Source organism: Haemaphysalis longicornis, unplaced genomic scaffold (genome assembly GCF_048455015.1).
Source record: "Haemaphysalis longicornis isolate Haplotype H1 unplaced genomic scaffold, Haemaphysalis longicornis Haplotype H1 scaffold_3, whole genome shotgun sequence".
In the NCBI taxonomy this organism is placed as follows: domain Eukaryota; kingdom Metazoa; phylum Arthropoda; class Arachnida; order Ixodida; family Ixodidae; genus Haemaphysalis; species Haemaphysalis longicornis.
In genome coordinates this window covers 91,388,883-91,624,909 of record NW_027526335.1, presented here as the reverse complement: position 1 = coordinate 91,624,909, position 236,027 = coordinate 91,388,883, and the positions used below count along the sequence as shown (strand labels likewise).

General features: G+C 47.3%; 9 protein-coding genes across 16 annotated transcripts in view; 3 read left to right on the top strand and 6 right to left on the bottom strand.

Annotated features, from left to right (window-relative positions):
• The first annotated feature begins 14,349 nt into the window (after window positions 1-14,349).
• LOC144174856 (2-aminomuconic semialdehyde dehydrogenase-like) lies at window positions 14,350-39,974 on the top strand. The gene is made up of 10 exons (XM_077703801.1): window positions 14,350-14,534; window positions 16,161-16,322; window positions 24,885-25,085; window positions 26,122-26,333; window positions 30,169-30,335; window positions 31,504-31,574; window positions 32,076-32,180; window positions 35,086-35,257; window positions 37,849-38,058; window positions 39,766-39,974. The coding sequence occupies exons 1-10, from the start codon at window positions 14,521-14,523 to the stop codon at window positions 39,913-39,915; spliced, it is 1,464 nt and encodes a 487-aa protein (XP_077559927.1). The 5' UTR covers window positions 14,350-14,520; the 3' UTR covers window positions 39,916-39,974.
• Window positions 39,975-50,845: 10,871 nt separating this feature from the next.
• On the top strand, window positions 50,846-75,855 carry LOC144174855 (2-aminomuconic semialdehyde dehydrogenase-like). The gene is made up of 9 exons (XM_077703800.1): window positions 50,846-51,150; window positions 54,632-54,832; window positions 58,922-59,133; window positions 60,701-60,867; window positions 61,736-61,806; window positions 63,022-63,126; window positions 64,292-64,463; window positions 72,320-72,529; window positions 75,706-75,855. The coding sequence occupies exons 1-9, from the start codon at window positions 50,861-50,863 to the stop codon at window positions 75,853-75,855; spliced, it is 1,578 nt and encodes a 525-aa protein (XP_077559926.1). The 5' UTR covers window positions 50,846-50,860.
• On the bottom strand, window positions 75,689-78,910 carry LOC144174854 (uncharacterized). The gene is made up of 2 exons (XM_077703798.1): window positions 78,656-78,910; window positions 75,689-78,571 (listed from the first exon to the last, which is right to left on the bottom strand). The coding sequence occupies exons 1-2, from the start codon at window positions 78,669-78,671 to the stop codon at window positions 76,002-76,004; spliced, it is 2,586 nt and encodes an 861-aa protein (XP_077559924.1). The 5' UTR covers window positions 78,672-78,910; the 3' UTR covers window positions 75,689-76,001.
• An 879-nt stretch (window positions 78,911-79,789) lies between these two features.
• Window positions 79,790-87,831, bottom strand: LOC144174853 (START domain-containing protein 10-like). The gene is made up of 6 exons (XM_077703797.1): window positions 87,442-87,831; window positions 87,185-87,332; window positions 87,010-87,113; window positions 86,246-86,363; window positions 85,904-85,956; window positions 79,790-85,824 (listed from the first exon to the last, which is right to left on the bottom strand). Exons 1-6 carry the CDS (start codon window positions 87,793-87,795, stop codon window positions 85,600-85,602), a joined length of 1,002 nt encoding a protein of 333 aa, XP_077559923.1. The 5' UTR covers window positions 87,796-87,831; the 3' UTR covers window positions 79,790-85,599.
• Window positions 87,832-94,790: 6,959 nt separating this feature from the next.
• Msl-3 (male-specific lethal 3) lies at window positions 94,791-110,568 on the bottom strand. Its single transcript, XM_077703796.1, has 13 exons — window positions 110,447-110,568; window positions 110,240-110,356; window positions 108,553-108,635; window positions 108,399-108,494; window positions 108,147-108,300; window positions 104,167-104,304; window positions 102,754-102,905; window positions 102,029-102,166; window positions 101,078-101,238; window positions 100,036-100,161; window positions 95,915-96,106; window positions 95,159-95,243; window positions 94,791-95,094 (listed from the first exon to the last, which is right to left on the bottom strand). Exons 1-13 carry the CDS (start codon window positions 110,453-110,455, stop codon window positions 94,992-94,994), a joined length of 1,554 nt encoding a protein of 517 aa, XP_077559922.1. The 5' UTR covers window positions 110,456-110,568; the 3' UTR covers window positions 94,791-94,991.
• A 4,008-nt stretch (window positions 110,569-114,576) lies between these two features.
• On the top strand, window positions 114,577-122,988 carry Nipped-b (Nipped-B cohesin loading factor). 2 transcript variants are annotated; one of them, XM_077703785.1, is made up of 3 exons: window positions 114,577-114,742; window positions 115,457-115,648; window positions 116,000-122,988. In XM_077703785.1, the coding sequence occupies exon 3, from the start codon at window positions 116,044-116,046 to the stop codon at window positions 122,107-122,109; it is 6,066 nt and encodes a 2,021-aa protein (XP_077559911.1). In that variant the 5' UTR covers window positions 114,577-114,742; window positions 115,457-115,648; window positions 116,000-116,043; the 3' UTR covers window positions 122,110-122,988. The 2 variants fall into 2 exon arrangements, with proteins under 2 accessions (XP_077559911.1, XP_077559912.1); XM_077703786.1 differs by lacking the exon at window positions 114,577-114,742 and adding an exon at window positions 114,783-114,833.
• Window positions 122,989-124,328: 1,340 nt separating this feature from the next.
• Window positions 124,329-160,492, bottom strand: Mus312 (mutagen-sensitive 312). 4 transcript variants are annotated; one of them, XM_077703788.1, is made up of 19 exons: window positions 160,390-160,492; window positions 156,943-157,780; window positions 150,124-150,250; window positions 148,924-149,057; window positions 148,427-148,504; window positions 146,095-146,241; window positions 143,202-143,289; window positions 143,042-143,134; window positions 142,113-142,319; window positions 138,971-139,126; window positions 138,239-138,424; window positions 134,772-134,929; window positions 133,724-133,965; window positions 132,331-133,092; window positions 127,696-127,932; window positions 126,379-126,547; window positions 125,800-125,908; window positions 125,606-125,695; window positions 124,419-124,659 (listed from the first exon to the last, which is right to left on the bottom strand). In XM_077703788.1, the coding sequence occupies exons 2-19, from the start codon at window positions 157,158-157,160 to the stop codon at window positions 124,525-124,527; spliced, it is 3,336 nt and encodes a 1,111-aa protein (XP_077559914.1). In that variant the 5' UTR covers window positions 157,161-157,780; window positions 160,390-160,492; the 3' UTR covers window positions 124,419-124,524. The 4 variants fall into 4 exon arrangements, with proteins under 4 accessions (XP_077559915.1, XP_077559914.1, XP_077559913.1 ...); XM_077703787.1 differs by having other exon boundaries at window positions 160,155-160,399; XM_077703791.1 differs by lacking the exon at window positions 146,095-146,241 and having other exon boundaries at window positions 160,155-160,399.
• Window positions 160,493-160,541: 49 nt separating this feature from the next.
• Window positions 160,542-203,523, bottom strand: Dia (diaphanous related formin 1). Of its 4 annotated transcripts, none has more exons than XM_077703792.1 (25): window positions 203,403-203,491; window positions 202,607-202,666; window positions 201,125-201,298; window positions 199,522-199,623; window positions 197,792-197,925; window positions 194,950-195,015; window positions 193,854-193,929; window positions 188,787-188,920; window positions 187,031-187,139; window positions 183,002-183,112; window positions 182,791-182,915; window positions 181,826-181,945; window positions 181,610-181,728; window positions 180,303-180,451; window positions 178,889-179,320; window positions 178,525-178,711; window positions 177,035-177,231; window positions 176,167-176,253; window positions 175,908-176,060; window positions 174,408-174,537; window positions 173,095-173,216; window positions 172,481-172,645; window positions 170,527-170,662; window positions 169,822-169,923; window positions 160,542-163,542 (listed from the first exon to the last, which is right to left on the bottom strand). In XM_077703792.1, the coding sequence occupies exons 2-25, from the start codon at window positions 202,634-202,636 to the stop codon at window positions 163,439-163,441; spliced, it is 3,264 nt and encodes a 1,087-aa protein (XP_077559918.1). In that variant the 5' UTR covers window positions 202,637-202,666; window positions 203,403-203,491; the 3' UTR covers window positions 160,542-163,438. The 4 variants fall into 4 exon arrangements, with proteins under 4 accessions (XP_077559918.1, XP_077559919.1, XP_077559920.1 ...); XM_077703793.1 differs by having other exon boundaries at window positions 181,826-181,942; window positions 203,403-203,490; XM_077703794.1 differs by lacking the exon at window positions 202,607-202,666 and having other exon boundaries at window positions 203,403-203,523.
• Window positions 203,524-223,797: 20,274 nt separating this feature from the next.
• Rcd6 (Reduction in Cnn dots 6) overlaps window positions 223,798-236,027 on the bottom strand; it is a 75,722-nt gene continuing 63,492 nt past the window's right edge. The window contains exons 4-7 of the mRNA XM_077703780.1: window positions 231,737-231,832; window positions 230,039-230,098; window positions 228,086-228,172; window positions 223,798-226,906 (exon numbers count right to left, since the gene is read on the bottom strand). Of these exons, the coding sequence (XP_077559906.1) occupies window positions 226,109-226,906; window positions 228,086-228,172; window positions 230,039-230,098; window positions 231,737-231,832 (1,041 nt within the window). The 3' untranslated portion in view covers window positions 223,798-226,108. The remainder of the gene's footprint in view (window positions 226,907-228,085; window positions 228,173-230,038; window positions 230,099-231,736; window positions 231,833-236,027) is intronic.

The window sequence follows — 236,027 nt, the reverse complement described above, 5'->3', positions numbered from 1 at the left end:
TCCAATATGCCTTGAGCGCGAGCAGCATCGACAGCCCTTCGAGCCAGCCGAAGCTGGTCGTCCAGGCTGGTGCTCGCCAAGGCGCTCTCCCAAAGCTCGATAGTGGAAAGCTGCAGGTTGGGAGGAATCAGTGGAGATTGGTCACATCATCCGACCATATGGCGTAGCGTTCCGGGTTCTCCGCAAAATCGGCAAAGCGGGGAGTTCTGTCGGTCTAAAAGGTGAAGCCGGATAGGATGGGGGAATGTATTAGTCTGGAGAGCACGTAAATGACGTTCGTGCTCTCGGGGTACAGATTTGTGTGGGGGAGCGATTGTCTGACGCGACAGCCTGTAGTGCTGCGTGATCTCGGCGTAAGAGGTCAAGGGCTGCATGCACTCGGGTTCGGCAACGCTGCTCTCGGCGCCCGCTCGGTGGGTCAATTCTCGAGCGATGGCGTCCGCCGCCTCGTTTCCAGGGATACTGTGATGTGCGGGAGCCCATACAATCCTGATGAGCCTCTTCAGGGGCTGCTGCTGAATGATGCGTAGAGTTGTTGTGTGAAGGCGTCCCCTAGCGAAATTCCGACAAGCCTGCTGCGAGTCGGTGACAATGACCGCTGCATTAGTTTGTACGACGGCGAGGGCAATTGCTACTTCCTCTGCTTGCATAGTATTGTCGCCGGCAAGCGAGAGGCTGCAACGGGGCTTGTTTTCGACGACTACGGTGGAAATCGCCGCGTACCTACCGGGATAAGACGCCGCGTCCGTATACGCTGTTGTTGGTTGATTGCCATAGATCTTGTATATGGCTTTTGCTCTGGCTTCCCTCCTGTCGACGTGGTACACGGGGTGCATATTACGGGGCAGGGGGTTTGCCGTGATGTTTTTACGGACTTCGTGCGGTAGGTTTCCCGTGAGTGCAGGCGGGTGGTCGAATGGAGCGGAGAGCCTCAGGCGTGAGAGGATCGCCCTCCCCGTTTCCGTAACCCCCAGCCTCGCTCTTTGGTTGGTTAGATGAGCCTCAATTAGCTCCTCGGAAGTGTTGTGAATGCCGAGCCGAAGAAGTCTTTCGGTGGAGGTGGAGACCGGAAGTCCGAGTGTTTGTTTATAGGCCTTGCGGATCATCGTGTTGACCTTCGGTGTCTCGTTGATGTTGAGCAGAGCGTATGGCAACACGTATATAATCCTCGACACGACAAAGGCCTGGACGAGCCGAAGCAGGTCCACCTCTCCCATGCCACGGGTTTTCGTGGCAATCCGGCGTATCATGTGAGTCACCTGGTCGGTCATTGTCTTGAGTTTGGCAATGAGTAGTGAGTTGGTCTTGTTTGCTTGAAACGTCATTCCGAGAATCTTTATATGCAGAGATGGAGTGATGGTGTGGCCATCCAACTTGAGGCAGATGGTGGGTGTGCCTGGGACATGTTTCAGGCGTGGCGAAACGACTAGCAACTCCGATTTTTGCAGAGCGCAGCAGAGGCCGGATGACTTCGCATATTCGCTTACCACATCCGCTGCTTCTTGCAAGCGATCCTGCATTGCCCCAATTCACCCTGTGGACGTCCAGATGGTAATTTCATCCGCGTATAGGCCATGCCTGATCCCCGGGATGTTGTTGAGGAGAGGCGGAAGCCCAACGAGGGCAACGTTAAACAGCAGGGGAGACAGCACTGCTCCCTGAGGCGTACCGCGACCTCCCAGGAGGAATGGTTTTGTGGAGGTATCACCCATTTTTATGATAGCTTTCCTGCCGGAAAGGAAGTCCCTCACGTATCTGTATGTGCGCCCGCCGCATCCAAGTGCGTTGAGGTTCTGCGGGATTTTTGTGTGCCGCACATTGTCAAAAGCACCCTTGAGGTCAAGTCCCAGGGTGGCCGTTGGGGCATTGCGGGTAGCTGGTATCATGACTTCTTCCTTAAGCTGGAGGAGGATATCTTGGGCTGAGAGGTTTGGACGGAACCCCACCATCGTTGTTGGTAATAGGCCCGAGTCTTCAAGATAGGGTTGCAAGTGGTTAAGCATTTTCCCCTTTAATCGCGGCCAGTTCGTTCTCGGCGCGTTAGGTTACGCGCCGAGAACGAACTCACCAAAGACGCAGTGCACCTCCCGCTCCTAGCATTAACCGCCCGTCTATCTGCACCGATGTTAGCAGTGGGGGACTTAAATGCAGATATTGAGAGAAACAGGAATTTCCTACCCCCATGTGCGAGAACATCCCGTTCCTCTCCCTCGTAATGCCTCCCAAGGCTGTCACCACCTTGCGAAATACTTGCATAGGCCTTGTCTTTGAGAACCAGGCATTGGGACAGCACTAGTCGAACATATATATTCGTCCTTTTTTCCGGCCAAGAGGCCTCCTTTATGAGTCAATGACTGGAAAAGGAATGTTTCTTGAATATGGAGTCGTAGCGGCATCATCATCATCACTACAGACAATCAACTGCGCCGGGAATTCCCACGTACTCAACGACCTTCAGCCACTCTCCTCTGCTACGTCCCGAATTTCTCTACCGCGCTCCGCGCTAGCCCTGTAGCGGAATCATCATCATCACCACAGCAGCGCCCATCATCATCGCTTACGCTCCGTCATCATCATGCTGGCGTGGGCAGTCCGAGACACGCACAGAGAATAAAAATCAGGTTCCTGTTGCGGCAAGACGTCTGGTGCCGTCTCTCTCTCGCCTGAGCGGCGCTCTAAAGAGTAATATGTGAAGAATAAAAGTAGTCTGTAACCATACATGTATGTCCGTCTAAAATTCCTTGCCTCAGCATATTTTGCACAGTCGAAACAGCTGAGCAGCTGCGTTCAAATTCCGCGTTATTGAGTATCGTAATCGTCGGCCACTTTTTTACTACTAATAACTGTATGGTTGGTGAAGTTAACCACTAAATAAGAAATGTTTTATGTTAGGCACGAAAGCGCAGAAAAACATGCGTCCAGAGTGGGGATCGAACCCACACCTTCCGATTACATGTCGCATGGAAGGACGGTGGAAATGAGGGCCCGGTGAACTTGGGCAAACGATGTTCAGATCCCATGATAGCCTTGGTTATTACGTGACGGTGTTTTCTGTGGTCGCAAATGGCGCGACTTTGCTTGGTGTCAAAAGGTAAAAATGCAAATCAGCTGCTAACTGATGTGGGCACTAACTCAAAGGCATCCCAATATTTGGTATTTGATCAAACAGCACCTGCTCAGGCGTAGGCAATCAACGTCTCGGACCTCACGTTGCCGATGAACGGCATTCGGTCACGGCTGGCCCCGAGCGATAAGACAGCGGATTCCACAGCGGGCTGCATGCGAGTGACGCAGAGAGCGTCGGTCCGTCGGGCTGCCCCCTTGGACCCTTGGGCGCCCGTAATTACCTGGGCAGACAAGACTGGGGTCGTAAACACTTTCAGACGCTAGAGAAGCAGAAAAGGTTGGGTGGAATTGACCTCAAGATAAGATTACGCCGCCTTTGCGAGAACCCCTGCATTCCGCTTGCGGGACTCTGACAAAAAGGTCGTGCGGCCAGCCCTCAGGTAAGAGTCGCGTTCCCGACCCACGCGGTCATCGAGCGCTTCATTGTACTTCTGCGCCTTGCGCATCGCATGAGCGGTAACAGGATATATCGTAGACAACGCAAATCGCATTAATCCGCAACTGCATTCAATTTAAACTGAAACAGCTAGTACAGTATTATGCGACCGGAATGAGTTCCCATAGTGTCGCCAATCTGCCGTATTACCCCTTTTAACTTTCTGTAACGTTCGTCACAGTTCTTTGCACCTTGAGTTTTTGGTTACGATAGAGCCGCGCATGTCAATGAGACAAAAATATATGATCCCGCTTCTTCTATTCAAAATGTTCAATCGGGTTCTAATATGCCGAAGCTGCCCCCCTCACCCGCCCGTCTTTTGGGCTATGAGGTACACCGTACTGGAGTGCTGTGGATTCTTTTATATTATTTGAACCGAAAACTCGCACGCTTGAAGTTTGTCATTTCTCGCTACAAACGAAACAGCCAAGTCCCCCAGGAATCGAACCCGGGACCTCGTGCTCAGTAAAATAAAATGGCTTTTACGGAGCTACGGAAGAGGAGGATCAGCTGCTTACAAAAAAGAAAAAGAAAGGAGAACTGGATGTCTCATTCGCATCTTTCAAAGGCATCCCATATATTTTTTGACATTGATGGGGACTGCGACAGATGCCCTGCGCGAATTGGCGTGATGTACAGGCTCACAACGATGACCTTCTCGTTGTCGGCGTACAAGAAAGAAAGGAACTAGCTGTCGCATTCATATATATTACAGACCATGGCGCAATCAGAATTCAAAATATTAAGGGCAAGATTATCTTTAACCGTATGCGTTCCCCTCTCGTGGTCAATATGATAAATGGAACCCTTCTCGGCTAAAGCCGGCGGAAATTTGCTTCTACACGCTCAGTAACAGAAAATCTAGGATGAATGCGGTGGGCAATTGTTGCGTCCTTCAGTCCTTCCCGCACCCACCCGTCACCCAGACCTTTCACACGAATGCCACGGTAGCAGGTGCACATTCCCGTTACTAATCTGCAGCGGTCGAGGTTCCCTTTCTTTCATTCTTTCATTTTTGTTACTCACGCAGTGGTAGTAGTGGTCAACCTCAAATGTCTTGCCCCTTTCCTTTGTAAGCTTCTTCCGCGTGCACGTACGGACTCGCCACGATCTGTCGAAAAAGAATAAGTAAAAAGGGTTGTTCGATCATTTTCGGGCTTTGTATTTTTGTTAACCGGGGGAAAAAATCTAGTGCTATTTTTCAAACTGACCATAGGGGAGAAATCGGGATTTTGTAAAACCATTCCAGAATTCGTTTTTTTTTTTTCGAATTAAATCTGCAGATGCAAAATATAATACTCTTTTGTTTTATCAGAAGGTATTACGAGCCTCCTAATTCTGTCGAGTTAAAATTGGTGTTGCTTTCAAGCTAGAAATCCGGGGGACATTGCGGTTTTCTCGCAAATACTCTCGAAAATTGGGCGTTTTTTTTTTTTTTTTGGAAATGAATCAGTAATGATGACAGTAAAGAGCGTTGATAACTTCTAGGAAATGAAACATTTTATTCACAAGAAGCTGGGCATCGATTGTTTGCATATCCTTGTTTACACGCATTATCATCTGCATGCGCAACATGTTGGTCTCCATTCGAGACCTGTCCGATCATTGAACGTATCTGAGCTGGGAGGAAGTTCTCTCAACATCACAGCTTCCATTAGCTAGGCACAACACTGCCAGTGCAGCATTTACCAGCCTGGGGTAGCGAGCGGCAGAGTCATGCCAATACTCGATGAGTTCGAATGCTATGTCTCTGGATCTTGCTTCCAGCAAGTCCTGGTCGAGAACGGCGACTGTCAGCCCACAATTGTGCAGATCGCTACTTTGAAAAGGTCTGTTGGGGTATAAATCGGGCTTAACCCGATTCGCCTAAAACATGTTCGGGGCGTAAAAATGGGGTAAAGTCGGGTTATACCAGAAAACGAACAACCCTATGTATAGTCCATTCCATAAGCTGCGTGAACTGCGGAGGCTACATTGTTGTCAACCGTCCGCCGACTGAGGGCGCCAACTTTGGCGACTTGCGGCCCGGGCAGTAGCCTTTTTAGGGAGGCCCCGAGCGTTCACGAAGGTGGACTGAGTGGAGGAGATGGGAAAAGGCAGGAAGAAGGGGGCACTGATGCACAGCAGCGGATAAGTAAAGCAAGGAAAAGGATAAAAAACTATGTAATCAAAAATTCTCCATATAAACATGCATGGGGGACACAAGTACGAAAAATGGACAGACATACAAGCCCAGCTCTAGAAGGGAAAAATTGACATGTACGCTCTGTCCGAAACCCACCTGAGAGATATGGAGTTTAAGACACGGCTGGGTTAAGACACTTATGGGTTTAAGACACGGCTGGGAGGAGCCTATCCGTGGACAGAGAATGACGCCAGAGAACAAAATAAAGAGTGGGTAGACTGCCTCAGGAAGGACATAAGCAAATTCTAAAAATCCGGCGAGATGATATTAGTAGGAGACATAAATGCCAACATTGGGGATCTAGATGGATATACGGGTTATAACGGTGGTCTAGTTCTAGGTATGTGTGAAGAGCAACAGCTGGTGATAGGTAATCGGGAGCATAAATGCAATCGGCAGATAACGTGGCAATGTGGCAACGGACAGTCCAGCATAGACTAAGGCCTAGTCTCAGAGCGCACGCACGAGAGCTTCCACCAAATGGCGATAGTGCAAGCGCTACTACCGGCCCTTCTTCCTGCCCCTGGACGTTTTACTGCACAAATTTACACGGACTCAACGGCGGCCATACGGGATTTGCGTCGTGTAGCCGCCAACTCGTCTGTCTCAAGAGACATTCATAACCAACTGGACACATACCCCTGCCCTCTCCGGCTGTCGTGGATCCGGCGTAATACTATCAACGCTCATATTGCGGTGGATAGTTCCTGTCACCTTACGTCGGTTCCACGGCCCCTGTCCTTGCTGACAACTGAGCCACATGAACAATTTCTCCAACTATAAAGGAAGATCTGCGTCGCGCCACGCGCGCTCTCATCCCACCGTGTGGAACAGACCTTCCCAGTGGGCTCGCTCGCTGGGAGGAGGTCCTGCTGCGTAGAGTTCGAGTTGGGGTGGCCCTCTTTCCTGCGGTAACCCGCGCGTGGCCACCGCGATACCATGCCCAGTTTACCAACAACTGCCCCTTCTGTACGGCTCCTGCTGAATACGCTGACACCAACCACCTGCTATCGGCGTGCCCTTCCCTGGGTGCAGCGAGATCCTGACACCTTCGCCGCACAGGCCTGCATCCTGGGAGACCACCCAACCTTCAGCGATGGCTGTGGGGGCCCCACCACCGCTGTCTTCTGGACTTCCTCCGGGAAACGGGTGTCAACTTGCACCTGTAGGACCTTATGCCAAAGGGCATACTATCGCAATTAAAAAAATATAGATGAAGAAGCAAAAAGCAGCCTGGGTAGCGACCATATTCGTATAATTCCGAAATTTGACAGTGGAGAGGCAGGCGCTAGGCCGAAAACAACGGAAGTCTGGCACCCGAAATTAGCGAGAAACAGATAGTAGACATCGCCAATAACCTCGCAAGAGAATTAGAGGCCCAGCTTGTGAAAGGGTGGGAATATAACGAGCTGGCGAGTTTTACGGAAAAATAAATAAACCAAGGAAAGACTAAAAACCGGTGAAATGGGTAAAAGAAAACCACGAGGCTGGTAAGACAAGGAAATCAAACTGGCTATAGAAGAGCGGCCACGGGCTTCTAGAGCACACAGAAAGGCAAAAAAATAAGATATCCGGAAGAAGAGGTGCAGTTACGGTGGAGCCGCTACCGAGAAAAAAAAAGTAGACGTGCTAAAACTAGTACAAGCGACAATTAGAAGTGCGAGCGAACGATGGGCGTCAGGTATACGTAAGGACAAAAGCGCTCCCAAGAAATTCTGGAATGATTTAAAAGAATTAGTAACGACGACTATAGGGGGAAATACTCGAATACAGGACGATGACAGTAACATTTTTCTGGGGGACACCGCTTTAAGGTACTTTCATGGAGTCATTACATATACGTTTGGCCAAACAAGCGAGATATCTCCGGACCAGACACAGGTGGCCAATATGAGCGCGACAGATGAAAAATTTGATATGTAATTTTTGGACGGGAAAAAGGCAGAACAAAATGTTCCCCAAAACACGGCAACAGGTCCGGACGGAATCCCAATAGAGCTTAACAACACGTTGGAACCATCGGGAAAGGCGCACTTGTATACAGCGATTGAACGCGCTATAAAATCTGAGAGAATTCCGACGCAATGGGGGCGAAAGCCGAATGAGTTTGATCTATAATGGCAAGTGAGAGAAGGACAAGGCGATCTCATACAGGCCGATTACAGTAACGTCGGTGCTCTATAGACACAAGCCATCAAATCCAAGTTATTGAAGTTGGTGGAGAGTAACGAACTTTTAGAGAAACTGCAAAACGCATTTCGGCCTGGTCGGCGCATAGAAAACGATGTTTTTTTTTTTTTTTACTAACCCAGTCCGTCCAAATTTAGGCCGCACAGGACAGAGCAATATGGCTGATGTTTCTTGAAAAAAAAAGGAGCTTATTATGACAACGTAGATAGTGGATTCTTCTGGCATGTACTGAAAGAAGAGGGGATTGGTTGGCTGCTCAGTGCAATATATGATGACAACGGGCCGCATATCACATGGGAAGGGCGCACACACAGAGAGCCCGTGTATACATTCAAAGAGGGTTAAAACAGGGATGCCCTCTTTGCCCATTGCTATTCACGCTTTACATTACCGGAATGGAAAGGAGAGTAGATTAGGCTTTAACTTTTTGTACCGAAGCAATGGAGAGTGGGTGCCATTGAACAACGGATCCCGTGACTGATGTACGCGGACGATATATTGTTGCTGGTAGATAATGCGGAAGTCCTTCAGAAAATGGCCGACATTTGTGGTGATAAAGCAACGTACCTAGGCCTCAATTTCAACCCATAGAAATCAGGAGTTATGGTGTCTAACTAGGAAGCTAAAACAGTGCCAGTAAGAATTTAACAGGAAACCATGCCTTTAGTAAATCAATATAAATACTTGGGGATCTGGCTTAACGAAGGAAAAGACTACCTGAATGCCAATGAACAACCCACCAAACTGAAAAGGAGACGAAACGCCGCAATAATGAAACACCGACCACTTTGGGGATATAATAAGTACGAGGTAGTACGAGGTATCTGGTAAGGGGTAATGGTGGCCGCGCTCACGTTTTCTAATGCCGTATTATGCTTAAAGTCAGATATCCTGCGGGACTGGAGATTAACCAATTGACAGGCCGTCGGCAGATTAGCGCCGGGAGCTCATAGTAAGACAACGAATGACGCTGCAGAGGTCGACATGGGCTGGGCTTCATTTGAAGCCAGGTGAGCGCGAAGTAAAACACATTTTGAGGAGAGGCTTGCACATATAGATGAGAAGAAGTGGGGAGCCAGAACGCACAGGCACCTGTACCTTAGAAGTTTAGACATTCCATGGCGGAAGAGGGCGCGAAAGCTGACAGCAAAATATTACATCGAGGCAGTTAACCAATAGACGACAGTAAAAAGAAAGTGAAGGAAATGGAGACGCTCATGTGGGCGAAGAGCACGAAAAAGAAGGGATTATTCGGAATTTATAAAACAGGTAAACAAGAGATCAGAACAGAGAAGTTTTATGACAGCAGTAAAGGTGGTGCGTTGCTCTTCGAGCCTCGGGCTGGCTTCTTGAGAAATAGAACTTATATGAGCAAGTATTTGCCCGGGGTTAGACGTGTGTGGGCTGTGGCAGGGATAAAGAAACAATCAACCATGTAGTAATGTAATGCCAAGTGATTCATCCAGCCAGAGTTGGAGGGAAAGTCCTACTTCTTGAGGCACTGGGTTTTCGCATTCAGTTGATGGAAACATTAACGTGTCAACAGTGGATATTACTAAACAACGGCTGGAGTATTGGTGGACAATGTTTGGCGCAGCTTGAACTGGTGGGGCAAGGCTAGAAGCAGCAGAGCTGGGGGTCGACCTAGCTCCGCCCCTGACACCGAATCAAAGGGGAGAGGGAGCAGCCGGACCCCAGCAGTGCAAAGCCGTTTAGGACGGCACTGTAAAGCAAAGACCATTAAAGAATGTAGTGTTTTATTCAGTAGCAATCGTCGTCATCCCTTTCGCCGTCGTCTTCCGGCGGCAAAGCCGCGTAGGGCAAATCCTCTTATAGCGCGTGCTCGCCTCGGTAGACCTCCACTTCTTCGTCAGCTGCTCCGGTGGCCGTTTCCTCGTGTGCATTATGAAGAGACTTTGTTGTTGTTGTTGTTGTTGTTGTTGATGATGATGTTGATGTTTATGATGTCCTTGTTGTTGTTCCTCAATATTAATGGTGCATACCCAATCAGGGGATCCACCAAACATAAGTATTTATAAAAAGAAAAGGATTCCTGACTAGTTACAGTGCTCGCGGCAAAATTAATTAGAAAAATTTGAAACATTTCCCGTTCTGTACTCGAGGAATCGAAATTTAAAAATAATAGTTATAAAAAATTTTAAAAAGAAGACAAGAGGTAAAATATTCAGAAATGCAAGCTTTGAAGAACTTTGTTGAGGGGCCAGAGGAAAAGAATCGAATTACATTCTGAATCTTTGGGAATTTTCTATGAAGCGCAGAAGTGCAGAACAAACATCCCGGCGGTAATACCCCGTTTCTGGAGACCCATGTCTTGGTGCGGGAGCTTCTCCTGTGGCGTAAGCCCACGTGAAAGCCTGAGCGACGCCGGGTGGTCGCCGCGAGGCACGCGCACACATACACTCGGGGTTTTCTGCCTACGTCGGACGGATTTGTGTCGGCCTAAACAGTTCTGCTCTTAAAAAGGCTGGGAAGAAGTCGAGGGAGGGTCACAGCCAGAGGGAGCGGCAGGGCAGAGTAAAAGAGAAATGCGAGAGATACGGTTAACTGCTTTAATTAAGTGATTAATACAGGCGAGATGGCGCATGCCGTGACACCGATTGAAAGAGGAGGCCTTTAATTATTATCATCATCAGGAAAGCGACAATAGGCGCCGGGCCCTAGCGGTTCCACCTAGAGCCATTAAATAAGCTACGTTCAACCTGCCGAGATGTGCTGACGGATATGTACTTTCAAGGCCCCCTTCACGGTAAGTTAGGCGTGCTCCGTGGGAGAATAGTTGTCAACAATGTAGCCTCTAAACTGCTGCACAGTGCACGCAGCTTCTGAAATGCGCTACAGAAAGCATAGCCGGTCTCCGAGCAGCAAGCTCAGGGTGCGTCCTTTTCGTTCTATTGCCCGAGGCGACTGCCCAGAATGGCGGACTGGCAGCTCGCGCATGCGCGGATAAATCCTGCAAAAAGGTTCATTGGAGTGTGGACTGTCTTAGTCGCGCGTGAAGATTGCTTCCAGTGGGGGAGCGGGCGTGACCGGCCCGTTTCCTCCCCACTGTGCACTAGCAGCTGGGTTTCTCGGTCCTGTGCGGCGCGCTGTCGATGATCGTCTAGAGGTAGCGGTCAAACTTTTCAAGCACCGAATGCTCCACATCGGCGTAAAACTTCATAAGGCGTAGCCTCATCGGCGCAACTCGGAAGTCAATTAAATGTACCACTCCCCCCTTCCCCCCGGTAGCAGGCCGTCCCCTCCGTGCAGCCGCCTGCTGGGGCACGCGCAAATCTGCTATATTTGCCAAATGCATCAGCGTATCATGTTAGGAGCGGTCTTCAAGGTCTTCTCAGCCAACAATGCCCATTCGCACATGGCGCAACACAGAATATTGGCCTCTCAGCACACACAGTATAGTCTTTGAGGCAGTCGGGCCGCCTGCAGTTGCAGCCTTTGTCATGGCGCCGCTCGTGGTCCCCGCCGTTGCATTTACTAATTTTTGGACAAAATGCATTGGTATGTTCATGCGAAGAAACCGCAAAGAAGGGAGGGATCACAAGAAAAAAGAAAAAAAAACGACGACAAGGAAGCAGAAGACGCAAGGCACGCGGCGCCAAGGTCGTTCACCCGGCTACGGCGCCGAGCGCTCGAGACCACAGCACGAGGTAGCGCCTGCCGCTGGCCAATCGGAAGTTGCCAGACATTGCGGCCGGCGGGAGAGGCGATCCCATGGGGAAAAAAACAACACAGAGCGGAGTGTGACCGATCGGGGGTTCGGACCCATGCTGTGCCCAAGAGGCCGTCCACAACCGCAACCTCCAGGACCTCTACTCCGCAAGGAAGTCGTCTCCCCGTGCATCAGTGAAAGGCAGAGACCCTTCAAGAGAGCTGCGTTCGCCCCAACGGTGACGGAAGCAGGGGCGCGCTGCACTACCACGGGCTACGAGACCTGACCTCGAAGCTACGAGACCGGACATGCGAGGACCGGACATGCGACGCACTCAAGTCAAAGCCACGTACTGTGTGACCTTTTCCTTCACTCCTCGACTTAGACTCGTTCCCTTATTCGAACCCTTTTTGCCGTTCTCGCTACCTCTTTACTGCATTTTCCCATAGTCAGTTTGCAGTATCTGTCCGTTGTTCTAGTCTGTTTGGGTTTCGGGTATAATATAAACGTAGTCTTCTTTACAGAGGTTTTTTTTTTTTTGTATTATTGTCCAGAACCTGACCAGTTTCTGCTGCCTTTTAAAGAGGCACGAGAAGTCAACAGACCTTTTGAAGCTGACGTACAACCGCGAAACGTCAGACGGTGCCTCATGCGGACCGAGACTCTGAAACCTCTGTAAGAGCGCAGGCGGGGACATCAAACTTGACTGTTGACGCTTCTCTTGAGCTCGAGGCTAATGATTTCGGTAAGGATTTCGGAGGATGTCCCGTCTCCGGACAGGAGCTCAGTACCGTGTCCTTTCAAATACAGCCCCCGTGGCCTTTTGCGCTCTTGCTCATACTCGAGGTACCTGAAACAGTTGTTGCAGTTGCAGCTGCGGACTAACCTATAGGCAAAGTAGCCGCAGTACAAATTCAGGCACTGAAATTTAATAAACTGTAAAGCTTTCAGAGACGTTAAGTGCCATTGAATGACGTCCTGTTAGCGTGGGCTCCGTCCAGAGAACGTGCTGAAAGAGGGTACAGGTGCAGCAGCGGCTAAGGGCGCGAAGCCTGCCGAGCAGGTAGGGGCTTCCCCGCCTGGAATGCCAGCTGTAACGTAGCGGCTGGAGGGCATGCCGGTCGATGGCTGCGTGCTCTGCTGGAAGAGGGAACCGTATACTTGGCGGGCACAATGACAAAAGCTTGTTGCGTGGGTCGTCGCCTGCAGTGGTCAGCGTTGCCGTAGGAAGAAGCAAGTACACGTCAGAGGCATCCGGCTAGAAAAATACCCCTCCAATGCAGTGGGAGGTGTACCAAGCCAAGATGGCGACACAAATTACAAGAAACAGCGAAGCACGTGCAGCCATAACATTTCGGAGGCGGCTGGGGTGCAGTGCTATCTTCCGCTCTCTTGTTTTCCTCCTGTCTAATTGTACTCCCTAATTAAACCAAACTCTTCTTGGCCAGTACCCCTGAATTGGGTGTGTCACCGTATGTACCATCTCTTTAGACCACCACCATCATCATAATCTGCTCAACACGTCGCTCACTTGGTGGTGGTAGTGGTGGTAAAAGTTGTTTTTATTTACAATGGAAGGTGCTGGCGGATATAGTGAAATGTAGCCGTTTGCAAGATAGCACAAAAATGGAACGAGAACAGTGGTAAATTAATTTTTTTCTTATGCTGAATAGCAAACTTCCGCAATAAAAAAAAGCAGTGATTTGATGAAGGATTCGTGCAAGCACGACACACCTTAAGAGGGAAGCGCGGCTGGAAGCTGCGCCCCGTGTTCGGGCGAGCTGTTTCGCATGACAGAGGGCCCATCGGCGTTCTTTCTCTCGTCTATAGGAATTATAAGGTAACATGGGGAGTACAATCGTCCACAGCCCTAGCTGGAGCAGCGCTTTACCCACTTTTCGGCTCCTCCTGCTTGGGTCAAAGGTAATTTGTTTACAACTGCTGCATTTCCTTCCAGTTTAAGGAGGCACCTAAGGTACCTAACAGTTTTTCATAGGTGTTTTAGAGATGTTCCTGTCTGTGGGCAATCACACATCAGGCGATTATACATCGAAGCCATCACCAGCCGCGTTTACATGAATGCGATAGAATGCGATAGCTGCGCGTCACATTTCCTAGCGCATCACGAGTAATGCGATGCGCTAGCGTTTACATGTACCGCATTATCCCTGGTGCGATGGTGACGCCATACGGTGTCGCACATCGAAGGTAAAGCAGCATTTCTGGCGTTTCCAAAGCTTTCGGCACGGCTTATTCTTGTTCTTTTTTCCCGACTCGCATTTTCTGGCGTCTTACACTCGATTTAGACGCTTTTAAATGCAAAGCTGCGTTTGCAGGGCTTACTTTTCTTGTCGACATAATTCCTAATGCGATGCACTCGCGTTTACATGCACTTCGAAAGTCGACTTACGCGTCTCAATCCACCCCTGCCTGGCGCATTAATGCGACGCGCTTTCCTAGCGCATTAGCCCCGTTTACATGGATGCGAGTCGCTAAAAAATTGATGCGATGCGATGCGATGCGCCACTTGTCGCATTCATGTAAACGCGGCTACCGACTCGTTGCGGACATAATCATCGCCTACTGAACTGCGGCCGCTGATGTCGATGTCGTTGCGGCTGTTTCCCCGCTCCTTAAATGTCTTTCTTTAATTACTTTGTAATTTCTCTCTGTGAGCGCCCCTTTCCTGGCCAATCCCTCTGAGTGGGTATGAGCCATCTCTTTTGGCACCACCACCACCACCACTTCATTCTCCTCGGCGCTCGCGACCGCGATCGCGCGACAGCCAGCAGCAGGACGGCCGAGAACCCGGAGCTCGGAGGAGGACCAGCAGGCCCGGGGCGAAGAAGCGACTCTGGTGCAGTGCGGTCGGCGGCTCAGGCCAACCCTGCTTCCGCTGCTGCTGGCGAGGCCATGAAACCGGATACGTGAGTCGGCTGCGCTATGTGCGAGGCCCTGTAGCGTACCCGCTGTTCTGGGTAACGGTCTTGATCGCGTCGCATGATGACGGCGATGGAATCAGTCTGTCTTGATTCTACCCAACCGGCCAAATGCCCACAGCCAAACGCCTTCTGCTCCCTGATTACCCACCGCCACTGTAATTAAGAGTGGCTTTGGCTAGCCAGAGACCGGAAGCGGTTCGGCCGGTTGGGCAAAAATCAAGACAGACTACTCCCATGCAGTAGGGCAGTCTTTGCTCGTGTCGCTCCGGATCTGTAAGTGAGCAGTCTGTCTCGATTTTACCCAACCGGCCGAACCGCTTCCGCTCACTGCTAGCCAGAGTCACTCTTAATAATTACAGTGACTCTGGCAAGTCAGTGAGCAGAAGCGATTTGGCCGGTTCGGTACAATCAAGACAGACTGCTTTCATCGCCGCCATCTTGCGGCACTATTTAGACCGTTACCCTGTTCTTACCACTGTACACTGCCATGGTAGTCGTTAAGACACTGCTACACGTGGGCTCCGTGCCGCGCTAATGCCGAAAGCTTACAAAAAGGAACGCGGGTAATGGGCGAAGGATACATCCACGATGCCTCACGTAGACTGGTAACGCGTGTTTTATATATACTCAACGCAACGATTTGCTGCAACCTTTCTAGATTGGGGCCTTGCCTGTGTTTACGGACACTTGTGCGCTAGTGTGAGTTTTAGTCCGTTAAGTATCATGTCTGTGATTGTATTGCGAAGAGTTCATTTTCAGTTAATACCAGTTTCAATGGTCTACTTTGGCTTTTAGTTCTTATCAAAATTGCGCTAGAATACATCATCAACAGCTGCCGTTGGCTAATAAGTTCTGCATGCGCATGCCCGCCATTCATGGCCATCATCATGACCTATTTAGGCGGCTGCTATTCATGATGCTGACGCCCGATGACAAATGCGTATACACGAAAATACCACAGCACCTGCGTCCATCTACGCGCGTAACTTGGCGCCCGGATTGCAAATGCGCATGCACGGCATTAAACGAAAACCACAGCGTTCGTGCCTGTGTGCGCGCTTAACTTTAACCACCGTCCCTAGCAGGGAGACAGCACATTCCGTTTCTTCCGCTCTTTCTTTCACGCCCTTTGCCTCTACGCAACAAAGCTAACTCCTCCCAAACGACTTTAAGGCAGATCGCAGCCGGCAGCCGACCGATCTGGACTGTTCGCTCTCCGGAAGGGTGGGGGAAGATAAAACTTGTGAGCACTCGGGGAATTGTTGTCTCCGCGACTTTTGCATTCTATCGGTCTATCTTCCCACCGCCGCGCAGTGTGTGGAGCCGCTGTTAACGGGGCCGTACCATCTCGTCCTCGCACGAAGGTCGTCTTTCGCGCGGTCTTTTCCGAGAAGCGAACGCTTCGCAGGCGTCCAGACGCGGCAGTGTGTGTGTGTGTGTGTGTCTCAGCGCTCCCGCGCCTTCTTGGAGCGGCGTGCACGACATGCTACCGCGATTCGTGGTCATGAACGGCGGTGACTACCGCGCTCGGTCGAGCAGCCCGGCGCGGTCGAGCGGCAGCGGCAGCGGCGGCAGCTCGCGCTCGAGCAGCTCGTCCTCTCTGACGCGCAGGATGCTGATCCTGGAGAACTTCATCAACGGCAAATTCGAGTCCGTCGCCGAGACCATCGAGAATGTGGACCCTTCCACGGGCGGCGTCTACTCGCGCCTGCCCAACAGCGGCTCCCGCGAGGTCGACAAGGCAGTGCAGGCGGCGCTGCAGGCCTTCACCACGTAAGCTCGCGCCTTTGTCGCCATATCCGCGACGCCGCGCTCAATTGATTACCGAAAAATCAGCTTAATCGACACAGCAAAGCTTGTGCTTGGTCTAGCCACTTAAGTATGTGACCTCATGGTGGGAGTCACAAACCACGAGCCTTTACGACCCGGACAAGTGCTTTGCGTATATCTTGTTCGCTTGTGCGTGTCACACCATAGCTATGCCATTATCGGCACGTGATGGAACCACGGTAATCTGTTTATCAATAGCTCCACTTATTAAGGGCTCCTTTGCTGTTAATGTTATACAAACCAAATAACGCCGGTGCTGCTAAAGGGGCCATGAAGACAAAATGCAACTTTGATTCAAAATAAAAGAACTAGAATTTAGTAGCTCGATAAGCTCCATTCCAGCCACTAGAGACGTTTTTTTAAGCGAAAAGACCCAAGAAACATTAAAGAGCTTCGAAATTTCGCGCCATGGTGACGTAATATGGGCAGGAGTGACATGTTATGGACAGGCGCTAGAAACATTTTTATCGGTCGTTTAACTGCGCGTTAGTGTTTAAGTGATACGTTCAAACGAAACAAGAGGCCCCGCTACAATCTCCCAGTCATGTTCCTTGGCTGGGGCCTATGTCAGCGGCGCCAATGGCACAAACAAGATAGAGAAATTGCCGGAAAGTTGTCTAGGGGGTCGCCACTGTTGAATATGTTTTCTTGAATATCTCTATTTCTTTGAATTGGGCGATAAGATTACCATTTTTATCGGGAGAAAACAGCCTTCTTAAAGAACCGAGCTTGTATTTTCTCTTCATGCCCCCTTTAATTGATCTATTAACGCATCGAAGCTCCTCTGAAGCTCAGCTTGTCGCTGCTAGAGCACTTTCGGCGCTGTTTAGATTCCCAAATCCTTAGCATGGAAGTGCTGGGAATGATAATGTGTAGTACTTTGACGATGCTGGGATTTCAAAATACGGGTTGGCCGTGTTCGCTGCGCCATCGCAACTGAACACTTTTTTGCGAGAAGGATCGCACTATAGTGCGTCTATAGTCCGATGTGCTTTGGACTACACTGGCCTGGGCTTCTTCAGCTTTCAGCATCAACGCATTATTTGGCTTTAACTATGCGGGAATCTGTTTTCTGAATTTCCCTCGTACTGTGCGCTACATGTGCACCCTTGTCTATAACACCGAGTTCAACTTCAAATGGTTACCTCTCAAAACTGCTGACTCAAACGTGTCACAAAAAACGTTGAGGTCAAAATATATGGTCAGGACTTGAGAATGATGCAATCGTTTTCTTCAAATGTTTTTCTGCCGACGCAAGATAAGGCTACAAGTATGAAACATGTGTTATAGACAAGGGTATTGCCCTCTGCACATTAGCTATGCAGTATTACAACCGTGCATTGCAAATTCTGCGATTGTAGTAACTGCCTTTGTGTGAGCATGCCAAAGCCTAGCCAGCATAAGCGGCTACCGGTGGATCCCACTTGAAGACATTTAACTCCAGTTTGGTGGTCCCCCACCCCATGCCTCTGCTGTACAGCGGCAATTCCACTAGGTTTTTTTTTTTTTTCTTTCCCTACTTTTCCTTGCAGTACGAACGAACTGAAATCGATCCAATCAATGCCTATTCGACAGCATTTTGACTAAACCTGTTCAGCCAACAAAAGAACAACTCAAGAACTATGCTTGCTTCGGCTCTGCCGGGTGCTTGTACATAGTACCGCAGCAGCCGTGGGTTATCGCAGGCCAGTTAATCTGTTTTCCCACTGATGTAGCCCTTATCACAATAGAATGGTGCCCCCGGGGGTTTTGTGGTCAGGATAGGATACAGTTACACTGTTGTGCACGGTAGTTTAAAGGGTCATTGAACCGTCCCTTGGAAATAGCCGAGACTCATTCGCACCCATAAAATACACTAAGCAGTATCAAACAGCAGCGTGAGAACATACGTCACGCGAATAAAGGTGGTACTGCCTGTGTTGTGGCTTCTCGGTGTGCTTGCCATTTTACGAGTGCTGACATTCCAAACTTAGAACACTACGCGAAAAGTATTTGCTATTCGATTCCATTCGTGCAACGCAGTATTACCGCTGAATATATTCTGAGTTCTCAAGTAATCGAAATTTACAAAGCAGAAACAAAAGTTAGCTTTGCCGCATGACTTTACAACGTTCAAGCTTCACCGTATGACTTGTGTTTTGGGGTTGGCTTTTTTGCACGACGTCAAAGCGCTGCAAAAAAGCCGAACACGCGTAAGCCCTACACGCAGCAATTGCTACCTCCGGTGTATCTAATTGAGAAAATTACAGTAGCAAAACTTCCCGGAAGCTTCAAATACACTTTATTCTATCCACAGGTTGCTGATGATGATGAAAAAACTTTATTATAGAGGTTGCTGATGAACCCGCAATGCTTCATGGTAGTATACGATACATTTTTGTTTCGCTACTTGGCAATGTTGTCCTAATATTTAAATTTAAATTTTTCATGGCATTTTGTCAGCATTTAACTGACATTTATATGCGTTCAGTACTGTCTGCCTCAGTTGGTATTGTTTTTAACTGTTTTAGAACATGAACACTCAGGCAAAGACGTTCTTATTCGAAAATGTTAGGATTCGCAGCCCCAAATTTGAAATTCGCATTTGATTATTGCAGCTGTGGCATGTCGGCACAAGCAGCTGAGGCCACACCTACAGAAGATGTGCAGTATAGCGCTGGTTATGACCAATTATGTCATGCAGCGCTGAAATATTTGGATTCAACACACAGTTTAATCGAAAACAGGACCTTTTAATCAGGCATCTGGGGCGTTTTTTTTTTTTTTAATGAGCCAATGACGTGACAGGATAGGTGCAAATTGGTGGTCTTTGCCAAAACCAAAAACAAGCCTTTCAAAGTATCAGTTGACCGGCTGCACGTTGATAAAAAGACCACCGTTTATGACATCAACACTGGCGCAGTTGTGCAAGCAACCAGATAGCTAAAGTAGAACAAGTGCATGCAAGATTCAAACTTCACTTCAAACCATTCCAACATTATCGCGATCATCTACTAATATCCGTAGCCTAATGCCGAAGCGGGATTTGGACTGTTCGTTCCTAGATGACAGCAACTGCAACATTATTGCCCTTACTGAACCGTGCCTTTACCAAGATGTGAAATTTTTACCGATCGTAACAACTTCCACATATATCAAAATAACCGTAAAAATAGGCGTGGCGGAGGTGTACTTCTCACAATAAAAAACACTGTAGGCGTACTTCTTTCAATAAAAAAATTAAAAGTATATGAAATCAATGTACACCCTGACATAAAAATTATCTCACCAAGTTCGCCACCTTACTTATCGGCAGCCACTCATTCGTAAACGACCTACGCAGTGGCGTAACTGCGGCCACCAAGTTATGTCACACCGACGCCATTTACATTTTCAGTGACTTTAATTTTCCCGTAATAGATTGTGGAACCAGTTGTTTTCCTCCTGCCGCACTTCCACGGAATTTATCGACCTTGCCTTAGATTTTAACTTAGTACTTCAAATAGTGAATCAACCCACACGCTGTTTTAACATTCTCGACCTAATTCTTACGACCACTCCTGAAACGGTAGGTAGTGTACTACACATGGATGATTTTAGCGATCGCAGCTTCCTTCAAGTTACTCTTAACATTCCCCTACCCTCCTCCGGCATGGACCCCCCCCAAAAAATTCGCGGTTATAGTAATGTCAAGTGCACCCAAATTAACGCCGAACTCGAAACGTTTTGTACTGACACATTCCTACCATTTTTCGACCGTCATTCAGTAAATGATAACTTGGTGCTGTACAGAGATAAATTATGTGCACTAGCTAATAAGTTGGTCCCGCTTATAAAAGTAAAAAATGATAAACCAAACCTCTGAAGCAAAAGGAAACATTTATACCACACAGCTAAGCGCCGTGACACGCCCTCTGCGTGGCAGGCATACAAAAACAATGAAAAAATACTGTCGGTCATTCAATCTACTAAACATAAATACTGCTATATCGATCTACTTTCCCTCCTGGAATCAAATTTCTAAGTTCGGACACTTGTTTCTTCTGAACAAAATGGCCAACAAATATTCTTTCTAGATGACGGCCACGTTTCCCTTTCAGATAGTCATTGCACACCAGCATATAACGCATTTTTTTTATCTGTTGTAACCCTCGAAGAGCATTCTGACGTGCCATACGTTCCTGAACTTGACATCGCATACCGATTGAAATAACTACCGAGGGTGTTACGATTCTAGTTAATAACCTCAAGCTATACACTTTAGTCGTTATTGACATCAATTCTAAATTCTTAAAAACACCGCCCGTTTCTATTAACATTTTGTACCCCCTTTTCAGGCGATCTTTAGCGCCAGGTAAACTCCCCTCTGCTTGGAAGATTGGTAAAATAGTGCCTGTGTTAAAAGCCGACAATAAGCATTCACACAAAAGTTACCGTGCAATTTTCTTGTATCTGCTGTAACCTTCTTGAACACATAATCGCTTCGCATGTTTTCCGACACTTAGAAAATTTCTTATTTCACAACCAAAACAGATTCAAGAAAGGTTTCTCTTGCGAAACATAGCTGCCAGAACTAACAACAGAACTGCATTCCAACATGAACACTAACCTTCCGACTGACTGTAATAATGACTGGCGTAACAAATGCTTAAGGTCGCTGAACACGCGGGAAAATGTAAAATAATATCCTTTACGCGCAAATTAAACGTTTACACCTATAGCTACACGATCAATAATTTCCCACTGTCACAGGCATCATCTTACGGAACCATGGAATCTAACTTGGAATCTATTTCACACCAAATCTCTCCTGGGGCGGTATTCCCGTGTTTTGTCCCTTTTGTGTCTCTTTCAAAAGTGTCCCTTTTGAGCGAACCCCGATTGGCTAAAAGCAAACAACCGGATGTGACGTAACACAAGCGCGGCGGAGCTATGAGCCGCGTTTACTCGGAGCAGACGATTTGGAGCAGACGATTTTTCATCGCCTTATTGTTGGTTCACTCGCGGAACAATAAACGCATAAAAGATACTCTGATACAGTTTCAGTTCTTCAAAATGCGTTTTCAAGAACAGTTACGGTATTTGAATCAAAGGCCCACTGCTTAACCGGAAGTACGTCACGATGAAAGGGACACAAAAGGGACGTTTTCAAAGGGACAGTTACGAGAATACCGCCCCTGGTCTCACCACATTGCTACCATTAGCGCGAAGGCTACCAAATCTTTAGGATATCTACGCCGTAATTTACATAGCTGTCCCACTCACGTCCATCAACTACCCTATCAAACCTTTGTACGACCACAGCTTGAATTTGCCGCTCGTATCCGGTCGCCTTAGAACTACTTAATATGCTTGAAGCGATACAGAAGAGGGCCACCCGTTTCATTTCACACAATGACTATCACACCAGAATAGCGAAAATTAAGCCCAGCCTTTCGCTTTTACCCCTGGGTACTCGCCGCGACGTTTCTCTTCTTTGCCTCTTTCACAAATACGTGTACAGCAACAGACATTTCCCACTTCACCTTGATGTTCCTTCCAATACTTCACGTAGATTTCATAATCACTCCCGTTTCACGCGGTATATGGGTCAACTGATGCGTTCAACTCATCTGCTCTTCCTCGCGCCATACGTATGTGGAATGGTCTTCTGGGCAACATCGCATCCGTATCAGACAATACTACTTCCCGTCAATTACTCTTTTCGCAATAACATCTCACCACTGTTTCCACATTTTTTTTCTTCTGGCGTGTCCTGTATCCCTTTTATGTACTTTATTTGCTTAAAGACCACAAGATCCTCTCATCTCTCTACCACAACCATGCTTTGGGTTTTTTTTTTTCTTTTTTTCAGTGTCGCACTTTCTGCCCGATTATGAGTATTTTATAGTGAAAATATTTTTTGCGCGTGCGCGTAGGTTTTGCGTTTTCTCTTGCGCTTTTTCCCTTGTGCGTACTGCAAAATATAGCAACTGTTTGGTGCGCTTCGCGTCCTTATTGTTGACTACCCTTAGTTGTTGGCTCCTTTATCTGCGACACTGACTGTATTCCGTACAGTTTGTAACTCTCGTGCGTAGCTGTCGTGTGTGCGCTGTGCTATCGAGTTTTCTTTTTCTTGTTATCGTCTTCCGAACTTGTATTGCAAACCTAGCCGCCATTAGTTGTTCTGAATTTTGTAACTCGCGAATTTATGCTGTATGTTTCGGTAACACCTCACTTTATTACCCCCCTTACTCAATGCCCACAACATGGACCTGTAAGTTATTTTAAAAATAAATAAAAAATAAATAAATAAAAATAAATCCAGGTAACTTGAAATTGAGAAAAAAGCGAGAGTATGTTACCGGGCCTAAATGCAACGCTGTCAAAACTATTAAATGACATCTTTTACATGTCAGCTAGGGAAATTTCGGGCCAAAAAGTGATTTAAAAATCTGCATAAATTCAGAGAATTCTTGCAGATTTTGCTATGCAGAATAATGCGTAGCATTTTTATGCCGCTTCTCTTGAGTTTGAGTTCTCTACAGGCATTTTTTTTTTTGTTTTTCTAAATCCGGTCGGACCAATTACCCCCAATTACGCTATTATAATGATTACAGGCGGAACTTCTGATAAGTCTGCATTATTGTGGAAATGCAGGGCATTATGCGGTTCACCATCTTCCGTAATTTTTTACTATTTTCTTATTTGTTAGTTTTTCAAAAATTCGCTCTACCAATTATCTCCATTTACGCTATTATAACGAGAACAGATGAAACTTCGCGAAATCCGCATTATTATGGAAATTCAGGGCGTTACGCAGTTCGTCATTTTCCGTATTTTCATTTTTCTCATTTTTAAATTTAAAAATAAATTGTTTGACCAGTTATCTCCATTTATGCTGTTATAACGATTACCGGGGGATGATTTGCTAAATCTGGTTTATTGTGTAAATTCAGGGCGTTACATTGTCCTGGCTGTGGGAGTACTCGGAAAAGAATGATATGGATGAAAATATGCGATAGAATTTCGCAATATTATGATAAGTTCGGATTTCGATCGTACTGAATTGAGGCGTTGAAATTGGTGCGACACTCTTATGAAAACTTTATTGCAATTGAGTTTCAAGAATTGCATGATGGAGTTTTCGCGGAAAAGGCATTAAACATGTGAATCAGGGCTCTCAGAGCAGTAGATCTACACATTAAGAGCCGGTGAGTCCTCCTGGCAGTATTAGCAGCTCTTTTCAAATTCTCCCGTAGGGTAATTTTTGGGGGGCATGATTGAAGGCACTCACGACGCAAGCAAGCTCTTCATTGCCTCGCCATAAATTTCCAATACGCTTCCCAAGAAGGCTGCTCAAATCTTCTTCACCTTAATGAAGTGGCTCGTATTCACAAGCAGGCGGGATTTACCATGCCTTGTAAGCGGCGGCTAATTTGTTAATTTCATAAATGGTAAATATGGGTGTAAAAATATTAACCAGATTTACTCCGTAGGTAAGGGGGAGACGAGATGAAAGCATTGTTTTGCATCTGTTTCATATGGTTCACTTCTTCTTGTGTTCGCTTTGTGTTGGACGTCCAGGGACAGATCTTCCGCCGATCTCTTATTAATTCCTGTATCAATAATAAGGCAGGTACAAAAATAAAATAAAAACTTCTGAAAACACCCACGAAACAGTCCGAACAGTCACACCAAGAGCGAAATCCCATTGGGCAAATAGATTTGGCTCATTTTTATCCGTGCACAGGACCAGGCTCATTTCTGATACGAACTACGGTCTGCGTACTCGTTTTCAGGGCGTTATTGCACCTAATTTAGGGCCATCTTTTTTTCTAGTGGAAGGTTGCCGAGTTTTTCTGGTCAGTGCGATTTTATATGACTTAGTTTCGGTTTCTTGATGTGGGTCATCTCGAAAAAACGCCTCATATGAAAGCAGGCCTGGCAGTTGCAGCACATTCTTTGCAACTGTAAAAAGAAACAGCACATCTGACTGACTTGTCACAATGAATAGATTAAGCACAGCTAATGTCCCATCGAAGAGAAAATAAGTTTTGTCAGAGTGTTTATATCTAGCTGCATGGAGCCAACTTTCGAAAGCTTCCCGATACTCCATGTTTTATGCACCCAAGGGTTTTTTTAACCTTGCGTCTCAATTGCACAGCTTAGAGTGTAGCTCGAAATTCAATATCTGACGCTGTTCCATACCACCGAATTTAACCCATCGGGTCTCCACTACTTAACTTGAAACCTCATGGGAACCATGTATGCAGTTTTCAGAGATTTTCTGCTATAAACCAGTTGTATGCCTCACTCCAAGCAAGAGTGTCTGTGCGTATGCTGTGAATATCATCATCATGGCTGACAAAGATGTCCAGTTGGTCGCATGAGGGAGGATCGGCATGATCCCCTCCGTATCTTCACTAAAAATGATGCTGCGTGAATAGGCAATGTCCCTCTTATCGCTCTTAAGGATCATGATTAAGTAGAACGCTTTCTACGCGTCCATACCTACCACTGATCTGTGGGGCGGCGCTGTTCCAGGTGGTCCCAGAGGTCTACGGCGGAGCGCTCCAAATTCCTCATCCGCATCGCCGACCTGATCGAGAGCCGGCTGGATGAGTTCGCGCAGGCGGAGTCTCGGGACCAGGGCAAGCCGGTCTGGCTAGCACGCACCGTGGACATCCCGCGGGCGGTGCACAACTTCCGACACTTTGCCACCACTGCCCAGTGCGACCGAGAAATGTACGCCTCCTGCGCAAGGGAGCCCTCCTATATGCCACTACTTGTAGTAATATCAGGGTGAAAGCTCAGCACTGCCACTGTCGCAATGTGCTGCGTCCACATACACTAGGGACTTCTATCAAGAATTTTAAGAATCTTCGTCAAGAATTACGGACCGATACGGTTGCAGTTATGTATATCAACCAAAACAACGGTAATTGGTGTCCTGAAGCAATTATCGCTGCAAAATGAACAAAAATTTACCTTCCATGGAAGCATTATCACGAAGTCAGGAGCCACACTCGGTTCTGGCACTTAACAATATTTATGGGAGCAAACTAGCGCAACTATAAGAAGGGACCATTGAGCAAGCAGTCTGTGTGAAGGGCACAGTCTATAGTTAGCTAATAGATTGCGGCAACATTTGGCCCTCCACGTGAAATTATCGCAACCCATGGTGATTTCGCGATTATTTTGTAGCGCAATCCAAGCCAGATCCTTCCGACATCGCCTGCAACTCTTCGGTCGTTGACTGGCTTTCTGGGACTCACTGCAACGGATGCGCCGAAGCAGATGCCTTCCTTCATAAGCACGTTGGACGCTGTTACCTGGAAGGTGGCATTAGAAACTTGCCTCAAACAATAGCAAGTCATAATCTTGAGTAGTACATCAGTTTAAGAGAGCTAAAAAAGGAAAACCATGAGACTCGTAGTTGATTGTTCATTTTTGCCCAAACACCCTGAGTGGGCAAGTGCCATAATACGCTGCCGCAATGCACAATGGGATGGAGGATTTGGCGGACACGGTCTTCCCAAATGCGTCATAAGCAGCAGTGCTCCACGAAAGTACAGTGTCATTTGCGGCAAGCGACCTGGAAGGAGAGCTTGTCCCCAATCAGTAGCTTCCATATAGGAGACAGTAGCCGGCGTCGCCTGTTTTCAAAGGACGTCAGATATGCCTCCCATTTGAATCCCAGAATTTGAGATCTATGGCAGACAGCTCGGGCAGCACATCTCGGAGCATCTTGTGCAAGAGATTCCCCCCTGTGGTTACGCAGGGCGATCCCGCAACAGGCGTCGAACGTGCTGCACTACACGGTCCGCTCGGCGGTGGGCGTGGTGGCCGTGATCGTGCCCTGGAACCTGCCCCTGTACTTGCTCACCTTCAAGCTGGCACCGGCGATGGTCTACGGCAACACGGTGGTGGCCAAGCCCAGCGAGCTCACCTCCGTCACGGCCTGGTTGCTGGCCAAAGTGTTCGTGGATGCCGGTAAGACCCCAATTGCCCGAAAGCACACGCGCTCACTCTAAGGACCGGAGCAGGCTAGGACACGACGATCATTACGGACAACAAATGTGCAGTTCCAAGACCATGGAGCTGATGGTCATTCGACGTTCCAGTAGTCTGTCACACCTTGTAGCTCAGTGACAACCAGTGAAATGGTCATAAATTATGTCTGGCTGGCATGTATTATAATGTTTGTGGTCAGTCTGCTGAGTGCTAAAGGGACAGCTGCAGCATTTCAATTGCTTTGTGACAATGCGAGATCATGCGGATTTTGGAACTATCAATGCAGCGTACTGGGAGTGTATGAAATACTACCACCACGTGCCTCGTGCAGGGAATGTGCTCTGTTGCTGGGCATGTTGTGCAAATGCGCATTGGTACAAGCCGCATGTTAGGCTGCTGTGATAATTTTGTTAGCATAAGCTATGTGTTTCCGTGTTTTTGCTAACGGAGACTGACACAGTGCTCCTGGAGGGGCGAAATATACTTTTAAATGCTTTTTCATGGTTTTTAAAGCGAAACTTTATATGGCTAGGGTTCTGTGCACATTTCCTGTGCATGTGCAAAAACGCCTTGCAGGAAAGCCACAATTATCATGATTGCTAAGCACAAAACAGCTGTTAATTATTTTGTCAAATTTGTCATAACGTTTGCGGTACACTATAAAGTGTATTGATTTCTGGACCTCCTACACATGAAGCAAGGGTGCTACGACTGAGTCACAGCAGGAGCTTTTAGTTCCTGTAAAGAAACTTGTAAGGAATAATAGGCGCCTGATGCGGTGAGGGATGATTGCATCAGATTGATGTAGTGCAGTGAAGCAGCAAGGGAGCGTCATCTTCGTGAGGGCTTTATAACAAACTCGGCGTTGCGCTTAAACACAACGGCTTGATGGCATGTATACCTGCAAACGGTCGGCCATTACAATAGCTGGGTCCCTTTTGGTGAGACCAGGCAGGTATTTAAAGACTCCGAAAATTGGAGGATGCTTGTTAATGCGCCGCCAAATAGGCAGCTGGGCCCAAGGTAGGGGCAATGAAACGATAGTGGTTGTCAGTCTCTACATCTCTCCAAGCTGCTACAGTTTCAACTACAGGTACGTCACCTGGAAAATATATAAATGCATAGAATTCAGAAAAATCTTTGGGTACAAAAAAGACGGCCATTTCTACAGGGTCAGCTGTTCCCGGAACATTTTTCAAGATAGCTGCTGGTCGCACTTAGCTGTCAACGTACAAAGAAAACGACTGCCTTCCGCCCCGGAAGCACGCTGCCGATGTCATTAGCGCATTATAGCCCAGATTGCCTTGGAGCGAATCAAGTGTGCTCACTTAAGGATCAGATGGTGATAGTTAGTGCTCGTTCGAATAATCAGCATGAGTATTCTGTAACCAGCGTATGTGTAGAAATAAGAGCACGCTTGCAATGCCTCCTTCAGCCGGGATCAAAAATAGTTTCGCCAAGGAGTGTCCACACATGCAATGCAGTAGCTTCTCTGGAGCGAAATTAACTCTTTCACATGAGTGCAAGTGCCAAAAAGAGTAACAGCGCTTGGCGTATCCCCGGCGTTCTAGCAGTCATGGCTGCCCATTAAATCATCGCCTCATCTATCATGATTCCTGTCCCCTGTCTTGCGGCCGTGTAAAAATACGTCCATGTCGTTTGTCGCTTGTTAATGAGCCACCTAGGACTTGATGATAATCTGATTGATTGATTGATTGATTGATTGATTGATTGATTGATTGATTGATTGATTGATTGATTGATTGATTGGTTGATTGATTGATTGATTGATTGATTGATTGATTGATTGATTGTAGGATTTAACGCGCCGACGCAACGCAGGCGATGATGCGCGCCGTAGTGGAGGGCTCCGGATTAATTTTGACCACCTGGGGATCTTTAACGTGCGCCGAAATCTCGTACGCACGGGCGTTTTTGCTTTTCGCCTCCACAAGAAAAGCGGCCGCCGCGGCCGGAAATCGAACCCGCGTCCTTGTGCTCGGCAGCACAACGCCTTAGCCACTGAGCCACCACGGCACGTTTCGATGATAATCTGCATGATCCCTCCAGAAACGAGCACCTCACAAGCCAATGGTTTCTTTGGGCACGCATACATCGCAAACCTTGAAATTTGAAAACCGTGCGCTCTAAACGGCCGTGCTTCCGCTCCGTGCCTACCCCAGGGCGCGCACATCCTCGCGAGCCGATCGCAGGCCGTGTGCGGCGCTGGGAAATGGAAATTCCTGGCTTTGCTCGAACACTTGCAAGCACATCCACCGAGTTGATCATGCCGAAGCCACACAAGCCGTACGACCCGACTAGACAGGAGTCTAGGCAGCCCAGATGGGCACGGGATCACCTTTTGCGAGGCAGCAATCCACCCCTGCAGCAAAAAGAAACATCCCCCTCGCGAGGGGCACGATCAAATGCAAAGCATTTCCGGGGGCGCACGACGTTAAGTAGTTTGCGTTACGTTAATGTTGTTGCACTTGTGGCAACTGCTGACGAGAGAGCGCGGCGATGAGTGCGTTCCAGCCTCGCCGACACCCGCCTTTATCACGCCACGATCGCGCCACGCGCGCGCGATGCTGACGTCACGATCACGCCACAGATGTTGTTGATCCCGCGACGCGCGCGCCCCCACCTGTAGGGCGCGAACCGACCGCGGAGAGAGCGCACGATGCGAGCGGAGAGTCGGCGAGGAGGAGCGGGGCTGACGAGAGAGCGCGGCGATGAGTGCGTTCCAGCCTCGCCGACACCCGCCTTTATCACGCCCCGACAGCGCCGAGAGGGCGCACCTGCGAGCGATGCGGACTACTACGGACGCCTAGAACGGGTGACATCGGGAGTTAAAGAAATGCTCTGCATTTAAAAAAATTACTCCCACCTCCCCTCGCGGGAACCCCTGTGTAGATGCGACGCATAGGGGGTTCCGTTGTTGTTTCCGTTAGGTTGATTCTCCCATCGCGTGAAACGTGCCGTGAACCCCCTGCCGCGGCTATGACGCAACGTGGCGCGGCTATGACGCAACACAATCCAACAAAATCCACTTTAATCCAATCCAATCCAATCCAAGCCAAGCCAATCCAATCGAATCCAATCCAATGCCCCTCGCGAGAGAGTGTTCGCTATCGGAGAGGAGAGGGGGTAAGCGGCGGAGAGCGCAGCTCGCGCGGCGAGGAGAATGGGGGAGGGGTGTGGACGGACAACGCCGTATGGAGGGACAAGGCTAGTGAATGAGATGCAGTCGCATCTAAAACAACGCTCGGTTTTAGTTGTCTTACCCGAGGTCAACTGACCACCTGTGGTACGTGCTAGGTCAAAAATTGCGAAGTCTTCGTGAAAGGAGACACCCTTACCATTAAAAGACAACTCTATGAAATTGTGAATCGGACTGTCAAGGCTTATGTAACTAGACCCATTAACACAAGGGATACTCGCACTACTTATGTTATACAGCTAATGTTTGCAATCGTAACACTCAAAGTAATCATGCCCAGAAATTTTTTCTTTGGCACAAAATAACAAAAAAGTGTGGGCGTGGGCGAAGGGGGGGAAAGAGTAGGCTTACTGCCTTCATTTTGCATTTTTGAAAATCATAACTGGTGAACATACGACAGAGGAATAGCTGTTAGCTCTACACCTGAAATTTGTTAATTAGCAAACCGCAATTACCTTATCAAAGCCGTTTACAATTCAAGATGAGCATCATCTCTCACGCAACCAATTTCTGTTTGTTGCTCAGGCAAAATATAAAAAAAAGTTCTGCTTCTTTCTTCCTGCACTTGCTTACGCGTATACACTGTTGTCGCAGGGCTTCCTCCTGGCGTGGTAAACTTTGTGTTCGGCTTCGGCCCGATTGTCGGTGACGCACTGGTGCGCCACCCCAACACCAAGGCCATCTCGTTCACTGGCAGCACCAAGACCGGCACTACCATCGCCCAGATGTCCGCACCCTACGCAAAGAAGCTCTCTCTTGAGGTCTGTGCGCAGCCGTGCAAGCGCTGTTTCTCCTAGACATCCCACAGAAAAAATAGACACGTAGAATGGGTGAATCCGGTAGCATCTGACAGCACTAAGGCTGGAAGCCATGTCAGCTATCTCCATTATGCCAAACCCAGTGAACGCTTGAAACAATTTTGTCCTCCAGACGTTTTCTTGACGTTTAATATAGAGGCATGCGACTGCTTCAATCTTCACTTCAATGATGGTGCAATTCTGCTCTCCTTTCTGTCTAGAGTGGTCTCGTCATTGCTGGAAAGGAGCTTGATTTTTATTTATTTATTTTTACCATTCAGACATTTATTTTTACCATTCAAGAAGACATTTCGTCTTGAGTCGCAATCAGAGGTGGATCCAGAGCAGTTGTGGATGTGAGTAATGTGATGATGATAAGGGGGTGGATATCTCAGCCCAAGGTGAGATGCAGCAAAAGTTTTAAGAGGCTTTGAAGAAGTCATTCACGGTGACGACTGTAGGAAAAGTGCCCGTTCAAACACCTGGCATTTAAGGGAGGGAGAAATATTGTCCTTACTGCTTCATCCTCCTTTCCAAATCCTCCACAATTGCAGCTGGCTACCTGTAAAAATAAACTTAAAAAGCTATGCATTGCTTATTGGACGCACTCATTTATAGTGCGATTTGCGCTGCTGAGCACGAGGTCGCGGGTTCGTTTCCCGGCCGCGGCGGCCGCTTTTCTGATGGAGGCGAAAAGCAAAAACGCCCGTGTGTACGAGATTTCGGCGCACGTTAAAGATCCCCAGGTGGTCAAAATTAATCCGGAGCCCTCCACTACGGCGCGCCTCATCGCCTGCGTTGCGTCTGCGCGTTAAACCCCCACAATCAATCAATCAATTTATAGTGCGATGAAAGCTCGCACAGCTTCTTTTAATCATAACATTGAAATACAGGACTGCTCAGTCTTCTTTTGTATTCGTTTTGCTTTGGAAATGTGGAGGAGAGGGCTCTCATCCGTCAAAAGAGCTGCTGCTGAAATGAAACAGTCACCCATCAAGCCAGGTTATTGGGAACTTTAAATGTGCTATCCTGTACAGACTCTCAACGCTCGGCCCACCCTGTACTACTTCCACAAGATGTAAAAAAATATTCTTCTCTACCACCTTTACCTGCGCATGTTCATTTTTTGCAGATGGGAGGCAAGAATGCAGCCATCGTATTCGAAGACGCTGACCTGAAGAAGTGCATCGCCTCACTCATAAAGTACGCAGGAATTTTTTTTTTTTCATCTCCCTTTGCTTCAAAGGAATATGGCTTGGCATTGACTTAGTTAACTGTAGTGTATTACATTATTTGCACGGACAGTTAAAGCACAAAGTTTGTATTTGTGGCAGGCTAGAGGTAATAGAGCTTGAGTTGACTGCAACCTCGTGCTTTTTTTTTCCACCCTCCTTATGCTTTCCATATGCTTAGTTCAGCAAGCCATTGTTAAGTGTGTTCATATCGCATTACAAAAAAGTAGTGCTAAAATACGAGCTCATAATAGAAGCACAAACTGTTGTCGCGGTGTTTCAATGCGGTTTTCTTTTGCCGGAAATTGTGTTGGCCCCAGTTTGCAGTGCAGTTTAAAAGAATTTTCTCTGAAATATTGCCCAAGCTCAAAATAGGGTTTCTAAAATCACATCCCGCTGAGCGCAAAGTTCGCGCATTAATTGCACTGTTTTTTTATTCTCCAGTTACCTATTTTGAATTCTCCATTTCCAGGGCCAGCTTCCTAAACCAAGGCGAGATCTGCCTCTGCACGAGTCGTATCTACATTCAGAAGAAATTATACCAAAAGTTTACGGATGCGTTTGTTCAGGAAGCAAGGTAACACACTTGTCAGAGTGTCGACCTGCATATTAGCTGGTTGTTTCTCGTGTACCAGAAGTGGCATATCGCGCATTCCAGATCTTACTGATAAAGATTAGATTTTTATTTTGAATAAACATGTAACTTACCAGTGGAACACGTTTCTAAATTTCCATATAATAAGTACTGACCCGAAGAAATAAGGCCCTTCCTGCTTGTGTGATGTATAAACGATGATCGTCGATACATCGCACTTCCTTGATTGATTGATTGTAGGGTTTAACGCGCCGACGCAACGCAGGCGATGAGGCGCGCCGTAGTGGAGGGCTCCGGATTAATTTTGACCACCTGGGGATCTTTACCGTGCGCCGAAATCTCGAACACACGGGCGTTTTTGCTTTTCGCCTCCATCAGAAAAGCGGCCGCCGCGGCCGGGAATCGAACCCGCGACCTCGTGCTCAGCAGCTCAACGCCTTAGCCACTGAGCCACCGCGGCGGGTATACATCGCACTTCCTTCAGAGCTATCTATCGAACGCGCAGCGGTACCAAAGTTTGCAGAAGCTAGGCATACACATGTGTGCCCGCAGTCCTGATTCTACTGGATTAACGAGTGTCAATTGTTGTAGTAGCTTTGGTGGATAACTTGAGGTTATACCCAAGCATGTAACCTTAATGAAATAACCGCTGTTCACACGCATGCTAGAACATGAAATGTACGAAATGACTCCTCACGGGAATTTTTTGGTGGCGTTTTACTGCTTGATTTAAAGGAGCCATGAAGAGAAAATACAACTTCGTTTAATTTGAAAGAACTAGGATTCAGTATCTCACTCAGCTCCAATCAGCCACAAAAGATGTTTTTAACGAAAAAAAAAGCAAGAAGTATTTAAGAACTTTCAAATTTTGCGCCACAGTGACGTGTTATGAGCAAGAATGACGTCATACGGGCCAACAATAAAACATAACTTTCAGTGCGTTAACTGCACGTTAGCGTTCAAGTGATGCGGTCAAATGGAACTAGAGGCCCCATTACAGACGTCCAGTCATGTGTCGTCGCTACAGGTCAGTTAGGCGGCCGCCAATCGCACAAACAAGGTTCCGTGACGTCATAGAAAAGTTGCGGGAAATTGGCTAGAGGGTCGCGACTGCTTCAAATGTTTTCTTTAATATTTCCGTTATTTGTTCGAAGATTGTGATGATATTGGTATCATTTTTATCGGAACTAAGCAGTCTTTCTAATAAACCCAACTTGTATTTTGTCTTCATGGCTCCTTTAATACAGAAATAAGAGTTGGCAGTCAAGAAAACCTCGGAAAGCAAAGGGGAGGATGTGGTAGGTCATTGAAACAGATAAAGAATTTGGAAAGAAAGTAAGTGGAGAAAAAATGCCCGCAAGGTGGGATTCGAACCCACGACCTCCAGAATACCGGTCTGGTGCGATAACCATTACGCTACCGGCGGGGCGATTTTCCCCTCCACTTTCTGGGGTATTTCTGTTAAGGTAATTTGTTTCCTGTGCTTGGGGGTGGTAGCCAGCGCCACTCGGACTACTCGGGGTGAAGGGGACCTTCGTTTTACTCCCGGGCCGTGACTCGAGTGTCTACGACATGTCAAGAGTGGTCGACCAGCGTCCTATGCTGTCGTCCTAAGCAGCGTCCTAAGCTTCCTGTGGCACTAAGACTGCCAGAACAGAGGCCCTCGATATGCATGTAGCGAATCAGAATAGGAAAATGAGGGGCTCGTTGAAATAATACAGAAATAAGAGTTGGCAGTCAAGAAAACCTCGGAAAGCAAAGGGGGGAATGTGGTAGGTCATTGAAACAGATAAAGAATTTGGAAAGAAAGTGGAGAAAAAAATTAGGATCGAGCTCAATCCGGATCGGGCGCATGCTACACGGCAGTTTCAATCGCGATCGAGCTCGATCCCGCTCAAACTCAATCCTGATTTCTCAAGTGCGATCGAGGCTTCCAAGCGCGATCGAACGAAAGCGGCGATACTCTCGTCCCCGCTCAGTAATGACACAGAAGATGAAAAGTTCAACTAAAGCTACAAACTGTGTGAAATAACTTGATCCAAATAAGCGTGAGGTAACATTTACATAGTTGCATATACCTACGACCGCGAGAAGTTACCAGACGCCGGCCGCAAGTACAATATTAGCGCCATCTGGCGTACACGAGTGCAATCGGTGCAACTTTTCGATCGCGATTGAAACTGGCCGTGTAGCTGCGGCAGTGCGTCGAGCGCGCTCGAAAACTCGATCGCGATTCACTTCAATCGCGATTGAAAGTGCCCGTGTGACAGGGGTATAAGAGGGCTCATCTGAGAGGCAACTTCAATGAGGCAGCTGAGAGGCAGCTTTTATTTATTTATTTATTTATTTATTTATTTATTTATTTATTTATTTATTTATTTACTTATTTCTACATTCCATCCTCACTTCAGTTACAATAAAGTCGAGAGAATTTGAAATACAAACTTTCATTCCCAGATTTTAATGAAATGAATGTGGGGTAATGTGCATGAATCTAGTTGTCTATGAAAAATTTTCAATTACACGGTATACCAGCTTTGTTACGCCATCTGCACGAAGCTGCTAGTTACTAGCTGACACTTGGACATAGCACCTGTAATCTTCAAGATCTCTTTTCTATATCCATATACTCCGGAATTTCTGACCATGGAACAGGACAAATATGCAGGCACCCCCTATAAATACTCACACAAATTGTGCGGTTCTTTCAGCACTCGACTTGTTCTATTGATTGCACTTTGAGGATTAGCAAAGAGCGCTTGTACTTTTTACTCGTACTCGGGTAATCACTCAAATTTGGCTGAGGGTTCTTGTAATTCACGTCCGAAGGTGTTGTCCAGCTTCTAATTCCGTCCCCCATCCCTCATCCGGATCTCCTCCCGGGCAGGAAGCTCCGGGTGGGGCCCCCCCAGAGCGAGTCTGTGTTCATGGGTGCGCTGGTGAGCAAGGAGCACCTGGAGAAGGTCAAGTTCTACATCAAGCTGGCCATGGAGGACGGGGGCAACGTGCTCTGCGGAGGCCTCCGAGAGGAGCCCGACCTGCCCAAGGAGAACAAGAACGTGAGTGGGCACTGCTCCGATAAACTGACCCAACGGTCATGCCTGCTTGTGCAGAACTGCAGCAGTGGCCCGCTGTACAGGCATTTCAGGGCTATTCGCAATTGCTCCCCCATTTTGCACCCCACGTGCCGCCTCCTGAACGGACGGCGGCACCTCTGCAAAAGATGTCAGGTGGATGGAGGGATCATTGTTGTTGGCAAGGAAGGGTTAGCTTGACACAAATAAGGTGATCCTAGCGAGTATAAAGATTACTAAGAGAAGTAAAATGTCATCTACAGCTGTGCACAGAGATTAGGCAACGATTAAGGCTTATGCCCCTGTATGTCCTAATCCCACTACCTGGAGGTGTCATAATCCTGGCCGGCGGAAGTCTTCGCACTCCTCAGCAATATGTTGGCGAAATATGAGACAGAATACGAAAAACCTTGCAAAATGGGTGCAGGTGACATCAAAAAGCACTCGCCTCGATACCGCATCTTATAAGGCCGCCAGCCAGCTCTTACTTGTAGAACTTCCCGCTATAACCACATTAACATACGTAGAAATGCGTGCAGATGACGTTAATCCTTCATGAGTGAAAATTGGTTTCAAGTGTCTTAACCACAAATGTGATCACGTGCACGAACTGTACAAGCACATTACACAAAATACCTGATGAGGCAGTCCCTCTGTCCCATGTAGATTGATTTACTGCAAAAGCAGTGTAGGGGCCAACAGAGAAAAGTTGTACCAAGCGAGGTAAATCTTGGTTTGGATATTGCCTATATTAAAGGGTATTCCTCAACAGGTACAATTAAAATTCAGTGAAGATTCAAGGTAGTATAACAAAGTCACCAGCCAAAGTTTAACGTGCACCTGGAGGAAAACAAATAGCAATCACTCATGCATTATATATTTCGGTTTTACTCCTTCTCACGATTGAAAGGCTTTGCTATTGAGTAGGGCCCAAACTAATGCACTAATGCCCCCTGATGACTAAGGCGAGGTTTTAAAAGGTTGGCCTTTCCACAAAACGCGCACAGCTTGCTATTACTATTCCACTGTACAACACACCTCAAATCAGCTTTTCCGCACAATAGCCACACTGCGCAAGGCAGCCACATTTTCATTCATGAAAGTGCGTAAGAGAGGCATGGAGGTAACACCTGCGACACGTGAAGAAATTGCTTTGACAGTATGTCCTACGTCAATATCCTCTATGTACCCCGCACTGTTGTAGGGTTCCCATAACTTTTCACAGTCAAGTGTACTGTCAGTGTTTTTTAAACATCTGTGATGTGATGGGCCCAAATTGTTTGGAGCAACAAAATGTATTTGGAGCATCCAGATAGAAGCACACTGGAGCGACACGACAGCAATTTGGAAGAGCGAGAAGCATGCCTTGGACGTGCGAATCGTGTGAATCGAAACCCGAGTGACCCTCAACCCTGGCCCCAGGACTACAGCCCTAAGGAAGAACGCGCCGCCCATCGCAAGGCTTGGAGGCAACAGCTGAAGAACCTTAGTTCCCGCCACAATCTTCCTCCTCCCACTTTGACCTCACACGCCGCGAAGGCACTTACATTCGCCAGGCTCAGACTCTCTAAATCCCTTGTGACCTAATTCTTCACTATATAATGACCCCAGATGGCACGCCCCATTGTCACGTGTGTGGCGATTATCCCGACGTTAAACACACTTACTGGGTTTTTCCTCGCGCCAGGAGATCACCTCACTTTCTTCATCCACGCCTTTTACCATCAAGCTGGGCTGCTCCTCCACCTGATCTCCGCCCCATCCTTTGGCCTCGCCTCGCCCGGCACATTGCCCACGTGCGGGGCCCTGACCCCTGCGGAATTCCCGCCTGAACGCATTCCAGGCCCACCAGAACCCCATTTTCGGCAGCCCGGACATGGGCCGCTTTAAATAAAGTTTGATCTCTCTCTCATTGAGCTGAAATTATGACATGCTAAAACACATATGTTTGAAACGATTGCCCTTCAAAGGATACAGTTCTCTGTTTACAATATATTTAATATCAATTTGTGCTTGATTAATTCTTTAGCCACTTCGTCGGTTCAACTCACGAGGGCCGAATGAACCAAATACTTATCCCTAATTTCTGTGTGACCTTGTCTAGAATAATTTCGTGCTCCCCCATCCAACATCGCAATGCAAAACGATAGCTGCACAGTCGAGAAGAAATTAATCATAAAACTGCAAGTTTCCTTGCAGCAGTAGTAAATAAAGACAAGGAGGGGGCGGATATTGTTTGTGAGATTGTGCATGCTAATATTTGTTACGCACAGTTGTAGACAACCGCGGCACTAGGTAAACTAGTTCTGGCACAAGTAACCGACGAATATTTTGACACTTTGAAGGGGTGAGTGCTACACTGCCTCCTTCCAGAAATGAGAACAATGGTGTGTATTCCAACCGCCTCAACACCACGCGATAGTCTCTACTGAGCGCATCTGAGACGACTACTACACACTGCTACATAACACAGACTTACGTGAGAGGTCTAGCCAGCAGTTATGAACCAAGAGTATTCGAAAAAATTGCAAGTACTATGCACTCAGTAATGCCATGCATTGTGTGCTCCACTGCAGGGCTACTTCTTGCTGCCAACGGTGATCACAGACCTGCCTCACTCATCGCGTTGCATGCAAGAGGAGATCTTCGGGCCAGTCACGTGCCTGGCGCCGTTTGACACGGACCTCGAAGTGATCGAGAAGGTCAACGGTGTCCCCTATGGCCTGTGCGCCAGCATCTGGTCCAGAGATGTCTCCCGCGTCCACAAGATGGCGCAGCGCCTCGAGGTACGTACCCAGCAGGGACCTCACGACCCAGGTTAGGTCAGCTCCTTGTGGGGCCACGAGACTTGCCAGGTTGCCAGAACTCGACCAATCGTTGCATATGCGACGGCTGATGGGGGTGCTTTGAGCTTTCCTGTACTGGCCATCGCCCGTTGATCTGAAGAAGAAAATTAACCTCTGCGCAAGAAAGGTGTGAAGTTTGCAAACCCAAGCACCCTCTTCCCATTCCAAAAATCAATGACTGGCATGGTAGGCTGAACCTTTTGTGTACTCTCTACAACTCGGAATGCTTGTGTGCAAATACTAAGCCTTGCGTTAAAACACATCCGTGCACACAGTCATTAATCGAGGCGTGTGTGCCATTTCCCAGATAATACAACAATTCAGTGATGTCCAATGCTTAACACAGTGGTGTCCTTTTTATCCAAGGTTGCACCACTAGCAATAGATCTCACCATGATCTCCCACAAACTACCATGCAACATCCAACTCAATGTACGTCTAACTGCAGGCAATTGCTTGACAATGCTGGACCCCAAAGGCAGGCAAACCTCAAAGCAATGAGCGAAAATCTGAAAAACTTGAACTGAGATGAGCACAGCCATTAAAGCCAGGCTGAAGTGACATGACATGCTGCTAAGCCCAAGGACGCGGGTTCGATTTCCGCTTTCTAGTGGAGGCGAAAAGCAAAAACTCCTGCGTGGTCAAGATACCCAGGTGGTCAAAATTAATCCGGTGCCCTCCACTACGGCGGGCCTCATCGCCTGTGAGGCTTCGGCGCGTTAAACCCTACAATCAATCAAAAGTGGCATTACATCCAGCAATAAAATGGCCCGCTTGGGAGAAAACCTGTACCCAACCGCTGCACGCACATTCACGGCAGCCATGTTAGAAGCGCACATAGTGGAGCCCGACCGGTTCTTCAGCTGCATGGCCTACGAGAGTACCAAGCACCCGGCTGGCCGGAATGTCACTTTCGCTTCATGACCGCTTGTGTGATTTGCCAGCAGGTGCAGCGTCATCTGCAGCGGAGCTATTTACACACACCTGATTAACAAGGCATTCCACAGGGCTAACATTCATGTCCCAGTTTGGTAGCAAATAACCCAGGTTCAAAATAAGTTCGGCCTAGGTGAAATTTCAGTGCAACAGGCCTTTAACATCAGGCCGCCACATACCTGTGCTCTCCACTACTGCCTGGTGTGTAGTCAGCAGTTCGACTGGCTCCTTAGCAGCAAAGATCCAGGGAGGTAGCGCAGAAATGCTTTCACACTAAAAATACCATCACACATCAGGACGCATTGCAACCTTCACTATCTAGTCCCCATCACCAGCATATAGAACAGGCTGATAAGCATGATCCCGTTTCTCAAGGTGAGACATAGCCGCAAAAGAGTAGGCAGGGTAAAATGACATGCCGTTGAACCCTTTGAGAAGGGGCAGTAAAATAACCCCTGCTCTTTGTAAGGGGCAGCAATGCCATCCAGCAGAATGAGCAGAGTCATTTACACTAAAGGGGCAATGGTATCCCACGCTCTTCACCGACGTTAGCAGAGGGCTGAAGGGAGTGTTTCGCATGTGTACAATAGGCCCATCACGTGGTGTTATTTTTTATTACCTTATACGAATGTATCTGAGTGGGCAATTGTACCCTGAATGTTAGTGAAACTGTGTGGTGTATACAGTGCCCATCACGTCATTGTTTCCCAGGTGGGCACCGTCTGGTGCAACTGCTGGATGGTGCGTCACCTGCACATGCCGTTCGGAGGGATGAAGATGTCCGGCGTGGGCCGCGAAGGCACCGACGCCTCCAAGGAGTTCTACACCGAGGTCAAGTCCATCTGCCTGGACTACAGCTGAACCAAGCCACGGTGCCGTCGCAGATACGCTTTACCGATTAAAAATTGAAGCCGCACACACCCAGTGCAATGAGTTTATTTTGAATATTCCCATACATTGGACAGTGCTAACTCGGTAGAAAAAGTATGCAGCCAGGTCATTTTATACGCGGGACTTGGCCTCGAAACCCCTGCCTAATGCTACCAAGATGTCCTCTGGCAAGAAAATTCCCACGAGAATTCAGGTAGTGAAAAAACCGCTCGGCCCTCTTTGCATTTAGGCACTTTCGGAGCTTCTCAGCCTTGCAGATTACTTGCAGTGCATCAGTGTAGTGACGGACACAGCAGCACTGCCCAACGCAGCCTCCACCAGAACCCCACCGCCTACAATTTGCTGACGACACCTGAAGACATTTTTGTACTAACCCAGTCCATCTAAATTTCGGCAGCAAAAGGCAGACCTGAAGGAAGCTTATGATAACGTAGATTGGGGATTGTTGCGGTATGTGCTTAAAGAAGTATAGGTTCAGTTCAGTTTATTCCCAGAAGCATCTGGACGACTTCCTGGCTAAAAGCTGCTCGAGCAGCTTGACAAAGGCGCAGGAAGCCGTTACAAGGCATGGAGGACGGACCACGTAACACAGATGTAATCATAACTAACAGAAAAAAAAAATAACAAACAAAAATAAATAAGGCAGAATTGGATTAGAATTTATAGGGCATCTCAGGGCAATATAATGAGGATAAGGTGCATGTTACATGGGAATGGCGCACAGGCAGAGCCCTTGTACATTCGAAGCGGGTTAAAACAGGGATGCCCTCTTAAGCCATTGCTGTTAGACAATTCGAGGGGATTATATTAGGCTTTAACTTGTACCGAAGCAATGGAGAGTTAGTGGACCAACGGATCCCGGGACTGATGTCGCGGACAATATAGTGTTGCTGGCAGGTAATGCGGAAGACCTACAGAAACTGCCCGACATTTGTGCTGACGAAGCAATGTACCCAGGCCTCAACTTTCACCCGCAGAAATCAGGAGTCATGTTGTTTAATGAGAAAGCTAATACAGCGCCAGTAACTCAACAGCAAGCCAAGCCATAGATCCTCTGAAAAATGGTCCGAGTGATCTCGGAGGAGCAGTAAGCCATTCCGGCAATACTGTGCACCGACATCATGAAGGACAGGAAAACAGCGAAAAGGCAGCAAACGCATAGCAGCTAACGTCCGCCGCGGCTTGTCGTAAAGTTGTTTTAGGGGCGAAGCTCCTTAAGGCGTGGGTCTGTCCATCCTCGACGTATGTATGTAGCCACCTCTAGTTTAGTTCTTGGATTGTTTACTAGATGGCGTGGCTACCTCTAGTTTAGTTCTTGGATTGTTTACTAGATGGCGGTACTTGTATATGATGAAAAGATGCGCTTGGATTGTTTACTAGATGGCGTGGCTATCTCTAGTTTAGTTCTTGGATTGTTTACTAGATGGCGGGGAGCGTTGTAATAAAATCCGTTCGCTGTTGGCGCGCGCTCGGAGTCGCCCGATGGATAAGGCTGCAGATGTGCGAGCCCGCGAGGCAGAAGCGCTCCGTGAAGCTGCGCGACGCCGCCGCCAAGATCCTGCCGTACGAGAGCGGGAGGCCGAAGCGTGTCGTCTGGCTGCGCGACGACGCCGCCAAGATCCCAGCGTTCGAGAACGAGAGGCCCAAGCGTCACGGCAACGGCGCCAGGACCCTGCCGTACGCGAAGCGGCACGGCTGCGGCGCGAAGAGGATCTCCAAAACGTCAGAGAACTGGAAGCGGCGAGAAAGCGCGCGTATCGGCAGGCAGACCCCGATGCAGTGAGAGCTCGTGAGGCGTCTGCAAAACGCATCAGGCGAGCTCAGCCCCAAGGTGCCGACGCGCGGTTTAAGCGAGACTTTCTAGACGTTACGTTCGGACACAGATGTAGTGGGCGAACTTTCACTGAAGAGTCACGGTTTTACCGATGATTTCCCCTCAGGAGCTTCGCCCACTCATCATTCACCCCGTGGATATGCTGTGAATTTTTTTCCCATAACTGGGTGGGAAAATACCCTTGCTGCTCTTCCTTTGTTTGAAGAGCAGCATATTCGGGACTATTATTCGACGAGGTATGTAGTCGACTGATAGACCCTACAAAATCCTACTATTTCAGCGTGGAATACTGTCGTCTGGGATGTTGAACAGCAGTAAATGAATGCAGGATTTGTTACTAAGAACAAATAGACTTACTGTTGCCTACTCGTTTAGTCGTCGACTTCTAATTGTGCTTATTCTATGCGCCCTTGCCCCGCCGTAGTGGCGGCTGGCCGCTATGAATGTACGAGGGGCCCGTTCTTTGCTGAGCGCTCACGTTGCGACTGTTCAAACTTTCTAAACGATTTGCGGAAAGGACGAAAGCATACATAAAGACACTGCTCTTGTCTCCACGAAATGTTTCGAAGCAACTTTCGTTGCCTTGCAGACAGTAAAATATTGTTCATCTCTCTTGATTGCCGCTATCCATCCTTTTTCGTCTGTATGTCAGTATAAACACTTGATACGACACATGCAAATAAGCTGTGCAAGTTATAAACATGTGATATACCTTTCACCTGTATCACATAAGCAGCACGATTCGTGCTTACGCCAGGGCGAAGCTTATGTCGAGATTTACAGAAAAGCAGGATTCTAATTGAGTTCGATTACGGCGTGGTCGCTGCACAGTATGGGCCGTTAACACCACCAGAGAGCGATATTCGGATAATGTAAAGACAAAAAATAGTCCTAGACCGCATTTTTGATCTACTGCCGTTGAAATGTCAAAACAAGCAGAGCGAAACACGCGTGCAGGCTTGAATTTTTGGCTGCACCGACGCAACTCTACTGCCTGAATATTCACGTTAAAACTGCGGCAATCACAAGCCGTACGTGAAACTGTATACCACAAAACAGTCCTAAAAAAAGGAAAGACGAGCGCGTCTGCGGTTCAGAGCGAAGCACGAATGCAGGCTCGAATTCGCCTGCACCGAAACCACTCTGCTGCCTAATGTCATAACGGTGGTAATCTTGACCGGCACGTGAAACGCAGTTCTCAAGACAGTGTATAAAAAAGACGCATTGCCCTCCAGATCGCAAAAATAAAACGGGAGACGCTGAAGGTGCGCGGCGTCGTAAGTACCTTTCGCCCAGTCAATGCACATAAACGTACCGCTTGCAAAGAGGTACGCAGCATTGCGTGGGCATCATGCTTTATAATGCTACAAGAGCACTATCAGCGTATACAAAACAACCAAAAATATCTTGCTGCACAATGGTGAAGCGATGGGCCAAAGCGCGTTACCGCAATGGCGTTCCTGCACTACGCTTCCTTTATCATGGCGCCGTCGCGTTACCCGCCAGTGTTGCCCCCGCTTGAATGTTCAGTGTGGCCCGCCTTTTTGCGAAGGGTCTATAGTGAATCAGTATAAATACTTGGGGTTTCACGAATACTTGGGGTTTAAAGGCTTAACGACGGAAAAGGCTACCTGAATGCCCATGAAGAACACCTCAAACTGAAAGAGACGAAACGCAGCAATAATAAAACATCGAGCACTTTGTATACAATAAGTACAAGGTCGTACGAGGTATTTCGAATAAGGTAATGGTGGCCGCGCTCACGTTCTCTAGTGCCGTATTACGGTATGCTTAAAGTCAGATATCCTGTCGGGACTGGAGGTTAACCAATTGACAGGCCGCCAGCAGATTAGCAGTGGGAGCTCATAGTAAGACTACGAATGACGCTGAAGCTGACGTCAAAATATTACATCGGGGCAGTTCACCGATCGGGGGCAGAAAAAGTGAAGGAAACGAAGACGCTTATGTGGGCGGAGAGGATGGAAAAGAAGGGATCATTGGGAATCTATAATGCAGGCAAACGAGATCGGAAGAGAACTTTTATGACAGCAATAACGGTAGTGCGTTGCTCTTCGAGCCTCGGGCTGGCTTCTTGAGAAATAGAACTTATATGAGCAAATATTCGCGCCGGGATGAGACATGTGTCGGCTGTGGCAGGGATAAAGAAACAATCAACCACGTAGTAACAGAGTGCCAAATGATTCAGCCAGCTAGAGGTGGAGGGAAAGTCCTACTTCTTGAGGCACTGGGTTTTCGCGGTTGACAGAAACTGGTCAACAGTGGGTATTACTAAACAACGGCTAGAGTATTGGTGAAAAAATATTTGCGCAGCTTGCGCTACAGGTACAGGGCTGGAGAAACAGCAGAGTTGGGGTCGACGTAGCTCCTCCCCACACTGTCAGCCGATCCCTGGAGAGAGGGAGCAGTCGGGCCCCAGCAGCGCAAAGCAATTTAGTACGTCGCTGTAAGGCAGAGACCATTAAAGAATGTACAGTGGTTTATTCAGTAGCAATCGTCGTCACCCGTTTTGTCGTCGTCTTTCGACGGAACAGCCGCGCAGGGAAAATCTTTTGTAGGACATCCTCACCCCGGTAGACCTCCACTTCTTCATCAGCTGGTCCGGTGGCCGTCTCCACCTGTGGATTGCGAAGAAATGGCTTGACGGATTCGTCGTCATTGTCGTCGGCGCGGCGTACCGGTCCCATGGTGCGCCGGTCACTACACGACGGCGACGACGAAGGCGGGAGCTCCTCGTGCGGCGTAAGCCCACCCGCGAGCTTGGACGATGCCAGACGGTCGCCGCCAGGCACGGGCACACGTGCGCTCGGTACGGTTTTTTTTTTTTTTTTTTTTTGCTAAAGCCACTGCGCGAAGGTTGTTCCCGGCGCCTCGCGCCGGGGACGAAGGGCGGTCGCCACGAGGCACGTGCACGTGAGTACGTCCGTCTGCCTACGCTGTCTATCTACGCCGGACTGGTTTGTGTCAGCTCTGCTGTTAAAAAACAGGAGAGAAGTCGACGGAGGGTCATCTCCGCCAGAAACAGCGGCGGGGCAGAATTAAAGAGAAATACGTAGGTTATCTAAATTTAAGTAAACGACAAACGTAGGCGAGATAGCGCATGCCGTCACCCCGATTGAAAGGGGAGACCGTTAATCACTTTCATCACCAGGAAAGCGACAATAGCCGCCGGGGCCTAGCGGTTCCACGTAGAGCCACTAAATAAACTACGTTCAACATGTCGAGAGGTGCAGACGGATATGTACAGCCGGTAAAAGGCTTGTCTATAACACAGCTTTCGTACTCTCAGCCCTATCCTGCCCCGCCGGAGCGGGATTTGAAGAGAACTACTGCGGAATCCTGAAGTATAAGCCCTTCGCTTTTGCCTCCGACATATTTGGAACGAGTATGTTTCGGCAGTTTTCGGATGTAGCTGGTTGAAGTGGAAATCGCTGTTATAGACAAGCGTTTTACCGACTGTACTTTCAAGGCCCCCTTCACGGTAAGTTCGGCGTGCTTAGTGGAATGAATGAATGAAACAAATCTTTATTAAAAACAACAGGTGCAGTTGTTAGGGCACCCGCCCGGTGGAGGGGATCTTCTGGCTGTGGCTGGCTGCGCGAGCCCTTTGCACCAGGTCAAGCTGGAACATAAGGTCCTTGGTGCGCGCTCTCACGTGCCTGGCGCGAGCGAGCAGCTTGTTCCGACGCCACGGCTTAGCCGCAGACAGCGGATGTACTCTCACTCCCGCTACCGCAATAAACGGCATCGAAACTCGACACCCGTTCAATGCGCTGCTTCACTGGGAGGTGTGCTTTCTGAGATGGCCACCACAGCAACACCGGCAAGACGGGGACACAAAGTACGTGCAGCCAGAACCTTTCGGAGACTACTCGTGTGCAGTGCTATCTTTCCGCTCTCCTGTTCACGTCGTGTCCAACTATACGCACTCATTAAACAAAATTCTTCGTGGCCAATCCCCTAAAGTGGATATATCACCCTATGTACCACTTCTATGTGTCAGCATCCCCATCATCATCATAACCTGCTTAACACGCCGCTCGCTCGGTGGTGGCGGTGGTGGTGGTGGTAAAAGGTGTTTTTATTTACAATGGAAGATGCTGGCATATGCAGTGAAGTGTAGCCGTTTGCAAAATAGCACAGAAAAAGAACGAGAACAGTGATTTGATGAAGGATTCGTGCAAGCATGACACGCAGCTGGAAGCTGCGCCGCGTGTTTGGGCCAGCTGTTTTGCGTGACAGAGGGCCCATCAGCGTTTTCTCTTCCACCTATAGGAATTAAGGTCAAATGTGGAGTACTAAATTTCCTATCGGTGCGCGACCCCACCAGGTGATTATACATTAAAGGTACCATCGGCTCGCTGATTGATTGATTGATTGATTGATTGATTGATTGATTGATTGATTGATTGATTGATTGATTGATTGATTGATTGATTGATTGATTGATTGATTGATTGATTGATTGATTGCGGGGTTTAGCGTGCCGACGCCACACAGGCGATTATGCGCGCCGTAGTGGAGTGCTCCAGATTAATTTTGACCACCCGGGATCTTTAGAGAGAGAGAGAGAGCTCTTTATTAAAGAAGAAAGCCGAGAGGTTTGCCAGAATTTCTACACTGACATGCTACTCGACAGGGGAATGGGTAGGGGAGGGTAGAAAAGGCCCTAGAGATAACAGGGCGGAAGAACGCGGAGAAAAGAAGTAAGAAAAAAAAGCGCACATCGCAGAGTTTGTGGGAACAGTTCGATGAACATCACGATCTCCGTAGTATGTCAAATCAGTTCAGTGATACCGATCTCGTCCAGGTATTCAAATAACGCCACTAGTGTTTTGCGCTGAGCGAAAAGGGAGGCCCATGGACCGAGGAGTACCCTTCCTGCGCCCAGGACCGGGATCTTTAAAGTGCGCCGAAATCTCGAACACACGGGCGTTTTCGCTTTTCGCCTCCATTCGACTCATCGAAGACATCATCATCGTCTTTCACTGCATTGCGGCCGCTGATGTCGATGTCGGTGCGGTCGTTTCTCCGGTGCGTGCAGACCACTTTGTTCTCGGCGCTCGCGACCGCGATCGCGCGACAGCCGGCAGCTGGACTGCCAAGAACCCGGTGATCGGAGGAGGACCAGCAGGCCCGGAGCGAAGAAGCGATTCCGGCGCAATGCGGATGATGGCCCAGGCCCCTCCCCCTCCCGCAACTTCTGCCCACGCTATGAAATCGCCGGAAGCGTAAGTCGACTGCGCTCTGTGCGAGGTCTTCTAGCGTCCCCGCTGTATACTACCTCTGCACGCTGCCGCGGTATATCGCTGGGACACTGTTGCACGTGGGTTCCCTGCCGCGCTAATACCGAAGGCTTTGAAAAAGGAAGATGGGTACTGGGCGAGAGAAGGCTCAGAAAAAGGAAGGTGAATACTGGGCCCGAGATGCATCCACGATGCCTCAAGTAGGCTGTTAATGCGTGCTATACTCAACGCAACGGTTTGCTGCAACGCGTCTAGATTGGGACCATCCCTGTGTTTACGGACACTTCGTGTGCTGGTGTGAGTTTTAATCCGCTAACTAGCATGTCTGATTGTAATTCGATGAGTTCATTGTCTGCTAATCCATATTTCAATGGTCTCACCGCAGATTGCGCTCGAATAGATCAGTAGCAGCTGCCGTTAGCTAACCAGCACTGCTCGCGCATGCGCGCCACTCATGGCCATCAGCATGGCCTGTGTAGGCGGCTATTTGCGATGCTGATTCCCGATGACAAATACATATACACGAAAACACCACAGCACCTGCGTCCATGAACGCGCGTAACTTGGTGCCCGGATTGCAAATAGGTATGCACGACATTAAATTGAAACGACAGCGCCTATGGACGTGTGCGCGCTTAACTTTAATCCTCGGTCCTAAGCAGAAATACAGCGCAATCCGTTTCTTCCGCTCTTTCTTTCACGCCCTTTGTCTCTAAGCGACAGAGTTAACTCCTCCCAAACGACTGCAGACTGCAGCCGACAGCGAACCGATCTGGAAGGGTTGATTGATTGATTGTGGGGTTTAACGCGCCGACGCAACGCAGGCGATGAGGCTCGCCGTAGTGGAGGGCTCCAGTTTAATTTCGACCATCTCGTACACAGGGGCATTTTCACTTTTCGCCTCCATAGGAAAAGCGGCCGCCGCGGCCGGGAATCGAGCCCGCGACCTCGTGCTCAGCAGCGCAACACCTTAGCCACTGAGCCACCGCGGCGGGTCCGATCTGGAAGGGTGGGCAATGATAAAACTTTTGAGCACTCGGGGAATAGCCTCCGTGACTTTTGTATTCTCTAGGTCCATCTTCCCACTGTTCGGAGCCCACGAGAGAGGCGACCGACTCGGTCAGCAGCAGGAATGAAACTCCTGTCTTCCAGACAGCCTCGGAACACGTGCTCCACGTCACGCACTCTTGCGCTCTCGCACGCGTCAGAGTGGCCAGCAGCCCCTACGTCTCCCCTCTTCGACTATAACGAAGGTGTACGCCCGAACGCTATAAGTTCAGTCTTTGCGGAGGCCGGACCCCTCGGCCGGATCTCGTGCGATAGCTGCCTGGAGACCGCGCCGAATCAGGAACATATATAATGTCCCATAAGTTAGCGATCTCCCCGTCCTCTCTTCTCCCTCGTGTGATTCCGAGCCCTGCGTCGCGTAGAACTGGAACCGTATGAAGTGGCGGCGGTTTGTTTGCGCCACGCCCCTGGTGTTTTGACCACGAATGAGCAAGGTCTTCCAGCAGGGCTGAGGAGTGTCGCCGGGCAGTTTAGGTCCTTTAGGTCCTTTAACCTGCTGTTAAAGGCGGCAACTTACTAGCGCGGTGCCGAGAGTTGAACGCCTTGGCTTGTTGGGCTTTATAGGCAGCATCCTTGATCTCCGAGCTCCCAATGACTTGGACTATGAGGACTCAGGCGTTCTGGGAGACTCGGAAGTCGTGTCTGAAGTTTGCGTCCCATCAGAAGCTGAGCCGGGGGAAGTCCGGATGGTCCTGGCGTATCACAGGAGTAGCAGATGTGGGTCATCGCTTTTCTCCAGAATGTTCTTTACGGTCCGTACCATGCGTTCCGCCTCCCCATTGCTTTGTGGGTACCGTGGGCTCCTGGTTTCATTGCGAAAACCTAACGTTTCAAACTTGTTTGATAATTGGGGTCCATTGTCCGTTCGAACGACGTCAGAGATCCCGTGCCGCGCGAAGCAACTCTTGACGGCGGCTATTACTGCTATGGTTATTACTGCTAGGTAAACCGCGAGTAGTAATCTACGACGACAATATGTTCACGACAATACGTCGACCGCAAGCTGCTGCCACGGACGATCCGGAGTCTCTGCAGGCATGATCGAATGGTCCATGGTTCACCACTCTGTTGCCTGCGCACTTGGTGGCTTGGTGGCCACCTGTCCACTTGGGTACAACGAGACCGGCGCACCACGGTGTTGGTTTGTGTACCTTGCGGATGACGCCTTGGCTCTCCATCTCGTCGAGTTGAGTTTTGTCCACTGGCAGTAGTGGAAGCGGAATCCGCGTGGTTCACGAAGAGAAGGGCTGTGCATCCGGTGCAATGCGGATGGTGTACGGTTCTGGAAGCGCACCCAACCCTTGAAAGATTCGAGAGTGCGGCAGATGCATCCTAGAAGATGTCGCATCGACGAACTTCACTACACCCAGGTTTTCTATGGCGGGAATCCCAAGTAGCGGGGTGTTCTGACTTCGCATGACGTAAAGTTGTTAAGTGGTCGACTTGTCTTTCCAGTTTAGAGCGCGGAAAACGTCCCGAGCACTGGCAGGCGATGGTTGCTTGGACCCGTGAGCTCCACTTCTGCTCGATCAACGGCAGCAAAAGTTGTAGGGACAACTGTACTTCGGCGCCAGAGTTTATTTTGAATTTGGCGGGTATGCCGTTCACGCGCACGTCAGCGTACCTTGCACAGCGCGTGCCGACCGCGTGGAGTTTTACGGAGCCTAGCTTGGCTTTTCCTCTTTGCTCGGCCGACATCAGTGAAGTGACCCTGCCTGCTACAGTAGTTACACGTGGCCCTCTGCTCCGAGCACTTCTCTCGAGGGTGAAGCTGGCGACCGCAGTGTTCGCAGCTTTCAGAAAACCGATGTTTCTCTCCCTGCGCATTTGAGGAAAATGGTGCTTAACAGCGATGCTTGCCCTTCTTAGCCGCGTCGACATTCAGGTTTCTGACGCGTTAAGTGACTTCTGGGCTCCCTCATGCAAGCGAGCCTGATATAGCGCCTCTTCTGATGTCAGCTTCGTGCTGCGGTAAAACTGGTCTGAAATTTTTCGCCTAACACGGCTGCAACAAATCTGTCTCGAACCAAGCGGCTTTCCACTTCTGCGTTGCTGTACCTGTACCGCTTGACCACGTTCTGAAGATCCGCGTAGAAAGCATCGACTGACTCCCCAGGCTGCTGCTTTCGACGGTGGAAGCGTCTACTCTCGTATATCTCGTTCATGGAATGAACGAAATTACGGGTCAATGTGTGCTTGACTGCGGCGAAGGATTCGGGCTCCGGTGCCGATAGACCTAGCGAAGTAAGCAAGGTCCGCGTCTGCGGTCCCTTAACGTAGAGTAACGTTCGAACCTTTCGTTCGTCGCCCGCACAGTCAGGGCCAGACGCGACGACATAATCTTCGATATGGCGATTCACGTAGGCCATTCTCCCGGATTTGTGAACACAAATGGGGCTTGTGTTCCGGAGGTGCCGACACGGACGACTGGAACATCTGGGTTGCTAGACATAGCGTAACCCTTATGACCAGGGTTCACCACTCTGTTTCTTGCGCACTGCTCGCAGCTTGTAACCGTATGTTCAATGTGCATGTTGCACCCAGGCCACCAGACACTTTCGCTCGCTCGTTCCTTGCACCGGCGAAGTCCTTGATGTCCATCATGAAGGAGAGCGAGCAAAGCTCGAACTTGGCGGCGGTCCAAAAGTATTATTCCATTGCAAGTGCGAGAGCACCCGAGAAGCGAACGCACTGCGGGCGTCCAGACTGTGTCCATGCGCGCGCGCATTCTTGGAACGGCGTGGACGACATGCTGCCGCGATTCGTGGTCATGAACGCCGGCGACTACCGCGCGCGGTCGAGCAGCCCGGCGCGGTCGAGCAGCAGCGGCAGCGGCGGCAGCTCGCGCTCGAGCAGCTCGTCCTCTCTGACGCGCAGGATGCTGATCCTGGAGAACTTCATCAACGGCAAATTCGAGTCCGTCGCCGAGACCATCGAGAATGTGGACCCTTCCACGGGCTGCGTCTACTCACGCCTGCCCAACAGCGGCTCCCGCGAGGTCGACAAGGCAGTGCACGCGGCGCTGCAGGCCTCCACCACGTAAGCTCGCGCCTCCGTCGCCATCTCCGCGACGCCGCGCTCAATTCCTTACCGAAAAACCAGCCTAAAGGCCCCTTCACACTTGCGACAAAAGCGACGCCATTTCCGCCGCGGCGACAAAAATTGGTCGAGACCAATCCAACAGACAGAAATCGCACCGCTTCTATCGCTCCGTCGCTCCAGTCGCAAGTGTGAACGGGCGTCACATTTTTAGGCTACCTGATGATTACGAAACTTAACGCGCCGGCGCTACACAGGCCATGAGGCACGTCGTTGTGGAGGGCTCCGGATTAATTTTGACCACCTAGGGATCTTTGACGTGCGCCTAAATCTCTTAGGCTACTTGGTGATGTGGTCTCGTAGTGTGGAGCGCAAAACACGACGGGTAAGTGAACGAGATAAACAAGGGAACGGAATAAATTTACCAGCACTTCCGCTTATTATGCAGGTAATATTATGCTGCAGCATATTATGCTGCTGCTAATATTATGAAAATCAAACAGCACGATGTGATAATAGCTTAATGCAAGAAATTGCACTGTAGCTCCGCTTGTCGACGCTTGGGTGATTATTTCAGCACTCTTCAGTTTTACAAAACTTTACAAGTGCTCTGGAGAATATGTCACGTAGTAATTCGACGACGCTTGGCTTTTAGATCGAGTTGGGCTTTGCCGTGTTCACCCCGCCATCACACCTGAACACGCTTTCTGCGAGAGGAATCGCACTATCGTACGTCTCTAGTCCAGCGCACTTTGTAGGACTGCACAGGCCTGGGCTCTTCAGTTTTCAGCATTTTGCATTATTTGGCTTTAACTGTGCGGGAATCTGCTTTGCGAACATCCCTCTCACATTGGCTGTGCAGTAGTACAACCGTGCGCTTTTTTGTGCGCTTTAAAATTATTCGATGATATTATTTCCCTTTGCGCGAGCATGACACAGTCGAACCGAGATGGGCGGTTACCGCTAGATCCTTCTCTGAAGCATTTATCTGAACTGCAGTTTGGTTTTCCACCACCCATGCGTCCGTCGGACAGTGTCGGTTCCGCAAGCTTGTTCTTTCTTTTACGAATGCACTCAAATCAGTCTAGCCAACAGATTCAACAGGCTCTTGACCAGGCTTGTTTCAGCCACAGAGCACCAGCAATCAGGCAACGCAACAACCATGCTTACTCCGACTGTGCCGGGTTCTTGTACATAGCACCGCAGCAGTCATGTGCTGCTGGCTTCAGTGTATTCGCATTTTAAGAGCGCGAATATTCTGATCTCCGAATAATTTACGAATAGTACGTGTTATTTGTTTCTATTCGTGCAGCGCAATATTACCGTTCGATGTATTTGAAGTTTTCGAATAATCGAAGTTTACGAATAATACAGAGATAAGTTGGCTTTGCCGCACGACGTCAATTTTTTTTTTTTTTTTAGCTTCACCGCAAGGTTTGTTTTGTTGGGGATGGCTTTTTTGCAAGTCGCCGAAGCTCTGCAAAAAAGCCGAACACGCGTAGGACTTGCACGCAGCATTATGTTAACTCCGGTGATGTTAACGGAATTGTGAACAGCTACTTGTGTAAAATTGATAAGCCGAAGTTTCCTGTTAATACAGGGATATGTGCGATGAACAAACAGTTACAGTAAAGCCGTACCAACCCCTAGAATGCCTAGCTTATTTTCTTTGACTGAAGGAACCAGTCGAATACACTCACATTGTCGAGGAAGCCGCATTCCTTCTTGGCAGTGTACGTTACATTTTTGTTCCACTATTCTGTCAACTTGTCTAAACCTTTCAGTAAACTTTTCATACCCTTTTCTTGGTATTTAACTAACACTCAGATGTGTTAAGTCGTGACTGCCACAGCTTATTATGTTTTTCTGTTTTAGGAGCTCTGTACATAGTAAAGCAAATATTTTCGTATTTTAAGAGTAGATTCCCACCCTAAATTTTATATTCGCAGCTGAGACCACGTAGTCACTGACAAGTTGTCACTCAGCATTGAAATGTTTAGTATAGTCATACACAGTTCATGCAATAACAGGACCTCTCAAACGCGCATATGATGGCAGGCTTGGCAGTTGCAGCACATTCTTTGCAACTGTAAAGAAAAAACAGCACATCTGACTGGCTCATCACAATGAATAGATTAAGCACAATTTATGTCCCATTGAAGAGGAAATAAGTTTTGCCAGAGTGTGTATATCTAGCTGCATGGAGCCAACTTTCGAAAGTTTCCCGATAATCTATAAGTTTTATGCACCCAAGAGTTTTTCCTAACCTTAAGTCGCAATTGCACAGCTTAGAGGGGTAGTTCGGAATTCAATATCTGACACAGTTTGATACATTGGGTGTTTACTAGCTAACTCGAAACCTCACGGGAACCATGTACGCAGTTTTCAGATATTTTCTGTAATAAGCTAGTTGTGTACCTCACTTCAAGCAGTATGTGTGTACACTACAATCATCCTCATCACCATGAGCCGCATCTTCCTCACATGAGTGAGGGCAGAACTGAGAGTGATCCTCCTTCAACTCACTAAAATGATGCTGAATGGGTAGGCCTGATCCGTCTTGAGCATCAGGATTCATCTCTTGATGATGGACCCAGCAGGATGCTTGCTATGCGTCCATAGGCGTGCGCACAGGGGGGGGGGGGGGGAGGGGGAGGGGGAGGGGGAGGGGGGGTGGCAGGGGGGGCGGCCGCCCCCCCTAATAATCTGGAGGGGGGGCGCCAAATTTGCCCCATGCCTTAACTCAATCGAACCTGTTCCGTAGGGTTATGACCACGCGTGTGTTTTCACGATCATGGCAGCCGAAGAAATCTCATGTTGCCTTCCAAAAGCAGTTTAATTTCAGCCCCGGAAATGCGGGGACTAAAATCAATTCGCTGTGAGAAACGTTATCATTTAATTTTCATATTTGCAGCTACTGCGGAGCTTGTCCTCCTACTTCTCCTCGCAAATAACGTGCCTAGTACTGAGCGAAATAGCCGCGTAAAAAGAGTTTCAGAACAGGCAATATTACCTTCTGAAATCCTTACGAATTTCAAAAGCTAGCGTTTGAGCGGTACGCACTGGAACCACGTTGCAGTTTACATATAAGACAGATTTCCACCTGTCATATGTTTCTGTGCTTCAGGGAGAATGGAAGTTCTTTCGGCGGCGCGTTGTGAAATTGATGCCGCATCCGCCCTGGGACTTGCTCCCTTTGCCGATGTTACACATGAAAGTAAAGCTTCTGCCCAGAAATATTTTGTATGCGTTGCGATTCCATTTCATTGAAATAAAAATTTTATAACAATTCCTCGTCTTTCCACTGCGTTCTGACCGTTAGGCCTTGAGTGGGAGGAGGTCGCGGAGTTCCAAAGGAGGGGGGGGGGGGGGGGTCGCTCAGGTAAGACTTCGGCCCCCCCTAATCGAGAACCCTGCGCACGCCTATGTATGCGTCCATACTCTATACCTACCGGTGATCTGTAGGACGGCGCTGTTCCAGGTGGTCCCAGAAGTCTCCGGCGGAGCGCTCCAAATTCCTGATCCGCATCGCCGACCTGATCGAGAGCCGGCTGGATGAGTTCGCGCAGGCGGAGTCTCGGGACCAGGGCAAGCCGGTCTGGCTGGCACGCACCGTGGACATCCCGCGGGCAGTGCACAACTTCCGACATTTTGCCACCACTGCCCAGTGCGACCGAGAAATGTACGCCTTCTATGCAAGGGAGCCCTCCTATTTGCCACTACCTGTAGTAATATCAGGGTGCAAGCTCAGGACTGTCGCAATGTGCTACAACCACATATACTAGAGACTTCTGTCACGGATTTCAAGAATCTTCATCAAGAATTACGATTCGATATGGCGGCAGTTATGTATATCCACCCAAACAAAGGTAACTGGTGTTCTGAAGCAATTATCTCTGCAAAATAAACAAATAATTCACCCTCAATGGAAGCATTACCACGAAGTTAGGAGCCACACACGGTTCTGGCACTTAACACTATTAACACGAAAGTGTTTTTTTTTTTTCGGGGTTCACAAAAATTTAAGTAACGTCATATCCGTCACGGAAGTGACGCCAGTACAACGAAGCAAGCGGCCTGTAAAGGGTGCACCCGTGCACATAGTGTCTTCTTGCGGTGAAGCAAGCTTCAGAACCAAAGAGTACGCTGCATTTAGGGTTGTTTGTTTTCAGTTTTTATATTTTAACACGAAAGTGTTTTATGCCGGGATGCACCAAGATTTTACTGACGTCATATCCGTCACGGAAATGACGCCAGTACACCTTTGTCGAAGCGACCCGCCAGCATGCTCAGCTGCAGATTTCGCTGAACGTTTCACTTTCGTGTTTTACTGATTCCTATGACAGAAATCAACCACAATTTTTGTGGAAGCAAACTCGCGCAACTATAGGAAGGGAGCATTGAGCAAGCAGTCAGTGTGACGGGCAGTCAGCCAATCGAATGCTGCAACGTTTGGCCCTCTACGCGAAATTATCGCCACCCGGTGATTCGGGACTAATTTTAATCCCAGCCAGATCCTCCCAACGTCGCTTGCAACTCTTCGGTCATTAACTGCTTTCTAGAACTTACTGCAACAGATGTGCCAAAGCGGGTGCCTTCCTTCAACGGTGGCATTGAAAACTTCCCAAGAGAAAATGGTAGCTGGTCCCAGCTGGTTTAGGTTAAATTTCCAACTGGGCCCAGCTAGTCCTAGCTGGGACCAGCTGGGAATTTAACCATAAACCAGCTGGGACCAGCTACATTTTCTCCTGGGTATACCTCACACAATATCAAGTCATCCTCTTTAGTAATAGATCAGCTTAAGATCCGTAAAAAAGCAAAACCATGAGTCTCGTAGGGGAATAATAATCCTTCCCCAAAAACCCAGAGTGGGCAGGTGCCATATTAATTTCCCACGGTGAACAATAGTGGATTTGGTGGAGGATTTGGCAGACACGACCTTCGCCAATGTGTCATTGAGGGGCCCTGCATGCAGCACTTACCATAGACTACTCAAAGTGTATTTTGGGGTAAAGTCTATTGTCCCAGCAATCTCCTCCCGCAAGGGTTATAAAAATCCGTTCACTATCACCGAAACTACGCGCGATGAGAAATCGCACGTAATCATTCTCTCTCAACTCGACCGAGAACAACGCAACGAAAGCTGCGCGCTCTCTCCCAGAGAGGGAAGTGGCTCATGGCATTCTCTTCGGCGGCCAGGGAGTTTTTGGCAAGGGAGTTTTCTCCTCTTCTCCGCAACTCGAGCTCGAGCTATTTGCAGTCTGGTCCAACAAAAAAGCAGGCATGGCTGCATGCTCGCAAGCAGGCGCTGAGGCTGGTAGGGCGTTTTTGAAGCAATAAACGTTTGTTGTCAAGTGGTCTAGTTGAAGGGGAAGTATTATATAAGTTTGTCACTCACTATGCTTACGTGTACTTTCATAACCTATTGTTTACCCGACCATTCTATACTGCTATAAAATGAACATGCATTACACTTAAGTGAAAATAGCTAAGTGAAATTGCTTTTGCCAGACTCAGCCAATCGCATGGCTGTGCATATGACGTCCAGTGTTTTAGTGCGGGAAATGAGCTATGCATGGCCATTCCCTTTTGTCCTAAGTATATATCTTATTTGAGTGAAGTGTACGTAAAAGTAGCGTGTGTATGATTCTAACAAGGCAATCCATGTTGAAATGTAGCAGCGAGGGACACAGATATAAAATTCACAAGGCGGGCGCTGACTTGAAAGGAGCACAAATTTATAACTGACATGTACGGTCTGGTGTGGTGAAAGCAAACAAAATTTGAAACATCAGATAAAAGCGGGTAAAGGCCTGTGAAACGCCCGCGTAGTTAGGTGGCATCCAAAACAGTTTTGTCCTCCTCATACAGCATCAGAGAAGGCTCGCTTCCACATCCTTCTCGACTCTTGTTGATATGATAATAAGCTTAACGACTTCTCGTTTCAGCTGGTCCTTATGGGTAAACAAAACGTCACATTTATCGAAGTACAACGTGCAGCCACATGCTCCGCAGTGCACTGATAGGCGGGAAGATGTGTCCTTTGTTAAATTAAGCGCGAGACACATGGACGATTGGTGCATGCGATATGCGACTGGTCGTTACGACTTCGCCACGACTAGTCGTACGCGTGAATTTGAGACACATGGCCCGATGCGCGCATGCGATGCGTCGTTATTCTAGTTCACTATAGCATCGTCGGCGTCGCTCCGCCCACCGTTTTTGCTCCATGGTAAACTACGACGATCGCTGAGCTGAATTTGTAGATTCCGCGCGTCGTTCGGAAGAAATGGATAAAGCAGGCAATCGTGAAGCGTTTTCTGCCTTCGTAAACAGTCCGCGCACACACCGGCCGCGCCTGCCAGCTCGGCACACTCCTCGAACCGGCGCAGAACACGGTAGCAACCGCTTGCCGCTGCTCTTCTGAATCAATCTGATTGCTAAAAAGAAGTTCCACATGCGAGAAAGTAGGTGTTAGTGTGGTGAAAAAATGTGCTAGGGATTGTTGTCGGGGCTTATTTTAAAAGCGGCGATCAGATATCTGCCGCGATGCAAGCCTACGCTGACCGGTCGCCGCGGCGCGCGGTGCGCCGAGCGGCCGAGAGATGGCGATACCTGCGCGGAAGCATCGAAACAGGCTACGCAGATGTCTTGGTCATCGATCGCTCAAACGGCAGTTATAGCTGAAATAAAGTTCCACATGCGAGAAAGGGGATGATAGTGTGGTGAAAAGTTGTGTTACGGATTGTCATTCGCAGTTGCGCAGATAGCAGCGATCAAATATCCGCCAGGATGATAGGCCTAAAGACACCCGATCCGACCCGAACAACGCAAGCCGCGGTTGCGGGCGGTTGGGGCTCAGCGGGCTCTCATTGGCTGTGGCCTCACAACGATCGCAACGATGGCACGACTGCATCTGGCTTGCCAGTCGCACGTCGTGAGCCTCCTCTGACCCGCGAACGACGCCAAAACAGGTTCTTACGATCAATCGTAACGATCAGTCGCATGTGAATCGCGTGCACCAGTCGTACATGTGTCTCGCGCTTTATTCAAATTTTCTCGTAGGTGCGTGATGACATATCTACCCGATTGCCCAATGTACACTTTTCCGCACTTGAGGTGCAATCAGTTCACAATGCCTGCACAACAGGGCGCAAACTTCTCACCGTGGTTCACACTGCAGCGTTCTTCCCTTGAATGGTTGGGCAAACACAGCTAAGCCTGAGGAGGGCTGAGAATGCGACATCCACCCTGCATCTTCCAGTTACATTCTTTACACCAAGTGATTAGCGGTGCACGTATGAGATGTCTGTTGTAAAGTGCTTCTTTTTATCTTGTTTTTGCTCACGGTCCGGTTCGCATTTGATAACTTTCATTGTCCCTCGTTGTTTCCTCAAGTCCCTCGTCCTTGTCATGTCACTTGTCCCTGTGTCCCTTGTCGTTTGTTGCGCTGTTAAATTTCAACATGAATACCCACCAACTTTGTTGTAACAAGGCAAACTTTCGAATAAACCAAACATGTGTCTTGCCTGCATGGCCTCTTTTAACTAGTAAGAAAGTACAGTGTCATTTCCAGCAAGCGACCTGCAAGGAGGGCTTGTCACCAATCAGTAGCTTCCATATAGGAGACAGTATCCCGCGTCGCCTGTTGTCAGAGGACATCAAATATGCCTCCCAGTAGTAGAATACCACAATGTGAGACCTATGGCAGGCAGCTCGGGCAACACATCTGGGAGCATCTGGTGCAAGAGATACCCCCCTGGTTACGCAGGGCGATCCCGCAACAGGCGTCGAATGTGCTGCACTACACGGTCCGCTCAGCAGTGGGCGTGGTGGCCGTGATCGTGCCCTGGAACCTGCCCCTGTACCTGCTCACCTTCAAGCTGGCACCGGCGATGGTCTACGGCAACACGGTGGTGGCCAAGCCCAGCGAGCTCACCTCCGTCACGGCCTGGATGCTGGCCAAAGTGTTCATGGATGCCGGTAAGACCCCAATTGCCCGCAAGCACACTCACTCACTCTGAGGACCGGAGCAGGCTAGGGCACAACGGTCATTACGGACAGCAAATGTGCAGTTCCAAAACCATGGAGCTGATGGTCATTCAACGTTCCATTTCATAGCTGAAAAGCTCAGACTAATTGTCCTTGTGACAGCTAGGGAATACAACACTTGTCATTACTGTTCAGTGCGAAATTACAACTTTGATTGCAGGCCATGATGGCTGTAGCATTTCAATTGTTGTTAGCAGCAAAACATGATTCAAAAGGACATAGAATGGGGCTAGTTGGTGATGCTTTATACTTTCAGTGCTGTTGTTTCTCGAAACGTTGAACTACGAGAACACTATAGAACAAAGAAGATTATTCTAGGCTAGTGACGTCAGGGCCAAACACTACCCCTATCAAAATAAGATAGCCTGAGCGGCATTCGAAATAAAGGACGGGATACATACAGTTTGCTTGAAACACTGATGACACAGCCGGGCGCAGCCAGATGGTAAAACCAAAACACAAGTTACAAGCAGAATGCATGGTTTGCGGCAATATGAATGCATAGCATTTAGAAAAATCTTTGGTACTAAGAAGACAGCCATTTCTACAGTGTCAGCTGTTCACAGGAAGGTTCCCGAGATTGCTGCTGGTCCCACTTAGCCGTCAAAGTACAAAGAAAACGACTTCCTTCCATCTCCAAGAGCATGCAGGAGATGTCCAAATTAGCGCATTATATATTTGAAGGGAATCAAGCATGCTCATCTCAGGATAGATGGTGATAGCTAGTGCTTGTGCGAACAATCAGCATAAGCATGCTGTAACTAGCGTATGCGTAGAAATAATTGCACGCCTGCAATGCCTCCTTGCGCCGGGATCAAAAATAGTTCCGCCAAGGAGTGTCCACAGATGCAATGCAGTAGCTTCTCTGGAGCAAAACTGACTCTTGCACATGAGTGTAAGAGCCGATCAAAAGCAACGCTCTGTTCCAGTTGTCTTAACCGAGGCCAAGAGGTCAACTAGCTGACACCCTGTGGTACGTGCTCGGGGAAACAAATTGTGAAGTCTTCGTGAAAGCAGACACCTTCACCATTAAAAGTCAACTCTTTGAAATGGTGAATGTGTCTGTTAAGGCTTCTGTAACTAAGCCCACTACCACAAGGGATACTCGCACTGCTTATATGTTATACAGCTAATGTTGGCAATCGTAAACACTGAAAGTATTCGTGCCCAGATATTTTTTTCTTAGACACAAAGTAATAAAAAAAGTTTGTGCATGGGGGGAGGAAGGGAGAGAATGTGCATACTGCCTTCCTTTTGCATTTATCGAAAATCATAAATGGTGAGCATATGACAAAGGAATAGCTGTTGTTAGCTCTGCAGCTGAATCTTGTTAGTTAGCATACAGCAATTACCTTATCAAAGCAGCTTGCAATTCAAGATGGGCAAATGTATATCATCTCTGACGCAACCAACTTCTGTTTGTTGCTCAGGCAAAATATAAAAAAAGTTCTGCTTCTTTCTTGCTGCACTTGCTTACGTGTATACACTGTTGTCGCAGGGCTTCCCCCTGGCGTAGTGAACTTTGTGTTCGGCTTCGGCCCGATTGTCGGTGACGCATTGGTGCGCCACCCCAACACCAAGGCCATCTCGTTCACTGGCAGCACCAAGACCGGCACTACCATCGCCCAGATGTCCGCACCCTACGCGAAGAAACTCTCCCTGGAGGTCTGTGCGCAGCCATGCAAGCACTGACACGTAACATAGACACGTAAAACGGGTGAATCCGGTACCATCTGAATGCCCCAAGGCTGGCAGCCACTTTAGCAATCTCCATTATGCCAAACCCACTGAAAGCTTGAAAAAATTTTGTCCTGCAGACCTTTTCTCGAATTTCAATATAAAGGCATGCAACTGCTTCAATCTGTGCTTCAGTGATGGTGCAATCCCACGCCTTGCTTTCAGAATGGTCTCGTCATTGTTGGAAAGGAGCTCAATTACCCGCTAGTAAAATTTACTCCTTTATGCAGACATTTTTTTACCTTCAAGAAGACATTCCGTCTTGAGTCGCAACCAGGGGCAGATCCAGAGCAGTTGTGGATGTAACATGATTATGATGAGGGTGGTGAGATGCAGGAACTAAGTTTGTAGAGGCTTTGAGGAAGTCATTCATGGAAACGACCGTAGGGAAAGTGCCAGTTCAAACATCTGCCATTTAAGGGAGATAAATCTTCCACAATTGCAGCCGGCTACATGCAAAAATAAACTTAAGAAGCTCTGCATTATTTATTGAACGCACTCACTTATAGTGCGATAAAAGCTCGCACAGCTTTTTATCTTCATAATGTCGAAAAAGAGGACTGCTCAGTCTTCTTTCGCGAGTTTGTTTTGCTTTAGAAATGGGGAGGAGAGGGCTCTCATCTGTCAAAAAAGCTGCTGCTCAAATGAAAGTCGCCCATCGAGCCAGGTTATTGGTAACCTTGAATATGCTATCCGGTACAGATTCTCAAAGCTGGGCCCACCTTGTACTACTTCCACAGTATGTAAAAAATATTCTGCTCTTCCACCTTTACCTGCACATGTTGATTTTTTGCAGATGGGAGGCAAGAATGCAGCCATCGTATTCGAAGACGCTGACCTGAAGAAGTGCATCGCTTCACTCATGAAGTATGCAGGTCTTTTTTCTTCGTCTCCCTTTGCTTCAAAGGAATATGGCTAGCCATTGCATTTTTGTATTGTTACAGCATTTGCATAGAAAAGTTGTTAAAGCACAGACTCTCTATTTGTGGCAGACTAAAGGTAATAGAGCTTGAGTTGACTGCAACCTCGTGCTCTCTTTTTCTTTTTTCCTTCAGCAAGCCATTGTTGAGTGTGTTCATATCGCATGGCAAAAAAAAAGGAAACAGTGCTAAAATAGGAGCACAGAATAGAAGCACAAACTGTTATTGCTGTGTTTCAATTAGGTTTTCTTTTGCCACAAATTTCGTTGGCCCCCATTGTAGTGCAGTTGAAACAAATCTTTCCTGAAATATTGCACCAGATAAAAATAAGGAGTCTAATTCCTCGATGCTGCCATTCACATTCAGTGTTTTTTTTAACAAACAAAAAAAAAATTCAGGGAAGCTTGCACTGACGTGCAAGACTTGAACGACGAAGCTGTTGTAGGCGATCATTGACGGACACAAAGTTGAGTTTTAGTATCGCGCTGCCATGGTTGACGTCGGTGGCATGGCCTTTCGATGACCGTATGTTGAGCAAGGCCAGAGTGAGCTCATCGATGAAGTCGACGTTTTCGTACGCCACTCTCCAAGCACGACTTGTTGTCTCTAGCGGATGCTTTGCACGCCGAGCCTCTCGAAGCGCAGCCTCTTCCGCGGCCATGCGAACTATGTGCGGCAGGGCCATGTGGAGTCAATGATCACCCACAGCAGTTCCGACATTCAAGTCGCGGCTCTGCTACGGTACAGAGTGCATGCACAGGACGATACGAGGACCAACATACATTATGACGCGTCTTTATCATTCCGAGCAAGTTTTACCATGATACGGTGAACGCTGGAGTTTTTTGTGGCCAACATTGGCCAATCTCCCTAAGTGGATATGCTTGGCTTGATGAACATGCGCTCGTGGCACGCAGTGAACACTGAAGTTTCTTCTTCTTTTTTTCTGTTGCCAATATTGGCCAATCTCCCTAGGTGGGTATGCTTTATAGCTTGACAAATGTGCACTCGAGGCACACGTGCATGAGCGCTCAGCCTTTTCTTGGTATTTTTAACTGCAGACACCATGCACAAACGATCTGCTCAACAGCTTCACTGTTAAAAAATTGCATCGTCCTGAGCGCACCAAGCGAGCATGTATTGTACTTATTTCCTTTTCCAGGGCCAGCTTCCTAAACCAAGGCGAGATGTGCCTCTGCACGAGTCGTATCTACATTCAGAAGAAGTTATACCAAAAGTTTACGGATGCGTTTGTTCATGAGGCAAGGTAATGGACTTGTCAGAGTGTTGAGTTGCATGTTAGCTGGTTGTTTCTCGTGTGCAAGTGGCACAGCGTGCATTCCGCATCTCACCGATTAAGATAAGGTTTTTGTTTTAAATAAACGTGTAAGTGAAACACGTCTCTAAATTTTCACACAATAAGTACAGACTTGAACAAATAAGCCTCTTCCTGCTTGTGCGATGTATCAACGATGATCGTTTGCGTTGCGACTTCATTCAGAGCTATCGAATGTGCAGTGGTACCAAAGTTTGCAGAAGCTAGGCATACACATGCGTGCCCACAGTCCTGATTCTACTGGATTAACGAGTGCCAACTGTTTTAGTGGCTTTGGTGGATAACTTGATGATATCCCCAAGCATGTGACCTTAATGAAATAACCACTCTTCAGACATGTGCTATAACATGGAATGACTCCTCACAAGGCTTTTCTGATGACGTTTTACTGTTTATAATTTTAGCAATATGTTCAAACCAGTGCTCTGCAAACCTTGCCCTACAGCCTGTAAATACGCAATCTAATTGGACTAATCTGAAAGGCAGCTTCAGGAAACGTTGTTTTACTTCTTTATTTATTAATACTGCCAACCCTCACTTCCGTTACAATAAAGTAGGAAAAATTTTAAATACAAATGCAAACATTTTGAGGATTTACAGCTTTGCGTGGAATGAGTGTGGGGTAATCTCAATTGTGAGCAAATATAGTTGACTAGGGGGAAATGTCAATTATAGGAACACCAGCCTTGTAGCACTATTTGCACGAAGCTGGGCAGGTGTAAAAGTTCACACATGCTCACATTGGGGCATGACAGTTGTTTCCTGTGAGATCTCTGTCTGTATACTCTGTATACAGACGATGTCTGTATTCGATGTCTGTATACTCTGGAATACTGTAGCATGGCAATTTCTAACAAGAGAGCGATGCAGGCATTGCGTATAGCAACCCATATATAAACTGTGCGGTTATTTCAATACTCGACTTGTTAGGTTCTATTGATTGCACTTTGAGGATTAGCAAAGAGCACTCGTATTTTTTACTCGTACTCGGGTAATCACTCATATTTGGCTGAGGGTTCTTGTGATTCACATCCCAAGGTGTTGCTCAGCTTCTAATTCCATCCCCCATCCCTCATCCGGATCTCCTCCCGGGCAGGAAGCTCAGGGTGGGGCCCCCCCAGAGCGAGTCTGTGTTCATGGGTGCCCTGGTGAGCAAGGAGCACCTGGAGAAGGTCAAGTTCTACATCAAGCTGGCCATGGAGGACGGGGGCAACGTGCTCTGCGGAGGCCTCCGAGAGGAGCCCGACCTGCCCAAGGAGAACAAGAACGTGAGTGGGCACTGCTAAGATAAACTGACACAACGGTCATGCCTGCTTGTGCAGAACTGCAGCAGTGGCCTGCTGTACAGGCATTTCAGGGCTATTCACAATCACACCCTCTTTTTGCACCCCACTTGCCACCTCGTGACCTAAAGGCGGCACCTCTGCAAAAGGAGTCAGGTGGGTGGATCATTTTTGGGAAGGCAGGGTTAGCCTGGCACAAATGTTCAATTCTAGCGAGTAGAAAGATTACTAAGAGAAGTAAAGATTAGGCAGCGCTTAAGGCTTATGCCCGTGTATGTCCTAATCACACTACCTGGAGGTGTCAGAATCCTGGCCGGTGGAAGTGTTCACCCTCTCCGGCAATATGTTGGCGAAATGTGAGGCAGACTACGGCAAACCTTGCAAAATGGGTGCAGACGGCATCAAAAGGCACTCACCTCAGTACTGCATCTCGTAAGTCCCTCACCCAGCTTATAACTGTAGAACTTCCCTTTATAACCACACGACCCCTCATACATAAAAATTTGTTTAAAGTGTCACCAACCTATACCAAAAATGTGACGACGTGCATGAAGAGTACAAGCATAGCACACGAAACCTGAGCAGGCAGATTTTTTTTTAGTGCTCCTCCATGTACCCTGCTTTGTTGCAAGGTTCCGACAACTTGCGACAAATGCAGTGAAGATTCAAGGTAGTCACCAACCAAATGTTGAGCTGAGCTCCTGGAAAATAGCAATTACTTGCGCACTATACGTTTCGGTCTTCTCTTTTCTCACGACTGAAAGCTTTCACTATACACAAGCACCAAGCAAACCACTGCATTAATGCCGCCCTGAAAACTAAAACTAAAGCGGGGTTTTAAAAGGTTGGCCTTTCCACAAAACACAGACATCTTGCTATTACTGTTCTTCTTTACAACACTTTAAGTCAGCTTTTCTGAAGAAAGTGCGTAAGACAGGTGTGGAGGTGACACCAACACATGAATTGCTTTGACAGTACAGTCTAGTCCACTTATAACAATATCCAAGTGCCAAGGAAATCCCATCATTTTAACCGATTATTGTTATATGCGGGTTGCTAAATAAAAAGACTTAGCAGAGCTCAAAACATTTTATTTGCAGGCAAGCGAGGTTGTACTGCTACCTATTTGTGGAAAAGAAGCCATACTCGGTCTCAGCTGTGTTTACTGCACATGAAGCTGGCGCACATCTTTTTCAAGAGCATCTATAGGTGCTTCACCTAGCTGAGTGAAGGGTCCTTGGTGGAAACGAACTCCCTGAGGGACTATCATGCGTTGGGCCTCCTGCGAAGCTCCTACCCGAGTAGGCTGTGCAACCGCGTCGTCACAGTTGTCACTGCCACCCACCGCTGTCCGCAGCACGTATCCGCGCAACGATCGCCTTTTCAGTGATCACTCAGACGTCTCCAAAACACTGTCCCTGATGTCTGATCCACGGAAAAACTGAGGTAGTTGAAGAGGCACCCAGTCAAATTCAAAGCAGCAGGCACGGGAACGGGGACAAAGCCGCAGCATCGGCAGGGGTGTTTGGAAGGAGAACTGAAAGGAGAACTCTCGCTTCCTTGTAAGCGGCACAGTTGACTCGTTTTCTGAGGGGTGGACGGGATGCGAGGCGCATCGCAGCGCATGGTTCGGCGTGGCTGGCGTGGAGAGCCGGCGGCACCTCGCATTTTCGGTGCTTGCTGTAACCCGATTCAATCGTTATACTATCCGATATCGCGGCACTGGAGCATTGTAATAAGCAGTTTATTTTCCCATGGAAAGCATACAAAAGCGGACGGTGACATAGCTGTTCATCGTTATATCCGATATATTGTTATAAACGGTATCGTTATAAGTGGACTCGACTGTATGTCCTACATCAATCTCCTCCATGTACTCTGCCCTATTGTAAGGTTCCAACAACTTTTCACAGTCGACAATGTACGGTCACACAGTTGTTTAAACTGCTGTGGTGTGATTGGCCCACGTTTTGAAGCAACAAAATGTATTTGGAGCAGCTAGAAAAAGTGCATTGCAGAGCCACAGCAGCGTTTTGAAACAGCGAGAAGCATGCCTTGGAGCCATAAAATGGTCTTTGATATAGAAAAACAACCCACAGAAACATCGAAATGAGTTCTCCAAAGCAGAGGTAAATCTGTTGACAAAACAGTCTCTGTTACACTTGCATAACCCATTTTGTCACATCTCAGAATGCAAACTTTCTGAAGCCTTGGCAAATTGCTATCTCTACAAAATAAGTTAACTCTTTTTGTTCCAAATGACTACACGTAAGGCTGTCTTACAGACAGAAGCTGTGACAGGGGTATTAGGAGATAGCAGCTGGCTTCAGCTAGAACACACAGCATCTGGCTGCATTTTTCTGAGCTAGCGCTTGAGAGCGAGACAACCGAAAAAAAAAGGAGATAGAGCAAATGACTGCTTGTCTTTTTAAAGCAAAGCTTTTTTGGTGTCACTGACGGCAGTGTCATAACCAGAATGCAGTGCAGGAAAGCCAACTTTAGACAGTGGGAGGGCACCTGATCAAGAAAGGAAAGTTTTTTGTGGCCGGAACTGAACCAAGCGTCATGAAGCCGACATCTATCCGATTGCGCCATAACACGGTCAGAGCAGTTTGGACTTACTCTAAGCTACCCGAACTTCTAAATAAATCAAAACGAAAATCAAACAAATGAAATGAAATCAATTGCAAATGTCAACTTATTAATTTCATGTTGGGAAATCTTTCCATTTCAGCCATCTTTCTCATTGCATGAAAAGAGCTTTTTGTTGTTTTTTTGCACTAGCTTTTCTAACACGTTTTTTCCCCCTTTATACGTACATGACGAAAGGGTTGTGCTTGCATGTTATAGATTCTTGCCCACGATTCCAAAGTACTGCAAGCTCAAGCGGTTAGTTTTATTTGCACAAATCCCAAAAATCATGGGCTTGTTTAGGTTTGGCACAGTTTGAATCAGCTGGTGCAATGGTCACATCAGTGGAATCTATTGCCATGGTTCTGCAATGAGGATATGCAGGTTTAGAGCTGACCACAACAAATAGCAACAGTGTGCAAAGCTCTCCATTAACAGCCACCCCACATCCACCCACCACATTTCTCTACCACACGCTTGGTCACTCTGCTTGTCTAACAGAGATGCGAGAAGTTGGCTTTGCTGCAGTGCACACACACACATTTGTCTGGGCACTCTGCACAACGCACAATATTAAGTTGGCTTTTTTAAAGAAAAGCTTTCTACCTTTACCAGCCGTTTCCTTTGTGGCGTGCGCGACAAGAAACTCCAGACATGGCAGGGGGGGGGAGTGTTCCCTCACGGAGAACGGTGGGACGGCTTTGTCGCCTCCGTTAGCGACGGTTGTTTTGGCCCTGTTTTGGCGCAGCTTCGCGTCCATTGCGCGCTTCCTTCAAATGGCTTGACCAACTTGTTCGACAGCACCACCTGGGTTACCGGGACGTGATGGAATTATGTGGTCGTACGGCAAAGATACATTAAGGATTTGTTTGCAGGGCGGGAAAACAAAATGTAGAGACCACATACAGACATCGGGCCGCTAGAGAAACTCCACCTTTTGCGCACTGCTTGCCACAAATGGGATTCCGTTTTCTAAACTGGTGAATACCAATTCGGTTGTTTAAGAAGTATTACAAGAGGTGAAAGGAGCAACTGTTCTGATCAATAGCAATTAGAAAAGTTCCCTCAGCTTTCTTGCATTTCTCAAACTTACTAAACTAACTAGTTTAAATCGGTATAAATGGGAGTCACTAAGCTTACATGCCGAATTGTTTCGGTGTCTGCGCTTGGGTTGCGTGGTGGTGTAGCTCAGGATGGCTAGCATCAGGACGGCTAGGATCAGTATGGCTAGCAAATCAGCAAATCAGGACGGCTAGCAAATCAGGACGGCTAGGTTCGCTGTCTCACCCTTCGAAAGACGCTCTTCTCCACTTTCTGTCGACACACGGCCGGGCTGCAGCGGCGGCATCGTCCGCTGCTCTAGCCCGGCCGTGGCCAACGCTGCTACTGCATTCGGGACGCCGCCCCCGCGAATTCCAAGTAACGGCTCGCAGAATCTCTGGTGTCACTCTTTGTAGAGCCATGTGTGTGAATTCAAGTGACGTCGCACGGGCAATTGTTGTAGGTGCCGTTTAAAGTAAAGCTTTGCTTTCCAACCACCTTCACAGCAAGGATTGGAGCCAATTTTTTTGCATGACAGGAAAGCTGTGGAAGGAGGTCAAACGCCTTGCAGATGCGCGCAAAACTAGTCGAACACTAGGGTGCCAGAATAACTTCAGAATAATAAGCTGCCTGCACAGGCCATCCAAGCTCAGGATGTTAACCCACTAGACCCGTCGCAGAGTGAATACAAAAACGCTTATAACTGTTCCATGAGATTATTGGTATCTAGAAAAGCAGCAAGAGCTTGATGTGGACCAGTTAATTCAGTATATTCTACAAATCTTAAGTGCGAAACAATGTGTGAGTGTGCATACGTGTATGCGCTTGAAACCTTGGAAGCGATGAATTCTTTTCAATACAAGCAACGGTCACTGGCCATGCAGTACAGGAAGCAACACTAGAGACTTGTCTGAGCGGAAGGCCACTCTCACCACCTGCTGTGGTACCCGGAGCCCACTGAAAGCTTTGATGTATCCACTGGTGTTTAATTCCAGTGACAGATTGGGAGTGGTCACCGAGCTCCGCCGCAGAGCTCGCTGCTCCCTCGAAGAGCAGGTGCTCTGAAACTGCCTTTGGAACACACGCGCTCCCGCCGGAGAAAATGCCGAAGCATGACGGGAACAGGAATTTCCTGGCAGCATTTACGTCAGGCCCTTCCAAAAACGTCCGCTTCCCTGAAAGTGTTTCCTTCTTGTCAGGTCTCAACTAAAGAAGCCGATGATGGGACTTTAGTAGCCTCGACAGCATCCAACGGCGCCCATGGGGAAAGTTTTGCCAGTCATTTCGCAGGCAGGAGAAAAAACGAAATGCCAAAGACTCATTTATTCACCATGTTCACCTAGTCATCGTTCGAGCTTGGCTCCTCGCAGCGTGATTCAGAGTTTCTGCTGTTGCACGCACTTTTGTTAAGTAGCAAGCATTACTGCGACATGGCATGCAGCATCTTATTCCGTTGACTGTGGCCGTCACATGTATTTGCCGGAGTGAGCGCCATGGCACTTTGAAAAGGGGAGCAGAGCGGAAGCAGACGGCGACGATGTCACGAGAGAAGACAAGGCCTTCCACGAGTTCCAGTTGACTCCGCCAATTTCGGGGCAGCAACTTTCCTTGCTTCACGGAGCAATCTCGGCTGCGTCGGCGCACTCAATCTGCCATTGGAACAGGATTTAGCTGCTCCCGATTTGCCATTGGAACGTGTCTGCTCCAAACAGAGCAAAAAAGTTGCTCGGAAAGTACTCTGGATGTGCCATTGGAATGCAACATTGGATTCACTGATCTCAAGTTATGACTAATGCTACAACACCTATGTTTGAAATGGCTGCCTTTCAAAGAATACAGTCCACTGTTTACAATATATTAAATATCTGTTTGTGCTTGCATCGTGATTACTTCTTTAAACACTTCATCAGTTCAACTCACGAGGGCCGAATGAACCAAATACTCTAGTATCTCCAAATGACATGTCAGCTTGTCTAGAATAATTTCATGCTACCCCACCCAACATTCCAATACAAAATGATAGCGGCACACTCAAAAATAATTATAGAAACTACAAGCGTGCTTGCAGAAGTAGTAAACGAAGACGAGGGGACAGATATATTTTGTGCGATTGTATGTACTAATGTATCCTCACGTACAAGTTACAAAAAATTTGTAACAAGCAGTTGTAGACACCCCCGGCACTAGGTAAACTAGTACTGGCCCAAGTAACCGATTATGTTGACACCTTGGAGTGGTGATAAGTGCTACACTGCCTCCTTCCAGAAATAATGAGGACAATGATGTGTTCTCCAACCACCTCAACACCATGTGGTGGTCTCTTTAGCGCATCTGGGACGACTGCTATCAAGCCAACAGTCATACTGCTGCCAGCAAATATGAACTTCTTTGCCTGTGCAATTCTTTGTTAATATGTGAATTGATTCCAGCTTCCACACACCGTTCAGATGACAGTAAAAACAATCACATTTTTGCTTTATGTCATTCATATGATGATGACATACATATAATGTTACACGTATATTGTTATGCGGTGGCGGGGCAAGGCAAAGATTAAACGAATCATGATTGAAATGACGAGCACTCTATTCACAATATTTACGTGAAGGCCATGACAGACCCTATGCTGGCTGCGCCCACCCAAAGCTTCTTTAAACCTGCCAATTAATAAGTCAAATTTCTTACCTTTCTCTACCATGAAGCTACGAGAGTTGACCTGTTAAATTTTCACAATTTTAAATGAACAGGCTGTAAATAAGTGGGTTCAGCGGGATATTCTGACAACAAATTTCATTTGGTTATCACAAACTTGTAGTCACGCCTTTTCCTTTTTTTTCCCAACCTCCGTAACGAGCCTGGCGGTGTTTCAGAAAAAAATGGGGAATAAATGGAAGGCGGAACATACGGTAGAAGTGAGGGGAGGCTAATCAAACCTAGCAACTTAGCAGCATTTGACCCTTTCGCTGTCACTGACGTACCGGTACGGTTTCGCATTTCCTTCTCGTATTGACACTGACGCACCAGTACGTTCTCCATTTGCGCTTAAAAATTTGCGCCATAGCGCACAGCTGGCGCACCTGGACTGTTTGTGCCATCTGTCGAATCTTTCTAGTAGCTCGTATTTTCCCTCGCAAGCTCTGTAACGACAGTACATTAAAGAGTACGGAAGGACCGCGCCCGCCCTTCGTTGCTGGCAGGCATGGTCGCTCCGCACGCTGTACTCTGTAGGGATGAGTGACCATGCGGCACGCGTGCAATCCCATACAGGTGCAAGGGTTGTTGTCCCATCCACAACGAGTTTCAACAAACAAAGGAACATTTATTGGGAGGGGTTGCTCAAGGCCGCATGGGGGAAAGGGGTTTCTAGGATTTTTTAAATTCTGTTCCCAAGTCTGCTACAGCGCGCCAGGTTAGCCCAGCGTGCCGCTGTTTCTACAATAGACCGAAATATGACTCCATCGCGGCTTTCACTCACTCGCCCCGCCCTCACTTGCTGCTGTCAGCAGCAAACAAGGTTGTTGTATCAATGCTGTATTCCCTTTTTATCTGTATCTGCCATTATGATTTGGCAACGCGTCATTTCTGTGAGTTATGCGAGCTGCTGAAAGTGCTCCCTCCATGCGCACGGTTACTTTCGGATGGATGACCGCGCGGGGTCTTCGACTGCGGACAGGAGCAATGGTTCTTCCGATTCCGATCCTAATACGAGCCGAGCTCGGATTCGCATTCTGAGAGTTGCTCATCTGGGGAAGGGGTGTGAGTACCACAGCGTCAGATTCTGATGTTGAAACGGTGGGGTCGTCGTCCCGGAAGTGTGCTTGGCAAACTGGAAATATCTGGAAGAAAGCAGATTTCTCACCCACGCTCTTTCCTTTTTATCCATTATGTTCCGGACACTATCATAGTCAAATAAATCACTATGCTCCTTCCCTGATATTCTGGAAACCAAGCCCAACACCCAACAGTGAAAGGGTTAAAGGTAACAGCTTTACCCACCACTGCTAAGGTATTTACCTACAGCAGATCCAGGTAACATTTCATGTTCAGTGCATACTGCTACATAACACGGACTTACGCGAGTGGTCTAGCCAGCAGTTATGAACCAAGAGTATTCGAAAAAAATGCAAGTATACACTTTGTAATGCCATACATTGTGTGCTCCACTGTAGGGCTACTTCTTGCTGCCAACGGTGATCACAGACCTGCCCCACTCATCGCGTTGCATGCAAGAGGAGATCTTCGGACCAGTCACGTGCCTGGCGCCATTTGACACGGACCTCGAAGTGATCGAGAAGGTCAACGGGGTCCCCTATGGCCTGTGCGCCAGCATCTGGTCCAGAGATGTCTCCCGCGTCCACAAGATGGCGCAGCGCCTCGAGGTACGTACCCAGCAGGGACCTCACAACCCAGGTTAGGTCAGCTCCCTGTGGGGCCACGAGACTTGCCAGGTTGCCAGAACTCGACCAATCGTTGCATATGTGACGGCTGATGGGGGTGCTTTGAGCTTTCCTGTACTGGCCCTCGCCCGTTGATCTGAAGAAGAAAATTAACCTCTGCGAAAGAAAGGTGTGAAGTTTGCAAACCCAAGCACCCTCTTCACAATTTAAAAATCAATGACTGGCATGCTAGGCTGAACCTTTTGTGTACTCTCTACAACTCGAAATGGTGGTGAGCAAATAGTGAGCCTTGCATTAAAACACATCCGTGCACACAGTCATTAATCAAAGCGTGTGTGCCATTTCCTTGATAACACATCAACTCAGTGATGCCCCATGCTCACCACAATGGTGTCCTTATTAGCCGAGGTTGCACCACTAGTTATAGGTCTCAATATGCCCTTCTTCCACATACTGAGAGATGCATCCATTGGCAAAACTTTGAAGTGCAGTTTTAGAATCAGAAATGATCGTGCTGGGAGTGGGGTCGAGCATTAGAGCTAGGGCTATGGCCGCCTCTTCCGTCATCTCTGAGCAGGTGGATCGAACGGTGGCCGAATTGAGTTTTTCGCGGTAGTTTGTGGCTACAATCGTGTATGCATCGTGGAATCTGTATACTGCGGCGTCCACATGCACAACTGGGGGATTGTTGCCATACATCTTGTGGAGTGCGTCCGCTCTCTTTAGTATCCTAGAGACGTAATGCTGGGGGTGCGTATTGCAAGGCAACGGTTTGATTACCAGTTGGGAGTGGATTGATGCGGGGATGGGATGTAGTTGTGCAAAGTTTGTATGGTGACCGACACCGTCTTTGAAGAATATGCCTTCCCATGCTAGTTTTGGCCAGAGCTGTAGTGTGGAGACCCATCTCGTCCAATCGGGCAGTGGAAGTGCCGGAAATGAGTCAAAGCACTAATATAGGTTCGCCTAATTAGCACGTCTACTTTATAGAGGTTCGCCTTGGTTAGGTGGAGATAAGGGAGGGAGTAAACTAGCCGGCTTATGAAAAAGGCTTGGAGAATGCGAACTTTCTTTCGGTTATACCCTTATGGCGATTGGTGGCCCTGCAGACAAGCCGGGCCCATCTGGTCCGTGGTTAGGTTCATTGGGTTTATGAAGCAGTCACTTTTGTGGTTGTTTAGTATTGTTCGTCGTAATAGTATTGAGATCATCGGGACCTCTGTGATCGGTTTGCATGTTATGTGGAGCCTGAAGTTCGGTTTCTGAAGTGGTCTTTGAGCTGGCAACGGAAGTAAAAGCAGCTCAAATTGAGATGGCGAGCAAGAGAGTCCCGCTCTGCCAGCTTCCTCTGTGACGACGTCGATGCATATCTCCAGGATTTCCTTAATTTGGGAATCACTACCTCTGGTGGCCCACAGAGTGCCGGTGCTCAAAATTTTGACAGGAAGCTCTGCCTGACCCCAAAGACAAGCAGTTCTTCTGACCTGGACGCCCGAACATTCCGGCCTCAAAGGGAACGAGGTTGCCCACAAACACACCCAAGGACCCGCCATCCGGGCTGTGTCCAGCCTCTTTCCCTACCATGGGTAGTGATCAGCGCGGGATTGCCTGGTCTCTTTTAATGATGTAACTATGCACTACTGCCTCTCACGCTTGATGTATCCTCCGACAGACAAAACTTTGGGCAATTCTAAGGCCCACACGTGGCGCCTTCTTCAGACAGGCACCTTTCCAAATCCTGCCGTCCTGACGCACATACAGCCAACTCTATACCCTACTTCGGCCTGCTGCTTATGTGGCGGTCATGCCACACTCTCCCATATGATCTGGGCTTGCCTGAAAAACCCCTTTCCCGAAATGCCCTCCGAGGAACGGTGGGAAGCCGCGCTGCGCAGCTGGGACCCGGAACTACAGGCCTGTTTGGTTGCCAGGGCTGCCGAGGTTGCTGATCAGTTCACGCTGACAGCCATCTCACGACCTAACCACTAGCAGCACTTTCAAGATGCATCATCACCGATATTCCTCAAAATAAAGTTTATTCTCTCTTTCTCTCCACAAACTGCCATGCAACATCCAACTCGCTGTACATATAACTGCGTGCATTGTTTGACAATGGCGGACTTCAAAGCGTGATGTTAGGCATAACGGCCAACTGAAATGAAAATTTCCACCTGTGAAAACCCTATTTCTATATAGTCTGCCTAAAAAGATGGCAAGATATAAAACAGGACCGCTGAAATACGCGTATGCATGCCGCAAGCGATCAGCAAAAATATGAAATACTGGAACTGAGAAGAGCACAGCCATTAGAGCCAGGCTGAAGTGACATCACAGCTGGCAAGAAAATGGCCGCCCGGTCAGTGGCTTGGGAGCAAGCCTGTGCACCTCTTTGCGCACTTGAGCGGCAGCCATGTTAGAAGCGCACTTAGCGGAGCCCGACCAGTTCTTCAGCTGCATAGCCAGCAGGAGTACTAAGCACCCGGCTAACCGGAATGTCACTTCCGCTCCATGGCCGTCTGTGTGATTCGCCAGCATGTGCAGCGTCGTCTGCTGCAGAGCTATTTTAAACACTTCTGATTAACAAGGCATTTCACAGAGCTAAGTCCCAATTGAATGGTGGCACGTAATGCACGTTCAAAATAAATTCGGCCGAGGTGAAACTTCAGTGCAGTTGGCCTTTAACATCAGGCTGCCATACCTGTGCTCCCTTTAACCTCCTGCTTCGTCACCAGCAGTTCGACTGGCTCCTTAGCAATGAAGATCCATGGAGGTACAGTAGAAGTGCCTAATACAAAAAATTTCTGCACATATCAAGACACAATGACATCTCCTTGACCTGTTCCTCCTCAACAACATGTGGGGCAAGTAGACAAATGCAATCCCACTCCTCAATGCAAGACACGAGTAGACAGCGTAGAATGACGATTTCATGCAGCAGAATGAGCACACTCTTCTCCTGAAACGGGGCAATGGAGTCAACAACTCTTCACTGACAAGGGATTAAAAGAAGTGTGTGTTTGCATGCATGAAAATAAGCCCATCACCTGCCATCATATCATAGATTTTTACAAATTTCTACGAACAGAAATTGCCCCTGAAACTTATCAGAGAAGCTGTGTGGTGTCTACAGTGCACATCGCACCATTGCTCTTTCCCAGGTGGGCACCGTGTGGTGCAACTGCTGGATGGTGCGTCATTTGCACATGCCGTTCGGAGGGATGAAGATGTCCGGCCTGGGCCGCGAAGGCACCGACGCCTCCAAGGAGTTCTACACCGAGGTCAAGTCCATCAGCCTGGACTACAGCTGAACCAAGCCTCGGGGCCGTCGCAGATGCGCTTTTCCGATTAAAAATTGAAGCCGCACACACCCCGGTGCAATGTGTTTATTTTGAATAATCCCGTACATTGGACAGTGCTAACCTGGTAGAAAAATAAAGCATGCAGCCAGGTCCTTTTATACGCAGGACTTGGCCCCGAAACCCCTGCATAATGCTACCATGATGTCCTCTGGCAAAAAAATTCCACAGGAATTCAGGTAGTGCAAAAATCGCTGGGCCCTCTTTGCCTTTAGGCACTTTCGGAGCTTCTCGGCCTTGCAGATTATCTGCAGAGCGTCTGTGTAGTCGGACACAGCACCACTGCTTAGCGCAGCCCCCACTGGAACCCCAGAGTCTACAATTTGCTGACGACACCTCCCCCAGAACCGGTTTTGCTCTGCAATCTCGTAAATGTTTGTCAGGCTCGGCACGGAAGAGGAAACGGCCACATTCAACTCTGGAATGGCGTCTTTTGAGCCATCGAGGCGCGTTTCAAGGTTAGAGCTGGCTAGCTTCACAGATCCTACCTTTATGTGATTCAAAGCATCGGACACAGCAAAAGGCAAAGGAAATTCTCCAGCCCCTGCTGATGTAGGTGAAGCAGTTCCGCCATTTTGCCAGGCCTCTATTCTGTCAGACGGTAACATGCAGCAAGCACTATAAGCGCACCTTTCGAAACAACCATACATGCAGTCCACGTCGCTGAAAGCATCAAACATGTTAGCCAGCTCAAGTAAGCACTGTTTAATAAGGGGGGCCTGTGGATGTACCTCAGCGACACGATTATCTTGCGAGGACTCGCAACCACTTTCAGGCTCGCATGCTTCATCCGACAGCCAGCTGAAGTCCAGGGCATGATGACCTTCACCTGCATCCTCCGGGACCTTGGAATCCTCTTCCAGTGGTGGTGGCACAAGCACAGTGGTCAAGGGAAGCACATTCGGCAGACACAGGTGAGTGACATCCAGGCCAAGGTCCTCAAACATGCATTGAGTGACCACACGTGTGTCCAACACTTCCGACTGAAGCCGCTTGCACAGGTCGTCCCCGACCGGCAGATCCCTCGCAGAAAAGGGGGCACCTTGCTCGAGCACACACAACACGGAATCAAACTGGAGCTGGAGAATACATTTTCTCACGTCACAGTGGTAGTACTGCAGCAAGAAGTTCATGTTCTCACCAAGAGGCATGCTGATGGCTTCAGAGCTGCAGATGTGCGTTACAAGTTTGGCGACCTGATCTGGGCTAGGATGCACAAACTTGGCAGTCGGACAGCCACTTGGAAGTTTTGCTCTCACGTTGGCAAGGTTCCTTGTAGCCGTAAAGACCACAGGCTTTTTTGTGGTGGCCAACACCGACTCTACGGCACCCCAGAAACCATCGTCCTGTTCAAAGATGGTGTCAACGTCATCAAACAAGATGATGGTGTGGCTGGAGAACTTCAAGGTTGATGATTCCTGCTCTGCAGGCTTTTTAGCTGGCAACACTGGTTGTAAAGGACCACTATCGCAAGGCTCGTCTGCTTTCTGTTTCTTAAAGAACGCCTTTGCTTTATCAGCAGGCTTTTGCTTCGCGGCAGCCTTTTTTGGCCGTGTCTCGGACACCACGACAAAATCATCATCAGAATCTGAAGGTGAGCACGCCCTTTTCACAGGTTTTCGTTTTGCCACAGCGCGGGCAGGGGTTTTTGCAGCCACGCCAATAACCTCAATGTCATCATCTGAAGCAGCAGATGAGGCTGTGTTTGTTGTAGATATTTTAGCGCAGGTGTCAGAGCTACTTTTTGCTGTTCGTTTGCTCGAGGTGGATTCACTTGCAGCATTGCCTTTCTTGGCAGGCGGTGAGGAAAAATAGTCCAGAAGGGTACCCTTCGGACTTGTTTTCGTTTCAGGCTCCTTGACAACATGATTCTTGTTGCTCGTAGAAAAGAAGCTGTCCAAAGTGCCCTTCTTTGGGGCTTTAGGTTGACTCTCAACAGCGATCTTCGTGGTCTTGTCTTGGCTCTTTGCATGGGCTTTCTCAAACATCATCTGCAGTGGGCCAACATTTTTAGGCTTTGGCCCAGGCTTCGCCTTTTCTGCACTGATGGGCTGTGGTGCTGCACAAGCGACAAACGGCAGTCTGCTCCCTTGTACATGATGGGACTGGGTTGCTTCGTGCAGCTGAGCCAAGATCTTCTTGCCAGGTCTCTCACTGGACGCGTGAACTTCGAGAACCTTGAAGCCGAGCTCCTCCGCGAGGTAATAGACGGAGCTTGTTTTACCGACTCCCGGAGGTCCCGCAAGTAGGTAACAGTTGCTCAGCCCTTCTGTCGACTCTTCGGAGTCACTGAAGGCGTGCCGCGACCCGGATCTCTCCGGGTTCGAGTGCTTGTTCTTCCACTGCAGCAGCCAAGACCGCAGTTCGCGCACCGCCGTGTCGTTACCGACGAATGGACACGACGTCGAAGGCTTGTACTTGTCGGTCCAGGTCTGGCTGCCCAAACGGCCCTCGTCGTGGATAACTGCTGGTGTGCTTTCGGCGGTTTCGTTCTTGGCGGCGTTTTTTGGCGACGCTCTCGGCAGTTTTGAGCCTCGACGACGAACGGCCCGCGCAACGCTCGGTTCTTGTCGCGTTTTGCCATCTTGATTCTCCTTGGTACCGTCCGAAGCGTCAACTTCTTTGGGCTTTCTCGGCCGCAGTGATCTCCTACAACCATTATCGTTGTCTGCAAGAAATATTATGTTCTTGTAAAATGCCTGGATAGCGGTGAGAAATGAAAAGCGCAAGTCTGATAAACACTGGTACGTACCTTGTGTAGCTTGCATGGCTACTAGTTGAACTTGATCCTCAAGCGACGATTACACGGCTTCGCCACTATGTGCACAGTAAACAGCCACACATAGTGCGAGAACTTACATTCACACCACAACTACCATAAGCATTATATAACTTTTTCCGCCTCGAAAACATCGCCGTGATCAACGACTTCGCCCGCCATGAAAATCGCGCTGTTCGCGCGTAAATAAGCGCTTCGGATATGGATCCCTCTACGGCTTCGGCAGCAAGGCAAATACGCTAAGCCATACGCTAAACTAACGCTGCCTTTAACTACCCGCCCGAGAAAATACGATTCAAAATTGGTTCATAATTGGCTTGGTTGTTTTCACCTACCAAACCACTACAGCTCTTAAAAATGCAGAATTTTTGACAATTTGGGGGAAAGCCGAAATCGAAACCTGATGTTACATTGTGCTTTGTTTTGAAATCGAAACTCAATGCTAGATTGTGTGGTACGGCGATATTCATTAAAAAAAGAGAAAATAAATTGAACGTGCCAGACGGAGATTAAGAAGAACAGGGCACATCTCTTTGCGTTTTTTTTTTCTACTCCAAACCAGATGTCTTCATGTATTCCTTGACAAAAATACTAGACTAAAACACTAGACAAAAATGCGATTTTGTTTCTGCAAAACAACGAGAAAGCACGGAATTCGGAGTTTTTTACAACACACATCCAGTGTGAAACACATGCTGCAGTAAAAGGCTGCGGTGAAATTTAGACCTGATGGTGCCCAGAAATCATACGTAAGAAATTGGCAGGTTATGAACATGAGAAATGTGTTCCTGCCGGTATCGTGGCAAAATGTTACTCTAAGCTTCAACTCAGTCAGCAACCTGGCGCTATGCGTTGTGACAGCACCGCGAACTCTTCCTGGAAATATTTCATTAACTACGGCCCTAACTTGGTACATATGTCAAAAATTTCTGCAAGTTTTTTCCCCTCCTAGAAAATTTTATTTGGAAGTAAATGTTGATTTGAGTACTGACAGCAAAATTATTTCCTAGCCATGCACTTTACATGCACAAAGCACACAATTATTTCAATACCCATTCGCGACTATGTGTACCATTACCAAACCAGTCACAAGTGAAAGTCGCTAACTTTTCAGGACGAAGTTCACTTTATTGGCATACATGTTCCGCACATTTCAAAACGTACAAGTTAAACACGACTCGATGCTTATTTAGTTGCATCTTGAAACAGCAGGTGGACATGCAGAAAGCACGTCCCAAAGTTTAGGTGAGCGTGGCAATGTGCTTCTCAACTATCATCACAGACACTTGAAGGAATGTCCGCAAACTCTTTGCATTGAGGGCATGTGCTGTACAGAAGCACGTACCGAAAGACACCCAGTTTGAACGTGGTGTAAATAAAAACTTCAAGTGGCTAAGTGGAAGCCCGTAAGGTTGTGTCCTATCTTAAGAGAACGCGGCCAAGTGGAAAGTACAAGAGGAAGCAACTGGGGCAGCACACACGAGCACACGAAGAGAAAACAATCGTAGTTCGACACAGTACTGCACATCTGGCCAGGTAGCAGAAAATGCAAACGTGTACATGCACAATGAATAAAGGACCTAAGCCTGAACGGTTAAGTGCAGTTGTCTACTACGATAACAACAGGTAGAAGTGCGCAAACACGTCTTTGGTACGTAAGCTAGGGGTGGGGTAATTGTGAAGTACAAGCCATTTGGTATTGCCAAGACTAGTATCATCCCACATCTCGCTGTCAGTGTACCATTCAGACAGACGAAAAACAAAACTGACATCCACTAGGCGCTCAGCCCACCTCTGACAATACCAACCAATATTTACTTTTTCAATGCAGGTGAGTCATAACACGGCAGTGCCTACATGATGATTGTGTCAATGATTCTCACTTTTTTCCAAGTATCCCTGCATGTAGTTTTCATTGCCCTTTTAACAGCTTCCTTAACTGCAACAAATGCCGATTGATAGGGTGAGAGTTGCACGAAACCCTTGCTGTCTCATTTTTGTGCTGTATGAATGGTGTGCTAACAATCGGCTGTGATAGGAACCAACCAAGCCGGTTAAAACCTGCGAATGGCCGAACTCACCGATGTCACCTAAGGCAGAGTGCAGAAAAAACAGTTCAGAAAAGTAAACACTGTTCACTATAACAAGCACTATCAGTATTGCCAAGCACAGCCTCAAGTCACACATACATGCAATGCAATAGCAGTAACTGGGACGGGCAGGCTGTTCGCTATTCGTATACACAGTCGTGGGTGTCGGTGGTTGTGCACTACGCTCAACATCTTAAAAATAATTTCTGTGGCGACACGACACACGTGCTGATTTCCAGACTCTTCTTTACGGTCAGGTTTTCAGGAGCTCAGTGTCAACGCGGACGTAATAGTTTTAGCTGTAACACGCATCAGGGCAATTTTGGTGTCGATGCCTTCTCATTGTTTCAACGGCTCAGTGAAGCTGGTGAAAGGCACAACAGGATAAAATTATGCACTCCCATAACACCTTCACACCTGCTCACCTTCAGAGACGCAGGCAGCAAAGTTTGAACTGCGAACAAGAAGTATCACAGACACCTGTGTAAATGTTGCGTTTCTTTCCTTGAACTGATTCCTGATCACCGTACAGCAGTCGTGCCTCTAGATTCAGTATATCTTCATGACGCGTCATGACAGTCACACCCTGAGCAAGAAAAGGGATTCAGCAACTTCCACTCCCCTTTCACAAAATCACAGACTCGGTGCTGCACACACTGAAAGCTCGCTGGCAGGGCAATGCAATTTGCATTCGCAAAAAACATTTTTCAGCGTGGAACGGAATTAAATCACTCACAATTTACTCAGAGTTGAGGTGTTTTTTTTTTCTGTCTTTGGACTTCCTTAAACGGACACTGAGATAAACTCCTACTTGTGGCACATTGCCTGTTTCGAAATACAGCAACGCTGTATTTTGTAACTGCAACAGTCAGAAGAGGAAAAAAACGCCGTGTGCCTTTTGCAGCAGCCTCAACTCAATCATACCACACAAGTTTGCAAATGTGGATTGGCGCTACCTCAATGTTCAAAATCCAGATTTTTCTCATACATCTCACGGCTATTACAATAAGCCCTGGTCCTAAGCCTTCGTCCTTGAGCCCTTGTAAGCCCTGGTCATGGTCCTGATCTATTTGAGTTGTCACTTTATTTGAGGCTTTCCACGGTCCTGATTGTGGTGCATAAAAATACAAAGCCTGCCGACTTTCTACAAAGTACAGCCCTAACTAAGTGTGTTTCTGATCTTGATGACAGCGTTATAAGGAATATTTGCCACACCAACCTTAGCGTTGTCCACACAGTTTATACAGGTAAACTGTGCTCACAATTTGCTAAACCACATTTTGTGAACTTGTAACTGTGTAAGCCCGGTCGATGTGCAAGAGATACACCAGACTTACATGCAATTTCTTGGGCTAAAAAAAAGAAAACCTGTGAACCGGCCGAAAATTCAAAATGTCACCTATGCATTCTAGGCTTTCAACTGGTAACTATACAATTAGCTAATTAGGAAACTCTCTTCAGTGCCTTTCTAAGTGCTTGAAAATCGTCAAAGTGTACTGTTATAGAAGCAGGATTTTGCATGAACTAACACCTTCACCAAACAAAGTTTGAAGAAACATCTCTGCTGGAATATACCACCCTTTGCAACTTTTCAGTGTATTAGGCTGAAAATAACACCCCTGCTACTGTGTTGAAGCATCACGCAAAATGTTGTGCCACCACTGCCTTCCCTATGGAGTCCACATTACACACTGGCACATGAAACTCATTAACATTCCTTGCAACTTAAAAAAAGACAGCACGACACACAAAACACTAGGCAGACAGCACGACACACAAAACACTAGGCATTTGGGGATTTTAGCTCTAAAGCAGCCACAGGTTATACAATGCCAAAATGCTTGGTGCCATACTAAGTCAAAAAGTGGTTCCTGCATGCATTTGAAATTTCAGAACCTTAGGCTCACTTTCAACCACATCAGACTGATGCACTGTGGGCATTCTAGCAACAGATCCATGACAACTAAGAAGTTGCTTTTCCAATAATCTGGTACCGTAGTTATGCCAAATTATAAGGCTGCCATTTCAGTTTCCAACTAGTCAAAACTTGTCTGCAATGCATTGTTTACACAACAGTGTTGCTTATCGAAGAAATAAAGAAACAAGCCCATGTGGTTTGTCTGCTTATCTGAGCCACCTTATCAGTGAAACATGTGTGCCTAAAAAAAGCTGAACTTCTGATTTCACTAACCTCGTACAACCTTCCCCATTAGGACAAAAGCTTCTACAAACAAAAGCACCAAGCACTAATGCAAAAAAGAAAGTAAAAGTTAGCACGCCTAAAAAGGCAATTCTCATACAACAACGCATAAATCCTGTTCAGGTGGATGTTGCCCATAAATTTGCCTAAAATTATGCTTAAAAATTCGTGTGAAACCCTAAATCAACCTTTCCCCTGTGGTCAATATCGAAGAAATTGTTTTAGTAGATGTCAGTCTATATTAACACCACATGATAGCTAGTACGAGGTACTGGTGTGTCTTGCTGCTAGATAATTAGGCCCCTGAGATACCACCCACTCCACTTATAAAAAAGCATATAAACAGTAAGCAAACGAGATCAACCCTTCCAAGCTAAACAGGTACAATAAAAGCCTTAAAAAAGCATATGCAGCAGTGTGTGCAGAATCATTTGTGCTGTGAAATACTATGTTATACTTTTTTATATACACAGCAAACACCAGTTACAGTTAGTACTTGAACAACTAAACTTTGGTCATAGGTAGGAAGCACCTGTCCTGAATAAAGAGCACACTTGCCCCGAATAAATACGTAGCTCCTTAAATTAAGGTGAAACATTTCTGGCGTACCACATAGACTAAAAACAGGTACAAATAGTAGAAATAAACCGTAGCCAAAAAAATCACTCTGCCCCTCACAGAAGTGCAGCACAAAACATTCCCAGGGTTCCTACGATTGAACAGCGATACACGCCTGACTCAGCAAGGAGTCAGTGTATTCAAGTCATGCTGCCGAAACAGTGCACTGCGCAGTCTAGCTAGCAGCAAACTATGCAGATGGTGACAAAAATGCACCCACGTGACAAGTTCTTCACAACCCTAATGGTCACAGAAGCCAGCTTCTTTATCAAATGGTCTTAGTACTGTAATACACCTGAGAGTGTATTACAGTAAGAGAAATTTTCTCCTGGCCTATTTAAATATGCTGAAAACATCATTTCAGGTTGATTTCAGCTGTGCGAGTAAAACTTTGTTCACTGGGTTGCAGCTACATGCTGCTGCAGCCATTTTATATTGTCTACTACACTTCTATAGTGCACCTAGTGTTTACAAGTCCCTTAAGCACTTTCTTCACCGCTTTTTTCCAAAAAGGTAGGCCCCCAGTCCACTTCAAGATGGAGCCCTATGCTTCAAAAGCTGTGAACTCTATCATGTGACAGGGCTATTACATGTTATGCGGGACCACCCTATCCAATTTTGAGCCCACATGCCACGATGGTTAACAATAAATATATGCTTCTTTGGTCCTTTTGTCTTTGGTAGCACAGATGGAGCTGATATTACAGAAGCATTCATCACTGATGACACCACTGCAACGACAGGCTCAATCTGTGCTTTCACACTTTAAACAAGGGGGCAGCAGTTGTAACAGTCCCGTAGAAACGTTTGGAAAGACTAGTCACTCAAGGCCATGCACAACCAACTTGTCAAGATTTCAAAATACCGTCTTCAAACAACCCCTACACTGTTGCAATCTTTGCACACAACATGTCAACTAATTCTTACACACAACCCCTGCTTCTCCCAGTAATTCCCTGGATTGTTTTTAGCAGCCAATGTTGCTCTAGGCTTCAGCAAAAGCTTGGGCAATGAAGGCCACTTGGGCCCAATAAAAGAAAGAGTCAGTCATGCCTTGCAACCACCTGCCACCTTACTGAATGTGACACTACACCTGAGAGCAGCAATGGAGAGTCTAAAAAGAGCAACCCCCGCCACAAAAACCTGGACAGCAAATGTTTACTTTTCACCTCTCGTAACAAAAACAGTCAATGCCCCACACAATCCTTACACCCACAGTGGACGTTTGGTTCCTTTCTTTTGGGCGTCAGGTTAGCGCAACAAGGAAACCTGCAGTAATCCTCGTGCACTGGGAAGATTCTTATATTGTTAAAGTAACAACACAAGGAGGCCTGCACGGTACCTATTAACAGTAACAACAGCGGCAGCACTTGGTTACAGAAGGGCCTAACGTACTGAGTTAATGATGGAGCACCACCACTAGCAACTGAACTGTAGCCTTGGACGGAAAAAAATGTAAACATGTGTACACATGGGCTGCGGAAGAAAAACTCGTTTAGGAGAACCAATGTGGATGCTTTCACCGGTGTCAATAAGATTAACGATAAAATCCAATAAAATCACGCCAAAAATAAAGTACACCTTACAGAGCAACAGGCAGGCCAACAGGATGACAATACAGCAGAAACAGAAGTGCACACAGAGTTCACTCAACAGCCAAACCTAAGGAAGCCTGTAAGGTTAGCAGTGACCTTAAGATTTCAGGTTACAAGGCTTCCATATGAGCAGCGTTCTAAAATTCAGGGCTATGACAGCCACTGCTATCGTTTGCTTACACTGAAAAGTGTCGTGCATGCACCACTGCCTTCTGCTTTTAAGCCTTCACGGAACTAAATCACACAATCACCGGGGTAAGTGTCTTTTGGTATTGCTTTGGCATTAGTACCCCCTGAGCCTGCTCCAATGCACGCAGTTTGGGCTGCTTCAGCATAGCCCTGGGATAAGCACTTGGACAGCAAACAGTAACAGGCCCAGTCACCCACTTCTTTTTTCCTTCCCCCTTGCCGCGACTACACATTGTCAAGGTCCTCAAACTTCGAAATCTCCTGCTCTTCGACGAGGCTTTCGTCCAAGATGTCATCCGGCGCCTCCTGCTGCCCCGTGCTCACGCAGCGCGACACGTCGAGCTTGGGCAGGCTTATCTGCTCCGGGTGCAGCCAGGGTTTGTAGCCAGGCTGGTGAGCTTTTTTCCACTCGGTGTATTCCAGGCAAGCCTTGCGCAGCTTTTTGGCCATCTACAAAGTTCGAAGTTTTAACACAAGGTTAAATCACCGTAGACGGTGCCCTTTTAATGAAGGATGACCAGGTACTCACGTTGGGAGCAAAAATTTGAGTGAGCTTGTTCACAAAGCACGCCGGAAGTGAGCCTACGCAACAAACATTTTCACAGCATTAGGAGATAAAGAAAGCATCATTGTAAGGCAAAGAAAAGTGTTACACAAACATGGGTGGACGACCAAGTAGCTTGTACCATGTAATTCAAAAAAAGAATAATAGGCATATAGACAGGAGCTACAGTGCAATGTTATGGTGTATGCTTAGCTGCTGTTTATGCCTTCTTCATTTTTTTTTTTAACTTACCATTCACTAAACTAATAAATTTGAGCTTTCATTATGCATATGAGTGGCATGCAGAAAATACTGCCAAATGTTTACCTTTGGGATCACACTGAGTTACATAGGTCAGCTTGGAACCGGAACTTCCATCTGGCAGGATTACAAGACCAGTCAGGTAGGACACAGCTCGGACAAAGCCCTTTTGCGGAGGCGCCGACTGAAAGTTGACCAATGGCACATTCAATACACATGTGATGCCTACATAACGCAGTTCATACAGTGTACATAGTAGCAGGAAAGACCACACACATAGTTACGAAGCTGAGACACTGTAATTATTCATAAATGCCACCAAAGCATTTTCCTACGTCACAGCAAGTCATGCAGTTCACGGAGATCGTGTTTGATGAGTTGCCTGTTTGTTTTAACCTTGTTACAGTTTTTCATGCACATTTTTCTTTGTGTCATCACAGGCCATGTTTAAAGTGGCAACCCAATGTTATAAGAAAAAAAAAAGCGCAACACATTTGAATGAATTTCTGCATAACAACCACGGATGTAGGGCAAAATAGAACACCTCGGCATAAATATCCCACCTTTTATACCCACTGCACCCCACACGGACATTCAAGAACTTATTGCCGCACAAAAATTTACATAATTTTTTTTTTTGCAGCTTCTGTAAAACTAATTTTCTTTAGCTCATCAACAGTTCAATGACTCTCACGCCCAGCTGCGCACAACCGACGTCCCACACAGCTCCCACATTCGACGTAAAAGGTCACATGGTTTCGATGACTATTCAAAAAGATCATGCAATGGAACATTGACCTTCTGCACACAGTACGGGAGCAATGACTTACTTCGTGAAACACGGAGTGATTTATGATAAGCGACTCCTTCTCAGTCTGCAACCAGGATCTCTGGAGGACGAAGTCCCTGTTTCTGAAAGGCGGCGGAGACCGCACTGCACAGAGCGCACAGGATTCTGTCATTACTTCACTGCCGCTACACTGACAACAAAGGATCCACTGTCACCTGCGTAATAGCCAACGTCGTTGTTAGGATTCAAGGTTCCAATGTCGTAGCTGTTCAGCATGTATACATCCCATTTTTTCCGGTACAATGGATCCATCAGAACGTCAAAGAGTAAAGCCGGGCTGACATCCTTGTACACCGTGTGCAGCTGGGAAAAAAAAAGGAAAGAAACGTCACAAAACGTCATTCGCTAGAGTACAAAACAGAGGGAAACGAGGTTATGCATTAGTGCGAGGTGCTTATGACAGCTACGTCACCTTGATCATCTTAAATTCAGACTGCGGTGTAGTCTTCGTCCACACGGTGGTGTCCTTTTTCTTGTACTCAACTTTCCAGCCGTCATGTTTGTCAGCCAAGGATTTCAGTCGTTCGAAATCTCGGTCATCTGCAACGCGAACTTCGCCTACGTCCATTACGGGTACCTCGCTATTACCAGTGGTTAAGCTTACACGCTGCAAAAGCAGTACTGTGAACAGAATTTTGCCCGATTCATTCGTGCTTGCTCCACGAATGCGGCAAGTCGACGTCGGTAGCGGCCATTGCTTGATGCCGATTCCGATCGTAACTGCCCCCAAGGAGCGATAATATGCAAATGATAGCACACGCCTCATTATCAATCTGTGACGGCACAAAATCCCTCCACGATACAAGTTTTAACGTCCGCAAATGCCTTTTTTTTTTAGTACGATGTGTTGCGAAAATGCCCCGGCACGGAAGCTCACTTCTGCTTCCGAAGACCCTGTTGGCTGCGAACGCGGGTATGTGCCCAACCTCCGTGTGCCCAACCGACGGTTTCGTTGCAGCAGTGGTTACAGCAGTTACAGTGTACTAGAAAGCTGTGTGGCGTCATCAACCGGCACCCACAGTTTGGGCGCGCGAGAGAGAGGTTGTTGTAATCCTTTATTTCAAAGGGAAGGCCATGCGACCACAATAAGGGAAGAAGGGGAAGAGTCAGGGAGGAGTGGCCGAGTAGCACCTCGAACGCCATAGAAGAGACCACTGCCGTCAGCAGAACCAGGCTAGGGTTGGGATCATGTGAGTGCAGTCAACTACTACGACGGGGGTAGGCCCCGGTTTACAGTAATCTCGAGAGACCACTCTCTAGGCTGAACACCCCTAGGGCTGTGAGAAAATTAGCGTCTTCGAAGGGGGCGTCGTCTTGCAAGCGTTGACGAGTATTGGGCGTTACAAGGGAAATGCGGCGCAGTGCCAGATTAAGTGGTTGAGGGTGGCGAACACTGACGTTTGACAGCAGGGGCAGTAAGGAGGTGGCGATCTTGTCGGGTGAATCCATTTTCTCATGATATGTGGTGTGAGGGCTGCGTTAGAAATAGTTCTGTTGATGAAGATTTCTGCAGAGCGAGGCATCGGAGGAGCCAGAGCCAGGTAGCCAAGGGGAGTAACGGACGCAAAGCATACCTTTCGAGCATGGCGTGCGCGGTCAAGTTGAAGGCGAGGGTCAGGGGAGGGGGCGACGCGTCGTCGTCCAGGGGAGGGGGGAAAGTTTTATTGGGAATGCAATGAAGTGGCTTCTCAGTCCATAAGACAAGTGCTGTCTTCACACGTCCCGCCCTCAAAAAAAAAACAATAATAATAATAAGGTGCTGAAATCGCAGCTTGAAAACCACCCCCAGGGAGACTTAGATACTAACCCCCCGCCTCCTAGCGTACAGCTGTAAGTAACATCATGCAAAACATAAGCACCCCCACACGGCTCGTCCCCCAAACAGGACTTCAAAGGGGACTTCAGCATGGATCCGCAACCCAATAATAAAACCCGCACAGTTAGAATCTGGCAATGGAACTGTGGAGGTTTCGCAAAGAAAAGGTGCAATCTCCAGTTACTCGTTCAGTCAGTCGAAATTCCCCTAGATGTCATAGCCCTACAAGAGACGGGCAAAGCAGTCAAACTGCCAGGCTATAAAGCCTTCCCAAGTGATAGAGATCAAAATACAGCAGTCCTTATTCAATGTAATATCCCGGCCAGCAGGACTCAATTCGACAGCGTAGAAATATCTCGCGATTTCATAATGATTCTGCCCACTAAAAGAGGAGCCACAAAGCTCTTCATTCTAAATGTGTACAGTAATCCCAAAGCACAAAACCATCTGTTTAACCTTCTCTTCTCGTTAGCCAGACGAGAAGCGGGTCCCCACACATTGGTTGTGCTAGGATACTTCAAAGCACCAGATACAGCATGGGGATACTCCAAATGCACAAAAAAAGGCAACGACCTCTGCAGTCAGGTGCAAATTCATCACTTTACAATATAAACAGAACCAAATACCCCAACCAGGATAGGTAACAGCATACAGAAAGACTCCACCCCAGACCTCACTTTCACTCTACACGCCAAACAGGTCAGAAAACCACAGATGAATCACTTGGAAGCGACCATTTTATTTATTTTATTATACAGATAGACCTTGAGCTCACTCACGCCATCAAGAAAACTCGTCAACAGCAACACCTCACCGATTTGCCCGAGTTCAGAAATGTCAGAGAATCACGGCGGGACGGACAAAACGCACAAAACCCCCCAGACCTCCACAACTGGGTCAAACAACTGGTTAAGGACATGAAATCAGTCACTCAAATGACAGACCCAGAAATTCCCGCGGAAACAGTGGACACGCACCTTCAACACCTATGGGAAGCATTCGAAAGCGTTCAAAAAAAGGTGGAGGAAAAATAAACGCAGTCGAAAACTACGCCGGAAACTCTCCGATTTAAAATCCGCCATCCAAAAACACACTCTTCAACTCTCGCAGAACCAATGAGACGAAATTTGCAACCGAATGCAAGGGAGCCTGGGGATGAAACGTACCTGGCAACTACTCAAACACCTGTTGGACCCCAGCAATTCGAAAACAGTCCAGGCCCACCGACACACCCACGTCATACAAAACTTCACTGGCTAGGACACAGAGCTTACTAACTGCATCAAAGATTACCTTCCCAAGACCACTGACGAGGTTAGGGCAGCCACACTCAAACTATGACTTGGCTCAGCCCCGGGGCCTGATCAAATCACAAACAAGATGCTAAGAAATTTAGAAGACGACTCGATAGTCGAGATCACGAGCTACTTTAACAAATACTGGACACGAAGCACACTACCGCATTCATGGAGACGCGCCAAAATAACATTTATACCCAAGCCCGGTAAACCCCCCTCTCTTGAACACCTGCGACCTATATCCCTCACGTCGTGTTTGGGAAAACCGCTTGAACACGTGATACATGCAAGACTAGTCACTCACTTGCAAACGACGAGCTCTATACCACATACTATGATTGGCTTTAGGGCGGGGCTTTCCACGCAGGACATTCTTCTCCAAATCTCGCATGAAATCATAACCCCTCAACACAACCTCGACACAGCAGCCATCCTAGAACTCGATCTAATAAAAGCATTCGGCAACGTATCCCACTCAGCCATTATGCGAGGACTTAGTTCAGTAAACCTAGGGCATCACATACAATTACATATGGAGCTTCCTAACCGATAGAATGGCCTTCTTGCAGATTGGAGGAGTTACGTCGGACATGGTAGAACTCTAGGCTAGAGGGGCACCACAAGGAGCAGTTTTGTCGCCCTTGCTATTCAATCTGGCCGTACTAGAAATCCCCTAACGACTTGACCAAATTCCAAACCTTAGATACAGTTTATACGCCGATGACATAACCTTGTGGGTCAAAGACGGGAGTGACGCACAAATAGAACTAACCTTGCAGGACAGAGTGCAAGAGGTGGTAACAGGAGCTGAGGAGGCAGGATTAACATGCTCTCCTAGCAAATCCGAATTGCTTCTGACCCCCAAGACACGTTGCAAAGTATCCCCCAAAATCAAAGCCACATAGGGGATGATCCAATACCAGAAATCTCCACGCTCAAAATTCTAGGAATGCTCATACAAAACAACAGAGCAAATACAGAATATCTGAAAAAGCTTGAACGGCACGTCACCCAAACGATAGGCCTTATCAGTAGAATCTCCAACTGCCGGAAAGGCCTTTGTGAATGCAAAAAAACTGGCTACTTTAATCATTCGTCATTAGCAGAATCACATACTCCCAACCATACTTGCAACCCTCTAAAACTGAATTGCAAAAAGTCAATATACTAATTAGGAAAGCATACAAATCGGCGCTTCAGCTCCCTCTAAGCCCTTCCACTGCCAAATTCGAGAGCTTAGGGGTACATAGCAAGGCCAAAGAGCTTATAGAAGCTCACATATTGAATCAAATAGTTCGTTTATCCAAAACCCCAACTGGAAACCACATTCTCAATTAACTTAAAATCAACCAGGTCGATAATACGGAAGACAGGTTCCCCCTACTCCCTGAAATTCACAAAAATCTGACTGTCAAACCGATCCCCAGAAATATGCATCCTGTATACCACGCCAAACGTAGAGAGCAGAGGGCGAAGGCTCTGCAGCAACAATTTCCCACCAAAGTGGAAACAATCTATAAACAATCTATGTGGACGCAGCAGAATATAGGCATCGTGCTGCATTCGCAATAGCAGTAACCAAAGACACCAAAAAAAAAACCCCTTAACTCCTGAACTCTTCTCACCTCCAACCTTGCAACTGCGGAAGAAGCGGCTATAGCCCTAGCGCTCGTACAAAGGCCAACCCCTACAACCATAGTCTCCGATTTTAAGACGGCCATTTAAAATTTTGCCGCAGGCAACCAAAATTATCCAACAGCACCCACCACAATCCCCAGTAGAACTTGTACGTCTCCGGCGCACGCTGTCCTGGAGGGTAACGAGGCCGCCCACAGTATGGCTCGAGGGCATACTATCCGAGCCGGGGCGAGCACGTTCCCCTACCATGGTGCCAGATCTGCCAGACAGAATGGTCTCATATCAAGATATAATTATGTACTACCGCCTCTTACGCAGAAAACTCCCCTTGGCCAACGTGCTGCTCACACCCACACAAGAGCACACGTGGAGACTCCTCCAAACGAACACCTTTCCGAACCCAGCCAAGCTCAACCTCATCCACCCTTCCCTTTACCCCTCACCAAACTGTAAAGCACATCATATGGGGATGCACATCATATGGGGATGCATCAAAGACCCTTTCCCCCCCATTTCCTCCAATGAGCAGTGGGAGGAGGCGCTGGCGAGCTCAGACCAGGTCCAAATCTCCCTGGTCACCAGAGCCGCCAACATCGCTGCCCGGCATAAACCGGCAGCCACAACCGCCTTCTAACCGCGCAAAGCTCAATAAAGTGCTTTCTCTCTCGCACTGCCCTCGCAGACTGGTCTTAGAACTACTTTTCTTATTCACCAATCAATTTTAATGAAACTGCACTGCATTATAGAGGTTTTTGTGCTGATTTCAAATCTGCCATCACACTTTTTGTAAGTTGATTACATTTTGAGTTAATTAATCAATAATTGCCATTATTTTGGGTCACAGTTACAAAATAACCACTCCATACAGAATGGCAATTACCACGTGGCTAGGCAGACAAATGACTAAAGAATACAACGTAGGAAGAACTTTTTTGATTCAGCTATTTCTGGTCGTTTACAACACAGTAAACTTCACTTCTCCCGCGCTCTGCCAGGAATGGCTCACAGGTGGTGCCAATTGAACACAATAATTTTCCAAAGCCTCCATTTGAAAAATTTGTTTCCAACATTGTATTCTCCACACATTTCGGTATCAGAAGCAAAAAGAATTACAGCTGTACCTGCTCTGGGTGCCGAGATATCCGAGGACGAAATGATAGCTTTGCATTGCAACAAAAGTGCCGTTTAATTATCGAATTTTGCACTAACTGAGCTGTAGAGTGCACATTAAAATGCTATTACAATATAATAACAACAAAATATGGTGCCTTTTGATGAGGAAACAGACAGATAGAAAAAATGGCTGTGGAGGCTAAAAATGCCATTTTTCAGAAAACGCTTTTTTTAAAGACGATAGTCTTTCTTGGGCTACTTAAACCCAGAAATTTTGGTCTGTCTGTATGTCTGTCTGTCCATCTGTCTGTCTGTGACCCGATTCAGCCACCCGGCCAAAGCAAGACAATGCCTGCGCAATAGTCTTATATAGTCACAGCTAAATCTACCCGTCTATGTCCGGTGGAATGTTTATAATTGTCAACATTGTTGAAGAAGAACAAGACATTACGCAAATATGAGACAACAAATCAATACAGAAGTGATATTTGCAGTGTTCCTTTATAAAAAAATCAAACATGCTTGAATTTGTGAAATTAAATACTTCATCAACTGCAGAAAAAGAATTCACTCCGCCGTCGCCTGCTGTCGCCCGCACCACTATAGCTTCTGGGGCCATTTTAAGAAATCAACCGGCAACAGTTACGCAAGGTTCCACTAGATAGGTTCCACGTTCTGCTTGCAACGCACGTGGAGTAGGGAAACGCGGTTCTATAAACGCTGAAGTAGGGCGCCTCGATTAACGCGCGTCTTCGCCGTACGGCAGCGTTCGCATCGAGACACCTGGTTTGGAGCAGTGGAACGCGGGAAATTTAAAATGATTTAAGCAAACCTTTGGCGTCTTTACCTTGGGAGGAGCGCGACGCAAGAGGAACAACATGAGAGGTAAGGGGGAAAGCAAAGGGAGGCATTTACTTCGCAAAAGCCGATAAAGACTATCGTCTTTTGACGGCATTTGCAACGAAAGGAGCAGATACGCGGCCAATTTTTTTTACTGTTTTTCGGCCCCAAAGACCCAACTGCTTAAGCAGGATGACTTGGTTCGCGAGGCAACGTACAACGAGTTCGTCATTGCACGTTCTTAGGCTCAATGTTGATGTTGCCTAACGGTAAACCTGAATATAGGCTTAACAACTTCACATACCCACTCAAGAGGAATTGTCCCATGAAGACGAAAAGCTCACAACAGGTTCCCCAATCTTGCTGCAATGCCAACATACTTACCCACATTTGTCGCATACCTATTACAGGGGCAGATGATGACCGCTGCCGCCAGGGGCTTAAGGCCATTTTACCAAAACTAATTGGCTGCAATGTCAACATGCCCACCCGCACACATTCACAATAACACAAGTAAGGAGACCTAAGTCTTCCCCCAAATGTTTTCTTGTTCAGCAGTCAGTGCAGTTCCTTCCAACTCTGGGAGAAAAAAAATGGCAGTAAAAATAATTTCGCTTTTAGTAGGTAAGCTAGGCAAAATGAGATCGGTTCAAAATGAGTGGCACAGCGCAGTACAAACTATATGATTTAAAACATAAGTAAGGCAATGTACAACATGTGAATGAGGCTTGTAAACTCTTTCCAATTATCTAGATTTACTCTCTACACAGTACTGGTAACATCCTCAGCTTTGTATTAAAACGTCTGTTTCAAAAGCTAAGCAGTCTCTTTTTCAATGGAACTTGCAGAAGCTACGATACATATCCGAAAGCTCTGCTGTGTGCAAATGAATGTTTTGAACTGGGCAGACATTCTAGAGATTGCACACCTTTTGTAGACTGCAAATGAGCATTACGTTGTTTTGTATAACACTGATTTCAGTACCAGCCACAAGGAATAATACTCAGCATGCATACCAGGCCTGCGGACATTTCTGGTACTTAAACAATGCAATAGTAACATTGCGGCAACACAGCTGCAGCAAACAAAAATACTTTATTCATCACAATAAAGCTCCCTGAGCATCATAAAATTGTCGAGATGCAGTTTTCTTGACTGCAGTGCTCTATAGTTACATCAGAAAATGCTCCCGAACGTAAAGCCTGGTAGGCATTCAGGACGAATTTCTCTTATTTATGACTCTTGAACCTCCCTTTTCTATCCGTCACTCGTTTTGCACTTTTCAAGTTCAGCAATAATGTCCTCAGCGTCCTTGTAAATGGATGAGGGAAAGAGCTCTTCCTGCCGCGAGGCCATGAAGCTGAAAACAAGAAGGCATTTGATAGCACCTGCTTACGGAATACTGGAATACTGAATGTACTCACTGCAATAGTCCATTGAGAAATTTTTCGAGATACTCGGCCTTCCTTTTTGTCAACTGCATTTGCTTCAGCACACCTGGCAGCTTCACTGTAGAAAAAAGCAGTGCACAATTTCAGAAGCAGTCCATAATTTCAACGTCTTGACTTCTGGGTGTAAACTTTTGGAAACAGGAGAAAAAAGAGAGGGGGGGAATTTCGCCCTCGCTGCCTCCTCCTCCCTCTCTCCCTCTGCCATTGGCTGCACCATACACTCTGCTTTGTGGATCGGGGCTGCAAAAAATGCCTCAAAACTCTGTAAACTTTACCGCTTTAGTGGGGGTGCATTGCTTCACACGGTACGAGCACCTGCTACTCAATGCACAATATGAGCGGTGCACTGCAGGCAAGCAGAACCTGTGAGCCTGCCGAATGTCCATATGAGCCCTGTACTGTGCCTGTAAAATGAATTTTGCGGAAAAATGAAAGGCATTCTGCCATGAGCCTCATCATCACAACTCCAGCTCAATATTAACACTGCTCTGGTCTCCCGCCTCCTCGAGGGCACACCTCGAGTGAGTACAGCTGTACAGGCGACTAAGAATATTTAAAACTGCATCCAGCTGCCTAAAAGCAAGCAGACTGATCAGCTTCTTCAAGTGCACCTGCAACCATTGGCATTTGCTTTAATCAGGCTGCTTATACCTGCATTTTCTACTCTACCCCTAGTAACAGCCTGAAGGTTTATTCGTAATGCGTTTAACCGGAAAAGAGCGCCTTTACCGAAAAGCCGCAAGAAGTGCTGTGCTCCATACAGAAGTGCTGGGGAAGACGGTTCGTTCTGCAGAACATCCTCGGTCAGCAACGTGCAATCGAACTGGCTCCCGCTTGTGCCTGGTTGAGCTTCCGAGGGGGCGGCAGACACCGACGACGTGGCCGAACATATGCTTGCTGTCCGTCGCCTAGGAACTCTGCCTGTGAACACGAGCGGCGGCAATCTCTCGAAACAAAAGTTTGCGACAACAAAAGCTGTCGGAAAACTGCCAGTGAGAACCAGCTAGTTCTAACAAAAGAAAAAGGAAATACAGTAATGTTGAGAAGATTTATCACAAAAGTATTAGGCGCGGAATCTTCACACGACAGAGGGGTAGTTGATTTTAAGCTTGTTTTGGCATTGCCATTCATGATAAGTTGTTTCCCCCCCAAAAAGTTAAATGGTACAGTGGTAGCCAGTGATGCCAATTTAGCGGATTTTCCGCTAAATCTGGCGGATTTCATTTTGTTCTGACGGGGAAAAAATTAGTCTAGCGGCTAGTGGATTTTTTGGTGGGCCATTTTCATACATAGCGGATTTCTGGCGGATACCTCACGCAGTGCACCGATTCAAAATCGCCCTGCAAGAAAGACCTTATGACTTTGCTTTCAAGCTTGGTTAAAAAAGTCGTAATTCCAACAGAGCAGATTGACGTTCTGACGTGCAGACTTGAGGACCACTTGAACCCCAAGCCATATCTGGGCTACGTGTTTGAGACGTACGTTAACAACGTGAAAGCTCAGAAGACCGACGGGTTCTCTCTCGTAGATGAAGCTGTGATGCGAGAAAGCTGCATAAGGTTTATTACCACGCTAGTAGATCAAATCAGACAGCAACTTCCCTGCAAGATCACAGTTCTCCAGGAAACATCACTCTTATCGATCGAAAACGCTTTGTGCGTCGTGAAGGAGCCATTGATTCCTCTGCTGGAAGCAATGGCAGTGCCCCCTGAGACAATAGAAAAAATTTAAAACCAGTGGAGCAAAATCACCCTCCTGAATGGAGGCAAATATCATCCACGCAGTCGTTCTGGTGTGAAGTTCACTCCTGTAAGGACGCCTGCGGCGAAAACCTGTTCGCCGAGCTGGCCAGATTTGCCATGTCGATGCTCGTGCTGCCGTATTCAAATGCCGAAGTAGAGAGGACGTTTAGTCAGCTTAAAATACTAAAATCCAAGCTGCGGAACAAGATGAAGCCTGAAACTAGAAACGCCATCTTCGTCGTAAGAGCGGGGCTGAAGCGACACCAGAAACGTTGTTTTGATTACGAACTTCCCGCGGCAGTTCTTAGTGCCATCGGGACATCTGCAACGCATGTGCAACCAAGTCTCCTTTCTGGTCCCTGAACAAGTACCTGAACAAGTTCCCGTAGAGATGATATCAGACGACGACAGCGGCGAAGAAGACCTCGATGTGTTTTTTGTTGACCTGTGAGTTCTTTTTTTCATCAGTGTGAACATTTATAACTTTTAGCCTCATCTGTGATGAGGTTGACAAATGACGACCACCGCCGCACTGAAGCTTCAAGTGTTCTAGTTAGACTCCTTGGAAGACTCTTTTATATGTTATTTCAGCTCTCGCAGTTTTGGGGAGATTCTAAGAATGATAAAGGTATTTATCATACGAAATTGCACTGTTTTTCTAATAAAATAGGCCCTAGCGGAGAATTTAGCGGATATGTTTTAGAATCTAGCGGAATCTGGCGGATTTCTTATGGCTTTTTAGTGGATATCTGACGCCCAGCGGTGGCAACACTGGTGGTAGCCCACTGGTTTAGATTAGTTTTGGTTATTTTCATAAGTGACTTCTTTTTGTGCGCTAGTGTGGAAATGTTGGGTACTAAATATTAGGGCCATGCTCTAGTTGAAGGGCTGATCAAACTGCTAAAACACTCGACATTTATTGACCCATGATTTGGCCCAAAAGAGGATGAAAGCACATCTTCGTTTCCCTTATTTTGCCTACTAAACAAAATTGTAAGAATTGGTGATAGCGCAATTAACCCGTGACCAAAACGCATTTTAATTACACTGCTTTAACAATTTTAACCTTTGCTAGGCCCATATTGCAATATGATATTAATGGCAAAACTATAACTGGTAAAAATGTAGTATTTTATTACTTTCAGTATTAATGCCAAATACTTTATGATTGCACTTTTATTTTATTAGTTCTTAACGCCAAAGGACCATACAAGCGGGACCAGGGTCATGGATGGCCAAAAGGGGGTGGATGCTTTAACCGCATGGTAATCTACACGATGATGATAGTGATGGTTGGCGTATAGCCGATGGGAGATTCAGCAAGCCGGACAGAGAATCGCGCTAGTTCTTGCAGTGAAACTATTACAGAGTCGGGGAAACAATATTGAACTTGAAAAAAATAATTCCGATTAAATGAATGCAAACAGCAGATGGGATGCTTAGAGAGCAGAACGAACTCAGAAGCTTAAAAGGATATGCAGGACACTGCGACCCCCAAAAATACCAGACGGCAGGACAGATAGCATATTTCCTGGAAAGGCTTCTCTTTACATCAACAAAAGATGGATACTTCACACCATTGTTTAGCGGTCGCCGTGATACACAAACTATACCTGGAAGTGGTGGCAGCCATCCTCAGCCAGCAAACAAATTGGCTCAAAAGTTTGAGTAAATAATTGGTGGATATGAGACCTCTGGCTGATAAATCCTAACACTACCCGCCTATATGTAGAGGTTTTCAACACTATGCGCAAAGGCTGTGGATGCAACCATACGTCCCAAAGGGGAGATAAACTCGACAGCATCTTGTACGACACTGACATGCAGACTCTCAGTGCTACCGAGACATGCGCAAATAAGCTACTGGAGGTCCAAGCAGCCCACTCCGGATCCGATGTGGGCGGAAACACAAATGGCAGCTTCACGGAAGCCAGCAGAGACCAGTGCTTGCAAAGAAGGCCAAAGTTCAAAACTTTCCCATCCTCACTGAACACCAAGGTAAAAGTAAGAAAAAAAAAGTAAGCAAGCAAACACCATCGAATCGGCCCCTTGAGAGTTTTCCAGGACGTTGAAAAATGAGGACCAATTGTCGCTAAAAAACAAAAGGCTATCCAAACAGACGCCACCATTAACTCTAGTAGATGAAGAAAGACCGGCACCTGACCTACATCTTCTCAACCTATAAGCAGTGAGACAGACAGCACTTCAGAAACAGTGAGACGGAGAGCACTTCAGCACTTCAGACAACACGCACCCTTACATTATAGCAAAGCCAGAAAAACTGCAGGAATCCCAAAGAGATGCAGCAAAACGCTTCAGCAACCCCACTGGCAAATTTGGCACAGGATCTGGACTCTCAAATAAACAACTGCAAGTGGCAAGCAAGCTAAGGACAAGTGGCCGGTGCATGAAGGGTATTATAATCAAACACAACCTAGAAGAATACACTCTGCCAGGGAGGCAGTGTATCAACTTCAGTGTGCCTGGTAGACATGCGGAAAAGGTTGGTTGGATTACCTTTGGCAAAAGAGTATAGACCTTTACGTCAATAAAAGATCTAATTTTCAATGACAGCCTCATCAAAAAAGTAACTGCCAATTTAAGCTTTCATTTTTTGCAAGATGTGCTTTTTAAATGTCCATGCAAAAGAACAGAACAAAGGAAAAATGGCCACGTGATGAGGAACCGAGAAAACCTGCATAACTTATTCAAACGGTCCGCTGATTAGCTTTACAACATTAGAAAATATGCGTCACATGACACGTCAAAAAAAAAGCACAAAAACTGCGGCCTTAACCTAGAGGTACCAAAACTCCCTGTCACGCCTCCCTTCAACAAACTTACAAGCTTACCACACTAAACTACAGCTTTTCAATTAAAAGGGCTCAACCTCCACAAATACACCACTGTGTGCTGGTCCAACAAGGAGAATGGTACACATTATGTGAGAACAAACACACAGCACTTAAAGAAAGCTGGCCTGCCAGTACTCTTCTGTGCTCCCAGATTGCTGCCCCTTGTGCAAGTTATAAGTCTGACAAGCTACATAATCCCGAAGGGCACCACAGTGAAAGTGCTTGTGTCTCCAGGCATGGAAAACGTCCTTACCCATCACCGACACGGACAGTGGAAGGTTGTCCGAGTCGCTTTCGTCCTGCACTGTGGACCTGTTGGCAGGAGAGTCGCTTGAAATGTGGTCAATGGTACGAAGAGGACGCTTTTCCGGTGGACTCGCTGCAATACAGAAGAGGCAATTCAGACAGACATAGAGTACTTGCACAGTGCACTTGGGCAATCACTCTTATAGTCTACACGCTAAAAAAGAATTGTAGTGAGAAAGCAGAGCTGCTTTGCAGCAAGCACACGCATCTAAAGGCCACCTGCACTCAAAATTTCAACCTCTTGAAAATGTGATTTCCGTATAGTCTGCCTAAAAAGGCTGCTAGATACAAAAGGTGACAGCAGAAATACGCATGTCCTTGGTGCAAACGACCACCGAAAATCAGAGATTTCGGAACCGAAATGGAGAAGAGCGCTGCCATTACGGCCAGAATGAAATGACGCTCCAGCCAGCCCAGCCAGCGAGCGGGCGGCCGCACGCAGCCGGCCGGCCGAAGCAAACCTGCGCGCAACGCTTCACTGTCACCACAGCCCTACGAAAAGTGCGCCCAGCGGAGCTCGACCGGTTCTCCTGGCTGGCCGGAAGAAAAAGCACCCAGCCGGCTGCAATATCACTTTCGCTTCACGGCTGTTTGCGCGATCCACCAGCAGGTGCAGCTTCACCTGCGATGGGGCTATTGTGAACGCTTCTGATTAATTAACAACGCATTTCATGGGGCTACCATTCATATCCCAAATTGTTTGGTGGTATGTACCGTACGTTCAAAGTAAATATGGCCGAGGTGAAATTTGAGTGCAGTTGGCCTTTAACCGATGCTGAGCAGCTGAGCAGGTGATCTTTCTTTTTATCTTTTTGGCGTGGATTTTAGAAACAACACTAAGGTTGACATAAGAAAGTTTCCCAGGCGGTCAGCTCGACTCTAAATGTCTATCATGCAGCATAAAATTTAATGCTGCAAGACAGTCTAGTGCACTAACACAAATTCTTGCTCTGAAAGCGCTTGTCGCATACTTAAGCAGCTTCACGAACCAGAGGGCCTCCGACGTGGAAGGGTAGGCGAATTCTTTGGCGTGGCATTGCTTTGCGTCTTTTTACGTGAACGGCACTTCACTGTGGAGGCAACATCGGGTGCTATGCTCAGGATGCTCACTGCACTAATTGTTTCGCTTGACAGTCCACTGCTTGCAGGGCTGAAAGCAGTCAACCAGAGTCAGTGTGGGAAACTACCGTGAGGATACAATAATAACGTTTCATGATATTCCCAACGTGTAAACACACTAGTTACTTTTTAAGATCACTGCAAAAACTGACAAACAGTGAAAAATTGCTAAAAATTCCAGTGAACAAAAAAAAAAAAAATCTGTAGAAATTCAGAGAATTATCTACTAATGTGTAGCATTCTTATGCCGCCTGTCTTGAGTGTGAGTTTTTTTCAGCCAAATTTTTTGGTTTTTTTAAATCCTGTCAACCAATTATCTCTAATAACGCTATTATAACGATTACAGGTAAAACTTTCGCGAAATCTGCATTATTGTGGAAATGCAGAGCGTTACACAGTCCTGGCTGTGGGGGTACTCGGCAAAGAATGCTACTTTGCCGAGTAGCATTCTTTAAAAAATAAAGAACTGAAGAGTGCTGAAAAATTGAAGTAAAAGCACAAAATTCCATTTCTTTTTATGGCACCATACTGTCACTGGCCTACAGTTGCCATTACTCCTCACAATGATGTAAATGCATCAAAGCCTTATTGCGATGCCCAAAATTTTCCTACTACAACAAATTCTAGTGCCTGCAGTCCCTGACCACATCGCATACAACCACCACAATTAAAAATCTGAGCTCAAAACTGTTAAGTCGATCATAAACAGCCCAAACACAACCAAGCACCACTGCAAGTAGCGGAAAGCAGCACTGTTTATCATTTGACTGTCTATATTTGGCCCTGTCCGGGCTGGTCCCATGCACTCAAAGGCTACTTACCGAGAGACACGGATTGGACGACAGTAAGTGTTCACTAGGTTGTACTGGCTTCGCTCCACACTGTACAGCAATATGTTTGGGAAGGCGTAGGAAAATGTAATCCGTAACCCGTCCATCGCCTCCTTGCAAAGGGCAAACCTACAAAAATCCACACGTAATCACTACACACTGCACCACCACTCTTTGTCCCAGAGCAAAATAAGGCACGCTTTGGAGGTAAACTGCAAAGAACTGTGCCCATGGACTAGTCAATAGCAGGCATAGGTCCACATATGCTTCGTGTGCACCCTCAGCAACCGATATGTAACCGGGAAGAGGGGGCATGTGTGGCAGTTGGGATTTAATGGTTCTCCCTTTTGCAAAAAAAAAAAAAGAGGAATTAACCTTGTTACCACTTAAATTTTCGGAAAGAACCTGAGAAAGATCATTCTGCTCACACCCTGCTCAGTAGTAGCTATTGCCTCTCCCTAAAGAACAACACAAAACCTCATGATTCCCCCATAATTTTAGTGTGTTTCTGTAAGCGCAGAAACTTTACGTTTTACTGAGACATGCTAAAGAGACTGAGCAGGAACAGCGAGTGCCAATAGCCACCGGTGGCTCCACTGGTCAACAGCCCCTCAACCTCTCACCCACCCCTGACGTTAAAATAAGACCCGCTGCACAGATCTCTCGCTCACAGACGCTTCTTAAAAGCAGTCAGATGTAACGCGTTAGTGACTTGCCTCGCCTCCATCTCAGCAGGTTCGAGAGCCGGTGTGCGCGCACCGCCGCCCCTGTTGGGCCGTGTGTTGGACACGGTTAGCTTTGCAGCAAAGTACTTGAGGTAGGCCTCCAGGATGTCCACGACATCCGGCGAGCATGGAACACGGATCAGCTGGAGCAGAACGCCAGAAAAGAACACGCAAGTCAGGACGCTGCGACTTGTCATCACTCGGCGCAGGCGTGAGGCACACAATGAACGATGCAGCGTGCATCGCTTTTATTCGCTCTCAGCTACCAACAGCAGTGTTGCTTTTTATCGCACCATGTGACATACGTCCGGCCCTAGCAAAACATTTTTACTGGAGGAGTGCAAATACCAAATTTGGGGCGTGACTCGAATATGGATAGTAAAAGCTGACTGCAAATAAAATCAAATATTTTGGTTTAGGAATATCCTTGCTTTGGTATGTATGGCGCGTCTGAAACACAGCTACAAAAAAGAAATGGCTAAAGAAATCAGGAGAAAGAGAGAGAGAGAGAGAGCATAAAATTTATAAAGAGTACCATAATGTAGAGTAGGGTCTCCATCCGAGTGCAAGTACTAGCTCACGATAAGAAAATACAAAAAATTCAAAATAAAAGATCAAGACAAGGCGGTGAAGCAGCAGAACAAAAATGTGACACACCCTACCACGAAAAAGTGCTAGTTCCTCAATACGCTGTGAATGCAGCAAGTATATCTGGCTGCTTCCTCCAGTCACTGAAAAGAGACTAAACATGCCAGTGGCTGATATAACCAGCACCTTACTACAAGCATTGCTAACAAGTACCTAACAACTCTTCATTCTTCACTCATGCCACCATATTTACAGGAACCTTCTTCTCAGCTAATAATTTTACACAAGTGACATTCCCCATACACCAGAGTTAGCACACAGTTGTTTTGCACAAGGCATACTTGTTTTAGGCTTTCTTGCACGGCTTCAGCGTCGCGCAAACAAGCCGACCCAAAGACGCTTGCACAGCGGTGAAGCTTGACAATTTGCATGTCATGCAGCAAAGCCAACTTTTCATTGCTCCATTATTCCCAAACTTGGACCGGTACACTGCTGCGATTAGAACTGAATAGCAAATACTATTCGCGATGCATTCAAAGTTTTGAATATTTGCCCACCTCCAATTTTTTTTGTCACGAAGTCTCGCCACCTCACGTTTGTTCGCTCAATGTACCGTCCAACAAAGGCATGGCAGCTAAGTCTGAAAAGTTTCCATGCTGCTGTCAATGTTTTTTTATGAATCATGCCTAAGCCACTAGTATTTGCATTCTTGAGGAGGCAAATTTCACCTTAGAACGCCATGTATGCCTGGTTCCAAGGGAAACTTTCTCCAAGGAGCTTAAGCTCAGGATTGAAATGTACTAATTCAGGCCAAACCTTCTTTCTGATGGTGATGTTATAGCAGTCATCCTCCAGTTTGTTGCGCAGAATGCTTGGGATCGGGATGTTGTACTCAGTGGCAATTTCCTGCGGTTCATCGTCACTGTCCTTCTCATCAGAGTCGTCGCCTTGTTGCTGCAAAAAGGATTGCACGATGTTTTTAAGCAACAACAATCCAGCACTCGAGGCATGGCCATGTGCAGCCAGTGCAGTCGTGAATCCTGTACATCATCATCAGCCAATTTACGTCCACTGCAGGGGGCTCCCGCGGACTCCCCACCAATCCTAATGTCACATTCCATTCTCTGCCCTCAACTGTTCTTATGCCATCTCTCCACTCAGTTAGCCATGTTCCCTACTCTGTTGCACAGATGGTCTAATGGTTGTCAGTTGTCAGTCCTCTTCTCTGCATGCCTAGCCTGGCCCAAGTCCCCGTCGTTCTCTTAATTTCAGCTGTGATGTCCTTCACGGGAGTTTGTTCCCTTATCCAAGGTGCTTGTGTTTTTCACCCCTATGCGTTACTCTTGTAATCCTTCTTATGGCTTGTTTGTTTGGCTGACCAAAGTTTTATTTTGAGGTGTTTTGTAAGGTGCCCTGTTTCTGCCCCACAGCTTATCACCGGCAGTAGACACTGTTGTATAGGTGGTATTCATTGAAAAGTTTAGCTGTCAATTTTTTTGCTTGGCAACACTCGAAACAGCCAATGCGCCACGGACATGGCGCGGCTTGTGCCACTGCGCCCGCATTTCGAAGAAAAAAAAAATGCCGGCGTGCACCGTCTGCTCCGTTTCAACCCGATTCTCCATGGTGGTGTCAACAGAGATGTTACAGTCAAACCCGGTTATAGCGAACTGCAATATGCGCCACGATTAGTTTGATATATCCAATAGTTCGAAATAGCCGAACCCGCCAATAACAAGTTTTTTGTTACGAGTTCGCAATACGCGGGACCCCCACCCCCTCATCTTGCCATCCCCGCATGCAGAAATGAACATAAAAAAGTATGCCATTGCCATACACAAACTATCTATTTATTGCAAGCAATAAAGCTACTTTCCGCTGTAACTACCTACTTTCCCAAAAAGCGGTGATTCTTGTTTCCACTTTCGTTTTGACGGCGTCAACTAGCACAGCATTCTCTACATGAGACATCATTTGCATCAGTTGCAGTCCGTGTCCTTCAGTATCGAAACAATATTGGTGAAGCACATTGACTGCCGAAAGCGCTTCATTTAGCATCGGACGGCTTCTACTCGCGACATCCTCCGCCTCTTCGGTGCTTCCAGCAGCGCCAGCAACCATGACATCGGTGATGGTGTCGGCGTCCGAGGGGCTCACAGTGAGGGCAACATCGTCGTCGACACTCAGGCAATCCTCTCAAAGGGCACTCCTTTCAGCACAACATCAAGAACGTTGGTGGGCTCTTCCCACAGTTCGCCGATGCTTCCATCTTGGTCCCGACTCGCTGACTGGGAGGGTTTAATCGCGAGTCAAGCGCGTCGGAAACAGTTACAGACAGTGCCGGGAGTCACGTCGCTCCATGGGAGGCTCAACATCTCCATCGCAGCCAATCAATATCTCGATCGCCGCACTGAGACCATCATTTTGGCGGCAATTCTAGGCGCGCCGAGTTCGATATATCAGATGTGAACTTCATTATAAGGAATATGTTTCGCGTGTATTTTCGTAACTGATCTTTCTTTGGTCGATATGTAGCATAATTCGCTCTATCCAGGTTCGTTATAATCGGGTTTGACTGTATTAATCGCACTCACGTTCGAGTCGAGGCGTTACTTTGCATTCGGTGGGGTAGAATTTGGAACACCCAACACACATCATGTGCTTAGCACAGGCAAGTACCGCCATCCCGCGGAGTTACACATAACCAGTAACGGCGCACTCACATGGTTGCCTGCATGCGTGCCTCGCCACTGAATACAAGCTATACCATTCTTTTCATTGAAAGAAGTAGACTACTGTTTATACTTAGACTACTAGTAGACTAGTAGACTACTAGTAGCAGATTAGTAGACTACTGTTTATGCTTGCCGAATTCACCCCTGTCCACATTATTCCGACACCTGATTTCTTTCTTGTGGTTGCGATCAGCAGTGACAACTCATCTAATGTAATCAGAGTCATGACCTCGTCAAGCCTTTCATAACCCAAGTTGGGCTTTCTGCATGTCTGTTTAACATTACTTTCGACTTCTTCATCTTCATTTTTAACCCCAAGACCGAGCTTCCTAGTTCCTGAAGCATTCTCTGTAAAAGAGAAGACACTGTCACCCACTTCAGGCTCAGGCCAGTTACTCACATCCATGACTTGACATCTCCCCATAAATCTTCCTAAATTCCCCCACCAAGCAGGCTGTAACAATTTCGGAGAGATGGCACATCCTTGTCTGATCACCTTCCTTTCACTCTTCTGGTGAAGGATTATCCTGCCTGCGTCTAGTGACAGTTGGAACCTCGAGAACCAAGTTAGTCCTTTTAGCACCGCTTCTTGGCTTAACATCGCTAGCGTGATAAAACCTTCTAGATACTCTCCTTGTCTGCATTGTTCGCAATGTTCCTAGTTTCATCTCTCAAAGCCTACATTATATCTTAACAATTAGCAAGTTTTTTTTATTGCCCTGGCTAATCGTTAGGACTGGATGTCAACCGCACAGTTAAGCAGGCGCCTGGATGTAACGAATTTCCTTAAAGGGCCATGCAGACAAAACACAAGTTTGGTTCATTCAAAAGATTGCCTCGTTAGAATCATACTGACACCACTTCTAACGCACACTTTGCTCAAATAAGATACTGTATAATTAGTAAAAAAGGGAATGGCCATTGTGACCCACTAGCTTATTTCCCGCAACAGAACCTATGATGTCATATGCCCAGCTGTGTGATTGGCTGAGGCCAGCAAAAAGCAAATGCAAATTAGGCATGGCTTATAAGCTTGCCGCACGAGCTATTTGCGCTTAAATTTAGGGCACCATTTTTTTACAGCAGTAACAACTGTGGGGTGAACAATTAAAGTTATGAACGAACACGTAATCACCGAAGCAGTTAGTATGGCACTTTGCCAGCTGATATTGCCTAACACAGCCGTCGGACGTGTTGGACTTGTTTGACACAACACTCACCAACTGACATAAGCAACACGGTCACTTACATGACCATGTTTGTCAAGACATAGCTTACATTTTAGGAAGCAATTAGTATGAACCCTAATAAAAATACGGCAGGTGTAGAAGTCCGGCCAGAAACAAAGTGCAAACACTGGCACTTCAGCGGTATTGCACCACCATCTATGAAAGTGAATGGTAAACAAGATAACCAAACGGGCGCCTGTGAGATGGTAGCAGCCCTGGTCAGCAGGCTGTCTTTAGGCCCTGCTCTGGATACGTCATTGTCGACGTTACGGAAACGTACGATTTAGTGAGAGAATTTAAATTCTGGCTTAAAATGTTTAATTTATCATTGAATAAAGCATTTGCTGCCGGACAAACGCTCAGGGCACTGTAAAACACTAAATCTTTCGAATAAAACGAACTTGTATTTTGTCTGCATGGCCCCTTTAAAGCGAGTGTTTTCATGACGTAAGCAGGTACACGTAGCAAGCACATCTTGTACAGACGAATATAATGACCACGTGGAAAAAAACAGTCAGCAAAAATATATTCAAATTTTTCCTGTATGTAGCCTGCAACAATTATTTCAATAAGATTGAACAGAGTGTGCACTCAGGAATGCAATAACTCAAAAGCATTTTCCATTTGCAGTCAGCAGCTAACATTCCAAATTTTTCTCGTGCCCACACATTTGAACTTTGCACTTCATTTCATTCAATCTCTGTTCAAACATACTAATAAGTTTTTGAGTGGATGGCAACAAGCAGTCAACAGAAAACGAAGACAGGTCAGCTAAATGGGCACTCTTTGGAGATTAAGACGCATTGTATATAAACGTCAGTGAGCAGGTCACCTCTGAGCCACTGGAGTTGTCCGGGTACTCTTCTCCAGAGCTGCTCGAGCCACTGCCACTCCTCTCCTTTCTGCCACTCCCCCGGAGCCTTCGGTCCAAGCTCTCCTTCAGAATAGCAGGAACCTTGCGCCGCTTTGTCTTGCCCGTCTGAAGCCTGCAAGGGGGCAGGCAAGTGGGCAGGGGGATAGCACTCCTCCCTGTGCAACCTCATTGTTCACAGCAACAAAAAGCTGGTGCCGCAAGCTCGCTCACAGGTTCTGGGCAGCCTCCTCTGCGAGCTTCTTCTGGAGCTTCCTGTTCTCGGGGGTGACCGGTAGGATGGACTCCTCGGAAACACACCGGTCCCAGCTGCAATCGCACAAATAGGCAGGTAGCATCGGTTCGATATCCCCAAAAGAGTGCATACCTCCTGCTCCATCCACTGAAGTGAATGCGGTACTGAGGTGCCTTGCGTCCTCGGCTGTCCTTGTCGACGACGATTTGCAGTACCTGAGAACAAAAGACGTCGGAGCGTTAAAGGGGCAGGAAGGGAAGAGATGCCAACATTGTACAGTCGCTTTACCGGATTACAGCGTACAGCAGACACGTTTTTTGCAAGGGAAGTGAACTCAAAGGTGCTATTTTCCTTTTTTGACTCTCTACCAATTTGGCGATGCCCGCTATGACAACACACTGGCAGGAATGCATGGCTTAGTAAAAGAGATGGGACGGTTGATTGATTGATTGATTGTAGGGTTTAACGTGCCGACGCAACGCAGGCGATGAGGCGCGCCGTAGTGGAGGGCTCCGGATTAATTTCGACCGCCTGGGGATCTTTAACGTGCGCCGAAATCTCGTACACACGGGCGTTTTTGCTTTTCGCCTCCATCAGAAAAGCGGCCGCCGCGGCCGGGAATCGAACCCGCGACCTCGTGCTCAGCAGCACAACGCCTTAGCCACTGAGCCACCGCGGCGGGTAGAGATGGGACGGTCTGAACAGTCTGAAGAGATGGTACGAGATGGGATGGTCCGAACCAGTCGTTACATGAACATGCCCTACAGAATCTTACTCATTAATGGCAGCCAAGAGAGAAGGGTGAGGATGAAATAGTGCGGAGAGGAGGAGTCGCTCAATCTTGAAGAATGCAGGTACCTTATGTCACAGTGGGTTGTGCCCCACCACCCATCCACTCTACATTCTACATGGGTGAACAACGCTTGGCAGAGGAAGCTATCATTGCTGGGAGCACCAAGTAAAGGCATTGGAAATTCTGTGTGATGCAAGGAAAACTCAGCGTGCACCGCGCGATTCCTTCGTGCTTTTGTTGCACATCGTTGTGCAACTCTGTCAGGTGTGTGTATGCGGAATAGGAAGCTGTGCAAGCTAGGTGTGTCAAGAAAAGGCATTGATTCAGCGTGCACCATCAAATATTTTCGTGCACTGTGCTGTACGAAAGTGTTCAAAACTGTGCGGGCAAACTGGAGCACCTCAGTGGCACGGACTGCTCATGTTGTTCATGAATTGAAGCAAGTTGGGTTACTTCTACCTTGAAGTAATTTTTTTGCGTGCAGCACTCTTGCACCAGAGCTCTATTTGCGCAGTGAACTGAAATTGTCCACTGCTCGAAAAAATATAAATACAACACTGCCACACACCGTATCATGGCATGGCGCCTGTTTTCAACGGGGCAAGTTGTCCAGTCACGAATTAAGCAAGTACTGCTAAAGCACGCCGAAATATAGCACAAACCCAATTATATGCAACGTACCCATGTGGCCAAAAGAACTTCTTTACACTTTTTTTGTTTTATGAATTACCGAATACCATAGAAATGGCACTCTAATGCACGCAAATTGCTCGTTTTGGGGATTCCCATCCTATGTTTATCTTTCCTATCCTATGCCGCACCAGTACAGCCGTACACCAGTCACCAACCTTTACAGGATTTTAGTTATCTTGCTGTTTGTTCCTCCAGTAGGCTCTTCAGTTCGCAGAGCAACAGCAACTTACATTGAATCTGCGCACCAACTTTGTCATCCTATAGCACACTGTTTTCGGGAGCAATGTTAAAGCGTTTTGAATCGAAAGCGCCAGCAGAAACGGCACTGATCACCTTTGAGTCGTAAAGGACCTTCGCCTTTGACGAGTCGGGCTCGTAGCACAGAACTTTTTCCCCTTCGGAAAACTTGTATTTGACCGCTCGTGCCGGTGACGCCGCTGGTTCTTGCGGCTAAAATTGATGGTTAAGAGAACGCTGTGAACTGCAGAAACAATACAAGTGTATTTATTTCATCGTTTCTTTAACAAATTGGAAAAGTACCTGCGCCATGGGGGAGTCCTCTGAACCCGCAATGGTTGCGGATAGTAGCACACAACAAATATTAATCTGCGCACGTGGCACCGGCGCGAACAGTCCCAGACTTCTCTTGCAAGCGCAGTTTGACAAGTATCAAAACACGAAGCGCCAAAAGTTGGCTTCAAGCATGGCTTCAAAAATTGGCTCGTACTGGCTTGTACCGCTTGCACAGCCTGCGCGGCTAGCACTTTGCCTAGCACCATAGAGATATGACTCCTAGTCCTAGCACGGCTGCATCGGTTTTTAGATTTTACAGTTCACGGATAATACACGAGCAGTCCAAGGATTTTTCACACCAGTGATTATATGTAAGTAGCGAATCCCGGATCTTTACCATTTAGCATTTAGCAGAGCGTCGCCATCTTTCAAAACTACACTTTCTCATTGGCTTCCAGTGTCATTGTGAGGAGGAAAAGCCAATCAGAAGTAGCATTTTTGGCACCATCTTGCTACGGCGGAGACACAACACATTTTTTTAGTTATTTTTGTCAAAAATAATCATTTAGAAATTTCACCTTTTATAAAAATTAATGTAATAATTTTAGCCTTGTAGGTAAGCAGTTCAGATCAGAGTTCTTCAATATGTTCAGATTACAATTCTTGGAAGCAGACGAGAACGACTGCTTGTGCTCCCAATGGCGCGAGAAACAAATTTAACCCGCCAACACAATATTGGCCGTTAGAAATCGCAGTCAGGCAGGCAAACCTTCAAAATTACCTTCGGGCCCCTTACTGCCTTACTCTTCATGGACGGTGCGGCAAGCTTGACGACAGCTGCACCACGCCAAGCTTCACGTTCTGGCCTCGTCAGTAAATTTCGCCCTTCTGGTAACCACAGTAACTCTGCTGGTAACTACCGTAAGTGTCTGCTTTCGTCAAGCATTTCTGCTAACAAAAACGCAAGAGACGACAGAATTACTTTAGTACATTTTTGCTCAAGTAATATTCTTAACGTAAAACAGCAAACGTCGGTATGCATTTCTCCAACCTCAACAGCACAGACAACAAATGTGCAGGTCCTGCAGGAACCCGCGGCTTTACAAGCATAGCGCGTACATACTAATAAATCATTTGATTACCTAAAAAATTAAATCAGAGCTTGATACAAGCATCTGGCAGAGAAAATGCGCATGATTCTTCTATTTGTCCTGCACTGGACTGCCTAACTCACGATAGTTCAGCGCTCCGCCTTCGATTTACCGATTATGCAGAGCATTTCCACTAGATAAGGGTACAGTGCACTGCAGGGTAAGTTCAGAGTTTTCTCTGCACTTGAGAGGAGGTGCACGCAGAAGCAGACGACAAACGTGCGGGAACGGTTCTGTGCCTGCAGCGCTGAACTGATCGTGAACTCATGCAGAAAAAGGCCAAATCGAAGAGACCTTCGTGCATCATCTGCCTGCACTTTTTCGTCTGCTACTGCGCCTCTTTTGTTGTGACAGGGGGAAAAGCCGCGAGCTCATCCTGCACTATCTGCACCACGGGTAAATTGACGGTGCCGCGCGCTGCACTCGAAAATCTAGAAGGCGAGTGCTGCACTGCATGAATTTGTTCAGAGACGAACAAGCGAAATTTCGTCCCAAAAATTTACGCATGGGGCCTTGTTAATTCCGCATAAATGGCGATGACAAATTTCAAGTTACGAAATTAGGTTAGAAAAACAAGGAGCGAACGTTTAGGGGTGGGTACAATTTAACCAAATTAAAATAAAATTTTACAATAGCGAGATTCTCTTCTCCACAACTACAAATGGTTCTTATAGCGCTAATTAATGTTGATAGCCTTGCGTGCAGGACCCAACATTCGAATGCGATGTCCTCATAATTAATTAAACTAAAAAGCGTACAAATTATTTTAATTCTTTGCAATCAAACACTGCTAGTTAGGGATAAAAAAACACACCTTAGTGGGATTTCAGATTGCACACTACTAACTTGAAAATCACAGCTGAATGACGATGGAATAATTATTCCTTGTTATGTAGGTATTAGGAAATTACGCGGCGGTGTTATTTATTGGTCAAGAGAAAAAAATGTTTCCAGTAATATTGTGTTCTCTCTGTACTTACTATGTACCTTTTGTGTCTTATTGGTTTGTTTTATGTATTTTTGCGATAAAATATATAATCACCTGCAAAACGCAAATGTCCTCTAAATTTCTGCTGTATTTTTTTGTTGTTGTTTTAAATGTTTCTACCTTAGAGAGCTTTCCCGTGCCGTGATATAAATTGTGTGCTATATTGTTCCGGGTAATTGCCTAGACTAACTGTATATATGCAAAAATCCTAGGCCGGTTCGCTCACTTTTGCGTATGACGCTGTTGAAATTCCTACGCCAGGCTCCATACATAGAAAAGAAATGTGTGTGGGCATGTGCGCGCATGATATATATATATATATATATATATATATATATATATATATATATATATATATATATATATATATGTATGTATATGTATTAATCAGAAATGGGAAATGAGGGGCTCAGTGAATTAAGACAGAATAAGGGTTGGCAGCCAAGATAACCTCGGAAAGCAAAGGGGGGAATGCGGTAGGTCATAGAAACAGATGAACAATTTTTTGAGCCAGAAAGAAAGTGGTGAAAAAGTTCCCGCCGGGTGGGATTCTTTCTGACTCAAAAAATTGTTCATCTGTTTCTATGACCTACCGCATTTTCCCCTTTGCTTTCCGAGGTTTTCTTGACTGCCAACCCTTATTCTCTCTCTCTCTCTCTCTCTCTCTCTCTATATATATATATATATATATATATATATATATATATATATATATATATATTCCGTGGATAATTTATAAAATTTCATAAAATAACGGGCGGGAGTTCCATCCACGTTTTTTTCTTAAGCTATGCGTGTTTCGATGGGAGGTCAGCATCATAGAGCACAATAATTACTTACTAGCGCAATCTTTAATCATGAATTATAGGGCACATGATGGGCTATTAAACAAATTTAACCAACTTAATAAAAAATCTGTGAGGTCTCGGTGGTTAATTAGACATGAGCCATCCAAGGAAATCGCACGAAAAAAAAAGAACCTCCTAAACATTGAATGTTACCAACCGAATAAAAAAAAAACTGGCACGTAGTAAATTTTGTCAAATCGAGATTTGACATTTGTGTGGTCATGGTACGTTTTACGCGCCGAAGTTACGGCATAGTCTCGCCGGCTGCATCCACAGCAGTACGATAGAGCTACCGCGCGCGGATTTGTGCGCACTGCATGATACTGACACTGATGATACGCACCCCAGCTTCACGAAAAGTTAGTTTTGCACCTGGGCGTACTAGATGTGAGGCGCGCCGTAGTGAGCTGTAGGCTTATATTGCATTTGTTTAGACCACCACGTGGCGTATACATGCGCCGAAATGTCGAATTCCGGAGACTACTTTGTTTTTTGCCCCCATCGATCATTTACGCACAACTCAATCGTATTGTTAACGCTGGTGCGTCAAGAAGTGCGACGATAGCCTTTTGGCGTATGTGGGTCAAACGCCCAATTGCTTGGAACGCGCGCGCGCGTCAGCAAAAACTTCCCGCGCGAGTTCGGAAAATCTCACGAGTGCAGGCGACAGTCATACAGCGCTCCAAAGAGTCGCACCAGTTGCAGAACACACAATGCGGCCTCTACAGTACCAAGTGTTGCTATTTTCCCGGCTGTGGCTGCTGTATTGTCAAAGCGCCCGCGCGTCGCGCATCTCGCTGCGCGTGTCGCACCTGCTGAATCGGGAGCATGCTGAGAATTTTCGTTGCACAGACAGCCTGCTCTTTCCGTGGCATAATCACGTCGCCACTTGTGGTGCAGTGCCTGTGTGTTTTCGTTTAGGCTTTTTTTTTATTCTAGTGAGAGCGAGCAGCCGAGCGCACGCACAGACGCGCCGAAGCAGACAACTAACAAAAAATATAACGGGTTTTTTACTACTCTCGAACCGGTCAGCCACTAGATTCCCACAATTAAACTGCGTTGTGATTGGGGTAAGACTACGGCTGTTATTTGTTATAACAGAAGTTAGAACTTGTGCATTCAAAGTTGTTGCGCGTAATCCATTTTTTGTCATTCTAAAATCCGGTGTTGAGAATGTCTTCCTGTTTTGGCGTAATGGCGGACAATGATCCGTTTTGAGAGTGTATTCGAAAAAGAAAATCGGAGACCCCTTGTAAAGGGTTACGATGCTTCAATTAAAGAAGGCATAGAGGGGAAAAATAATTATACGATGAATTATTCTCACGGCGTAGCAAAGGTGAGTCAATCTTTTGGCTGTCGTGATCATATGACTCGAATCGGAGGTTACTTGCTTCTGCTGTAGCAGGCAACCACTTTAGGCCTAAGGAGTACGTAAACACTTATTCACCCACATATTTTGGTCTTTTACTGATTTTTAAAGCTTCCGACGGGGCTTTTACGCATTGGAAGTACTTTTAGAGAACAGCTTTTCCACCTCTAGCTGTGGTAACGCGCATGCAATACCATTTCTGCCCAGCGATCGTCTGACTCTGTTTAAGCCTAATACGGCTCCGTGAATACGGAAACACCAGGGAAATTACCCACTGCGGCACACAAAATACTGCGTTGTGCGTGATTTAATGTTGGTATCCGTAGCTTAGAATGCTATGTCGACTTGTTTTAGCGTCGATGCTGTTATTTCTGGCGTGTTTTGCTCGCGTTTTGATCATAGTAGCCAACGGTGATACGGTGACGGATACACTCGCTGCTTGCGCACGGAGCAACTGTCAGTTCGAACTTGCCGTGTTTTACTAGCAATCGCTTCTGCTATTCATCGTTAGCCTTGTTAAATGTAAACGTGTTCTGCTGTGAATATCTCGCGTATTAGTTTAACTGCCAACTTCCCGCCAGTATTGACGCTTGCCCGTCGCCCGTGCTCGATAAGTTTGAAAGGGCGAAGGTTGCTGCCAGAACTGACCGATCTTGTGTTACTTATGGCTGACCCACGCAGGCGGTGCTCACGTACTCTTGACTTGGACGCCAATGTTATCTTCGTCGCGCTTTTCTGAGTCGCCTGCAACAGCTGCAGCGAGCTCTTGCTTGCACCGTACCGACTCTTCTACGCGGGAATGCTGTTGAGCTGCGCCTCACTCCGATACCTGGCATAAATGGTGCGCTGCGCAACGACCGGTCATCTTTTCTGGTGAGCTTTATTTGACAGCTGATAAGTGAAGCGGCGCTTTTGTCCGCGCCACTTCGACTTGCCGTGTCATTGACTTAGCGACTTCTCTTAGGTTAAATCGGGATTTGCCGGTCATCAACGGCGTTTTCTCGGCCTGCCTGGACCTTAAGCGGGCCAAAACGAGTGTTCCGCATCTTGAATTGGGATTCAAAGTGTGCGCATGAAATGCGAGTGCATGCAGCCTGGTTGCTCTGCAGTGCATGCTTTGACCAAAAGTGCTGCTTGACACTAAGCCTGTGAGCCTTGCCAGAGCCTCGGGGAGAGCGGCGGGAAATGCGCCGCGGCTACAGTGCGTTCTCCCTTTGCGTGCAGGTGGCCAGAGGCCAGGGGCCAAGCGTGAGCCCCGGCCCAGCGGCATGATGAATGGCGAGGGCCCCAGTGTGCCCATCACCACCCTTGCAGGCATCCAGAGCATCACTGAGCTGCTCTTGGAGCTTCCTCTGCCCTCGGCACTGCCGGGGGCAGGCCCCCCGCGCTCGCTGCTGCCGGCAGCTCAGGCCGAGGAAGCACGGAGGGCCTTGGCCAGCGATCCCCGCCTCCTGCCCCCCCTGCAGGAGTGCCTGGCACAAGTCAGCGCCGACCATGTCGAGCTCAAGGACGGCAGCGATGGCGCCCTGCCTCCCCAGGGCTGCTCCCCGCTGCTGCAGCTGCTGGTGGCGCGAGGACTGTTCAAAGGGCCGCCCCCCTGGCAGCAGGGCTACAGTCCCGCGCAGCTGTGTTCGCCTGCAGAGGGCCTGGACGGCAGCCCGGGCTTCTTCCCGCCCACGCCCTTCACGCCGCACCCGCCGCTGCACGACCACTCGGTGGCCGGCATCCTGGATGGCACCCCCTTCTCACCCCAAGTACCCAAGCCCAACCAAAACTTCTTCTCCAACGGAAACTGTGTGACGCCGTGTGATAAGCGGACAGAGTCGCCGGCGCTGCATGCCAACGTCCAGCAGCAGCAGCAGCAGCAGTGCCCAGTGCCGCCAGTTCCATCGTGCCCTGTGCCTGTGCCCTGTGCTGCCGGTGGGGGGGTGGGAGTGCAAAATGCTGTGCCGCCATCACCCGTGTGCCCGCCTGTGGAACGTGCTAACAGTGTTCCAGTAGTGAGCCCACCCGGACAGGAAACGGCCAAGGAGCCGGCGAAAGAGTGTGTAGTCAACAATGTGGACAGCCGACCCAGGTCCACGCGTAAGTCGGCGCAACCTTCCCCAGCTAAGCAGAGTGTACAGGAAGCCGCTCCAAAGAACACGCCAAACAGAAACAAGGTTGTGAGAAACTCTGTGCGTGAAAACAGCCGCATGCTGTCTTCGTCCGATGACGATGATGGCTCACACGCGGTGGCACGAAAGAGGCCCGCTCGCAAGCAGAGGGAAAGCGTTGACGGGAAAACACCAAAGTCAGCCGACCGACGCAATAGCCACCGGCCTTCACCAACAAAGGAGAAATCGACCATGGATATGTATGCCAGCTCTCTGAGCGAGCGCGTGAAAAACCGGCGCAGGACCCACCAGAAGGCCAAGTATCGAGAGTCCCCAGTGCACTCGCACCACAGCGAAAGTGAGCACTCTGCATTTGAACCGGACGAAGAGCCCAGTCGAGTGGCTCCTGCACCACCACCTGTTCGAGAGAAGCCCAAGGTTAAGGCCAAGAAAATGAAAAAGGAGCCGGCACCCACACCACTATCTGCGGAGGAGCTAATGGAGAGCAACACATACCAGCGGTTCTCGCGGACCGTGGAAGCTATCTTCGATTCGATGGAAGACCTCGACCTGACGCAAGAACTGGACGACGAAGTTGGCTGCCCCCCTGAAGCACTGGTGACAGCATCACTTTTGCGTGAACTCTGCAACGAAGCGGCGAAACTGAAAATTTTGCAAGCTACGAATCAGGTACCCCCAGAACGCCTTGTTCGGTTGCTTTCTATACTTGAGCGCAATGTTGTGGATGGTGCTAAGCTTTGTCCTGTGGATCAGGAGGATCAGGAGGATGAAGAAGGTCAACTGTACGCCGAGTTGACCATGGAACGCATCACCCGCTCTGCAGATGCTTCTCTAACGGCCTTGTACATAATGACATCAGCCAACATGCCCAAACGGGTATTTCTAGAAGACTTGATTGAGCGCATCGTCGTATTTGCAAAGTTCCAGATTCAAAACACCATCTACCCAGTGTTTGACCCCGTTTACAGGGTCAATTCCCGCTCCAAGGAAGGCTGCAATGCAAGACAGAAGCGAGCCCACGCCCCGCAGAAAGTGAGGGAGCGCTCGTTACTCCAGCTGTACAACAAGCTGCATGAGTTGGTGGGACTTCTGGCAGAGCTCTTGGGCTTGCAGACGCTAACTGACACTCTAATTCTGCAAGTTTCCACCTTGGGTGTTGGACCATTCTTTGTGGAAGGCATCAATGAATTGCAGTTGCATGCCCTACGACTGGTGACCACAATTTTTGCTCACTACGAGAAGCACAGACAGCTCATTCTAGAAGACATACTGGCCTCCATTGCACGCCTGCCCACCAGCAAACGAAGCTTGCGCAACTACCGACTCAACTCGGAGGAGTACATTCAAATGCTTACAGCTCTGGTCCTCCAGTTGATCCACAGTGTTGTCAAGCTGCCCGAAGGCACTCCTGCGCCGAAAAATTCATCGGAAAGCAAAGAAAGCAAGGTGCCAGCGGCAGCGGTGGACACCGATGTCTTGATTGTAACATCCTACGACGCAGCTGTTCACACGGCTGCAAACTTTCTATCGGTGTTTCTGCGTAAATGTGGCACCAAGAATGAGGACATGGATTACAGACCAGTGTTTGAGAACTTTGTCCAGGATCTGCTGAGCACAGTCAATAAACCAGAATGGCCTGCATCAGAGCTAATCTTGAGCCTGTTAGGGCGGCTGCTGGTGCAAAACTTCAGCAACAAGTCGCTGGACATGACCCTGCGGGTGGCCTCCCTGGACTACCTGGGCGTTGTGGCCGCCCGACTGCGGAAGGATGCTGTGAGCAGCCAAATCAAAAAGGAGACCGTGAAGGACATCCTGCGTCAGATTGAGGAAGACGAGGAAGACGACCTGCCCTTGACGACCCTCTCCAAGGGTATCCGTCCCAAGGACGAGACTCAGCTGCTACAACGAGCGCTGCTTCACTACTTGGACGCTAACCTGGACAGTGATCCGTCATTGCAGTTCTCTCGGCGGTTCTACATAGCCCAGTGGTACAGGGACGCCATGGCTGAAGCCAAGGCGGAGAAGGCGGACAAGACAGACAAGACAGATAAGGTGGACAAGGCCCAAGTTGAGGAAGAGAGCAGCACGAAACCCAGTAAATCCAACAGCCGGACATCCAAGGGCCGGGCCAGTCGCAGGAACTGTGAGCCGGAGGAGGACGAAGACCTCGAGGAGAAGAAACGTACAGTGCCGGATGAAGAACTGCAAACCAAGCTGGTGGGCCAGATAGAACAGAGAAAGAAGTTCCTCCTGCACTTGGCCAAGCCCCAGGACTCCAGCAGCAGCAGCCTCAAGTCGGAGCAAGGCACACTGGACTACGAGACTGCCGAGCTGATCTCGCGCTTCCTGGCGTCCCGGCGACCCTTCTCACAGAGCTTTGACGTCTACCTCACCCAGATCCTGCGAGTGCTGAGCGAGTCGGCCGTGGCGGTGCGCACCAAGGCCATGAAGTGCCTGACGCTCGTGGTCGAGGCCGACCCGTCCATCCTGGGTCGGCCCGACATGCGGCAGGGGGTGCACGGGCGCCTGTTGGACCACTCGACCAGCGTGCGCGAGGCGGCCGTCGACTTGGTGGGCAAGTTCATCCTGGTCCGGCCCGAGCTGACACACAAGTACTACGACATGCTAACGGAGCGGATACTGGACACTGGTGTGAGTGTTCGCAAGCGGGTCATCAAAATCCTCAAGGACGTGTGCCTCGAGCAGCCCGAGTTTGAGAAGATTCCCGAGATATGCGTCAAGATCATTGGGCGTGTCAACGACGAGGAGGGTATCAAGAAACTGGTCGGCGAAGTGTTCCAAAGCATGTGGTTTACCCCGCAGAAGAGTGAGGAGCGGCTCCTGCAGAAAGTGCGGCACATCACCCACGTGGTGGCCGCATGCCGCGAGCTGGGCCTCGACTGGTTCGAGCAGCTGTTGGGCGGCCTCCTGAAGGACCGCGAGGACGGCCAGCGGCGGGGGGTGCTTGAGTCGTGCCGCCAGATCGTGGACTGCCTGGTGGAGCGGCTGCTCTGCCTTGAAGAGGGCGCAGCCTCCTCCCAGCACCTGGTGGCCTGCCTGGGCACCCTGTACCTGTTCAGCCGCATCCGGCCCCAGCTGCTCGTGCGCCACGCACACACCATCCAGCCGTACCTGAGCATGCGTCTGTCGGGGCCCCAGGACTACCAGGTGCTGCAGCACGTCACCCGCTGCCTCGAGCTGGTCGTGCCCCTCATGGAGCACCCCAGCGAGTCGTTCCTGGCACAGATCGAGGAGGACCTGGCCAAGCAGATCATCCGCAATGCCATGGTCATCCATCCGGCCAGCGTGAGCTGCCTCAGTGCTGTGGTGAACAATGTGACCCACAACTACAGTCTGGTGCGCGACATGTTCAACAAGTTCTTCATGGTGCTGTGCCTGGTGCGGCGGGAACACCGAGCGGGCCGGTCGTACGCCCGCACGAGCCTGCAGCGCTGCCTCTACACCCTGGGCTTGTTGTGCCGACATTTTGACTTTGAGCACTTGGAGCCTGCCCAGGACAGCACGGCCGAGCCTGCCGAAGACGCCGACCAGCCTCTAAAGCAGCGGGTGTTCGCAGCTGTGCTGTACTTCACAGAGCATGAAGACGAGGACATTCGGCAGCGCGCGCTCACGGGCCTGGGCTTCATGCTTGTCCGCCAGTACGACTTGATGCTGGGCCCCGAGGTGAAGGAGCTGTACCACCACCTACTGAACAGTCCGCTGGCGCCTGCGGTGGCCAGGGTGCAGGTGCTCAAGAACCTGACGGCCTACCTGATGGAAGAGGAGGCCAAGATGATCCGCCGCGATGCCGAGTGGAGCAAGCTGTCCAAAGGGGAGAACCTGAAGGAGATGGGCGACGTGTCGTCCGGCATGGCCAGCACGGTGGTGCAGGTCTACCTGAAGGACATCCTGGGCGCGGCCGCCCACCCTACCCTGGCTGTCCGCCGCGCTGCGCTGCAGGTACTGCAGCTGATTCTGGGCCAGGGCCTCGTGCACCCTGTCCAGATGGTCCCCCACCTAGCCTGCCTGGGCTCCGACGACGACAAGCTGCTGCGCACCAAGGCGGACCAGCTGCTGCAAGACCTGGAGAAGAAGTACCCCGGCTTCGTCCAGATGAAGGCCCTGGCCGGCATGCGCCTGTCCTTTGAGATGCACCGATCCGCCCACACGATGGGCTCTCTCGTACGTGGCTACCGCTCCGAGGAGGCACCCGTCAGCCGCAACGGCTTCCTCTACACTGTGCTGCGGGCCACCAGGCAGAGCCGGCGCGCTTTCCTGCTGTCCCTGCTCAAGCTGTTCGACGAGCAGGCGCGGGTGCCCCTGGCAGAGCTGCTGTATGTGGCCGACAACATTGTCTACTTCCCCTACCAGGTCCAGGACGAGCCACTGTTTGTCATGCACCACATCGACGTCCTGCTGTCCGTGACCGGGTCCAACCTGCTGCAGACCTTCCGCGAGTCGCTGCTGCCTCGCAACGGCGTGGCTCGAGTCGAGGGCGAGGACGAGGAAGACGACGACGACGACCTGGACGCCCTGACGGCCCGGCTGCCGCCCGACCTGACACCCCTCAACGAGAGCATGCAGGCGGCGCAGGGCTGCATCCTGCTGCTGTTTGTCAAGCAGACCCTCAAGGATACGTACGGCTTCACGGACAGCCGGATTCAGCAGTACTCGCCAAACGAGGCCGCCAAGACGTACGAGAAGGCCCTGAATCGGCGCTCGGGCGTCCGCTTCAACCCGGAGCCTACGCTGCAGTTTCTGGCATCTGAGGACGATGAGCAGCCCACCGGAGAGGAGCTCTGCCGCCGCTACCTGGACTTCAAGCAGCTCATGCTGACCATCGACCCCGACGAAGACGACGACGACCAGGACGGTGCGCAGCCCCAGCCTGCCACCGCGGCCGCCGGTCCCACGGCGCAGCCCGCTGCCGGTACAGATGACCCCGCAGCTACCGCCACCACCACCACCACCACCACCCCTGCCACATCTACGACAGCGCCGCCCACAGTCGCCGTGGCTGCTCCAGTGCCGCGGCAACGGTTGTCGACGCATGGCGTGGGCCACCGCGGCCGGCCATCCGGCCGGACGTCCAAAAGTGCTCTCGCCGCGCTCAGTGACAAGGCCAAGAAGAAGCCGCGCAAGAAGCGGAAACGGGTCATCTGTTCGGACGGGTCCAGTGACAATGAGGACAGTGACCCGTCCTTCTGTGGGGACTGACTGCTGCGGGGGCCGGGGCTGCTGTACCAGACTGGTGCGCGTTTTTGTAAAATTGGGGCCTTGTACAGTTTTAACGGGAAGGGTTCATGGAGTCTATTTTGTAGGGTGCAAACAGTGGTAGAGGCGGGAGACTAAACAAATGGACTCGCTCTTGCCGCCCTCTCCGGTGCATTGGTTTTGTTTTTTCTTCCGCGGGACCATCATCACATGCCGCGATCTCTTCCCTCATCAGCGTCCTTGCCCTGGGTGGTGTCTGGAGCAGTCTCCCCTAACTTATTTATTGTAGACAGTACTTCTTTCCACGTGGCTGTTGCGACCCCACAGGCCGAGTTGCTGCTGCTTGCACACACTGTCACCCCTGCCCTGATCTGTACATTGGCCGCTCATCCCTCACTGTCATCTACAAAGGCGACCTTGTACATAAGACGCTTGTTTCTCCCCCTCCCTGCGTTTCTTTTGTAGAGCACCAAAAGCAACTAACGTTCATGTTTTGCGTGTACAGGTTACGAACGTAACGAAGACGTCTCGGCAGTCCATCTAGCTCATTGTTTGCTTTGTGTTCCGTTCTTACAAAAATGCTCTTTGACTCCTTCTGCTGTCAGAAGAGAACAGGCCTGCGCTAACGAATTTGTATATTTTCCACAGTGTGGGGGCACCGGAGTTTCTCGTAACTGCGACTCTGGGCTCCCTGTTCTCCTCATTTAAAAAAGGTTGAGCCATTTGTACATTTTCCACAGTATGGTATCAGCAGAGTTTCTTGTAACTGAAACTTCCAGCTTCCTTTTCTTGCTTTCATTTAAAAAGTTGAGACTTATTTATGAGTTCTTTTTTATGTATATGACTTAATGTCACCATTAAAAAGGCACTATTTGACATACACTCACTGGCATCAGAGTCTTTCGTGAAGAGAAGAGTGGTGTAGATGCCTAGAAAAAGGCATGCGCATTTCCTGCTACATCATAGACCCTTAAAAAATGTGGGTGTCGAGCCCAATAATACGTCGGGCAACACAATCGCATCATCGGGGGTCTTAAACTTGTTTAAGCTTATTTCCAGTTGGATTTGTTCCAAAGGTATGTTTTAAGTGGCATTTCTATTTGTGTACGTTCAAGTCTGAGCAGTATTTACTTTTTCTTTGTACTGAACTGTTTACCACACCAGTCAAAAACATTCACGGCACTGCCTGAAGCGTAAAATTGCTGAAGGAGATAGCCAAATCACTCAAAAACAATCATGACACTTCTTCAAATGAACCAAAAAAACAATCTACACTTAATTTTTTCACTCCAAAGCAGCACATCGAATTTACTAGCCTGCCAAGGTGAGCACAAACTGTGTATCAGCTAGATAATTTGAAAGCAAGAAATGGTTGCAACACCCCAGGAAGGTTCCCGCCCTCGTCCATTGTCACCGATTTCTTCAAAAACCACAAATAGAAAAGACCGCAGTTTTGGTGGAACAAATTTTTCTATTTTAGCTGCCAGGCAGTCAACATAGATGTCAAACTAGCTTGACATAAACAGTGGTGCCGTGATGCACCTTTTAGGCAAGGCTGCAGCAGCCAAAAAGACTGGCAACCTCCAAGGTGTTCCAAATGCGTGACAGCTTTATAAAGACCGCTGTAATACGGAGCAACTCTGGTTGCCTGTTTTCTCAGCAGCTTCACTTGCACACTCACTCGGGTGAGCTCAAGTTGTTCAAGTACAGCCAGTAACCACCTTGGAGACAGGTACACTGTCCAAAGCTAGAGAATGAACACACAACCACACCTTCGCTCGTAGCAAGCTCACTGCGCAGCTTTGGCTTCTGTCCCACGTTGTGCTACAGTAGAGAGAGCGAACAGTTTGGGTCTACCCCTAATAAATGAAAAATCCTCAGTGGCAGCATCACTTCCAAATAAATGTTGCAACAAGGTATGAACTGCGCCTCATATTTCGTGCATAGAGCAAGATTGTAATTTAACCTTTAATGATGCAGTCCTAAGCAAGGAAACCTTTCCAGTTCTTGCGACTATGCAAAAATAGGGCCACACTTTTGAACATGAGTGCACAAGTTTTTGTCCCAACACGTACCTAGGGTATTGCCTAGGCTAGCTCACCTTTGTTCATGTCTCCTTCTCTTTCCGGTACAGTCGCCAGAAAGGGCACTTGGGTGTTTTCCACAAATCCTAAACAGATGCAGCTACCAAGGCACTAGCTACGGTGCCTTGCCGAGTACAGCTTGCAGGTGGACGTCTACAAAGTGAACACAACACCTGCTGCATTTGGCAACGCTGGCACCATCCAGGAGAGTCGAGAAACGCCAAAGGGTCGAATGGAAACAACATATTTTATATAAACACCTTCCATTCCTGTACAAAGAAACATTCTCAGTACGTGACGAGCGAGATGTGAACCGGGATTTTCGTTGTTTCCCTCAGGGGGACGAAGAGCTGTGCTGTGCAGAACCGGAGGGGCCTTGCTTGGCAAGCAGCCGGCGCCGGAAGTTTTGCTGTCGCTTGCGCTGTTTCGCTTGCTGCTTCTCGGAGCGCGGCATGGTGAAAGTGATGCACTGAAATGGGTCACGCAATACAGCTTCACTGCGGCGCATGCAGCATCGCTCAAAGGGCAACGCATTCGTTTGGGCTTGGTCAAGCAAAAGTGCTGCATTCAGGAGCTTCACAACCCTCGCTCAGCATTGCGCAGTGATTTAGAAACAGCTAAGCTGGCTCGGTAAAGAACTTCCCACAGGTCACAAAAGTCTTGCCGGACCTTTTGGGGTGAAACTTTGGGGTGCAGGACCTCCTGTGAAACTGCTATCCATCGCAGGCACTGCAGAAACTTCCATACTTCCCCAAGGAAGCATCACTTAATTATTCAGTAGCTCCAGCTTTTCCGTAACGTGGTTGACCACTGCTAACCTTAATCAGGTTCAACCCACTTTTGTGGTCACGTGTTAAATGTGAGAAATGTTTCTAGTGTCACCGGCCAGACATGCCTTCCTGAAAATTACACAGCATTTGTGAAACCAATTCAATTTTAATTTTTTTTTTCCCATAGCACTGACAGTGCATTATGAAAGAAATTTTTAAGTCCATTCCACAAAATTCCTCACACACTACTGCACCCTAGAGCAGTTTTCATCTTGCCATCCAATTTACTGTATAAGCAAATGACTGCACTGGTGCACGAGCAGGTTGAGACAGTCATCTCTTGCCAATTTTCACGCCCTCTTTGTTTGTTCAGGGTTTCTTTACATGTGCATTCATGGCACTTGGCAGCAAAATTTGAAACAATCCGTGCAAATGCTATCACGTTCGAATACAAGGCAAGCACTTAGAGGCATGATGCAGGGATTTGTTCTGGGAGTGGCTACTATTTTCATGTTGTCCACGCAGTTCACTAATGTGGCAAAACCAAATCCTAGACTCGAGTGCTGCTCCGTGCCAATGCAAATGCAATAGAATTTGTGTTCACCAGTTCCATGCAAGGGAAAGCTTAGGTTTGAGTGGGCTCACTTGCTCATCCAGATAGTTTATCAGACTCTTAGAGGATATCCTGATACTGGCTTCCTTGAGACTTAGACGGAGCTTTTGGAAGTCAATCGGCTGAAAGAAGGCAAGAACAAAAGTGTTAAGTCTACCTGAAGGGTACGCGATAGCAGGAACAGTGAGAGTAGAGCATGACTGGCTCCGCAATAGGCTGTGCTCACCTCGTACGTTAACACGCTTTCTAACAACTCTGTATTCCTCTTAAAGAAGTTCCCGAGTTGTTCCTTGATACCGGCATCGCTACTGTCGGAGCCTCCGTCTTCACCGCTGCTGCTCATAGTTTAAAAAACAAAAGCCAAAAGCAAAAACTTGTCATTTAAGGCCCAATTACTCTTACACAGGACAGAACTGAATCGGGCAGAAAGCGCTTGCTACAGCTAATAAATAGCCACACAAAGTTGCACTCACATTGCTCAACTACATTTTTTCTGAAGCCAAACTGCTCTTCCCTGGAGTGCATCAACTTAGGTGAGTTGAATTTTCTACAGTATGGGGGTGGGTTTACGGTGGAAGCGGAAGTGCTGGTGCTACCAGCCAATCAAAAACACCATATCACAATGCAGTGCAAGAAAATGACATGCAGAGTGAACAGGCACTTTGAAAACATACTTTATTATCTGCAAGCAACTTGCTGTAAACAGTTTTTAACTTGAGACTGGCATTTATAATTTACACAGTACACAACTCACTGCTTCGTGGGGTGGTTACAGGACTCTGCAGTGAGCAGTGCTTAATGTTACCTTGATGAGACATGGTACCGGTACGGTTCTTCATCTGCACTGCCACTGCCGGGAAACCATTCCGATGGGCCACTCCGTGCTGACTGCTCCTTCCTGTATTCTCTTCCGTCACCAGCATTGACTTCCTGCCTGGAGGACACGGGAGGCCTTGGAGGCGTTTCTGGAACCACTGCGAGGGCAAGAGAGGTCACTGATGGCACCAATATTGCCAGCTGGCTGTACGGGGTGCTCGCTACGGTGGGCAGCGGTGCAAATGTCACCAAGTGCCCCGCCTCACGGCCTGTTGCTCTGATTTACCTTCTGTAAGCCACCCACCGCCCTGACCGACCCATTTGAAATCCATGCCTGAGGAACTAGAAACAGCCACTGTGCAAGAGTAACGCCAGCGGCAGTAGGCTGCACCTCCCGCTACCTGGTAACGTGAAAAGGAGTATGAACAAGCTGCGTGCAAATCTCAGAGCCAATGTTATGCTTATCGCTTTCTCACTTTGTTTAAGAGGTTCCACTATACACGGCGTTGTGGCACCACCAGATTTGTTCAATTTTTGTGATGAAAATTTGAATTTCTTGGATTTCCCGCTCCCATCCCGTCTTGTTTCTCAATATGCCCCCGTCACAAATATTTTGGGGGGGGGGTACCCTGGTAGAAACCTTTTTGGTACACATTATGGTAAGCTCGTTTCTTTAGTAGCTATGTTTCAGGAACTCGGTAGTTTGGCACTATATGATCGTTTGCAGAGCAGTATTATATTACATAACTAAGCTCCAACACGTTATTTGACAGACGGCAAAGAGAGAAAAATGAAAAATTCGAGCTACAGTTGTAAAAACAAATGAAGAAAGAAAAAGACTACTCATGAAAATGAATAAAATATAATCTGTCATTTTACTGGGCAACCTCAAACTCTCACCACGGCTGTGACATGGCTGCTTGGCAATCTGATCACGACTGCCATCACTCTGGTTGCCGCTCCACTGATACATGCATGCTCCTAAATTTGTGCTCAAATATATGCCTCATATGTGCAACTTCAATCTGTGCCCAGAGTTGATATCATCTCAACCCCTGCCACTAGCACAAGAGAAAGCTTCATTTGTGACCCAACACTAGACAGCCAGTAGTCTCCTTGCTATTTTCTCTACACCAGGCCCAGTAACCGGTACTCAAATTTTTGACGAGGCACCGTGCGTGTGTGCGACAGGCGGCACTGCCTACTCTAGCCAAACCAGACCATGCTATCAAATGTGTCAGAGGGTTCAGGCATGCAAAATATAGTTGTTAAATGCAAAGAGACAGGCATTGAGCGAAGCACGCACGGGGGTGAGTCTCGTCGTAGATGCGGTTGAGGACGTTGACTGCCCTTGTTCGAGGCAGCCTGCGCACGCCAAAACGCTGCAGCTGGTCCCGCAGCTCCGGGGTCTGCATGGCGGCATAGTCCGGCAGTGGGGTCACCGGTGCCAGGAAGCGGCCGGACGACCCCGCGGCGGGACTCTGGCCGGTCATGGGCCACGGCGACTGCGCCTGACTGCCGTGCACTGCTGCTGCTCCACTGCCTGGACACCACAATTGAATTGGCAATGTATCCACACGGTCGTGCCCACTGGACCGGAGGTTCAGCACTAGGGCGCTGCTCCGCCGTACAACATTAACCTGGTTGACAGAGGTTGTCTTTACGATGTCCTCAACCAGTACGTAGCCCCGTTTGCACTTCTACAGGAAGCGGTAAAACTGAAAATTGCCGGAATCCGTTCCACGCAGGTCATATGCCAATCAGGCTTGCACAGATGTTGCTGGCCACAACCTAGCTTTACAGTACCCATTTAGAACACAATTTTGGCCACATAAGTTATGCCCGTACAGCAACCTTAATGGCATGATCCTGAATAGAGAAAGTGAGTGCAGCTTGCTACTGCACTAAACGAGTTCAAATTGAGACTGGATGTGCCAAAGCTACATATAAGCATTGAGGTGCCACCAATGTCAAGTGCTGCGGATCACTTCGGACAGCCTGGGGATTTTGGAAAATGCATTGAAACCTTTAGCATATGAAGGGGGAAGAAAAGTTTGGGCCACGCGTGATTCTTTGCCACACGATGCAAGTCCCAGTCAGGAAGGGACGGTTTGCCTGGGCTGTGCACTAAACAGCACCAATTCTTTGGTAGGTTGGCAAAAGTGGAACTGCACAATAACAATACTTTTGTATTCATGCACTTTAAGTAAGGAACAAAATGCTTAGTAATCTATTTTTCAGTTATTGATTATATTCGCTTTGTACTTGTTATTGTAACGTTAGTTGAGTATCTTGACTCGTGCCTTCTTGCTGTTGGTTTATTTCTTTGAATTCCTCTTGTACGTGCCTTGCATTTTACTATTGATGTAGCCCCTTTCCTCTATAATGCTTCTTGTGAGTCCTGAGGGTAAAAATAAATAAATAAATATCCTTGAATTCTAGTTCTATCAATCTTCTAGGCCTCAAGAGATTAGATGCAGTGAACACCAACAAGTACAGAGTTGATAGTACAGCCTGAATTGTACACAACTGCACTTAAAGGGACCCAGAAAAGCCTTTTGTAAAAGTTACAAAAAGCCTTTATTGTCGCATAGTACCAATATAGCGATCCAATGCCGTTGGAATTATTGATCTACATTTAGTATTAGCTGCGCCAGAAGCAATTAAGTGCACCTCTCCCCCCTTGCCGATCGATTCCTCCTCCCTCTCTGCTTCTTTCAAAGCAGCTGGAAACACTGGGAATAGCCATGTGACATCGCGACGCTCGACTTTTGTTCTCCGCTAGCTACATTCCTGCGCCTAGGCACGCGTCAATCGCTGCAGACCCGCCTTTGCCTCGGGATCGCGCAGGAAGGAGGAAGAGCAACCGGAAGCCAATGGCAGTGACGTTGCCGGCGACCGACGATCGGCCGAATCAGGGGGGCGCCTCGCCGTTGCATCAGCCGCGGTCGGCGTTGCGTCAGCCGCGGTCGGCGTTGCGTCAGCCGCGGTCGGCTCACTGCGGCGGCGTGCTTATCGGCTGAAAAAGGCGATCTTCAAAAATTGTTTACAAATTATCCGTACAACGTATGGGGCTCACACTTGGCTCAAAAATCCCCCGTTGTGTATTCTACCACCTGAATGCATTTGATTGCCACCTTCACAAAGCTTTTCTGGGTCCCTTTAAGTAAGCCACTCCAGCCCTTGTGCAGGTGAATGCATCAAGCAGGGTGAACCTGGCAACTATATTGAAGAAAGAAAAATCATTGACAAATGTTTCCAATCGCATTACGCATTCGGCAGAAGCTGTCAACAAATGCCTGTTTATGAAGCGCTTTTGTTCTAGTATTTGGAGCCTGCTTTGATCATTCTTGTTTCTCCTTAGGACTTACTGCTTCCACATCCATGGCTGATGACGTCACACCATTAACGGCACCATCATTTCCAAAGGTGCCCCTTCCAGATGCATTATCCTGACTGCCGTTCAAGATTTGCTTCAGTCCTCCCATTGCCCACAATGGGAACTTCAGTGATGTTGCCATGTTTTTGTGGTGGCCTTAACACTTGGTGGCCTTAACTTTGTGGTGGCCCATGGGAAAAGCAGCGATTTTAGGCAGTGTAAAAAATAACCTTTTCCTGGTCGCAAGAAATATCTAACATATAAGTGGATGGTATCGGAATGTATAACGGTAAATTTCCTTTGCAATGGTAATTGTTTTAAACAAGAATATTTATGTGCGAAAATTTTTTTTAAAAAGCTGTACAAAAAAATGTTGTGACAAATACAAAAAATAAACAAAAGCGTCGATGTTGCCACACACAGAAAAAAAAAAACATTTGTACACATATTAGCAGTAAAAAACTCTTTCAAAAATGAAACATTTAACTGTTATCTCAGCTTACCCCCCCCCCCCCCTTCCCCCCCCCCCCTCCCCCTTCAAAAAAAAAAGTTAGTTCTAGTAGTGGGTTTTGTGCCACTGGGGAAAGCAGTTCCTCGAACTTGTGAAACATAGGCTGGCCGCACATGCATTGCAGAAAACATTGGCTTTCTGCTCAACTCTTTTCTGTTCATAACACAATTTACATTTTCAATACTTTTGCATTTTATAAGGCCTGTGTTGAACAGGGGTATCAGGTTCCCGGCTGGTTTAATCATTTCTGCTTTCTGTACTAAAATCTGATGAATAAAAGCTGTCTTTGGAGTCAGCACTGCCAATATCATCCAGAAATTCGTGTGTAGGCTCGTCCAAATCGCTACAAATGCGATGTTTCTGTGGCACAGTTGTGCACACCGCTATATCTTAGAAGCACCTGTCACGTGTGTCCAGTGGAACCTTAAGAAAATTGGCGCCATGTGAAAAAACAAAAGCAAAGATGATGCAAGTGTCTCGTCTACTTGGTAGATGGAGCCAGCTCTCACAGCACGCTCGGAAAGCAACAAGTTCGAATGGGAAAAAGTAAAAATTTGAACTTAAAGCATCGATAAACTACTATCAATTTGAATAGGCATGGGCAGGGAAGTGTTAATATGTCATCTTGCGCAACTCTATGGCATCACACAAGAAACAGTTCTATGTCTGTTATAAACAGGAAGGCCACATCATCATTTGCAGTACTAGATACTGCTTTGCTTAACCTAAGTTGGCCTTTGCTACAAGGTAGACTTTGTAATGTGCTGACAGTGTGCACCAAGCTCACAACAAAATCCAACACAGCTTTTGACATAACACCTTCCCGTGAAAAGAACACAGGGCGGTTATGCACCAGGGAGTTTCCTGCACTTGCAAAATTTTGTTGCCTTCCTTCTATATTTCTATGCACCGTTTGTTATTTGCAGCCGGGCCCAGGGTGACGCGGGCGAGCATGCCAATTTATGGCCAGTGCTGGTCAAGTGTGGCCTGCATCTCATGTGTTGAGTCATCCCCTTAACATGCGCCCATCATACAATCTTATACAATAGTAACTAGAGAGGAATCTGGCGCTGCGATCGCTCGCCACGACAGATGTGATTGGTAGAAGTGGATTCTGACTGGCGCTCAATGGCTTCGCAGAAAGTACTACGAATTAGATCGTGCAGCCAGTTTTGTTTTTGCCACGGTCTCGCATGAACGCCTCTGCTTACGCAGGGTGTTAGGAAAAAGCGTTCAGAAATATGTTTCTCCTTGGGCAGAATGTCGCACGCGCACTGACGAGGCACTGGGTGGAAATGTTTTACCACTGAAGTTGCAGATCGGGTGGATTGTGAATTCATCGCCGGCACAGCGAGCATGAAAACAGAAGTGATGGCGCTGTGGGCGGCGAAGTTGCCTGCGAATTAGGAGTTGCGGTGGCGCTCATTCGGCAGAACAATGTATTTTTGAAGCTGACGAAGATTGCAAACTGCTTAGGACAGCCACACTTTTTGGGCCCGGACGCTGGCTCCCGCAGCATAGACCAGCCGGACTGGCCGTTGATGGGAACGCAGCTGGTGGCCGATGGCAAAAGAAAAACGTCCTCCTCAAGCCTTTTTGACTCTGACTCTGTGTCTCTCTGTGTCTGCTTCTTATCTAAAGGTGGTGTTTTATTTTTAGCAACTAAATTTTCTGTGCAGAGTAATTTGTAAATAGTGAACTGCACCGTAAATGATTTCCGATAAAATAACTCCATTTGCACAGCTGTAACCACATTTTGATCCTATGCAATCCGGTTCCCCTACTACTCATCGTTCCCGTCGAAGCGTAAGCACTGTCTCGGAGTTCGCATTGACACTAAAGCCAGATTCCTCCCTAGTTATCATTGTATTGTATTATTGTGTTGTATGAAACTCTAAGGCACCCATGGCAGGTTTGCAATCGGGACACGTACCAGTATGAGAAGTATGACATTCCCTACAACTACAGCTTTGCACAATCACTGAACAGCTGCATGCACGCACACCACACCCACACACACAAGGATATTTACGCAAATAGGCAACACATACCGGTTTGTTCCTCAAAGAAGAAAGAGTCCAGCATCTCCTGTGGCATTTCCTCTTCCACGCCGGCAGCTTGGACGCCCGTGAAGGATTCGCTGGAATGCTCTGTTGGGCGTCCCTGCCTCTCCGGGGCAGAGGAGGCATTCAGCTTGGGAGCCGGACCCTGCCCGCCTCCTGCATCGTCAAAGCCATCCCAGACACAGTCCCACACATCGTCGGTGTCCTTGCACTTCTCACCACTCCCTCGCGACCCTTCTTCATTGGGCGACAGGGCCTCCTCGTACTTGCCACCACGTTCGGACTCGTGCAGTGGGGAGGCCCCCCTTCCACCTGGCTCATATTCCTCTTCTTCATCGGCACTGTTGTCCACGCTCGCCTGGGAGTTGCCCGATTCCCCAAACAGCTCTTCCGAGCTGCTGTCGTTGCCGCCGTGCGCCGAGCCTGCGCCACTCCCGAGGTGGTACGCCTCCCTGCTTTCCTCCTCCTCCTGGTTGAAAGCGTGGTGGTCTCCCTCCTTGCTGCCCGCATCAGTCCATGCGTGCTCTTCCTCAGACTGGATCGGGCTGACGGGGAGGGGCACCCTGTAAGGCGTCCCGGGCCGCTTGCGTTCCGGCTGCAAACTGGCTAGGCCTCCTCCCTCGTTCATGCTTCCCTGGTCTAGCTGCGTCCTCGAAGGCGGTCGGTCGGTGGGCTCCAAAGATGGCCGCGACAGGGGCATGACAGAATCTTCGTCCATTTGTTCGTCTTCCGTTTTGCATGAGCCGGCACCTTAGAAATGGGGGATTCCACAGCCACAAATGCGTTAGTCAAAAGTACAAGTGCCATCCTTGTCCACTGCTATTTGAACAATATGATTGGGAGCCATGGCTACGCAGAAGTGCCAGAAAAAACGTACATGCGGCAAGTAACATGCTCTGCAGAAGGTGCACGCACACAGTGTTGAAAGTACGGTAGAATCTTAAAGGTATATTCAAATTTTGGATTGCTACAAATTTTTTAAGAGCCCCGACCGAACTGCGTTGCTCCCCATTGGCTAAATTTCGGCTGCTGTGAATAGCCAACAGCAGTGGATGGTATATAATAACAGCTGAGAAGCCAACAAGGAGTGGCAAGGTTTGCAGTCAATGTGGGAGGCTGCCGATTCTGCGAAGCACCAAGTCAGAATTGGTCTGAAGCCTCCCAGCAGCCCTATGCAACTTAATCCTCAATGCACACTGATAATCCCCTCTCACACAACTGAGCCACCACATGAACTGACAATACAGCCTACTGCCAATACCAGACTTGTAGTTTGTACCAGCCTAACCCATTTAAAAGTTGGAGCACAACAAGCGTCAGGTAATATCCAGAACTGCATAAAATTTGCTAACAAAGAAATGAACGAAAGCGGCAGCCACACCTTTGTTCTTCTGTGAATGCTGACTTGAAAGGAACTCGCACACTTCTTCGAGGGAATCGACATTGTCGTCATCTTCGGCAGGCTCCTTTTTCGGGCCCACTTCCACCCCGCCATCGTCCCAGAAGGAGGTGATGATCTCGTGCAGACTAGTATCAGCCTCGTCACCACTGTCGTCGCCCTGTTCGTGCTCGCTCCTGAAGTAGCGGTCCTTCAGCTCTTCACACAGCTCCGTCATGTTGTACCTGAGAGAAGACGGGAGCATTGTACAAGGCGCAAAATACACAGGGCCAGCAGTCTTGGTGCCAGTAAATAAGGCGAAAGAATAATGAGACAAGCCCCGTTATCCTCTCAAAGCATAGCTTCAAATACAGGTGCAAGGCAAAAGAAAGTAACGGTACACCACTTTCTTTGTGCTATATAGCGAGCCCATGGCTGTGACTGGACACAACCAGACGTAAAATCATCAAGGTGGTGGAGGACGACACACAAAACAAAGTTCAGTGCACAAATTAATACCACTGTCAGGAAAGCTAAGCAAATAGAATTCAAAATCAGTCATTAAAAACCATCAAAGCCCCTTTCTTGAGAGAAAAATGGCTAAAATGCACTTTCTCCCATGCAATCCGAGTCAAAGTCGAAGAACAAAATTTAAATTGCTTCAAAACTGTGTCGGAGTGGCACAATCGGATACACATCGGCTTCGTAACAGGAGGGGCCCACGTTTGATACCAACCATAAGAAGCGTTTTTTTCTTGAGGCGCCTGACGTGTCTTCGCTTATCATCGTTTTGTGAAACCCATTGTGTAAAACTGGCTTTCTGGCAGTGCACCTAGGCGCGCCATCGAACACCATCAGTGAGGAATACAAAGCTCCGCATTAAAAAGTTAGTTCAATGTCCTGGGGTACTCATAACGTATTCCAGGTCCAATAATGTACTAAGTACAACCTCCAGTAGCACAAAGCCCTCTGCAAAACCTGCACAGCTGCTAGCGACCGCTCCAAAACACCAGCACCAAGAGTTTCAGGAAGCCTGCACCATCGTCATCACCTGAAGGCCATGCCCCTGAGCTCGAGATGCAGGCGCCGGTCTTCGCTGTCCAAGTTGAGTGCGCCCGAGTAGACGTAGTGAAGGAAGGCCAGGACACATGCTCTGGACCTCGCAGTCCAGTCCAGCAGCAGGACGCGGTCGCCTTGCCGAGAAACCTCCTGCAGCAAACGGGGCAGGCAGGCACGACTTCACGACGTGTTAGGTACCACCAAGTCGGTACCGCCCCAAGGCTGCACACTTTTTGAAAAGGCTCTCCTGCTTCAGACTGCCATTCGCAAACAGGAGGAAGAACTAAGGGCCCTAGCACACTGCAGTCTCTCTCTCTCTCTCCCTCGCCGCACACACACACACACACAATATATAAGGAAATGCACCCAGCTAAGCTACCTTCTCCCTTGCCCAACCTTGATTCCTAAATAAGCCCTCCAAATAGGTCATAACACATGACTACAAGGGAATGTTACATTTAAGCTTCAGCTCGTGTGCGTGTGCGAGTGCATTTGTATGTGTGCAGATGGGGTGCTGGGACTAGGAACGGCTGCAGGTAAAGGAGACTATAAGGCTTGCACAGCAGCATTTCTGCCGACTCATCTTATGACAATATCGAGAAGCTTTGACAGGTTGACTGTAGTAAATGGCTGTTTGGCATATTTAAGGGGCCATGCAGACAAAATGAAAGTTTGGTTCATTCGAAAGATTTCCTCGTTAGAATAACTCTGATACCACTTCTAACGCAAACACCACTCAAACAGACTATATAATTAGGAAAAAAGAGAACGGCCATGCGACCCACTAGCTCAGTTCCTACACTAGAAGCTACGACGTATTATGGGCAGCTGTGCAATTGGCTGCAGCCGGCAAGAGCAAAAGCAAATTAAACAGGGGTTATAAGCTTGCAGAATGAGGTATTTGTGCTCAAGTTTAATGCATATTGTTTCTATAGAAATAACAATGGTGCGGTAAACAATGGAAGTTACGAATGCGCACAAATGCAAACGTACTGCACGCACTATGCCAATTACAGTTGCACAACCGTCCTGGCATGCCATCTGGCAAAAGCGACCTTGTCTTCTGTGACTCTGTCGAGCATACCCAATGTTTCACGAAATAACATTATCCAGGCCCAAATACGGTCAAAAACAAAGCAAGGGTGGACAGTGGTCCCGAGTGGTATGGTGCCGCCATCTAAGAGGACTGACAGCAAACAAGGCATTGTGCCGTTTGCTGCAGTCGTAGTCCGCACACTTAGCTCACCAGTACTTTCCTGGATACGTCATCACAGATGCCACGAAACACATGATTCAGTGGGAGAATCGAAATTATGGCTCATGTTGTTAAACACTTTTTTGCCCACGGAAAAAGCAGTGATTTTGGGTAGTCTAGCAAACAATTTTTTTTTCAGCCCCAAGAGATATGCAACATGTAAGTGTATGGCACTGAATTGTAGAAGAGTAAATTTCCTTTGCAGTGGTAACTGCTTCAAACAGGAATATTTATTTAAAAAAAAAATAAAATAAAAAGCTGTACAGAAAAGTTTTGGGACAGACACGCACAAAAAAGCAAAAAAGTTGGTGCTGCTCCACAGAAAAAAACACACAAAATGTAAGATATACGTTTTGTACATATACTATCAGTGCAAAACTCCTGCAAATAGCAAATGCCTAATCGTAAAATTTCTAGCAAGAAAAATGCTAGCACCAGTGGGTTGCGTGCCATTGTGCAAAGCAGTTTCTCGAAACATAGGTTAGCCACACTTGCATCGCAGAAAATATTGGTTTTCTGCTCCACTCTTTTTTTTTTTTTTTTTTTTCATAGCACAATTTACAGTTTTCATACTTTCGGATTTTCTGGGGCTTGTGTTGAACAGGGGTATTGCACTGTCGCTTTTGCTGCTGAAATCCGAAGACGAAAAAGTGTTTTCGAAGTCGGTCGACCGTCACCCAAAAGGTCGTGTGTAGAATCGTTTAAATTGCTAAGAATGCAGCGTTTCCACGAAGCCGTAGCGCGTGATGTTGACACCATCTCCGTATTATCTGAGCGTCTGCGACATGACACTGGCGGTACTTAAAAAAAAAAATCGTGGTGCACAGAAAAACAAACAAAAGAGGATTTAAGTGTCTTTAGTACTAAGTAGATGGCGCCAGCTCTCAACGAGCACACTCTCAAAGCACCAAATCAGAAAATGCCAAAATTTGAACTCGAACGCGTCGATAGTATTCTATCGATTTGAATAGGCATAGGCAGGAAAGTGTTCATTTGTCACACCAAATCACCAAATCTTTCGAATAAATAAAATTGTATTTTGTCTGCATGGCCCCTTTAGAGACCGCGAATCAGCACGAAGATGCCAATTTAAATAAAAAACTCCCACCTCCCCTCGCGGGAACCCCTGTGTAGATGCGACGCATAAGCGGAGCGGCGAAGGGACCGCGTTTCATAGCGCGCATAATGTTGAGGGGACTGCGTAAGCCAGTCCCAGTCGATGACGACGTTGGCGTACTTGTAAAGCGGCGTGGACTCTAGGTGTTTGAGGCAAGCGTGGATGTTGCTTCGCCGGAGAACGGCACACCGGTTATATGCGCAGCGCGCCCGAAGGAGAGGAAACCGTGGAAGAGAGAGTACTGCACATGCGCCGGCCCCAGCGCGTCTGCCACGGCTATGACGCAACGTGCCGCGGCTATGACGCAACATAATCCAACACAATCCACTTTAATCCAATCCAAGCCAATCCAATCCAATGCCCCTCGCGAGAGAGTGTTCGCTATCGGAGAGGAGAGGGGGTGAGCGGCGGAGAGTGCAGCTGGCGCGGCGAGGAGAATGGCGGAGGGGTGGACAACGCCGACGCCAACGACGACGCCGGAGGGACAAGGCGAGTGAATCAGATGCTCTGCATCTAAAAAACGCTTGCAGCCAAGCCTGGTGTCTGCATAAGGTCATAGAATGGTAACGATAACAGGTATATCGATAACTTCAGGATAACTTCAGCGATAACGATAACTGTAGCATTTTTGCCTGCACCGACAGCAAAAAGAAATAGCTTGCACTCAGATTTTAAGCACTTCACCCACCAATAAAGAATTCTGTCCATTGGGTGCACGGTTAGTGAAAGGTTCAGAATTATTTTCAGACTCGTGAGGCTTTAAAGTGAGGCCAAATCTCGGAACGTATCTTTTTCATTTTCCAATACCCTCGAGATGCATTTGTTGCTACCCAAAACAGAACTAACTTGCAGTAGGAATCGGATCTTCTTAGGTGTTGATGTGGCAGTCAACAGGTCCCTGCCTGTTCTGTTTCATGTACGCCACATTACAAGGACTCGAGACAAAGTGCTGCTCAAGGTTGGTATTTACACTGCTCAAATATGGTAGAACAAAGGAGGCAGAGGCACCAGCTTCGCAGCTGCAACTGAAACTCTGCAGGTGACGTAGGCAGGCCGGCTTGAAAAATGTGCAGTGAAGCAGCCTAACCTTTTCGACGGCAGGACAGCGCGTGAGCAAGATGACTCTGTGGGCAGGGATCACACAACCGTCCTCCGCAATAATTCGGATGTCGGAGAACCTGCGGTAGCCGACTAGACTGTCCAGGTCTTGCACGAGTTGCTTCGCAGCTGGGGCCACTAACGAAGCGGGCTTGGCCATGGACTCCTCATTCTCCTGCACAGAGTAAAGTCCCCTTCAAAAGGACATCCCTCATCCCGTATGCACGGGACAAGTCAGGTGATGACGAGAAAAAAACATGCCACACAGCAAAAAGTGTTCAACACTCGCTTGATCATACAAAAGAAAACGCAGAATATTGTGAGACACTATCGTTTTGCCGCCTCAGTTGTTTGAGCATTGGGGCCTTGGGTACATTCACAGCTACTAAGCATCACAATATCTGTTTCGGGCCACACAGCCCATCGGTTCGCGAAATTTTTGCGTGTCTGCAAGTTGTGCAAGACTTTTAAACCACGAATAATTTCATGAATATTGGCAGCACAAAAAAAAAGGGGGGGGGGGGGTTACAATACAGGCGGCAGGGGGCAATATGCAAGGGCAAATGACGGTCACAAGGTATTTTAGAACAATGCTTTAGAGAAAATTTTTAGCTGGTAAGACATGCACCACCTCAACTTTTACTAAAATGGTGCTTGCTGCACAGAATGACGAAGCAAGCACTGAATTGCCAGCCACACGGCCAAGTCAGGGTCGGCCCACCTGAGTGAGAAAGCCGTGGCCAGCCTCAGTGCCGGCGCCCCCTTCAAGCTGAGTATCGTCCAAGCATGCTCTCGTGGGTGGCAGGGCAGCGTTGAGTGCAGACAGCAGCCCGTCACGATGTGCTTGCGTAGTGAGTTGTTTGTCATCCGTGCCGTCCTGCGGAAGGTCATTCAGACATCTTTGCTGCAATTTGATGATGAAAGGCTTAACAGTGCTTGCAGACAAACATCGTGTTTCTTATAATCAAAGAAGGTGCAGCCAGTGCCAACGATGCAGGTGATTAAAAAAGATGCTGATGCATTAGGTGATGCACGGATGAAAACAGCAGAAATGGACTATAAACTGCACTTATTTTATATTTTCAATATTTCTTGCCAAAGAAAAACCACTCTCGAAGACCTGGGGTCATCTGCAGTAAGTGCAAAAGAAATCCCTCGTAAAGGTTGCCTGTGCGCTGAGCACATTAGACAACAGCGTCAGCCAACGGCAGACCAGCAAGGGAAGCAAGGGGGAGGGGGGAGAGAGAGAGAGAGAGAGAGAGAGAGAGAGAGAGAGAGAGAGAGAGAGAGAGAGAGAGAGAGAGAGAGAGAGAGAGAGAGAGAGAGAGAGAGAGAGAGAGAGAGAGAGAGAGAGAGAGAGAGAGAGAGAGAGAGAGAGAGAGAGCACGTGCGTGTGTGTGTTTTACCCATCTCAGCTGGATGCTACAGCTTCCACTGCTTTTTTCCACTTGCACATAAAAAAAGGCCTGGCTGCCCCATTAAAATGTGACGAGGACAGACACACACTTGCCGAAACAAAAATGCCTGCAAGTGAGCTCGTGGTTTTTGAATTTCCAGTGACAGTCTTTTTTTTGCGTGTATGTGTGTGCGTGCTTGAAATGAGGATGTCTGATAAAACACGTTACAGTTGTTACTGAACGGATACAATTTTTCATGTCATCCCTAGCTGTTTCCACATCTTGCTTTCCTCTACGAGGTCTATACGGAGGCAAGTTAATCCCACTGCTTTTGTGTAAAATTGAACGCATGCATAAACGCAACAAGAATGAACTTTTTTAAAGGCCACAACGCATTCTCTAAGATGCTTTAAAGAGAAAAGAACTGAGACCCAAACAAAAATTGAAGACAAAAATCTGCAATAGCAACAACTCTCCCAGATAAAAGTCACGGGAACACCTAAGAACCCGTTACAATGCAGTGATTGTGTAAGAGTTAGTGTCAGGTTCTCGAATGTGCCCTCTCATTATCATCATCATTTTTTAACGCGCAACATTTTTTGCAGAGTACTCCCACAGCCAGGACCGTGCAATGCCCTTCAGTTCCACAAAAATGTAGATTTGGCAAAAGTAGCACCTGCATTCGATAAATACCATAAGTGGTGATAATTCGCGAGACAGAATTTTGAAAAAACCAAAAAAGAGAAGAAGAAATGCACAAGAATGATCCGACAAAATACAAAATATTCATCTCATACACCTTCCCAAAAATCGAAAACATAAATGAAAAACGTCAAAAAGAAAAAACGTTCCAAGTATGAATAAATAAATAGCGAAAATGGCAACCGCCTCACCCCGCATTTCCACAATGCAGATTTGGTGGAAGCAACACCTGTGATCATTATAATAGTAAATGGGGATAATTAGTTGAGCAGAATTTTTTTTAAACCAAGAAATATGAAAACAGGAAAACAAAATTTTAACAACAATGATTTGACAAAATAAAAAATATACTACAGCTTTTTTGCCAGTTCCCCAAAAAATTGAAGACTAAAAAAAAAAAAAAAAAAAAGCTTGCAAAGGAATGTTGAAACACGAATAAAAAATAGCGTAAACAAACCAACTCCGCAGTACGCCTTGAAACTCCGCGATGTAAAGGCACTTCATCTCTATCATGGTGTAAATTTACATCACTGGCAAAAAGAAACACACGAAAACCTTTAAAGAATAAAATAATCCAATGTCTTCCGCTGCTCAGAGCCATATTCCAACTCTAGACAAGTGGCATAAGAATGCTATGTATTAATAGATGATTATCTAAATTCATGAAAAAATTTTTTTTTTTATTATTATTGATCTCTCTGCTACTATGACTTCGCACATGCCTATTCTTGCAATGCCAAGCAAAGAGGAGATGTAATGGAACCTTACTCCGCAACTGTACGAATTCCTACTTCTGTAATTACGACGCTCTAAAATTACTCACGTAAGCCTTAGCATATGTCTCTAATGCGTGCTTGTCTCACATTCTGCAGGCCCCGAGTTCGGTTTCCACCAAGACAACAAATTTACCCAATGTTCTTTCCAACTCAATCACTTGTTTTGTTTGCAGGAGTCTCCCTGGGAAACTTTGCATCGATCCAGGCGTTCCTTGGCATGTTTTTATTCCTTGAGCCGTAAGCCATTTAGTGGGCCACCTACCTCTTAACCACTCTGGCGGATTGTCGACCTACCGAGCTAACTCATGCTTTTGCATTAACTAAAATGGGCACAGCCACTGGCACAACAGCACACCTAATCACAATTTACTTTAAATCCCATTTTTGACCTGCAATGATGCTGTTGCATGGCGTGGCAAACACAACACAAAAATGCAGAATGGGAAAGCTTAAACTATCACATGATAGATGCCACTCAATGCATAAAATGGGTGAGGCGTGAGCGGGTTTGACACTACTGCCACTGGGTAAAAATTTCAGTGCTTGAATTATTTTGCTTGAAAGGATCCTGCTGAGAAGAGCTGCAGGGTGAAATTGAACTAAGCGCCAAAGATGCTGCTGACATACTCGCCTTACACACCCATCCTGAACAAAACGATTTTTCATAGAAATTTGGTGTCATTGGTAGAGATGGTGGAAGAGTGTGTGCGCTCTGTGGCAAAGCCGCTCTTCACAGTGTAGTCAGTGTAGACAAAACTTCCATCCTCTGCTGATCACAGGGAGAAAAAAGAAGGGGAAGAGAAAGATGAGGAAAAGAGAGGAAGGCTTTGCATAAAACCTATAAACTCCCATGCTGAAAAGGTTGTGAACCTGCACCTGAGGTGAGCTACATTGGCTCACTAAGCGTGGACCGCACCTGTTGCCTCCTTGCCCAGAGCACTCGGCAAAACAAGAGGTGACGAAAAATTGCGTGAGGAGTAAAACGCACCACCAGGGAAGACCTGGGCTTGGTCGCCGCAAGGTCGCTCACAATGCCGAGATCTCCGGAGAGGCGGCGGCCGGGCACTTGAGTGAGGGACTTGAGTCGGCTCCCCACCGCCACCGTGGTTGGCGTCACAACGTGGCACAGGGAGCCCACATAGTAGTCCTCCTGGCACTCCCGCTGCTGGCCAGCCAGGCTCCACAGGGGGGCATCCTGCAACAGAAGAGGAAGCAATGGCCTTGGCAACCAACACGGACTCTGGCTTGTTCAGAGGAACCGAACAGGCTTATAATGAAGAAGCATTAAAAACATGCTCACTATGCTTAGGAGAAGAACAATATTTGTTTTACTTCTAACGCCCTCTTCCTTTTACAAGTGCTGAGGAGGAAAAACAAAGTGTGTGTGTGTGTGCAAGAAGGTAGGTGGGTGGGTGGGTATTCAAACTCGTGCAGTAATATCAGGTTGTCTTGTGGTGCAAAGGCATCCGTGCCGAGCTTCACACTGCCTCAAAAGACATCTGTCCTGTAATCACGACAAATACTATTCACAGCACCCAGTGTCACCAGCAAATCTTACAACCAGCCCCTTATGACCAGGCCACAATCCAAAATCCATGCATGCATGCAGGAGTTGGCTACTGTTTCGTTTGCAATAAAATTTTCGAGTACCCCCCTTCCCCCCTCTTTGCCTTTGGTCCACCTAGAGGCATACTGCTTCCCACAGTGAGGGCTGGGGCCAAGCCTGCGAGGGGAGGGTAACGCTAAAATTCGAGCTAAGCCAAGTGTGCAAGTCAAGGCGCACAGGTTGAGCCATTTTTTTGCTTCATAATTATGGAAAGCCGACCAAACGATGCCCCTCCATTCATTTTACTGCTATAGTGACATGGAGTTCCATGGTCAGCCAAAGCTGTCAGTGATGGCTCCACTATACCGTACCTTTGTAGAGAGCTCCCTGATGCGGTCCGACAGCTTGCCAACAGTTTTTAGCTTCGTGCACCAGGACAAATCACCCAGCTCTAGGCCAAGCATCTGAAAGCAGATAAGCGGTACAAGTGAGAACAAGCCGGCAATGCTTGGGTGTTCGCCGTCGACGTACCCTTTGAGTGAGCAGGCGTTCTATTTTCTCCTCCACCCTCTGAGCCCGTTCCTCGGCCGACGTCAAGAGCAAAACTGGCGTTTCTTTACTAAGGGGGGAAAACAAGTTAAATTGAGGTTAGTTGTTCTCACGGAGCTAAGAAGAGGTGTTTGCCATGCTGACTGGGTTGGATTTGTAAAATACTTAGATAACCTGTAATTAACCCTCGAGCCAGAAGTTAGTATCACTCTTCCTATAAAACCGACTTTCATATATCCCACCAGCTAATTCAATCAATCAAGTCCAATAAAAGTATGGAGCTGTGCATTTCTATTCATTGATTGCCTCGTTGGCTTTTAAGCACTGAATTCGAATGACTATGCAATGGTCAAAATAGAGAGGGACAATGGTCTTTAAGCCATCTTCCATGTTTTCTTATTAAAACTAATAAAACGTGGCTCCCAGGGTTAGCTTTTTGCACTGACTCTAAATCTGCACTTTATTTCGTGGCAATTCAATTAAACCTGGAGATAATTATTGTCAATTCACCATTTTCTGTGCACACATTAGAATGAAATGTAATGCACAAACCCGATTATTCAGGCATGGCTACCCACAACAAAGAACAGGCAACACAGTGCATTTTCTAGGTACAATAATTATGCGTAATTTTAAGAGAGTTAAAGGTTGGCATTTAAAATACAGCCTACGGTCTGATTCAGGTGGGAATTAAAATTAATGCATAAATAAAACTTAAGTTAATGACATTGTGTGCTCTGTACATTTCTAGGAGAACAGACTGCCTTTTCACCCGCAGTAAATGATCTCATGACGCCATGTCAAATATGCATGCACAGGATAATAATAATAAAAAAAACAAGAACAAAGCAACAAACGTTAACAAAGAATCATGAGCCTTATTTCGGAAAGCGGGGTAACCTGGCACAGCAGACGACAGACGATCTGAAACTAGTTGACTGGTACTGACAACGACGAACGGCGGGAATACTTCACTATCAATCGTAGTGAAGTATACTTTATTTTAATTCTACTTCTGCTACTTCACTCTTATGCAACTATTTGTGGCCATCATAAACTATCGACAAATGCGGTTTTCTGATAATCTGCAACCTTATTTGGCTCCTTCCTACTGTGCATCGCCATCGCGCGTTTCGCTTGCACATGTATCCCAGGAGGCGCCGCAATTCCAAGATCAGCTTGCACGCACAAATTAGCCGCCCTTTTCCCATAGAGGAAAACTGTTTTATTTATTTTCAAAACAAACAGGTAAGTGCCGTCGTTGTTCCCGGTGCCAAACAAAATAGAACACAAAATTTGACCTTCGCGTGAAGTTTGACCGCGAACGGAGCAGCGGTCCGCTAAGGAAGAATTTTTAGTGTTTTATTTATTGATGCAGCACCCTGTATATGGATCAATAGGCCTCTCTCCATCTCTCTATCTTGACGCTTCCGAGCCGCCCGGCACGGTCGCGGCTAGACACGGGACTTACGCGCTCAGGGCTGCGGCACCGTTCGCGTGCAGAAGCCGCAGATTACCTTTTGTTACATCACTTTCATAATTTTTGGCGTGGATACCTCGCTGTAGCATATGCGTGACAGATTTCGTTTCCAGCGCATCGCGCCGCGCGCAGAGTACTCACCGCGACTACGCGCCGCAAGGTCAGCGACCCGCACGCGCGTGGCTCAAAGGCACGGCTACGTTTTCCCCTACGCGTACTTACTAGCTACAAGCTTTGTAGTTTGTAAACAAGTTATGAATCTAAACAGCTGTTCGTAGTCAGCCGGCTGCGAAAAACGTTCTACTGACGAGGAGAATCGACCGCCGCAGTATCCTTGTCAGCGGAACGACGTCGCGTCCCATTCGCTGCTGCCGCCCGAAGACAACCTGCAGCTTATCTTTTTAATCATGCGTTTTCTTTTTTTGTTTAGTTTTTTTTGCAGCCAAATAATATTAAACTGCACCTTTCCGCAGCTGCGAATTCAAAGCGATGCCCTTGCAAGTCCGTGGGCGCGCTAAGCCTATTTTTGCCTCGGCGGACGTCCGTCAATATTAAAAATCATTTACGTCTTGATTTAATGCTGTGAATTTCTTCTGCCGGTGCGAACAAAAGCGTTTTTTTATCTGTCGACGCACTTCGTAACGGTAAAGACGAAAAGCGTTTTTTTAATCTGTCGACGCACTTCGTAACGGTAAAGACGAGCAGACGATTCATGCCTCACGGCCAATCAGGTGGCACATCGTAGTCACGTGGGCTAATTCACGCTGAAAGGCGCTCTTTTCAACAAGAGTCAGATGGTCATGATTGCGCGTGCGAAACGACAGCTACACGTCGCCGAAAAACTCGTTTTTTGTCGCCAAAATCCAGCCTATTTTAGTTACCGTCGGCGTTGAGTTCATAAGGCACAAATGCGCATTTCCTGGGCCAGAAACGTACCGATTGGAGGAAAACCAGTTTTGTTTACGAAATTCTACAATTCTTAAAAAAAAAATAAAATAAAAACGACACTTTTACAGTTTTTCGGCTCTGGGTCCCTCTAAACAGTGATAATCTCAGCTTCATAATTCTCCAAAAAATTTGTTGGAACACTCAAAATAATCCTTGTTTCGCTTACAACAAGTGAATAGCTGATATGAGATTTGACATGAGATTTTCTTTTCAAAATCCTTCAGTCATAGGTTACAAGGTGACTTTTCAAGGTCGAACACTTCCATGCGAATTTTAGAGCTCGAACTTGTTAATAGCCCACTAGTCAAGTCCCTGCACCATGCCTAACACTACTGAGCAAGATGACTTTAAGTTTGCTTTTCATTACACTAGTTAGCAATGAGTTGGCCAACAAAAGAAATACATGCTGGTCATGCAACAAAAGATGACCGCTGGCAAGACGCATACATAGCCTGTTTCCTCTTCCTTGCTGCCGAGTGGCTGCCTCCAAAGAGCTCACAAAAGCGCCGCTGCGCTTCCTGCTGTTCCTTGCTGGCGGCCGAGCTCAGTGATGCAGACAGAGCACGGGCCATCTGTACCTCTTCCTGGTACTTGCTGAAGGGGGCCCAGAGAGGAGGAGGAGGAGGAGGACAAGGAGCTACAGTGCTTTCTGATGATGATAGTTGGGTTTTATTGGCGCAAGGCCGACTATGGGCAAAGAGCGCCAAAGGAGAAGTTACTGAATTATGATGAGACCGTAAGTACTAAAACATGTGACTAAAAGTAAAGGTGATGCAAAACAAAAGACAATGGAGATGGCTGGTGTATAGGGCCAGGGTGATTACACATGATATGACAAGGGCTGCAGAAAGTTTACCTCAGCTAAAAACTTAAAAACACGTTGACTAGAAAACATTGGTTCGTCGGCTAAAAAGTATGATGGGTGCAAAGGAATGTGTCGTCTGTATAATTCAGGGAAATGTTTGTGTCGTGTTGTGTCAAGTGCCTTGCATGTGATTAGTATGTGGACTACGGATAGGCCCTTTCCACACCTGCTACACGTGGGTCCCGAAGTTCCAGTGAGCAGGTGGGAGTGCGTAACATGTGTGTGGCCTATCTGCAGCCTAGCCAGGGCGACTTCAGCGTATCTGTTGTGTGAGTCAGTTATGTAGCGTCCCAGTTGTGGTTTTATTACGTGTAGTTTGTTGTCTGTTTGTTGACTCCAGTGTAATTGCCATGTGTTACGAAGCTGTCGTCTGATGTGTGTCTTTAGGTCGGTGTAAGGTACTGTTGTTATGTCAACTGTGGTCATGAGAGCAGCAGCACCAGCCATTTGATCAGCAGTCTCATTGCCAGGGATCCCACAGTGACCTGGTACCCAGCATATAGTTATTTGAAGATTTGAGGCATATGCAGTCATTAGTACCTTGAAAAGAGCATTGATCACATAGTTTTTTGACGACCTTCCTGATGACAGTGCCTGCACAACGCTTAGAGAATCTGCGTAGACGATGGACTTTGGAATCTTATGTTCGAGGATGTGGTTTGAAACGAGTAAAATGCCATAGGCTTCTGCCGTGTAAATACTGCTATGAAAATTCATTGTCTTAGTTATGGTAAAATTTGGTCCGTGCGCTGCACAAGATACAGTAAAACCAGTTTTCGACGCGTCGCTATAGAATTCTGCGCACCTGTACTTGTCCTGCAGGAACAGGAAGTGCTGCAGAATTGCACTCCTTGGTGCCCTATTTTTTTCTACTAATGTGAATGATAGGTCGCATGATATAGGATGTAGATGCCATGGTGGAATTAAATTATGGATGGGTGTCTTGTTCGTGTCTGAAAGAGGGACCGTGAGTGCAGAAGCCTCCTCCCTAACTCTGAGAGAGAAAGGTAAGGAAATGGATGGCCTGTTTAAAAAGAGTTGCAAGTTTGATGTATTGTTCATGATGGGATTAAAAGGATGGTTGGTAAGGGACACAATCTTAGATGCATACAGCAGGTCAACATACTCCCGCTGATGCCCTAGACACCACTTGTCGCACTCGACATAAAGGCTTTCGACAGGGCTAGTGCGGAAAGCGCCGCATCAGAGGCGAAGGCCAAGATGCAGCACTGGGTCGAGCATTCTCAGTGCGGTCTTTGTCGCCGACCCATACACGACACTGCCGTAGTCGAGCCGAGACCCCACCAACGCTGTGTACAGGCGCAGCAGGAGTTGTACAGTGCTTTCTATACACCAGCAACCCGCACATTGCACCTCCTACGCCGTGAAAATAGTGGGCCACAGAATTTTTTTTTTTTTTTAAGCTGGTGTCGCATGTATAAAAGTCGACTCAATCACTCAATTAAACCAAGACACGTTTCTCGTGAGATAAACGCAGCACGTGATTATGCCCATCAGAGTTTACCATGAGCTTCCGGGTTAACGAGGACAGTAGAGGAGCTGCCAGAATTGCCAACATCAGTGGCGCAAGGCGGGATTATGAGCAATGAAAGGACATGGTCATGCCAAATCTCCATTCCCGCCTCCGCTCGCCACAAGGCAAGAAAAGCATTTAAGCATAGATGGCTAGCCATTTAAAAGCTACCACATTTACTAAATACTGAAAGCTTTCTTCGTTGCAATGAAGCAACGTGTCTGTGTCTTAGCATGTACGGCTACACTTAAAAAAGGCTGTTGCATATATTAACACTACAATCTTCCCCAGTTTAAGCGAGCAGAATAAGGTGTTTGTACCTTCACGTGCAGATGAAGTGCACAAGGTTCTGTACATAAGTCTTAAAGACACGAGCCTACCTTTTCGGCACTGATGCCACCGGTCGTGGTTTCTTTGCTGGCCGTTGTGCAGTTGACGCATCCATTGGCACATTCCGTCTGGCAGAGGTGTGTTAAAAAAAAAAGAAATAGACGCCCAAGTTCTAATATCCTTATGACTAAACTGCAAAGCACTCAGCCGGGACAGACAGCAGCAAGGCAGTGTAACAATGAGAGAACAGCAGCACGTGTGTCATGCATAAAAGCTTAACAGTCCAAAGTAAATACAGCAAAGAACAACAACAAAAAAAAAACATTGAGAAATATGAAAGCCATTATTAATAAGAAGAATGTATCAATCTGAGTGGGGAAAAACCAAACTGCAGCAAATGCCAAAATTACTGCAAGCGGCAGTGAAAAAAGTTGGTGTAAAGGAATAAGCTGCACCACAAAAGCGCAACAAAACTTCTGCTTTGCAACGATCACTGAGGAATCATAACAAATAACCTGTCCTAAAAAACAAAAAGAAATAAATTCACCTTCTTCGGACCACGGGCAAGCCAGCAGCCATTCTTTCTTGCACATAGCGTTGCTGTAGGCGGATCGCCTCTATCACCTGCTTGGGGGACATGCCCAGCTTTGTGCTGCATTGTTTGATGTGATTCTTGCATGCCTGCACATGGAGCCAAATAGAAAGTTTCAGGGGCCACGTCTTTGCCGAGACAGCAACAAGGAAGCAAATCTGAGCGTTACAGGCGGACTGTATGACCCAACACAGCAAAATATTTTTGCTCGGAGCAATACTTTCCACGCTTGCTTGGTGAGGAAGGCCTTTAAAAGAATTTAATTCCAAAGTTGTGATTCAACATTAATCGGCGCTTCTACCAAAGGAGCACGAATCAGTGAATGAGTGTGTGTGCAGTCAAAACTGATATTGTGTGAACTGCTCAATATGTGCAATTTTTCAGTTTGCATTCCAAGTATTTCTTCAAACAACACTGTGAAATGCATCAAAGCCTACAACAGAAGCTAGGGCCGCGACAGACAGCAGTAGACAATTTCAAGGTGCATCCAACTCCTGTGTCGAGGATAAAACCACAAGGCAACATTTGGCAAAAGATTGCCCACGGCTGTTCCTTCAGTAGTCAACAAAATTGTTTCATGAGGTTCAGTTGTTGCAGTTGCGCAGAATGTCGCACCATTACACTCTCCCCTGTATGCTGTTCCCGTGACGGATTAGTGTAAGGAATCCGTTAGCAGCTCTACTGACGTTACCAGCCCTTTTAGATGGTACACTAAACTGTAAGATCAGTGATGCTTTCAAAAGGGAACCTTCCAGATGATGAAAGTACGTTTAACAGCAATCTTTATTGATTATTTGTTCCTTCCCAGCTGCAGGTTCACGTACAAGCCCCTAACATGCTGACTATAGCAAAAAAAATAATAATAATAATAACAAGGCCAGAACTCAAGTACATAAGGGAATCAACAGGTGGCAAAATCATAAAGGAAAAGAATGAACAACTTCAAGCCAAGCAACTCCAGGCTACTGATAATGGCCTAGGTTTGTCAAAGAAACAGAAGGGGCACAACGATTCACTTCCCAAGTTTATCTGATGGTGGCTTAAAGCATTGGTGAGACCACGGTGTGAGCAAAGCAGGAGGAATAGCAAACACACAGAGGCAAGAAAATGGTACACATGGACATACAACGTACCAGCACGGTGCCTGGGACGTACCTCGGATGTTTTGAACGAGCGCTCACAGAGCGGGCAGTCTAAAAGCACAAATCCAGTGGCCCCATTTCGTGATGGGGTAGACACGACTGGCTCTTGCAACGGCTCCTCTGCTTCTCCGTCGAGGCACCTGCAGCGCCAAGCAAACAAACCTTCCGCCACAGTAACAACCACCCCCCCCATGCTCCTCTGAGACACAAATAGCTGCCTCAAGGTAGCACTCAGTCCTCTTGGAGAGAAAGGACACATCAACACAATCACAGGGTTCCCTAAGTAGTGCCTCACTTTATTATGTGACAGAGTGATTGGCACAGAAATATCCTAGCTTAAGAGAGCCACTGCACTGAACAGATTGTAAATCGCTGCCATTTGCAGTAAAATAACGTGACGGCAAATGAAGCTCAATGTGCATAGCACAAGATGCAAACAGTGGCACTTTGAATTTCCCAATGAGGACTATCTTCAGACACAACAGAGTATCGGGCACATCCACACAAATGCTCTACGCCAGAGCAAGGGTCCCACAGGAACCACACCCGGACAGAGTTACTCCACGGCACAGCAAAGTGGCATGCCAGTGCGGCGGGCTCTTTGCATCACTTACAAAAAAAAAAAAAAAAAAAAGCGCATTGCGCTTTTTAAAATTTTTTTGAAGCTATGAACCAACAAAGCATTCTATTCAGCTCTTTTCATTAGCACTGGCATGGTACCTGGGGTCCCAGCAACATGCGGGAAAACAACTGTGGTTGGTGATTTCTACAGTAACTTGATCACGTATGGCCTGTATTCAATAGCGAGGCGCGCATGCAGGCAACCATGTGAATGCGCCGTCACTGGTTACGTCGGGCTCCGCGAGATGGCGGTACTTGTCCGTGTCCGTGCTAAGCGCATGATATGGGTTCTACATTCCAAGCTCTAGCCCGCCGAAAGCAACGTAATGCCTCGATTCAAATGTGAGTGTGATAAATAACAACTCTGTTGGCACCACCGCTGATAATCGGGTTTAAACAGAACAGACGACGCACGCCGGTGTTATTTTTGTTCTTCGGCGTGCGGCCGCAGTGGCATAAGGCACGCCATGTTTGTGGCTCTTCGGCCATGTCCGTGGCCATTTCAGTGTTGCCAAGCGAAAAAATTGGCGGCTAAACTTTTCAATGAATACCGGCTATACCTTTGCTAGGGTGTTCATTTACAACAAAATCTCCCCTTCGTAAATGCCGCCGCTTGCTGCAAGGGCACTTAAACACCACCAAGCACAATAAACTGACTGCTTGTTTGCAAAACTGCTCTGGTGGTTGCACGCCTCTGTGAGGGGTGCAACAGCCACAGTCAAAGTACAACCTAATGTGGTGTGGCATTTAGCTTTAAATGGCTTACAGAGAAGCTGAATTTAATTGAAGGAGACTCGCAATAAGTTGAACTTGCATGAACACAGGGGTTCTACCTGGTCCTAAAGGAGTATGAAACGTTACAGTAGGTGTGAACTTTAGCCTTCAAAGTGAATAAAAAATGTGGCAATATTACAACAGCAAAATGCCAGTAGCAATGCTTGCTTTGCCTGACACAATAACTTCTTTAAGAAAACCTCACCGCCACTCCATAACCCACTGGAAACATAGAGTTCAAAATTTCCTATGTGTACTGGCCACTTTACCTTCACTATTTTTATACAAGCAACAAGTGACCATATCTGTGTGTCACTTAGTAAGTAGTTGCTCTTAGAAAGGGTACAAATTTGCTGCAACATCAAAAAAGTTTGAAGATAACAGCAGGCCTTGCACATGAGTTACTATTTTTTATGCACTGCATCCCTAGAATACAGTGAAAGCTCGTTAATGCGAAATTTGAACTATTGCCTCGGTCCCGGCACAGCCCTGTATATTTCAATGGGGGAAAACTCCCGATAATTTGAACGCGTTGGTATCCAGAACGGTTCATTCAAACTGGGATCCCCTGGTTTCCATCGCTCCTCGCAGAAGAAGTCGGCCCAGAAGTTGGCCCAAAAGTGAAAGTAATCTACCGATTACATTTACTTTTGATTGCCTCAACCCTGCCATGTAAATAAGCATGTTTTCGGGCATAAAGTGTCATTACAATGTAATTTCGACATTATGGCTCGCTGCTCACATGAATGCATGTCGGTGCCTGTTTTTGGTGTATAACTGACTGATCAATTCATTTCGTTCACTGTTCGAGCGTCACGAACATTATTTACGAAAACACCTGCCACAAAAGTGTAGGGGCGCCTAATTTGCGATAACGAGTCCTAAGGTGGCCTTTGTGTTCTGACCGCGCAGTGTGGCGCGATGCCCATTCATTCTAGCGCCCACCTGCCAATTGGAATTCCGCTTAATTCGAGCAATTTTATGGTCCCCTTCGAGTTCGAAATAATGAGCTTTTAGTGTACTCTGCCCTTGTACACTTTGTACTTGTTTGACATGCGAGATAATTTGCACAAAATTCTACTGTATTTTGATAACACTATTAAGCTTATAAATGTGATACAAATAACATGCCTCCTTGTATTATAGTTTATTGCAGGCAATAAAGTTGTAGATGCCATCTTTCATTGTCGCTTATGTTTTCACTGCTTGCCTCGTCTTATTTTATTTGATTTATATTTGCTTGCACAAAATATGTCATCATTTACATACCTTCGGTGTCTTACATTAATGCCCTTTCGGGCAAATCGTAAATATAAAAATACGTAGCATGTTCTCATAACCTCGGCTCATCTGGCCTCTCCAACGATGTGCCCTTTTCCCTATGTAATTCAAGTTTCACTGAAACTGTGCAATGGCTACGATGTACACCACAACGAATGGCTGCTGACTGGTTTATGCCACCTAGGGTTCTTTGTTATGCCCTCAAATCTCACGCACGCGTGCGTTTTCGCTTTTTGTTACCATCAGAAATGCAGCCGCTATGACCAGAAATATAACCCATGGCATTCCAAGCAAAAAACTTCCTCAAAGCCTAGAACTAGTAAGCCCTGGATGAACAGCAGTCTCAAGGCTTCGATTAATCGCAGGCACCGCGTGTATCGAAAGTACCACAAGTCACCACAACCCGAGCTATATGAAACGTTAAAAGCACTAAACAAGAGTGTGGCTAAACAAATGTGCTTTCAGAACAGAACGATTCCAGATGTTATAGATGATCTCAACTTCAGCGTAGACTTAAAGGGTAAAGCTGAGAAATTCAATTTTTATTTTCAGTCTGCTTTCACCCAATCAGTTTGCCTACCCAGTGGCCCTCAGTTAGTCACAAAATATTCTGAAATGATGGAAATATGTTTTACTGAACGTGGAGCCTTAGCTCTTCTACAAAAAATTAGGGTAAACGCGGCACCCGGTTTTGATGCTATTCCTAATTATGTTTAAAAAAACTGTGCAGTCTCACTCGCGCCATTTCTAGTCCTGCTCTTCGAAAAATGTGCAGCTTTCGTTTACGGTTGCACCTCTGTGTACGGGTGCACTGTGTACGGTTAAACTTCTAGTAGGCGTTGACATTTCCTTCGCAGAAACTTGCTCCCCTTTGAGTGATTCCTCAAAACTGGTGAAAACAGACTGCGTATAAATTATAGGTTCTCTTTTGTTTGAAGTCATATCAAGTTTAATAAAACTGCAATGGCGCCGCTAACAAAAAACCTCGACTTCACTGATATTTCTAGATATGCGAGTTCGAGTTAACAAGGGATTACTGTTCTTGTTGTCTTACTATATTGCGCTAATTTTTGTGGTAACAAATGAGTCGCAACGTCACCCAGCCACCCGTCACAATTAGGCGACCAGCTGATTCTTCTTTACAAGAAAATATCTCATAGGCACACTCAGCACAACGCCAATGCAGTACTTACTGACGCCGCTCTCGATAGATTTTGTTTGGCCTTCGCCTGGTACAAACCCTCGACCGTAGCGCCGTTACTAGATGATTGCGGAGAATCAACAGCTCCGCGAATGGGTGTAAACTTATCTGGGCATAACCAGCAGCCGTACACTCATCGCAAGTTTTACACATCGGTGCATACCAAGCTGCCTGCGTACAAAGCGAACCCACTCGCCGACGCCGATAACGCGCGCGCGTCGCTTCACTTTGGCGCGTCAGGTACGGTTAAGAAGAAACATCCCCCTCGCGAGGGGCACGAATAAATGCAGAGCATTTCCGGGGGCGCACGACGTTAAGTAGTTTGCGTTACGTTAATGTTGTTGCACTTGTGGCAACTGCTGACGAGAGAGCGCGGTGATGAGTGCATTTCAGCCTCTCCGACACCCGCCTTTATCACGCCACGCGCGCGCGATGCCGACGTCACGATCACGCCACAGATGCTGTTGATCCCGCGACGCGCGCGCCCCCACCTGTTGGGCGCGAACCGACCGCGGAGAGAGCGCGATGCGAGCGGAGAGTAGGCGAGGAGGAGTGGGGCTGACGAGAGAGCGCGGCGATGAGTGCGTTCCAGCCTCGCCGACACCCGCCTTTATCACGCCACGATCGCGCCGAGAGGGCGCACCTGCGAGCGATGCGGACTACTACGGACGCCTAGAACGGGTGACATCGTGAGTTAAAGAAATGCTCTGCATTTAAAATCAATGGCGCTTGGCTGTTTACCTGACGATTGCAAAACTGCCAACGCTGCCCCTATCTTCAAAGCTGGAGACAAAATGCGAACAAAACATTACAGACTGATCTCGCTAACTTGCGTAATATGTAAATCGATGGAACACATTATCTATTCCAATTTGATCTCCCATCTTCAAGATAATAACTTTTTCTGCCCAACGCAACACGGTTTCAGAAAAGGGTTGTCCTGTGACACTCAATTACTTGAATTTAGTCATGATCGACAATGGATGCCAACTATACTGTGTATTTTTAGATTATCAAAAAGCCTTTGATTTTGTATCACACAATTTGTTATTACTTAAACTGTCTGCTCTAAATATCCCTCCCTCTTTGCTGAAGTGGCTTGAAGCGTATCTTGTTGCTAGAAAACAGCAGGTTGTTCTATAGGGAGTGAATTCATCTGAAGTCGATGTGTTATCAGGGGTCCCCCAGGGATCTGTTCTGGGGACCCTGCTTTTTTTTATTTTTATAAATGACATAAGCCAACAAGTATCCAGTCGCATGAGCATGTATGCAGATGACTGCTGCATATATCGTGACGTCACGCCTGCTCAAGATTCTGCTCAACTGATTGATTGTGGGGTTTAACGCGCTGACGCAACGCAGGCGATGAGGCGCGCCGTAGTGGAGGGCTCCGGATTAATTTTGACCACCTGGGGATCGTTATCGTGCGCCGAAATCTCGTACGCACGGGCGTTTTTGCTTTTCGCCTCCATCAGAAAAGCAACCGCCGTGGCCGGGAATCGAACCCGCGACCTTGTGCTCAGCAGCGCAACGCCTTAGCCACTGAGCCACCGCGGCGGGTGATTCTGCTCAACTATAAAGTGATCTAAATGCTGTGTTATCATGGTGCACCACATGGAACATGACACTCAACTTTTCAAAATGTAATATTGTTCGCTTCAAAACAAAAGGAACATTCTACATACAAATTACTTCCTGGGAGGCAATCGTTTGGGAGTTGTATCGAAATATAAGTACCTAGACGTTTTTTTTACGAGCAACCTTTCCTGGAACGACCACATTGAATACGTCGGTGCCAAAGCGAGCCATGTGTTGAACTTCCTAAGACGTAACTTTGAACAGGCCCCACCTAAACCAAAGGAAACGCTCTATTTTCCTAATGTTTGTTCAATTTTAGAGTACGGTTGTGTAGCTTGGGATCCAGAAACTAAAATATGTACTAATGCGCTAAAAAGGGTACAGAAACGAGCACCGTGATTTGTATCTGGTAACTACGATTTCACTAACCGCTCTTAGCGTTTGCAAACATTTAGGTTTGCCTCTCCTACAGGACAGATGCAAACTCTTAAGATTAAATCTATTTCATAATATTTATATTGGTGCCACTGGTTTAAATAGAGACAAGTACATTAAAGATCCGACTTATGTATCCTCTCGCCTCGATCACTCCAACAAAGTTCACAAATACCGATGTTGTATAAATACCTACAAAAACTCATTCTGCCCGAAAACCACACACGAATGGAACAACCTACCAGAATATATTGTCTCCACCCCACCACCCTCATTTCAAAATGCTCTATTACAATTTTTGTTGAAATAAAAGATGCCAATTTTCGTTTGCATTTGTGTTTTATTTTGCCTTGATTGCCTCGTGTACGCAAGAATGTGTACACACTGTACAAGCTGAGCATGCTCACTTGTTTTGTTATCGGTATTCATACCTTGTATCAAGTTTTATGTCTCTTCCACCCAACTGTAATGCCCAAATTTGGGCACTGTAGGTACTCGAATGAATGAATAAATAAATAAATAAATAAACAAACAAACAAACAAACAAATAAACAAATAAATAAATCACAGGGTCATCGCACTCTTCTTCGTGATGCTGCAAAAGATATGTTTGCCTGCCGATTTGCTGCAGGCTGTAATTAGTGCCATTGAATCCTTGCTGAAGCCGTGCTTACGTGATCACGTATATGACACCCTTGCATTGGTTATTTGTATCACAAAACCTTTGGAACCAACTTACAAATTATAGGTCTGCCGGTTGCTTGTAACTAATCGGTACTTTTTGATGTTGCAATTTTGTTAAATAGTGCACTCAAGTGTTTTTAGTCCCTCGTTATAGCCACGGCCATTCTTCTGTACCAAACAACGTCTTTCTTCTCTTTTTGCATATTGGGGGCATTTAATCTTTCGCCTTAAAAAACAGAGCAGCGACAACTTCCCCACCTGTTAACGTGAGCCAGCCTTCGCGCCTCGTCGAGTGCCGTGATGTCCTTGCGGCACACCACGCAGACACACGCATCCGTGCTCGGGGCCCTGGGGGCCTTGCTGAAGCGCTGGAGGCACTTCTGCACGTGGGCCTCCATGGCGCCACTGGCCACGGCGTCCCCACATGCGGGGCACACGGGGGCCTCGGGCCGCTGGCCCACCGCGCATCGGTCCATGATGCACGCCGCTCACCGCTCACTCCCTCACAGTGTCCGGCTGAGCTCTGGAGAACAACTCTAGGGTTGCCACAGACTTCTGCCTCCGGTGCACACCTCGTCGCACATAGCATTGCAGGCGCGCACATCAGGCCTGCCCACCACGCACATAGAAGGGGCCTAGGGTCATGGCTTCTAGCTTGCGCAACCCCCAGCAAAACATAAAAGGAACCCCTAACTCGTGAAAAGGCCTACAACACTCGCAAAGCTTTAGCTTGTCAAAAAAAAAAAGGCTCCGTAAAAAATGCCTGTGCCATAAAGAGGGCTGGGCCCGACCTAGATACCCTGTGGGGGAGGTGGGGGAACTCTGCTGCACTAGAGCGCCGGGGCTAGAGGGAACAAAAGAAAATGATAGCGAACAAAGGATTGCTACTGCTACGGCGTGCTGATTAAAGATTTCTACCTCATCTCGATCACTAAATTGCTACGAGTTAGAGTGGGGTGCCTTGCACTGCAGCTACACATTTTTTTCATTTTTAATCTTGAAGAGCGGCACTTTCTGCGCTGCCTTGGAGAAAATCGTTTCTTTGTCCGTGCAAGGCTTGTGGAATGGCTCCACAAATGCCCGAGGCACTGCCAGGCTGCAAAGGACAAGAGATGGATGTTAGAAATCTGAACATTCATATTGGCAGTAAAATAAAAGAAACTGAGAACAAAGCTTCGTTTATACATGCACCCTTTCTTCCTAACACATTTAACAAACTGTACGAGAAAAAGTAACATTACTTTGGGGTTGGGTTTCTACATGATTAGTTTTCAGCTGACAAAGCCGGTTTCTCGCGCATGCTGCCAGTTGCTGTTTTAACACTGAAAATGGCAGGTATTTGAAAGCTTTAACAAGAAATGACCTCTAGCCACTTGCAAAGTGATTTCAGCAGGCATCTGTGCAAGGCTTGCCCGAGTGAAAAGGTGAGCTAGACAGTCCAGAAAGAGTTCTTTGCTACCCCTAGCTGGTTTCAAAGGGCCCCTTGTTAAGACAGCATGCTGTTCACAGTGCCACACAAGCAGGTAGCTTTCTGTATGCAAAACGTTGCAGGCAATGACTGCACTTTGAGAGTTGCTACGGACACCCCAGTTGGTCAGCCGCACTGCATGCTAGAGGAAGAGTGAAATGTATGCAACACAACTGCATTGTGGAAATTTACCCTTAGTTTTTCTTTGTCAGTGCCTTGCTTATCCCTAAAAACGCAGTCCACTGGTGTTGTTTCAACCTAGCGTTACAAGTAACGCGTTCTCTGCACCGAGAAAACTGACTTTACTGTAATTGCGGGTTTTTTGGCACTTTCCTGGAGTTTCCACGTTTATTGTGTGCAGCCTTATATCCACCTCAAAAACTAACACGCCAGTTAACAGCTGTGCAACTATGATGGGTTTTTGATGCAGCCAAAGCAATAAAGTGGGTTTACAGGGACTTCCATATGTTTTGTCTAAGCACTCCCTTTTTCTGCCATATATACGCCATTTCCTGCTGCTGGTTTTCTAGGAAGGAAAAGCCGCAACCCTACCTCGGGGCTTTCTTGATTTACTGTTTTCCCTAACTTGCCATTTAAACAGGCCACCAAAAAATTAAGTTTCATTTCAGAGGTAAAATTTTGCTCATTAGTGTTGAAACATTTTTCCTTTGCCACTGGCACCGACAACAGCCGATCATTTCCATTAGACGAGAACCGTTCAAGTCATGTCAGACAGCTAATGTGGCCAATGCAAGGCATTCGTACAGAGAATCACTGTGCACTTAGTGTAACAAGTTCTTCAGCAAGATTTTCGCTATCATAGGCCATGGCATCACCATTGCCAGTGGTCGTTGCATGCCCATTACACTACTGGGGCCTCCCTCAATGACTTCTACCTCCTCATTTCCCACGACCGCTCAATCTTTTCTGTGCCCTCATTATCTTATCCCATCGCCACGTTTATTATTTTGCCCCGTCTGCTTATTGCGTCCGTCAGTTGTCAGAGTTACTAATCTCGGGAGTTCGTTCCTCCCGTAACACACCCCATTTCATTTCCCTATACGAACCAGAAAGCCCTCTACACCCGCGTCCCTTCCATTCCATAGCACTCGTTCTTTGGCCTCAGGTGCGCCATCAGCATTTCCTTTTTCCGTGGCTCTTCGGGCTGACGTACGCTTTCTTTCAGGGCGCTTCGCGAGGCGCCAAGTTGCTGGTTCCCAAGTGACCACACATCTAATGATAGTTTCCAACCACGCAATGGCCACTGTCACTATGAAACACGCAACCAATCTCGGTGGCAAAAGTTCGCATTCCGTAAATGTACGCGTTCTAATTTGCCGTTACTTTCCGGTAGCAACGCTCGCTAGCTTACACAAATACCTGTTCTTTCAAACCTACCGTACTTATTTCGGCGTACTTGAACCACTTCCTCAAAATCGATCGTAGGCATCAGAACAAGTTTGCGGAATAAGTGCGGAATACTGCCACTTCGAGCAGTAACAAAATCACAAGAATGGCGGTTTCGACGTCAGCGCTGAGCAACGTCAGTTTGGGGCCAACAGGTTACTGTGTCCAACCAACTCAAGTGCCCCGACACTGCTCAATAGCGTTCTCGGATTAACGCCAAATGAATGCCATCTCTCGTGCCGATTTTCCTTACGGTTTTACTGACGGCGCAAGCGCGAATTCCATTGCAAAGCGTCGCACTGCGAAACTGTGCAATTGAACACGCGGATTATAGAGTTCCAATTGAATTCAAAGAATTAGGTAGTCTGGAGTCGAAGGCACGAACGCATACACAGAACGCGGTGGACATATTTTGACAAGGCACACAATTTATGTGCGCCAACTTCCCAGCTGGCGACCTACAACGGCGCATCAAGCTGGACGCAAGTGGCCACCCTGAAGGTCATTCCAGTCACCTCGCTACGTCCCCCAAAGAAGCGGCTTCTAACCACTACAGCCGTCACAGCTACGAAGCGCCCGATCACTGCGTACTCACAAGATTGCTCCACCAACAACAGCCGCGTACACAACGCCAATGATGCCCGCTTTGACACAGGTCGCCCCTGCGCGCGTGCCGCGCAGCTGCTTGTACTTCCCTGCCGATTTGTACACAACATTCATCCTGGGCCAATGTTTCACGCAGCTGCTTTTCGCCCAAATGCCGCTACGGGCATAGAAACTCCAGATCGAGCTTTGCTCGCGTTAACCTCGCGTTTTTCGCATGCACACACCTGAAAGCCTGGCCGGAACCGGAACTGCAATCATCCAACCTGCTGTGGACAAACACCATCGACAGCATCCACCGCGAGGGGGCGCTAGCGAACTCACAAATTCGCATACCCCACCAACTGGTTGAATGCAAAAAACATTCAAGACAACCCACTCCGTAAAATCAACAGGCTCATTTTATTTGATTGTACCGGCACAGTCCTCGCGCTTAAATTTCTCATTCTGATGTAACGGACAGAGCATATGCCAGCATTGAGCAATGTCCCTTCAAACGCAGATTTGTCACAAAACTAGAAAAGGCACGAATGAGTCATAAACTGAACAGACTATTAAAACCCTCGCACTGGTGTAAGGTCACCCTGCTTTATGCCTGTCACATCGGCAGCCCTGGATGACATCACTGAACTTATGACTGGTGAAAAACTCAAAAGTTCAATGACAACCAGTTTTGACGACTGCAAGGGTGTTAAAAAACGCGACAAATCGCACTTGATGATCACCACTAGGTGGTCAAGGTTGGCAGGTAGGAGTGCAAAGAAATGGCAAAGTATGTGACAGGAGCGACAAGGCACAAAAGCACGATAGTCAGCTGACCCACCTCGCCAAAAATAATGCAACGTGCAGGCCTCCATCCTAATTACACAACCTATAATGCTTGAATTGTACATCCGTGATTTTGCAGTATGCCAGAAAAGTTGCAAAAGGCAGAATAACATTAGTTACTGTAGTTACACAGCAAAGAATAGCTCAACTGGGTGCAGTGCGGTTGGGGGCAGGCACCCGGTGTATGTGTGTAAAGAAGACACATGAGGCATCTCTCCATACTCTTAATAACATTTGTGGTCATCTATAAAAATATCTCTGTGTCTCATATATCACAACTAACATTTGTTTGAGCGTGCTGAACACTTCAGGAAGACATCCCAAAACAAGGACACACATCCCAAAACAAGGACACATTGCTCAGTATGATGAAGTGGGTAAGTGACAGGTTGCATTTCATCGCAATTTCGTATACGTCGTTCTCTTCTGTACACCACAGCACATGTATTCAGGATCACAGCACCAGGCACGGTCTGGTTAACGCGCCGGCAAGCATGGTCCCAAGGCAGTGTATAGACTGCACCACATCTTATACACAATGTTACGCACAACTTCTCTTTTTGCTATGTTACAACAAAATTATAAACCTCAGTGCAAGCATCCACATGTGCACCAGAATAACGTGCTCTCACCACAACCATGCACGCATACAAATTTACACAAAACACTATGTACAGGCCTGTTACTATGTAGGCAATCTTATACTCTTTACTTCTTGCACCCAAAAGCAAGCGAGATAACAAATCTGCAAAAAGCGCATGAAACAAGGGTCAGTTGTGTAACTTTAAATAGCTTTTAAGCCATTTATTCAACCACAGCAGGAGTAAATAAAACCAGCACATCAGCAATATGCAGTGTGTGCTTTTTGCCTCCCATTCGGTACACTAGAAAATGCTTCTGTTCGAGCGGAAACATTAGTCCAGTGAGTGTCAAGTCAAATTGCAATTTTTAAGAAAGGCAGTTTACGGGACGATAGTTGCATTTACCACAGGATTCGGCTCCCCCACCCCAATGACGGTACAACAACACTTGTACAATTTTGAGTTGAAGTACCCTTAGACCTGTTACATGGCACCAATAATGCACACATTTTTGAACTGGGTCTTCTTTCCAGGTACTCTAAATGTTGCTGACTGTAGAAGCAGAGTCCCATGCTATGTAGTGACCAGACAAAAACAGAGCTCCCACTTGCCACTCAGCCTGTCCAACTGGTCCACATTTCTAACCTTTTCACACAGCCCTCATATTTTGTCCTAATATTTGACAAATCTAGATAGCATGTCATCTTCACATTTCACCCTGACATCGTTAATGCAGGTTTTTTGCACCGACCATTACACACAAGACATACGGGATACGTCGGAGTAGAGGTCGAGATTTTTCACTAACAAGATTGCCGTAAAGTCACCCCTCGACCTATATACCGGTCCTTCGCTTAATTTTTTTTCCTACTTCTCGGCCGCAAGGCCAGGGGGTGGACCTATACTCTGGCTCGACCTATATTCCGACTTGTACAGTACATGACTGGCCCTCACCATCATAGCATGCCCACTTACACATTGTCATGATGGTATGCTCTGACGGTATGCTCATTTATAGAAAGCCCCTATTGCGTCGATGTCTGAACATTATGTTACACGCAAGTGCTACATGAATTTTTCCTTTGGCCGTAGAGAGAGATACTCCAGCACACATAAACAAGAAATTGACATGGTCAGAAATATCCACGATGTGCTCCCAACAAACAGAAAAACAGGATGCCACAATTATTTTATTATTAGCAAATTCATTTCACTCTTCCGGTACTGTACAGACACAAAAACTGGAAATATCAACTGCTGTTAGCCACCTTGGCTGGAGAGGGTGGCAACCAAAAAATTTCCCTTGGCACATAGAGGCTAAAGAGCCACACGGAATAAACACACCTTGTTTCTAAAGCAACAGGAAAGCTCATAATGAAAGATGAAAATTAACCCACAAATTTCAGTCATAAAATGTCACTGGTTTGTTGAGATGAATTTGCACGCGAGGCGTAAACTTTTGCGATTACACAACCCACTGTGAAAAGAAAAAAAAAAAAAAACGAAAAAAGAAAAGAAAAAAAAAAAGGACTTGCTTGGAAACTAGGCAATGAGTGAGTACCTTTCAGGGTATTTACTTTCCCCCTTTTTTGTTCTCAATGTTAAAAAAAAAATTACACACAAACAATGGCACGAGCACAGAGCACCTAAAATCCACTCCCTCCTACGGCACTGAAGGTCAAATCCGCGCCACACGACGGAGCGAAGGACAACACAAAGTGAAGCAATAACGCTGTGCGTTTGCCAGGCACACCAGCAGTCTCCTTGGGAGCCTCCGCTGTTAGCACGATCACAATGTGGGGAAGTTAGGTGAAGCGCTGGTAAAAACAACTCTGCAGCGGGCACGGCGATGTCAGTGCCCTCGCTGTCAGCTCTGCTGGGCAATCGTTCGGCACTCGAGATAGTTGGAGTCTCCAAACATGGCCGCACCGCCCCGGGAACGACTGCGTGCCAACTGGGCCTTGTTGGTTGCTGCGAAGAGCAGGAAGTGGATGACAACTCATTAGGTGGACAGCGAGACCTCCTGAGCAACAGGGAGGGCACAATACCCAGTGCGCCACCAGCTTAAACTTCACAGTGACGCTTGGAAGAACTTGAGGACATGAAGTGCAAGGTATAGTTCACTTCCCACACGCTCATCTAAAGCCCAAGAACAATACGCTGAGGGTATCCGGGATGCAACGTATCTACACTTCCTATGTAAAGCCAATGGCAAGGAAGTCGAAGCTACGTCAAACCAGGCATTACAGGACACTAAAGTGACTTATAAATGTTGTCTATACTTGGGGCAACTTTCTGCAGCAATGGAGAGAAACTTAAAGGGGGAGGGGGGGGGTGGGGGTACTAAGTGCTCTGTGTTACTGCCCCAGAGTAGTTTCCAACTGGTTTAGGTTTCAGTTTTGGCACGACAGAAACGCATTTGCTACAGTTCAATTCTTCGCATGAGCTTTGTGATTGAGTGTGTTGAACCTTGATCACCGAGCGTGCAGGCGTATTGACGTATCCCTCCCCACGCTTCATTTGTCTATAAACACAAGCCAATGCTTTCACTGGAGGACTCGGACCGACCGTGGGGACAATACTGTCCAACTCTGTATCATGCCGAAGTGAATTTTGTCAGCGCTGCAGTTTTGAGGGCATGCACTCATTTGTAAACTCTTCTGGAGCTGAAAACTGGGCAGCACCATCGACATGTGAAGCGTGCTACCATAGTGTGGGCACGTTATACCGAGGGAGCCACACACACACAAGCTTACGAACATGCTCGCTTAAAAGCCAGAAGGCTGGCTAACGGAACAAATTGCGTTTGGTTAGCATAAACGACTCAAGAGTGTCGGTTGCATCAGTCTCTCTTGGGCGTACATACACAAACAACCTGCTTCATTTGCTTTGACAGCGTTTGCTTCTCAAGCTTTTAAAATATTCTACGCAGAGAATGAAGTGGTGAGCTACTGGAGGGAAAGAAAGGTGCCGTCGACGATGACGCCATCGTTTTTTTCCGGAAGAGAACCTACGTGACACTAGTGGCAAAGAAAGCAAAAAAAAAAAAAAAAAAAACGAAAATCTAAAAATAATGCTGTTTCACATATTCTGCCTAGTTTTTTACTATCATTATCAATCCAAGGCTAAAAAATAGGAGCTATTTATTTTTCAATTGCTTAGGTTACAGCCAGCCAATTATTTTTGTTGAACTAGTTCCAGCAGCGCAGCGAAACGGCGTGGTTCGACTCCGTAGCCTTGACTGCATTGCCACAGAAAGTTGTTTGCAAATATAGTTGCCCACCCAGATGAAAGTCGGAAACGCATAAGCCATGTTCAGAGTTTATTTTTTGACCACCTTACGTGTGCACTTTTCAACGAGCAAAGTGCATTCAAAATTGCTACGTCTTTTCTCTTGCCCCATCCTCCCCAGCAATTTGCTGATGCCAACATGACGACACAGTAACAAGGCAACGGGGCTATATTTACCAAATTGCCATCATTTTTAGCCTGTACGCGTGCGTGAATGAACGAAAGTCGATGGTATTTAAATATAAAATGGGCAAAAATAGTTATCATAAGTGAAGGCCAACTGCAAATTTCACCTTGGCCAAATTTACATTGAACGTACAGTATGTACCACCAAACCAACTGGGGCATGACTGGTAGCCCTGTTAAATGTGTCGTTAATTAGTTATAAGAATTTAAAATAGTTCCATCTCAGGTGACACTGCACCTGCCAGCGGATTGCGCAGACCGCCATGAAGCGGAAGTGCTGCTGCGGCCGGCCCTGTGTTTTTTTCCTCCGGCCAGCCAGAAAAAACGGTCAAGCTCCGCTAGGCGCGCTTATCCTACGACTGCAGCGAGGGCGAAGCATTGCGCGCAGCTTTGCTTCGGCCAGCCAGCCGCGTGCGGCCGCTCACTCTCCGGCTGGGCCAGCTCGAACGTCACTTCAGCCTGGCTGTAATGGCCGCGCTCTCCTCAATTTCGCATTCAAAATCTCCGACTTTTTGGTGGTCATTTGCACGCAGATGCGCGTACTTCAGCTGTGAGATTTTGTATCTTGCTGTCTTTTTAGGCAGACTATACGGAAACTACGTTTTCAAGAGGTTGAAATTTTGAGTGCAGTTTACCTTTAAGGCTAAGATAGCATGAAAACACATCGTACGCCAGCATGTAGTCGCAGCAGTAGTTGATGCGATGGTCACAAATATTTTCTATTCTGTCACTGATTACAAATGAACTAAGGCTGTAGACCCCCGCCAAAAAGTCAAACAATGAATTACTTGCGTTAAACTGCTAGACAAATTCCCTTCAGTGTCCCGTTGATTATCAAATGTTAATCGTGAAATCAAGAGTACACTGTTTCCACGCTCTAGGACAAGCGTCTGGACAACTGCACACACAATTTCAGACGAGGAATGAAACATGCGAGATCTCCAAACAAATGGTATGTTGTTGTATAACTGCAAAACCATGCAGAATGTCAGCGAAACAATAAATGACATCGTCATTTTTGCAAGCTTCACTATTTGTACTTGCAACAATAACCAGCTATTTCTAGATATTGTGGGGATCGCGACTTTCACGCGAACCCCTTTTCTGGCTAGCTTCCCGTCGCGGCCGGCGTGCACATGCGCCTCGCTCACGCGACGGGAACCATACGGGAGGGCGCCAGTGACCGGACGGTTTGTTTTCGCCCTGGTGGAAGCGTTGACCCTTTTCCCCTCTGCCTTACCCGAGAACCAGTTCTTCCTCGATACTAGCGCCACCGTAAGGCGAAGTCTGGTGGGACGTAGCATGACGAGGGGACGCTCTCTCGTCTTGGGGATCCGGTAGCGCGCGGACGTTTCGGCGCGCTGGTCCTGACCTGGGGAACGCGCCACAAAGGACGCGTCCGGGCGGGCTGTGAGACTGCAACCGCGCTCGCACTGCGCAGCGCTCCGCTACTCCGGTATTCCATGGGTGAGTCGAACCATCTCGATCTCTAGCGTTGTTTAATGTCTCGCTCCCAGTGTTACCGTTATGGCCTACAATTAGTCTGTATGCAGTATATTTGATTTGCACATTGCAATAAATGCTGCCATTGATGTTTTGCCCTCGCCGCCTCCTGCCTTTGTCTGTCTCCGCAAACAACGGACCCGTCCGCAGCCGGCGCTCGCAAGGCATGTTTGCTGAGCGCGGATGGCTGCGGTGTGGGAAATCACTAGTGTGTGAAATGTAGAATCCCACATCTGGCGCCCCAACGTGAGGCCTTGTTTGCGGTGACGAGCAGGAGGCACGGCAGCATCCTTTGTTCTGGCGTCGGACGATCCGAGCACAGACAACAGACTTCAGGCCTAACTGATTGGAGCGATTGAGTTATTAGCAGAGGCGAACTTTCCTGAGAGTGAGCGAATTATTTATTGCTGCGGCGTTTTTAATTTGTTAAGCGCCGAGTTTGCAGCAGCCGTGTAAATGGCAGGACATCGCTGCCAGTTAACACGTGGTCTCAGATTTTTTGTCGGGACGTTTTTGTTTATGGAAACAAGGGTTTCCGAGTTTGCATCCACGCGAGGCCGGGAGCCCGCGCCGTTGTGTCAGCCCGAAGTGAGTGTGTACGGAAGCTGCCAATTGGGTCCGAGTTTCTTTTGTTTTGTCGACTCCGGGAGTCGAGGCTCTGGGAGCCATGTGGCCGGGCCACGTGTGCCGCAAAAGGCTAGCTGGTATTGCAGCCTGGCACGGGCGCACCGATACCGCTGAATGTGGTAGGCGCCGTTCGCTCATAAGCTGCTTGTGTTGCAGCGAGCGAGTAGGACCCTAACAAAGCAGATGTCTCCTCACGGCTGCACGTACGGGCACGTTCAGGGTTTCTTTCGTTTGGTCTGTTTTATTTTGTTGTGTTTTTGGATGCGGGTCGTTTGCCGAAGTGAGTGACCCGAAGGCTTTCACAGCCGGTCCTCCCGGAGAAGGCACGACCTTGGGAACAATGCGAGGGCGCATGGAGCGCTCCCCCTCTTTTGTTGATCGCCTCGCGCGAGAGAAAGGAATCTCTGCCGCCTCAGGAAAGACTTGCTTTGACCCATCGCTGCTTGAAAAACTGCTTTCCGCAGCGTAGTTGTTTTTGTTGTCGCGCCACGCGGGCGACGGGACTGAAGGGGGGCCTCATCCCTCTTCCACTGACGGGGAGAATTACGCGAGGCAAACTTTGCGCCCGCTGATTGTAACGTCGCAGGAGCCCTGTTGTTCGGCTCGAGAGACCAAGCTCTATTCACGTAAACTAAGCGCCACTGTGTTGAAACGTATTTCAGCATTTTTACGCAAGCGGCGTTCATGTGTGTGAACATAGGGCTGTCGTTGGGAGCAAGTACTGTTTCCGCGTTCATGTGTATGAACGAAGTGTTACTGATGCGAGCAAATACTGCTTTCGCATTTGTGTGGTTAAGCATCGCGCCGGGCGGTCGATGCGACCGTGTGTGTTCTTTGTGCCCTGTACCGTATAGGGTTAGAACAGGCTCTAGCTCTGTTGACATTTCCAGAGCGGTTGCATTGCTGACAAACTTAGCAGTTGAACCGTCAGATTGTGTCACGTTGTTGATGCAATCGAGTTGATATTCTCCCTACCCTGCACGCTGCAGCGTTAGGACACTTTGGCGTGGTTTGTTGACGTTAACAAGCAGGTAGTTATGCCGATGCCATGGCAATTGTGATATTCGACATCGAACCACGTGATGAAGGGGATTAAAGGGCTACTGCAGCCTGTTTGTCCTGCCCTATACATTGTAGGGTTTGGACTATTTATTGGGCTTTGTTGACATTAACAGAGCGATGGCAATGCTGACAACTCGTCAGTTGTCGTTAGGATCGCGCCACAAAGGCGGCGCGATCGGAGAGCTATTTTTCTGCCGTACACTGAAGGTGCGGGGAGTTTCTTTGTGCAGCTAAGCCACCCCGGCTTGGACCACATGACGGAGCGTGTTTATGCTGCTGTCTACTGTTCCGGGCGAGCTGCCGAGCCTGCTGAAGGGGTGCGGTGCGGCATGCCGTCACCAGCCTGGCTGAGAGAGTCGGCAGTCTGGTCGCTCGGCGGCCACGGGCCATCACGGATGTGCCGCCACTTGAGCAACGCTTGCTTGGGTTGGCTGGTGCGATTCTTCCCGGAGCTACCCGCCTGCAGACATCAGCGGGCGACGACCGGGCCTGCTGGTACACTACCAGCGGTGGCATTGGACGAGTGGAAGCCGGCGTAGGCAACACGATGCAGTGGCTAACGATTTAATCGACGAACAAACTTTTCGTCGCCTCTAGTCCTGTAGTCAGCTCTCACCGGCGTACGCAAGGAATTTAGGAGGGAGGGATGTGGGGATCGCGACTTTCACGCGAACCCCTTTTCTGGCTAGCTTCCCGTCGCGGCCGGCGTGCACATGCGCCTCGCTCACGCGACGGGAACCATACGGGAGGGCGCCAGTGACCGGACGGTTTGTTTTCGCCCTGGTGGAAGCGTTGACCCTTTTCCCCTCTGCCTTACCCGAGAACCAGTTCTTCCTCGATACTAGCGCCACCGTAAGGCGAAGTCTGGTGGGACGTAGCATGACGAGGGGACGCTCTCTCGTCTTGGGGATCCGGTAGCGCGCGGACGTTTCGGCGCGCTGGTCCTGACCTGGGGAACGCGCCACAAAGGACGCGTCCGGGCGGGCTGTGAGACTGCAACCGCGCTCGCACTGCGCAGCGCTCCGCTACTCCGGTATTCCATGGGTGAGTCGAACCATCTCGATCTCTAGCGTTGTTTAATGTCTCGCTCCCAGTGTTACCGTTATGGCCTACAATTAGTCTGTATGCAGTATATTTGATTTGCACATTGCAATAAATGCTGCCATTGATGTTTTGCCCTCGCCGCCTCCTGCCTTTGTCTGTCTCCGCAAACAACGGACCCGTCCGCAGCCGGCGCTCGCAAGGCATGTTTGCTGAGCGCGGATGGCTGCGGTGTGGGAAATCACTAGTGTGTGAAATGTAGAATCATACAATATTTAACTACCTATATTGTACATCAGAAAAGCAGAAGTATAACTGCACGGGCTCAGAAAAAGACTAACTTTTGAACATATAAGAGCAACATTTTCAAGTATCAGGGTGCACCCTAGAGCACCCTGTCTGGACAACCTCGGGTATCGGGGTATACCACCAATCTGATCCCAAATGAAAAGCACTACTCAATTTGTTGCTGAATCAAGAAGAGCTGCAACGCACTCGTCACCACAAATAGACACCTGACACAGGAATAGTAGTGGTTACCATTTGCGCTCCTGGGCGGCCGCCGCCTCTGCTTGTGAGAAAATGCTGAGCCTGTCTTGAGGGCTTCCAGCAAGCTGTCCATGACACCTTCCTGGTCTTGGCCTGCAACGAATATGGCAACATTTGAACTGCAGCGTACAGCACATCGAAACTGTCCTTTCCATTTAAAAAACTGTTTAAAACGGAAGACATCAGCTGACAACTGTGGTATCGTGTGACAACAACATGCTGTACAAAGAGCACCATACGGAGCACCTTCACAGATAACAATCTATCCACCTTGGCTCTGCATGATAGACCGACAGCTGTTACGGAGAAACCTGGCTGACTTCATAGCAAAAAACGTTAATCACGAATACAGATTCATGTAATAAACCAAAAATTATAGCTGGCTAGCTTATGAGCTAGGGAACATTGTTGCCTTATTGTTCCTTGGGCATTTTTTTTTTTTATAAATAGGTCTTTGAGCTGACAAGTGCTTTTTTTGCTTGCTTGTTCACGCTAAGTGCTTATTTTTCTATGTGCTTGCTTACACAGAATAACTTAGACAAGCTTCTTTCGGCCCTGGCAAGAGCATTAGAACAGTGCCAACTGCTTAATTTTTAAAGCCCTGTAATGCTGCCGTAAATGCATACCCCACAGTAAGGCAGGAAAAAAAAAAAGAAAGTGGGGTGGGGGGGGGGGGCACGGAACAAGGCCGCATACCCGAGCTGATGTCCACCAGCTGCTTCTTCTTGGCCATCCGCTCCTGCTTCTCCTTTTCTGCCTTTTCACGGGCCTCCTTGTCACGTTGTCGCTTCTCTTCCAACTCCCGTGCTCGGACGTTCTCGGCATGGGCAGCCTGGAAAAAAAAAAAAAGAAGACTTGTTACCCAGAGGCAGAGTTCGACTTCCATCGGCTCACAAGAGTTGCCTTTCACGCAATGTGCTGAAATGGTGAGCAGCAGCCCATAAAAGTGTACTCTGCTTTCACTGATGGCTGATCAGTTTTTGAACGCAATGTAAGGACTGAAGCTTTTATGGCCACTTCTGTCCTGCACTAGCGTCAAGGCAAGCGTCAGCCTGGTTCATCTCAACAAAATAGCAATCTGGTGCTGGCTTTGGGGAGAGGGGTCAACATGAGTGTTGGTATGGGCGCCAGCTGTTCACAGAGGTTTTGTCTTTGCCGCGAACGAATCCTATCCTTTCCTACACCTTTTCTTCGCCACATGACCGACACTATTTGTCCCTTTTGGTGAATCTGCCAGCACTGACGCTGTTGCCATAGTAGTATTTCACCGCACCTTGCTGCAGGATACACAAATTAATTTTTTATTCTAATGTAGATGAAACTGGCTAGCGACGTTTTTCACCTCGGCAGTAATCAAGTGAGGCCATGACATCCTACCCTACAAGCGGATAAAAGTACCAGCGAGGCAACAATCCAGAGATGAAAGTGTTCTGGTCCTTCCCAAAGACAAGATACAACTCAAATGCAAAACTCACACATGAGTTACATCCGAACGGGCTCAGCGAAGACCCCAGCATGGCTATTCAAGGTGGGCCTCGTGCGATCGCCTCTGTATTCGTCATGTGCAGTGCTAGGGGATGTACACCACTATGTAATGTGTTGCCCAGAGCATGATGTCGAGCGGACTGCAATGCTCTCAGCAGTTAAAAAGTTGGCAGCCCCACACAACACCCTAGACCACATCGTCTCCCCAAGGGGTCATTGGATACTGTGCAGGGATGTGTCGCACATTCTACTAAGCTTCCATCAGGACACGGAACTGGCAAACCCCTGATGAAAGGTCCCCAACATAGATGCTTGGGCGGAGCAACTGCCGGCATATCCAGCTAGGCTACACCCCTCCTGGTCCCACACAACCACCACCACCACCACTTAGGGAGTGGACAATAACAAGAGCAAGGCATTGAACAGGGCCTCACTGAAAAGAAGGCATCCACTGCACATGTTCATGAGTACATAGTAGAGCAGAAGGCCTTTTTGTGTGATTCTCTCATGAATGCTTAACGTGAGCCTATAGTACTACAACTGTTCCTATGAGTGCAGAACATCAAATGGCTAGGCTTCAGTGGACAACAATGGTTTGTGGAACTGCTCAGGACAACAGCAGCTGTTCATTGGCAACTGTAGTTTTTCCGTACTAGCAAGTTTGGCAAGCGCTGCGCTCCGCTTACCACATAGCATTATACTTTTGCTCTGCTTATTACCTTGACTGACTTTTCTGAAGCACCCCTGTAATTACGCGTCATCAGCTAGGCTACTTTGAAGCCCTCAGGTCATGCAGGCTCCCTTGCAATCACTCAAAAACATGACCTGTTCCACAGCTTTACATGGGCACGCCACGGGTGAAACTGTCCTGGTAATGTTCTCATCATTTAGCATCATCTCGTCTTATTCTCTTCCTAATCCTTCCTTGACATAGTATACCAGATAGATGTACACCAGAACCAGGCTAGACAAGGCCCATACTCAAAAATACTACCAAAATGTAGAAGTGCAGGCAATTCTGCAGTTGCATTGACAAGCTGGTGAACGTTTAGCAACAATAAGCGAAACTATCTGGTTGTTGTTACTTCTTCCCAGCAGTGCAAACAGGATACCCTTGTCATTCGTGAAATGTGCATAGGGCCTGATAGCGGCGCAAGTCCCTTACTGCAAACTGCTCCTTGAAGGACTTGACGTCCGTGAAGAATTCGTCCAGGGTGTACTTCTTGGGCTCAAAAACGTAGAACTCGGCCAGGCCCTCGTACAGCTTCTTCATTTTGGCAAACATGCCCGACAGCAGCTCATGCTCTTGCAGGGCCTGGTCGTGGAAGTCCTGGTTCAATGGCTGTCAAGGGACATGACAACACAACTCACGGGCTCAACGGGCCACTTTGCTAAAGAATTCATCAATTAAACGACCCAAGAAACAATATTGGCTTTAAGGTCACGCACATTCCAAGGACAAGCCAATATTTTGGTGAAACAAGCAAGCACAAATTGCTCCTAGGTTCCCTCTTGTGACATTACCCTTTCCATGTCAACAGTGTTAGGCTAACCAATCATTCGCAACAATAGTAATACACAACATTAACTACAATGCTTGAAAGTGAAAATCAGAAGTGTCGCTCAGAGAAGAATATAAACTGACAGCTTCACCATTTTTTTTTTTAAGTTGTCTAGCAGGAAGATGCAAGTGGTCTGATGCAGTTTCAACAAAGTTCCGGATTTCAAAAACTAAACAACAAGTAAGGAGGTGAGAGCAAGTAACGAGTGCAAGGATACACTCATGACCTCAGCAAAGCGGTCATTGGGACCTTGGGACTTGAATGTTTTCAGGTCCGTGCCGAGCTGGGAGAGGCACTTCTTCATCTGACCAAGGTTCTTCTCCAGCTGGTCTGGAGAAACTGGAACGCCACAGATACATGATACAGGGTTAGAATATGCCTCGGACCGGGGCTACCATCTGTGGAACAGATTACAGTGCAAATGCTGACGAAGACTAAGAAAGAACACGAGAGAAACACTGTCCGTTAGTCTCTCTTAACCTTTATCTACCTTCGCGCTGTAATGTGTTCCCCAGCTGTGTACTAACTTGACCAACATATTTTTCTGTGGGGTTATCTTTTCACATCGAAAACCCACCCACACTTCAATTACATCGATCAATTACTTCAATTACATGTTTAGAGCCCTTTGCTCCTACATCCAGCCTAATAACTGCATGTCTGTCAAAAGCCCGTAGGGTTCTAAAAGTCCCAAGTACTGTACCCGCTTGTGTAATTAACTGGCTTTTTTCTCCAAGTTGTGCCATATTTGAAGTCCAATTCCTTGTGCTTAGTAGCTAATGAGACTTCTTTTGTTTCTTTTTTTGCATTATCGTCCCTGCACCTGGCCTTTCCCGTGCAACTCCCTTGCACCGTGCAACGTCCCTGCAACTCTCTTGCGACTGATGGTGATAGCTGCACACTCATGGATAGTCCTTGGATTAGAACATTCTCATATGAAAATTCCCCCCCAGTCTCGCTTTTACTCCGTAATATAGCTGGACTTTTTTTACATGCGAGGAGTCCCATCTCTTTTCACAAGTGGTAACAATGCCACCAACAAAGTGGGAAGTATAAGAGTTAGTCGAAAAACCGGTACCGTTTTTCAGTGGAAGCAAGAATAAAGACTTGTACGACATGGTATGTGTTTGCAGGTAATCTGAATGGCAAGCATGCTCTTTGCTGCCTTCCCCTGATTTGAAAACAGGGTAGGTGCATCATGGTAAAAAAATCCAAGATTCTAACGACCAATGCAGGCAGTGAGCCCATTATGAGAGTATAAATACGGAAGAAGGTGTAGCTGCCACACAAAGACGTAAAGTAAAACAACGGTGAAACACGTACAGTTACACTGTGAGGGTTGATTGCCACAAGAGCTCTGTAACATTAGTAGTGCTCTGGGCTGTCATACACACATGCACTGCAATAACCCTACAGGCCCTAAAGAGTAAAGCAGTGCTTCTCATACTGAAAAATTTGTACAGCAATGCAAACACAAATTTCACAACATACACAGAGTTACTTCAACTTGTCCCCGATACCCCAGCTTACCCCTTGCTGCCTTCTCCGTGTAGCTCAGTTCATCACCAAATGAAAGGACATCGGGAAATTTCTTTTCTATTGTCTCGGCAAGGAAGTGAAGCAGCGTTGTTTTCTGGTCATGCGACTTTGTTCCTGAAAGCTAAGAGAGTAAAATGAAGTCAGTCAGTGCCAAGTTTCAAATCGGGTGCTGTTATAGTGTAGCTTAAAAGGGCCATGGAGATAAAATGCAAGGTTGGTTGATCCAAAAGATTGCCTCATTAGAACAACACTGACACCACTTTTAATGCAAACTATTCTCAAATAAACTATATAATCAAGAAAAAAGGGAATGGCCATGTGACCCAATAGCTAATTTCCCGCCCTAGGACCAATGACGTATTATGGGCAGGTGTGCGATTGGCTGAGGCCGGCAAAATCCAACGCAAATTAAACAGGGGTTATAAGCTTGCAGAACGAGCTATTCGCGCTTAAATTTAATGCATATTCTTTTTATAGCGGTAAGAATAGTGGGGTAAACAGTAGAACTCACGAACACACACGTAAACATAGAAGCACCAGTGCGTACAGCTGTTGGTACTCCGCGCACTATGCTTGTTATAGCTGCACAGCACTGCCGCGCTTTGGGGTTGTCTCACGATACAGGCCAATTGGCATAAGCGACATTGTCTTACGTGACCCTGTTTGTCGAGCATTCCCCGTGTTTCATGAAATGATTACTATCTACCATAACAAAAACAAGCGAAGGGCAAATACGGTCTGAAACAAAGCAAAGGCGGACAGTGGTACAGCGCAGCATGGTGGCGCCATCTAGGAGGACAGACGGTAAACAAGGCGCTCCGCAGTCTGCTGCAGACTAAACAGCGCACTAAAGTTTGCTTGAAGACCTGTCCCGGCTAGGTCATCGCATACGTCACGAAACACTTGATTGGGCAGGAGAATCAAAATTTGAACTTAAATTGATTAGTTTCTCAGCGAATAAAGCATCGTTTGTTGCCAGACAAGCACTGGGGGCACTATAAAGCACCAAATCTTTCAAATAAAACAAACTTGTAATTTGTCTGCATGGCCTTTTTAAGCCCCAATACAAGCATTTGCTCAGGTAGCACATATTCTGCTGGCGTAGTCGACCTGTTTTCCGAAGTCTTATTCACAGTGGGTAACAACAAAGAAACCATTACTACGGAAAAACAGCTTATGTGTAACTTTATGTGTAACATTTGCTAGGGTACCTACAACCTGAGAAGCATCTTTGCTTCAGCTTACAGAATTACATGCATTCAGTTAAATAGCCTACAAAAAATAGCTTTCTGTACTTCTGTTGCCTCAACACAAAGCAACGTAGACAAAAATACTGTACGAACCTAAAGTCTAAATGTTATAAATAAATGGGCTGACCACCGTCTGCCTACTCTTCCCAAAATTAAACAAGAAAAAAGAAAAAAAAACTTGTAGTAACTGCTCCACATGAGCAGGCAGTGACGAGAATGAGATTGGAAGAGTTTAAAATACCTTGGGCAGGAAGCTGATGTCAAATCCGATGGCTTGTGCGTTCCTTGAGCCAGTGTTCATGTAATTTCCGAGTAGTAAAACAAGCTGCAAGACCTTTCCAAATTTTTTACTTGACTTGATCTCTTCGCAGGCTTCCGTGGCTGCCACAATGCCCTGAAATGGGAAAGTAGCATCAAGGACAAGTGTTCCTGATGAATATTATTGGTAATAAGGACAATCTGTACGACTGATAATTATTCATGCAAATGTTCCAGCTTACAGGCTTGATATCTTGCACCATTTCTGAGAACCGGAGCTTGAAGCTGATGGACTGCAGCCTTGAATGTATTCTTTTGATGCTCCCAATCTGAAAAAGGAAGAGGAGGCAAAGTCACTCCAAAACAAACTAGAGTCATGTCGTACTGTGTCAGAACTGTACAACGAATTTTAACAAATGCCGTGGAAATTATTTATTCATATCCGCTTTATTAAAAGAAGTGAACTTCCCCTATTTTCACTTACTTTGGCACGAAACACAACTAAAAGTATTCAGGAGGCAGGTGAGATTGATGGACCTCATCGCTGTCATGTGCCACTCGTGACTAATAAAACTAAAGAGCACACACAACTGAAGAGGCGATAATAAGGAGAAGCTGATCACGTGACTAGTCAATTCATTGGCAAAGTGAATAATTTTGCCAGCAGGACACCGCACACTTCCCATACAGTGAAAGACTTTGATATTGCTACCCAGTGCTTCACTTCATGACATGAGCAAGTGGCTTGCAGCCACAAAAATCTAAAAAATTCTTGACTTGAAACAAGATGTGCAAAGCTTTTCGCATTCCCATCTTTTTGTGTCTTTTCACAGGAGGTAAAAATCTCTCCTCGCAAAAAAAAAATAGACGAGAAAGAGAGAGATGGACTGACTTGAAAGAAAGCGCAATGTCCAAAGGTCTACAGCAAAGTGAAACAAGACATTAGTACAGCTCATACCTCACAAACTTGAAATGCCAGTAGGTGGTACACTGGCCAGATTTGAAAAGCTACATTGTGAAGGCCAGTTTTTTCTATTTATCTTTTTTTTTTTTTTTTGCCAAGGTTACAGACCTACTTGCCAGTGATTTCAAGCGATAGTGTCTTCTCACCGTGATAGCGAACTGTTCTGCCTCGGCCAGATCGCTAACGTTGTCCTTGAGCTCACAGAGCTTCTTGAGCTGGTCAGCCTCGGGCATGTACTTGATCAGCTGCTGGAGCATGGCCTCAGTCAGGTGCTCCTCGTTCACTTCCAGGATGTAGTCGCGTATCGTGGCAGCCGACATCTTCAGCGAGCCTTGCAGGATCACTGAAAGAGCGTGACAGGAGAAGAACACGAACAAACGGCTAAGTACTGCGACTGTAAACTTCTGTCAGCAGGAAAAGCAGAGGACATCACTGTGCTTGTCCTAACCCTAAGTGGGATGATCACATTGTGTCTTTGTATTTCAACGGTGCACACGCATGCCCCAAACATCGGCCCGGCAAGTGGAACGAGAGCTGCACGTTATGTAGCAGGAATCCCATGATCAGCATTGAGATCAGAAGCCACCAGTGCAGTACCGGTCTGCTTACCTTCAATCTTTGAGATTTTTTGAAAAATAAATCAAATCAAATCAAATTTAAATCAATTTCAAATCAATTCGAATCAAATTCTATTCAATTCAAATCAATTTAAATAAAATTTATGAGCTTGATCAGGGCTCAAAAGAAAGAAGTGGGATAGCAGCCCGCATTCCACCTGGAAAGGAGTGCTTTTTGCTTTTTTTCCCCCACAATTAGTGGGCGATTTTGGTGCAGCTCTGGGGCAGTTTTTACTGACAAGGGTCATTTGGCACAGCATGTAGCACAGCATTTCTGTCTTGGCACTGCTTGGCACAACTGGTACACATGTTCCACCATAGCATAACTCAACAGGCATATTTTACATATCAAAGCTATTTAAGACCGCTGGGAAAAACTCAATACACCCTTCAAGGTGTTCAAAAGAAATATGTTCTCATCCAAAATCAAAGGTCACAATGACACTTTATGTATTATACAGGCTCATACAATTGGAGGCCCTTCCACGAGAAAAAAAAAATTAAAAAACGTGGTATTACAAAATGAACAATGTGAGAGAACTATGGCTTCACTTTAGAAAACTGTGTAACTGGGATTATTTTCAACTGCCGCTGAAATCTCACAATACTTTTGTGCACGCAGCTTCCACACCACATTAAGCGAGCAAAGTTTAAGATTCACATACTTCTCATAAAACTTTTACACGAGTTCTCAGTAAGCAACACTCAATGGCTTACTTGAGCTTAATAAAAGATGGCCAGGCAGTAGAGTTGCCTCCACAGCATAGGTACCATCAGACACCCTTTTTTTTTAAACTGAATGTCGTTATTCTTGCATTCAGGTACATGCAAATGTATGCACATGAACAAGTGTAAATATCATATTGAGTCAGCATATGTTAAACAGCACAATGGCCTGCTATGACTTTGCTGTGGTGTACTGATGATGAAGAAACTTGCATATCAAAACCAGTAGCCACAAATATGAGGCAAAGCTCTCCACAACAAAAAACGCAAGAAAGAGCCAGTGCGGGGCTTACTCAGGTTCTGTGCAGCCTTGCTATCGAGGACCTTGAGCTCTTTGGTCTTCTTGATGCACACTTTCTCCTCCGTCTTGTCCTTCTTCACGGGGGGCTCTGACGAAAACTTGGACACCAGCCCCTCGAAGATGTCCTCGCTCTCAAGCTCGTCCTCTTGCACCTTCACCCAGAATGCCTTTTCCGAGATCTGGACAGTAAAAAAAGTTTTCATCAGCACAATAGAAACATACCAAGGTTTCATTCAAGCCAAGTTTTTAGCTCGGTTTACTCAGTACTGAAATTCACTTTTGATCCCATCAGTTGTGGGCAGATAGCGTGGTGCAATCACGAGAGGGAGAACAGCACATGCACAGGGCACTTGTACCTTTTGCGGCATGACCTTCTTCCAGTTGGCCCGCTTGAGGGTGGTTCCAACGTTGTACTTCTTCTTGGGCTTCATGCCATGGGGCAGGGTCTCGGGCTGTGGCGGAGACATGGGCATGCCGCCGTTGGGCAGTCGCCCCATCATGGCCCCCAGGCCGGGGGGAGGGGGAGGGGGCGGGGGACCCATGCCAGGCATCGGGGGAGGGGGTGGAGGGCCCCCCATGCCGGGCATGGGAGGCGGTGGTGGGGGCCCTCCCCCCATGCCGGGCATCGGAGGAGGAGGAGGGATGCCTGAGCCGGGCATTGGGGGCGGAGGGGGAATGCCGCCTCCGCCCGGGAATGGCGGGGGAGGGGGTGGAGGGGGAGGGGGAGGAGCACCACTGCCTTGAGCTAGCAGGCCAGGGGGAACATTCAGCTTGCCGCTGTTGGGGCTCTGCAACAAGAGGAGAGAATGGGAAAGCACAGAGTAAAACAGCCGTTAGACAGTGTACAAACAATGCTGCAGATTGATGAAAGTACAGTAATTACTCCAATGTGTGCAGGTGCCATAGGTACAGGTAATTCGTGTTCTGCCCCCAGCAACACTCCATGATGATAATCACTTGAAAAGGTTGTGTCAGTTAGGCTAGGCACTACTTTCCTGATTGGTTGTTTTAACATACTGCTAGAAGCAATAGTACTGAGAGTAATAATAATTCACTTGGTTACCAAAGCCAGCTGCAGCTGAACTAAAGTACAAAGGCAGAACAGTAAAAAGAAAGAGCACAGTGATAGAACGCAAGCTTACATGAACCTGTTGCAGAGCCAATTACAATGGCTGTCATTGCTGCATGAACACAGCCCTACAAAAAATAGCCAAATACGAGAAAGGTGCAAAGAGAAAAGGCAAAACTAATCTGTTAACTTTCCCAAGCTGGTGTCATCATAATCACCAGCCTGATTGTGTCCACTGCAGGACAAAGGCCTCTCCCAAGATCTCCAGCCATGTCTATCGATTGCTAGCCGGGTCTACCCTTTCCCCCAAATTTTCGTAGCTCATTCCTCCATTGAGTCCTTGGCCTACCCCTATTGCATCTACGGTCTATTGGTAGCCACTTTGTTAAACGGATGGTCCACGGATGCTAGTTTATGGGCGGGCAAAAATACTTTTTAACCAACCCCTTGTCTGGCGAGCGCTGGACAGTTTTGACCTCACCAGCAGCCCACAATAAGGACAGCAGATTTTACATGTAGCCAGCATATTTTTGTACCTCAAGTGAAATTTGAGCCCCAACCAAGCCCAGCTGCTCCCATGCACTGCTTCTTTTGCACAAAGGTACTTAAACACAAGCACCATGCATACAAGAAAGAAAGACAGAAGTATGTATTACACAAGCATAGGACTCCCCACTGCACATAGAGGGAACTGGACGCACCTGCATGAGTTGTCCGTCTCGAAGGCGGGCTTCATAGTTGGCCAGCTTAGCCTCGTACTCCTGCTTCTGAGTGAGTGCTTCTTCCAGTTTCTTCTGCAACTGCTCGACGTTTTCTTGCTCCTCGCTCCGCGAACCCTGGATGATGTGTTCTAGAGAGAAAGGAAGAGTGAGGCGAGATGAACTCCAGCATTAAGCAGCCCCAACTCCCACTCAGCTCATTCCCGTCCCCTTCTATGCAAACTTCCCCACAACGGAATCAGTGGGAACCCACAATATTTCCGGCTTTCGAAGGCACGACCAGGTGACAAGAGAGGGATTGAACCACAGAGCATTCCAAGTTATCCTAGGGAAAAGATTATTTTAAGAGATTATTCAGGCCACCACAGATACCTTATTAAAGAGCAAATGGTTTTCAGCGCCAAGCAGACATCACACACAAAAATTATGTATGCACAGTCAACTCTCAGTAATCGACCTCAGTTAATTCACTGTTACAAGTTAATTTGATTGCATCTACAGATACAGTGACATTATAAGGATATGCATTTCAGCTCCAGTAAATTCAATTTCCCGCCTAATTTGTCCAAATTTAGGAGCCCCGTGAGAGTAGAATAAATGAGAGTTGACTGTGACACTATGCTAATTCAGAATAGAACTTTCGGATTACCTCTTACCGGGCATATGAATACCGTATAGTATTTATAAATTGGAGTGAGGCAATAAATGAAGCTAGCCTGCTTTATAAAGTCCCTGAATAAAGGTAGCCTATAAACGAATCAGCGTTTTAGTTCATATTGCATGCTTAAAACCTAAATGAACAATATGAGCTTGCGTGAGAACATGTCCAAGGCAAACACTGATTACATTTTAGTCACACCCTAGATACATATTTCTGAAAAGAGAAGCATCAAGGGCTAGGGGGGAGAGGGGGGGGAGAGAAAAAGGCTTTGAATTTTAAAAATTCCATTTTCAAGAAATCAACATCAAGGGGGGTCAGCGGCCGGTAACACGCCAGACAGTTACCGGCCACTATCTCCACTTCCCCCGCTCCCCCAACAATCACTTTCTTCTTCTTTTTCTCCCCACTTTAAGGCCACAAAATACTATGTCCCCGCATAACTTGGCTATAACGTACTTCCTGAACTGTCCTTGAAAATAGAAAAGGTGATTTGGTACTGGTGAGCAGCAGCTTCAATGTCACCGCTGACTGTCTTCAGAGAGCACCAGAGTTGTTTCTAAATCAACTCAGCAGGAGCCCAGCATAAGAATATCAACCCAGCAAGCAAAACTGCCAACAGGCAACTTACCCATCAGCGTGTCGATATCTACAGGAAACCTAGCGGAGCGCCTGAAGTCAGGGTCATAGCCGTTTTTGTGCAGGACAATTTGCGATATGCAACCTTCAATGAGCTTGAAGTACGCAGGTCTGTTTGAGAGAGAGAGAGAAAAAGAAATTAATTATGTGGAACGTTCCTTTTACAGAGATGTGTTCACGCAGGCTACAAATAAGCTTTGGGGCTTACTTGACAATGTGGTCGTCTCGTATGCACAGCAGGTGCTGTAGTATTGACAGGAAAGGCATTTCACACGGGGTATTTGTCACGGAGCTCTTCAGCAGGCGGAAACACTCGCTGACATCAGTAGTTACACGGTTAAGGCCAAACAATGAAGCCACACGCCAAACTTAAACAAAACAATGTTTTACAAAAAAAAGGGGGGGGGGGGGGGGGGGGGGGCACACTTAGCACTTGTGGTGCAAGGCTGGAGATACAGCAAAGCTGGGGGTCAAGCTAGCTTCTTCCGGTTTTGCTAAGTTTTGCTTGGTCGTGCTAAGTTTTGTTAGGTTTCGTGATGTTCTTGCTAGGCTAGGCTAAGAAGTGTTGAGGGGTGAGGCAAAGTTTAGCCAGATTTTACAAGGCCATTCCGGTCGGTCCCCCACATTCACAGCGGATCTCAAGGGGGAAGAAGCTAGGCCGACCACCAGCTCCGTTGTTTTTTTCCAGCCTTGCACCACTAGTGCAGCAAGCTGTGCCTTTTTTTCCCCGCCCCGTTCTAGTAACCCAAGAAAGACTGTCACCTTTAAAATGGCATAGTAAGGGGTGCACATATGCACATGCCCTCTGCACTCGCATTCGAGCAGGCATAAAAGCCGGCTTCACTGTTATAATATCGCGTCTGCGGTGGTGCACCCTTTACAGGAGGCACAGTTTTTTTTTTCTTGGTATTTTTTTTGCTAATGCCGCCGGACCAATCTCAAGCTTAAACAGCTCCGCTGTTAAAAGAAAAATTATTGTGTCATCTAAGTACAAGGATTAATGTTAACCCTGAAAACTTCTGCCAGAACAGACTGATAAATAGCAGACAACAAGGGTTAACAGCCTCTTGAGATCATTAGATGAATGAACAAGCGTGCCCAAGATCAAAAGGCGCAGAAGGTCAAGTACACAGATGTGAGCACACGTCTTGCAACCACGCAATAAAAGGATATTTCCACTCCTGCGTGATACTCTCACACCTCTGTGAGAGCTCCTCAAAGTCGAAGTCCTTCGTTTCCTTGAAGATGTTTAGCTGAAGAGCAAGCTCAGGGCTTTCAATACTCTCGTTGAGAAGGTTCTGCAAGAAGACAGCAACTTACTGCAGACAGCACCAACTAGGGCACCTCCAAGACAAGGCAGACGTGCCAGTGTTCTTTGGCTCACCTCATAGATGTCCATCATCCCTGTGCGCATGAACTCATTTCGAAGATGTAACCTAAAGTCAAAGTCTTCCGTACCAGACACCAAGGCATTGATGAGTTGGATGCAGGCCACCTGAAAGAGGAACATACAGGCATTCTGAATGGATCAAATAAAGGAAAAACTGAATTTATGTATTTTGAGTTTTCTTACAGCTATCAGCATCAGGTGACGATTCTCAAAGAGGAATCACTTAAGAAGAAGAAGAAGAAGAAGCAGAAGGAGGAGGAGGAGGAGGAGGAGGAGGAGGAGGAGGAGGAGGAGGAGGAGGAGGAGGGGGGGTCACCAGCACCTCTGAAAATTATCCTGGTGTGTCCGCATTGATTATTTGGTTGAAATGAGCAATCTCCGACCATGCTAAATGCTTTGGGAACTTCGCTACTCTTTACGACTTGGGTCCAGCTCTGTGTTGAAGCAAGATTATGCTTGGTTGGCTAAACAGATGAGTGGGCTTTTGCAGACTTTAGGAATCTCTGAAGATTCAAATGCTCAGTGGAACAGGCTATTAGTTTACTAGGTGATCTAATTTCCATGACATTTCTTTTTATAGTGCTTCTGGCACAGGTACGCAAGAAAATATGGGGTGCACACAACTAACACCGTTACTCTCAACAATCCAGTGCAGCTTAACAGAGAGAAAGAAAAAGCCATTCAAGGCTTACTTCAGTATAACAAGCTATGTCGAACTGCCAGGTCAGAGCCTACTACCGTACAGCAATTTTCTATAAGCCTTACACATGGTTCTGTGTGCAGTCGAACCCTGCAATAACAAAACCACTGAGGAAATTAAAAAAATTAAATTTTGCGGGCATTTCGTCACCGTGAGAATGAAACTCGAGAAAGAGAATAAAAATCAGCCGCAAACCGAAAATTTATTTCTGAAAGTTAGTCATACAGTAACCGAGCGTTTTTTATTGGACTCCAAAAATTCGAACTTACTGGACATTTCGGACTTTCCCAAGGAACTGCCAGTTGTCCCACGGATTTTTCGGACTGCTCTTTGATTTGGACCATTCTTCGTTTCCTTCCGATCCGAAAAATCGGTCAGCTACTGTATTACGAGCCTTACATTGCAGCAACTTCACGGCCCAGCTTTCGCACTACAAGAAGTGGTTCATTACTAGTCGTCGTACCGTGTGAGCACCTCAGAACGACCTAATTGTGCCAAACACATTCAAAACATCCCGCAGGTTCACTTCTCTGCACGTTTTTTCTCTCTGATCCTCAGCACCGAGCATGGCCGAGTATGCAGAGCAAAGCCCAGCTGCTTCTGTTGACGAATTTCGCCAGACAGTGGCATCTCGTTGTTCCTATGCTGTTCACAAAACCAAGTGAGCACCACCTGTTGACATCCGCAAAGGCCCAGCATCATTGTTTTTCGTTTTGCGAACGTGCGCAATCAAAGAGTGGCATCCTTGCTTTTCAGAATGGTAGAGCAATCTGCAAGCGGTTCCAAAGCCGTCGACGCTATCCTTCCTTGCTCCGCTTGGGCCACTGACTTGGGCAATGACGGCTGCCTTATCTTGTGGCGATAAAAACTTCCGAAACAGGCACATTATGAGAGCAAACGTGCCGACTGCCACACACACAATGAACGCACGTGCACTGTTCAGTGGCAGCCAGTCAGCATATCCCAAGCCAAAGCCATGAGTCACCATGTGTCGCCCCCTAGAGATGTCATTGCGAGGGTGCCTCCACAGCCGGGTGCAGCAGTCTTTTTTGTAAACAAATATGGCAGTGGCCATGCAAGCGTGCTGTGCTAAAAGTTGACGCACTTTTAGCACAGCAAAATAAAAAAATGCATTTGAGCCCTTTTTAGACACTGTTAGCCTCCAATTGGTAGATAAAATGCGGGATCACTTTCCAGGAACATTTCGTTGCTGCGAGATATAAAATACTAAAATGTGAAGACGGGCTAGTTGGTTCATACTGAAGGCAAAAAACAGCGCACAGAAACGACACGTAAGATGAGGAAAAGACAAACACGGGCGCTGACTGACACCTGCATGAATTTTGTCGCGCGCATGCAATACAAGAAAAACTAGGACGAATACTAAAACAAGATAAAGTTAGGATTGTAGATATGCAATCTTCTTTGGCAACAAGTCGACAGACGGTTTGCTGACGCATGCACCCGCACGCTCTTGAAGCTTTTTCTATGCGCGAGTGTGCGGGTGCATGCGTCAGCAAACCGTCTGTCGACTTGTTGCCAAAGAAGATTGCATATCTACAATCCTAACTTTACCTTGTTTTAGTATTCGTCCTGGTTTTTCTTATATTGCATGCGCGCGACAAAATTCATGCAGGTGTCAGTCAGCGCCCGTGTTTGTCTTTTCCTCATCTTACGTGTCGTTTCTTTGCGCTGTTTTTTGCCTTCAATATAAAATACACGGGCTCCTACGGACATTCGCCAGGGATTCGAAAATATTTCATTGCCGCGAGAATTTCTTACTCGTCGGATTTCATTATTGCGGAAATTGACTATATACCGTATTTACTCGCGTAATCCTCGCACTCGCGTAATCCTCGCACCCCTAATGTGAGCCACCAAAACTTGGATTTTTTGGTTCCTCGCATAATCCTCGCACCCCCAACTTTGCAGCGGCGAAAGATGCCTGCTCGCGAAACCCGCATGGTGCACGCGCTCTCCAACGCGCGCCCTTCCCCGCCGCCTCTCTGTTCGGCGGAGAGCACTGTGTATCCAAGGCCATCCAGGCGCCCTAACAACCTGCATGGCTACTCCCTAACAGGCGCCCTAACACGCTACTCACACTGCCCTTGAGGCGGTTTCGCGCATATTTCGCGTGCGCGCAACTAGACGGTGTTCGCGCAGCCCGCTGTCGTGTCGTCGTGTCGCCGTCGTGGTCCCGTCGTTGAGCAGCAGCAGTCAGTGAGTCACTCGTGTCAGTGGTGGATAGCTTGCTGCCATTTTGAGAACTTTTTTATCTCTTTGTTTTGTGCTTGGTGCCGCTTCGCCATGGGGAAGAACGGCAGCTACACTACCGTTTTCAAATTGAAAGCGATAGAGACGCGATCGAACACGGCAACCGCGCCGCAGGCAGGCACTTCGGCGTCACCGACTTCAACGTGCGTTACTGGAGTAGGGCACGCACATGACGACGACGAGATAGGGCGCGCGGCAGAAAGCAAAGGCGGCAATTTAATGATCGCTGATCGACGGGAGACTGTTTACGTTGTAAATAATAAAATAAAAAGAAATAGCTGCTGTTGGCAACACTGAGCTTACATATACAAAAAACGACCGCTAAATTTAGCGGGATTGGCATAAGGCAAATTGACAACACTGTGCACCGGATTTTTTTTCCCCGCATAATTCTCGCACCCCTATCTTCCCATTGACTTTTCCGAAAAAAAAGTGTGAGGATTATGCGAGTAAATACGGTAGTGTTCTTGTTTCTCCTTCTGCTATGTACATTTGTGGACCAATTAAAAGCAAACACAAAAATATGAGCCAGACCACACCAGATTCAAGACTCTGGTTAGTGGAAATTAAATATTTGTGTGGTTCGGGCATGTTCAGAAGGCGCTGTTATGATCCTTCACTATTGCAATGAAGCTATGCGATCACTCAACCAATACGGATGAAAATCCTGTAATTTGTACATCGCAGTGTGCATTTTTATGTTTCATTTGTTCACCACTGCAGTTCAACAAGCTTCTAGTGTTTGTTGCTTTGTTAATGAACAAATTTACTGAAATTGTTGGGAAAGGAAGTAACGGCAGTTATTAGCAAAACAAATGAACTTAATTGTGATTACATTATTTGTAAATAAATCTTTGATTAATCATAATTAATGAATTAATTAAATGAACAAAGTTAGCACTAGTGATCATAGTGAACAGGCTTGGAATTCCTGTGCAGCAATCCAGAACTGTGGATTCGCCTGCGCAGTTTCAGCCTGCAGTTCACTGGAATGTTGACAAGCACTTTCCCCCTCTGTGGGGGAACGTAGGAAGATCAGCTGGACATACCCTGAGAGAATCGTTGTCCCTGCAGGCCAGGCCAGCCACAATGGGCATAAACCGCTCCTGGTCCTCCATGCCCGCACACTCAGTGATGGCCTTCAGCACCCTCTCGTGCCTGGCAAGGCAAAAGAGAAAAAGGCACACACTCAGTCCCCTTTTTTTGAAGAAATTGGCAGGTGGACAGTTCGTGAATGTGTACACTAAGGCACACACACCCACACACATAGATTGTTCCAAAAATAACTTCGCCACTTCCCAACTTCTTTTTGAATCGCTAGACATAACGGGACCGCTGAGTGGGGAGACTGCGCTGCTCAGTACGAACCCCCAGATCTAGAAGAAAGTGATCCAGCTGGGGCCCACGGAAAAAAGAGAATGGCCGTGCGGCACACTAGCTCATTTCTGAACTAGAACCTATGACGTATTATGGGCAGCAGTGTGATTGGCTGCAGCTGGCAAAATCCAACGCAAATTAAACACCGGTTTGTTAGCTTGCAGAACGAGCTACTTGCACTAATGCATATTCTTTTTATAGCGGTAAGAATGGTGGGGTAAACAATGGAAGTTTCAAACACACACGCAAACATAGAAGCACCACTGCATACTGCACACACTATGCCAATTACAGCTGCACAGCCGTCTGGTGTGTTGAGCTTACAATGGCCAACTGACATGAGCGACATTGTCTTCTGTGACTGTTTGTCGACCATACGAGTACTATCAACCACAACAAACATTATCCAGGCACAAGTCCGGTCAAAAAGAAAGCGAGGGCGAAGAGCAGTCTCGAGCAATATGGTGGCACCATCTAGGAGGACTGACAGCAAACAAGGCAGCATTCGCTGCCACCCTAGTTTGAATACTTATGTGCGCTTCAGTACTTCTTCTGAGTATGCCATCGCAGATGTCACGAAACACACGTTTCAGTGGGAGAATCAAAATTATGGCTTAATTAAATTGCATAATTTCTAAGTGAATAAAGCATCGTTTGCTGCTGGACAAGCACTGGAGACACTACTAAACACCACGTCTTTCGAATAATATAAACTTGTATTTTGTCCAGTGGCCCCTTTGTCCGGTGGCCCCTTTAAAATAAGAGTAGTCCTGAAGTGAATGCTGCTACTCGGTGGTTACAAAAGTGGTATAATCGTGGTGCAAGGCTAGGAGCAAGATTCACATTTGGAGCACTACACTACAAAGCTAATCCAGGCATGTAAGGCGCGCAATGGTGGAGCGCTAAGAGTTAAATTGAGGGGACTTGGCATTTTTTGACACGCAATCTCACACCTAGACGTGTTTGTACACCACTCCTATCTGGCACACAACCTCGATGGCCAGGAATCGATCCTGACAGCAGGACATCATCTTTGCACAGCCCTTCTATGCCTGCCTGCCTTAGCCACTGCACCATCACTTTAGATCGTAAGGTTGTGAATGTGAATGCAAAGTCCTTTGTGTGTTAACAGGTGGGTGAGTAAAACAGTACTGCACAACCAAAGTAATAATAAAGCAATAACGTTACCATCTGAATGTCAAATACTAATCAAGCTTTTAATGTAACACACAGACACATAAAACAGATATTCAATTGCGACCACTTACTGCACATCTACCAACCCCAAAGAAGTAGGAACATGTTTAGGAAAGCTAAAGCGTCCGCCACCAGCATACATTAAAAATCTGGGCTCTCCTTTGCCACTAATATCACAACTCTGAACTAGACATCTGAAGCCAGAAAAAGACACAGATGGTGAGAATGTACCCATTAGGTGGAACTATCGAAACTGCAGCCAGCAGCTTCACGACGTCCACCATGATGTTCGGCTTGGTTACATCCATGCTGGCCGAGACAATGGTGAGCGCCGTTTCGTGCTCGTACACGTGTCGCAGGCCAGGCTGCAGAGCAAACACAACAACAGGTCAGGACTGCAAAGGGGCCTCCTCTCTCTCAACTTCAAGAACAGGCCTTGTTTTCTTCGACAATTTCAAAGATGCCCAGGCACTTTTGAAAAAAGGCTCAGCTCAGTGCACTCTCTAGCTGCCACTACACAGACAACACACAATGACTTCATTTTGATATGTTCTTAATGGTACTCTAGAAAGAAAACGCAGCCACCAGGAGGGTGTCCAATCTGAACATATTATTAACTCTTTCATGACCGCAGGAAAATTGACCGATTTTTAGGGGTCCAAGAGAACATTTTATTTCTGCTAAAAAATTGGTTAGGCACTAATTACAGGAACACAAAAATGCAGACTATGTGACGGCCTTTCTAATAACACCAGTTTTTTAATGTTTTTATACATCATAGTTGCGAAAAAAAAATCAAAATCAAATTTTTTTGTCAAGTTGTCGAAGAGAATTATAAAAAAGGAGTTGTGTATAACAAATTACCGATAGTAGAAAAACATTATACATTTTGTACGGAAAGATTTCAAAAACTCGCCCTATAAAAAATGTCGACTTGCGTGGAACAGTTTGTCAGATATAAAAAGATATGTTAGCACGCGTGGTGCTCGTGCCACGCGAGGAAGCCCAACCTCCATTTCAAAATGTGCAATTTTGGGTGGTTCCCTTGAAGAAATCTGGCGGTTTGACATTATCAGAGGCACCAATTTGCCCCCACGTAACGTAAAAACATCTTGTCGATGACTGACTTTGCATTGACGGCCAGCACAGAATTTGGGACAAGCACGCGATGCGGAAAAACATGCATGAAGTTGAAAACGGAACTCCATGGTTGATGCTTGTTGACGTTCACTGTCAGTTATCCCTCAAAACATAAAGTTGAGCTTTATTATCATCCTCTGACTCGCTAGTGCAGCCAGGCTTGCAGGAATGAGGTGCGATGCGCTAGAACGGTGCCCTGCAAATTTTGGCTGAGTAGGTGTTAAGCGATGAAAAAGATCAGCACTATGAGCCTCCTCCATTGCAGCACAACCTAACATTTTTGAAATGAAACAGTACAAAACTTACTGGAGACTCTGTCCGAATAGACACTTCAACTACAAGCAACATTAGACCCCCGCAGATACCATCATATGGAAACGAAACTGGCAGGTGAACAGCTGACGGTGTGTAAGGCCGGTTTGAAGTGCTCTCCTCGTCGGAGCAGATATCTGGCGACTGGGTTTTATCTTTTGACTTTCACCGGAAGTTCTTATCGCAGAAATCAGGTTAGGGTTGGGTGAAATCAGGAGCAGCATGCTTTGTTCGAGGATCAGTCGCGGACGCTCAAGGCGCCAGGGCAGGAAGCCTTGAAATTGGGTAACTGCGTAGTAGCGCCAAATATGAATTTTGTGCTGCAGAAACGAAACCAAACTGTTGTAAACTGTTCGCGAATGGTCCTGTGGTAAGTAGAACTACAACACAACTTAGAACAATGTGCGCAAAGGCAATAAAATTGCCCGAAATTATAAAATAGGTTTCAGCCGATTTCAGGGGAAATTATAAAGTAGGTTTCAGCCGATTTCAGGGATTATATTACTGTCCGAGTGCAAACCTGACGGTTGAAAATCGTTTGCTGATTCACCATTCGTGCCCTGACAGCAAAAACCAAATGCTGATGCAGAGTAATTATGAGTAGCACGCATTCTTCATTAATAGCAGTGACGCGTGATGACCACGCCCATTTTCCACACCCAGGTGATGCAAACGTGTGTCAAAAATCCCGTTTTTGTGGCAAAAATGTAAACAAAACTGATTTTGAAAGGGAATTTTCTGAGCTAACTCCAAATAGCTTTACTCGTTAAGGTATCGTTCAAATTGAACGATTTTGAATAGGCGCAGTCCCGAAAGAGTTAATTGGCACGAAAGTTAGGCTGCAAACCTTGCTTAGAAGAAATGAACTTCGACGGAACATCACAGCATGTACTTTAACAGAAGTCCATTTATTACGAAATCCAGCTTTAGTGAACACACTCCACCTGACTACCGGGCGTGCTATGTGTGAGCTTGACCGTAGCAAGAACAAACTTTCACACCACAAACACTGAGGAAGTGAACAAGTGGGAACATGCTATGTAACAGGGTTCTAGCATACCTGAGAGCATGGCCATGTATGACTAGCAGCAGCAAGGGGTGCAAAAAAGCCGACATTTTTATAAATGTTGGGACAATAAGGCGCTGTCATGCTACAAAACTCAAACAAGTGCTGGAAGACATGCCCGAGTGATACCTGCCACTTAACCAGAAAAGACACTACCTTGAGGTTTGCATTATTACACCCGCGCTCACCTAAGTGATAAAGGCAGGGCGAATGTTAAACCAGGGTGTCTAGCAAATTGCCTAATTCAATTTCCCTGACTTTTCCATGTTTTCCATGACCATTTTAGTCGAAATTCCCTGACCTATACAACAGGCGCCATTCTATGGAAATGGTCCGTGAAGCATATAACAAGCATACAGAAAACACATTCTATCGTAGGGAAAAACACATTTGTTGCAAGTGCCCTGATTCTCAAATTGCACTTTGATTAACTTCAGTTCGTTCAGCTTGAGGTTTGCTTGCCTTCAGTTACGGCTTCAAAGAGTCTTGCGGGATAGAAGCTTCAAGTCGCGCTTCAGCGAGTACCTTTTGCTTTTTTTTTCTTGATTGTCCTGGCTCGACATGCAACGTGAACCGCATGGTGCGTTTTTGCACACGATTCGGGCGCGTCGGCGTTGCGCGTGCGATTTTTTGACACCCGCGTCGACAATTTGCGCGCGCGGCAGCTTCTGCCTCGCTCAGAAAATGACCCGCGTGGCGAGCGGCAGTGGGAGGAGCCTGACGACTTGCGCCAATGGGGAGCAGTTTCGAAGCGCTTGAGACAGCCGGCTGGCTCCGCCGGAGATGCTTAGGCTTACCACCTCGGGCAGGTATTGCATGGGCGCTTTCACTAGCGGCGCGGATGATGTTTTATAGGAACGTTTTCGCCCACATTAAAAGCTCCTTTACCGCACAAGCAACTTCGTGCGTGCCTTGTGCGGCATTTTAGAGAGCGCTTAGAAGCAGTCGCTCGAGCTTCGCGGTCGAAGCCGACGCCATGTTGCCGCCGCCAACAGCACCGCGCGCAGCGTGCGGGTTGGTTGCGTGGCAGCGTCCGCGCGCCTGTGACGTGTGCGGCGCGTTTTCGCGAGCAGAAAACGCCGCATGCGGTTCATGCTAAACCATGTCATGTTCCTTTTGATCATGTAATTCTGGCTCCTGATGTCATAAGAAGGAAGTTCTTTCAAGATTAGCTCCCGAAAAGCGCTGCCTTTTAAAATTCACTGGAAAAAAAAGCATGTTGTGCGTGTGATTTGGGCACCACACACATTGTCCCTCTGCGCAAGTGCATCCAGCAACCTAAGCCAGCTGCGAGCTGCGTGAACCGCACACCGAGTTTCTGCACGCGATTCGTGTGCGGTATTTTCACGGCCGCGTCGACGATTTCGTGCCTGCGGTGGCTCCTTTCCTGCACAAGCAAGTGCGTTTGTGTCTTGAGTAGCATTTTAAGATTTTAATAAGCGGTAAAAGCGGCCGTTGGAGCTACCACACTACTTTGCGACCGGTGCTGCCGCCATGTTGCTGGCGCCTGCCGCTCGGCACACACGGTGCCGAGAAAACGTTTTATGCGGATCCCGCTTTCGTCGCCCGCGAACGTGTTGCATTCGTGTAACTTCTTGGGGGACTGCAACACTGGTTTCCCCTATTCTAAAACAGTGTGGGCAGGTCCCGAAGTGGTTTTCCCTGACTGGTACTACTTGACTGAAAAATTCCCTGACAATTCCCTGACTTTTCCCTGTTTTCCCTGTTTTCCCGGTCGCTAGACACCCTGGTTAAACAAGCGCTAACCGAATTCTGTTGGTAGCCCTACTTGAAGTGACTACCCTGCTTCAGCTTTTTCAAGTTCAACAAACGAGTTGTGCAGTGAAAGAAAGCATATGTTAGTACTACATATTTACTGCTTTGATTGGTTGAACGTGGTAAGTTTGCAACTTTAGCTTACAAGAAGCTTTAGCAATGCCAGTGTGCTAATTTGGATAAACAGTGTTACTTTTGCTCGAGATAAAAAAGCTCAGACACAATAAGTACCGCTAGTCTGTTTGTAGCAACAACTAATACGTTAAAACTTGTGCTCATTAAAAGGCACTCTTATGCAAAAGAGGCTAGTGTAAGCTTACAAAAAATCTCAGAATGATTCACTTTAAAAATCCAAACTGAAATTACAGGTTTGTCTACAAACATCAAAAACTTACATGACTCACAAACTGACCAGTATCACACTACGTTTTATTTTCAAGCTCATGTCCTGTCTGGAGAGACCTTGCTTTTTTTTTTTTAAATCTCAGATGTCAGTGATTTCACAGACCAATGAAATCCACAGCTAAATCAAATTTGCAGCAAAAATCATCACTGCCACCCCCATCACCATTTAGGTTCACTCTGGGAAGAAGTCCTCTTCTGCAATCCTCCAACGAGTCTCACCTTCCGATGCCGAAATTCGCTGCTTGCTCACCCTTCAACTAAGTTATTTGTTTTCCCCTACTTCAACACCTGTCTCCCAGTAGCCACTCTATAGCCTGCATTCAACTGCTCTATAGCTGCTGAAAATTGGGGGCAGTGTGTTTAGTCACCAGTTCATGGGCACGCTATACGTGTAGAAACCAAAAATGAGGCTGTACTGCCTCACAAAACCAAAGGCACCTGAAAATTGTCACATGAAGGTTCCCTTCACAACTGAGACAGTACAAACAGCATATGGGCACACCGCTAAAAACTAACATGAGCTTGGCCTCGTTCTGTAAATTTATAACAGTCATTAGGTTTTGCCACAGTAAACAGAAGAAACAATAACGATGACGTACCGTGTTGTTCATAAGGGCACGTACACAGCGGATGACTTCGTGCTCAATCCGTTCATACCGGTTGTCTCTCGGGTACCTAACAAAAAAACCACACAAAAACAGTGTGAAAAACCTGAGAGCGACAGTTCACTCAGCTCACCAGAGCTTGTACAGTTAAAGTACTCAGAAAAAATTCGCTGCATATCTGCTCCTTTCGTTGCAAATGTCGACGCAAGACGATAGTCTACTGGCGCCCCTGGCAAGTAAATGCATCACTTCTCTTTCCCGTTCACCTATCATGCTGCACCTCTCCAATCTCGTTCCTTCCACGATAACATACCAGAAGTTTACTCAAGTCAATTTAAATTTACCGCGCTCCACTGCTCCAGGTTGGGTGCCTAGATGCCAGTGCTGCCGTACGGCGGAGACACGTGAATGCGCGTGAATCGAAGCACCCTACTAAACCTTTACAGAACTACAATGCCCTACTGCACGAGCGTTCCAAGCGAAACGTGGATCCCACCTAGTGGAACCTTTCGTTGCTGTTGCCGTTTGATTTTTTAGGATTCCGCCAGGTAGCGCGGGCAACAGCAGGCAGTGGTTTTCAGCAGTTGATGTGGTATTTTATTTGCTATCACAAAAAGCAAGCATCCGTAAATTTTGTAATAAAGGAACACTGCAAATATCACTCGTGTATTGATTTTCTCCTTTATATTTGCGTAATGTCTTGTTCTTGTTCAACAATGTTGACAAGTATGAACATTAACACCGCACTTAGACGTTTAGATTTGGCTGCGAGTATAAAGACTATTGCGCAGATAATGTTTCACTTTGGCCGGTTGGCTGAATCGAGTGACAGACGGACAGACAGATCAAAATTTTCCCCTTCAAGTAGCCCAAGAAAGACTATCGTCTTTAAAACTCAACTTGCCCATCCCATAAGTGCGTTTGCCTGTGCAGGAAAAATGCAGTGATGCCATGAGGAGCCAAAAACGGATAGAGGGGAGGGGAATAGATGGTTGACAGATATGACTGGTGCAACTGAAAGAGCAAAGTGCACTCCCCTCCCTACCAGACACACACAACTTTTTTTTAATTTGAAACAAATAATACTCACTGTTTACACCTTTGGAGAAGTTTCAGCAGCTTGTCCATCCCGTCTTTTAGGAACTCCTTGAGCCAACTGCCAACGCATGCACAACGGGAGCTCGTTAATACTTAGTTGAGCAGCAGATGCATTCAATGCAACACTTTGCTACCCAACAAAGTTGCACATTTCACACAATAGCAGTTAATGTTGAGAGCAGTCGGTGCGCCCCTAATCACATTCTTTTCACCCGTTTCAAGTGCTTTCCCCAAGCAGAGGAATGTGAAGGCCACGAAACTTGCAATCTTTGGTCAAATTTAACAAATTTTCCAAAATCGAGAAGGTGCACCAGAGCGGAACAAAATGTCTTCCAATAGAACACAGACAAAAATTACGTGCGCTTAGTTAAAATTTTGGTGCTTTCTAATTCGGCGTGACTCCGACGCTTGGTAGATGTGTTGTGCAAACAGGTGCAGCCCCATGACAAGATAAACTGCAAGGCAGTAGAGGAGCGCGAATAATAATATTTGCTTTCACAGTGAATATTTTCAAATCAAAGTCCATATTTAGCCATTCCTAACAAGAAAGGTGAAATTTACGATTTCTTAAGCATGCTTCAGCAAACAGCCTGTAGAAAAATAAATGGCTCACTTAAAAAAGCTCGCAAAATTTTTCTACGGCATAGAACAAATATGAAAAAGCTGTTCTGCTGGTCTTAGCTTTATTGCTGACATTATATATGGGACCAACTTTCATTTCATGCGGTGACCTCAACTGCAAGTGTTTCAGTATGAGTGTAACGAGAGTATATATTCTGACAAGCTTTAATTCACACTATGGTAGTTCCATGAACATTTACATCGCTTCTGGGAAAAACACTTGGCTCATGGAGGCAACACCAAGCATACACATTCCCATGGCATGGTGGTATCACCACCGTTTTTGCAACTCTCTGCTTATGGCCCTGTTTCCCAGTACTACTAACAACTGCAAATTTTATTATTAAATAACGTGCTTTCTTATCAAGACTGCGTTGCAGCTTAATTAAGGGGGGGACACTGCTCTTAAAAAAACTTTTTATATTTTTAAGTAAACTCTGTGAATCTTGTCAGTCTTGCTGCTTTTCCCCCCACTGATTCCAAATATGCCAATAATTTTTGAGTAAGTTGATTGATTGATTGTAGGGTTTAACGCGCCAACGCAACGCAGACGATGAGGCGCGCCGTAGTGGAGGGCTCCGGATTAATTTTGACCACCTGGGGATCTTTATCGTGCGCCGAAATCTCGTACACACGGGCGTTTTTGCTTTTCGCCTCCATCAGAAAAGCGGCCGCCGCGGCCGGGAATCGAACCCGCAAATTTTTGAGTAAGTCAATTATTTACCAAGATAATTATAGACAATTGGCCTATTTTGGAGGAACAATAGGCAAAACAGTGTTGGTCATAAAACTGTAATCTTTATATTTTCCAATAGTGCGAAACTGGTGAGCGCAATAAGAGAATCGGTTTTCGATGCACCACTTGGAACTAATTTTACAGCTCATTAAACTTTGGTGGCACCAGTGGCAAGGAACCATTTTGAATACCGATTTGAAACACCAAAGTTTAATGAGCTGTAAAATTAGTACCAAGCGGTGCACCAAAAAACCGATTCTCTTATTGCACTCACCAGTGTTCACACAATTGGAAAATACAAAGATTACAGTTTTATGACCAACACTGTTTTGCCTATTGTTCCTCCAAAATAGGCCAATTGTCTATAATTATCTTGGTAAATAATTGACTTACTCAAAAATTATTGGCATATTTGAAATCAGTGGGGGAAAAAAGCAGCAAGAGTGACAAGATTCACAGAGTTTACTTAAAAATTAAAAGAAATAGTTTCAAGAGCCATGTCCCCCCTTAAGTGCAACCATGTTATCAGTATGTAAGAAGAGAAGCGCGAGGGTGGAGTTGGACACATGCCAAAGAGATACAAGGTGTTCCTCATTCTTCTTCTTTTTGAGAGGCATGCCAAGGGTGCATTGCAGATAAGTCTGTCACTGCCAACTGAGAAAGCCGAAGCATATTTGAGACGGTTGATAGCAAGCACTCAAGGTGAAGTATATTTGGTGCCAAAGTAGTTCTAACTCGCTGAAAAGAATAAAGGATATTTTTTTCTGGCGTTTTTAGTGCAGCATATCCCGTTTTCAACAAGGCATAATAAGTTCATACATCAGTGTTCATTGAAACCACTGTGCGTCGGCATTTTCAAACTTTGAAAATGAAGTTTTCTGATAGCACTATTCAGTTCAAAGCCAAATCGAGTATCAGATTAGTCGCTTCACGTTTGAAAGTTTCGAGTATTCACACACCCGTGTAAAAACGCACATGACGATAAAAAATAGAAAGCCAGCCATCGTAACACACAGTCGATGTACACAGAGGAATGCCTTCTTGCACATTTGTGAAAGCAACACGGTTGTTTGTTTTTATTTTTCTCTCAACCTCGCATAAATGTCCATTTTTTCTATGCACGATATCATAACTTTGACAGCCTACGCAAGGTCTTGCAAATTGCAAGATATTTTCCATGCACACATGATAAACGTCCAATATAGTTATGACATCCAGTTACACAAACTAGGATATAGTTTGCATGCATTCAGTTAAACTTCAGTAAGGTTTTGAAGGAAGCTGTGCTAAGCCCCTGTGTGACCGAGCACCTAAGCTTGACTACAGCGTAATCCCAGCTTGCGAGCAATTTTTATACTAGCCGCCGTTTAATTTACTCCAAGCAAGACGGGGCACAAAACCTTGAAAACAGCTCCTTCGTAAACCGCAGCAAACCACTGCAGTGTTTTTACAAGCAAGGAAGAACAGCCACATTCACCTGACTGGGTTATTTGTGAGGGCTATCCGCAGGGACTCAATGCCACGAAACAGCTTTTCAGCAGATGTGTTTTCACTGCTGAGGAAATTGACATAATCCATCGCAGTCTCATACCTGCTGCTTCTTTTGCCACCCTGCAAAGGAAACAGCATTGTTATACTTAACTAGCACTATGTCGTCCTATAATCCCAGTGAAACCGTTCTAACAAACATTATAACGTTACACCATCCCAGAAAAACTGTTCTAGCAAACACTACGTTGTCAGAACATCTCAGTGTAACTGCACCTTTGACAAACGCTATGTTGTCATACCATCCCAGTATAACAAACACTATGTCGTCATACCATCCCGGTAAAACCAAACTGGAGATGCAGCGAGAAGATGGGGTTGCTGGCCATAAGCAGGTGACCAGGTTGCATGTCTGTCAGTAGTTTCTACTGTCACGTTTTTTATCAATTCACAAACAACGATAACGGTGCATGAATAAACACACTTGTATTTTTATCTGCCCACTTTGCTGGTGATGGCTTTGTTTGCAAGAAAGAAGACACAATGGCAACAGTTTGATCCATAAAGCGCACTAGGTTTTATCAAAGCTTCTTGGAGGACAGCGAACAATTGTTCTGCACACTGAGCCAGAAAACAAGATGTCAATGACTTTTCCCGTTGAAGCCCCTCTACATCCAAAGGAAATGAAAGCCCAAGGGGCCGAACTAGTGGCGTGTGGTGAAATGGTCGGAAAACAAAGTTTAAGCTAAATGAAATTCCAGCTGCTTAGAACTGCGTGCCAGCAGAGAAGATAAAACATGTTCGAAATTTCGCTTACAGCTGAAATTTTGCGACAAGATCAGAGGACAGTGCGCAGCATCACTGGAAATTCTATTGCTGCTGCCTCAAAATTATCAGCAATTAACAAAAGCAAAAAAAGCCTGATAATTTGCCTTAAAGTATTACCGGTGAGGCACAAGAATGCTCGCTACAGAATGTCCTTTGGTACGTTCGAGCTCTTGACGCAGCGGCTGCTTGCTGACAAAATACTGACTGTGTTCCTTTTTACTTTCAAATAATAGATGGGGTAGGGCAGGGGCACTTGTATGGAGGCTAAATTTTGAAATAAGCCTTACCCCAATTACCCCAAATATATTAAACCGGTAACGTATACACACGTCACAAGACCCAAGTTTTGGCGCTGTTATTTCTAAATTCGCAGAGGGGAAAGTGCCTGCCTAAAGCCCTGAATTCAAAAATGGCCTCCCATTATCTGAAACGCCAAACCATGTGCTGGTGAATGTATAATTGTATAATGCTACATATAGGGTACATGTTGCGCGCAAGACATTTTCCACGATATATGCTTTGAATTTTTCAGACACGAAGACAGTAGCATGTACTTTACCTACACCACTAAAGCAGCTTTGCTTTTCCCATGCGACTGACGATGTCAAAGGTGCAATTATTCTTTTTTTATTATTCACAGAGAACATATGCTCGTCAATAGGGGTCCGACTTTTTAACGCAACAACACGTCTCAGTAAGTGACAGTGAGCCAGCCGCCTACTTTGAATTTTCTTATAATGTAGCCTGACAGCCAGCATCGTTCCCCAATGATACAGCAAACAAGCCTAGAGAACAATCGGATTCCAGCAGCCTCCTGGGAAACTTTAACGTGGCAGCAGGTACGTGTGCTGCAGCGCTGACACGTTCCAAGCAAGCGTTGTCCATACTCACCGCAGCTGTACCCTTCAGGTGCATTGACAGCATCTCGCGTTTCTCCATGAGAGTCCGATTCATCAGGGGCTCGCGTTTTTCGTCAGTCAGGTTCATGTCATCCTGCAAGGCAAACGTTGAGAGCCTGTTGTATCAGACATGCAAGGTCATCATTTGACTACGAGTTATCTGAGACCGGATCACAACACAGTGAATTTTTACACTGGCCACAGAACAACACGTGTGCGGTGACAGTAACCTGCACCATCTAATCTACTGACTTTTAAAAGAGTCCACATGGCTGAAGCTAGCACTTCAAAACCCACTGGAGCTAGACACTGTATGCTGAAGCGGTTTTAGGCCAACATTGGTAGTCTGTGCACTAGCGAAACAACTAACCAATCCCACACATGCTGCAAGCCACTTCAGGCTGCAAGCAAAAACTATAAAGCACTAGTAATGCAAAGAGTTTATATGCTTGTTCCTGTTGCTTCTTTCTTAGCATAGAAATGTATGTGGAAGCTTCCAATCATTTGTTTTTTCTGAGTGTTTTTTCCTCCTCCTAAAAAGTACAAATAGCAGCAACGGCGAAATTTGTAAAACATACATTTGGAAATGAATTATTGTACGTAATTGTACGTAATTTGAGTTGGTTTGTACGTAAATAGGCACTCATCAAGTTGCTTTTATTCAATATTTTGCAGTACAACTGATAACGGTAATACCATTCCTCCACTAATTTTTTAAGACACCCCTGTGCTTTGCGGTGTTAAGTATCTGCTGTGCTGGAAAAAAAAGTAACGGAAATAGACTTTAATATTTACACAGGCCTGGGTTGCAGCCGTTTCGCTTATACTTGTTTTCATAAAATAATTTTCGTTCTCAGGGGCCACTTTCCTATATATTTCACTTTGTATGTTTTGTGAGAATGTAAAGTGGTATAACAACACCATTAAAGTTATCTCTAGCTCAGAGTTTGTGGCACTGCAAGAAGTGACTCGGTAAATTCTTTTAACTCCGACTACATTGCTGTCCACCGATGTCATTTTTACTCAAACGTGCCGTGGCAAAACCACTAGTCATTACACTGCCTTTATTGCTTCAGCCGGTTCTACTCTGCAGCAAGAGAAAGGAAGTAATGTTTTGGAGGTTGTTCTTTTTTTTTTTTTTTTTCATAAGGTGTTGGATCTGGAAAGCAACATTTTTGTGGTTTAATGCAGCAAAGCCACAACTGGATTACGAGGCGCGTCGTAGTGGAGGGCTCTGGATTACTGTCGACGGATTTTTAGCATGCGCCAAAATTTCGACACACTGACTCTTCTGCTTTTCATCTCCATTAGAAAGGCGGCGGTTGCAGCGAGAATCAACCCCGTGTCCTTGGGCTCAGCCGCCAAATGCCTTAGGTACTTAAACTGTGGCGGATTGGAAAATAATAAACTGTGCATTGCCACAATAGGCTATCATTCTGGTATCCTCTAAACAAACATTGCTTCAGCTTTGTTGGCAATTCTGCAGCTCCGGCTTTTTTCCCGTCGACCTGGCAGCCACGACATGAGCAACCAGATTCTGCAGCCCCCCACATCCACACCCTGATGATGAAGAAGCCTGGGAGCACAAGATTTACCAGCATCCTCTCGAACTCCCGGTTGACCTCTTCTTCCCCCAGGCTATTGACGTACACTTCCACAACGGGCTCAGCCGAGTAATTCTCTGACGTCGGCCGTGGTTGCGTTGGATACGGCTGCCCGCCGCCCGCCTTGGACGGCTTCTTACGACCTCGGCTCCCAAACATATCCAGCTGGAGCATGAAAAGAAAAACAAGAATCAACTTGAGGATTCCGTGCAATGAAGCTATTTCCTCAGATTGCAATGACATGCAGTGCAGTGGATTGCTACAAATTATTTTAAACCACCTGAACTCTTCTAATGCGAGTCTACATCTCTCCCTCCCACATGCACGCAGGTGTTTCTCGTACAGTTCTTAACCCTCCATCAGAAAGCCCTTTACTACACCAGTAATTGAGCAAGCCAGCTTGTGTTTAGCAGCACTACACTACTGTAGCTAAACTTGTAAGAACAATGTTGTACTCAGAACAGGTTACAATTTTGTTTGTTTTTCCCAGAAAGTTAACGTGAAAATTACACATACGGGGCAGCCCTCTAGCACAAATATTACTTTTGTAAGGATGTTCGTTGCCAGCGCCATTCACGTATGAGCAACCAGGACTGCACTGTCCATCCGCCTTGAGAGGGTACGTTCCAAAACACGGGAACATCATGATCGCAGTCAAGTGGCAACAATCAACAGCAGCCGCATTGCGAACACTTAGAACGAAGAAGCCACGTTTAGCTTTTGCTCTCGGTTCACATGACAGAGCGGACTTGGTCCTCCGGCCTAGTAATAAAGCCTCCTTACAGTTTATTTGTTTTTAAAGTAAAATAAACCACGTTGTCATAACATGACAAAGAAGCACCCAACGTGTTACTCTATAAAACGCTCTTGTTCAAAGCCCACAAACTACAAAACCTTGCCTGTTAGTAGTTTGCAAGCGCAAGACGGGCAAAAGCAAGCTAACTTTCACGTTCTTCAGTGTAAAAATTTCATTTCTCGGTAGACTCCCTTTTATAAGTGCAGTTCAGAAATTGCTTTCTCAGGGCACTGCGAAACAAAGCCACAAGCACACCAGCTGTTAGCCAAGCGCCAGCACAAAAATGACAGAGCACACGGCACACAAAAATAATGCAAGGCGTGCGCAAAGGCCAGAAGGGCACTGGGTCTGTCGCCAGCAAGCGTGGGAAAGGGAGGGCATAGCTGACAATGTGACTCACGGAGGGGCATCTATTTATAGAATGTGCCTGTGCCCAATTTTAACTGATGTATACCATTTATAGTTGAGGGATGGGACAGACGTGTGAAGGCCCTGATGTTTCAGTATGCGTATACTCTGACTAAACGCAATTTCGCCAACCAACGTTAACCCGAGCCTTCCGATTTTCAGCAGGAGAAAGCGCGCTTCAGCATTTCGCAAGCCAGCCTCTGCGATTACAGCGAGCTTCCGGTGTTAGATGTGCAGTGAGTGTCGCGTGTAGGCGACTACTAACTTACCAGCATGACCGACGACCGTTTATTAGACATGATAGCCAAAGCTCATGGCATCTTAGTTCGCTAAAAAGAAAGACATAACGTAGTAGACAGTGCGTAAGCAGACGTGACAGAAACGTGTTTACGTTGCACATGCACGAGTACTTCACGGAGAGCAATATGATAAGCTGCGGGCGCTGTTCTGCAGAGAAGCCTAGCCAAGTCAGAAACAATAGCCCTGTGCTCTGCCAGCCGCAGGATGTTGTGCGCTGCGCAAAGAAACGGGCCTTTTCAAACGTCACTGGAAGCCGAGAACTCGTTCGCACCTGCGCGCGTCATCCGCCGACGGAACGCCGTAGTAGCGTGCCACATTGCGACACCGTAAACACTGCTAAGTTATCGCTCCTCAAGCGCTGCACATGCCGCATAACTGCAAGTTCCCACAGTGGCGATCATTAAACTGTCGCATCGCTCAAAGAGATAGCACCGTTACCACCGTTACTTCCTGCTGGTTGCCGCAACCCAATTAAGGCTGGAAAGAACTCGGAGTTCCTCTCTGTCATCAAACTGACAAAAACCCTGCACGTACCTCGCGTTGTCTCTTCTGTCACACACCGATCCGCGAAGTTATTCGGCACGCCGGCATAGAGCCAAGATTAATCCCGCAGCGCCGTGGTCCTGAACTTGACGGTTCGTTCGAAAGAGCGCTCTAACTCAGGGTGCCGACCGTGCTGCTAGGAACGCAATCGCAGCCGTGCCAACAGTCTAAACGTGAGCAGAAGGCTTTCCGTCGGATATATGGCAAAAAATTGACACTTACTTTCGCGGTGTTCACTTTTTATCCAAGTTCACAATTCACCACGAATGCCACTCCGCCCAAAGCAACCACCATGACCTCCTGTCGACTGCGCGTCCCCCTAGCGGACACGTGATGAACTTTCTACAACGGTATATGATTCAGGAAGAAGAACACGTCGGGAGACGAAAAGGAGGTCACTTGGAGCACAATACAAGCAGTTCAGACTTTATTAAGCTGACGGCTGCCGGTAGCACGGTCGCTACCTCGCCTGAGTAGAAAGCAACGAGAACACATTGCAATGGTGACGTCAGCTCCCAGACACGCGCAACTGCTTTCCCGCGCGCGTGCTGTCGGCGAAGGGCGCGGGTGGGAGTCGGCAAGGCCGTCTATCTGAAAATGTCCCAATACTTTCCTTTCACTCACACTCAAGAAAACTTCGGCCACTGATAAATATTCCTCAACTTACGCGTGATGTGAGAACGCAAAGCAAAGAAGTTTTCTGTTTCTTTTCCTAACCTTACGTCCAGGGGCGGATCCAGGCTTTTTCTGAGAGTATAGTGCCTGGAATATACAGGGTGTTGCAACGATAACTGGAACACTTTAAAAAATTTTCCTGAGCGATCCGCCGCTCTGTTCGCGCTCAAACTTCAGACAAAGGTCGCATTTTGTGGTCTATTTTGTTTGACACCGGGAACAACAACGGTACTTACCTGTTTATTCTGAAAATAAATGAAAACGATTTTCGCCTATGGGAAAATGGCCGCTGATTTGAACGTGCGAGCCAGCGCAAGTTGATGTTGGAACGACGGAACCACCTGCAGAGTGAAACGCACGTTTGGGATTCACGTACGGAGCCAAATGGTGCAGCAGACGATCAGAAAATTCACCTAGAAATTAGCTAACAGACGATCAGAAAACCCGGTTTTCGGGCTCGCACGTCCAAATCGCCGCCATTTTCCCATAGGCGAAAATCGTTTTTAGTTATTTTCAGAATAAACAGGTAAGTACCGTTGTTGTTCCTGGTGTCAAACAAAATAGACCACAAAATGGGACCTTTGTGTGAAGTTTGAGCGCGAACAGAGCGGCGGATCGCTCAGGAAAAATTTTCAAAGTATTCCAGTTATCGCCGCAACACCCTGTATATTCTAGGCACTGTACTGAGAGGGGGGTCAGCTCCTATCAGTGATGATGATGATGATGATGATGATGATGATGATGATGAGCAGGAGGAGGAGGAGGATCCTTATTTATTCACTGAAATTTCGGGAAAGCAAAAACACAAGGAATACAAGTCATCAATTCAGCTTTTTCTGCAACCTGAGTGTACGTCTTCTTGGAGGTTTAAATGAAAAAATTAAGGGAGGGGTCAGGACATCCGGACCCCCCCTCTGGATCCGCCAATGCTTACGTCACGTGGGCGAAAATTCAAGTAGTGTGTAGAAGCGACAACGCAAGCACGTTTTTTTACCGCACTGTAGCCAGAAACTAGTCTGAAATGCTGTTTATATTTTCATTTAAATAATAAAGTTAACTAATCTGCGTATGCCTGGCAAATGAGCGGCACCCGGCAAGGAAAAAATATTTTCTTAAATTTAATTACAATTAGAAGGCGATTATGCTTGACCGACCTTACTTTATTTGTAGCGGGTGCAACAATAAATAGATTAATCAACCCAAATAACGGTGCGCTTATACATTGGTTTTCAAATTATAGCCTTTCGATTAAAATGAGACCCGTGAGGCCGTGGATTTGAGACCGGCCGTGGCGGCCGTAGCTTACAGAAGCACATTCCTGCATTTACCACTAATTTTCTAGTCTCCCAACCACTGACTATATATAATCGCGTGACATCGCGGAAATGAGGCTTTAAAAAGTGTACTTACAAAGTTAATTCCAGTGCAGGAAACGGGCACAGCAGCAGGCTTGCTAACACACAGCTTCTTCTTATGATGACGACAATGATGATGGTGATTATGATGATGATAATGACGATGATGATGATGCTTTTTGGTGAATGGAGACGTTAAAAAGTGCACTTACCAAATAAAATCCAGCGCAGGAAACGAGCACAGCAGCAGGTTTTCTAGCACACAGCTTCTTATGGTGATTATTATTATTATTATTATTATGACAGTGACGATGATGATGTTTCTTGGTGAATGGAATATACCCAATCAGGTAATCGGCCGCACATCAGTGGTAGGAATGAAGCTCTTATTTTACTACGGTGTCCTGCATAAAAAATTTTAGAGCGGTTGAATAATCTTTTTGAACGTAAAATTGAAGATAGAGAGAAAAAAATAATTTGGAAGAATTTCTTCTCTGTCTTCTCCTCATTCTTCTTCTTCTTTAGGTTCACGGCGTGTACCCTCTGAGGATTGGCCATCACTTGAGATTGGCTTAGTTAGTCAAACATGCGTGCTCTAAAATTGGGAAACACACCCTCTGAGGATTGGCCATCACTTGAGAGTGGCTTAGTTAGTCAAACATGCGTGCTCTAAAATTGGAAAACCATGATAAGCCACACATATGCTCCGCACTGAAGGGGCTGCCTGTCTAGCCGATCTCCGAGCGTTCTCTCCCTTCTCTTCTTCGATCCGGTCGCCCCTTAGCACAGTGGCACGCACAGTCTGTGTCAAAATTTTCGAGTCCAAGCCTTAGGTTTAAGGGTCACAAAGAATTAAAAGCCAAAGCTTATAACTTTCAACAGTGACCAGAATATTTAATGACAGCAAGAAAGGCAGACATTTTTTCTCCGGCTTCCCGGCATAAAACGTCGCAGCCTCGCTCCAGAGGTACACACTAAACTTTTTTACACCCTTTTAGCCAAAAAGGGTGTAGCATCAATGGAAAAAGGGTGTTCAGAGGCCTTTACACCTTTTTTCTTGAATCTCAACACCCTATTCCTAGCTCTACACACTTTTTGTGTGAAAAAAGGGTGTTGATCAACTTCAACACTTCTGGTTTTTCTTATGGTATTGAAAGGGTGTGGAAAAGGTGTTCAGCTGTTCATTGCATAAGGCCATGCTTCTTTACTCGCAAGAAATTTTCAAACGCAAAAAAAAAAATTGCTCGTACGCAATGATCGCTCGTTTCCATATGCGGTACACCTCATGCCCCAAGTTTTAGCTTTGGCACGTGAAACACCAATTTTAACCTTCAATATTAAAGACTATAGTCGTGTGGCGAAAAGGGTATTTACCGAGTGCATGCAACACGCTTGGCTTTGTGTACGTTGTTGAAACGGTGTGAAATAGGTGTTTAGTTGCAAAAAAAAAAAAAAACTGCGGAGCTGGGGCTCGACCTAGTTTCTTCCGGTGTTGCCAAGTTTTGTTATGATTGCTAAGCTTTCCAATGTTCTTGCTAAGCTAGGATGACCGCTGAGGGGTGAGGCCAAGACAACCGGATGTTACTAGGCTGTTTCAGTGTGCCCCCTCCCCCCCCCTCACTGCCAGGGGATCCAAGGGGGAAACAAGCTAGGTCGGCCCCCGGCTATGCTGTTTCTCCAGCCTTGCACTACTATTGCAAGCTGGGCCAATTTTTTTGCCTTTTTACCTTTTAGAATCCGAAAAAGACGAGTACCTTTGAAATGGTACAGTAAGAGGTGCGCATACGCATACGCCTTTTGTGCTCACATTCTAACAAGCTCGAAAGCAGACTTCACAGTTTTAATGCCCTATCTGCGGTGGTGGACCCTTTACAGGGGCCGCAGTTCTTTTTCTTTGTATTTTTTTGCTAACGCCACCTAAACTAGCTCAAGCTTAAACAGCTTCACTGGTAATAAATTATGCCAATTCATATTGCTTTAAACATCGTGAGGTACAAAAAAGGCTCGTAGAAAACGTTCAGTCCACCCGTGTAAACAGGTACAAAATGCCTCCAAAGTTGGAGGTCTCTTCCCCTTTTTTCTTAGTGGGCGGTCTTTTCTAACACCCTTTTTCTTACACCCTTTTTCTTTACGCCCTTTTTCTTGGTTTCGAACACCCTTTACACCCTTCTGGGAAAAAGGACATTGAAATAATGAACACCCTTTTTGAAGGGTGTTGAGGTGGCGGGAAGATTTGTTTGGTATTTAATAAAATTCTAAAAGTTATGAAACATAAAAACTACCTCGTGATGAAAAAGATTTTGCAAATCCGCGTGTTGATTGGTATATTCTCATAGTAAAATCCGTAGTTCCAAAATTAGCGCTAAAATATCTGTTTTTTTACGACAAGCCCACCGACTCGATCGGGGGGCTTTCCTCTGCTGGATATAAAAGCAAGAAGAGCACATGTATTAGTAAGTATGCACTCCCTGTACCGCTTGCATCCCGTTGGTTTTTTTTTTGCTCAATTCATTTGTGTTCCAAGTGTAACTTGCGCGTACTGACTGTTTGTGTTGAATGCTGCGCGCTCCGCCGATTCACATTGCCACGCGTAGCTGCTGCCCTGGCCACACCCTTATTTTAGGGTGTTGAGCAACCTTACACATTTTTTTAGGGTGTTCACACGAGCACCCTTTTTTCATCCGTACACCTTTTTTTTCGCGAAAACACCTTTGAAAGGTGTTCGCATTGGGACAAGATTCTTACACCCTTTTCGGCCAAAAAGGGTGTGAGAAAGTTTAGTGTGTAAGCTTGTACACAGAATTTTAATGCGTAGCATTCTTTGCCGAGTACCCCCGCAGACAGGACCATGTAACGCCATGCATTTTCACAAAAATGCAGATATCGCGGAAGTTCTACCTGTAATCCCTATAATGGCGTAAATGTAGGTAGCACAAAACTGGTCGCACAAAATTTTGAAACCCTAAAAAATAAGAAAAATAATCAAACATTACAGAAAATGGCAAAACGTATACCGCCTGGCATTTCACCAATAATGCATATTTGGTGAAAGTTCCACCTGTAATCGTTATAATAGCGTAAATGGAGATAATTGGTCGAACGAAATTTTGAAAAACTAAAAAATAACAAAAATATAAAATAATTACGGAAAAGGCCGAACCGTGTAACGCCCTGCATTTCCACAATAATGCCGATTTCGGGAAGGTTCCAAATGTAATCTTTATAATAACGTAAATGGGGATAATTGGCCAAACGAAATTTTGAAAATTGAAAAATAAGAAAAATATGAAATAATTACGGAAATTGGCGCACCGTGTAAGACCCTGCATTTCCACAATAATGCCGATTTCGGGAAGGTTCCAAATGTAATCGTTACAATAACGTAAATGGGGATAATTGGTCAAACGAAATTTTGAAAATTGAAAAATAAGAAAAATATGAAATAATTACGGAAATTGGCGCACCGTGTAAGACCCTGCATTTCCACAATAATGCCGATTTCGGGAAGGTTCCAAATGTAATCGTTATAATAACGTAAATGGGGATAACTGGTCAAACGAAATTTTGAAAATTGAAAAATAAGAAAAATATGAAATAATTACGGAAATTGGCGCACCGTGTAAGACCCTGCATTTCCACAATAATGCAGATTTCGCGAAAGTTTCAAATGGAATCGTTATAATTCGTAAATTCATATAATTGGTCGGGCGAAATTCCGAAGAACTAGGAAATAAGAAAATATTAAAAAATCAAGGAAAAAGCCGAACCGTGTTACGCCCTGTATTTCCACACTAGTGCAGATTTCGGAAAAGTTCCACCTGCAGTCGTTATAATAGCGTAAATGGAGATAATTGGTCGAACAAAATTTTGAAAAAATAATAAATAACAAAAATATGAAAAATTCGAAAATGGCAAATCGTATAACCTGCATTTCCACAATAATTCAGATTTTGCGGAAGTTCCACCTATAATCGTTATAATTAGTAAAAAAAAGTTTTGAAACACTAAAAAATAAGAAGAATATAAAAAAAAATTACGGAAAATGGCGAACCATGCATGGCGAAACGCCCTGCATTTCCCCAATAATGCAGATTTCGCGAAAGTTCCACTTCTAATTGTTATAAATAGCGTAAATGAAGATAATTGTTCGGCCAGGATTCAGAAAAACAAAAAAAAATTCTACGCATTAGTAGATAATTCTCTAAATTTCTGCTGAATTTTTTTGTGCGACCTATGCCATTTTGGCATGGCCTAGAGAATTGTGATGAAAACTGTACGTACCCCCCCCTCCTCCTCCTCCCCAAGGGGAGGTTGGCCGCAGCTCCTCTCGCACAAAATTACTTGCGTAGCTTCTTGCGCAAGCTACAAAATACCCCCCCCCCCCCCCCTCCCCCGCCACCTTCCCGTCGGCAGAAGCACCGGTGCCTGTTACGAACAAGGTCAGGTGCAGATGTATCCCGAGTGTGTTATGGCTCGAGGCGGCTGACATGAACAAGCTCGAGGCCGCAAACGATGTCGGTGGTGTCATAGGCGCAATTTAGTACGGGACCGGGGTAACGGCAGTTACGGCACGCTTTATGCGATAAGCTGAAGCGGTACATGAGCTTCTCACAGAGCCCAATGCGGCAAGAACGGGTCCAAACTTGAACCGAGGAGCCCAGAGCAAAGTGCCCAGAGTGGTGATGTTCGTCATAACGAGATTTGCCTGAGATGCTGAGAGCCTTTCGCTGGCAACCCGGCGAGCCCGGTCAGCGTGAGAGATGGCGTCGCGACCACATTCGGAGGTCCGTTGACCTGAGACAGGAAGCATGGTTTTCTTTTCTCACGGTATAAGAGGAGAAAGAGTATCCCGCGGTGTCGCATCAGGAAGACGAACAACGCTAGGAGATCGGCTGGACAAAGTGGGCGCGAGCAAGCAGCCGGCGGGCCCGTTGCCTGCGCTGGACTCTCCCTTGTAGAACCACTTTTCAATGCCTCGCCTCCGCGGTGTCACGTGGAAATATATTCCCGACATTTTCTCGTCATTTAAACGCGTCGCATTCTTTGCCGAGTAACCCCACATCCGGGACAATGCAAAGCTCTGCATTTCCACAAAATTTCTGATTGGGCGGAAAAAACAGCAGTAATCGTTATAATAGCGTAAATGTGGATAATTTTGGTCGAACATAATTGTGAAAAAAAAACCAAAAAATAAGGGAAATAGAAAAAATTAAATTTTCTTAAAAATGATCTGACAAAATAAAAAAATATGCATCTTATACAGCACCCCCCAAAATCGAAGAATAAACAAAAAAGAACCCTCAAAACAATGTTGGAAATATGTATGAAAATAACGTAAATGGGACAACTCTGCAGTACCCCTTGTTTCTTCGGGAAAAAAAATCTGTAATTAGCCACGTAAAGGCACTTCGGCGCTATAATGGTATAAATTTACGTCATTGACGAAGAGAAACGACAGAAAACTTAAAAAGAATAAAATTTTCCAACCTCTTTCGCTACTCATAGGCATATTTGGCTGTAAACTCACTGCAAGCGGCATAAGAATGCCACGTGTTTGCAGACAATTCTCTGAATTTCTGCAGATTTCTTTATTTAACAAGCAAGAATCATTTAAGAAAAAAGAGTCAAATTTTGGATGCGCTTTTTTAGTGCACTTGCATGCCTCGGTGGGCAGCAGAAAACGAAATAATGATCACACCAGGCCCGTAGCCAGAGGGGGGGCCCTAGGGGCCCGGGCCCCCCCCGAAATTTTTATGAGGGGAGGGGGGGAGGGTGTTTTTCAGCAGCAGGGATTTCCGCACCCCGCTGCATCAAGAAATTTGTCTACAGCAGATGACCATGTGCAAAACTGAGCATATCTTTCCGTGCCCGTGTCCTACGCCGCGTAAGCAACACGGAGCATCAGAAAAGAGTAAGGAAGCCGCATACGACAGGCGGCGCCTGATAAACAGAGTAGGGCGGCTGCGATACCGACTTTGCTGCCACTGCGGCTGTCCCGCTCGGACCACCTCCATGACCCACACCATTTTTTTCACCCCCAAACATGCCCAGCCTGTGGCGCCCTCGACGAGCACTTCACTCTGTGCGAGGGCGCAGCAGACTCCTTGCCTCCCAATCCATCTGGCAGCAGGCGCTGCGCGACCCGGAGGCATCAAGCCAGGTCTACGTGATGTCGCGAAAGCCGTCTTCGCCGTCCTGGGGTCGACCACCCAAGTCTGCTGTCGACCGAGTGCCCCCTCCCCTCACCCCACTCATCGGCGAGGAACATCCCGTCGTCTACACAATGACGCGTCTTCGACCCGTGCCGCGGCTGCTGGACATAATCCGCTTTCGGCGGCCCTCTCGGCCACCCAACCGCCCCCGAATGCCCCCTTAATGACAGGAAACGTTCCGAAGAGGTGGCGACAAAGGCTTCATGCGGCGCCTCACTTTTGGCGGCAGGCTTGACGTTCCTGTCTGCTTCTTTGGGGACGTGCCGCGCATCGTTCTCCAGCACTTTGCGGTGTGGCTGATGACTCTGTAAAGGCCGTTGTTCAATGAGCCGCCAATGCCAGTATACCAGAAGGGGTCCCAGATGTCCTCCCGACGCTTCAACATCGGTGGTCCGAAGGGCTTCGACCTTAGGCAGATTGCCTCACCGGAGTCAACCAGACCTTCACATGTGCGAGAGGGAAACGTGCCCCCTCTGTGTGAAAGTGTGGGCGAGAATATGAGCGCCATGGATTTTTGTGATTGGTGCGTTCCTAATAACAGCGGGAGAAAGTGGACGGAACTACGGCACTGCCTGTTCACGCTGGTCAAGAATGTAAATACTTCTACAGAAAGTTTTCTTTCTCCCTCAACTTGGTCCTCATGAGTGCTCCGGCACGACACCAACGGCGGTCAACTTCGACCATGCTACCCCGGTTCACAACAGTGACCACCCCGGCCCTGGCAATTGCGGCGGCCTTCTGGCCCGCCCCTCCCCATTCCCTTGACCCCCGAGTTTAAACAATGTTGTCTCTCTCTCTCTCTCTCTCTCTCTCTCTCTCTCTCTCTCTCTCTCTCTCTCTCTCTCTCTCTCTCTCTCTCTCTCTCTCTCTCTCTCTCTCTCTCTCTCTCTCTCTCTCTCTGCCCCCACCAAGCAAAATCTGCGACACGGAGCGACACAGGGCGCCCCCGGCTCAAATTCAGTGGCGAGGTCCTTTGCAATGGAGGCCAAGACGCACTGCAGTTCAGCCCGTGTTTGGGACGGAATATATCGCGTGTTTGCCCTCCTTTGTGTGGTGTTCTCTGCGTTCCTCATTATGAGCACAAAAAACAAGCGGCAAGGTTCAACACTGATGAACCACTTCAACAAGCTTCCGAAGGTAAGATTTCTAGATTTGTGCAATTTTACATAAGTGCGAAAGCGTAATAGAACGCATATATAATGCATCAGAATTTCTTATGTCGAGTTTGCTCCGCGATCGCACATCGATCCGCTATCGCACATCGGCCCATCGTACGCACTTCGGCTCTGGCAGGCCTTTCTTCAGTGCTTTAAGGAAGAAGGACCTGGCCGCTTCTTCGCAGAGCCGCCTCAATACCGCCCCACCTCAAAGGAGTGGACACGGTCCCCGTCTTCCACCACATCAACCCACTTTATTTCTGCCGCAGTAGTTTTAACCTGTTATATGCAGAAATAAAAACGTACAAAAAATATTTCGGCTATTCGTAGTTTTATTTTTGGCCAGAGTAACGTAGTTTAATTTTTATTAGCGGTATTTGTTGAGACATATTGTCCGTATGAAAATATTGTACTATTTGGTAGATTACTTTCCAAACTAAAGATATAAAAAAGTAGAATAGTACTTAAAAACTCAAATAATTTATATACTGCTATTTTACGGAAAATAATTACTGAAAATGGGTACTTTCTTGAAATAGTCAAGGCCTACAGCGAGTGGGCCCCCCCCGAAAGAAATTCCTGGCTACGGGCCTGGATCACACTAAATTGTAATAACGAGTTAATATCTAATAACATTCTTTCTAATTACTAGTTTAAGGCAGATGCTTAAATCAGAAACAATTAGGCAGGAAGTTAGCAAAACTAGCCCACTAAACAAATCTCCTCAATCTGGCTTGCATTTATTAATGTTCGCCTACGAATACTCCGGTGTTTTACTGGTATTTTGCCGCGCAATTAACGGTGAAGCTTTGACCCCCTAATTGTTATGGTGAACACAGTTTGCTCTTTACTGTGATTCTACGGACTGTTGCGATGAAGGACCCTTTATATGTGAGATTATTGAACTAACTGGGTAGATAAGTATCGTGAGAAACTATTTCCAATCTTGTGGTAGATGTATTTAAACGTCATTTGTTTGAAATGTATATTAGACTTCGTCATGTCTAACAAAAAAAAAATGACTCATGGTTTCGGCTGCGTCAACGACGGAATGTCGTGCTAGAGCGCATTTTCTTGCGCAATTTTTTTGTCACGGACAAGGTTCTGGTTTTGCGTGATCTCAAATTTTCCGCTCATGTCCCAGCATGCACCACGGGCAACACCGTCTTGCTTATAGAGGCCGTCCTGCCAACGCAGCATAGTGGCTAAGGCATCGGCTTCGCAACCGAGAGGACCAGTTTGGCGCCTTCCCCGGCAACGTGTTTTTTTTTCCTTCACTATCATAAGAGGCTTCATACAGAACGAGGCAAAATTCAAGTTCGTAGGCTGGTAGTGCTTCCGCATTAAAATCAATGTCACCTTTGAAAAGCACACAAGCTCACTGACTTTTCCACAATCTTAAAGGCCACAACTACATTCCACGCTATCCTTTTACGGGTCCGACAGGCTGGCGGTGAGCGCGACAGCGGGCGGCGCTGCGAAACGCGCCTCCGTGACGTCAGCTTATGGATTCTCGCATTCGTCGTCTGCTTCACTCGAGCTCGCTCTCTTGCAGTATCTTTGCGTTAGGTTGACGTCTGATGCTTGCCCGCACCAGATTTTGCGTGTGCGTAACTTTTTATCATATTAATAGACTTGAAACCGCATACACTATCTCAAGGCGCGAGTTAAAGTATAACGCGGGTTCGATTCCCAGCAAAAAAGCAAAAAAAAAAGGGAAAAGGGGAAAACTGGCTGTTTGTGCGCAGTGCAATAGATGGTATATATTCATGTTCATTTTTTTTTCAGTAAAAGCTATAGAGTCTGCGCCCGTCCTGTCCCTTCCTTATTGTCTTGTCTCTCACGCGCAATTCTTCCACCCTTAAAAAATGCAATACCAACTAGCCCAACAACACCCTGTACTATCGAAAAGCGTTCATTGCTGCAACTGAACGAAAACCGGCCAACAGCCGCTACATGGCCTTAGTGACGTAATTCGAGCCGTCGAAGAACGCCAAGACCGGGAAAGAGAGAAAAATCTTTTCAGCGAGTTTATAAGTTATCTGATGGGCATAGAGCAGCAATGCTTGTCTGAGGTACTTTGCGACCCCCTAATTTAAGTACTGGGTGTGTCGGGGGACTACGTTCTGCAAGCATTTAAGATTTCAAAAAAAAAAAAAGATGAAAAAAGTGTTGCAGGTTCCCCTTTAAGACTGCTGTATGAAAACACTTCGCTGACCTAGTGCACAGGGATGAAGACTAGATAAATACACGATGCACGCACACGAAAGTGCTGCTTTGCCGGCGCTTGGTCCGTCAGTCTCGCCATCAACTGCGTGCCGGCTGGGCAGTCTGTGCATGCCCTTCAGAGCAAGCGAAAGGCAGAATGCAGTCATCCATTTGATACAGCTATAGACAACAGGATGCTAAATCTCGAGCAAAGGCAAACTTCCACGAAACTCTGTGTGCATTAGCTTTGCTTTCGCTCCTGATATCTAAGGGTAAACGTATTAAACCTGCGCTACTTTTTCTTTCGCTCTAACTTGCAGGTGTCCTGAAAAAAAAGTTCAATGGAAGCGAACGTAATTTTTAATGCTAGACACATTGTACAATACCGGCAAAAAAAAAAAGAAATTCTGCGCCAGCGCAATTGCGCATGAATTCGTGCCTCCACACTAAATGTGGAGGCCCTGAATCATAATTCCGCTTCAACGTGTTCTTCTTGTTTACTTGGGCGACCGTACGAGCCGTGCATCTCGAAATAGTTGACGAAATCACAGCGCCTTCGCAGTGCGGACGCGTTCGTTTACAGCCCCTTTTCACGACCGTTGGCTGAAAGCTCATATTTCTGAAAAGGGGGTTCTATTTTTAAGGCGAAAGCATTAGATCTTTGTTTTAAACACGCGCGTTGTGACGTACAGAACAAAATCCGGCCACCTTCGCAAATGAGATGCGAAGACTGAGGAAACAGCGGAGCCGGGGGTCTTCACTAGCTTTAACTTGGCTTTTCTTAGGTCTCCCCATCTTATCGGTAGATCGGACACTACTTCCGCCGAGCGCAGGCCGTCTCTCTCAACCATAGAGTTTCTTATGCTCTCAACTACGAGAACCCTTGCACTCCAGAGCTTACGTCATTACTAAGCACAGCCTAGTCTTGACGCGCGCCTCCCCACAGCTGCTCGTTGGTTCCTTGCCTCCTCACCACTTCCCCTCACACTTCTTGGCCTAGCATTTTTCTCCTCTCCACTTAGCTGCGCCGGTTTCTGAGCGACGCCCGGAACGGCTGCAACTCAAGCTTAAACAGCTCTGCTGTTAAAAGGCGGTCCAAAAAAAGTACTGGGAACAGGGTATGACACTGCAGGAAAAAGAAACAGCAGCGCGACAAAAGGGTCGGACGAGAGCTCTGACAAAGGGAGACGCAGCGCGCGTCGGGGAAGGGAAACAGCAGCGCCAAAGGTGCGTAGGTGGCTGCCGCGTGTGCGGTGCCGCCCAGAGAAATGACGGTATTGACGGGGGCGAACAAGGTGCTCCCTGTCGACCTCGGGCTAGCAAAACGACCTTCGGATGGTACTGTCAGGGAGTTGGTGAAATGATGACTGGCGCGCGGCCACAAAGTTTAAAAGAGTTTAACAGCAGATCAACCGAAAGTGCAAATATGCTTTCGCCTTTACATTCTTAGAAAGTTCTAAGCATACCCCGTAATTTCTCGCTTTTAGTTTTTTTTTTTTTTCAGTCACTGGAGTCTGTAGTGTCCTGACGCACACGACGGCAGGCGTCAGCGTCATTTTTTTTCACTCTGAGTAGTGCTAAAAGGCTCTCAAGACTTGCTTTTGGTTTGTGTTAAGCTTCTTGGCAAACCGGTACCTTCCGTCGGACTGTTTATAAGCAACAATACCGCAGTGAGTTTTGCTGTTCAAACTCTCCACGAAGCTTGATTATACCGTGACATTCATTACTGCTTCTGAATTACATATCTGCCTCCCTAAAGTTTGCTTTCCCTCAGTATGGGTATTATTGTAGTGAAGTATCCTTTGCAGGAACGAAAGTTATTGTTTTGGGCACGCCTGTGAGACGTCTCCCATTTGCAGATGTCGCTGTAAAACCTATTAATGCCAACTCATTGCATGTCTGATGAGTCGAAAAATCCGGCGTGGTTATTGACCATCCAGATCGGATGGTACCAAAAATGGCCGACGGAGCAAGGAGTAAAAACACTAAAAAAAACGCGGATCAACGTCGGATATTTCTGGAAGGTTTAGGAAACAAAATTAATGGCTTCGAAAAGAAAATTCGGTTCATTTTCGTCTAGGTCGGAATCAAAGCTAGGCCTCTCGGAGACCAAACGAGCACGCTACCCGGACGCCACGTGGGCTGCACAGTTTTGGCTGACCAAGCGTGTGCCTAGCGCGAGCGTCATCGGACACGTGACGGTGCAGCCAATGGGGAAGAGGTGCGGATGACGGCACGCGAGGAGAGCAGATGCACCCCAGTAACGTAGAACGCTGATTCTGGGAAAGTATTAGCGTGAAGTGTCGCCAGTCTGCCTGCTAAGTAATTCACATCGTGTCTCGTAATGGAAAGTGATGGAAATGGAAGTTACTGGACTAGGCGAAGTCCACCACGCAAATACGCCAGCGAGGTTGGAGCACAGCGGGAGGCAAATAATGCAACAAGGAGAACCAAAAGACAAGGAAGCAACGCGAAGATACGAGGCGCAAAGATGATGTAGCAGTAAAGATGACATTGATAAGTGCCGCCGGTGCAGGCCATAATGGCATAAGTAGAGACATACGAGCTGAAAAAAAAAAAAAAAAACCGCTCAGTGGCTGTCGTTGGAGACCCAGGTTAGGGCGATGGTATAGAGGCTTCCGATGTGTTCTGCCATCTTTTCTGTCCGAGGCCTTCTGATGTACACGCAGCTGCGGTTGGCTCTCGAAAGGGATCGTCGCAAAACTGCGCCGAAAAGTTCTGTCCTCCTCTTTTCTTGCTTCCAGGCCTTGTGGGGTAGCTCGTCATACACAACGCTATTGGGCGGATAGCTGGGTCCCTCCATCCTGATCCGGGGAGACTCTGCCCCCCCTCCCCCCTGTCCCACTCTCTCAGTGTCTTCGGGTGAAGTATGAGCGACGGCATTTACTTTAAAGCTGTGACTTGCGTGTGTTCATCAAAAGCTTTGTTAAACCTGTGGTCTCTTCCTCTCAATATGCATAACCGACGCATTACACGAGGCGTGCACTCATACACACTACAAGGAACCACCGTGGGTTTTAGAGCTATCTGAGCACGCGCACGAGACTGAAACTCCACCGCGCCATCTCAACAGCGCCTCTTTTGGGCAGGTGGAGTAGGGGCGACCAAAGAATATTCCCGGGGTACGGAGGGAAGGCGTTTATTTTGCGCCAACCCCCCAGGTTACAGTTCGGCTAAAAGAGGGGTCAAGGGCGATTTGTCACAACGCGCAAGTGAACGCGTCACAGCCGCGCTGAACCAGTGGGCTCAGCAGTCAGGGCAAAATCCGGGGCTCTCTCTACAGACAGTTTTAGCATTCCGTAGGCTCCGTGTTGTACGTGGGTGCCGTGTTGATCGGGACCCGTCTAGGCACTTGTGCATTCGTCGTGGTAGGGTGGATTAGTTCCGCGGGCAGGCCCTCGTCATGCCCGCGCTAGAGCTAGAGCCTCCACCTCAGGCAGAGACGAAAAGTCCTGTCGTCTTGAGTCGGCCTTTCGGGGAGAGAGGGGGAAAGCGCCGCGCGACGGTACAAATTAAGCGAATGCGCAATGGCAGCGGACGCCAGGGCCCCCACAAACCTTACACACGTCATGCCCGCGCGAATGACCCCGTGCATGCCTAACTGGGCTAGATTTAATCGGTTCATTCGCCAAGCGGCGATTATCCGAGGACTGAAAGTGACTCATTAGGGTGGGGCGGAAAGTGTAGAGGATCGGGGTAGCCGAGGGCCTGATAGCACTAATTGTACCCGTGTTCGTTAATGTAACACTCGGAGGAAAAGCGGCACTTGCACCTCCTCTAGATGCACCACTGAGTGTGGGAGGGGTACGACAGAAGCAAAATAATCCCGTGAAACAAAATAACACGCTGAGGTTTACCCGCAGAAGGGTCCTTTTTGTGTGCTTCCCCAAGTTCCCCTCTAATCACCTGCTGCCGCGCATCTGTCCAGAACGTTTGTGTGCGTGGAGCTCGTACGAGCCGGTGTAGTTGCACCATGTGGAGCTGCATGCATTAATATGCGGTACAGCATGCAAAACAGTACCCTTGCTGGGACTACGGCTTAAAGAGTGTTGCAGCGTGTTGAGGACATTTGACGGTGTTTCACACACACCTTAGTTAAGAGTGCGCGGTAGCACTCATTCGCACACCGGTGTAGTTACACACTCAACACGCACAACAGTGTATACTTGCTTCTTTACTTGAGTTAGGCAAGCAATTCAAGACAAGGCAGGGGAAGAGCGGGTATATCGCGAACCATGTATGGGTTTGTTTATTTATTGTTTGTTTTTACTGCCCGGCCACGCCCGGATCTGTTATCTGTGTCCCAAGCGAAGCGCGTCTTCCATTATTTATTTTTATGCTGCACGGGCTATTTCATTCAGATAAGCAGACTGTTTCTTCTTAACGTCACTAGCTCAGAATAATCTTCTCTGATGTACAATGTTCTGGATGTAAATCGACGGTTCCAGAAACACTCGCGCCGAAAGATAAAAGCCTGCAGAGCAGACGCCGTGGCATTCGATTCGAAGATGCTCGCCTTCGCACGTCACTTTCTTGACTGCTGCTTCGCCGCCTGTATTATTTGAGTTGTTAGGGGAGACCATGTTCGCTCTAATAAACTTGTTTTCCTTGAAGACAACTGCGTCGTCTTTGGCCACGTGACAATATACTTACGTTATTTGACACATGGGTATTCCCTCCTTGCTTTTGCAGCCACCAGAGTAAAATAATTTACCAAAGTTTCTGGGCTTTTTGCCAAAATAAAATTAGCCAATTTCGACGCTATAACGTATGACTCTCAGCATGTAAGTCCGGCGTGGAGTGGAGAGAACATGTAACGTACGTCTGTCACGAGCAAGTCGTCATTCGGCCAGCACAAATAACTGGCCGCGTGTCTGCTCCTTTCGTTGCAAATGTTGACGAAAGACGATGGTCGACTGGCGCCTCTGGCAAGTAAATGCCTCCCATCTCTTTCCCGCTCACCTCTCAAGCTGTTCCTCTCCCGTCTCGTTCCTCCCAAGATAACACGCTAGAGGTTTGCTCAGGTGAATTTAAATTTACCGCGTTCCACTGCTCCAGGACGGGTGCTTCGATGGCAGCACTGCCGTAAGGCGGAGACGCGCGTGAATCGAGACACCCTACTACACCGTTTATAGAACCACGTTGCCCTACTCCACGAGCGTTCCGAGCGGAACGTGGCACCTATCTAGTGGAACCTTTCGTTACTATTGCCGTTTGATTTCTTAAGACTCCGCCACGAGCTGTAGAGGCGCGGGCAACAGCAGGCGACGATTTTGGGCTTTTGATGTACTATTTCATTTGCTATCACCAAGCATCCGTGAATTTTTAGGAACACTGCAAATATCACTCATGTATTGATTTTCTGCCTTATATTTGCGTAATGTCTTGTTCTTGTTCAATAATGTTTACTATTATGAACCCTAACACCGGACTTAGACGTTTACATTTGGCTGTGGGTATATAAGACTATCGCGCAACCTTCGTTACACTTTGGCCGGGTGGCTGAATCGAGTCACAGACAGACAGACAGACAGACATACCAAAATTTCTTTTTTTTTTAATTGCGATAGTATGCCCATTGGCATAAAATACTGCGTCACAGGTATAGATTAACCCCCGTTTCGCGAAGAAACTCAAGCAGGGAGCGATGATGGGGTCCCCAAATCTACCGATGAAGGTCAGGTGGTCTGCCAGGGTGGAGGCCTGTGCCTCGGAGGTGTCTTGTTCTCGCCGCTTCCAATGAAGGGCAAGTCCACAGCAAATGCTCAGTGTCCGCCTCTTCGGCAGGAGCCGTTCAAAAGGGGCAGTTCTGGGCGAACGGGGCATGGTAACGTGGTGGCCACTCCCGGGTAACGGCGGGAGAGAGGAAACACTATCGTCTTTAAAATATACACTGCCCACAGCCACTCGGCTCCATTTGCTCCAATGCCCACCAGACACCCCTGCCCCGCTGTGTCCCCACTGCCTTTCTCCATCTACACAGGATCACGTAGGAATGCCCCCACATCCTTACACAACCACTCAATTACACCAGAGAGTGGCTGGCTGTTGCGGCGAGCCTCCAAGAAGAACGCCAATCCTGACGGCCCACATCATCAGGGCCCTCAGCGGCGGCCTGGACAGAGGCGGCTGAGTCATCCCCACCATCCCGTGACTAGTAAAGCTTCTATCCATCTATTTCAGCATGTACAAATCAGCATGCGGACTTACCAAAACTTTTAGCGGTAATATGAAGTTTGAAAATTGCTGTAACTTTTTTTTAACAAGTCATGACCTTAATACTAACCACAAAACACCAATTCATCACCCTTCAGCGTTCATGTATTCAGAGCGTTACCACCCTTTTCTCCAACTGGAGAGGGTGTAAAAGGGTGTTGGCACTGCACGAAAATGAAATCACCTAGCAACATTTTTAGCACACCTATTTGACACCTTTTTTGGAGGATTAGAAGGTAAAAAAGTTTGTTTTTTTAGGTGGTAAGGTCACGGAAGGTGCGTGCATGTTTGCTTCTCGGACTCTGGGGAATTGGGCGAGCGATTGGCCAAAGCCATTAGGTGAATGCAGATTTGGAGAGCTAGTGATCTGTTGGAAAGACAAAACTGCATTGTGTTATCTGGCGTGAAAAAAAAAAAAACTGCTCTGCGCCAACGCATGGCACATCCGCATCCACGTGGTTGATAGGACAAAGACGAACAGACACTCCGCAGAGCATGCTAAAAATTCCGGCTTGCTTTCTTGATTAGTTGCCGTCCCTGCTTGCAGGCTTGCTCGGTTACGAGGATCCCTTTCGGGTTTTACTTAACAGACCGCTGTGTAATGGAAAAGTCAAATTCATTTTTTAAAGCGAAGCTTCCTATGACTCACTGATGGAGTCCGATGTCGTGTCTAGACGTATTTCAGAAAAGCCAAGTTTACACAATGGGTTTCACAAAACGATGATGATGATAAGCGACGGCACATCAAGCACTTCAAGAAAAAAACGCTTCCCGTGGTCGGACTTGAACCTGTGTCCCTGGCGCTATGAAGCCGACGTCTATTCGACTGCGCCCTTCCGACACGGTCGAAGCAATTTGGAATTTGGACCTTAACTTCGACTCAGATTGCGCGAGAGAAAGTTTCGCGTTTTAACCATCTTTATCTTAAGAAAGGGGCTGTGATTTCTACGTTGCTACTGAATGGTTCTCACTAGAATTGCATGCTTTCGTGTAAAGGTACCCACCTGATCCCAGCAGAAAAAGTTCGAAAAGAAGGGCTACAGTGATGTCCTGGGGCAGTATTCCCTTTCCTGAGTATAGAGCACTTCAGTCTTGTTGTTTGTCAAGATGGTTAGACAGCATTCCGCTTCTGTGTCAGTTATGTCTTATTAAGTTCTGATCACTCTCTCAGTCGGGGTAGGGTACGGCATTGGGACCGCCTTGAACGTTTTAATCGTGGCAGGCGCCCGTGCATCGGATGGGTCGACCAAGTCCGTATTGATTGTAGGTTTTAACGCGCCGACGCAACGCAGGCGATGATGCACGCCTTAGTGGAGGGCTCCGGACTAATTTTGACCACCTAAGGATCTTGAAGGTGCGCCGAAATCTCGTACACACGCGCGTTATTGCTTTTCGCCTACCGTGACCAGAAAAGCGGCCGCGGCGGCCGAGAATCGAACCCGCATCCTCGTGCTCAGCGGCTCAACGCCTTACCTTATACCCACCAATTCCGTATACCTGGTCAGTAAGGTCAGCTTCAACCAATGCAGTACGGAGGGAGGGAATCGACTGATACTATTTTTCTTTCACAAGCCACGCACTACGCTTGCTCTGCTTGAGATGTGACGGTAGCCATTTTTCAATGCCACTGAAGAAGAACGAAAATCAACAAAACAATCGGAAGAAACATGTACAGTACGCTCCCGACGTCTCCATTTTTTAAATTTTAGTTTCGAATTCAGCATTTTTAAGCAGCTTGCACTCTCCCCGCGGGAGAGACAAGTGTGCTGGCGTCCACACCAGGCGGATGTGTCGGGAAACTGGGATAGGGCTGTTGTAGAGGCGGCACAAAGACACTTGACATTCCCAGAAGGGGAAGTTCTCTTTCTTTCTAAGCTTTTCTTGCTTAAATTTCCCTTGTTTTCTGTAGACTTTTCTTAGTTTTTTTTTTTTCTCTCTTTTATTTCTTCTCCTTTTTTTAGGGCCCCGGGCTTGCTCGAAAAGAGCTCTTGCATATGCTGCTGTCTTGCACGTAGTCCGGAGGACGTTGAGAAAAACACATAGGACACAGGAATAAACGCTGAAGACATGTTTAAGGTGCACGTTGGCAAGCCCGACGGACTAGAAAAAAGCGCTGCAGAATTGTCTGCGACGAAAGGAGGCCAGCTTGGACGTGGTACGAAAGACTTTTCATCTCAGTGAGATGAAAACACAGGAGAAAGTGCTGAACACAGTGCATAGCACACAGGACATATTCATTTTTTTCTTAGCTTTACCGCATGTTCAGTAAATCTTTTGCTCTTTGTTTTCTGCGGTGACTGTCATCATCTGGGTTTGTGCGCTTGGGCAAAAGGGCCAAAATAAAGTTGTTATTCCGGAACAGTTGGGTGACATCGTATACCCTAGCGACTGTCCGGGCTGTCTGCGGTCTCTGTTCTTGAGCTATAGTTTACATGCGTAAAGATATTGCCTTCCAAAGAATTTGCCAAGCCTATGTCCTCTACGCTCTCGAATTTTGCGCAGGGGACCACGTCTAAAACTAGCCGCGCAGCTTTTCTCGTTTTTCTCGAACTGGAAACACAGGTGCATGCTGCATCTCCGGCGTGCATATTGGCGTTCCAAAGACGACAAATAAAATTCCACCCGTCTCTCGCTTGGCTCCAGACCCAGAATCACTTTGTAAGAAAAGGTCAGCCATATGTTGGAAAAATTGTTTAAAATTATGCAGGATGGCTTCTAAGACGCACACATGCATCATAAACCATCCCAATAGGAACAATGACACCAATATATATATATTCAAACTCTGCGAATGACACTTCGTTTTATTTTGCGAAAAGTGCACTTAAAAAAATGGCATTTCGAGTTAAATAAAAAAGAGAATGCGGCAGCGGCAAACAGCGCCTGAATTTTCATCCGTGTAGCATAACATATCTTTTTTTCTCACTCGGTTAATAAATGTCATGAGGTCAAAGCAAGGCAGCAGTTTTGTCTGTTGACGGTACTGCATCAGGCTTATCTGTATACTAAGTTGTTTGTTGGCGCGCCATGGCGGGGGCCCGTATACATGTGGCTTCGCTTGACGATATGCTTCCACACGGTGTTGTTGGCACGCACACAGTTAGGGTTAAAATGCTCGAAACGCCATACGTCACGTTGTGAACAACAATCTGACACTCGTTTTGGTGCTATGTACAGAAACGGTGATCATCTATACAGACTTGATTTGCTCTTACAAAACGACATTAAAAAAACAGCGCTTTCTCGGCGTACACTGTACATAGTGGCTGTGACACGTTTGTGTTCATAACACCACATTTTTTTTTTTTTCCCACTAAACTTAGCCAATATCACACGTTGAAATTTACACCATATGACATACTTGTTGCTTCTTATTGCAATGTTTTGTGGTGTAGGTACTCCTCTAGTCCATTTCTTACGTGGTGAATGCTCACTGCGTACGAATGAAAACCGTCCGTATAATTCCGTCCAGCATAGGACCTATCTGCGCGTAAGATTAAAGCCATGCAGCGGTTGAATTAAGGCAGCGGGTTAGATTCTTCTTAACGGCCGAGATTAGGAATGAACAAACGAAACAACTGTAAAATAAAATCTGCCGGCCTCGTTAGGAGGAAACAGTTGGAAGGCGGCCGACGCGGCGGATGTTTTGTATTCTTATCCAAATGGCAATGGTTTGCAACGCATATCCACGACAGATAACTCCGATACGGCCATTCCTCCCATCTGGAGAATGCACAACTCATCTACGCTGACTATTTTGTTCCCGTAAATCCCCTGCAAAAAACTTTTTTTTTTGCACGTTTGAGCAAGTGACAGGGATGGCCCCTTCCCTCTTCAAAATTTCAAATCCGTATTTCGCGCACCGAAGCATCACATGGAATATGAGGCAGCGTGTAGCGACAGCTATGGATTGATTTAGACCCCTTGACATTTATCGCGTACCGTAATCTCGACGCGTAGGAGTTTGCGTATCGCTTACATTAGCATAACTACAACCACGGCCGGGAACGAAATCGGCGACCTTGTGCTCGGCAGGAAACGAGCATGCGCTGTGGTTTGCCTAGCGACCTACGGTTATTGAGGCAATTCGCATTTTATTTGCCGTTCTCGTGCGCATTTTATCTACTCAACCCATCCGGACTCGGTTGAGATTGTAGTTCGCCCTGCAATACGATTATTTCATCCCTTGCAGGGAAGATTTAGCGGTGCTTGCATGGAATTGTGCATTCGTGCCGAAATTCCGCGCGCAAACCGGTCCTTTCGTCAACGCTATACAGAACTTGTCAATTGGGAGGTCGTACTTGAAGGGGCATTGCTTCATACGTGCTTAGCACAGCATTGTCCACATTTGCACCTACGCGTCAGACGTCCTTGGCCAGGATTAAGAGGCGTGTCACGGTCACGGAGGAGTCGCTCGACGAGTAGTTTTGCGAAGCCCACCTCGAATGATTGCCGAGGCGTACACATCCCACACTCTTCGTACCACGAGGCAGCCCATGGTCCTGACCAGCTGCGCTACAACGTGCACAGAGCACGGCTGCAGAACCGAGTGCGGAGATGGAACGCCGGCTGAAAACCAACACCTGTTTACCTGCTAGCTCTTTTGCCACGTTGGAATTTTCCTAGGTGAATCAGGAGAGAGAACGCCGAGTGCTGTAATGTACACACGCCTGGAAACACGAAAACAAGGAAAGCACCGCATGGCCCTCTCGGCTATCGATAGCTTTCAGCTTTTTTTTTCTATTTCGACATTGCTCAATGTGATGCAAGTGGTCTGGCGCATCGTCAAGGTAAGCACTGGTTACCTTATTCCTCTGGAATGCAATTGCACGTTTGACTCTATAGCATCCGGTGAACAGTTCAGAACACTGTATGAAAAGACATCCGAGGTGCACGGGGATTACAGCAACACTGCCTAACAAACAACCTTTGAGGCATTCAGGGAGTGCACAAGGTCTCGTCCTGTCACAACCGGTGACGTGTGGCAGTCCTGGTACAACGAGTCACATCCGGGGAGCGAAGCACTGCAGGCAATGCGGCAACGACGTTCCCGTCGGCTTTTTCTCCGTCATCGGCACCGTCTATCAGAGCGCAATGTCTCTGATGCTGTGACTGGAGCTGGTGTCCGACTCGTTGCCTCTCACCACGGAGCCGGGCCTGTTGAGGTACTGGAACGGCCTTTCGGGCAGCCGTTCGAGCGTGACGTCGCCGAAGCCTCTCACGTCCAGCACGTCCCAGCGGTTGTTGCGGCCGCCGTTCCTCCGGAACTTTGGTCGGTCGAGGCTCTGCGTCGCGTAATCCACGGGACTCGCAGACGGTAGAGGAGACGGGCTGGCGACGCTCATCGTCCACCCGTCTCCTCCGCGGTTAAGCTCCGAGGTGGAGCGGGACATGCTGTGGTAGCCGTTGAGCAGGCCACCGCCGGCTCCCGCCGAAGAGCCGCCGCCGCGGGCCACGAGGTCGGCGAAGGAAGACGCGTCGAACTCGGACCTCGGGCTGGGGCCGGCCCAGAGGGCCGGGTTAGGAGCGTAGAAGTCGACGCCCGAGGGCCCCAGCACGCATCCGTTGAGGCTCCCGTTGAAGGCGGTGTTGTAGACACCCCCGTGGTGCCGGTGGGAACCGCCGCCGCCGACTGCGCGCACCATTAGTCCCGACACGGAGGAGGTGCTTCGCTTGAGCGCCGAGTTGTGCGCCACGATGTACGTGGGCTCGCTGTCGGCTGCCGCCGCGAAACGCGACCGCGACGCCGCTGACAGCGAGCCATTGGCGCTGCCGTTGGCGCGAGGCGCACCGGGGCTGGCGTTTCGGCCCACGCCGTTGCTTGAGCCAGGGCCGGCACCGTTGCTCTTCGAGCTGGGAGACAAGTCTCGGTACGAGGGAACCTGGACGGAAGAAGAAACGAGTGCCGTGAGGAAACCTCGGCGGATGAAAGCTATGTAATCCCGGAATGCGGATAAGCCTTCTCCAGAATGAAAACGGCCCCAGTACACAGGAAATCAACGGCAGAGCCACTAAAACAGTTATAAGTAATATTATTCGTTCCCGAATAAATTTGAAGAACTCCGCAAAACGCTCGGCGGTAAAAAAAAAAAAATTGCGAGTTCGGTTTTTCCGGACGACTCCAGATTTTTTCCTTTTTTGTCAAGAGCTACCGGCTTGTACTGAGTGTATGCCTTCTTTTTTTAATTCGTGGTACCATAGTTTGTTTCAGGCATTGTCGTACGATGACCCCCTGAACTGAGCCGCGCATGCGCTAAATCAGTAGGCGAAATGAGTGGTCACTTGGAGTCTGGAGTGCCAGCAGCGACCACAGGACAGACACACGAGCGCGAAGAGGGTCCGCGTATGTAAGCTCTAGACACAGCATGTTCACTGAGCTCAGGTTCATTGCTACCATTTAATGTTTTTTTTTTTTTTTTTGTAATGTGCGATAATGTGGTAGGGGGATGTAAGGTGTACCCATAAATTCATAATAAAAGGACAGCGCAAAGATGACGGGACGACGCAAACTCCGACTCAGAGACCTAAAGTCATCAGTCATCGACTTCCCAAGTTATCTAAGCCCAGGCCTGCAACTTGTACAGTCATGGACAATTCGAACACGAAAATATGAACCAGAATACACAAATAGCGCTATTTCTTTCCATGCAAGTCAAAATGACGTGTGGCTCACTTACAAAAAACATAGTTGGGAAATGTGGCTTTCCAAACATACCAATAGCGCGCCATTATTGGACCTAAACTAACAGTATTTTTCAATTTTGCGCGTTCTGATTCATATCTTCGTGTTCGCGTTTCGTTTACCCATGACTGTATACGTGAACTTATACATGTCGCTTCTATTAAAACGTGGAAGTATACGGTGAGGTCAAAGGTCAGCGGCGGCTGCGTGCATGGTACTATGGCACATATTGTGTACCGCCCAAGACAGAAACTGCCATACATGCCGACTCCGCGAAAGGGCCTTAAGCGCCTTTCCGCGCCCTCGCAAGCAAGTGAACATGGCAGGAGGAGGAATCAAAGCGAGGTCGATGCATGAGAGTATAGAAGCGATCACCAACCACGTTGAGGTTCTGCAGGCGACGCATGACGGCCTTCTCCTGCTTCCACTGTGTGTACAGCGACTGGATGCAGACGATGCACACCACCTGCGCCAATCGAGGTTGGAGGGGGGGGGGGGGGAGGGGAAGGAGTGGAAAAAATAATGTATATTAGGGTGGTACGTAGGAATGGTAGAGTTAAATCATCAACAGGAACGGCAATCACCCTTACGAACCCTGTTTCCAGCTACTCGACCACCAGGATAGCGGTGCCGGCGCACATTAGCTGCTGTCCAAACTCGCCTAACAGGAGATAGGAGATATAACTTTTAGGAGATATGAGATAGATAGGCAGGAGATAGAAGTTTTCACGCTCTCAGGGCGGAACGGGGAACAGCCGTCGAAAGGGTACACACCTTTGTTAGAATGCTTGTGAGCTAGATTTGCGAAATACAACAAACCTTCGTTATATTCACATCGGTTTATTCGAATTTCGTTTTACTCGAAGTTTTCGCGCTTCCCACGCTGCAGTGGGAACAAATACTCCCCGCTTTTAACGAAGTGTCGCTTATAACGAATTCCGTTTCCTGCGACGAGGATTTCGGTGCAATATTTCAAAACGGCGTCTGTAAAAAACGATCCGCAGAGCCTTCCCGGTGTATAATATTGTCGCGCCAGATAAAGCGCTGGCGCCGATGTGGACTGCAAAGCGCTCGTAACGGCTTTTCGATCAAGTTCGTGCCGTCCCTCTTCCCTGCCCCGCGACGACCCCTGCACTGCGGCGAGCGATGCCGCTCTCACCTTTGCGCGCGCTTTTCCTCGTTCCTCGGGGGAAGACGAATTTCACGCTTTGTTGGCCCAATGAGGCCGCGGAGGCGCAGCGAAGCGTGAAACGGCCGACGAACCACCGCGCGCGCTTTCTCGTCTCTCCTCTGCGGGCACCTCGCAGGGTGCCACAGATTACACATTTACTGTCCTCCGCCGCCAAGACACTTCTCGCTGCTCGCTCTGCTGACAGCAGCGGTGAGCGGCTATTTTAGAAGCCGGCTGAAAAGACCGAGATCGTATACGCGGTGGTCGCTTCTTCTGCAGCTTCCGCGCTGCGCGTGAGCTTCACACCCGCTCTCGCGCTTTAACGGTTGGACGCTTTTAGCTGCGGTCCGTCCAATCAAGGGCGCGCGAAAAGGTGGCCGCTAAAACTGATTGCTTTTGCCTGCCGCTCAAAAGCTGGTCAATATTCGTTTCGCCTAATGCTCTACGATCCCCGAAAGCGAGCCGGCCAAAAAGGGTGAAATAAGAGTTCTCTGTGTATTTGCAGCGGGCATTTAACGGTGCGCAGAAACATGCGTGAGAAGGTGCCCCGCGATGGTTCAGCGGATAAGACGTTTAGATGGACCAGCCACGGTGGCTCAGTGACTAAGGCGTTGTGCTGCTGAACACGAGGACGCGGGCTCGCTTCCCGGCCGCGGCGGCCGATTTTCTGATGGAGGCGAGAAGCAAAAACGCCCGTGAGTACGAGATTTCGGCGCACGTTAAAGACCCCCAGGTGGACGAAATTAATCCGGAGCCTTCCACTACAGCGCGCCTCATCGCCTGCGTTGCGTCGGCGCGTTAAACCCTACAATCAAATACGTTTAAACGGGCTACGTGTTGGGTAAACGTCCGCGGTGGTGGCATTTCTGGTGGAAGCGAGCTATCAAAGCGCCAGGGCGAACGTCGTCCTTTAGAGCTCAGGGTTTACTTCAGCACTGGTAATTCCAAATTAGGCTTAGGAAGTCGCACCATCGTAATGGCTCAGCTTCCACCGCCGCACACTACGCCATGGGACGGTGTCTGTGCCGGATACAGGACGCACTTCCTTTCTGCCAGACAACGTTCGTTACCCTTGAAAAATTGCGGGCGATAAAGCAAAAAGCGTAGGAAGCAGAACACTCTGCCGCCGGGTGGGGCGGCAGGTGGCGTTGTTTCCCTTACGTTCATCACTGCCCGGGCAATGTAGAAGGCCAGCTCCGCGATGCCCTTGCTGTCCAGCTTCTGCAAAGGCGTCACGCAACGAAGGACGACATGATTAGCACGAGGAGGGAGTGAACGGCATAACTACCGGGCAGCGTGCGGGGTAGTTAGTGTCCACACAGAAGCCTCGCTTCGGAAGCGCAGCAGCTGGGACGAGAGGACAATGCAGTCGCTTGACGCCGCCACAGGCGAACGGTCAAACGTGAGGCGATAATGAAAGACGCCGCCGCTCATAATAATGCACGTAAGCTTTACATGCACTTCCATATTGCTGCTTTACTCAGATTTGTTTTTTTTTTTTTTTTTGCCTGCTTGAGTTCCTCAACAATACATCCCCTCCTCAAACCGCTACCTTTGTTGGCCGCGGTGGCGGCCTTCACGGCTTAGCCGGCATAACACTGCTGTACTTATCAGTGGAATAGAGAAAGAGGAATTTTATAGACTGCTTGAAAAAGAAAATATGGTGAGCTTAGTCTGCCACGGCGAATTCCTGTGGCTTGGCGCTGCAGTGAAATAAATTTTAAATGTTTCAGGGATCCTTTGCCATGCTTCCGCAGTACATAAAAAGCTGATTAACACTGCAGTTATATCAAGCCGATTTAAGAAGCATTTGCCTGTATGCCAACGTAGGGGGGGGGGGGGGGGGGGGCTGAATACCGAATTTTATAAACATAAACAATACGGGTTCTCTGCATTAAATACGCTGCTCATCTTTTCCGTTCGCGTTATGCAGCTCTGACCCCCCGTATCGCTGGCTGCTCCGCTGAGGTCGGATGCCTCGCACACGCCTTGTAGGGTTGCCCAAACACACGCATTTCACAATTGTGCCCTATCAAAAGTGTGGCAAAATGCACAACGGCGACACAGCGATTCTCTACTCCAATCTCCACTCGCTGCTCTTCGGCCTTCAGTGCAGTTTCTTTCGTTCGGTGTTTGCGAGCGTTCTTCGCTCGTATACCTACCCCCCTTCACGTGGGGGACCCGTTAATGCTGCACCAGTTGCTGTTCTCATTGCCATGCATTTACAACAATGATGACGTCACCACACCACGTATACTCATGACGTCACGGATGATGTCATTTCTAGCTAAGAGTTCGCAACTGCAGCGTTAGAAATTTGCATAGCATGGGATGATGATTATGGACCCCAAGTTTCTCCCCAATAACTTAGCACCGGACGTACGTGCGCATTCGCTGTATGTAATTTTTGTGTGTGTGTGTGACAAAGGCAACCTAATATTCAACACTTTCAAGTGCGTACAGAAGGTACCCGTCAATTAATAACTATACTCGGGGTTAGAGGCGCTGATAACTGCTCCATGATAATTATTCTATTGCATAATTACTTAGGTCGAAAGGCTGCCTCACTGTTCAGCTGTTTAACAATAGTTCTACTTCATTCATGCTTATATTTAAGCTTATGACTCAGCTTTTCCCGTGAAGGTCTCCTCCGGGCTCACTGAACAACAAATACCATGGCGTCATCCGCGAATCTTAAATCGCTCAAATGTTCCCATCTGCTCACATTCTCCTATCCGAATCTTGATTTAAAAATAAGCCCATCAATAATGGGAATTCATTACAATCTTAAAACGAAACTTTTAACTAGAGAGAGAGAGAGAGAGAGAGAGAGAGAGAGAGAGAGAGAGAGTAACTGACCCAGTACTGCAGGCTCATGAAGAGCGCCAGTCCACACTCCGGAAAGAAGAACAGCACCGAGACGAAGAGCCAACCAAGCAGGTAGTTGGACTTCCTCTGCAAACACGTTGAACGGAGGAGAGCACAGTTAGTTCCGCACCCTCAACTGCAGATCTGACAGATAGGTGAGTCGACAGCACGTGGCAGCAGTGGGTCGGCCATCTGTGGGCGCTAATCCTGCAATTGCGTCGATATTGTGCTTGCCAACACACCTGTTGCAATGAAAGAAATGCTGGGGGCGCTTCTTATCACAGCGTGAGCTGACTGGTCCAGGAACAGTAACTATTTAAATGAGAAACAAAATGTCATTTGCAGTGATATGTAGCAATTTAGAAGTACAACATGACACGAGGCCCCGATCGACATTGCCAAGGCGTCCTATGAACAAAAAAGAATTTTTGGGTCTCGAGCGTAGTCGATTCCTGCCTTTCAAAGGTGTTGTTTAATCATCTAGATTTCTAAACATGCCGGTTATTAGAGGCTATCGTGGCCATAACCTTAGTATTTTCCTATATTATTTTCTGCGGAAGAAAACTTTTTTTCGTGCGGATAAAAGACCACGCGATAATATATGTGCCAACATTATCATATTATTATTACATTCGTCACTGAATGCTTTTACATCTCAAACTTTTGGGTTTTAGTTGTCTGACACGTAATCTTGCAAGTGCTTTCGATTCACTGCAAACTTTGGATTTTAGCTTATCCGACATGTTATCTTACGACCTGGTTCCGTACAAAATTTTCCCGACGTTAATAAAGAGAAACACTTGCATTCATCATTCATGCCACCGCAGTAAGCACCGCGTGCGGCGGCCGCTTTTCTGATGGAGCCGAAAAGCAAAAACGCCCGTGTGAACGAGATTTCGGCGCACTTTAAAATCTCCAGGTCGACAAAATTAATCCGGAGCCCTCCACTACGGCGCGCCTCATCGCCTGCGTTGCGTCGGCGCGCTAAACCCTACAATTAATCAATCAGTAAACATCGCGCAATCCAGGAACGTGATTTCGAAATCGAAAACGCTGGAAAATTTACCGCGGCGCACGCGATTTATCTGGATAGGCCAGGAGGAGCCTGCTTCCGTGTACGTCACCACCACCAGAGATGTTTTCGGAAGGAATTGAAATACTTCCCAGAAGAGTGATATTTATTTAGCCGTAATGATTAATAATTAGGCAAAATCAGATCATAATGCCAGCAGCAATAAAATGCGTGTGCCGAATTTCTCCAGAGCAAACAGCCGCTGTTTTTTTATTTAGGGGAGGGGGGGGGTGATGGGGGAGGTCTCTAAGGTTCAGAACAAGTCGATTAAAAAAAGAAGGCCTATACCCGCCACGGTGGCTCAGTGGCTAAGGCGTTGTGCTGCCGAGCACGAGGACGCGATTTCGATTCCCGGCCGTGTGGCCTCTTTTCTGATGGAGGCGAAAAGCAAAAACGCCCGTGTGTGCGAGATTTCGGCGCACGTTAAAGATCCCCAGGTGATCAAAATTAATCCGGGGCCCTCCACTACGGCGCGCCTCGTCGCCTGCGTTGCGTCGGCGCGTTAAACCCTACAATCAATCAAGGAAGGCCCTATAAAGCCAGCGGGTCAAGCTGGCCTGATTTATACTAAATGATACATGTAGCTGCCCAACGGCGTCACGTATCCGACGCCGCAACTTTATCGCGGCCTGTCCGTATACGCGGACATGCAGTAAAATCGGGGGGAGCGGTAAGCTCGCAACACGCACGAGTGGAAACAAAGCCGCGCGTGCTTTCGAGCTCCCGGAACCCACGGCGGAACGGTACCGGACCGTTCCCTCCGGCACAGCCCGCTTTACATGTCACATACAAGGCAGGAATCGTAAACGGCCCGTTAATGCGTTCACCGCATACCCGGCCGCGCTCACGTTTAAGCCCTTGCACAGGCAGTCTGGAAACACGCGTTGAAGGTGCTGACACATCCCCCGAACGCATGCAGAGAGCGTGAGAAACGACCGCGGCACGCAGCGCGCACACATGCGCTGCTCGGCGCGCCTCTGCTCTCCCGCAGCGATGCGGTGAAAAACGAATGCGCGCGTTGCGGCGGCCTTCGCCGCAATAGCGGGACCCGACACACAGGTAAGAAGGAGTTTACACCTTTCTCGGTCTTCGTTTAACTGATTGGCTTCACCGCACAGCTCCGCCACTGACACTCATCCCTCGCACCGGCGTCGCATCCTACGCTATCCAACCTTCGGCTGCGTTTTACAATATAATGATGACGCTGCTCACGGGCTTTGCTTTTTGGAAGGTGTTTGACGCAGAAGCGCGCCGACCGAAGCTTTTGCCGCGCATATCACCTCATAAAACCCCGATGTTCGGCAATCAAAGCGCCGTCTGTTCTGTTTTTTTTTTTTGTATTCCGTCTCCATCGCAGCGAGGCATTGCGGCAGGTAGTGGAATGCGTATCGAGAAACTCGTCCCAATTGGATAACGTACTGCGTTTAGGCCACCGCGATGGTCTACGACTTGCAGTATGTCACACACGTACTACTATAGCATGTACGAGTAAGGCATCGCCATTGCCATCTCGCGAGCTCGTAACTACTATGGTTCGTTGTTTTTCTAGGTATGTTAAGGACTTTTTTCAACACAGTCAATTCTTCACGTTTTATTTTTGTAGTAAACGGACATCTTAAGACGTGAAACGCAGAACTCAACCATTTTCAGCGCCATAAAATCAAACCTCGCCTCATGCACGGTATCCAAACCGGAAATACTAACCACTAAGCCGTGCATTCCATAGGTTATATGGTACAACGCCGGTCGCGTTTTACGTTACGAGCAGGTCAATAATTTAGGAGGAGGCGTAGTAATTCATCGAAGTTAGTAGGCTTTCATTGCCCTGGACACATCGCTTTTTTTTTATAACCACTACTAAAAAGCTGGAACCACCTTGAGCAAGCTGCAATACCCCTGTCACACGGGCACTTTTTATCCGTATTGAAGCAAAGTGCGAAATACTTTACGCGCGCGCTCGACGCACCGCCGCTGCTACACAGCACGTTTCGATCCCGATCGAGAAGTTGCACCGGTTGCACTCATGTACGCCAGATGGCGCAAAAAATGTACATCGCGGCCGGCGTCTGGTAACTTCGTGCGGTCCTAGGTATACGTGACTATGTAAATGTTACCGCACCCTTATTTGGGTCAAGTTATTTGACAGAATTTGTGGCGTTAGTTGAAGTTGTAACCTTCTCTGCCATTACTCAGCGGGGACGAGAGTATCGCCGTTTTCGTTCGATCCCGCTTGTGGAACCAGGATTGAGTTCGAGCGGGATTGAGCTCGATCGCAATTGAAACTGACCGTGAACGGCGCCCGATCCGGATTGAGCTCGATCCGTATCGATTCAATCGCGATTGAAAGTGACCGTGTGACAAGAGTATTAGGCGGGACTGGAAAAAGGAGCGGCCTCGAAAAAGGAAACTTGCGCTAGCGCACGTCCTACGCACGCTTGCCGTCTACTCGTGAATAATACGCAGCCCGAAACAACTCCTTCAGATGCAGGATACAGCAATGAGCATATGGTTTTGCTTTCCTCCCCAGCATTACGTGCAAATCTTTAGCTTTGCAAGGTGTCCATATCTCGAAGGGCGAAACATTTTTAAAAATCCCGCGCCTTTTATTTTACAGTGACACTGCGCGAAGTAAAACTGTAAACTGAATACATTTTCGCCCAGAAACTAATGTAAAGACGCTGAGTGGGAGGCAGACGCTGAGTGGAACCAGAGTTCTTCAAAGGATAGAAGGACTCTGGTGCAGCGCAGAAATCGCCGCAGGTCGGCTTCACCCCAGTGCTCTTTAGAGCAACAAATTAGCGTGATCGAATGTGTGAATTGGCGAACGATGAGGCCGAGCATGCAGTTTGGGTAAAAAGAAAACACCCTATGCAGGGACACCAACATTCGCCAAATTCGCACATTTGAACACGCTAACTTGTTGCTCTATAGAGCGCTGGGGTGAAGCCAACCTTCCGAGATTTCTCGTGAAGTCGCTGTCAGCGAGCAGGAGGATATGAGAACGGATACAATTTTTTCCGTATTAAGTTTTGCATCTGGGAATAGTTGGTAAACCTTTTGGCTGCTGAAGTTTGTCAAGATACGATAGAATAGGACATGTATATCTCTATGAAGCTCAGTCGGGTTCCCGCCACTCGTTTGTACGCCCCGCGGCGTGCTCTGTTCTAAAATGATAGCCCGTGTGGCGCTCTGCGGAGGCGCCACGATGCG

Coding starts and splice junctions, on each gene's coding strand:
- LOC144174853 (XM_077703797.1), bottom strand. CDS start 87,795: ATGAGGCGTGTGCTATCATTTGCATATTATCGCTCCTTGGGGGCAGTT. Junction 85,957..86,245: donor AACTCAGTGTGATCCCAAAG/GTAAACATTTGG, acceptor TTTGTTGCGTAG/GCTCACTTCCGGCGTGCTTT. Junction 85,825..85,903: donor CTCAAATTTTTGCTCCCAAC/GTGAGTACCTGG, acceptor CGAACTTTGTAG/ATGGCCAAAAAGCTGCGCAA.
- Mus312 (XM_077703788.1), bottom strand. CDS start 157,160: ATGGACCGATGCGCGGTGGGCCAGCGGCCCGAGGCCCCCGTGTGCCCC. Junction 143,135..143,201: donor AACGCCTGCTCACTCAAAGG/GTACGTCGACGG, acceptor ATCTGCTTTCAG/ATGCTTGGCCTAGAGCTGGG. Junction 126,548..127,695: donor CTACGACGAGACTCACCCCC/GTGCGTGCTTCG, acceptor TTGCCCTCGCAG/TGGTTCCAGAAACGCCTCCA.
- LOC144174855 (XM_077703800.1), top strand. CDS start 50,861: ATGCTGCCGCGATTCGTGGTCATGAACGCCGGCGACTACCGCGCGCGG. Junction 60,868..61,735: donor CGAAGAAACTCTCCCTGGAG/GTCTGTGCGCAG, acceptor GATTTTTTGCAG/ATGGGAGGCAAGAATGCAGC. Junction 61,807..63,021: donor TGCATCGCTTCACTCATGAA/GTATGCAGGTCT, acceptor TTCCTTTTCCAG/GGCCAGCTTCCTAAACCAAG.
- LOC144174856 (XM_077703801.1), top strand. Junction 25,086..26,121: donor GCCCAGTGCGACCGAGAAAT/GTACGCCTCCTG, acceptor GTGGTTACGCAG/GGCGATCCCGCAACAGGCGT. Junction 35,258..37,848: donor TGCCCAAGGAGAACAAGAAC/GTGAGTGGGCAC, acceptor GCTCCACTGCAG/GGCTACTTCTTGCTGCCAAC.
- Msl-3 (XM_077703796.1), bottom strand. Junction 108,495..108,552: donor TTCAGTGGATGGAGCAGGAG/GTATGCACTCTT, acceptor GTGCGATTGCAG/CTGGGACCGGTGTGTTTCCG. Junction 102,167..102,753: donor CCTGCTGAGATGGAGGCGAG/GCAAGTCACTAA, acceptor GGATTTTTGTAG/GTTTGCCCTTTGCAAGGAGG.
- Dia (XM_077703792.1), bottom strand. CDS start 202,636: ATGTCTAATAAACGGTCGTCGGTCATGCTG. Junction 193,930..194,949: donor CTTCTCCAAAGGTGTAAACA/GTGAGTATTATT, acceptor TTTTTTTGTTAG/GTACCCGAGAGACAACCGGT. Junction 181,946..182,790: donor AGTATCACGCAGGAGTGGAA/ATATCCTTTTAT, acceptor TAACCGTGTAAC/TACTGATGTCAGCGAGTGTT.
- Nipped-b (XM_077703785.1), top strand. CDS start 116,044: ATGATGAATGGCGAGGGCCCCAGTGTGCCCATCACCACCCTTGCAGGC.